The 213,374-nt window shown below is 52.1% G+C and overlaps 77 protein-coding genes across 77 annotated transcripts, besides 1 other annotated feature; 33 read left to right on the forward strand and 44 right to left on the reverse strand.

The window, feature by feature from the left end:
- Positions 1 to 4,096: 4,096 nt before the first annotated feature.
- Positions 4,097 to 4,928, forward strand: GCG54_00014193 (uncharacterized protein; the record flags this gene model as incomplete). Its single annotated transcript, XM_045414033.1, has 2 exons — positions 4,097 to 4,753; positions 4,806 to 4,928. The coding sequence occupies 2 exons, from the start codon at positions 4,097 to 4,099 to the stop codon at positions 4,926 to 4,928; spliced, it is 780 nt and encodes a 259-aa protein (XP_045259554.1).
- Positions 4,929 to 5,204: 276 nt separating this feature from the next.
- GCG54_00014194 (uncharacterized protein) lies at positions 5,205 to 6,607 on the reverse strand (the record flags this gene model as incomplete). Its single annotated transcript, XM_045414034.1, has 2 exons — positions 5,205 to 6,359; positions 6,425 to 6,607. 2 exons carry the CDS (start codon positions 6,605 to 6,607, stop codon positions 5,205 to 5,207), a joined length of 1,338 nt encoding a protein of 445 aa, XP_045259555.1.
- A 3,321-nt stretch (positions 6,608 to 9,928) lies between these two features.
- GCG54_00014195 (uncharacterized protein) lies at positions 9,929 to 11,135 on the forward strand (the record flags this gene model as incomplete). The annotated part of the gene is made up of 2 exons (XM_045414035.1): positions 9,929 to 10,238; positions 10,291 to 11,135. The coding sequence occupies 2 exons, from the start codon at positions 9,929 to 9,931 to the stop codon at positions 11,133 to 11,135; spliced, it is 1,155 nt and encodes a 384-aa protein (XP_045259556.1).
- A 366-nt stretch (positions 11,136 to 11,501) lies between these two features.
- GCG54_00014196 (uncharacterized protein) lies at positions 11,502 to 13,828 on the reverse strand (the record flags this gene model as incomplete). Its single annotated transcript, XM_045414036.1, has 2 exons — positions 11,502 to 13,667; positions 13,718 to 13,828. 2 exons carry the CDS (start codon positions 13,826 to 13,828, stop codon positions 11,502 to 11,504), a joined length of 2,277 nt encoding a protein of 758 aa, XP_045259557.1.
- A 3,476-nt stretch (positions 13,829 to 17,304) lies between these two features.
- GCG54_00014197 (putative endo-beta-1 4-glucanase D) lies at positions 17,305 to 18,171 on the forward strand (the record flags this gene model as incomplete). Its single annotated transcript, XM_045414037.1, has 3 exons — positions 17,305 to 17,754; positions 17,810 to 17,991; positions 18,048 to 18,171. 3 exons carry the CDS (start codon positions 17,305 to 17,307, stop codon positions 18,169 to 18,171), a joined length of 756 nt encoding a protein of 251 aa, XP_045259558.1.
- Positions 18,172 to 21,229: 3,058 nt separating this feature from the next.
- GCG54_00014198 (uncharacterized protein) lies at positions 21,230 to 22,159 on the forward strand (the record flags this gene model as incomplete). Its single annotated transcript, XM_045414038.1, has 1 exon — positions 21,230 to 22,159. One exon carries the CDS (start codon positions 21,230 to 21,232, stop codon positions 22,157 to 22,159), a length of 930 nt encoding a protein of 309 aa, XP_045259559.1.
- Positions 22,160 to 23,055: 896 nt separating this feature from the next.
- On the reverse strand, positions 23,056 to 26,274 carry GCG54_00014199 (U6 small nuclear RNA (adenine-(43)-N(6))-methyltransferase; the record flags this gene model as incomplete). The annotated part of the gene is made up of 6 exons (XM_045414039.1): positions 23,056 to 23,972; positions 24,019 to 24,187; positions 24,234 to 24,354; positions 24,407 to 24,673; positions 25,238 to 25,588; positions 25,643 to 26,274. 6 exons carry the CDS (start codon positions 26,272 to 26,274, stop codon positions 23,056 to 23,058), a joined length of 2,457 nt encoding a protein of 818 aa, XP_045259560.1.
- A 510-nt stretch (positions 26,275 to 26,784) lies between these two features.
- GCG54_00014200 (Protein FAM50A) lies at positions 26,785 to 27,937 on the forward strand (the record flags this gene model as incomplete). Its single annotated transcript, XM_045414040.1, has 2 exons — positions 26,785 to 27,507; positions 27,560 to 27,937. The coding sequence occupies 2 exons, from the start codon at positions 26,785 to 26,787 to the stop codon at positions 27,935 to 27,937; spliced, it is 1,101 nt and encodes a 366-aa protein (XP_045259561.1).
- An 86-nt stretch (positions 27,938 to 28,023) lies between these two features.
- GCG54_00014201 (uncharacterized protein) lies at positions 28,024 to 28,632 on the reverse strand (the record flags this gene model as incomplete). Its single annotated transcript, XM_045414041.1, has 1 exon — positions 28,024 to 28,632. The coding sequence occupies one exon, from the start codon at positions 28,630 to 28,632 to the stop codon at positions 28,024 to 28,026; it is 609 nt and encodes a 202-aa protein (XP_045259562.1).
- A 3,024-nt stretch (positions 28,633 to 31,656) lies between these two features.
- On the forward strand, positions 31,657 to 32,278 carry GCG54_00014202 (uncharacterized protein; the record flags this gene model as incomplete). Its single annotated transcript, XM_045414042.1, has 2 exons — positions 31,657 to 32,048; positions 32,113 to 32,278. The coding sequence occupies 2 exons, from the start codon at positions 31,657 to 31,659 to the stop codon at positions 32,276 to 32,278; spliced, it is 558 nt and encodes a 185-aa protein (XP_045259563.1).
- A 543-nt stretch (positions 32,279 to 32,821) lies between these two features.
- GCG54_00014203 (Serine/threonine-protein kinase SRPK) lies at positions 32,822 to 34,628 on the reverse strand (the record flags this gene model as incomplete). Its single annotated transcript, XM_045414043.1, has 7 exons — positions 32,822 to 33,015; positions 33,068 to 33,233; positions 33,287 to 33,405; positions 33,454 to 33,657; positions 33,713 to 34,047; positions 34,102 to 34,385; positions 34,569 to 34,628. 7 exons carry the CDS (start codon positions 34,626 to 34,628, stop codon positions 32,822 to 32,824), a joined length of 1,362 nt encoding a protein of 453 aa, XP_045259564.1.
- A 2,160-nt stretch (positions 34,629 to 36,788) lies between these two features.
- GCG54_00014204 (uncharacterized protein) lies at positions 36,789 to 39,753 on the forward strand (the record flags this gene model as incomplete). Its single annotated transcript, XM_045414044.1, has 4 exons — positions 36,789 to 36,814; positions 36,871 to 37,621; positions 37,673 to 39,643; positions 39,703 to 39,753. 4 exons carry the CDS (start codon positions 36,789 to 36,791, stop codon positions 39,751 to 39,753), a joined length of 2,799 nt encoding a protein of 932 aa, XP_045259565.1.
- Positions 39,754 to 40,086: 333 nt separating this feature from the next.
- On the reverse strand, positions 40,087 to 41,507 carry GCG54_00014205 (SRSF protein kinase 3; the record flags this gene model as incomplete). The annotated part of the gene is made up of 5 exons (XM_045414045.1): positions 40,087 to 40,271; positions 40,325 to 40,487; positions 40,543 to 40,850; positions 40,910 to 41,232; positions 41,287 to 41,507. 5 exons carry the CDS (start codon positions 41,505 to 41,507, stop codon positions 40,087 to 40,089), a joined length of 1,200 nt encoding a protein of 399 aa, XP_045259566.1.
- Positions 41,508 to 42,878: 1,371 nt separating this feature from the next.
- Positions 42,879 to 43,916, forward strand: GCG54_00014206 (putative oxidoreductase; the record flags this gene model as incomplete). Its single annotated transcript, XM_045414046.1, has 3 exons — positions 42,879 to 42,933; positions 43,008 to 43,520; positions 43,585 to 43,916. The coding sequence occupies 3 exons, from the start codon at positions 42,879 to 42,881 to the stop codon at positions 43,914 to 43,916; spliced, it is 900 nt and encodes a 299-aa protein (XP_045259567.1).
- A 425-nt stretch (positions 43,917 to 44,341) lies between these two features.
- On the reverse strand, positions 44,342 to 44,773 carry GCG54_00014207 (uncharacterized protein; the record flags this gene model as incomplete). Its single annotated transcript, XM_045414047.1, has 1 exon — positions 44,342 to 44,773. One exon carries the CDS (start codon positions 44,771 to 44,773, stop codon positions 44,342 to 44,344), a length of 432 nt encoding a protein of 143 aa, XP_045259568.1.
- Positions 44,774 to 48,412: 3,639 nt separating this feature from the next.
- On the forward strand, positions 48,413 to 48,958 carry GCG54_00014208 (uncharacterized protein; the record flags this gene model as incomplete). The annotated part of the gene is made up of 2 exons (XM_045414048.1): positions 48,413 to 48,647; positions 48,720 to 48,958. The coding sequence occupies 2 exons, from the start codon at positions 48,413 to 48,415 to the stop codon at positions 48,956 to 48,958; spliced, it is 474 nt and encodes a 157-aa protein (XP_045259569.1).
- Positions 48,959 to 49,141: 183 nt separating this feature from the next.
- On the reverse strand, positions 49,142 to 49,941 carry GCG54_00014209 (Endoglucanase-4; the record flags this gene model as incomplete). The annotated part of the gene is made up of 2 exons (XM_045414049.1): positions 49,142 to 49,816; positions 49,876 to 49,941. 2 exons carry the CDS (start codon positions 49,939 to 49,941, stop codon positions 49,142 to 49,144), a joined length of 741 nt encoding a protein of 246 aa, XP_045259570.1.
- Positions 49,942 to 50,528: 587 nt separating this feature from the next.
- Positions 50,529 to 51,667, reverse strand: GCG54_00014210 (putative uncharacterized oxidoreductase; the record flags this gene model as incomplete). Its single annotated transcript, XM_045414050.1, has 3 exons — positions 50,529 to 51,311; positions 51,368 to 51,608; positions 51,657 to 51,667. 3 exons carry the CDS (start codon positions 51,665 to 51,667, stop codon positions 50,529 to 50,531), a joined length of 1,035 nt encoding a protein of 344 aa, XP_045259571.1.
- Positions 51,668 to 53,389: 1,722 nt separating this feature from the next.
- On the forward strand, positions 53,390 to 54,970 carry GCG54_00014211 (uncharacterized protein; the record flags this gene model as incomplete). The annotated part of the gene is made up of 5 exons (XM_045414051.1): positions 53,390 to 53,585; positions 53,639 to 53,658; positions 53,713 to 53,749; positions 53,805 to 54,408; positions 54,463 to 54,970. 5 exons carry the CDS (start codon positions 53,390 to 53,392, stop codon positions 54,968 to 54,970), a joined length of 1,365 nt encoding a protein of 454 aa, XP_045259572.1.
- A 180-nt stretch (positions 54,971 to 55,150) lies between these two features.
- On the reverse strand, positions 55,151 to 55,970 carry GCG54_00014212 (uncharacterized protein; the record flags this gene model as incomplete). The annotated part of the gene is made up of 2 exons (XM_045414052.1): positions 55,151 to 55,786; positions 55,911 to 55,970. The coding sequence occupies 2 exons, from the start codon at positions 55,968 to 55,970 to the stop codon at positions 55,151 to 55,153; spliced, it is 696 nt and encodes a 231-aa protein (XP_045259573.1).
- A 788-nt stretch (positions 55,971 to 56,758) lies between these two features.
- On the forward strand, positions 56,759 to 57,795 carry GCG54_00014213 (uncharacterized protein; the record flags this gene model as incomplete). The annotated part of the gene is made up of 3 exons (XM_045414053.1): positions 56,759 to 57,178; positions 57,239 to 57,311; positions 57,362 to 57,795. The coding sequence occupies 3 exons, from the start codon at positions 56,759 to 56,761 to the stop codon at positions 57,793 to 57,795; spliced, it is 927 nt and encodes a 308-aa protein (XP_045259574.1).
- A 245-nt stretch (positions 57,796 to 58,040) lies between these two features.
- On the reverse strand, positions 58,041 to 59,522 carry GCG54_00014214 (uncharacterized protein; the record flags this gene model as incomplete). The annotated part of the gene is made up of 1 exon (XM_045414054.1): positions 58,041 to 59,522. One exon carries the CDS (start codon positions 59,520 to 59,522, stop codon positions 58,041 to 58,043), a length of 1,482 nt encoding a protein of 493 aa, XP_045259575.1.
- A 953-nt stretch (positions 59,523 to 60,475) lies between these two features.
- On the forward strand, positions 60,476 to 61,460 carry GCG54_00014215 (uncharacterized protein; the record flags this gene model as incomplete). The annotated part of the gene is made up of 2 exons (XM_045414055.1): positions 60,476 to 60,749; positions 60,820 to 61,460. The coding sequence occupies 2 exons, from the start codon at positions 60,476 to 60,478 to the stop codon at positions 61,458 to 61,460; spliced, it is 915 nt and encodes a 304-aa protein (XP_045259576.1).
- Positions 61,461 to 65,282: 3,822 nt separating this feature from the next.
- GCG54_00014216 (uncharacterized protein) lies at positions 65,283 to 67,015 on the reverse strand (the record flags this gene model as incomplete). The annotated part of the gene is made up of 3 exons (XM_045414056.1): positions 65,283 to 66,153; positions 66,205 to 66,282; positions 66,336 to 67,015. 3 exons carry the CDS (start codon positions 67,013 to 67,015, stop codon positions 65,283 to 65,285), a joined length of 1,629 nt encoding a protein of 542 aa, XP_045259577.1.
- A 1,817-nt stretch (positions 67,016 to 68,832) lies between these two features.
- On the forward strand, positions 68,833 to 73,071 carry GCG54_00014217 (Cholesterol oxidase; the record flags this gene model as incomplete). Its single annotated transcript, XM_045414057.1, has 8 exons — positions 68,833 to 69,421; positions 69,472 to 70,027; positions 70,081 to 70,415; positions 70,469 to 70,655; positions 70,712 to 70,947; positions 71,001 to 71,279; positions 71,330 to 72,557; positions 72,621 to 73,071. Coding segments are annotated over 8 exons (3,861 nt in total), but the record flags the coding sequence as incomplete, so codon positions are not given.
- Positions 73,072 to 73,273: 202 nt separating this feature from the next.
- On the reverse strand, positions 73,274 to 77,536 carry GCG54_00014218 (uncharacterized protein; the record flags this gene model as incomplete). Its single annotated transcript, XM_045414058.1, has 5 exons — positions 73,274 to 74,025; positions 74,074 to 74,742; positions 74,818 to 76,816; positions 77,013 to 77,261; positions 77,321 to 77,536. The coding sequence occupies 5 exons, from the start codon at positions 77,534 to 77,536 to the stop codon at positions 73,274 to 73,276; spliced, it is 3,885 nt and encodes a 1,294-aa protein (XP_045259579.1).
- A 1,454-nt stretch (positions 77,537 to 78,990) lies between these two features.
- Positions 78,991 to 80,352, reverse strand: GCG54_00014219 (Aurofusarin biosynthesis cluster protein S; the record flags this gene model as incomplete). Its single annotated transcript, XM_045414059.1, has 2 exons — positions 78,991 to 79,638; positions 79,702 to 80,352. 2 exons carry the CDS (start codon positions 80,350 to 80,352, stop codon positions 78,991 to 78,993), a joined length of 1,299 nt encoding a protein of 432 aa, XP_045259580.1.
- Positions 80,353 to 82,497: 2,145 nt separating this feature from the next.
- On the forward strand, positions 82,498 to 84,153 carry GCG54_00014220 (putative sterigmatocystin biosynthesis P450 monooxygenase; the record flags this gene model as incomplete). Its single annotated transcript, XM_045414060.1, has 4 exons — positions 82,498 to 82,590; positions 82,641 to 83,168; positions 83,218 to 83,837; positions 83,892 to 84,153. 4 exons carry the CDS (start codon positions 82,498 to 82,500, stop codon positions 84,151 to 84,153), a joined length of 1,503 nt encoding a protein of 500 aa, XP_045259581.1.
- Positions 84,154 to 84,548: 395 nt separating this feature from the next.
- GCG54_00014221 (uncharacterized protein) lies at positions 84,549 to 85,634 on the reverse strand (the record flags this gene model as incomplete). The annotated part of the gene is made up of 1 exon (XM_045414061.1): positions 84,549 to 85,634. The coding sequence occupies one exon, from the start codon at positions 85,632 to 85,634 to the stop codon at positions 84,549 to 84,551; it is 1,086 nt and encodes a 361-aa protein (XP_045259582.1).
- A 1,791-nt stretch (positions 85,635 to 87,425) lies between these two features.
- Positions 87,426 to 89,244, reverse strand: GCG54_00014222 (putative sterigmatocystin biosynthesis P450 monooxygenase; the record flags this gene model as incomplete). The annotated part of the gene is made up of 4 exons (XM_045414062.1): positions 87,426 to 88,094; positions 88,145 to 88,160; positions 88,212 to 89,059; positions 89,116 to 89,244. 4 exons carry the CDS (start codon positions 89,242 to 89,244, stop codon positions 87,426 to 87,428), a joined length of 1,662 nt encoding a protein of 553 aa, XP_045259583.1.
- A 1,016-nt stretch (positions 89,245 to 90,260) lies between these two features.
- On the forward strand, positions 90,261 to 92,093 carry GCG54_00014223 (Tryprostatin B 6-hydroxylase; the record flags this gene model as incomplete). The annotated part of the gene is made up of 3 exons (XM_045414063.1): positions 90,261 to 90,535; positions 90,602 to 91,363; positions 91,424 to 92,093. The coding sequence occupies 3 exons, from the start codon at positions 90,261 to 90,263 to the stop codon at positions 92,091 to 92,093; spliced, it is 1,707 nt and encodes a 568-aa protein (XP_045259584.1).
- A 105-nt stretch (positions 92,094 to 92,198) lies between these two features.
- On the reverse strand, positions 92,199 to 95,166 carry GCG54_00014224 (uncharacterized protein; the record flags this gene model as incomplete). Its single annotated transcript, XM_045414064.1, has 2 exons — positions 92,199 to 93,884; positions 93,943 to 95,166. Coding segments are annotated over 2 exons (2,910 nt in total), but the record flags the coding sequence as incomplete, so codon positions are not given.
- A 578-nt stretch (positions 95,167 to 95,744) lies between these two features.
- GCG54_00014225 (Oxidoreductase vrtI) lies at positions 95,745 to 96,972 on the reverse strand (the record flags this gene model as incomplete). The annotated part of the gene is made up of 3 exons (XM_045414065.1): positions 95,745 to 96,497; positions 96,556 to 96,622; positions 96,683 to 96,972. 3 exons carry the CDS (start codon positions 96,970 to 96,972, stop codon positions 95,745 to 95,747), a joined length of 1,110 nt encoding a protein of 369 aa, XP_045259586.1.
- A 1,828-nt stretch (positions 96,973 to 98,800) lies between these two features.
- On the reverse strand, positions 98,801 to 100,708 carry GCG54_00014226 (Proline-specific permease; the record flags this gene model as incomplete). Its single annotated transcript, XM_045414066.1, has 6 exons — positions 98,801 to 98,973; positions 99,026 to 99,184; positions 99,242 to 99,672; positions 99,726 to 100,230; positions 100,283 to 100,496; positions 100,553 to 100,708. 6 exons carry the CDS (start codon positions 100,706 to 100,708, stop codon positions 98,801 to 98,803), a joined length of 1,638 nt encoding a protein of 545 aa, XP_045259587.1.
- A 459-nt stretch (positions 100,709 to 101,167) lies between these two features.
- Positions 101,168 to 101,384, forward strand: GCG54_00014227 (uncharacterized protein; the record flags this gene model as incomplete). Its single annotated transcript, XM_045414067.1, has 2 exons — positions 101,168 to 101,342; positions 101,377 to 101,384. 2 exons carry the CDS (start codon positions 101,168 to 101,170, stop codon positions 101,382 to 101,384), a joined length of 183 nt encoding a protein of 60 aa, XP_045259588.1.
- Positions 101,385 to 101,390: 6 nt separating this feature from the next.
- GCG54_00014228 (uncharacterized protein) lies at positions 101,391 to 101,585 on the forward strand (the record flags this gene model as incomplete). The annotated part of the gene is made up of 1 exon (XM_045414068.1): positions 101,391 to 101,585. One exon carries the CDS (start codon positions 101,391 to 101,393, stop codon positions 101,583 to 101,585), a length of 195 nt encoding a protein of 64 aa, XP_045259589.1.
- A 109-nt stretch (positions 101,586 to 101,694) lies between these two features.
- Positions 101,695 to 103,929, reverse strand: GCG54_00014229 (Protein priB; the record flags this gene model as incomplete). The annotated part of the gene is given in 6 exon segments (XM_045414069.1): positions 101,695 to 102,159; positions 102,177 to 102,424; positions 102,480 to 102,757; positions 102,811 to 103,376; positions 103,419 to 103,812; positions 103,889 to 103,929. The coding sequence occupies 6 exon segments, from the start codon at positions 103,927 to 103,929 to the stop codon at positions 101,695 to 101,697; spliced, it is 1,992 nt and encodes a 663-aa protein (XP_045259590.1).
- Positions 103,930 to 104,397: 468 nt separating this feature from the next.
- GCG54_00014230 (uncharacterized protein) lies at positions 104,398 to 106,254 on the forward strand (the record flags this gene model as incomplete). Its single annotated transcript, XM_045414070.1, has 5 exons — positions 104,398 to 105,225; positions 105,283 to 105,453; positions 105,512 to 105,655; positions 105,707 to 105,793; positions 105,856 to 106,254. 5 exons carry the CDS (start codon positions 104,398 to 104,400, stop codon positions 106,252 to 106,254), a joined length of 1,629 nt encoding a protein of 542 aa, XP_045259591.1.
- A 595-nt stretch (positions 106,255 to 106,849) lies between these two features.
- GCG54_00014231 (Beta-glucosidase) lies at positions 106,850 to 109,463 on the forward strand (the record flags this gene model as incomplete). Its single annotated transcript, XM_045414071.1, has 2 exons — positions 106,850 to 107,011; positions 107,064 to 109,463. 2 exons carry the CDS (start codon positions 106,850 to 106,852, stop codon positions 109,461 to 109,463), a joined length of 2,562 nt encoding a protein of 853 aa, XP_045259592.1.
- Positions 109,464 to 110,607: 1,144 nt separating this feature from the next.
- On the forward strand, positions 110,608 to 112,446 carry GCG54_00014232 (uncharacterized protein; the record flags this gene model as incomplete). Its single annotated transcript, XM_045414072.1, has 1 exon — positions 110,608 to 112,446. The coding sequence occupies one exon, from the start codon at positions 110,608 to 110,610 to the stop codon at positions 112,444 to 112,446; it is 1,839 nt and encodes a 612-aa protein (XP_045259593.1).
- A 798-nt stretch (positions 112,447 to 113,244) lies between these two features.
- GCG54_00014233 (uncharacterized protein) lies at positions 113,245 to 114,213 on the forward strand (the record flags this gene model as incomplete). The annotated part of the gene is made up of 3 exons (XM_045414073.1): positions 113,245 to 113,279; positions 113,371 to 113,631; positions 113,694 to 114,213. The coding sequence occupies 3 exons, from the start codon at positions 113,245 to 113,247 to the stop codon at positions 114,211 to 114,213; spliced, it is 816 nt and encodes a 271-aa protein (XP_045259594.1).
- Positions 114,214 to 114,588: 375 nt separating this feature from the next.
- GCG54_00014234 (uncharacterized protein) lies at positions 114,589 to 114,875 on the reverse strand (the record flags this gene model as incomplete). Its single annotated transcript, XM_045414074.1, has 2 exons — positions 114,589 to 114,693; positions 114,756 to 114,875. The coding sequence occupies 2 exons, from the start codon at positions 114,873 to 114,875 to the stop codon at positions 114,589 to 114,591; spliced, it is 225 nt and encodes a 74-aa protein (XP_045259595.1).
- Positions 114,876 to 116,254: 1,379 nt separating this feature from the next.
- GCG54_00014235 (uncharacterized protein) lies at positions 116,255 to 117,232 on the reverse strand (the record flags this gene model as incomplete). Its single annotated transcript, XM_045414075.1, has 1 exon — positions 116,255 to 117,232. One exon carries the CDS (start codon positions 117,230 to 117,232, stop codon positions 116,255 to 116,257), a length of 978 nt encoding a protein of 325 aa, XP_045259596.1.
- A 2,209-nt stretch (positions 117,233 to 119,441) lies between these two features.
- Positions 119,442 to 121,002, forward strand: GCG54_00014236 (putative aminotransferase; the record flags this gene model as incomplete). The annotated part of the gene is made up of 3 exons (XM_045414076.1): positions 119,442 to 119,775; positions 119,848 to 120,194; positions 120,253 to 121,002. The coding sequence occupies 3 exons, from the start codon at positions 119,442 to 119,444 to the stop codon at positions 121,000 to 121,002; spliced, it is 1,431 nt and encodes a 476-aa protein (XP_045259597.1).
- Positions 121,003 to 122,295: 1,293 nt separating this feature from the next.
- GCG54_00014237 (Leucine aminopeptidase A) lies at positions 122,296 to 123,514 on the forward strand (the record flags this gene model as incomplete). Its single annotated transcript, XM_045414077.1, has 3 exons — positions 122,296 to 122,442; positions 122,490 to 123,227; positions 123,278 to 123,514. 3 exons carry the CDS (start codon positions 122,296 to 122,298, stop codon positions 123,512 to 123,514), a joined length of 1,122 nt encoding a protein of 373 aa, XP_045259598.1.
- A 534-nt stretch (positions 123,515 to 124,048) lies between these two features.
- GCG54_00014238 (uncharacterized protein) lies at positions 124,049 to 126,297 on the reverse strand (the record flags this gene model as incomplete). The annotated part of the gene is made up of 3 exons (XM_045414078.1): positions 124,049 to 124,198; positions 124,257 to 125,687; positions 125,836 to 126,297. The coding sequence occupies 3 exons, from the start codon at positions 126,295 to 126,297 to the stop codon at positions 124,049 to 124,051; spliced, it is 2,043 nt and encodes a 680-aa protein (XP_045259599.1).
- Positions 126,298 to 128,229: 1,932 nt separating this feature from the next.
- Positions 128,230 to 128,373: a sequence feature (Protein overlapping with rRNA (GCG54_00014239, KAF3800440.1) was converted to a misc_feature.).
- Positions 128,374 to 128,459: 86 nt separating this feature from the next.
- On the reverse strand, positions 128,460 to 129,001 carry GCG54_00014240 (uncharacterized protein; the record flags this gene model as incomplete). The annotated part of the gene is made up of 2 exons (XM_045414079.1): positions 128,460 to 128,647; positions 128,734 to 129,001. 2 exons carry the CDS (start codon positions 128,999 to 129,001, stop codon positions 128,460 to 128,462), a joined length of 456 nt encoding a protein of 151 aa, XP_045259600.1.
- Positions 129,002 to 130,250: 1,249 nt separating this feature from the next.
- GCG54_00014241 (3-beta-hydroxysteroid-Delta(8) Delta(7)-isomerase) lies at positions 130,251 to 131,021 on the forward strand (the record flags this gene model as incomplete). The annotated part of the gene is made up of 2 exons (XM_045414080.1): positions 130,251 to 130,503; positions 130,561 to 131,021. 2 exons carry the CDS (start codon positions 130,251 to 130,253, stop codon positions 131,019 to 131,021), a joined length of 714 nt encoding a protein of 237 aa, XP_045259601.1.
- Positions 131,022 to 131,279: 258 nt separating this feature from the next.
- On the reverse strand, positions 131,280 to 133,302 carry GCG54_00014242 (Efflux pump mlcE; the record flags this gene model as incomplete). The annotated part of the gene is made up of 5 exons (XM_045414081.1): positions 131,280 to 131,872; positions 131,928 to 132,425; positions 132,478 to 132,800; positions 132,855 to 132,931; positions 132,982 to 133,302. 5 exons carry the CDS (start codon positions 133,300 to 133,302, stop codon positions 131,280 to 131,282), a joined length of 1,812 nt encoding a protein of 603 aa, XP_045259602.1.
- A 987-nt stretch (positions 133,303 to 134,289) lies between these two features.
- Positions 134,290 to 136,430, reverse strand: GCG54_00014243 (uncharacterized protein; the record flags this gene model as incomplete). Its single annotated transcript, XM_045414082.1, has 4 exons — positions 134,290 to 134,906; positions 134,972 to 135,258; positions 135,313 to 135,570; positions 135,622 to 136,430. The coding sequence occupies 4 exons, from the start codon at positions 136,428 to 136,430 to the stop codon at positions 134,290 to 134,292; spliced, it is 1,971 nt and encodes a 656-aa protein (XP_045259603.1).
- A 1,310-nt stretch (positions 136,431 to 137,740) lies between these two features.
- On the reverse strand, positions 137,741 to 140,760 carry GCG54_00014244 (putative transcriptional regulatory protein; the record flags this gene model as incomplete). The annotated part of the gene is made up of 3 exons (XM_045414083.1): positions 137,741 to 139,364; positions 139,637 to 139,789; positions 140,456 to 140,760. 3 exons carry the CDS (start codon positions 140,758 to 140,760, stop codon positions 137,741 to 137,743), a joined length of 2,082 nt encoding a protein of 693 aa, XP_045259604.1.
- A 7,900-nt stretch (positions 140,761 to 148,660) lies between these two features.
- Positions 148,661 to 151,147, forward strand: GCG54_00014245 (Cytochrome P450 monooxygenase patI; the record flags this gene model as incomplete). The annotated part of the gene is made up of 12 exons (XM_045414084.1): positions 148,661 to 148,972; positions 149,044 to 149,163; positions 149,270 to 149,331; positions 149,395 to 149,533; positions 149,593 to 149,632; positions 149,686 to 149,706; positions 149,781 to 149,914; positions 149,974 to 150,127; positions 150,197 to 150,530; positions 150,587 to 150,738; positions 150,794 to 151,032; positions 151,094 to 151,147. The coding sequence occupies 12 exons, from the start codon at positions 148,661 to 148,663 to the stop codon at positions 151,145 to 151,147; spliced, it is 1,761 nt and encodes a 586-aa protein (XP_045259605.1).
- Positions 151,148 to 151,696: 549 nt separating this feature from the next.
- GCG54_00014246 (uncharacterized protein) lies at positions 151,697 to 152,008 on the reverse strand (the record flags this gene model as incomplete). The annotated part of the gene is made up of 2 exons (XM_045414085.1): positions 151,697 to 151,762; positions 151,838 to 152,008. 2 exons carry the CDS (start codon positions 152,006 to 152,008, stop codon positions 151,697 to 151,699), a joined length of 237 nt encoding a protein of 78 aa, XP_045259606.1.
- Positions 152,009 to 152,912: 904 nt separating this feature from the next.
- Positions 152,913 to 153,972, reverse strand: GCG54_00014247 (uncharacterized protein; the record flags this gene model as incomplete). The annotated part of the gene is made up of 3 exons (XM_045414086.1): positions 152,913 to 153,636; positions 153,698 to 153,879; positions 153,937 to 153,972. 3 exons carry the CDS (start codon positions 153,970 to 153,972, stop codon positions 152,913 to 152,915), a joined length of 942 nt encoding a protein of 313 aa, XP_045259607.1.
- Positions 153,973 to 155,619: 1,647 nt separating this feature from the next.
- GCG54_00014248 (uncharacterized protein) lies at positions 155,620 to 157,787 on the forward strand (the record flags this gene model as incomplete). The annotated part of the gene is made up of 4 exons (XM_045414087.1): positions 155,620 to 155,654; positions 155,764 to 156,195; positions 156,255 to 156,953; positions 157,013 to 157,787. 4 exons carry the CDS (start codon positions 155,620 to 155,622, stop codon positions 157,785 to 157,787), a joined length of 1,941 nt encoding a protein of 646 aa, XP_045259608.1.
- A 322-nt stretch (positions 157,788 to 158,109) lies between these two features.
- Positions 158,110 to 159,039, reverse strand: GCG54_00014249 (Cutinase; the record flags this gene model as incomplete). Its single annotated transcript, XM_045414088.1, has 2 exons — positions 158,110 to 158,431; positions 158,489 to 159,039. The coding sequence occupies 2 exons, from the start codon at positions 159,037 to 159,039 to the stop codon at positions 158,110 to 158,112; spliced, it is 873 nt and encodes a 290-aa protein (XP_045259609.1).
- Positions 159,040 to 159,786: 747 nt separating this feature from the next.
- GCG54_00014250 (uncharacterized protein) lies at positions 159,787 to 160,792 on the reverse strand (the record flags this gene model as incomplete). Its single annotated transcript, XM_045414089.1, has 2 exons — positions 159,787 to 160,016; positions 160,108 to 160,792. 2 exons carry the CDS (start codon positions 160,790 to 160,792, stop codon positions 159,787 to 159,789), a joined length of 915 nt encoding a protein of 304 aa, XP_045259610.1.
- Positions 160,793 to 162,395: 1,603 nt separating this feature from the next.
- Positions 162,396 to 163,499, reverse strand: GCG54_00014251 (putative L-asparaginase 1; the record flags this gene model as incomplete). The annotated part of the gene is made up of 1 exon (XM_045414090.1): positions 162,396 to 163,499. One exon carries the CDS (start codon positions 163,497 to 163,499, stop codon positions 162,396 to 162,398), a length of 1,104 nt encoding a protein of 367 aa, XP_045259611.1.
- Positions 163,500 to 165,507: 2,008 nt separating this feature from the next.
- Positions 165,508 to 167,613, reverse strand: GCG54_00014252 (High-affinity methionine permease; the record flags this gene model as incomplete). Its single annotated transcript, XM_045414091.1, has 6 exons — positions 165,508 to 165,754; positions 165,820 to 166,072; positions 166,136 to 166,731; positions 166,791 to 166,962; positions 167,033 to 167,272; positions 167,343 to 167,613. 6 exons carry the CDS (start codon positions 167,611 to 167,613, stop codon positions 165,508 to 165,510), a joined length of 1,779 nt encoding a protein of 592 aa, XP_045259612.1.
- A 2,648-nt stretch (positions 167,614 to 170,261) lies between these two features.
- On the reverse strand, positions 170,262 to 171,059 carry GCG54_00014253 (uncharacterized protein; the record flags this gene model as incomplete). Its single annotated transcript, XM_045414092.1, has 1 exon — positions 170,262 to 171,059. One exon carries the CDS (start codon positions 171,057 to 171,059, stop codon positions 170,262 to 170,264), a length of 798 nt encoding a protein of 265 aa, XP_045259613.1.
- A 707-nt stretch (positions 171,060 to 171,766) lies between these two features.
- Positions 171,767 to 173,231, reverse strand: GCG54_00014254 (uncharacterized protein; the record flags this gene model as incomplete). The annotated part of the gene is made up of 6 exons (XM_045414093.1): positions 171,767 to 172,190; positions 172,248 to 172,343; positions 172,395 to 172,512; positions 172,562 to 172,702; positions 172,755 to 172,989; positions 173,043 to 173,231. The coding sequence occupies 6 exons, from the start codon at positions 173,229 to 173,231 to the stop codon at positions 171,767 to 171,769; spliced, it is 1,203 nt and encodes a 400-aa protein (XP_045259614.1).
- A 2,053-nt stretch (positions 173,232 to 175,284) lies between these two features.
- Positions 175,285 to 176,698, forward strand: GCG54_00014255 (Tyrosinase-like protein orsC; the record flags this gene model as incomplete). Its single annotated transcript, XM_045414094.1, has 5 exons — positions 175,285 to 175,478; positions 175,547 to 175,709; positions 175,762 to 175,848; positions 175,931 to 176,112; positions 176,167 to 176,698. 5 exons carry the CDS (start codon positions 175,285 to 175,287, stop codon positions 176,696 to 176,698), a joined length of 1,158 nt encoding a protein of 385 aa, XP_045259615.1.
- Positions 176,699 to 177,002: 304 nt separating this feature from the next.
- Positions 177,003 to 177,821, reverse strand: GCG54_00014256 (uncharacterized protein; the record flags this gene model as incomplete). The annotated part of the gene is made up of 1 exon (XM_045414095.1): positions 177,003 to 177,821. One exon carries the CDS (start codon positions 177,819 to 177,821, stop codon positions 177,003 to 177,005), a length of 819 nt encoding a protein of 272 aa, XP_045259616.1.
- A 1,527-nt stretch (positions 177,822 to 179,348) lies between these two features.
- On the reverse strand, positions 179,349 to 180,886 carry GCG54_00014257 (uncharacterized protein; the record flags this gene model as incomplete). The annotated part of the gene is made up of 5 exons (XM_045414096.1): positions 179,349 to 180,088; positions 180,144 to 180,441; positions 180,500 to 180,547; positions 180,599 to 180,742; positions 180,800 to 180,886. 5 exons carry the CDS (start codon positions 180,884 to 180,886, stop codon positions 179,349 to 179,351), a joined length of 1,317 nt encoding a protein of 438 aa, XP_045259617.1.
- Positions 180,887 to 181,411: 525 nt separating this feature from the next.
- GCG54_00014258 (uncharacterized protein) lies at positions 181,412 to 181,946 on the reverse strand (the record flags this gene model as incomplete). The annotated part of the gene is made up of 2 exons (XM_045414097.1): positions 181,412 to 181,519; positions 181,584 to 181,946. The coding sequence occupies 2 exons, from the start codon at positions 181,944 to 181,946 to the stop codon at positions 181,412 to 181,414; spliced, it is 471 nt and encodes a 156-aa protein (XP_045259618.1).
- A 1,275-nt stretch (positions 181,947 to 183,221) lies between these two features.
- On the reverse strand, positions 183,222 to 183,779 carry GCG54_00014259 (uncharacterized protein; the record flags this gene model as incomplete). Its single annotated transcript, XM_045414098.1, has 1 exon — positions 183,222 to 183,779. The coding sequence occupies one exon, from the start codon at positions 183,777 to 183,779 to the stop codon at positions 183,222 to 183,224; it is 558 nt and encodes a 185-aa protein (XP_045259619.1).
- Positions 183,780 to 184,672: 893 nt separating this feature from the next.
- Positions 184,673 to 186,730, reverse strand: GCG54_00014260 (Polyamine transporter 1; the record flags this gene model as incomplete). The annotated part of the gene is made up of 5 exons (XM_045414099.1): positions 184,673 to 184,869; positions 184,945 to 185,371; positions 185,535 to 185,996; positions 186,118 to 186,617; positions 186,727 to 186,730. The coding sequence occupies 5 exons, from the start codon at positions 186,728 to 186,730 to the stop codon at positions 184,673 to 184,675; spliced, it is 1,590 nt and encodes a 529-aa protein (XP_045259620.1).
- A 1,039-nt stretch (positions 186,731 to 187,769) lies between these two features.
- GCG54_00014261 (Amidase) lies at positions 187,770 to 189,481 on the reverse strand (the record flags this gene model as incomplete). Its single annotated transcript, XM_045414100.1, has 3 exons — positions 187,770 to 188,981; positions 189,039 to 189,262; positions 189,313 to 189,481. The coding sequence occupies 3 exons, from the start codon at positions 189,479 to 189,481 to the stop codon at positions 187,770 to 187,772; spliced, it is 1,605 nt and encodes a 534-aa protein (XP_045259621.1).
- A 582-nt stretch (positions 189,482 to 190,063) lies between these two features.
- On the forward strand, positions 190,064 to 193,889 carry GCG54_00014262 (Chitin deacetylase 1; the record flags this gene model as incomplete). Its single annotated transcript, XM_045414101.1, has 6 exons — positions 190,064 to 190,109; positions 190,163 to 190,238; positions 190,295 to 191,161; positions 191,867 to 191,920; positions 191,976 to 192,594; positions 192,657 to 193,889. The coding sequence occupies 6 exons, from the start codon at positions 190,064 to 190,066 to the stop codon at positions 193,887 to 193,889; spliced, it is 2,895 nt and encodes a 964-aa protein (XP_045259622.1).
- Positions 193,890 to 194,019: 130 nt separating this feature from the next.
- On the reverse strand, positions 194,020 to 195,984 carry GCG54_00014263 (putative permease C29B12.14c; the record flags this gene model as incomplete). The annotated part of the gene is made up of 5 exons (XM_045414102.1): positions 194,020 to 194,496; positions 194,557 to 194,778; positions 194,839 to 195,636; positions 195,694 to 195,797; positions 195,855 to 195,984. 5 exons carry the CDS (start codon positions 195,982 to 195,984, stop codon positions 194,020 to 194,022), a joined length of 1,731 nt encoding a protein of 576 aa, XP_045259623.1.
- Positions 195,985 to 196,717: 733 nt separating this feature from the next.
- Positions 196,718 to 198,561, forward strand: GCG54_00014264 (Multidrug resistance protein fnx1; the record flags this gene model as incomplete). The annotated part of the gene is made up of 3 exons (XM_045414103.1): positions 196,718 to 197,435; positions 197,492 to 197,924; positions 198,003 to 198,561. 3 exons carry the CDS (start codon positions 196,718 to 196,720, stop codon positions 198,559 to 198,561), a joined length of 1,710 nt encoding a protein of 569 aa, XP_045259624.1.
- Positions 198,562 to 199,187: 626 nt separating this feature from the next.
- GCG54_00014265 (D-galactonate dehydratase) lies at positions 199,188 to 200,593 on the forward strand (the record flags this gene model as incomplete). The annotated part of the gene is made up of 4 exons (XM_045414104.1): positions 199,188 to 199,438; positions 199,510 to 199,619; positions 199,676 to 199,787; positions 199,840 to 200,593. Coding segments are annotated over 4 exons (1,227 nt in total), but the record flags the coding sequence as incomplete, so codon positions are not given.
- Positions 200,594 to 201,273: 680 nt separating this feature from the next.
- On the reverse strand, positions 201,274 to 202,224 carry GCG54_00014266 (2-dehydro-3-deoxy-D-gluconate 5-dehydrogenase; the record flags this gene model as incomplete). Its single annotated transcript, XM_045414105.1, has 3 exons — positions 201,274 to 201,933; positions 201,984 to 202,161; positions 202,205 to 202,224. 3 exons carry the CDS (start codon positions 202,222 to 202,224, stop codon positions 201,274 to 201,276), a joined length of 858 nt encoding a protein of 285 aa, XP_045259626.1.
- An 879-nt stretch (positions 202,225 to 203,103) lies between these two features.
- Positions 203,104 to 205,041, forward strand: GCG54_00014267 (Dihydroxyacetone kinase 1; the record flags this gene model as incomplete). The annotated part of the gene is given in 4 exon segments (XM_045414106.1): positions 203,104 to 203,110; positions 203,130 to 203,688; positions 203,741 to 204,360; positions 204,416 to 205,041. The coding sequence occupies 4 exon segments, from the start codon at positions 203,104 to 203,106 to the stop codon at positions 205,039 to 205,041; spliced, it is 1,812 nt and encodes a 603-aa protein (XP_045259627.1).
- Positions 205,042 to 205,357: 316 nt separating this feature from the next.
- On the reverse strand, positions 205,358 to 206,353 carry GCG54_00014268 (putative 4-hydroxy-2-oxoglutarate aldolase; the record flags this gene model as incomplete). Its single annotated transcript, XM_045414107.1, has 1 exon — positions 205,358 to 206,353. One exon carries the CDS (start codon positions 206,351 to 206,353, stop codon positions 205,358 to 205,360), a length of 996 nt encoding a protein of 331 aa, XP_045259628.1.
- A 1,711-nt stretch (positions 206,354 to 208,064) lies between these two features.
- On the forward strand, positions 208,065 to 208,988 carry GCG54_00014269 (uncharacterized protein; the record flags this gene model as incomplete). The annotated part of the gene is made up of 2 exons (XM_045414108.1): positions 208,065 to 208,152; positions 208,204 to 208,988. The coding sequence occupies 2 exons, from the start codon at positions 208,065 to 208,067 to the stop codon at positions 208,986 to 208,988; spliced, it is 873 nt and encodes a 290-aa protein (XP_045259629.1).
- Positions 208,989 to 209,781: 793 nt separating this feature from the next.
- GCG54_00014270 (uncharacterized protein) lies at positions 209,782 to 210,924 on the forward strand (the record flags this gene model as incomplete). The annotated part of the gene is made up of 4 exons (XM_045414109.1): positions 209,782 to 209,828; positions 209,890 to 210,038; positions 210,089 to 210,291; positions 210,346 to 210,924. The coding sequence occupies 4 exons, from the start codon at positions 209,782 to 209,784 to the stop codon at positions 210,922 to 210,924; spliced, it is 978 nt and encodes a 325-aa protein (XP_045259630.1).
- Positions 210,925 to 213,374: the final 2,450 nt, after the last annotated feature.

Consider the following 213,374-nt stretch of genomic DNA (forward strand, 5'->3'; position numbering starts at 1 on the left):
AATAAATAAATTCTACTTCTAATCTATAAGGATTAATAATAATATCTAAGCTAACTTCTCACCTCTTAAAGGGGGCTAGTAATCTGACCTCTAAATACTAAAAACACTAAAAAATCCAGTAGGCCCACTAAACCCCATTCCAGTAGTAACTATGAAGAGCTCAATCTCCAATATTAGCGAGGACGTGTAGAATAACATGTGTGCTAGCTTCTTCTGCTTGATTTTCATAATACGTCATTAGAGCATGAGTAGAAACGAATGCCCGGGGGGTCCTTAGCCACGAATATACAGGTTAGGTTACGCTCTAATAAGGCTGAGGTATGAAGTTGATTGGATCTTGTTCGATCCTAAGGGGCAGGTTGTCCTGCTTTCAAAAGATAGAGACAAAATTGATAGGTATAAGATCTTCATGACATATTTTATCAGAAAATGGGCCGTCCGAGGGCTTGCACAAGCCGCTGCAGTATGTATGGATGGTCAAGTCTTTACCGCCATCCCATATTGCGCCAGGATGATTGGCACTGATATGTGGTTGACTATTGACACCAGCCTTACAAATCAAAGGGGCTCACCAAAGGTACTTCATCCAAGAAGAGTGGTACATTAGTGCATCTAAGCGTCCTCGGGTTCGTTTTCAGCACTGCAAGGTATGCACCATGGCAGCTGATTTCGACAGGTCACAGGATCCTGAAGACGTTGCTAGCCTGGAAAGACGTCGGGGAGGGAGAGACTCAGGCCAGCTTATGCATCAAAGATTGCACGGTTGTTGACGGAGACGTGGCATTTCTTTCAGGTGATATGGCGAGCATGTGTCTGCCATGGGAAGACATATTAAGCTGGTACTTGGTCGTTCATCGCGCCTGATCGATAAGGAAACCGAGTCAAGGTGACGATGTTTCTTGAAGCAAGGCTTCCTTTTGTTTAGGAAGTAGCTGCGTTCTTTGTTTTCCTCTCCTCACTTGAACGAGCCTGCGAGAATTACTACAGGAGAAACCCGGCCTTCTTTGGATGCGTCGTCCTATAAATCTGGTCTTGTTTGAGGTTTAGCAACAAGGCCTCATATTCCCCCTAGGTACCTCACCATACACAATTGTATTTTTGTTTGGAGTACCATACTAGGTAAATGCTTGTCTTGAAACTTCGATGAGTGTATCATGAATGCGGATGCGATCCTGACAGCTGTCACCGATTCAGGATGGTGTATTGCATCTTGGTGTCTATGGACAGTGATATATGGAGGTAGAATAAGATTGCGTATTGCCCCCATGCAATTCTTCTGGCATTTCCTGCTCTCCACGCACACTTTTTCTTACCTGTATCTGTCAAAGATCATCACATTGGGCACTTGGCCATATCGAGATGATGACCAAGAGAGGCTTCGGCTTTCTTCTTTCACCCTGGTTATTATTTTACTAAACTCAGGAATGCTGTCCTGTTTCATGTAACTCTCTTTTATCAAAGCTTGCAACATGACGAGATTCAACGTGGATGTTTTTTATTTGCATGATATGCGCATTCCATTCCTTGGCATCGAATTGTTCAGGGTACCTAATCTGAGCTCGTGATAGACGTCTATATACTCAACATACGACGAAGTCACACACCACGTATGTTGGATGTACGATGATAGAGATGCCGATGAATTGGAATCTTGGCTGTCAAGGCAGATGGCAGAAGTGTAATATGCAGAAGTAAACCCAGCTGAAGGCAGACTTGATTATTTGAGAACTGCCGTGACTTGTATCGCATGAGTTGTCTGAATTGGTTAAAACCTTCCCACCTAGCGTCTGAGCTTAACCAATGAGCATGGTGTCAAAATATTGCGACACCTTTCTGTGAAGTTGCCATGCCACAGTGTCTTTCGTGGAAGCCTCGTACGAACCGTACCTCCCGTTGTCAACGAGTGTCGACACGATTGAACTTGATTCCATCAACGGCATTGATATCTTTATTCCGGAAACATTGACACAAAAGGCCATTTGAAAAATATTGTTTTCCATTCTACTTCCCACTTGTGCGTCCATATTTCTTTGATGTGTTTCGTTCAAGTACGTACGCGTCGACCACAGTTGCCGGGAGTTTCCAAAACATCCACCAGCCGGGCCACGCTCACGCTCAGTGACCAGAGCTTTTTGACTGACACGAGTGATACCTAATTCAGGACTGAGTGCGCGGCATTTTTCTCTGAACGGAAATCGATGGGAAATAACTGCCCAGGTTTATATACTAAGATCACGAGTTTGGCGAATCTCGCCACGCGCTAGACGACTCGAAACTTTGGCTACCCGATTTCGACAGGGACCCCAGTCAATCAATGGGAGGGGTTTGACAGCTTTCAGGACTCCAGGAGCCAGTCGCATTGCCAACCGGTCGCGTAGTATTGACGGAGAAGGCCGTTATTACTTTCTGAGGGGACGCCCGGACCCATAGGCCCCCCGGGACCCGGATTCGTGAGGCCGTCGTTGCCGGATATGGGACGAGGACCACAACTGCCGAGATCTCTTACCAACCACGGCAGCGCCGTGCCACACTTATCGCGAGCCCCCTTCCCAAACTGTGCGGTAGTGGGCAAACTCTTAAATTGAGTCTTTTTTGGGGTTCCATCAGCTATGTTGTTCACGTACTGTTTCGTCTTCAGTCTGCAAAGATAGGAGAAACTCAAGTCAGCAAGCTGCATTTGGAGATCTGACAAGGTTCTAACGGGTAAGATGAATCAAAAAGAGGGAGGGATTTCCATCAGGGAATGGATGAAAACAATTTGACGCTCCCAACTCTCGCTAGGAATAAGCCGGGATTGGTTGACCCTCTTGGATTGAATCATAGGCAACTGAAAAACTCGTCTGCCTTTGTCGGGGATTTTTGCCATCATGAACAGTAGCAGTAGCCCCACCTTTGATCTACGACCTCGAATATTCAATCATACATCCGCAAGGATCCATGAACGCTTAAGCCCCTCAAGGCTCAGTATAACCGATCACAGAAACGAAGGTGTATTGCCAGGACTCTCAAGAATGATTTGCATCTCAAGTTGTAGGTGCATTATCAAAACATGCAGGAGACAACGCTTTTACACGTCTATGTAAGTTGAGTCTCATGTATTCGAGCGTGTAGGATTCTCATTGTCGACCTAGACGCAGCAGACGCAAAGAGGGACACCCAAACTGCCGCGGGTGAGGCCGGCTGAAAATTCGGTCGAATATCTTTGAGTTTATATTGCAATTAATTCTTTAATAAGGATATCAGGTGCGGGACTTGGAACAGTTGATTGTTGAGTCGCGGCATGATCGCCGTCGGCGGGCACGGACAACGCTTACACTTGATAAAATAAGCATACTGTTCGAAAACGGATGCCTGATAGATTGAATGCGACAGCGGGATTTTCAACTCGACCACAAGACGATCAGAATTCGCGCAAACCCATTGCGGTGGGCGGTTTTTGGTTACCGAGCAGTTCTACGCACCATTCACGCTCTCGCCGAATAGCTCCCAACAACACCAAAGGCGGGCATTGAAGCAGGGATTATGATGCCAGCACTCCGCCCAGCCCCTGACACTGGCATACTCCAACGGCAGCGTTGCATGCGCATCACGTCAAACCAGGGCGCCGGGGATCCCAGCGTAATCTTCACAGTGGGGTTCCCGGACCGGGAGCCCCGGCGGAAGATCGCGACCTGCTCGCAAGGCGACTCTCAGCTGAATGGACTGCCGACACCAGCGGCTGCCGATTACCAACCGCCACATAGCCCGTTCATTCGGCGATGAAAGGGCCCAGGCGGGGTGAAGCCAAGTTCTCGAAGCTGTGGAATGACGGCCAACAACAGTGAGTACGTACTGGTGAAACGGCACCCCAAACTGCTATACCGCCGCTTCGCTATTGGCCCAGGTAACGAGAATAGAGTTTATCATGCCCAGATATATATCGACGGGTTCGAAATCTATGGTTTTCTACGGGTTGGTTTCGTCTTTAACTCGGAGCATTCTGCCACATTTTGCTATTCCCCCGTTCCACAAACAGGACAACCTCTGCTGATCTCTTTCCTTCTTTCAAGCTTGTTTTTGCCATTGATTCGCATGCTCAGAGAATTCTGTCAACAAGATGGAACGATCTTTTGAGACTGAGCGAAGCTCCTTCAACGGAGGCCAATATTTCCCACAAGTCGAGGCGCGACCGGCGCCCTACCCATTCAGCCTCGGGCCAGCGCCTCCGTTCAACGGAGAATGGTTTCAATCCACGTTGCATCCAGATCCTGTATGCCTCTACCAGCCCTTGCCGTACTTGGATACGACCTCCGGTGCCATACCGCAGTACGGGCCCAGCCATCTGGTCCAGGCCTCCAACTCTAACACACGGTTGATCACATCTCCAACGCCAGCCAACATTGTGGCCGGCCAACCGCCCAGCTGGGACGTATGGAGTACGAGTGAGGGTTCATCGAGCCCGGCCGAAGAGCGCGAGGAGGAGACTTGGGAACCAGAAGACCTGCGCCACATGGGATATCTCGACGCGAATGGAAGTTGGCGATGCAAGTTCCAGGGGTGTCGGTCCACGAGAGTATTCATCCGCGCGTGCGACTTGAGGAAGCACTACCGAGGCCACGATAAGTGCTTCTTCTGCACGGAGAAGCCTTGCGCCAAAGCCGGCGTTGGGTTTTCAACGAGGAAAGACTACCAACGTCATATGGGCTCGCACCAGCCTACGATCAAGTGCCCGCACCCTGACTGCGGCCGAATATTTAGTCGCAAAGACAATATGGTGAGCAAGTCTGCTAAGCAAATCGAAGGACGGTGAACTAACGGTTTCGCAGAGGGAGCACTTCAAGAAGATCCACCTCCGTTTGCGAAACAACTTATTCCCCAGGCCTTGCCGGAGGCCCAGACGATGCGAATCACGGAAGTCACCGGCAATGAAGGTTGAGCCACCGATGTAAAAAGGTAGACGGTAGAGATAGATTTGATGGGTAATTTTCTGTAGCGTCGATGTTATTACTTGCAAGGTGTTGGGTCGGTGGGTTTGGAAAACATGGAATTGTCAGTCGCTACCTCGATCGTCTCATTCGAAATAGAATTGAAGATTGAATGTCACCTGGACGATCCGTGACGCATCGTGATATGCATGTCCTGCAGATCAACACGTGTTGAAGCTATCGATAATCTTGTATGCCATCCTGTGTTTCAGCTATTTTCCGGTGACCGTGTTCCACACCCTACCAATCCATGTCTCCATCACACCTGATCCTGTTCCATCGGGTGTCCCAGTCGGCCTCGGCTTGACAACGACGATCGTACCCGCAGTTGTACTTTTCATCATTCTCCTCAAATATGTAATCCAAATCTCCCCGATGGAAACTCAGAATGTCGGTAAGGTCCGCGAACTTTCCTCCAGAGTCAACACCGTGGGGCTTGTGAGCCTCCAACAGACTAATCCCACCAACCTGTCCCCAGATGAACTCAGGCTGCCAATAGTTTCCCTCAACGCCATTAAATGCGTAAGTGTGGACGTTGAAGCATCCGAATGGGACAAAGTCGATGGTTCTTCTTCTGGCATGGGCTTCGGGACTGAGGCGCGTGAGCTTTTTTGGCAGCAGTGGACCAAGGTGGAGAATCGCAACGACCATCTGCTTGATCGGAGAATCGCTTTTGAATCTTGATTGGAAGTACGGAAGATTCTCTTGATCGACTGGGTGCTCAAAAAAGGCATAGTCTTGCAAATCCCTCAAAGTCGTCTGAAAGATTCGAGGGAGAAAAGAGTCGGCCGAGTCGCTGCCGAGCCTGAAGTGCTTTGCCAATTTGCCGAAGGTCGTGTTGCTGAGATCCTTGTTGAGATCCGTGTACCTGTCATTTCTGTACGCGGTGTACGTCTCGAGATACTGAATGTCTTTGTCGTTGAGCCAATCCTTGACTTTCGTGTAGTGGTCACGAGTGACCCAGGTCATACCAGACTCGTCGCGCTGCCAATCACCTCCCAGATGACGGCTCTTGGGGTCCTCAATCGACTGCAGGATCTTGGCACCAGTGCCAGAAGGATCGCTCAGTTTTTGGCCTGCCTTCCAAAAAGGCTCCGCCATCTCCCCTGCCAGGACAGCGTTCATGAGTAGGGCTTTGAGCATGCTATCGTTGAACGCGCCTTCCCAAGAGTGCCGGAGGTCATCGAGGTCATCTTTGATATATGGAAGGTACTTCCGCCAGAGGTGAGCGAACTCAGCCTCAATCAACTTGAGAAACTCGATGAGGTTGGCGACCTTTTGGTACTCAATCAGTGTCGCGGGTGACTTTCCGTGCGCGAGCTGGTCAAAGGGAAAGGGCTTCGGTGGCAGCACTCCCTTGGCGTAGGAGTCTTTGACGATAGCGGTTGCTCTGATCTGTTTGAAAGAACTTTGTTAGACTGGTTCTTTGCAATAGGAGAAAGATGGTTGTGGTGTCTTACCACTGCAAGAGCGTCATCAAAGTCTGGCATGTCAGGAGCCTCGAGATTCTGGAGAATGCTAGCAGAGAACTTGTCGAAAGTCGTGTGAAGGCGTCTGCACGTAGAAGCAAGTGCGAGAAGATCGCCGATACCGTCGCTCTGTCGCATGATCTCCACGATCGTCTCCACTGGCAAGGACTCCATTTTTGAGGGCCCGAGGCTGTCCCAAAATGAAACGGGAAGGGACTGGGGAGGATCGAATTTTGATTGCGAGGGAAAGTTGGAAGTTTGGAGGCGGAAGGAGTTGACAGTCGAAGAAGGTGGGAGGTGAGAGAAATTGGGGAGGGGAGGAGTTTGAGGTGGCAGAGGATTGGAAATGGAAGAAGGTCGCCAGTGGGTTGGAGGTGAAGCCGATGAAGGAGGAAGGAGAAAGCTGAGAAGTGGGAGATACCCTGGCTTGGGGGGAGTTTGGAGGTGAAAGAACTTTCACGGTACAGGAGGTTTTGGTAGTGGAAGAAAGTAAGAGTTGAGACTGATGTAGGAGGTGGTGGGTAAATAGCCGAAGCCGCGACGCGATTGAGAGAAGCAGCAACGGGAAGTCGCAACCCAACTGACCTCAGGCGCTCTTTTCTGAATTCGTCCCACAGCACCTCGATATGGATTCCAACACAGTGTTTTGCCGAGTTTTGTTCTAGAGTACGGTACTTAAGCTACGATTTCCTTATCACTGATCTAACCACCTCGCTCTCTGTGACAGAGAGCCTCAATAGAACAGCCGATAATACTACCCGGATGTAGTATTCAGTAGCACTTATAGATCTATGTCTGACCTTACGCGTGTTACCAAGCAGCCGGAATATCATATTTTTAATAGTGTTAACCGGTTTAACTGGAACGAGTCTTCTAAGTGGCATATGGATTGGATGACGTCTTAACCCAAGAGGTTGTGTTGGCTGACGGTGCCATTGGTTTTATAATGGCTTTATATAGGGACGAATCAGTCTGCGCATGTCCGCCTTCTGCCTTGCGTTGTTGATCCAATGCCAAAGGAAACTGAGAGGACTGCGAAGTCTGCTCTTCATCGTCGATTTTGATGGCTCTAACAGCATCGCCACCTTTCCTACGGGAGAGGACTGAAAGGCTTAAGGTTGGGCATGGTCAGATGGTCTCTTGATGGGAGGTGACGTGTTCAGAGCCATCAAAAATGTTACTGAAAACACCCCTAACTAGATTACTACGGTATTGCCACCGATGCTTAGAATAGGTGACCTCCGTTAATTGTAGGACTGCAGTCAAATCAAAAGACGGAATATGACATGTATCTGCAGTAAAAGGGGCCCGGCATTAGAGGCTGCGAGAGATGCGACTCGTGAGAAGGCGCCAAACGAAGGTACATGAAGCGACCACGGCCGAAAGTCTCAATAGAACAGTCCGCAAGACCAGAAGCTAAAGGGTGAATCCTTTCTTGCTTTTCTGCCTGCAGGCACTGAAATAATACCGACCAATACCAGTTAAGATGTCGGCGGAGGGATCCGAAACATTGACACCGTTCAAAGTTCAAGACCAATGACAAGAGGGCGGCGGCGTCTCCGTCGAAAGTATACTTAGCCCACGGCCGTTTTGGCCTGACAGCTACCTTGACCACCAACCTTGGCCTTCGTGACATCCAAGCCATTTCTGCAGATGGTTTCCCAAATCTAGCCGGCCCGAATGAGTTCAGGATCATCCATAGATCAGCCTCATGTCTTGCGGCTGTGTAGAACTCGAACCGCATTAACGCTACTCATAGCGCTCTGGACGGTAAGCCAAGCCAAATGTTTGTTCATACACTCCTGATGGCTCTAAAGCCGTAGTAAGTCAAAGATGCCCGAGACGGTTGAGCTCGTTGGCAAGAAGAAATATTTTATACAACTCACGCAGACGTCTATCCGCGTTGACGCGCGGTGACGCGAAAGTAGTGCCAACGTGGGAAGGGGAGTAGAGACGGCAGGCGCGATCTTTTTAGCAGGCTCCGCCAGGTTACGACGGCAAAGACTCAATATTTCCACCCTCCTCACTCGGTATGTTCACGATGTTCTTCGCGTGTCTAACAGCCCTCTCACTATCCGTTAGTTGTGGCCGTGCTTAGAGACTTCAGCTGCTTTGATACTGTCACGAGGTGAAGAGAGGCGCGATGGACGTTGGCTACCGCTCCTGGGAAGTACGACTCCTTTCATCATGTTGGTCGCAAACGGCCCTGCTGGAGTGCTCCTTCCACCAAGGGCCCGGGTTACGATTGCTATCTTTTTGGGGGTGATAGAAACTGCAGATCTTGAGTCAGGACAAGAATTATCCAGTGATGGAAGACCATGTGGTCGCGTCAATGGGGCTGACCCGCCAGACCCAAGATTCTGGTCAGAGTTATGCGGCCGGTCCAACCAACCTTCCCAGGCTTTGAGAGATACCTTGAACTATCCGTACTCATGTACAGACGTCACCAGATGTATAGTGACATAGGCAGCTCTCAATCTCGTATGCCGAGGATGCCGTCTTTTGACTTGCGCTCCTCGCCTCTGTGGGCAGTAATAATCGAGCACTAAATGAACGTGGCTTGTATACGCCCTGACGAGATAATGTGTTCCAAGAAAAAAGGGCCCCGAGAGGCCAGCCATTTGACCCAATATTTCGTGATGAGAGGTCAACGGATGCATGATGGCGGCTTACTTTATGTTGATCAAATAGGCAGTCGTAGCCCTTGAGGCGGCCGCTCAATTACGCCACCCCTGCTGAACTCGAGTTGGTTTTCGTCCAATCTGGCATCACTCTCCGTGTCTCTCATGTCTGCACCCGCGTTGTAAGCGTCGGGGTTCGACCCCGGCAGCGGGCCTATCAGAAAACCCCGGCACAGACGGGGAACACAGCTCGTGTGCAATTCTCCGCAGATCCTGTTGTTGCAGCATGTTGGTTGGCTAGCCCATGTGCCACTTCGGGAGCAGGCTACGGCTTGGCCGTTGGGGGCTGTGAAATGTTTGCTTGTGCTTACACGCTTGGCTGTAGTTCAGCTTGTTGGTGCTGCCGTGCTGTTGGTCGTGGAACATGACGGAGAAAAAGCAAAGGTTGACAGATGGGCTGACGGGCTGAGAACGAGAAGTGAGTGAGTGAGAGGGGAGAGGCAGGGGGACTTTTATTGGAAAATTGTTGCAGGGAAAACGAAATGATCTGCCGCTGGATCCATTCCCAAGGGCAGGTGCCATGCCTTCCTTCTTTCCTTCCCTTTCTGCTTCGAATCGGCCGCGACCGCCTCGACTTGGACCTCGACCCATTCACCAACAACTCTCGTCTCGACTGTTGTTCTTCCTTCATCGCCAACGGTCGCTAGTTTGTTTTTTCCCCAGGAAACACCACCACGCCGGCCCCGACGGATGGTCAATTTCGTTTCCTGAAGGCGACAGGGTCCGCAAATTTCTCGCCTCCACGTGTTTCTCAACACGGTCCTTTCTGCTCCACACGATACCCACCACACCGCGCCCACGATCGAGCTTCACGATGCTCCCCCTCGTTCTGCTCGCCTCGGCGCTGCTCGTCGTAGCGCAGAGTCCAGTGAAAGACTGGAACCAGTGCTACTACGCCAAGGACTCTCCCGCACATCCCTCGCTCGTGCCCTGCCTCACAGAGAACGATGATGGCTCGATGTCTCAGGCTAAGGACTATGCCTCCAGTTGGTGCTGCTTCGCCGGTGACAACTGCATCTCTCAGGCCTGCTGGGACAACACCACAGGCGTAACTTATCAGTATGGCTGCAATGATCCGACATACGAGCACAACAACTGCCCTCCAAAGGGCGGCCTTGATCCGGGTAAGTTCCACTGACGTCTTGGGAGCTTCAATCATGCCAACCATCCCCACAGGAAAGTCGCCATGGGTCGGCCTCGTGAGGTGCAACGACACCCACAACGAAGGCTTCGAGAAGTTCTGGGCTTGCAACCACCCCGACACCTGCGGCGACTTCTGCCCCGTGGAGTCGAACAAGCCCCAAGTCACCCAGACCGTCTGGCCAGATACCATCCAAAACCTGCCGCCACTCGGCTTCTGCACCGACCTCGGCTCGAGGGTGCTCGCGATGTACGCCCGGGAGACGCTCAACTCTACCGGCGGCGTGCCCATGACCGTCAACACGTCAGGCAAGCCGAAGCCTACGTACCCGAGCCCACAGAGCAGCGGCGCCGGACAGACTTCTGTCACGCGTACACAGACGGCGCCCGATATGGGGTCTACGGCAACGAGTACGTCCACGTCCACTCCGACAGCTGAGCCAGAGGCAGCCGCAGCTTTGAGCGGAGGGGCTATCGCGGGTATTGCAGTTGGGTCGACTTTGGGGGTCGTCGCTGTTCTGGCCGGCTTCTTCTTCATGTGGCGTCGCCGCCGGGCCAAGCAACGACAGGATGCTGCCGCCGCTGCCGCTCCAGCTGCTCCTTATGTACCCCCTGGGGGCGGTGCTGCCGAGCTTGCGCCGCCCGACGAGAAACGCAATCTTGTGCAGCCAAACACGCCCTCTACTGTGTCCGACGGCATGGGTATTCAACGACCAGTGTCTGACATGAGCATGAGTACCGTGGTTCCAAGTCCAAGCGGCACTCCAAGAACGCCAAATTCACCGTACTATCCGCAAGGCCATTATCATGCGGAGCTGCCTGATGATCCGAGGGTCATCCATGAGATGCCGGCCATAAATGAGAGATCAGAGATGCCATGAGTTTCAAAATGAGGGAGTTTGGGTTGTTCAATGATATCAGGGTCGGATTCGTTTTGCTTTTGCTACATAATCAAAGGGTTCACGTCGAATAGTTGAGAATGGAGTTCATCGCTCCAAGGTTTCAAAGGAAATGTATTGAACAATGCCCGCGTCTTTGTCAAAGAGATACTGTTCAAAAGGTTATCAGAACACAGGCAATCAAAGACATGGTAAAAGATAGTCGTTAAGATATCCTTAAAAAGAAATGCTTCCTGCATTACCAAAGTCCCGGGCATATCGGCCAAACCGCCGGCATCACTACATTAGGCTACACGCTCGGAGCAGAAGCGGCCGAGGCAGATCCTCTTCCCGGCCGCCCTCGCACCCCTAACACTCCACAGCAGAATCTCCCGACGGCATGGCGACGACATACTCCAGGCTAAGCTTCACAGCCTTGCCTGCATTCAAGCTGACCTCCCACTCGACCTGCCCGCCCTTCTTCAACGTCGAAGTCGCCTTGCCCCATTTGATGTCCTCCTTCTCCCCACGGCCAGGCAACCCACTCGCCACACCCGCGCCCTCAACAAGCATGCCCTTCGGGTCGAGGATGTCCACCTTCAGCTTCTCGTCCTCCGACACAGGGACTTGGTCCAGCACAAGCAGGGACACAGGCTTGCCCGCCGCGGCGCGCGTATTCGCGACTGTGATGCTGCGGCTGTACACGGAGCTGTTCTCCTTAGAGAGGAACCCTGTCGTAGCCCGCCGGACGTTCGCGACGGGGTAGCTGACCATGATGGCCGGGTCGACTCCCAGACCCAGCGTGAAGCTGTCGCCCGCGCTGCATCGCGGCAGCGTCGTCCGGCCCATGAACGTGCCGTCCAGCGTCAGCCCCGCGTCGCCCTTCAAGAGGGATAGTCTGCTGCTGTTGCGCAGCTTCGCCTTGAGGAACGCCACGGGCTTGTACTTTGGCACGACGGTGTGGTTGAATACGACGCCGGAGAAATTTAGTCTCGCGACGCGCTGCTTCGAGGCTGTTGGGCGTGGGGGCAGGGTCTTGGTGCCGGGGAGGTCGTACGTTGTCGTCAGGCCGGTCTCCTCGATCGTAGACTCCTCAAAGTCCAGCGCGGCGTCCATCAGGTCCTGTGGAGAGGCGCTGTACTCCTGGATGGGATCGTGAGATTCCTTGCGACGGGCGGCGTTCTTAATCGCAGAGCCGACCATCGAGCCGACGGATTGGCGACCCTTTCGGGCGCAGCTATTTGCGACTGCCATCTCAATGTTGTCGAATTGCGCACCCTGCGGAGCTGGCAAATCGTCAAACAGCCCGAAGCCCATGTCATCGTCCGACTCTTCCTTCTCCTCCGGGATACACTCAAAGGCAGCATACGCAACAGCCTCCACGCCAAACAGCTCCTCGCGCTTGACGTGGCTCTGTGTAGTCGTCTCCTGCGTCTTCCGCCACGCCTCGCGCTGCGCCCTCTCCTCGCGGCTGTTGAGGATATTCCTCCCTCCCGCGCCGCCGCCGCCGATCTTCGGCGCGAGCTTAATGTTCCACTGCTTCAGCTCGGGGATCTCCTGCTCAAGCCCGGAGAAGGCCGTTTGTGAGGTGGACAGCACAACCTTGCAGCCGCTCCACGTCTCGGAGGTCTCGTTGGTGATGCTGGCGTCGTAGCACAGCGTGGCGGTGTTGTTTGTCGTCGAGAGCTGGAGGTCGTAGCTGGGCGACCACGACGCCGCGGCCGTGATGTAGGAGATTGACAGGTCGCAGGTGAGGTCGGCTTCTGTCTCCGTTTCGGCTGCCGGGTTGAAGGGCTGAGCGGTCTCGCTGGAGACGGAGGTGCGGCGGGAGGACATGGGCGTGAAGGCGTGCGCTTCGAGGGTAACGCGGACGGCGTAGCACACCTTCGGCCAGAAGCGCTCTCTCTCTTGGCGGATGCGCTCCTTCTCCTTCCTGCGTTCTTCTGCCTTTCGCCACTTCTTCACATTGTCCCGAGTCTGCTTCTTGAGGGCGAGAGTTTGTTGTCGCTTCAGTGGCTTCTCCTCCTTCTGCTTCTGCCTTAGCAGCCGGCTGAGTTCTTCGCGGGCCGCCTTAAGCCGGGCACTGTTCTCGCGCTGGCGGATGGTGCCGGCCATGCGATCCTGGAAGACCTTCTCGCGCTCGGCGCGGTAGGCGGTCATGAGCTGGACGACGTCGACGTTCTTCTTCTCGTCGAGGACTTTGCAGTGGGCGTCGAGGATCGCGAGGCGTTTGGCGGAGCTGTCGAGGATTTCTCTGGCCTGGCTTTCTTCGTCTTCTAGTTTTACCACTTTGGCGCGCGCGGCTTGGAGAGCCGAGGAGTCAGGGATCTCATATTTGTCTGTATCGACATCGTCCTCATCGTCGTCGCTGAGGTCTGAGTCTATCTCGGGGTAGGCCTCTTCAAAGATGTCGCGGTTAGGCAGAAGCTCGATCGCAATGTCGGATATGATTGCGGAGCCGGTGCCTTCGACTTTGATGGTGGACTCGTCGACGGTTGGGGTGAGGCCGATGATGGTTACTTCGTTCGTGCCGGGCTGGGCTGGCATTAGGGCATGCTCAATAGTAAGTGGATGGAAGGATTTACCTTGAGGGCAAGTTGTTTGAGGTCGCGGACGACTTGAGCTTTGGTGGGAAAGAGGGTGACGGTCCGCGTGGGGAGATCGCGGACATGATACTCCTTCTTCTCGATGTCCATGGCTGTGATGTTCGAAATGGGCCGAGAGTGACAATGCAGAGTTGTGTCCGGGGTGGAACAAGAGGGTTGATTGAGAAACCGGACAATTCAGCGGCGAGGGGCCTGCTTTATACTTCAACCATTGATGGGTGTATGAAGGATTTCTCGTCACCAGGTCCAAGCGATCCTTCGCTGCATCTTGCCTCCATCACCCCTGAACAAACCGCCCGACAGCTCTTGGCTTGGTGGCTGTTGCCGCGGTTTACCTCACCCACAAATGCCATGCTGGGTGCCTTACTGAAAGCCTGCAGAAGACCAATTGATTTCCGCTCAAGCCAAAAGCCATCGCTTTCACTAGTGGCTCTACCGTTGATGGTAACAAGCAACGGAAGCTCAGCTTGTCACGCCAAGGCGTCCAACACCGCCCTCGCCGTTATCGATACAGCTCTTATCGTACCTTGCATGCAGTTCAGACCCCAGGCACCTAGAATCAATCCTGTTTGTGGTGGTTGTGGCACGTTTTAGGCGGAGGTTTGGCCGGTTGACTCATTCAATTTGGCATTCTGATTGGCTCATCGCCAGCACGTTTTACGCGGCAGCGCATTTCTCGACGGCGTCGCTTTGGACAATTTGCGTCACCAACACTGCTTGGGACTCGCAATCATGCACTCGTCCCCGGTCTACCCCTCATCTGGTCTCGATTTTTCGCAAGTTGACGATTGCCTTTCTGTTGATTGTGACTCAAGATTTGCCCGGCTACAGTGACTGAATCTGTCCCCGCTTATCTCAGCATGAGAAACTGATTCCTGTTGCTTCAATGCAGCCAAATTTGGGATGAACGATTGGTTCCTTCGTTGTCAACTCATTAATGGCCGCTTCTTGTGAATTGTAGTCATACAATCAAGTATGCTTTCGCGCCATCGTCAGCGACAAGTCAGACTTTCACCTCGAAGACAGTACCTTGCGGTGCCCAGGTGTGAGATAGCCGGACGGGGATCCACCCGACCGAAGTCCACGCCATATCCGCGTCCGGTCAGGTGGAGACTCCGGGTTCCGTTCCATGAGCCAGCCCACGTGACGCAATACTTATCAAGGTCGCCGGAGTTTTCTTTGTTGGAGCGTCTAGCTTTCTTGTGCCGCCAATTGATTGCAAGATTAACTTCGATCAAGGGCGATAGCTAATCACATTGATTAGAGACGACGACCAGGATGAACACAAAGACCATGAAGACGACGGCGACCACACATAAAGTGGTCGATCACAAGGGAAGTAGGGATTCTCTATCTTTTCCAAGCACTGTATGATATACGTACACAACTTTCGGCTTTTCCTGGCAGCATACATACCATCCAGTTGGGAGAAGTAATTCTATCAGTGTTCACTAGTTCCAAAGATCTCCAGTACTCAGAGGTGAGCAGGGTCTGACGTCACTTTACTGATACAACACTGAATGAAACAATAAATCATCTGATAATTTTAGATGATCAGCGGCTCAGATAGAGATCGTGAAGTTTCTTAGAGGACTTCATGAACACGCAGCTTACACTGAATCAGGCCCGTTATGATGTTGAAAAGCCAATTTTCAAGCGAAGCCATAACTTGGCATAACCCATATTAAACGTCTCGCGCTCTCTCAATGCTTTCAGCATCGGCAAATCTCAGCCGAGAGAAAAGACGTGAAGAGTAATTTCGTGACGATCGCTCAGAGGGTCTGCGCCGGCGAACATGAATCTGTAGAGTTGACGCACCGTGTTCTGTAACTCGTAGACAGCGGAGGCTGGAATTCTCGGGAAACATTTCCTGAATGTACTCCAAATTGATCAAGACTTATTATGGGTCTTTTACTCGGGATTGGGGGGTTGGGATTGATGGGCTGCGCCGTCAAATCTAGGTCAATACAAGAACCGAGATACCGAAACGTCTCCGCGGCCGTACACGTACATTAATAGTTTTGTGGTGACTTAATTGCAGGCATAAAAGGGCTATCTGAGTCCGCAAATTCTCCCTTTTGGACGACGCTTGGGTTTATTCCAGGATGGCCTATATTGCATCTCGAAGGAGCCTCAACCCCACTGCCTGTCCCTTTCCTGGCACCCTGGGCAGTACGGATAGCCAGACGGCAGAAAGGATGGAACCAACATTAGCCCAGGTCGGCATGCTCTCGTGTGCTGGCGTCGCATTGCCGAACCCACTGAAACCTCCTGTCCCAGGGGTGCGCGCCTGTCTGTGCCTTTTGGGTCGCCGCTTGATGAATCCGAGAACGCGATGGCCTCGCTCCATGGCCCCCGGCGGCAGCGCCAAGCGTGCTGGCATAACGAATCGAGAAGCTACCCCATTGTTCACGCAACATTTCCATGTATGTAAAATGTGTGGTCGCAAGCACGCGACTTGATCCCTACCGCAAAATCGGGAAGCACGCCCGCGTGCGACTACCACCACGCCATGCCTTGCCGACGGGCAACTACCGGGAACCGAGTTCACCGCCGCCGGAATCTTCCTTTATTGCAGATATGGACTATGATCTACCTGATCCTCAGTCAGGAGGAAGAGTGGCGATTCTGACTATGTCCAGAAAATCTAGACGATCATCGAGAGATCGTGTCGAACAGTGACGGCCAGTCAGTCGAGATGGCAGGTTGATGGAAACGCTATGCAAACTAACAAAAGATGACGGCAAAATCTCACTTGAGTCTCAGCAATAGTATCCTATAGCCACTTATCATGCAAGGTAGAGTCCTCAGCTCGTTACCGTAACTTCGTGTCAGGCTCTTCCCGCCTCCAATGTGGCCGCCAGGCAGGGAGGCCGAGCTTGCGGTTGGCGTTCCGCTGTCTTGGAACCCGAGATCATCGGAGCTCCACTTGAATCGTCCGAACTATGCCCATATGAACAATAGATAGGATCTAGCCATAGCCAATGACAAAAGGCACGCATACCCGATACTACATGATTGGGGCCTGCGGAATGAATGAGGATTAGATCCCACGCATCGTGTTTTAAGCATACGGCAGAAGAACTCCAGACGGAAACAAATATATTGATCTTTGATCGTCCGAGAACTCTCCGTGTCCATGCATGGGTGGTCCTATCCGACCGGCGGCTAGCGGCGATCTACCTGTATTCAGATGACGGCAGGGCGGCTATCGGACGAAATGCTCTTCGCTGCTCAGGGCGATTCGCAGTCGTCCAGTTTTAGCCGAAGACTGATCTAAATTGCTCCTTCGGGAAAGTCCAGCAGGTGGATGGACTTGACCGAAAGACGCGAGAGTCGCGGGTAAGGCTGGAAACATTCAAGTATATATGACAGCCTTCAACTCAGTTCCATTGCTCTCATTCCTTTCCGTCCTCATCCGGTTCTTCATCTCACTTTCCTTCATTCAATCACTGCCATTCGATCCTCGCCAGCCGAGCCATTCGTTCTTTTGACCAAGTCGTCCAAGTTCTCCCTGCAACCGATCCAGATTCGTTGACCACCAACCTCACCCAACAAACACCAAAATGAAGTTCTCTCTCGCCACCGTCGTCGCCGTCGCCGCCCTCATGGCCGACTCAGCCTCCGCCCACTACTTCTTCGAGAAGATGGTCGTCAACGGCGTCGCCTCCGCCGACTACATGCGCTCCAGCACCCAGGGCTACCAGCCCCAGTCCAAAAGCATCATGACCAGCAACACCTTCCGCTGCAACACCGATGCCAAGGCCGCCGCCAAGACCGCCACCGTCGCCGCTGGCTCTGAGGTCGGTTTCCAGATGAACTACGGCGCCAAGATCCAGCACCCTGGTCCCCTGCAGATCTGGATGAGCAAGGCCTCTGGCGATCTCTCCAGCTACGATGGCTCCGGCGACTGGTTCAAAGTCTACGAATCCGGCCCGACCAAGTTCCCCCTGACTGGAGCCGCCGATGAGTGGGGTGTCTACAACAAGAACATCATCACCTTCACCGTTCCCAAGGTGCGTATTTCTTCCTCGCTGCTGCACTAGAGACTTTGAACTGACCGTTCCCGAGGACCTCGCTGCCGGCGACTACCTCGTCCGCCCCGAGCACCTTGCTCTGCACAAGCCCTCCGGCACGGAGTTCTACTTCAACTGCGGTCAGATGAAGGTCACTGGATCAGGCACCAAGGTCCCCACCGCCACTGCCAAGTTCCCTGGTGTCTACGACTCCAACACTGCCGGTCTCTCCCCGAAGTAAGTATTCCCAGAAGGGGTTTTGCGAAAAACAAAAGTCTAACATCAAGTGAAAGGTTCTCCCTCTACCAGAACGCCAAGTCCTACCCCATGCCCGGCACCACTCTCGTCACCCGCGAGCTTTCCCTCCCCATGAGCCGCATCACCCGCGGCATGCGCGAGGAGACCAAGCAGGAGTAAATCCTCCCAAGTCGAGGCTAACTCACAGGGGAACGATGAAATGTCAATATGGACATTCAGGACAAGGAGGTCCACTGAACACTTTCTTCTTCCATGTATAATTCAACTTCAAACCCAGCCACGCCATGTAGATACAAATTTGCAGGCTTACTAAGTACTGCCTCCCCCAAATGAGCATATGGGCGTTCCTTTACTTCCCAGGCGTGACAGAGCTCACTGAATCATGTGACTGACAAGTATTCTATTTTGCTCGTCTACCTTACCTGTACAGCACCATCACATTATGCTGTGTTAGATGGTCGTTGTTGAGGGGTTTGGCGACCGGCACAAAATGGAAGACAAGGACGCCGTGGACCAGAACTCCTTCAATCTGATGTATGCTCGAGAATCTGCTCCCGCTGAAACGACGCACGGAAAATATTTCATTGCACTCGGGAAGCATTCCAAATCTCAAATAGCGAATAAGAGGGCGATGTTCACAAATAAACCCCAATGCCAAGTTGCTGTGAAAGGGTCGTAATGTAGGTGTGTAACACAACTGTTGGAATCCTTGGGCCCCCCAACTCGTTTGATAGGTCGCCAAATCTCGCTCCATTATCTTCTATCAAACGAAAGGATTTTTTCTCATTGGATCATAGACGATTCAGCGTCAGCTGAGGTGCGGGGTTGGGTATATAATTGCAGCCTTATTCCTGCTGGATTTTCAGTCCAAGACACGTTCTTCTCGTGGTCAAGATTCTTCAAGCATTGTGTTCAACACATGTTTCTTGTGTTCAACCAGACATCACTCTGCCAGCTCGTTGTGCGTACGAAGTCATATCCCTGATTCAATTGTCGTATTACAAATTGGAACAGAGCTTTAATTTGTTCGACGAATCGTTTGCAAACATCCATTCTCGCATAAGAATGGCGGATCGATCGACCTGCCCTCCTCTGGAAGGAAACCCAGACCTGTATGGCCTGGGAATACGCATCGGAATTTATTGCCAGTGGGTGTCTTCGTGGCTTCAAATGCTTATCGAGCCGGAACGCGCCGAAGAGGTTCATAAGGTCAACGCCATCTTTGTCCTGGCCGTTATAATCGGTATCATTGTCGCCAAACATGACGAGTCTATACAAATCATTGAATTGTACATCATGCTACAGTTTGCTTTCGGATTTATCGTTACAGTTCTGCCAACATTCGGCTTGCGAAATACGCTTCAGAAGAGAGGATCAGCATTGAACCTACTCAAATATGTTACCAGTCATAACCGTCAGCGAATTGACGCGAGCGTGGCCTTGAAGAAGCGATCGGACTGCCTTTGGACTGCATCTCAACTTCAAGAGCTCGTTGACCGTCACAATCATCCATGTGCAGAGGACTACAGAAGTGCGATATGGCATCCTTTAATTCCATTCACAGTCAGGTTCCAGCGAGGTAGGGATTGGGAATTAACCATCATGCTTGGTCTTCATCCTTTCTACCTAGCAGCTTTAGACTTGAGACGAGGTTTCAAACTCCTCTCCAAGGAGGAAACGCTACAGTTACAAGAAGCTATTCTTATAAACACCACACGACCTGTCGACCTAGACCTGGACTTTGCAGGCAACATCCTTCCTATAGATTTTGTTGAAGGGTTAAAGAGCAGACATCTGAGTTGGTCAGGCGTTCTGTGGAGAACATTAATTGTTCACGCTATTGTGGGCTTCAATGTCTACTTTTGGTTTGCCATCGCCTCAACGGACCTTGAAGATGAGCCCTGTGGAGTCCTTTCCGTATGTCTCTTCGGCAAGAAATCATTCGCTGATGTAACTCAGTTCTCAAAAGCGATTTCAATCATCTCAGTCTTCGCAGTGGCGCCAATCGGTGTGTGGCTTGTTTGCTGCACCTGTTTTATGGTGTTTTTCATCACGTCTTGTGCTTTCAGACACGCAGCGTTCTACTTGTGGCCAAACTTCAAAGTCCGGATCGGGCAGATAAAAGCCAAGCATGAACCTGTTTTGGAAAGGCGGTTAAAACTATTGAGGAGAAATTTCTTCTTCGACATTTCGCCATTCAATTTTGTCACCACTTTAATAATTCTCTGTGAAATCATCTTAGGGCACATTTTGTTGTTCGAACTGCGCCTTTTCAGCGACCTAGAAACAAGGTCTAGTGCTATAATGGGCATTATCGTCTCGCTCCTTAGCCGTCCCGAGTCAAGAGAGAAGATTTGGACTAGCGTAATAGACAGTACGCAAGGCTCAGACAGCTCGGAACGCTCAAGGTATCCATACTCTGTCTTGCTACGCAGATCTCTGGGAGCAATATGAGGCTATGTCGCTAACTCATCTAGCTTGTTTGGGATATTTTCCCCCGTTATATCTAATGTTTTTGCTGTCATTGCAATCGCATTCTTCATCGCCTCCATCGAGTTCACTTTGGCGTGGAACAATATTCAAGGGGTCAATACACTTAGGACCATCGGGCAGCTCATCCCTTTCATTATAGGGTCCGTCGGTCTTAGCCAAGCCCTCAAACAACTGTTGGTTCGTGGCCTTCAAAAGGTAGGCATGTAGTGATCACATTTCTTCAAAGTACAGTGCTGATGTAGCCAAGGCATTCCTTCTTTGGAAAATGCATTTCATCGAGGTGTCTGTTAGTGGAACTGGTCAAATTCATTTCTCTGTTAGAGAGATCGTCGACCATGACATATCTCTTCAAACGCTCCCACGAGACAGCCAGACCCTAGTCCCAAACACACGTGTCTAAGCCAATCTTTCTACGACCTGGAATAAGGCTCGTTGGCCTGAGCCCAGCCTCAGCCTCCAAGGTTTCCCGCTCACCGATCTCAATGCTCTATTTCACCGCAAGAAAGAGTCAAGGAGATCCAATCAAAAACAAGCGGTGAGCTCGGGTAGTCACTTGTGTCTAGTTCAGCAAACACATGCTGCCTCATGTGCCGTCTTGGTTGGTGATACACGTGTCACCAAACACCGTCGTCAGAAACCGTACAAAGTTGAAGCCTTCTCTTCGACATCACAACTTGCTACAACCTCCCATTCCCTCTACCAAAAACATTAACGACTTTTCAACATGTTCCGCCCATGGACCTACAACCCCAACCCCCCAGACTTCCCCTGGGCCCCTCCCGCCGCAGGCCCAGCCTACAACAACGTCCACAGCGGCAACCGCGTCAACATCAACACCTTCAACACCTACCCCCGCTTCGCCCAAACACGTTTCGCCCCGCGGCCCTTCGACTTTGCCTCCCTCTTCAACCTCCACCCCTACGGCAACAACACCAACAACCCCCTCCGCCCGGACGGCCGCCTCCGCAACCGCGTAACCGTTGTCCTTCCCGACGGCAGCCGCATCCTCGTCGACCGCGACCTCATGCACGAGCACCTCCCGCGCACACGCAACTTCGTCCCCGGCCTCGGCGGCGACTTCGCGGTCCCCGAATTCCTGCGCGGCTACAACCCGGGCTTCGAGGCGCCGGACTTCAACCCGCTGCGCTTCCGCGACGGGCTCAGCCGCGCGGCGGGTTTCGTGTTCCGGTACATTGAGATGATGTGCCGCACGCACCAGCAGTACGGCGGCCCGCCGGACGTCGACCTCTTCTCGCGGCCGCGGTTCCTGCTCGCGAACGAGAGGAACAGGGTGCAGGTCGTGCAGGAGGTGTACTGGCACCTTTTCCTGCTGTGCTGCGTGCTGGACCAGGACCGCGCGCTGGGGTGTTCGGACATGTTTGCGCGGTCGATTGGGGAGTTTCTGTTGGAGTTTATGCCGCGGGTTGAGGCGTTTATGCCGCCTGGGGCTGCGCAGTTGTTGTTTGTCGGGTATGCGAGGATCTTCCGGGAGACGCGGTCGGAGATGGATGTGTTGAGAGAGCTGTGGGACATGATGGATGCGCGGGATCAGCATCTGTTGAGGGCGACGATTGGACCGCAGCTGGCGGGCAATGGCATGGGAAATAATGCGCGAAGGATGTGGACTGCTTTGAGGCATTTGGGTTTGGTTTGATGGATGTTAGGACTGTTTGTGTTATTCTTTTAAACCAGATCATTTAGCTTGGCTTGTTGATTGTTTCCCTTTGCTTGTTTGGTTGACATTCTTCAAAGTAGATACATTTGTCAACGTGACGTGCCGCTATGATGAGGAAAGATTATGTTGATATTTCCAAGCTTACTTCCAAGCCGAAGACATTGGTCAACTAGTCCGACGCTCCCCCCCCTCGTCCGCTTAACTATCTCGAGAATCTGCCGCAATTTGTCCTCTATATTGCTACTGGCACTCATTTTTCTTGCTTTTAATGAAGTTTGCCTCGCTCACAATCTGAGACGCGGTGAGCAGTAAACACAATGCTTTCTACTAACGCCGTGAGGGCAGGTGCGGCTCATGGGAATGCACTCGTCAACAACGGTTTCTGGTTTGCTAGGTTGGTTGTCGGCCATTTTGGGAAGATTTGCGGTTGCTGGAGATGTTTTTGGGTTTGGTGTAGTGTATTTATGCTTTCTTGGAACTCGAGATGTTTCCTCTATCCAGGTGAGGTGGCCATCACTGCCATTTATAATTCTCAACGATCGAAGATAGTGTCTGATTCACGACACCTTTCCAGCGTTTGGCCACCGATCCACAGAGACAAATCCAAGAATTCCCACAATATTTGAACCAAATGCTTTCGTGTAGTTAATTCACTGAAACGACCCAGTTATACGTTCCCGGAATAGGCTGCGAGATGCCTGTCTACCCCTTTTTCAAGCTAGTTCACGAGTGAAAAGGCTCAGCACTTGTTACACAGACGCATAGTAGCATGTCTTTGAGCCTGAATAGCCCGCGCTCAGTGTAACGCCTCTAATCCTGGCGCATGACGATCGATTCGCCATTTCCCTGTATGTCCGTCTCTCACCAATCCTTTCTCAATTGGACTTTGACAGTTTGGTCTTTACGAAGCCGCAAAAGCTGTCATAAAGGGGCTTGGAGTGCCCTTCTCTCCACCGGCAGATGACCTTAATCCTCTCCGCCCCGACCTCGAGGGCAAGCTCGAAACCGAACGCGCATTGCTCGGGTGTCGAGATATCCTCAGGCTTCTTCCCTTCCCTCTCTTCGCGCATCTTTTTCCTTCTCCATGCTCGGCTCCACACATCCTCTCTTGCTCTGCCGATACCAACGAGCTGCTCCCGATCCCACTCCCATGATGTCAAATCCAAAGAATTCGCCACCTCTTGCAGATTGTTTGCCAGAGCTCCAACGCCCCTATCCAATGGAAACTCCACAACCTCCGTCTCAGTGTTTGGAGGAAGCATAGCCCTCCATTGAGCTGCTGCCAAGCCCCTCGCAGCCTTGTTGCAAGGCCTCATCGCCGCAAAGCTCCACGCAACAGCCCATCTCTTGGTCTTCGAGTTCGGTCCCTGGATGAACTCAGTCACCGCAAAGTTGTCAATCTGATGTTCTCGAAGCTTCTCCAAGGTGGCGTCGAGACTGGCCTTCTTGCCAAACATACTGGTGTACCACTGCACCTGCTCCCTCAACTCGAGAGACTCCTCCAGGATCCGGCCCACAAACGCGACTTCTCCGCCTTCAGTGAATTGCTCATTGGCGGCGATGGCGAAATGATTTTCCTGGGCTGTAGCCTTTGACTGTTCGCATGCTTTGACCTCTTCCTCAGAAGTGTAGAATGGGGGATTGGTCATCACAAAATCCAGGTGATCCACACCGAGTCCCTCAGGATTCACCAACTTTTCTTCGGGGCTGCGTCTGACGACACTAATGTAATTTTGCAGATCATTGAGTTTGACGTTTTCTTTTGCGTAGAAGATGCTCTTATCGTCGATATCTGCACCAGTCAGTTATTACTTCCACCAGTCATCGAGGACGGGTACCTGTTGCGAAGAAGGACCATCTCCGTTGTGTGTATCCAAGGAGAGGGAAGATACATGATGCACCAGTTCCAATGTCCATACCGACGATTCTTCTATGATCTGGCTGTTCGTAGGAAGTGCTGTCGAGTAGATCCTTGAGCCACAGGATGTAGTTGTGTCTTTGAGCGATCTTCAAGCAGTCAGATTTTTGCCAATGCGCCAAGGATTGTGCTCACAGGTGGACATAGCCGGTCAGCAGGCAAATCGACTTGGAGACCAAAATGCTCCTTCAGCAGTGCGCTGTTGAGTGCGATGACGGCATGCGGGTCATTAAAGTCGAGTGTGTTTCCGCTGAGTCTGAGAGGAAGTTAGCTGTATTCTCTCATGTCCGCGGCAAAAGGTGTCTTACTTCGCGCCAAGTTTGGTGTGCTTTTGGCCCAACGCAGCGTAATCGTGCGTGCCGGTGTATAAGTCGCGATAATACGCGTCTGCGTGGGTGCCAGGCTCTATTGGTCGTGGTGCTTCGAAAGTAGGCCGTCCAATGCGCCGAAATTTGTGAGAATCGAACGAGCCTTCTGCTTGATTTGCGTTCGCATCAGGATGCGACCTCTTTTCGCCGGCCATCTGCGATAGGATGTGCGTGAACAGCCAACCTAGTTTGGGGACGGCCTGCTGCCTATGCGGACGTTGAAGCGCACGGTGGGCGAACAAGAACAGCCGCCGATGGGAAGGCGGTTAAGGAGTAGAGAAATGTCACCATTCATGCGTCAAAACTGTGACATTTGCGTCGGACATTTGCGTCGGATGCGATGGACGGATATCCGAAGATGATTTTCCTCGTCCAGAGTCTTTGATATTGATGCAATCCACGGGAGCGTTTCTCGTCGCGATTAGAGAATATGAAGGTGCAATGTGGGTCCCTGTATGCATATATGCATAACCGACGATGGAATATGCACTTAAAGCAAATTGGTCCCCGATAGAGTCGGTGTTCTCAGAGAATCCCGCATCAAACAAGCTTAGGATGGAGGTCTACTGCTGCCCTTTGCAATCTCCGTTTTCTAATTCTTATTGAAGTCCATAAGTAAGATGAGATAAAGAGAAACAAAACTCTGGTAGATACTCCGAAATATTTCCAAACACAAAGGAAACACACGCAGTCGCCATGCAACGCTGTCGTCTACTCATCCATCATGTCTAGTACATGCAACCACTCATCAGGCTCATGAAATCGTCTCACTGCCCCCACATAAGGACTCTCCATCTCCACCCCTCAAGCAGCTTCATATCGCTGTCAACAACCTCAACATCGCCGCGCTCGATCTTGGCGCCGAGCCGCTTCAGCCGCTTCGAGACGGTCTTGGCCACCATCAGGGAGACCTCGTTCGAGAAGATGTAAAGCACGGCGAAGACGAAGAAGGCAATGCTGGCAAAGCTGTTGCGACCGAGAACGCTGTCTTTGATGCGCGCCAACATAGCCTTGCTCTTAGAAAAGGCGTACTCGGTGTTGTTGCTCGCCTGGATGCTTGACCTGCCCTCAGATGAGGAAGGCCGACGGAAGACGCGCTTAACAGCTGGGATGAAGGTTGCCCTGCTTTTTGTTAGCTCACACAGCGCACCCGTGAATATATCTCCAGGTACTTACACAGCTCCTCCAATGAGCCAATTCCTCCAACGGTGGTTCTCGCCCTCCTTGATCAACACCCCAACCTCCTTTCGCAGCGTCTTCAGGTCCCCAACCAAGATGCGGCCTTGCGCCCGAATTTGATCCTCTAGCTCCATCGTCGACGAGCCGTCGGGGCGTCTCTTGCGCATGAGAGAGAGGTACTCTCGCATAGCGAACTGCGTGCTCGTCTTCAGCGACCGGATATCCTGGGTTGTGGTCGTGATCGGCTGGAGCGCAGCGGCAGGGCGGGGCAGCTCGGCCATGGTTCCCGCTTGGGAGGGAGGAGCCGGGTAGTAAGCGGCCGGCCCAGCCATCTTCTCGACCACCGGAGGCTGGACGGCGACCTTTGGGATCGGGGGAGGATGACCATATGTGATGTAGGGCGGCGCTGGTTGGTTCTGGCGGATGGAATACTGGTCGGATTTGCGCGGAGGGTCCTCTTCTCGGGACGGGCGGGGGTAATCCTCCGGACGAGTCGGTTGGGCGTACTCAGGCTGCGACTGGAGATACTTGTCTGCGGGCGGTGCTCCTCCCGTTGGGAAAGCCCCTGGGCCATTGTAAGGCGCAGACGACGTGTCAACGGGCCGGGCTTGTGATTCCATGGTTGCCATGTTGAGACGCAGCGCAACCAGGTGACACCAAAGTCGCGGCGGTGAGGGAGAGCCCGGTAGGGAATACGAGAACAGCGGCGGACCTAGAAGTGAGGGGTGTTCCTGGTAGAAATGCAAACAAAACAAAAACAAGAACCACTGTGGTTACATCAAGAAGGACAAGCGAGGATATGAGCTGAGCCGAGCTGTGAGATTGATCCGATTTAATAAGGTGGCGGGGGAATTCGAGGAAGCGTTGGAACAGCTCACCACCACTGCCCGCCTCGCCTCGCCTCGCTTCAGCGAAATGTGAGGTGACGGACAGCTGGAAGGCGGGATGGTGGGGCGGCACCTGCCAGCGAACGGCGCCTGGACCCACTGCGGGAAGAATAGTGGGGTCCATCACACAGTGCTCAATGAGGCCCAAAACATGACGCCGCACGCTGTTTGTCTTTGCTGCTGCTGCTGGATGTCGTAGCTCAGCTTTCGCTTCGACTATCTCTAGTTGTCGCGTTCACGCACACCTTCACAATGTCCGACCAGGCCCCCTCGCGCTTCACAGCGCCGAAGAAGACCACGACAGAGCGTCTATCGAGCAATACCGTCGGTCTGGTCCAGCTGTCCGACTACCGCAAGCGACACGCCGAAGTCCTCGACCAGCAGGAGCGCGAACGCGAAGCAGCCCTCTCTGGAACGTCCACCCCGAACCGATCCCACTCTGCGACGCCCGACCCCGGCAGCGACTCTGGCAGCGGCGCGAGCAAGCCGAAGAAGAGAAAGAAGAAGATTGGGGGCAGCAAACTGTCTTTCGGCGACGATGAAGAGGAAGAGGAGGATGCGCTTCCCGTGAAGAAGGGGAAGAAGGACGCAGACAAGGACGGCGACGACAGCTCAGGGAAGAAGTCCAAGGTCGTCGCCAACTCTTCCGTCGCGTTCGTGCCCAAGGTCATGTCGAAGGCGGCTCTCCGACGGGAAGCGGCTGAGAGAGAAGCTTTGCGACGCGAGTTCTTGGCTATCCAAGAAGCTGTCAAGGCCACCGAGATCGCCGTGCCCTTCGTCTTCTACGACGGTTCCAACATCCCAGGAGGCACAGTGCGCGTTAAGAAGGGCGACTACGTCTGGGTGTTCCTCGACAAGAGTCGCAAGGTTGGTGCAGAGCTTGGTGTAGGAGAAAAGGCCAATGCTAGGCGAGAGTGGGCACGCGTCGGCGTCGACGACTTGATGCTCGTGAGGGGGTCAATCATCATTCCGCATGTGGGTATAATCTTGTCTCTATTTCTGATTCTTGGCTAACTATTCTCTGCAGCACTATGAATTCTACTTCTTCATCATCAACAAGAGCAATGGGCCCGACGGCCAGCAGCTCTTCACCTACACCGCCGACGCCCCGCCCAAGACGGACGAGCCCGAAGCCGAGGAGACGCCCGTGGTCCCCGATGGCGGCCTGACCACCGCGGCCGCGTTGAAGGCTAAGGCAGCCGCTGTCAAGGCTCTGCCCGATATCAACACCCTCGAGGGTGCGACCGACGATCCGACCTTGACAAAGGTGGTGGACCGGCGCTGGTATGAGCGCAATAAGCACATTTACCCAGCGAGCATGTGGCAGGAGTTCGACCCCGAGAAAGATTACCAGAAGGAAGTCCGGAAAGATGCCGGCGGCAATACTTTCTTCTTCTCGAGGTGAACGTCCGTTGTTCAGTCGATTTGGATATATAAGCTGGGTAAAATATTTGTAAGGAGTGATCGTGCCGAGAGGCATCCGATAATCCTTCAGCCTGCGAAGAGGCGAACGGCAAGGATGGCTCCGAGGATCAGAAACCACCCTGGCCAGAAGACCATGATGATCAGCATGTTGCCCCCGGGACCGAGTATCGTTGTCGCGAACTCCATGAAGAGCTTTTTTCTCATATGACGTATCTTCTTGGAGTTCCACGCCGTTCGCATGGAGAGTCGAAGAGCCGACAGGGACTTTCGGGAGAAATACGCCGCATGGGTGGCGAAGAGTCTTGTCGCAACTACAGTCGACGACAGCGTTGATGTAGCGAGCAGGTGACCGTAGACGAACAACAGCGACGAGGCGATTGTGGCCAGTCTCTGAAAGCGGATGGCAAGGTCGAAAGTTGGTCCGAAGAGGGCAATGAGGGACCGTTGCCGAATGTTCACGCCAGGCTCGTGCGTCGACGACGTGAGGATGGCGACTTTGTTCATGATGGCAGATGAGGTCTCAGCAAGGGCTTGATCACGACCTACGGCGGTGCCTTTGGGAGTACAGGGGTTCAGATGAGGGGTATGATGGGTGCTGCCGCCGTCAGCATCAGGAGGGGCAGCGGCATGGGCAACTTCGTGTTGGAATTCGAGATATTTATTCCTTGGAGGCATGGCATCTGGTCACCAACGACTGAATGCAACGATACCCGTTCTTCCCCTCCCACGCGGCTACTGCGCTTCTTTTCCGGTGCTCAGAATCTGAATCTTTGTGAAACTTGATCAGAGGAACGACATTCGAGATACAACAAGTCTTCAATAACCATGATAGTAGCAGGCGCCTCGGTGTCGCTATTTACCTTAACAGCGCTCTTGTCCAGAATATTCCACCCCCTCCACCATGTCCATGTCGAACACCCCAAACTCGGAAGGAAACTGCGACGGCGCCCCACCACCACCACCGAGACCCTTTTTTCTACGGGCAAACCATGGCACCCACGTGGGGCTCTTTGCGCGCCGGATCGGGGGTTGAGGTTGGGATCGCACGCTGCGGGAAATGAGAACGTGGGTTGTGATTCTCTCTCATTCGTTGCTGAGCATCTGCGCGGTTCCAAGAGCGGAGGGGTTCGAAGGTTCGCGGTGTTTTGTGTTACCCCTCCCCCGCGCTTGGGGGACGAAGAGAGAATCTGGACTCTTCTTTGATCACTCGTGACTGAGGAAATGGTTTTCCACGATCTGGTGGAATCCTGAGAATGCTACTCTACAGTTGGGGAGAGGTTCAGTAAGTGACTACACTGAAGTCAACCCCAAGAGCTTTACAGGCCCAGCTTATCTGCGATGCTGAATCTCTCGAGGACCAAAGGGAGGGGCCCTGATCTTCAATCTGGCACACCTGGGCTCCCGCTACCCCTCATGATGACCTCTATCTTATCTCATCCATCGCGACAGGATCCGGAGGTTTCTGGGCCTGTCGGGGGGGGGGGGGGGGGGGGGCCCCAGGGGCGGNCTCCGTGACTCGGGCGCCGGGCGTGGGCGATGGACGCTTCTTCATAGGCTCGTGTCTTCCCGCCGCTTCCGCCGGATTCTGTAGTGGAGGGATCGGGTCCGTTCGGGATTGGGGGTTCAGCCACATGCGCCTCACTTGAAGCCTGTGGCTGGTGTCACGACAATGAAGAGACTCGTCTGCCCCCTCCTCGTCTCCCTGCCCGCAGTCTTCGTCAAATGCGTGGGCAACTCATCTTCACGATACAATGAGGAAAACCGGTTGATCATCTTTTGTCGCCAACAAGTTCGCGCCCTACTGACGCTGATATGTCTGGAAGGTTCCGACGAATGCTCCCGGGCATCATCTTCCACCCAGCGATTAGAGGCCAGTGCTCGGCGTCAATACCAGCTTGAGAGTGCCCACCACAGGTCTCTAGGGCTCCTGAATATGAAATGCTCAAAAAGTCAGAGGCATTTCTTGGTTTAATGAAGCTCTCGTGAGCTCCTTGCGCCAACTACCCCGCCATCGTGCCCGCATTCCACCGCTCGGCCCGTTTGCCTACGATGCGACCGGTCTCTGGAATCGATACATCCGCCAATATCCATAACTCGGGCTTAGTTGCAGACCGCTCACATTCAGCTGCCCAAAAACATCCATCGATCACAAGCCCTACGTTCCCGGCGGTCAGATCCTGTCGCCCCGTTCACGAAATCGATAGACCGTTCTCTCACGCTGCACAACATGACATCAGCCATGTTCACTCGGCCGAGCGCACGCCGGAGCCATTTGGAGTCGGTGAAAGATCTCCAAGTCGGTGAGAACGTGGAATCAGGCACAGCCGCCAACTGTTGTAACGTTCCCTACGCTACCGAAGAGGCGAAAACAAATCAGTAACCCGGACATCGTATTCCCGCGGGAGTGGCTGGACTCGCCCTTTGTTCGCGGGACAAAAAGATCTCACTCAGGGCTCCGCTTCGCTCGATCGGCCCGCCGGGGTGGCATGACGAGCATGACAAGCGCCGGCCGCAGCGGTTCCCCTCAGTGGAGCGATGGCATCAACCTTCGGCCGTGGGGCTCCAGCTTCAACAGTGAGGAACTCGGACATGCACGTCTAGACGAGTTCAGTCCCTCCTTGCAGCAATCTAGGGAACAAATGCCGTGTTGATAGTGCGTTTTGACGAGCGCGTGAATCAACACAGGCGCATTTTCAATCTATCCCACCTCGTAAAGAAATCGAACGATGTAACTGAGAAACACAGAAACATTCCATCCCTATTCCATCCGGCAATTCGAACAAGCCAGGACCCTGAAAGATGCCGTCCCAACCCAACCACCAATAAATCCAGCCACCCGTACCTAACCGTGCGCCAACCAAACGGGCTCAAAAGTCTTCGGCGCCGCCAGGGGAGATCGTGGCTGCATTCGACAGGCTGTGTGTGCAACCGTTAATGCGCATCGCAGAGCCAGGTTCCGCTGCCAACACGAGCCCAGAGATCGGCAGCCCTTCCCATCCGCAGCCAGTCACCGTTTAGACTTAATCTTTTTAGCTCGCAGAGGGTCGCATGACGGCAGAAACAACGCCTGCTAATAATGGCATACCGGGCTCCGCTACGGGCCTGCATCGCATACTTTTCGCGCTCCCCGGAATCGGACATTTCCAGTGAGGCTGTTTTTTTAGTGTTTATGTGGTTCGTGTACTATGCAGTATATGGCATCCCCCCTCTTTTTGTTTCTACCGCTTGACTAGCAACGGCTGCGATCCGCGGTCTGCGTTTGTGAGGGGGATGGGCGCCGGGTGGGATGCGGCTAAAAATGCAAAGGAGAAAAAAACAGAGTGATGTGCGGTAGGATTTTCCTTTGAGGGGGAATACGAGAGCAAGGCAACCCGTGCGACGTCATTCTCTCAAACATTTTGTGTCCTCCGGCTTTACCGACTTTCATGCGGATGGATGGCTGGGTTGAGGTTGACAGGCATGGAGCCAACCAACAAACATTCGACGATCTCTTCCGCTCGCACACGCGACCCTTGATGGGTTGGTTATCGAGGTTTATTTAAGCTGGACGTGCTCCCCGTCCGAACACTGCATCTCATCCAGCAGCATCTTGCATTATCACCACAGGGCAGCAGTTCATCGCAACTCTTTAATCCAATCTCATCTTGACCAATCTCACATAATCTAATCCTCAATCTCAACCTCAACACCGCCGCCACAATGCAGCTCCTCTCCACGCTCCTCTTCCTCGCCCCGGCGCTCGCCTCGCCCATCGCCCCCCGCGATGAGCCAACCTGCGGCCAAAAGTCCGGCAAGCTCTCCGAGTGGACACTCACCGACTTCGACTTCCACGCCAGCTACATCTTCACGACGCCCGCGCACCAGAACTCGTGGGGCTACGTCAGCTTCAACGTCTCCAACCCGGTGCTCGACTACACCGTCTCCTGCTCCGCCGCCAGCAGCCGCCTCAATGACTTCTTCTACGGCGAGATGGTCTACGACTGCAAGGCCCCCGACGGCGAGAGCGCCACGACGTCCTTCACCTTCAGCCGCCCCGACGGCGCGCTAGCGCTGAACCAGAGCTGGACGTGCAACGACGACCCCAAGTACCCGTAAGTTTCTTCACATGTGCCCCGTGGAAAAGAATGATGGAGGCTGACTGGAATGGGTGGGCAGGGCTCGGTATACTGCAAAGGGCGGTGCCGTCGCTGATCTCTCGTGCGAGGAGACGAGCTGGCAGAACCTGAACTGGACCATTGGCGAGGTCTACTCGAGGCGCGAGATCAAGTGCGACAAGATCACGCTGCCCACGCCCATCACTGAGATCACTGCCGTCGCTTAAGATGGATGTTGTTCCCGTTGGGGGGGACGAAAAGGGCCGAGCGCAGGAGGTTGCGCTTTCCGGCGATATGCTTGAACGATTTCTGATGATCGCCATCTCGCTTGCTCGTCATTCCTTTGGGCATAGCATTGCATGGTTCCGGAGCCTACGGACGGGGCTGGTTTAATGGAGTACATGAACACAAAAAAGGCGGATAGACGTTACATAGCAGCAGCATTTTTGAATAATACTAATGTATGAGTTTGCTCTTATCAAAGCCTTGAGGGGGGTTGGTTGGTTGGTGAACCGATGTGCAGGTGGTTTGTGCGGATCTTTGCTGTCTGCGAGGGAGGAATGTGACGAAGTCGGGGGATCGGCACGGGATCCTGGGTCCTGGAGCATACCAGCTGACGGTCCGAGCTGGGTAGCCGAGGCCGGGGAAGAATCCGGCGAGTGCCTAGCGGCAGACGTGTACATGGTCACGGCAACCTCGGCCGAAAGAACTTGGCGTGTTGAATTTGCTGCCGGGAGGCGACGGTTCTGATACTCGCGTCCACGTTATCCTCACGACGCTTGAATCCACTTGTGTCCCAGTAACGTCTTCGCATCCGGTCTTTCGGCTGGATCAAGTCTTATCATCGCCATGATGAAATCCAAGAAGTCTGCACGGTCAGACTCTGACATGGCGCAGTTCAGCCTGTTCTTGCACATGTCGTTCAGGGACAAAGAGCCGAATGTCATGGGCTTCAAAAGGTTACCTAGCTCCCAGTTAGCTCCGTAGATGATTGCTTTTTCTAATGGGAAACTGACCGTTACTGTCAAAATACTGATCGCATTCCCTCGACCGAGACAGCAAGGAATTGGGGAAGGCGCCTAGAAGGGATGTCATCTGCGCCAGCTGGGCCTCGGCTGTGTACGGATCCTGAGGCGTCCAGCACCCGTCGAACAGAAAGGCTCCTTGGGTGAGCTCCCATATCTAGCAACGTGAGCATAGTTGTTCGCTCAAGATGTCTAAGGATAACAACTTACCACAAGCCCCAAGTTCCATATGTCCACCTTGTGATCCCAATCAGCCCAGAGTGTTACTTCCGGAGCCCGAAGCATCTCGGGTTGGATCCACTCTGTCAAGTGATCGTCAAACCAGCTAGCTACTCTTTATCAGCGGTTTCTATTGCGCATGCTACAGTGAAACCTACAGGTACCGAAGTCTACCAGTCGTACCGAAAGCTCGCTCGACTCTGTGATATCCTCATCTCCTGCACAAAATTCGTGCGAACCTATGTAGAAGTCATTTGGTGGAGGAAGAGACACATCAGATGACATGAATATTTCTGAGGGCGCCTGCTCAAACAGCTCGTTGATCCCAGGGCTTTCAATCATGATGTTTGCTGGCTTGATATCTTCAACGGGGGCAAGTAAGCAATGAACCGAATAGCGCTGGGGTTAATTACCAACCTGTGTGAATGACCTGACACTCATCATGAAGATAGGAAAGTGCAAGAAGAAGCTGCTTTGAAATCCTCTTCATAGTGGGCACCGGAATCTTCGCTTTCGGGAATAAAGTTCTGAACACCGACATATTCGGGCCCATGGGCTTGGACACAAGACAGAGGTGGTCTCCATGAGGTCCGCGGTGCTCAAAGTGGTCGAGAAGACCCAGGACATGGGCTGTCCCTGGGTTTGTCGCAGATTTCGAGGTCACATTCAGGAGGATATCCAGCTCGTTGATGTCTAGTCCGACTTTGGACGTGTGTGCGGCGAGGACTTTCAGTGCAACGTGGCGCTTGGTCCTAACGACCTGTGAGTTTGGGCAAGGTACAATGCTCAAGTAGCATGTTACTTACTCGTTATTTCGGGCAAGCCAAACAGTTGAATAACCCCCGTATCCCAGCTTGTTCAGCACTTTGTACTTGCCATGGTTAAAATGGTCGCCGATTCGGACTGGGTGGTAACCCCCTGGACGATAGCCTGCCAGGTCTTCTTCGTCGATAGGGCGCGGCATCTGAGACATGTTGGCGGACCAGACGAGCCTGGCACCCAGGCGCCTCGCCCCTGCCTGGAAGGATTGTAGTAATTGTTTCATGGACATGGTGTTGTGCTTGGGAAGTACTGTTGGTTCGCGGGATGCCTGAAAGAGCGTCAAGTAAGGGGGTCCTGTGAAAAGGCAGTGCAGAGACTGAAGCAGGTTGAAAGAAAGCAGTTATCAGCAGGTCAGATGAGTTTTGTTTGTAAGCTAGATTTTCTTCGCCTCAATGGACTACCTTTATGGATTATGCGCAATTTTCTCCTGCGACCTGGCAGGGGTGGATACCAGATATTTCAGGTTCTCTGTCGTATGAGCACCAATTGCAGACCTTGACGGTCGAAACATATTGCTCCCCCGTACGTGCAAGCCTCTTCGATCATCCAAAGAACCACCTCGGGTCTCCATTGAGGCCATCTGCAGTCAGAGTCAGATTCGTTGAGAGAATTGCGTGGTCAGTGTTTTCCCCTTTGGAGGAGAAGGGGGGGGGGCAAGCTACAGAACAACAATCACGAGGAGGGCAAGAGTTTGGGATAGCAGCCAGGGTGATGATGAAATCAGCCATGACAACCACAGTTAAAATACTCAGAAAAGCGGTAGCACCTGCAAATAGACTAAATGATTACATCAAGCAGTATAGACAGCAAATGACTCAAGGACATGTTTATATGTATGACAAAAACTACACGGAGCAGTTTTCTATTTCTATTTTTCGATTTTCATAAAACATAAATGCGCCAAAAAAGCTTTTCAGCTCTTATGGGCAGTCATCGACAAGGTCGACAGCCGTGTTCTCACACATACTGTGATTTTTGGTTCAAACGATCACAGCACCACGACCTGCCTGTATAGTCTTAGAGTTTATCTTCCACCTGGATACTCTACTTACGAGGTTGGTGGACCCTCAGGTTGCGTCGTACGGCATTGCAGCTTGTGAATCGCGGACAGCCACTAAACGAGCCATGCGTTTTCGCGTCTTTGACAACGGTGCCCCTGAACGATTGCCGCATCGGCAAGGAGGCAACACGGCATGCAGATTCTCCAAAGATAGAATGAATCAGCTCTCAAAACAGTATGCTCATGATCAGATAGTCGAGGCTCTTGGTGCCTTACTAGCAACTCAACTCGGCTGAACACGCGAGCGGCGAGACTACCTGTGCCAACTGTCCCACAGCATTAGACACGAACAGGCAGACTTGGGGTATCAGGACCTGAAATTACTAGGACTAGTTGCAGATCGAAACCTCGAACTGCATGGCTTTGGAGACTCACAACAGCGCAAATGCAAATGACCCCTTGCCGGTCATTCCTGCAGGCTCGAGATGTGCCGCCAAAATCATGTCGTGGCAGCAACTTTCCGACACGCATGATAAACAAAGAAGACTAAACTGCGCTTGTCTCGGCTTGATAATATCTTGCCCGATGAAAGAGGAGATACCGTTGAAATATGAGGGCTGTGACCCTGAATCAACTGGATAGCTACTTGTGCTTCACCCATTTGCCGTGATCAAGCGAACGTCGTCACCGAGCTCACAGACTCACTTTCAGCCCTTTTTCATCGCGTTTTGTAATCACAGACCTCTGACCTTGGTCTTCAACATGAACTTACCGTTCTATCGAAGCTACCCTTATAGAATCGAATTGCGAAGGCTGTCACCAAAGACAACTCAAAGTTTCTTCATCTTTTTGGTTACCTTTGCTGCTCTTCTGGACATCTGCCATGCCAGCATTGAAGGTAAAAGACTCTCCTATAACGATCACAAGCGATGTGACAATATCTAACCCATCTACCATTAGCCAACGGGAACAAACGTGACGTTACCAATAACCCTGCTTCCACTATCACCAGCAATGAGACTGCGGTATCTGTTTCAACCTCAGAACTGCAGGATGGACAGGTTGTTACGAGCTTCTTGACAACATACGTTCTCGTCACATTCTCCAAAAGCCTTGGCGATGTCACGCCTTCAATCGCCTCTCAAGATGTCCCTGCTTCCTCGGTACTCACATTGAACTTGTCAAGTCAAGCTGTCCCTGGAGCGAACACCAGTACCAGTGCTACCTTGACTAGTGAGACTAGTCTGCAATCTAGTTTCCGAGGCCCATTCGCCAATACATCTACCACGCCCAACTTTTCAGGACATTCGTCTAAGTCTACGGCCCCCATCCCCAGTTCAAATGATACGTTGCCGCAAAGCAGTCATTCTGGGGAAACCAGCGTCCTCTCGAGCACGATTGTTGGGACCGACCAGAACTACTCTTCAACGGGAACTGGCCTTGCTTTCCCAACCCAGCGTTCCCAGGGACTGAATTCTACTTCCAATCCCTCTCAAACTCACAGGTCTCCGTCCGTGGGCGAGCCAGAACGCACCAACACATCTCATTCGGTTGCAACGAGGCATAGTGAAAGTCCCAGTGTTGTCCTGCTACCCTCATCAGTCACAAGCCTTACCCCTGTCATTACCACAGGTTCTTCTACCACCAGACCTGTCGATACGAGCAGAACACATGATACTGTCCAGTTTTCTGGTACAGTAGGCGGCAGTGGAGCCGGTTCTTCCGTAAGAAGCACGGCCTCGACAAAAGTCAGTGTATCAGAGTCTTCGACCACCTCTTTGGGCGACGACACTCCCCGAGGAGGTCTCTCGTCCACCATCAAAACTAGCCCCAAGTCCACAATTGGAGACGAAACTCACACCACATCAACCAAGAATGCCAGCAGCAGCCACACCACCAAGAGGGATAGACCAGGTTCTTCCACCGCTGGAAAGGATGTTGATGAATCGTCTACCACTAGAAGAGAAGATGCCTCTTCTTCGACTGAAAGGAACAACGACGGCTCCTCTACAGTTGAGGAGGATGGGAGAAACGAATCTACCAGCAAGCAAAGAGACAGCAGCTCGTCAACTGATAGAAAGAATGACGATGAGTCCTCAACAACCGCAAACAAGGACAATCAGTCTTCCACTTCTCCTTCGTCTGGGAGCAATCAGGTCTCTAGCACATCTTCGCCCGCCCGATCAACAACAGCTCAGCCAGTTAGCAGCGCGACAAGCTTTGTCAGCTCCACGACTTCCACCAGCTCAGACAAGTCCTACACCGTGTTCTTCGTGACCGCTACGACAACGCAGCAGCCAGGCGTGGACTCAACAACCAAAGTTACGTGGACTTCCTCAGAAGTTACCACCTCCTCTTCCGACGGTGGCGTCATCTTTCCTTGGATCATACCCGTCTGGGGCTGCATAGGACCGATTTGCCATCCTCAATGTCTCATTCCGTTTCTCGGTTGCAACATGCCTCAGCTCAAGCTTCCAGGCCCCATGGGATTCTCGTGGGCCACGGTAAGCCTTCTCTTCATGACCAGATCTGCTACTTCTGACCGTGTTTTCCAGCCACCGCCTATACCTCCCAAGGAGCCACGGAAGGGTGATCCAAGTGATCCGGATGACCCGAAGCCTTCGGAGACCCCCACAACCACCTCTTCGGAGTCGTCTTGCACAGCCTCTACCACATTATACCCCAAATGCGGCCAAAGCTGTGTCGCTAGACCAGTCACTACTATCGACAAGTCTACGAGCTTCAGCACGTCATGTTTCACGGCCACTTGTCACCCAACGGTCGTCTGCAGTAAAACGGTCGAAACCACAACCACTACAACAATCTCTACAGCTAGTGCCACACCCTCTGAATTCTTCTGCAGCCCAGAGTCCAACTGCGGGGATTGTGGGCTTTCGTCTAATGAGACGCAGTCCGGTCTATCAAAGAGAGTAATCAACTATGTCGATTGGAACCCTCCCGATGACGATGAACTACTTAACCACCCTGATGGAATCTGGGTTGAAGATGTCAAAAAAGATGCAATGGGCAACGATATCCCCATAAACGACAGACCGTATGTGACAACCTGGCCCGCCGGTGAAGCCGCCTGGCGCTTGCGGATGTTCCGCCAGATTAAGAACTACTGCGACGGGGCGGAGGAGCAATACCACAGATATACCGACACTGACGGTAAAACCTCGCAAGTGGCGCCGTACGGAGTGTCCACGATGCGAGTCAGTGAATGGGCTGACAGAGGAATCGTCGGTGGGAGCGGTCCACTATGGGGCTGCAGTATCCTGATGATTATCACCAAACGAGGGATATACCTGAGTCACAACTGGGAGGTCCCAAACTTCGCAAACCCCTACAATTACCCAGGAGTCGACCTCAATGAAGAATTCCACAAAGGCGTGGAGATGTTTTTGAAAGAGGGAGACGCACACCATAGGGGTGTTGACCAGCTGAAGGAGCAGACGCATATTTTCGACAACATGCAAGAAGACACACTACAAATCATCATCTTCACTCCCCAGGCTGGTTTCATATCTCCAATGCGTGAGGATCCTGTCAGAGATGCCTTGGTGAGGCACCCGGCTGCAGTCGAACGATGGAAAAACTTCATCGTTGGCCTCGGATTTCCTCGTGATAAGATTATGGTCCAGGCTTACGTTAAAGGTCCTTTATACTGGCCAGGTATGCCTAGGCCCTTGCAGGAAGGACAAAGAGCCATGGATTATTGGCAACCGGAGTCTTCTGCGGGTCTTGCCTTCTTTCAATATCATCCGGCGCACAAGGTTGATGGGGTTAACCGAGGGCCTACCATCAAAGTGTTCTGGGAATATTACGACAAGATAATTTTTGAGTCGTCTTGGTGTTATCGAGAAGATCGGACGGTTGCGGCTCGCGACGACGGAGTTGGCTCCTGCCCAGTTCCTCAGGCTGCAGGTAGTGGACCATCTGCATCAGGTGATGGAGGATCTACCTCAGCATCCGCATCCAAGGGCAGATCTAATGCCTCGGGGAAGACCTCCTCAAGTATTACTTTTACCAGTTCCCAGTCGTCGAAGGGGCCAGGGTCTACTTCCTCCGGCAACACGGCAGTCCCCACGAGCAAATCATCTGCCACTAAACCTCCAGGACCAAGCTCCACCACACCATTATCAAGTCCTCCATCTCCAAGCAAACCCCCGCCACTGAAACGAACTGTCCATATCAGCCAAGAAATCCGGGGCAATGTACACAAGAAGGACGACGTACACATGGCGAACATCACAATCTCCGAGACCAAGGATGGCGACAAGACCGTTTTGGAGAGTGAGCAGCACAGCGACGGTGGCAAATTCAGATCTCTACCAAGTGCGCAAATGTTGACGGATAAGCAAGGCAACGAGCTGAGAATCGATTTCAAAATAGAAGAACACCATAATATCACGTTGTGGGCGAATAGTAATGGCAAGCCGGAATTCTGGAGCATTGAGAATCTCGAGAAGGACGAGAACAATCCAATGAAACCATGGTGCGAAGTGAATAGCACCGTCCCGAACGTAAGTTACATTGAATTATCCATATCCTCTTGATGAGTTGCTAACATTCCCGGCTCTAGAAATCTGCCGTTCTTATTTTAAGAGAGATTGAATGCTTTTACTATGTGTGAGATGTGTATTCCGCAGGAGGTCTCTTGGGCAAAGATTTCCTACCTTGTTGGTCGGGTCTTTGTTTGTTTGGAAGACGAGTCATTGTTGTTTTGATTTTCAGTAGGACTTTTCAACACTCGGTTGCTGTGAAGTCCATGTGTGTGCTCATATTTTCCCGTGGGACCATTTTCTTCCGCCTTCAATTCGTCAAACAGGACAGATTTGTCAATGCACAGCCCCTCTCGGTTGCACATGTATTTATTACCATACGTGCCCTCAAGCTTCAAGTTATTTCAAAACATCCCACAATGGCTTGTCATTCTCAAATTGAGGCTGGTGTCCCACTGTAGCCATCACGCTGCAGTTCCACGTAGCCAAGGGTCTTCCATTAGATCCCGCGCTGTGAGCCTGTCCTCCGATCTCCACTGCAACATCTTCCGCAGGAATGCCAGAAATCCCGCCTTTTCGTCACCTTCCAACATCCCCTCTTCCTCTTCAAGGGAGGTTTCTGAAACTTCGACGTCGAGTATGAGTCGCCCTGCGGACTATGTCAGACAGAGTTGTCGGTATTACTCTGTGTCTCAAACATACCGTCTTCATCGAATAGAGTTTTCCAAGCCGAACCGCGCTCTAAGAGGTCTTCCGGCGGGGGGCCGAGCAGAGAGATCATCCTGGCAAAGTGGGCTGCCCTTGATGCCGTTGGATCGCGTAGTCTAGTCTTGAAAAGTAATTTACCCTCAAGCAAGTCCCATATCTGTATTTGGGTTACCTTGTATGCTCTGGATCCTGCCGCGGTTTCTTCTACTTACCAACAATCCTAGCGCCCAGATATCGATCTTTTCGTTCCATGGCACACCCAGCACTATTTCGGGGGCTCGATAGACATCAGGCATAACTTCCTGTTCGAATTCAAAGGGGCCTTCATCTATTCGAGCATCGCCGAAATCAGCAATAACGGGGTCTCCGGGCTCGTCTGGAATTTCCAGCCCCGTCGACGCATAAATGACTCGATCTTTGATAATCTTTCGAGCGCTAGGCAGATCCCATTCATCTTCTACGAGAGCATCAAGAATATCCGTGTCTTTGATTGATAACATGATATTCCCGTCTTGAATATCTAGCATATTTGTTAGTCGGTGCCCCAGCACTTCTCAAGACATGAAGTCGGAGACATACCTGTGTGAATGATGTTTGCCACAGTGTGCAGGTAGTCCAGACCGAGTAACACGCCTTGGACCAAGCCTTTCAACAGAGTTGGAGGCACCCTGCCGCCAGCCATCTCACGAATGTCTGCAAGGGATATACCGAGAGTTTCGAGAACAAGACACAGATGACTACCATTTTGCCCTGCGATCTTGAAAGTGTTCTTGAGAAGCCTTACCAATTTTACTCCGGGATGGTCAGATTTGACACATTCTAAATGGCGGAGCACCTTCTCTTCGGTCGCAGCTTGACTATTGCCGACCGCAAAGACTTTGAGAGTGACATAGACGTGTTCTCTGCAAACTCACTCAGCATGAGTCAGCCAATACAGAATCCTAAAGCACGCATACCTCAAATCGCGGCATAGCCATGACGTCGACGCTGAACCAAACCCCAGCTTCAACAAGACTTGGTAACGCGACTCAAATACCTGACCGATGGTTACAGGATACCAATTGTCCGGATCGTACCAAGGGAAAGTCTCCTCCTCCAAGCGTACATCCTCGGGGTATATTTCCTCGGGATCCGCATAAGGTAGTAGTCTTGGGGGCGATGCGTCTCGTGGCGCCATGTCTTGCTTCGGTCGTCGGCGTAGGCGGTGAAGGCGGGAGTTGGAGATGGGCAATTGAGCGAATTTTGTGGACACATCGGGCGCGGTGGTGGTGCGCCCTGCTCTTCCCCACAACACTGAGCGCGCGTCTTTGTACGACCCGACCCTATCATCTGCAAGTTCCATCACGCCGTGGTGATGGCATTTGGCAATATTAAGATGCAAAATCAGCACATATTTCAAGGCTCAAGACCAAGCAAGTGAAGTCGTCATTTAAGTCTGGTTGTCCCTGGAATATCTAGTCGCACAATCTGGTCGGCTTGGAATGTGTGGAGAAGATGCCTGTCAGCAAAGATGGTAGTGGTGGAAGAAACTAAAAGATAGATTCAGGCTCCGTCTTTCCCTGAACCATCTGAGGAAAGCTTCCCGATTGCTCACTTTATAAACAAATCACTAAAGATCAGGTCATGTGTGATTTCAGTACGTTGTCAGTCCAGTCCTTTGCCAAGGCTGCAAGGCATCGTCTTGGCCATGACTACTGGCGGCATCGTGGATTGTAAGGACAGAAGTGAATATTTTGAAAGAGACGTCGACATCATCTTCCTCTAACAATTGGGATAGTGAAGGCCGTGCCATCCTCGGCCTTCGGCCACTAGCCCTACCAGCTTATTCTTAAATACTGCGTATCTATCAATTGTGAGTCTGGGTGTATCAAGTAGGTTCGCCGAATCCAGTGATCAACGCCACAGACAGGAAACCAATCAACATCATGAGGCGGGCGCAATATAGATCAGGCACAGTTGATGAGCTTTCCATGGCGGAATCACCACCACATTTGGATGAGCCGACTGATCAATGTTATCAACAGACTGTCGGGCGGTTTGACGGAACCTTCATTGGCCGTGTTCAAAAACATTCCTACAACCAGCCATTGGTGTCTGAAAAGATACCCAGCTTTCTGGTGGCTTGATCTATGCAAAAGCACGTTCGGTGTGTGGCTTGAATTGGTAGATGAGTGCGAGAGGACAAATCCAGATAAGCAGAACCATGGACTGTGGGGTTCTTTTGCGGCATGCTGACAGACATAAGCGTGAGGATGCCACCATCGGCCAGCCATTTTGGGCTCGCCGCATTGCTGCCGGTTGTGTTGACTCAACCGGCTGTTTTCATTGAACGAAGGATGTAGGTCAGTGCCAGACTCACTAGTCGCCGACTGCCGATCTCCCGAAGTAAGCCCTCTGTGCTACGGCGCCTGAATTCAGGGTAAAACAAGATACGATAATGAAGATATAAAGAGTCCTGGCTCGCCGCACAATCAAGATGTTGTAAATGATTCGTGTATAACACAAATTAGACACTCTCTTACCTTGCAGGCTCTCCCCATTTTTCGTCATGAATCCCGTCAACACCAAGCCATACAACTTGCCCACCGATGCAACCTGGTTGAGTATGTTTTTTCCCCCACTAGCGCCTGCCTCATTTCACCAATCTCCGTCGAAAAATGGACTTATTCTTGTGCAGTCACTGGTTGCTCTTCTGGTATCGGGAAAGCCTTGGCGACTTTAATTGCCAGCAAACCTTCCCACCGGTTGATCGCCACGGCCCGCAGGCCTGCAGATCTGTCTTATCTCTCCGACGACAACCCCAACATCCTCAAGCTTGTTTTGGACGTCACCTCGCCAACATCCGTTAATACTGCCTTCGATTCGGCAGCTGAGCACTTCGGAAACGACTTTCACCTTGATGCCGTGGTGAACAACGCCGGGTACTCGCTTTCCGGCGACACGGAGTCGGCAACCGAAGAGGAGACCCACTTGGAAATGGAGACCCTGTTTTTCGGCACCGCACGGGTGTCGACCCGGGCTATCGGAGTCATGCGCCAGCATCCGGAGCACCGAGGCGGTGTCATTTTCAACATATCCTCTTTGGCAGGTCAGGTTGGGCTGCCCGGTCACGCCTACTATCATGCGAGTAAATGGGCTGTTGAGGGCTGGTCTGAGTCTGTGGCCAGGGAGATGCATCCGGATTGGAATAGTGAGCCTAATAATCCTGTCATTCATGTTCGTTGCTCGATCACAAGGCTAATTTCGGAACACAGTCAACTTCTGCATCGTGGAGCCTGCTGGAGTCAAGACCAACTTTGAAGGACACAGCAAGGCGCATACCGCTCCTCATCCAGCCTATGCGGCCAGTGACATGCCTGCCCGAGCCCTTGAAAGATACGTCAATGCGGGTCTCAAGATGGGCATGGGCGCTGAACCCTCTGCCATTGCGGATGCCATTTATGGTATCGCAAGTCGCGGCGAGAAGATTCCGCTGCGAGTGCCTTTAGTCGCTACGGCATGGAAGATGATCAAGGGAAAGTTCGATGGCTTTTTGCCTGAGCTCGAGGCGATCAAAGACATCAGCGCTATGGGTCAGCAGATGTAAAGGTCAAGACAACTAGTCCGTATAATATCAATGGCCCCAAGGGCTAGTGTTTCTATTCCAACTCATGGCTGTTCTCATAAGGCCAGTTATTAGATCTGGTCATGTCGACTCAACCCTGGAAGTGAGATCGGGTGTTGTGGCTTGACAACATACACCAATAGTACTGGCATTGAGAGGGATGATCAGATCACGAGAAGCGACGAAAAGGTTTTTGCCAAATGGATCCAAGTGCATTTTTCTATGTTACAAGTCTATCAAAATTGAGTTTTACAGCCCTGGACTGAGCAAGCGCCAGTCTTCCACCTCTGCATGCATTGTTTTGCTTGCTTGGTATTGCAATGCCAAGGTCAGGGGTCGCCCATCGTCGAATGAAAAGTCTGAGGTGACCGGAGTCAAGCGTCGATGACAGCTGATTGTCAAACCGCTTACTCGAGGTCGAAAGCAGCGGGGCCGTTGTAGGACTGGACCTGGGCGTTGGGCTCGGTGGCAACAACGAGCTGGTCGTTGGGGATGAGGTGAGAGCCAGTCTGGTTGGAGCTGGGGGTGACCGGCTGGGAGACGGTGAGGGTCAGGCCCTCGGCGGAGCGGACGACGTCGAAGGTGCGGGAAGACTCGGTGCAAGGGGCCTCCTTGACATCGGGGAGGGTGCTGGTGCCCTGGGCCTGGAAGAGGCCGGAGCACTTGACACCAGTGGTCTCCATGGTGCCGGGCTGGATGACGGTGAAAGAGTAGGAGCACTGGGAGCTGTGGGGGATGCAGCCGGCGCTGAACTCAGAGACCTTGAAGGTAACGTCGCGCTGCTGGATAGCGGCAGCGGAGGCGACGGCGGCAGAGGCGAGGATGGTGAGGAACTGCATTTTGATGGTTGGTTTTGGTGGTTGGTAAAGAGAGTTGTTGAGTTGGTTGATTAGAGTTATTGAGTTGTAGGAGAGTGATTGAATGATTGTGTTGTGGATGAGGACTAGAAATAACTTTGGACGATGAATTCAACCATCTTATATACTCGGATTGTTGCCACGATCTCTCCAGACATTGGCTGCAAGTCTGCAAATACGAGGAGCCCAACTGCTCCTCACTCGTTAATGACGATCAGTCCCGACGATCGGTGGAGCTCAGCAATGCTTGACTCGTATTCGGGGGGACCGGTCCCCCGCAATAGGAGAATATCGACGTCATATGCCACTAAAGCTTCTGTAACGTTATGTCGAGGTAACTAAAACAGGGAACAAAACCCACAGAGGCTCAAATCGCACCCTTTGAGCGATGCAAGGAAGCAACGTCGAAGGCGCGCCGAAGGGCCGTCTTGTCACCTTGTGTTCATCCCAACACTGCCCCAGAAAGCTTAAGCTCCAGAAGTAGGGGGCAACTGGCACCAGATTCCATAAATACAGACGTCAGTGTTGTTTTTCTCCACTAATTCAGGGCTCTCCCGCATTCAACCATCAGATGACACTCCCTCCGCCGCATTATCAAGTGAATTATACCTGCCAGCCTTCAATCGGAATGATTCCGGAAGACAGAGCTCCCTCGTATGTCCGTATCGAAGCCGCTTACATACTCAACTTTCTGGTCCCATCCACCGCGCGCTAGACACGATGGTCGCAAAGGAGGCCAGCGCATTGCAGTGACGATGTATTTTGGTGTTAAGCGAGTCCCTTCGCCGCACCCCCTTGTTTTGGACTCAAACCTCGCGAAATGGCTGGGGATTGGACAATGGACACTCGTGTCGGTTGCATCGGCAAAAAGTCATCTCATGCTCTCCGTGATGTCCACTTGCGAGCCCACCATCGACCATCATCCAATACTGAAGCCGAGTTCGGCCATGATCACTACTCATGGGCAGCAGAACAACCATGGCTCCCTATCCCTGACTCAAAACTCAGCGATCTTGGGTCCGGAAATACGCACACCGCCATCGAAACCAGCCCTGTAGCCCTGTAAAACAACATGGAAGATGCGAATCTGAAAATCGATGCGGAGTTGCTTCCAAATGCCTGCCCACTTGCAGCCTTGTCACGATTGGAAAAAGGAGAAAGTCTCCATGGCGGTGTTGTAGAAGTGATTGTTGGTCATGGCCCGATAGCCAGCAAAAGGTCTCAGCGCAAGCAAGAAACCGTCAAAACACGTCGGATATGCGACGGCAATAAACAGAGCCTCGGACTTCTGTTCACGGTAAACATGAAGCAATTCGGAAATCCCACCAGTTGGGCGGCCTCTCCCCATGTTGTGGCGCCCGGGCCGCCCATAGGGCCGCATGAAGGGACGCTTCCGACGGGAGCTCTTTCAATGGGGCCTCGGACGAATGCCCGGCCGAGGCGGGTTCCCTGTGTCGAATAAATGACACAGGCTTTAAGTCTATATTTAGCCTGTGGATGGGTCCATAGTAATGCCCTGATAGATTTAATTGGTTGGTGGGCTTGCCAACGGGTGCTTCATGTCATTCCCCAAAAGCTGCAAATTGGGCAATTTTGCGATCGGTGTTGATTTTCATCATGTCATCAATCATGACATCCACTCCTACGACCACGCAGCCTGTTTATGGGGGACACCAAGCGCGTGTTCACCGAGGTCTGCATCGTGGTTTCCGTCCGTCCAAGGACCTGCTGGCATTGTTGTTGCTATGATCTGTCATGCCATGCCAGCTCAACGGAAAACAGACATGGATGGCGGAACAACAAAGCCCCTCGCGTCCATGTTTCCGGGGCCTCTCTCTGATTTTTTTTACGAACTGCTACTTCCCTGATGGTTGCATTCCTCTCCAGCCAGCTTCATGCCAGTTCATGCCCTACGCTATGTTTAGTTTCCACGAATCGGGCTGTTGAGCAGGTTTCTTTTTTTGAATCATCATTTTTATCCACATTCACAACTCACCTACTATCGAGATTGACACGATCGCCGTTTTTGACAGCTCATGCATGTCTCTGTGCGAGCCCAGTGGCTGCCGCGACCGAACAGCCCACCGAAATACTTGGATGAAGCTTGGACACCAGTGACCAAATACGAACTTCAAGCCCCCCGTGCAAGGATCTTGAGGAAACAAACTGGACGTTTGCTTTGTTTGTGCTGCTGAACTATCGGAAGCCATAAGTTCCTGAGCTGATAATAACTCTATTACACGTTGTAGATATCTTTGCAGAATCAATATGGTGGCGTAGTGATTAAGCTACGATGTATTCCTTACACCCATCGCATTATCGCATTGCGGCCGTGATTGAGCTTTGCGAGGTGGAGTAACATCTTGTCTCTTACTACGGTAGTCCCGAGTCGAATATCTTGCCTGAAGCCCAAGCAGCCATTTCGTTGATCCACCAGGCCAACAGTGTGATGGTCAATCATTTTGGACCCTGATGCACATTCGACTGGGTCGCGCTCACCGTGTTTTCTTCTGTGACAAGAGACTACCCCAACGGCAGGACTTCGCCTACTTCATGCGTGAGAGCATGTTTGTGGCCTTCCTTCCAATCGACCAGGCCAGCATATACCTACACCGCCGGGTTGAAAAGACTGAAGTTCATCCCTGATGATTCATGCTCAGGTGGGTGGGCAGTGTTGCTCCTCAGGAGCATCATACAGTGGAAACTCGTGTGTCATCCCACCGCCGATACTTCGTTCGGCGCCCGCGCACTCCCTTCGAAACCAGGAATTCGGAATCCCCCCTTTAACCCACAGCTTCGCCTGGGCATTCAGGAAAAGGATAGTTGGCGAAATTCGCAATCGCAATCCTCTCTTCCTTTCTTCTTCGTCTTCATCTTTATCTGACCTTCTGACCCGATCCTCCTTCCATATGGTGTTGGCCACACTGTTCATCCCAGAACTGGTCACTCCCCATCGACCAATGCCAAGACTCATGCACCCAGTCGAATTTGAATGCGACGGAGATTTTGAGCAATACTCCAATAGCTAACGTAGACGGCTGTTTGTTCCTTGAAAGATAATCATCGACCTTGTGCGGTGAAACTGGACGCTGGCGGCCTCTCGATGCCACTGTCACCGTCCTGCCCGTCTAGAGAACTGCCGTCTTCCCAGATGGCACCCTCCCCGTTTCATATTCCAAAGCGGCCTGCCCGATGAACAGACACTCCAAATAGGAGATTTCCACTGACCACCATCTTTTTTTGCCGGTCAAATGAGCTTTTAAAGCGATTATCTGCCGCGCTCAATTTACCAGGACGGGTCTTGGCAGCTTGTTCGTGAAGCGTAGGCTTGTCGAATTGTCGGGAAAGAGAGCGCCCAAACTTGCAATACATCATTCTTATTGATGGTAATCAAGGGCCGTTTCGGTAGTTGGACGGCTTTCAGAATCGGCTCCTGCCAAGAATAAACATAAAAGACACGAATGCATGCTGCAATTATGAGGCAGAAAAACTCACACTCTGCCTTCCTTTCATTATCATCTACGGAGGACGTTGCCAGTCTTCTCGCAGTCCCTTCAACCTGCAGAAGAGTCCAGGTTTCGTGGGCATGATAGGCTGATATCATTCTTGCTGTCTTTCAGGATGGTCAAAGAAAGAATGATCAGTCTCATTGTCTTCCTGGCAGCAACATCACTTGCCCTTCCATTCCCGTTCAACTTTGATTCTTTGTTACCTGCAGAACGATTGATATCCCCACGTCAAGTGGGCCAAGGCGTCAACGGAAACCAGACCGGCAATTCCGGCTCTGTTAGCTCAGGTGGGACGGGCGATGGTAACGGCGTAGGTTTTGCGGGTATAGGCAACGACATAGATACAGGTAGGCAATTGTTTCTAACCTCAGAGGTTTCTAAGTCCTCTTACTCGATTGCGATGCTAATTTGACACCCAGGCGACGACTTCGATATCGGTGACGGGAACAATACGATCGGCGATGGGAACACCATTGAAATCGGAGATAGAATTACGGAGGTGACAAACATCAACGTCGGCTCTGGGAACTTCTCCGGCGTTAATGTCGGGCAAGGGGTTGGGGGAACCAATGGGACGAACAAGACCGCCGACATGAGCATTAACATAAATCTACGGGTGATGGTCGAAGATGGTCGCGTGAGCATCGGGGTCGTGTAATTGAACATCAGAGCCGGAAGGTTATCAAGTATGACTGGTTGCTTGATTCAGGAATTACCTCTTGGTGCAGGCTTTGAGTACAATTCGCACGAATGTTGGGCTGGCCTAGGACCAAGAAATGAAAACAATCCTCAACCAGATATCCGCAGCCCGCGCTTCCTATCGATCAAATGTAGTGCAGTCTCAGCAAGTGACTGGTCTCGGTCCAGGCGCCGTGTACGCCTTACCCCCGTTGTTGGGGACGCCGCCAGTGCCATAGATGTTGATGAAGATAGACGGGTCGCTTTGCTGATACGCCCCCGGGAACTTGACAGTCGAGCTTGGGGACAAGGATCCGGATCCCGTGACCTTGATGTTTGCGCAGGAGATGTAGAATTGAGCGCCATTCTGGGTGTGGGCAGAGTGAAGAGCGAGCAGCTCAACACGCAATAGGTACTCCCCGGGGGCGATGCATTGAGGCAGGTTGAAGTAGCTCCAGCCATTGTTGCTGATCATCTTGTCAACGGCCCATTTCCCGGAGCTGGTGTCAAGGTTATCCTCGGCTACTTTGAACCAGTTGAGACCGGTGATGCCAGTGGACGAAGCGCTGGGAACTTTTGCCAGCCAGGCCGTGATTGGGCCCTTGTGAGATGCGGCGATCGGGTTATCCGGGTCTCCGGGAAACTGGGCGCCGCCGATGACATGCTGCCACCAGGCACCGATCTTGTCTCCAGGAGCGACCGAGATAACTTCCTGAGAGGAGGTGGCTACTTTGCCGCAGATCATATCCTGAGAGTTGACGTCTGTCGTCGGGTTATTCTGGTTCGGAGCGCGAAGACCGGCGAGAGATCCATATTCCTTCCCGTTTACTGATACTTTCTGTCGAGCGGGAGATGAGTAACGACAACACGATCGGCAGTTACCTTCACATGACTTACCTGGAAGATGCAATGACCATGGGCAAGTGCCGCAAAAGCGACCGCAGAGAGGAACGATAGCTTCATGACGAGGGACTTTTATTCAGGAGGAATATCGCTATGAGGATGGGGAGCACGATTGAAAGAGTCGCTGAAAAGCTTGATCTTATATATAGCAGCACAGAAATTGAGGGCCGAAGTTCATCAGAAGGGATGGTCCAACTTTGCACTGGAATCCAGGTAAGCCCCGATAGATTTGTCTGTCTCCTGAGGGCCGCAATATCTCATTCATTCGCTGACATGCCGCCTCTAGTCGCCCAGAGGTCCCGACTAGAGAGCTCTCGGAGGCAAATAACGGGACGATACTGCCGCCAAACCGAAAGGACCGACATCATCTATCTCACCGCGACGCTGATTCTCTTTCGCAGAGTGCCTGGTAGATTGACGTTCATTGTGATTGGTCAGAGCGGAAGTTGAGTACCGACGATGGTTCTGGTTGGCTAAACCATATTTAGGCGGATTACTTGGCTAACATGAACCAAGGTTGTGACTGCGGGGGACACGGCTGCATATGACCTGAAAGGTGGTGGCTGGAATCAGAATGAGGCGGTGATCTAGGCGACTAAGTCGGTTATCTATCTCATCGATAACTGGGCAAAGACTGATTACAAAGTTTATGACTTCGTCTCTTCAATATCCATCTTTCTGGCTTGCGTCACAAGGTCAATTACTGTCTGATCAAACGTCCGGTAGTTCAGACCAAGCTCCTTTGCCGCAGTTTTGTTCTCCAGACCGTGTGAAGTGTCGATTACCTGCTCCTCCTGGGCAACGGTGCCCCTCGCCCAGTCAAATCTGTCAGCCATAATCTTCGCAGCCAAACCGTAAGAGAAACGATCGTGTGCTCCCAAGAGGTATCGCTTTCCGCCTGCCTCGGGCCGTAAGAGCGCCTCAACATGCGCCACGGCAAGGTCTCGAACATCAATCCAGAATGGGACTCTGGCCACCGGAAGCGGGGTTTCACCCTTTGCAATTTTCCAAAGCATCGCATTTGACTCGTTTAATTTCGAAACCCCGCTGACTGGATGTACAACTGGTCCGAATGTCATCGGGGGGCACAGTGTCACAAGGTCGAAGTGACGAGATTTGCCTTCGTCCCCAACCCGCATCCAGTCCCAGGCGACTAATTCTGCGTACTTCTTTGCTGCTCTGTACGCAATGACTGGGCTTGTTCCAGGGATGCAAGCTTTTTCCTCGGTTAATGGGTTCCAGTCATCGCCCGTGTAGTCGAAGTAAGGAGGTGCCTTGCGGTCGGCGTTGAGCACAGCAGCGAAAGATGAAGTAATAACGATCCGCTTGATGTTTGGTTGAGCCTCTGCCGCAGACATTATCGCATGCACACCATTCTTTGCTGGTAGTATGAGCTCTCGCTCATTATCCTTGACATCGTACGTGAACGGCTATGGGGTGATATCTGTCAGTATCCCTCACAAGCTTGCAGAACAAGTATACTCACACTGGCAACGTGAATGATACCATCAATACCCTCTATCTTCCCATCAAACACGTTCGTGTTCTCGAAGTCCCGGATCTCGATGAAATCTAGTTTATCGGCATATTGCTGACGTGTTTTGATCATTTCTTTCCCCTTGGCCAAGGTCCGAGTTGCGCCTCGCACTCGGAAACCCCGTCGGAGGAGTTCGTCGACGACATGGGCTCCAATAAAGCCCGTTGCACCCGTGACCAATACGTATTTTCTACACGGAAGAGTTAGAGATATTACATTGTGCTCAGTCCAAACCTACGGTCTTTCCATTATGGTCGTATTTTCATGGCAGCACCATGGAATAAGGTGGTCACATTTGATTCCTTGGGTTGCGGCTTCCAAATATCCGCTTCCCCTCACCAACATGGTTCGGATTCCTCTTACCCGAGGACCCGAGTCGTCTCTGTCGTACTCTGGAAACTAGTCCCACTTTAGTATACGTTTTGATTGGCTCAATGCAGGACTATCGTTGGACACGGAGCTTGTTCCACGAATACTCCCCATTGCGGTCCTCATCTACGAGACCATTACACTACACTATATCTTCAAGAGCTGTTTCAATCTGGTAATCCACACGAGAAGACCAGAGCACATGCTGTTCAATGTGACCAGTCCATTTCTCAGCGCCGACCATGGGACTCAACATGGAATGAACGAGTCTACTTCCAAGGATCAGGATCCTCTTGGAGTGACATGGCAAATAGAACTTAACTGAAGGTCATGAAGAAGACCTAATCCATGGAGCCGTTCATACAAACGCCAGATCTTGAATAGGGCTTAGATAGGCAAGGCACGAGCGTCAAGTTTGATATTATTATGGCTGTACATAGATAAGAGTCGGTGCAGACCAAAACTTCCCCAGAGAGAGGAAATAGGAACGACAGTTGAAACACCGTGGTGTAATGAACAGGGAGACTCGGCCCCGTATTTCTTATCCAATATGAGTGAATAGAAGCGGTCGGACGCCGAACAACACGTTTATAGCTGCCGGGGTAGAATCCCAAGACTCACAACGTTTGATGGAACGGGCCGAGACACGTGTTTACTTTTAGAAGCCCTTTGGCATGATATTTACAGCCTTGCTAACCGACCAAAGTTCATCGATTGAACCTGAATGTTAGTAATACAATACCATCTTCGCGAGTAATGAGGTCACGCTCCCCAGCTCCTATCCTACTCGAGCTCGGGTCAGGCTTGTTGGCTGAGCAACAAGCGATGCACTACGAAAGGGGCAATCGGGACAGAGACAGGTGATGCCGACAGTAATGCCAAAAAGACGACCGCTGTGATCAATCTCAAACCCTTTGCCGTTTCCTCGCCAGGGTGATTCTCAACGCTTCTTTACAGAACATTCCATTTATTCGAGCAGATCAGGTGTCCCGAGTGGTTCGCGAATCTCGGGGGAAATTTAATGCACGCTGATTAACAACGGACAAACTTTCCTAAACTTTCCTCACTGTGTGTTTCAAGCATACTTCATCCCTTTTCGTCCGTACAGGGAATCTGTCGTCTTAAGTTGCATGGAATAGACTCCTCGACACGCGCAAGACCCTCGGTTTCCCCACCTCCAAGTCAGGTTGACCTAAGTTTCAATCCTCCAAACCAAATACAAGCTTTGACCGATGTTGCTCATCAAGGATAGCTAGACGGAACTGACCTTGGCGAAACAAGCTCAGGGCGTAAACAAGGTGATCATTTGCGCATTCCAAGCCATGAGTCGCGTAGCACGACCACAAACATCTGATTCGCATCTTCCCCAAAAGTTTGATAGTTCGGAATGCTCCAGGTTCCTCCGTGCAATAAGGCTCTTACGGCGTTAACCCGAGAGCCATCGGGATTGATCCGTTCGAACCTTATTCTGCCCAGACAAGAGTATAGTAGTCTGTCTGCCCATCCCCCCCCATGTAACCCGACTTACTCCACTTGCTTTGGTGTATTCTTCAATGACCATCACGACTTTGAATGAACAGCTGAACTCGGGTGGGCGACATCATGGCGCAAGAAGCTGGCCCGGTGGGAGCATTTCCGCCTCCGCCGGGGCGGGTACCGAATTTCGCGCAGCCGGAGGATCTTGGGAGAACGAATCTTGTGGTCGGTCTAGCTGTGATGGCAGGATTGACGACAATCATGTTCGGTCTGCGAAGCTATTCCAAGACGGCGCTCAACACTCACTGGTACACGGAAGATTGTGAGTACCTCTCCAGGACTGAAATCAAGGGATGAACACTAACGCAACCGCAGGGACGTGCTTGGCAGCATATGTAGGATTCCTCTCTCATCGCGAAGGGAAACATCCCTGGTAACATTATCTTCAGGGCCTGTGGATGTGCTATATCAGCACTGTTCTTGTCAGTAAGTGGCGCCTTTCGTGCCTTGTACCTGATTATCTGCTCATGGATAGTGACAGTGGCGCACTACGGAGAAGGCTACCACGAATGGGAAGTAACGAAAGAAGCATACAAAGAGGTCCTGCAGGTAGGTCGCAACTCTGTGGAAACAAGCTGCCTAATACCATTCGTGGCTAAGCATTGCCAGTGGCTTTATATCGGTTCCATTCTCTACTGCCCAGCAGCCTACTTAACGAAGGCCACGCTTCTTCTCCTAGAAGCACGAGTATTCGCAGTTTACGAAAGGGTATCTAGAGGTGTTTTCACCTTTATATACGTGCTTTTGTTCTGCTATATACCAATAATGATGCTGAAGGTTTTGGTTTGTATACCAGTCGCTGCCACATGGGATTCCGATATCAAGCCAGCAAACTGTTTGAACCAGCGGAAGGTGTTTATATCCGACATGTGCTTGGGCGTCTTTACCGACATCATCATCTTGCTGGTCCCTCTCGCCATGATGTTTTCCCTTCGACTACCCTTTTGGACAAAAGTCAAAGTGGTGGCTCTGCTCAGTGCTGGCGGAATTGCCACTGGGGTATCCATCTTCCGTCTTTATAAGTCCATTCTATTCCTTGAGCCTTCAGATAGAACGGAGGGTTTCGTTCTGCTAGACATCACCACGTAGGTCTTGTGTTTAGATGCATCAAGTGTGAGTAGACTGCTGACTACGAATAGAGCGCTGGAGCTAGCAATCGGACTTATCTGTGCTTGTTTGCCAACAATCAACTTGTTGATCCAAAGGAAGCTCGATATGCAAGAATTTTCACCGAACCGGCCACGGACGGGCCGCAAGGGTGCTCGAAAACGAGGACGGACCTTACTCTATTGGTCATTCGGAACGCCGCGAACAGCAAATAGCCTGTCGTCGAGGGGAAGATCCTTGAAGACTCAACGCGACACCCTGACATATCCTTCAACTTTGTCTAGAACTAATTCGGATGACATGTGGGGCTACAATCCGAGAGCAACGTCGATTGATGGTCGTCGTGAGGGCTGGTTACAGCAGGTACAAGGGATCAAACAACAGTACGATCTAGAGGCATTCCCTATGCAAGCCGGTCCAATCAGGGAAGTTCAGAAGGATTGGGACAATGCTTGGAATCAAAGGTCGCCTCCAAATCAAGAACCAAGCATTGAAGAAATCAAGGTTGGCAAGGTCCTAGTGAGAGACAGGTCACGTTGAGAGATATACCCCAGTTGCGAGCACTTCCATTCTAGAAAATTTATTTGCAGGTCCCTTTTCCAAGGCATCTTTATCATCGATGGCCACCGAAGCCCAGAATTCGAGCCTTAATTAAGAGCCACAACTAGCCGAAGTAAAACAGACCGTACAATACTGTCTTCCGTGTGAAAGAAGTCATCCTCAACCCAACCTCATCTCTGGATGAGCGGGTGGACGTTCCTTGGCAAATCTTGTCTCGACACCCCCAACGAAACCTGCGTCTACGCCACGAGGTGGGTACGTTCGGGTGCGACCGCGTTCGTCAGCGTGCCTGGTCATCTCTTGCCGACCATCGCGGCTCAGTGGCTCAAGAGGTGCTCGCTCAAGTCTCTGCAGGTTTCCTTGCGGATGAACCATGACACCAACAACAGTTGATTGCTCTGCGCCGTTTACCTGAGCCACACGAACAGCAGCACGGGTCTGCCCGGGGGTATTCACCGGTCGGCCGTTGATGGGTCCCATCACGTTCGCTCGTTCATTCGGATGGATTGGTCGCTGTGCCTGCCTTGCTCTCTGACAGGGGCGGTCGTACTGGAAATTGAATTGATGTCCAGATGTCGAGATGGGGTACTCGTGCATCACACCGGTAGGCCCTTGAGATCGTCCTGGTCCAGTGACATAATCGTCAAAGGTCTTGGTCTCATTGACCCCACGGCCCTCCCTGCCTCGGTAAGGATGAGGGTAGTTAGATCGAGTGCGTGTGTGAGGCGGGGGCACAGTCTCCAGATGTTTCGACACGTCTGCTGCGGAAACCGGACCATGAGGTGTATGGTATTGCTGTTCAGAATCGATAAGTCAGCCAATGAGCGTCTGATATGTGTGTTATTTGCCATGTCTGCTAACGACAGACTATAGGCCTCAAGTGAGTGCATTTGACAGGACTGTTAGGAGGCAGACTGACAAGCTGCTGCTCAGTATTGTCGGTGTTGCGTCTCTGCGGTGTAGAGTTCTTATTGCCCATCTTTTCGATATGCGGTGATGGATGATTTTTCGTTTACAAAACAGAGGAAGGAAAATATCACGGAAAGGTCAGGCTTTGAGGCCAGCACAATATTTAAGTCAATCAAAGACACAAAGAAAGGTTTCCTTTCCAGGAGGCGAATACATGTAATCTGAATGTTTAGAGAAAAAAAGATCAACAGCATATTTTGAACCCTTTTTAAGTAGATACAGTTCACTTTCTAAATCTTTCAAGTGCTGGCTTATAGGAGCCGCCGTGTCTGCCATAATTAGCTATATGTTGGTTGGGCTGAGAGAAAGAGCCCTCTTCCTACATCAAACGACCGATGGGTTGCGAACCGGGAAAATCAACCCCTACTTGACGGGATACCCGAGCGGGAATTTCGCTGACGAGCCAATGACTGTTCGCCAGTCTTGATCATATGTTGGTTGGGCCGGTGTACTCGGTGACCCGGCAGGTTTCGGGCCCTGTCTGGCGCAGCGGGTAAGGAACTAGCTCCGCGGTACCAGCACATTGGTCCGGCGATGCGCTCGCTGAGGGGGCAGTGCAGCCAACGGTCGGCGCTTATTATTTGCGACCACGCCAGCCAAGTGAGGAGACCTCACCAACAAGGAAACTTGGTTTCTCCTCATTGTCTAACTGCGCGAAACTGCCAGTCGCCTCGTCTTTTAACCGTCGGCCGCCCAATTATGCAAGTCTTCAACTCTTGATCAATGTCACACCTGTCGAAGCATCAGATCAATTCATTGTCTACCATCAATCACAACGCTTTACCCAGCAACAACAACATGGCAGTCAGCAGCAACGCAGAACCCCAGGCAGCGTCTCCCGTCGAACCTTGGAGGGCCGAACTCGAAGAGCAAATCGCTGCCCAGGAGAGTTGGGGAGACGAACAAGACACCGAGATCGCTGCAATCCTTCTCAAAATGCTTCTTTCTTTCCCTGAACGGGGATACTTATCCACTCTTGAAGCCTCAATCCGCATAGGAGCCGATTACTGGGCAAAGTTTCTCCCGTCAAGCAAGGACCCTCTCAACAAGCCTTACATGATGGCTGATAAAGGCTGGCCCATATATCTGGGTGGCGTTTATGATGCGATTTTCTGCCAGTCGTGGCTGTTGCGTTATGACGACCCTCGACAAGACTGCTTGGTGAGGCTTCTGGTCGACTTACAGAATCTGCCCAAGGTGACATACCAAAGCTGGGGCGTACGTCAAACTCTGTTCGACCTCTTATTCCCACGAAGCTTCTGCTTACTACTTTTGTAGGGAGAGTACCATGCATACCACAATGATTCAGTATTTGTCTCAATGAGTGACGAGAACTGGAATGCAAAATTTGGTAAGTCCAGAGACCACTTCGCTTGTGGTAACTTGCTTATTGTGAACAAGCAACCGACCGGCCTGAGCCGAAGGACCCCGAGGCAAAGAAAGATTTCATCCTCACTTGCGATGAGTGGGTGAACTTCTCCTCCTTTTTGGCTCGTTACCATGGATCCAAAGCATACAAGCCGTGGGACAGTCACCTGAAATATCCGAGCGTCGACATTGAGCTCGCGCTCGAAGATTCCTTGCCTTCTGGGAAGCTCGGTGAATGCAGACTACTAGTAGCTTCAAACTGGTTCATCCATGCCGGAAAGCTCATCTACGAGGATATGAAAGAAGCGAACACGGAGGAGTGGGGTCTGAGTAGATGGCGTCGTTGGATGGAAAAGATTCAAGAGATCTTGCAGACTGGAGGACAGACAGATGAGGTGACTAGCATTTTGCAAGCGGCTTTGGACAGCATCATGTCGATAGCCACAGAGAAGATTGAAATTAAGTAGCGTTAGGCTTTTTCGACAGTCCAAGCATATCAGATTCTCTCACTTGATTATTGGCATCAGCTAACTTTTGACTGCGGTCTCAAACCCATAGAATCTTACCAATTTCACATACCAGCAGATGATTTATGTCTTCAGATCTGAAAAGATTCAGGAGACAAGACAATGGAAGAATATAGAAAAATTGATTTTGGGGTATGATACAAGAAAATGGCTCGTCCTTGGCCACCGAAAATGCTATTCCATATCTAAACAAAGCCAAACTCCATGTCCAACTCTTGCGCCAAAGTGATGGAACTATTCAAAACCCATGTCATGTCCTTGGTCAAAGTCTTCACATTCTCCCCGACCATGCAGCTCATCTGAGTTCGATCTGCGCCCTTTTCCCATTTCCCATCAACCAAAGTATGCGTCGGAAGACCGAATTCCTTGGGATCAACCTTCTTGTTCTTCAACAGGCCTCCGTTGTACCAAATAAGATCGTCCCTCACATCCACATGACCAATGACGAAACTGCAAATCCTTTGTGCAGCGTCGTCCACCTTCTCCTTGAACCAGCCGATCATGGCGCCGTAGTGCTTCTCAAATGCGTAGCTCGATCCGCTAAGCTCCCACCCAAACCACCAAGTCTCCTTGTCGCCATAGGTCAACTTGTAGGTGACCTCCTCTCGCACCTCATAGGTGTTCTGCCATGCTACGTGAAGCAAGCCCATCAGCACATCTAGACGTGACTTATCGATGACCACGACTCCCGAGTCTCCCTCCTCGGCATAGTCCTCGGTCCAGACAAGCGATTTGTTGAGCGTGGCACTGGGCTCATGAATTTGAGACTTCCACCACTCATGGCGTTCGGCGAAGGCATGCTGCCAGATCAAGCGATCATGAAAGAGAAGAGCGCCCGTCGTCTCGTAAGACGGATCTGAGAACAACTTCTCGGGAACCTGTACAAAGACAGAATCGGCGTCTGAGAGGAGCACCTCTTCGAATGGTGCATAGAGCGCTGCGAAGGCTTTGATAGCCCAACCACCCTTTGCGAGCTGCAGAGTCGTGTCGTCGATAACGGTGAAGATGTCGAGGAACTGAACTTCACTAAATCGAGAGCGCAACTTCTCACGGTCCTCTGGTGGGAAGTCCTCGTCGCCGGCATAGACAATCTGAATTGTCATGTTGCTGTGCAGGATCTCCTGAAGTGCGCCGATGAGGTGGGTCGCATATCTCATCGTTCCCTTCCCTGTCGGAATCACGAACCCACGTGACCCCGGGACGATCGACGAACGCAAGTCTGAAAAGGGTGTTTTGCTATCAGGGCGCTTCGGCGAGTTCTGAATGAAAGGGAAGCATGATCCAATCGCGCTTTCTACCGTTTCGAGAAGGACTTGGGTGTTTGCGGACTTGGGAGCGTTGTCGATGAATTTCACCCACTCTCGAGCAGCTATGACCCGTTGGCCGAGGTCATAGAACTTGTCCTTGTAAGGGGGTTGGATAGGGTCTTCGATGAGTGCCCTCGCCTGCGTAATGATGGAATCGGCCTCTTTCTGCCATGCCGAGGGCAGGTCCTCCTTGGGCTTATCGCCATGCTGATGAGATGGCGGTTGCGCCGCAGGCGGTGTCGGCGATGTCGGATGATATGAAGGAGCAAAAATGGATAATGAGTAGAAAAACATCAATAAGAGACATACTGAAAGAACGGCTGTTGTCATCCGTGAGGATGGCATGGCGACGACGACCATGCTGAAGCAGGAATCGCGAAGGCGTGATTGCGAATTCTGGTGATGAGTGTGTCGCGTGAGAACAATCGAAGCGAATCCAGAAGATGGGGGGCCCCAGTACTACTTCACTCTAGTAATTTTGTGCCACGACCCCGGCAGCTTGGTTACGTACACAGGTCAACGTAATTGTGCAAGGGTGGTGGGGGGTCCGACAAAGGACAATGTCGAATAAGGGGTCACCAGAACCAACGAACTGGGCGGCCAACCAGAGTCCATCATTCGATGGCAAAAAGTGACTTGCTGTAGCCAAGAAGAGGCAACGCTTGTCACGTAGAGCGCTTTTCAATGCGTGGCGTGAAGAAGCGTACACAACAAAAACACGTAGCTGTAACCCCTGCATTCGCATCTTAGGTGCCTACAGTCGCAAGAGCCTGTCTTCCTCCATGATGTTCCTATTTTGTCTCGTCACATTTAGGCTACATTGAGGCTCATTAATCGCTGAGGGCCGGTTCGCGCCCGACCCCGCCGCCGCCGTTTTTTTTTTGCCATGCTCCTTGCACCAACACAGCGTTGCGCCGGACAGGGATTCGACAGGGCTGCACGGCGGCTACATGCACCTCGAGACTTGGCGTACTTGGGATGGTGTGCAATCAGCACCTTGCACAGAACAGACTCGAGGGGCGGAATGCTGCTCCCAACCACGACAAGAATGATTTTTTACCTTGGCAATCGCCCACCAGGCAGACGAGTTGCCAAGCTTGCTAGGTAGTGGGTGAAAGCAGCGGAGGGGCTTTGGTTGGACACCGACTGCCCAGGTTCCGCAGTCTTATTCTTCTTGCTCGTGTCTCCCACTCTTTTCCCGTCTTTCCCGTCTTTCCCGTCCATCCAAGTTGCACATACACTCTCTTTGCCTTACCCAGATCATTTCAATGCTACACGTCTGTGCCCTGGAGCTCTAGCCTCTGACTATCATCATGTCAAGATCAACTGGTTTAATCTTGATTTCCTTTTGCTTGCTGGTTCTTTTCACGGCTGTATCCGAATGCACCACATGTTATAGCTACAGTGGGCTGGCATGGCCCGACCAGAAAGTATGCCCGGGATCCGATTCTTGCTGTGGAGAGAAGGACACATGTATGCCGAACCGACTCTGCAAGAGTCCCGACACTCGCGATAATATCTTGGTCCGAGGAACATGCCTCTCAAGCCCATGGGATAGGAGCGATTGCGCACAAATTTGCGTTTTCAGTAAGTGGGCTGCCACCCCCACGTCTCGCAATCGTCGTCGCAGATCGCTAACAATAAATCTTACTACCAGACGAGACAACTTCCAACACAGGTTTCGCAGAATATGTTTTCCCCAGAGTGGAAATCTGTGATACCAACACCTACTGTTGCCGGCTGGGAAGCGATTCATGCTGCGACTCCTCGATAGGAAAGGTTTACCTTGATGACAACGGCATTTTGTCTTCTGCCCCCAGCTCGACGAGCTCGACGAGCATCGCGAGTTCCACGGAAACAACCTCAACAGCTGCAACGACTACAACTTCTTCCGCAACGGCCTTCGCGACCACTGCCATCCCAGACCCAGCTTCCACCAGCTCAGCTTCAGAATCCTCCGCCGCCGCGGATGGGTCCAGCTCTGGCTCCGAAGCTCTTGCACTCAAAGTCGGGCTCGGAGTTGGAATTCCGTTAGCTGCGATTATTGCAGGTTTAGCAACTTGGCTTATTTGCAGAAGAAGGCGCACCAAGAACAGTCACGCATCTGAACAGCCCGCTGCCACCGCCTACCCTCATTACGCGGAACACGACGGCTACGCCAAGAGCTCAAATTATACAACCCCAAGCCCGGCTGGGCGAGATGAGATGCATGAGATGCCAGCAAGAGTAAACGAAGGTTGGGACGGGAACCCACGCGAGCTCATGGGCTCCGAGGTGCAGGACGGGCGGTATCGTTGAGATGGGCAAAAATGTGGTGGTGTAGGGCGTTGGGGCATCATTCGCTGAGCTGCGGTCAGCCTGATCACGCGAAGGAGGTGGCGTTTGAGATTGTTTTGAAAGACGCGTTACGAGTTTGATGGTACCATACACGCTGGCGGTTCGAGGTGACTGTCTCTTTCTCCTAGAGAACATGGCTTAATCTAAATTCAATGCCATGAGTGAAACTTATTAGTCTAGTAGACAATCAGAAGTTGACTTTCTGCTTCCTATTCGGATAGTCGCACATGAGTGTCATGACTGAGACATTGTAGTCAAACACACTTTGACTGCAATGTCTCGGTTGCCTAAGGTAGGTATGGAGCAAGAAAAAAAGGGAACCCGAAATCTCTGGGCAAAGATTTTCTCAGCCTGGCCGGGCCCCGTTGCCATTACCGGCAAGGAAGTGCATGCTTGATCCTTTCTGTATTGCGTGCTAAAGGGAGCAGCCGCTGACGAACAGGGTAGCCGTCCTGATATGCCCAACGATATTAGACAGGTGGATGGTCCGATCACCCCGGTTGATCTCGGTGCATTGTCAGTTAGCTCTCGAATTCTTGCCTGCTTTTTCTCAGCCGCTCTCTTACATGCATGACTTGGGGACAGGCTGCGACTTGCGCTCGCGGAAATACATACCAAATGTGGATTCGCTTTATCTGCATTGAATGTAAAATTAAGTCTGGACTTGGGATAGATCACTGATCGTTTCATTGAGATATGGTCGGCATCGCAAGGAACGTGATAACAGCCGCGGTCAGCATCACGCGATCGGGGCCCCATTCGAGGGTGGAAGACCGTGCCATCCTGGAACCAGCTGTGCGGTCTTTATGTTACCTAGTACCAACAAGAACAAGGCCGACAGATTGCGGCCTGCAAGAGAACTGACGAGGGTCAGGGGGGGAGGTGACCGAGCCAACAGCACCGCAATCATCCAGTTTGGCTTGTCGTTGCTTGCCGTTGCTTGTCGACGTATTGGTGCAATTACATGGATCTGAAACGCCCAGGACACATAGCACCCTTGCCAGATTGAAGCCTCACTTCTTTTGTACTTGTTGGGAGACTTGTTGTTAAACGGAGGCAGGATACAGTCGCTGCCAGTCTTCTGTCAGTTGTCCAAGATCAATTCTCGGGAGTGTGATTGTTGATTCCGCTGTGTCGTATGTTCCTGCAGGCTCACCCTCGATATCATCGGGAGCCTGGTCATACAAAAAGGAAAAAGCAACGTCATGAATGCGGCCAGTGCATTGCTCCAGAGCCCGGGTGGGTTGGACGACAGATACGGATAGTCCGCCGCGGCAAGCCTCTTGGCGCTTCCGCTGGCTATGGAGACTCTGCGGAAAGAATAGCGGTTGACTGGTCAGGAGCTAGACGCCAAGCATGACACCCCAGTGCCTAATATCAGCTGTGCCGATTGTCCGACAATTTCCAACATCCGCTCAGGGGCAGCCTGTGTGGGCTTTTGAAAGACTCCGGGGGAAGCGCACGAGGACCGCAAGCCATTCGGGGCGGAAAGCTGCGTCGTTGTTCATCCCCACGAAATTAGGGTATCGAAGGTCATGGTTATGGGTATGTTATGAACACACAGTCCGAGGCAGGTAAACTTCCCCGTGGGCGATGCCCGGATCGGCATCTGGGGTCATATAATTGGTTCACCTGCCGGCCGTGCCACCCCGGTTTCAGGGAACCGGTCTCCAGCCAGAAGAGAGTTTCCGCTGTGCCTCTCAGTCTCCGCTTGCCGCTGAAGGTTCTGTTGACTGTATTGGCAGGCAAGATACTACAGCCTGATTCTTAGATGCTGCGGCCGGGCGCAGCGACCCAGCCAACAGGAACAAATCTGGAAATGAGTTGCAGAAATTCCACATTCAAAAATTATTTCCTTGTTCTCGTGCGGCGCAGCGGCGTCAGTGGACATTTTCGCTGTTCTGAGACGGCTGCGCCCAGGGGAGCCTATATCAGGGTGCGAATGTCTTGTGCGCTCTATCCGCGCGCTTTTATCTCGTTGGCAGTGAAAGCTGGCTATCTTGCTTCCAATGAGCTCAGAAGCGCGCTTCTCCCATTAAGGATGGGCAATCCCGCCGATCCGTGGACCTTTAGAAATAGAACAATCGCGCGACATTGCCTGACTGAGAAGATTTGTCTACTTCCCGGCGATGACCTTGTCAGCAACAACAAGGTATCTATCTCCAGCTAGAGCGAAGGATTCACTGGGCCACAAATCTAGATGAACAAGCTTTTACTAGATGACCTATCGCAGCAGCGAACTCTCTAGCATGATCCGCCTGTATGTACCTCCAACTTCCATGTAGGCATGCAATGTCATCACTCTCAGGATACTGCCGGAGATGCACGAAGTACTTTCCGGAATCTTGCCGAAAGACATCGGGAAACTGTGGAACTATTTTACTGTAACTTTCTGGAACAATATTACTTGGTTGGAATTGCGTCGATGTGTGCGGAATTGAGCATATGTATCTACCAGCATTTTCGGAGAGAGGACCGAAAATCTCGGCCGGTTGCCGATGAAGAGACCCACACTACCGGACCGCTTCGGAAGTCTCCACCTCCAAGCCCAAACCGATGCCGGAGTTACGAGCTGGGACGATCCACGGTTGATATCAAAGTACAACTATAGTAACTATGAGTTGTTGGTGATAATGATGATCCGTGCAATGCACAAGTGAATAGGTAATGCGACCAAGTTTCTAACCAGATTCATTAAGTGAGAAAAGGCTCAACTGAATTCTTGACGCTGCTCAATTGCTGAGCCCAGCTTACTTCGAAGCATTAGTGCGAACTGACCGAGAATAAGAAGTTCATATCATGGGCCTTGTTTGTGTCTCGTCATTTAGATGTCCTTGAGACTCGCGAGACAGGCCGTTGCGGAGAGCCAAAGCTGGCATGTTGTTGACGCTGATAATTGATCCTTTGACAATGCGGATTCATGTGCCGTTAGCACAGCAGTGGTGCGATGTTGAGGTTCGGGGTACAAGATGTCCAGTGCCTTGAGGCAGGTCCGCAACAGGTCCGCAGCAGGTCCGTAAGGCTATTTTCAGGGGTTTCTACCTTTGGGTAAAAGATCTGAATTCAAAGACTCCATGGTGCATAGGTTTGGTTCGTCGTTGATGGTATTTCATTTTGACAGGTAGTTGTAACGTCGGCGGACACGAGTCAAAACATTCGATGCAAAGCTGTAATCGTGATGGGGATGGCCGCAGGACGCACTGCTTTGACTTCGACGTCGCAGATAAACAGAGCCACATTTAACGCCACTGCTGTCAACACTTCATGATACCTTAGGCACATGGGAATTCAGAAGCGCATGTCAGAAGGAGAGATACGCGAAGAGAATGCCATAATTTGGGATATTCGTTTCAGAAAAGAATGAAACGGTACCACAAGTAGTTAGGAAGGAATCAGGAACCACAAAAGAAACAATACCACACTTCCGCTTCTGGGTTTCCATGAAGCGAAAAAGCAGACGTTTAGCGCCATTACATTTTCAGAACCATGGCTGCCCGCCCTGAATTCCATGTGCCCTGATTAAACTTCATCTAAATCCAACTAATTGTGGTTTCCTTTCAAAGGCCGTTGACGCAGGCAGCATTCAGAACGTGTAGGTTTTTGTATCAGGCGAAGCAATCTTGGTGGAGTATCAGAGCAGATGAGCAATTGGGCATCGAGGCTCATGACGACTCTTCTAAAAGTACTTGGCAAACCTGAGATCGATGGTTTTTATATTGTAGGTATTGAATGACTTTTGGCAATGAAGTGACAAAAGCAGATGTACAATCAACCACGGCCATATCAGTACTCTCCTGCATACTCCTCTTCTTTGGGACTATTGCCATTGACGTACTTCCAAAGACGACTCAGCTGATACACCTTCTTGATAGTGACATCTCCATTGATACCATGGTGTTCACCATTGTGCTCATGGCCATAGAATCCATTCTGCAGGTTCCTTAGCCTGTTGATCTGCTTGGGATCGTTGTACACATTGACCTCGGCATCCATGAACGTGTTCGGGAGAGGGGAGCCGTCGCCATTCTGCTGGACCTTCGTGAGACCCTTGTCGAGGGGAAACATGTTGTCAAGGTAGTGCTGGTTCAACTGGTGGCCAGAGCCAATGCGCTCGAACAAGGCGCCGCTATACGAGTTCCAGGCCTTCTCGAGTTTGTTGTTCTCCTTGATCTGCCTCTTACTGAGGTGCTTCTTCGGCTCGGTGCGGCCGGATAGAACAGCCGCGTTTAGGTTGTAGATGACGGAGCGGTCTTGCTGGTCGGCGGTCTTCTTCTTGAAGTGCATGACGCCCCATCGCGACACGAAGTCAAACGAGTTGGCATAGTGCTCGATGTGGCGGATGGCGCGGTTACGACCGTCGTGCTCGCCGTGGTCGGTCTTAAACACGCGTGGGTTATTGAAGTGGTTTGCAGCATTGCCGAAGGTATAGATCTCCAGCTTTTGAAGGATGTCTCGGGGGTGTTGGTTAATGAGCCAGTCCAAGATGATACTGCCTTCGAGCCCGCCCTGGGAGTGAAGGATTAGGACCACCTTCTCCTTTTCGGGGTGCATAAGAGCTTCCGAGATCAGGGCGAAGCACGCTCTAGTATCGGCTGTACCAAAGTATAAGCAGCGCTCAAGGAGGCATTGAATGACATCAAAGATGACGCCGGCACTGTAGTAAATGTCAAAATGAATCGGAAATAAGGTATAGTTGTCATCTTACGTCTTATTGTGGACACCAATTACTCTGCGATGGAAGGTCAAGGAGATCCGGTCGATATTGCTTCGCAGCCAGTGTTGTCTGTGCGATCATTAGCTTCAGGCATCTTCGAAGCAAAACACAGGAAGGCTCACCCGACAGCGACTCCATTAAGGAAGATCCATTGCTCTTTGCTGTGCTCCTCGTCCCAAAGACTGGCTTCAGGAAAGTCGGTAGATTGGATGTATCCATCAGGCATGTACCCATTCAGCGCGTAGCACACGAAGTAGTTCAAGGTGACGAATCCAATAATGTAAGCAACGACAAGATTGAAAGAGAAGAAGGATAGGAAAGGGAGTGAGAGAAGAAAGGTGGACTGGGCGATGATGAGGATGAGGTGGAAGGTGATGTCATAGATGTTGGCGAAGGACGGGTAAAGCTCGTCGAGGGGGCCAGAGTGGAAATATCGTTGCGCAAATGCCTCGAATTGGCGTCTGAGACGATTGATGCCGAAGTCCTGATCACCGATACGCTCGATGTCGAATGACCGCGTAGGCGGCTTCTCAAACAGAGGGAGGACGATGCCCAGGAGATAAGGGATATTCCTCACGAACAAGATCGCATCGTCGCGAATAAGCTTCCATGGTGCCCCTGTGTAGTAGTCAGGCTTCCGGAGTTCGAGCTTGGCGATTCTGTCCTTGATGGGGCGACGGGGGCCCTCTTTGCGGAGGAGCGATCGGAGGTCGGCGGTGGTGACCGGCCGAACGGACTCAGCGACGACCTTCTGGTTGCTCAGGTCCCTCGGGAGGGAATGATAAACATTGACTTTGGCCATTCTCAACGAGGGTCTGGGTCGGCTCAGCTGACAATAAAGAAACTTTGAAAGCCAAGTCTTACGATAAGAATTGGGAGGCGAGTTATTTTCTTATATCATTTTCTCATGAATGTCATCTCATCATTGGCTTTCCTGGTGGCTGGAATCTTGCCATAATATGGTAAGCATGCAGAAGGGAGTTGAAGCGGTCCTGGAATGCAGATCAAGACCTTGTTGTCTCTCACTCACATGCTCTGGCGGCTATTTTCACGTGCTGAAGCTCTCGAAAGCCTCTCGATGTGGGCTTTTCTTCGATGAAGCTTTCAAGCTGGCCCCTAATCTGACAGTTGCGTCAGAGATAGGGTTTCTGCGGTGTTGTAATTTTCTGCCCACCACGGCTCGTGCGAATAGTTGAGGGTGCTGCTTTCTGCATCTCCAAAGTATCTTACCTCAGCAAGGGCGGGATGGCTGAGAAGTGGCATTCCAGGGTTCGCATCAAGACACCGCCCATACTAGTGAAAATGAGCTGAAAACTAGTCTAGGTCTCCAATCACACAAGCTGTCAAACATTGCGTGTGGTGTCTCGGAATGTCGCGGCACCAGAAGCGATTCAATCAAGGGATGTTTCCCACATTCTACGGACTGCTGCAAGTTCAGCTCAAAATTTCTCAGCCGCCAGGTTAGCAAAAATGCTGTCCCTCACTCCGCTTGCGGCCCGTCAGCTAGTGCTCCCGCACGTAGAATCTGTCGTCTCGCAGCCGCATGTGACGTGCGCCCGGGTCACCAATCGGGGAGCCCCCGCGGTGGTGAGACAACATTGGAGGGACGATGCCTTATCACTTAGTAATAATTGCGTGTGCTGTGTTTTGACCCATTTCGGCGAGAGGGAACATTTCCCACTTCTAATCGGGAAAAGCTATAACGGGTCAACGGCTGAAGCCCTCGGGAAACGAGAGGCATCCGACTGGCCATTCGAGGAAGAGCATGTAGACACCAAGTATTCTCTGGTCGCCTGCGGAACGCGGCATTTGAAGAGTGGAGATTATCCAAACACCCCAAAGTACTCAGAACACAGGCAACATGCCGCTAGTATCATAGGCCTAGAGTCCTTTCCCCGCGCCGCACGATGGTTAAAGTTGGGACATGTTCAAAACATCGTCAGTCTAGAAGTGCTTGCGGCACGAAAAGCCTCCATTTTGCGGCTTTCTGGACGTCCTGTCTCGGTTCCTCGCGAATTTGTTTCTTCTCGACAGCTAGATAGGAAGAGCCCGCTGTCTCTGAAGGGTTTGAATCACATGCCAAATGTAAGATCGGTTTCGCCGAGAGCGTCGAGGAAACATGACCGTAAGCCACAAACAAATGTTTGAACGAATGGGAAGAACCAATTCGAAAGCTGACAGAAACGGGGCGTAATGTAGGCTATTCTCATAGCACACGAGTTACCGTGCCTCAACACCACTATCAGTATGCTGACTGTACGTTGGATGGCTGTGAGAACCCCCCATGCTGACGCCGAGCACAGCCTGCCGCATTCGGGAAATCCGCGAACCGGTGACTTCTCCAATACTAAGAGTCACTTTACAAGAGGCATGTGAATGAAACGTGGGAAGGGAGTTCCCTTGGCGACGGTCTGTGATATCGTCTCCCAGCAGAATTCCCGTGTGATTGGCTATGTTGACGAGAGTCCGGGGCCGAGAGACACCCGCAGCACTCCCTTTATAAGAAGTGGATATTATCCGTGGTTCCCGTCTGTTTTGGGGCTACTCGTTCTCATCTCAACGGACGCTTGCTAATTCTTTAGCGGTAAGTAAGTCTTAGTCTCTCGCGTGGCACCAGACACCATGGACGGCAACTCGGAGGTCAACGGCTCCAACGGCTACACCAATGGCAACTACGAGCCGCAGCACAACGGAACACCGCAGCTGCAGGACAGTCCCATAGAGCCGGAGTACGGCTACAACGATGGCAGTGACAACTTCGACCCTGTCACCGGCACGTATCCTCGCATCTCGCGCCCTGTTGAGCTGATTCGGCCCTCATACGATGTTGTTGTTATCGGCTCCGGCTACGGTGGGGCCGTCGCCGCCAGCCGAATGGCTCGAGCTGGACAGACCGTCTGTCTTCTAGAGCGCGGGAAAGAGAAGTGGCCCGGAGAATTTCCCTCTGGAATTGCGGATGCTGCCCAAGAGCTGCATATGACCAATGCAGCAACGGACGGCGTACTCGGCAGACTTGGGAAGTTTGCCGAAGGAGGCGACCCTACTGGTCTCTATCACCTCATTGTCGGTGATGGCCAGAACGCTTTCGTCGGAAACGGCCTTGGAGGTACTAGTCTCCTGAACGCCAATGTCTTCTTGGAGGCGGACCCTGGTACGATGAGCCTACCTATTTGGCCCGAGCAACTCCGAGGCGATAACCTCAAGCCATGTAAGTTTTGCACGATGTGGATTGCTTCAAAACAGACTGACGTGTACCAGATTACGAGAAGGCTCGCAAAGTCTTGGAGCCGGCACAATACCCAGAGGACTACCCCAAGCTTCCCAAGTTGGAGACGCTTGAGAAGCAGGCGAAGCTCATGGGATGGGGCGACAAGTTCTACCGTGTGCCTCAAACGACCAAGTTCGTCGACGGAGACAACAGCACTGGTGTCTCGATGAAGGCATCATCACTCACTGGCCAAGACACCACGGGTCTGAATGACGGAAGCAAGTCAACCACTTTGGTCAACTATCTCAGCGATGCCTGGAATTGGGGTGCCGAGATGTTCTGCCAGTGTGAGGTCCGTTACGTTACTGAAGCCCCTGACAGAGACGGCTACATTGTTTACTTTGCCTGGCATGGAGGCAAGCGAGCCAACTTTCAGGACATCTTTTACGAAGACCTTATGTGGGTTCATGCAAAGGAGCTGGTCTGCTTCGGTGCCGGTAGCATTGGTACCACGGAGATTTTGCTTCGCAGCCAAAAGTTTGGTCTTCAAATGAGCAAAGACGTCGGCCAGGGTATGAGTGGCAACGGTGATATCTTGGCGTTCGGGTAAGAATAAGAAACTTCGTTGGGCCGTATGAACAGCTACTAACCAATCGCAGATACAACACCAACGAGTACGTCAACTCTATGGGGCGACCAGACCCACCACCAAACCGCCCTGTCGGGCCATGCATCACGGGTGTCATCGACTGCCGTGACCAAGAGAACCCCCTCGACGGCTTTGTGATTGAAGAGGGCGCAATTCCCGCCGCCTTGGCACCGTTCTACCAGACTATGCTCCAGTACCTCCCTGGTCGTGTCTTCCCGCATAATCTTTCCTTTGGTCAGAAGGCCGACCACTTGGCTGCTGCTGTTGGTGCTCGCGTCTTTGGACCTTACAACCCACAGGGAAGCACTGAGAGAACCCAGTGCTATTTGATCATGTCGCATGACAGTAAGCGAAGCCCTTTCACCTCATCATTCAGACGCGACTGACTTTCTCCGTAGGCAGCCAAGCAACAATGAACTTGGTTGATGACAGGCCGTTGATCAACTTCTCTGGTGTCGGCACTTCCAAGAGAGCTACCAAGCTTGCGGGTTACCTCCAGAAGATCACCAACCTGATTGGGGGCACTTACGTCGACAGCCCATTCTATGCCGCTTTTGGAGAAAAGGAGATCACTGTCCATGCTATGTAAGAACCTGAGGGTCGTTTGTCTTGCTGGATAACTGCTTACATGACCACTTTAGTGGCGGCGCACGCATCAGTAACGACGGTACTGGTGCTGGCGGTGGTGTCAACGATAAGGGCCAGTTGTTCAAGGGTGATGGGGAAGAGGTTCACCCCGGCCTCATTGTTTGCGACGGCACTATTGTCCCTGCTGCTCTCGGAGTTAACCCTTTCGCGACCATCACCGCCCTTGCCGAGAGATCGATGGAGAAGATTGCCGAAGATAGGCACTTGACTATCAGGGAAGATCGTAATGGTGAGTCTGAAGCCAAGCTGAAATGATATTTCCAACATGCTGACTTATTCAAGGATCTCTCAATCTTTTTGGCAAGCCTGCACACATCCCCGAGAGCCTGCAGCGTGAAGATGCTTTCCAAGTGATGAGAGTTCAAGATATTATTCAGACGGCCAGAGATGACAACACTGCTGGTATTGCCTTCACTGAGATGATGGACGGCTGGATTCATATCCGTGACAAGAATGAGACGATCAACAACTTGTCTTTCGAACACGCAACGGCTACCGCTCGCGGTCGTGGCGAGTTTGCGCGATTCTTCCTCAGCGCTCGCTCATGGAACACCCACAACCGTAAGTCAACCTGCCCCGGAGACTCGAACAAAGAAGCTGACCTGGCCTAGTTGTTCATGACAAGGAGCACCCGGCCACTCTCACCGGAACCTTTACCTGCCCCAAGCTCGGCGGAACCTGTATGGTCCAGGGCGGCAAGTTCCAACTCTTCAATGACGACCCTCGCGCACCTGACACCATGAACCTCACGTACAACTTTACCATATCGTGCCCCAACGGCCAGAAGCTCCACTTCAACGGATACAAGGTCGTCAATCCGGATGTCACCCTGAACCCTCTCAACCTCTGGAAGGCTACTACTACCCTGTACTGCACCATTACGGAGCTTGGGACTAGTGACGCTGGAGATGAAAACAACGTTCTCGGCAAGGGTATCATCCACATTCGTCCCACCTCCTTCCTCCAGGAGTGCACCACCATGGAGACTACCGGCTCAACTCTCTACTCCCGCGTTGCTTCGACTGCGAACTTCCTCGGCTACTTCACCGCCAAGGCAGCCAGTGCTTTCCTTACGCCGTTTATTCCTATGCAGTGGCCCAGTCTGCCATTCAACAACTACCAGAACCCCTCAAGATACACGGAAGAGATAACACTTCATGCGAGCGATCGTGTCAAGACCAAGCTCTTCTACTGGAGCCCTCAATTTTACGAGCCCTACGACAAGCGCAACTGGGACGAGTCGAACGCGCCCATCGTTTTCCTTATCCCCGGTGCTGCTGTTGACCAGCAGATCTTCGCCTTGCCCACAATTGAGAAGAACGCTGTCAACTATTACCGTGCGAAGGGCTTCCGAGTGTACTCGATGGTTCACCGTGTGGGCAAGACCATCGTTGCCCAGCAAAACTGGACTACATATGATGCTCGACTGGATCTCAAGGCCGCTCTCGAAGAAATTCGCCGGAGACATGACATCAAGGATAGCGGAAGTGGACCATCCGTCACCACGTACGTCGTCGCTCACTGCGCTGGCTCTGTTGCTCTCGCCTCAGGCCTGCTTGACGGCACAATTCCGCGCCAGTGGCTCAGCGGTGTGACTGCCTCCCAGGTCTTCATGAACCCAATGTTTGCCAAGGTCAACCAGATCAAGGCCAGCCTTCCCATCTCCATGGCGTCTATCTACAGTCTCTTCCAGGGCAACTGGTACGATTGCTCGAGCTCTTCCCAGGATGGCATCATTCAGCAGGTCATTAACCAAGCACTCCGCTTCTACCCCGTCGGTCGTCGCGACGAGATTTGCAACTCTGTCGTTTGTCATCGTAGCTCTCTTGTATTTGGACGGTAAGAATCCCGATTCATGATCACGCATTACAACCTTTCCACCTGCTAACTTCGACGTGCTAGCCTTTGGTCCCACCAGCATCTGAACGACGCCACCCATGCCCAGTTGGAGAACTTCCTCGGAGGGACCTCGATGAAGAGCCTTCGCCACCTCATGGACAGCGGTCTTGCAGGCAACGTCCTTGACTCCCGGAACGCTGAACTTACCACATCTGGGAACATTGCCCGCCTCAAGGGGCTGCCCATCTTCCTCTTCTCCGGATCTGAGAACGCAGTCTACGACCCGCAGAACACCGACAAGTCCTTCACTACCCTCAGCGAGGTCAACGGCGGTATTTGCTACGAGAGGCAAGTCTTCGAAGGTCGCGGCCATCTCGATGCTTGGATGAGTCCAACTGCCCATGAGGAGGTCTACCCCCGTGTACTCACCCACATTGAAAATGTGAGAGGGGGCAAATATGAGAAGGTGAAGTCTTACATTAAGTCCGTTACCAAGGGGAACGCTCGTTGCTAAGCTTCACGCGCCTGACACGAGTCAACATTTCCTTTGTTAGAAAATCTCAAAAGTCTTTCTGCGTTTAAATACTCCCGAGTCACCACCGGACTGTAATTGCAATGGTATATGTGTTTTGGCACAACTTGATTAATGATACAACTCAGCTTTACTTGTTTCGCTTTACACCCGTGATCTAGGCAATGCCTTACGTGATGAAGTATTAAATGAATCCTTCAGGACCCTGCTTCGCCTCTCGAAGCCGTGCGGGTTCTGGTAGCAGGGCTGCTCGATCGATGTCATCCTCTTGATTGACCCCCTGCCCCCTCTCCGAATGCAAAGTCTGCTCGGATTGATGAGGTACCTCAGATTCCTGCACCCCCTCCCCTCGATTATCTTCATCGCCCTGTTGGTCGTCTTGTGGAGGTAAGAACCAGTGACCACCAGTATATGCTGTGTCCTCAACGCTCTCGACTGATTCAACGCCCATTCTTTTACCATTACTACCCGTGAGGCCTCCATAAAAGTACCTCCGCCCAAGCTCCTTGACTTTCTTTTCCCTCTCTCCAGAGTCCAGCTTCGAAAGTCCCTCGAAGTCCTCCAGCATCCGACTCTCGGCGACGTAGTACAACGCTCCGGCGATACTGCGCGGATCGACTGGCAGCTCGGGCCATTTGATGAATAGACTTGCTACCATGGAGGCCAACATGAGCGCAAGAATCGTAAGGCTGATGGTGGCGCAGACATTGTGGGATTTTAGAGTCTGCGTCAGGTTGTACGGCACGTTCGCGAAGAGAATCGGCAGGAATTCGGCAAGGATGGACATGAAAGCTGCCAGCATCAGAATGATGCTGCCCTCCAATATCGCCGCGTAGAGTCCGTAGAAACCGTTCGTTGGACGAGTCAAGAGGATAGATTTCTCCGGGGGCTGGGAGCGACGACCCATGTTGTGGTAGGGGCTGATTATTGCGATGCCTTGAAACGTTAGACAGGGGAACCCCAGGGCTAGTTGGATCAACTTACTGATGAAAATAGACTCCCAGCAGAAGATAATGGTAACACCCAACGCCGCGAAAAAGAACCGAACGCCAAACGTCTGACTATCCATGAAGTCTTTGAAAGAATTCCGAACGCCCAGTGTGAGATGGTAGTACAATATGATGATAAACAAGGCAGCGAGGAAGAAGATGAACCCGAGTCGCCACCACCACGTAAGTGCAATGAAAGGCACCGGCTTACGGCTTTTCTTTGCAATATCCCTTTGGTACGCGCCAGTGAGTTCGTCGTCTGCTGGAATTGCGCCAGAAGCTGTTGCGCCTTGGAGAGTCTGGGCTGAGTCGTCACAGTAGATGATGCCGTACTCGTCGCGGCCGAGATTGTTTTCGAAGTACCCAAAACCATATCGCTTCTCTCTCATCGCTTTTGCGCTGGCTTTGAAGTCGATTTGATGCGACCGAATGTCCGCGTTACGCGCAAGGGAGGAGATCCCGGCTACGCTCCAGGGGTTGGCATGGAGGCCTGTTTCCCAAGTCCGAAGGAAGAAGAGTAAGACGAGAAGCAAAACTATGATGGAGGCGATCAGGGTGACTAGGGCGTAGCTTGACATGGGAGAGACACCCAACTGGATGCCACAGCCCTCGATTGCTGTGATCTTGCAAGTGCCATGGAGTTTCATCCCGATAGCTTCCGTCGCTAGAGGTGCAAGTAGAGATGAGCACAATATGATTAATGTTGTGATGAAAGGGACCGGATGACCCTGCAACAAACTCTCAAAGGGGGTCAAGAAGCCTTTCCAGCCGTCAAATTGCAAGGTCATGCTGCTTTTCCCTAGAGAACCTCCTTTCTGTGCGAGGGCGTGGAAAGGCTGGTACAGCTTGGCGTTGAGGTCGATGATCCGGAGGGGAACCGCAATCATGACTGCAAGGATAATTGGGAGGAACTTCCCGACGAAGTAGTCGCCATTGGTAAAACTGAACTTTTCGATCTCGGTTATGACTCGATCCGGGCTGTCTGTTGATGTTGGTTTGGTCGTGGAGGTGATGAGAGTGGTGGAGGGCTTGATGGTTGACAAGCGAGTTGTGGGACTTGGCGTGGAGGTAATGGTCCTCAATGTGCCCGAGATAGAGGTGGTGAACGTAGTAGGCGTGGGAGTGGATACGATAGTACTTAAGGTGCCTCCTATGGTTGTGATTACCGTGAATGACAGAGGCATTGTGCCGGTCGGGGTAGTGATGATGGTCATGGTCGTCAGAGTCCCTCCCGATACCGAGGTGAACGTCCGTGGTCCCGGCGTTCTTATTATGGAAGTCTCCTTGCCGTCTATCGTTGTCTTGACAGTCTCTGGTAAGTCTGTTGTCGTGAATACGCCGGTAATGCCGCCAATCTCTGACACTAGGGTCAATGAAATGGGACTGAAGCCTGCTGTTGGCACAGAATTGACCCATAAGACGGTTGGTATGCCGTCAATAGTTGTCTGCACAGCCAGCAGTACTGGCTCTTGAGTGACAGGAACATTGACTACGGTCGCCTTTCCGTTAATCGTGGTGGGCATCTCTTTGAATGCGCCGGGCCCTGCTGGATTGAAAGTCGAAGGAACTACAACAACAGTCGGTGTACCATCCTTCGTCGTTGGAACGGCGACGAAGGCTACCTCTGGAGAAGGCGTCACTGTGATGACCATCTGGGTTGCCTGTCCTCCCTCATGTGTTACAACTGTCTGTGGAGGCGGCGTAAAGGCGACAGTGTATACTCCACCATCGCTCTTCACGATGGTTTGAGGAGTGCCCTTGTCCACAAATGTCTCGACCTTCCCATCAACAACGCTGGTGATGACCTGAAAGACTGGAGGCTGGGTCTGCGGCTCGTTGCCTCGGTTCCCACCGGGAACGGTAATGAACTTGGTAATCTCGGTGGTTCCCACTGACACATAAACCTGAGGAGGGCTTGTACTTGTGACGACGGATGCGACAGTTGACGGCACGGCACTGACGATGACGGAAGTGACATCGCTTGTGCGCGGTGGCACGGTAAAAGCTGACGTCGAGGTGTACGTAATTTCTATGGGCTCAAATGAGGTCTCCACGACTTCCGATACGGTGTGTTGTGCTGTCGATGTGATGAATGATCCTACAGTTCTTGTGGTCGTTTGGTAATACGTAGTCTTCTCGTCGCTAATGGTTTCGATACTGGTTATGGTTGGCCCGACCGGTATTATTGTCACGGAGGGGAAGGTCGTCATTGCGGATCTTGTGATCGTGCGCGGTATGCTAGTTGTGCGGACATCAGTGTGCGTTAATATGCCGGCGGTCGCGGATACTGTTGTCTTTCCGGTTGACGTGAAGGTCGAAGACACAGTGGTGGTGATCGCTGTGGTAAATTCGAAGGTAGTGCCCGGTTCGGTGATAGTGGTCGTGAATTCGCTGGTGATAACGGGCAGCCTTACCAGACGATCTCGACCGGTACTCGACGTGGACGACGTGATATCGGGTCCAGAACTGTTATCGGTGATGGCCGGACGCTCTTTCCGTCGGCCGCCTGTGCTTGATGCAGTTGCGTCAACACTGCGTTCTGACTCTGTCAACGATGTAGACTTTGACGTGCTGTCTGAACTGCTTGTTGTTCCTGGCTTGGCGGTTTTGGAACTGGATGCTGGACCTGTTGATACGGTGCTGTCTTTCGAGTTGATAGACGATGTAGTATCTCTCTCAGAAGAAATGCTTGTGGTCTTCACGGTGGTCTTCGGCGGGAATGACGTCGAGTCTGTTGGCTCCAGAGCTGTAGTAGTGATGGGTCTCTTCGATGACGTCCGAGTAGTCTCATCGGACAGACTTGTCTCCGGAATCACAGTGATGGTGGGTTGATCAGTTGCTACTACGGCGTGATCTGACGTAGGCACGACTTCGTATTTTTCTGAAGATGAAACCTCTGGAGATGGCACCTCTAAAAAGGAGCGACTAGGCAACGTGGATGACTCCGAGGCCCGTAATGGCTGTTCCGATGTTGCCTGAGTTTGAGATCCAGAACTCGTTGGTAGGTCGGGGGCGGTACTGATAGGAAGGCTCGCTGCCGTCGGAGAATTCGGCACAGCAGTTGCCGTGGAGGAGGGCGTTGACGGTGTGGAGTTGACTTCGGCCGGGGACGTTGACGGCGGTTGATCGGCCGATGTTGACTGCCCACCTGAAGTTGCATTTTGCCGGTACATTAGGATATGCCTGGGTTCAATGGTCGCCGTGCTATCAGAATTAGGCATCGTCGTCCTGGCGACAATGACCAAAGTCATGAGGATACCTAGCAGAAGAATAACGACAGCAATGAACGGCCATCGCAACGGCTTCGGCTTATAGTTCGGTCTTGTCGGCAACTGTATGGTTCGCTTCTTTTCCTCCTCGACAAAATGCTGCTCGTCGTCGACATCTTCGGTGGCTTGAAGGTTGTACCGCGCCTGCGAGTCGAAGGTCGACTGATCAGCGGGCGGAGGCTGATGCATCTTGTCTCAACGGCCGTTACTGACGACGTGAACCCGTTGCTTCGTCAGCCGATGCTGATTTACTCTGAAGAAAAGACCTAGGAAAACAGCGAAGCTCACCAGAGCCGTTTCCCTACGCCGCAGTCGAAGGGAGACTTGCATCTTTTGAGCCACTCGCCGCTTGAATAATGCTCCTCCCATCGGGCATTGTCTCCCGTCCTAGTGTATTTCACGACCCAGAGCCTGCTGCATTCGCCCCGAGACAAGAAGCCAAGCACCGCCCAAGACTTCCATCTTTCACGAACCCTGGTTCGTCGTTTTCTCGCCGTGCTGGCGCGGTCCAGCCTTCGGTGGCTTCCAGGGAGGCCGCTTGACCGCATCTGGGGCCACGTCTTTTCCCGCTCACAGGTTGTCCTGCACTCGCGCGGATTTAAAAAGGTTGGGAGCCAATCGAAGTAGGTGTAGACTGGAAGAGGCGTTCCGTCCCCCCCTCAGCTGAAGCCCGCGCCCATGCGCCACCTTGGCGACACCAGTCGCGATGCGGATTCCGGGACGGCAGAGCTGGATTTTGGCGCAAAAGGCTACAGTAGCCGGCTCTGAACTAGGTTGATGCGGGTCCAAGGGGCTGGCACCGCTTTGAGGCGTAAATGGTTGGATGGGCAGTGATGGTGCATTGTGACAGAAGAGTGCCGATAACCGTTGGCCGATGCAAGTGAGAAGGATTCCCAAAGTGGCATCTTGTTCGTTCGTGAGACCTATGAATGGCGTGTTGGAGATGCAGCCTGTATTGGCAAAGCTCTCTGCGACGCAAGCTTCCCTGGCCTTACAAGCCTAACCGCTGTAAGCGTACCCGAGGATCCAATGAAGTAGCTGGAATGCTCTGTGTTGTCGGGGAGGTAGGGCTGAAGTCGGGGATTGCTCTGGACGGTTAGCGAGATGAGTTGAAAGCAGCGCTACCACGAGCTCGGGGGCCCTTGTGTTTCACGTGGCGGATGCAGCAGCTCCAGCAGCTTGGAAGACAGTACTAGGCGTCTCTGGTTGTGTTTCTAATCGGTACTCACAGCCCAGTAGACGGGTTGCTCTTCATGTATCAATACAACGTAGCGCATTATCTTGCTTTGGACTGTTGAAGGCTGTGCAGAGTAGAAGCATTGGCAAACAGGTTGGTGTACCCGAGCCCTGTTCACTGGTTGATGCGAGAACCTGCTTCGGGCGTGAGTTGCTTCACTAGCTACAGGCCTCCGACTAAATTACAAACCGCAGCATGCACACAATAGTCTACGCCATCGTTGTTGAGTTCAAGATGAGAATTTCGAGTCAGAATGCTTTTGTATTGGCGTTCATGTTAGACTTTTGCCGTTCTTGCTATGTGGGATGTGATCCATTTTCGCAGCGCTTCCCGTGCGCTGCTGTCCATTTCCTTGATGCTTTGCAATGGACAGAGCTGCATCATTCCCGTTTTTAATGTGCTTCACTTAGAGCTCAGCGGACCATCCGAAGTCGTCTTGATTATCGTCCTCGTCAACATACTCCGCCAATCTCTCCTTCAAGTCCTGGACGCTAATCTCGCCGTTCTCGCTATCCTTCTTGTGCTTGTGAGGGGGAAGGGGAACGCGAGCAGGGACGTGGATGACACCGTTCTTGGCAATGCCGTCAGCAACAACAATGGGGATGTAGCCATTGAGCTTGACACGTCTGAAGCCGCGCCACACGGCGACGTCAACGGCAATGTTCTTGCCGCCCAGCAGAGTCGGGAGGTCCACGTGGTAGTGCTCCATGACATTGGCTTCCTTGTCTCCAGGGCGATAAAGGGCGTCGCTGTACAGGGTGGTGTTGGCGACAATCTGGTACTTCAGTAGAGCCTTCAGGAACTTCAGACCGGTCGGGCTGTTGAACAGGAAGGCGTTGGCCTTAGGTCCCAGACGAGCGAAGGCATTGTTGGAGGGGGCGAAGACGGTGGTGCCAGTGGATTTGACACCATGGATGTATTTGACGAAGTCGGTCTTCTCGTAGGCCAGGAGGAGGGTCGAGAACTGGCTGGGCAGGAGGGTGAGCTCCCGGCCGACCAGAGGAGGAGGAAGGAGGACGCTGTCGATGCCGTGGATGATTCCGTTGTTGGCACGCTGTGAAGCAAATCCAATTAGCACGTGAAATCGCAGTTGGCAATTGAGGTTGTGGGTACTTACAATGTTGACTGCAACAACCTTGCTGTAGAAGTTGACGCGAACACCGCCGAGACCAACGCTGGTGCGAAGACGCTGAGGCTTGTCACCGAGCCAGGGTTCGTTCAGCAGGGTGGGGAGCGTGTGGGTGCGCAAGACCCTCTTCGCGTCGTACACGCCAACACCGACATGGTACAGCAGAATGGACTTGATGGCCTCCTTGCTAAGCTTCAAGCCCTTGGGAAGCTTCGCAAAAGCCCGATCGGTCGGTGCGAATACGGTGTGGTTGGCCTTGGTGCTCTTCAACACCTCGACGATGTCGTCGTAGTCGCTAACGAGCTTAGCGAGAGTGGTGGTGTACTTGCTGCCGGCAACGAGATCAAAGATGGACTTGTCGGAAGTGTCACCCTCATCATTGAAGATTTCTTCCTCGAAAATGTGCTCAAACTTGTTCTCGACAGTGTCCTCGAGAGTATGCAGGGCACCCTCAATCTGGGAGGACAAAGAGTCGAAGCCCTCTTCGACAGTGTTCACGATGGAATCCTTGGACGGGATGCGGTCCCACCAAGAGGGGCGCTCGTCATTCTGGATCGACGCTTGCTCGAAAATCTGAGGGTCGGGAAGGATAAATGCGTTGGCAACGGCCACGCAGGACAGGGCAGCGATAGCCTTCATATTGAATTATTTTTGTCAATTCCCTGATAACAATACTATCTTGATTTTGATGAAAAAGGTTGATAAGAGGGTATGCAGGATGTCAATCAAGGGAATGGATGGGTGGTAGCAGGAAGGTAGATAAGGGAGCAGATTGTTTGCCGACATCAAAGAAACACGACGCCAAAGCACGCCAGACCACCGCAGGCAGAAGAATCGACTACGCCAACACCTAGAGGTCTAGTCGTCAGCTGACGTCAAGGCGATCGGACAGCGAAGGCGACGTGAAACTCTCCCCGCCCATTGTTCTCCAATGGGACCTTTGGCCCCGAACGAGCCGGAGGGAACACCAGACGGCTGCGCGGAGCCCTACATGCTTGATGCAACCCAGAAATAGCCAAGGTTTCCACCGGCTATGAAAAGGGATGGTCTTTCGTGGAGAGAAATGTTTCGCATCAATCGCATTACGATGAGGTGATTCCGGTGTGGGAGCTCGCGAGAGCTATTACGCGGAGCTCTGGCCAGCGCTGCCCAGCTTATCCGCGTAAAAGGGAGCTACAGCCATTCCGTCGTGTGCGTCATTCATCTTAGCTGTGAAACCGCATTCGTCCACAACCATCGGGGTCTCGGGCTTTTCGGGTCTCCATCCGTCGGAGTGTCTTCTCCCCGCCCACCGATCAAGCACGGCCCCACAGCCGCCTTTGCCGCCATGTGAAGGACCACTCGCTCGGCTTTGATCCCGGCCGGGCTGCCCACGATGTGAATCCCACCGGATTCCGAGCTGGTTCGGGGTTGGTGTTGAGGGTGTTTCGTCCCCCAGATTTTACAGTTCTTCTTCTTACCGTCCTTGCAGCATGCAGCTCATGATTCGCCCGAGATCTAAGAAACACATGTACCCATTGAGTTCGCAATTGCAGTACCCCACAAACAAGAAACCGTTGTTCGGTTTGATCCAGACATCACCAACTCTAAGAGCAAGTTGACGTGCTGTATTCGGTTTGTCATTTAACTTAAATCGGCGCCGAGTGTTCATCGAATCTCCGGATGAGGCTGCTGAATAATACATATTTCAATAATCTTTAAACTTCAGCAACTCGCAAGTCAAACTCGGACGGGCAAGCCTTCACTTTCGGTACGGCACTTGCCGATGAAGTATAATCGCAAAGCCGCCAACGTCTCTCAAGACCTTTCAGACTGGGAGCACCAGAACGCGAGCCTCTTTATCGTTGCCAATTCCCACCATGCCCAATCACTGTACTGGTCGCCTTTCTCAAGCGAGTCGAGCGAGGATTGAAGAATTAAATCCAGCCTCAAGACTTCTAGAATGAATCTGGTTGTGAAGGATACAACGCGGCATGAGTTCCATGTCCAAAGGTCTGAAAACGTCACGGGACGTATTTTTAAAGGCCTGCAATGCTTAATTTGCTGTTCACTCTCCTCGCATCCATGATTGCGACTTGTCTCACACAAAAACTCTGACTCCCAGTCCTGTTTTGCCTATCGTGACGTGGTAGAAGGCTTGGGCACGCAGTGCTCCAAGGAGTTGGCAAGCATCCTCAGCCGTAAGCAGCTCATCTTGTCACTTGATCGATCAAATTCATCAGCTCTTCCACCACATCAACTAGTAAGTAGGCCTTGAAACATACTGATCCTTCGAAACCATGTTTGTTGGTTGGTTGCGCTGAAGGTAAAGCCAAGCAGTTTGTGCGGCATGCTCTGGGTTCTTCAGCTTTCCAGTCGGGCTGAAAGAAGCCCCGGAAAATTCTATATATTTGTTGGTAAGTGGGTGTCATTCTCACTGTCATATTTGTCTAGCTGAAATTCGTAGGTTCCAACACCAACCTCACAGCGGGCTTGCTCTTTCAGCCGGAGGCCTAGACCACAAGGCTCGGGTAACCGGCTCTACCAAGCCTTCGTTTGAGGCACAGTTGCGAAAAGGAGTATTCTGTTGGTTTACGACCTCCATCAGCTGAATATTTTGTGGGGGTAGCCCTGTCCAATTTGACAACTTCCTGGCAAACAAGATGCACCTCAAAGGCACAGAATCTCACGCAATGTCATCAAATGTTACAGTCACACAGACAGAGCGGGATAAAACGCAGTTGCCCGCTCATTGCGCAACAAGACTTTGCTTCTGTATGTCCAGCATCGACAAAACCTACCGAAATGGGATATTGGTTGACGATTGAGGACGTCCTGTCCATCAGCGGTGGGAGTTTCTTCTTCCTGGTTGCAGTTGCAGTCTACGTGCTTCTCAACGTCGGTTCAAGTCGTTTCTTCGATTACGCTTCACAGCTAACAGATCACAGACTATTCTGGCGGGTCTACGATCGCCCCTGGGCCATGTCCCAGGCCCATGGCACACTCGGTTCTGTCGATGGAGACTGAAGGCAAGTCGGCTAACCGGAACTCGAATGACGTATGTCTACAATCTTCACCAAAAATACGGCAAGCTGGTTAGAGTTGCCCCCAATGAGATCTCATGCGTTGATCTTGATTCGGTCATCCGGGTGTATAAGATCGGTGGCGGTTTCGAGAAAGCGCAGTGGGTTGGCGATTTTGCTGAAAGGCTCCCGGCGCTCTCTCTTTCCTTTCTCACCAACAAGCAGGAAGCGAAAGAGCGACGAAAGTTGCTTCAACGCTCCTTTACACTTGCGTCTCTACGACAAAACTGGGAGAGTGAGATCCGTCAGAATGTGGAACTTGCGGTGTCGAAGATCAAGGATGAGGCGTTGCGGGGAACTGCTAATACTCACAAATGGTGGACTTTGATGGCTGCGGACATCATCAGCCTTCTGTCTTTTGGCCAGTCCTTTGGTATGCTGGGCTTGGGCAAGGTAAGCCAAGGATAAACTTCGTTTCAGGACTCGACCTTCGCTGATCTAGACCAAGAGCACGCTTTACATGCGGGCAATCGAGACCGCTTTGCTTGGAGCAGTTTTCAAAAGCGAGCTCCCAATTTTGCACTTCCTCTTCCGACTGATTCCCAGATCGTCGCTCCAGACACTTTCTCGCTGCCTCGACCAGTGTGATGCAGCGGGAAAGGATGGTGTTCAGAAACTTTCTCAACAAGACGATAAGACAAGAAGCCTGTTCAAAGAAATGATCATTGACTGTGGGAGGGAGGGGCGGCAATGGCTCAATGACGATACTATGAGAATAGAGGCAGCAGGGATGATGGTCGCTGGGTCAGACACCACTGCCGCAGTTTTGACCTATCTGATCTGGTCAGTATTGAAGCAGGAGGAACTGCAAAGACGACTCGAGGATGAGGTGTCTCAGCTGGGTGATGACTTCGATGACAAGATCCTGGAAAGCTGCCCTCTTCTCAACGCTGTTATAGAAGAGACGTTGCGATTATACCCGGCGGTTCCATCGTCTCTACCCCGGACTGTTCCAGAGGAAGGTGCTACTCTGTCGGCTCACTACATCCCAGCAGGCACAGTGGTTTACAGTCCTGCCTACACCCTTCATAGAGACCCAGAGATATTTCACGAGCCTCATCGGTACAACTATCCTGTCGTCTGACTGTGTCCTAGCGTTAACCATTCTGAATCCAGATTTAATGCCGATCGTTTTCTCGACTCGGCGCGGGTAACATTGCGACAAAGGCAAGCCATGATACCTCTCGGAGGGGGATCCAGGGTCTGCATTGGCCAGCACTTGGCCATGATGGAACTTCGACTTTCTGCGGCGATCTTTTTTCGGGAATGTCGGGGGGCGAGGCTCAGCAGTAACATGCCTGAAGACAGCATGGATCTTGTCGACTTTGTCCTTCTCACCCCCAAACGGAGGCGATGCGACATTACCCTACATCTGTGAGAGTGCAAGCAACATTCCATGTGAGAGAATTGGAATTCGCAACATTTCTGCATTACACAAACACAGGCAGTTTGAACAATTATTTTTCTCGGGTAGTGTCTGAATTATTGCAAAATGGAGGGAGCGCTACATACTCGGGCCGGGGTTCTAGGAACTTCATGTGCTTTCCCACTCGTAGCCAATTGTGACTTAAGTTGGGTGTGTGTGACCCAGGCATTAAGGTCACTCCAAACCATCGATTTGAATAATGGCTGGCTATGTTCAGGTTGTCTCTCGACTTATTTCACATTCGCCTTCCATAATAACCCCAGACCAACACGTAGGAGCCAATATGCCTTAGGGTCTTTCTCATGCCGTCCGACAATTCTCGCATGAAATTTCAGACTTGACCCCATTTAGCTCGAAGGATACAGCGCGAAGTCCCAATATTCTGCATCTCTCATCAACTGATCAGTCAAACCATCATCGCCAGATGTCGCCCCAACATATAGTCTAGTGAAGGCAACGTCACTCCAGTAGCTGTACTCAGTATTAGCGGGGATAAAGGCTACGTCGCCCGTAAGGAGACTCTGCTTCTGCCCTGCCATAGAGATCATCAACTGCCCGTCTAGGACCAGGAATACCTGTGACCCGCTCGACCTCCGCAGCGGCACTTCGCTATCCAACGCTCTGCTCCTGATTGTGACAATACTGATAGTAGCATTCCCGGACGTTTCATTCCTGCTCACTAGAGGCGCGACAACCTGTCCTTCGGAACGATGAAGGAATTTTGGGCCCCGATTGTTGGCGACGAAGTACGGCTCATCTGGGTTACCCGGCAAATCGTTATTTCCATTATGCCAGGGCAACCCTGGGTTTGAGGTACCGTTTGTCACGTTGTGCGACAAGGCCGCATCTGGGGCAATCGTAATGTCGAAGCTTCCGTCAGCTGATGCAGCAACGATCTTGCCCACGGGATAAGGCAGTGGTCGATCCGGCGGGAACGGTGCATCGAACTCGCTCGAAAAGGGTTCCGAGACGTTGTAAATCCACTTTTCAAAACCCCCTGGTGCTATGAAGCTCGCCATCAAGGTATCGGGCTCTGTGAATTGGAATGAGTGGTTTTGGTTCTGAGGGACAGTAGCGAAGTCCGACGCCTGTAGTGCGCGCGTTTCTCCATTTATCCACATCGTCATGCCTCCGCGGACTGCGAAGAAGGTTTCGTAGTAGCGTTGGTGGCGGTGCGTGGTTATCTGGAGATTCTCCCTTCCGCTTTCCGTAAACAAGGTGAAAGCGCCACCTGAAGACTGCTCTGTCACCAGGACCCTGTATATGTCGGCGCCAATTTGATAAGCATCTCCGGTAGAGTATCGAAGTACGTATGGCCTAACATTCGAAGGAGCTCTTTCGACCACGAGGGGAACAGTCTCCGTAGAGAGAGATGAAGCCGTTGCAAAAAGTCCAATAGCGGCGGCCAAGCTTAGAAAGAGTGTATTGGCCATCGTAATAAAACCAGATGACTTCGGTCAGATATTCTCAGTGGTACTTCTCGTGTTGAAAGTGTGATCTGTGAAGCATTTCCGATCTCCCGATTCAGACCTCCTCCTTTTAAATGTTGGAATCGGCGATTCCACATCATAGGAAATACCCAGTCTTCCCCTCGCCGTTCAACGATTCTTTCCATGCTTAGCAACCATTGTCGACTAACATAATAATGGATCGGGTGGGAGGCCGAGTGGGATGGGATAATGGCTGCCTGATAGAACGCCTTCCGCTGACGTCAAAATACCACCTCCTCTTCAAGTTGAATTGCACGCTTGGTGCTCCGGGGAGGTGACTTATTTCTTAGACCTCAGTCATGCGTGATTCAGTAAATGCGCGATCTCTCATTTTGTGCTACTCGTCGTTGAGGTAAGGGCGTCTATGGATCCTTGGGTATTCTCTTCCGCTTCTCGATAAATGCCACTCTCTCGCCAAGACCTGGGTTGCTAAGGGATAGACGTCTGATTTCTGATGTGCTGAACACACACTTCGTGACTTGATTTTCGTTTACCAAATTGCCTATGAAGAACTCTCAATGTCATGCATGCAATTGCTTATAAATCTTCGGGCCGGTGGGAGAGCGGCACAATGGGAGACGCGTCGGAGAGGGAACTGGTCGCCTTGCCGGTGGGAGAGCAAGGCGCGGACATTGAGATCATGTCAAAGGACCAATAAATAGCTGCGTAGGTTATCGATACAACCCTGTATGGTGATTTACATGACCTCTCAAGTGGGATCCGGCGTCTCGATTTCAGGCTTTCGACCATTGAAACTCTATTTTGTCGAGGTAGTGACTGGATCGGCTGCCTTGTATCAGACATCATCACCGTCGATAGCACGGTCTATCTTCAATGCGTAGGGTATGATGCTTGACGGGTATAGACTGTAGGCTCGAGATCTACTTTCGAACTCGTATGAACTCTGGCCACCAGTAAGCAGTCGTTGACGAAAACGGAAGCAAGTCCTCACGCATGGCGTCTTTGGCTTGAAAATATGTGTAGCATTTAGGACAGTCTCATACGACAGGTACCTAGTATCTACAGTGCAGCCACGACACATCCCATTGCTCATTCTAACTACCTGAGGCTTTAAGTAGGATGCACATCCAGCAACTTGACGTTGTGACTGCAGCGAGAAATCAAAGCGATTTGTCTCACTACCATCACAAGGAAGTCTAACTGTGCGTAATTCACAGACTTACTTTCCGCATAGTGATGTTCCCCGAGGCTCAAACGAAACTGCGTAATAGTTACGTGCTGAAGCATGGAGGCCTTTAGTAGTCTCGAAAGGTTATACAGGCTGAAAGGCCAGTGGATAGATGACTGACAATGATGTAGTCGGCAGTTTACTCATCCATCATTCAAAGCCTTGTCAGATTCGAGTCTACACAGGCAGGCAGACGGAAATGTTAGCGAATACCCCACAAACTCTGATACGACAACGACAAGGATCGGAAAGCGTTTCCCACGAAGCTTGTTTGTGACATAATAAGTTGGGAGATCAGCTCGGGCAGAAGCCTGGCGAGACCAGCATCGTTTACACGGCACTTGATACAGCAGCCTTGACCCTGTTCCCTGTATGTCCATTTTAAACTCGAATTTTGAAAGAGGGAGACGTTCTCAGGGGCGCACTAATTCCAGTCGAAATGTTGGCGATCTGAAGTACAGGGACTGAATGGAAGCTCGTATTCGCGGGATACATTTAACGGGGGGTTCAACTTTCTGAATCACAGCTTTTCAGATAGCCTAGTCCTATTGTCGTCTTTGAACAGTCATCATCATCCCACCTCGAGGCTTTGCCTCTAGTCCCAGCTCTTGAAAAATAATATCTCCGTACGTTTGATCCAAATCCGTATACGAAGTTGTGGTTTTCGTACTCGGCGCCAACCCGTAGCACTTGAAAGTAAAGTCCACCAAGATCAGCGAGAAGATGATCTTCAATTCATTCATGGCAAGGTTTTCTCCCATACATGACCTCAAACCCCTCCCAAAGGTTCTGAACTGGGATCTTGGAATCTCATTGGGACCCAGCCACCGTTCAGGTGAGAACTCCGTGGGATTTGGGAAGAATTCGGGATTGTAGTGTAGATCATGGCCGTTCATGCAAACCATCAAGCCATTATCTATGGGGAATGTCTCGCCATTATGGCTCACCGTTGCTTGTGGGGCGGCCTGTCTAACCGTGAATCCGATTGGAAATAGCCTCAGGATCTCTTTGATAACAGCCTCGGTGTATGGCAGCGTCTGTAACCTTTCTGGGTTGTTTGCAATAGAGCTCACGATGCTGTCAAAATCGGACCCTAGAATATCTCTGTGCTCCTGGAGCATGATTTCGACCACCGCCGGTGCCTTAGAAAGAAGCATAAAGGAAAACTGGGAAGCTGCTGTGAGAAGGTTGAACGTCCATAGTAATTGGAGGATCTGGTTAAGCTTACACAAATCGTGTCTGTCGTCGTTCCATGTCCCCCTACGAGCAGATTCTTGATGCTGGCCATGGATTAGACAGTACTTGTATGGATACAGCAGGTTTTAACTCACTTGGATAGAATCACAGCCTCATCAACTTCTGACAGATTCCGAGCATCTGGTCGTTCTTTGCTTGCTTCTGATGGAGTCGGGAGGTGCTCGCGCAGCATCAAGTCCAAGATGGACTGCGCACTTCTTCGGGATGATATGATTTCGTTTTGACGCAATGCCACAAAGCGTTCTCGCACTTTCTTGGTCATTGAAATGTCAAGCTGCTTGGAGACCTTCTTCCTCCGCCACCAGATCTTCAAACGGGCGAACGGGTTGAGCATGACAGCCGGGTCGCTCTGGCTTTCCGCGAACGCCATCAACTCTCGCAGATGATCAAGATCCTGGCTTCCATCCGTCTGAGCGTTGAGAGGAAAGTTGAAGATGATACGAAAGATGATATCGAAGACAAGCTTCGCTGCTACATCCTCCAGAGAGAACGCCTCACCGGTTTCAGACAGCTTATCCAGCAGGCTTCTGAATGGCATGCACTCCTCAGCCATCAAGCTCGACAAGGAGCGGATGTTCGCCCAAGAGAATGCCGGCAACAATATGGTGTGCGACTTCTTCCATAGAGGCCCATTCGAGTTAGCGATGCCACCATGCCCAACCACTGGCGTGAGTGTGTCGTCCGCAACAGGGTGACGAACAGCACATTTGATGATCGCAGGTTGGTCGCACAACTCAGGCCGCGTCAAGATTACGCTTGGAGGGCCAATTGGCCATAGATCAAGGTAGAAGATGCCATCGAGATTGTGTCGCCGTGCGAGCTCGGTGTAGTAAGCTTGCGGATGACAGTTGGGAGGCAGTATTCCGGCAACATCGCCGACTGCCTTGAGATGCCCGAGGAGCCAGCTGTGAGGCGGGCCTGGCTGTGACCAATCTTAGTTTTTGACAATGATTAGTCTAGCGGGCGCTCTTGACTTACCAAATCTCGATAGAAGCTTCGTTGTCGATATCCTCGATATAGGAAGCGCACAATCACAGCAAAGACTGAGATGGCACCGATAGCAAACGTGAGCCTATTCCAGGCCGTTGCTGTCACCGTTTCCATCATTGTCGGATGAAATAAGCTAGTTTGTAGCGTAAAGTTGAAGGCGAGTGAGAACGAGCTCCTCCAACGGTACATACAACTTCGCTGACTTTCTGGTCATCGGAATGCGCGGGGCGCGAAGACAAAAATTCTGATGCCAAAAGCTCGCCGTTCAGATGTCGGGATACATTTCCCGACTTCATTGCCATCTAAGCGAGCGGCCTCCACCTTCATCCGGGACGCAAACTACTCTGCTTTTAACAAGCAGCTTCCAGAATCAAGAAAATCTCACGGATGATCGTTTTGACAACAGTCTTAGGCACATCAACCTTGCATGGCCCACGATGCCAGAGCAGGGCATGGTTCAGGGGCAAGGGCTAGATTTTCCATTAACCACCAATGAGCGACAAGGCAAATGCTCGCGTATTTCAGCTCCCATGCGGACCAGGTGGGCTTCATACCACCTTATTCGAGGATAAAATGGGTTTCAACATAAAGAGGCATGGGCCAGACTCAAATTGAGATGCATTGACGTAGGTTTGCTATCGCGGATGCTATCACTGGAGACCATCGTGCAACGCTAAAGACTCTGCCGTGGAGCAGTTGCGAGTAATGATGGGGATCGTTACATTGATCCCCATCTGATAAGATCAAATTTGATTGATAAGATGGGGAATTTACCGTATTGAGCTCTGTGTCCAGCCCGTCTTCACGATCTTCCGCGCGGGATGGGAAACCCGCGCCGGCTTCTTCCTATTAACTCCCGACGAAGCATTTTTTGCAGGCATCTTGGCAGTCGAAACACCTTGGCAGCATACAGTGCCCCTCATTTATGAACCCTTGTTAACATTACAGAACTAGTACAGGATTCAGCAACTCGCAGAACTCATTGATGGATCGGGCTCCGACAGTTGCGTGGGTGGGCGAAGGCATATGGCGTATATATAAAATGCAGTGGTTGACATTTAGATGCAAGGCATGGAAACGTGCGCTTTGTCCTGTGCACGAGAATCCCCTGAAAGGCCTTGCATCTTTTCGTTATGGCTTCAGTGGCGCCTGGAGGGACCGGGCTGCCCATCATCGTCCAGAACTCGACCACCTTTGGTGGGTTTCTGCCCCCAGTCGAGTCAAATAAGGCTCTGACTATAGTTGCAATCTCGTTCATCTTCCTCCTTCTGCCATATGCATTTCCGAACACCCCATTCCGACCACACATCAGTTCTGGCAAGAAGCCTGCGAAGGGATCAAGTCTCATTCCTCTCACTTGGTCTCACTTGAGGGGAGTCTTCGACGTCCTCAAGTTCCTTACCGTGTCGTATGTGCCTTTCACTTGTGTAGAGACCGATCAATAGTAGGCAAGACTAACCCTTCTGACATTCAGCGACCTATTTCATCGAGCTTCACCACTTCAAATCAAGTGGTTCAACTTCAGCTGCTACATCGTTCAAGGCGCAAGTAACATTCGCAGCACCTTCCAAAACAAGTCCCTCTCGACCTTCTTCTTCCAGGGCATCTTCGTCCATCGCGTCTTTTTGTTGCCTAAGAAAGACCTCGGCCTTTTCTGGACAGAAGAAGAAGAGGCAAAAGAAGATGGCCCATCCAAGCATGGTGAAGAAGAGGTCCGCAATGACTTTGGAGCCCGCAGTCATCACCACATCAGCAACCTCCTCTCCGGCCCAGGTACGAAGGGTTTCAATGACCGGTTCGATGAGGCGTTGGCGAAGAACATGCGTAACCTGGCCGGGGGCAATACGGAGCACGAGCTCCATGATCTGAAAGAGTCGTTGGACATGGAGATCGTGCGGTCTTTTATCGACACTCTATGTGGGCCTTACCTGCTGAAAGAGAACCCAATGTTTCTGGAGGACTGGCAATACGTCCATGACAACATTACCCTTCTTTTTCTCCGCCTTCCTAACTTCCTGATGAGTCGCATATACCAAGCTCGAGATAGGTGTCTCCGTGCTGTTCAAGAATGGAACGAGTGGGCAGTTGCGAACTTCCACCCCGACACCATCTCGGAGGACGGGTTCGATCCTTACTGGGGCCATGCGTTCTTCCGCGATTGTACAGCTATGTACATCGATGTCGACCGATTTCCTTTCTCTTCTATCGCAGCTCACAACCTGGGGCTTCTCTGGGGGTATGTACAAGTCTCGCGTGTCCCATCTCATACAAATTCGTGACACTGACTATGTGGCAGAGGCACAGCAAACTCCTCACCGGCCGCTTTCTGGGCCATTCTGGAGATATGCCGCGACCCAGAGCTTATGCGTGTGGTGAAGGAAGAAGTGGCAGACTGTCGCATCGCAGATTCCGATGGAGGACCTCGTTTCGACATGGAGAAACTCTTGAAGAAGCCCTTCTTGCAAGCCATATTTGCCGAGACACTTCGCCTTAGAGTCCACGGTATCATCCCTCGCAAAACACCTGTCGATGGAGTGAACGTGCGGGGCTCTCTCGTTCCCGGGCATCGGTTGTTCTTCGTCAACTCGACTACTGAGCACATGAATCCCGCTGTTTGGTGCACTGGGGCTGCCAAAACCCATCCGCCGGAGGAATTCTGGCCAGGGAGATTCCTCTTGCCTGAGAAGACCAGCAGCGGAGAGTTTGTCTACAGCATCAACGGCAAGTCGGGATCATGGCTGCCATTTGGAGGCGGAGCACACATGTGCCCGGGGCGATTCCTTGCGAAGCGCATCCTCATAGGATGTGTTGCCCATTTCATTACCTTGTACGATTGTGGCATCACTTCTGATAAGGCGGTGCGTGGGGAGACGGGCATGAGCTTGAGAACCTTTGGCCTGGGAACTCTGCATCCTTCGGGCCACGTCGGGGCACGTCTCAAAGCCCGCAACCCGAGTTCGTCCTAGAGGCAAACGGATGATTTGCGGTTCTGCAGCAACCGCGTATCCAGGAATGTACAAGGCTTTTGTGAATGAACAATGTTCGTAAAGCAGAATAGATGACCTTCATACTCATACACGCCAACACCTTTGCCCGTTTCCAACAGCTTTTACCCTGGAACCAATCTCAAGTGGATGGCCCGATGATATTACGAAATGATCTCGCTCCTCGTACGCTAAGTCCAGCATGTCATAGATATTGCGGCTGACCAGATCAAGTGCCGCCGTCTCACTTATCCTGTGTCCCCCATTGGCGTATGCAACCCCGGCTAGAAGTCCCAAGTCGCGAATGAGCCAATCTTCCTCAAGGCCGATGGCCGTCAGTACCCCCGCGTTGACGAGAATGTCGATCGCCGTCCCGTTGGTCAGAGGAGCTCCTGTAAGAGCCCTTCGTTGATCCCACGAAACTGCAAAAGATTGCGACGGAGCGAGGATGATACCCACGCCAGCTAATGCGAGCTGTTCGGCAACAAGATGCGCTTCCGCGCCGCCGACAACGACAAGCCTTAAACGGCTGCCGCCCAGATGGGCCTCTTTGATTGTGTCTTCGATTGAAGACTTCACATCCAACAGGGCTGCGATGGTATCGGCGCTATGAACAGTAATTGCGAGAGCCATCTTTCCTCGTATCACCTCACGAAGGAATGAAGCCTCTGAGTACTTCTCTTCAAAGTTGATGGGATTTTCAGACGCCAGTGAGGCCACGGCTCTCAAGAGTTTGTTGCGCAGGTCACCGACGGCTGCAGACATAGACGAGATTCCATCGACCCCCCGTTTAGCTGAGAGGTCGAGCGTGTAGTGTAGCGCGGCATCTCGAGCAAAGACGGCCCCAGAGTCAAGTACCGTCTCCGCTCCGGTCAGGAACCCCGCACTGGTGCCGTGGTGGGTCGCGATGCCGGCGAACTTCGGGGCCGAGATAGCCCTTGTAACACCGTATCGATGGGCAACACGGAGTTTCTCTGTATCGAGCGCGAGACCATCGACCCCGCGGCTGAAGCGACCCCCGTCTGCTCCGTTGTCCGTGACACTCTCGGTCTCAATGTAGTTCAGACCTAGCGTCGAGCCAAAGGCGGTAAAAGCTGGGGAGAGATGTCCGTTCTTGATGTGGATCACGGCACCTTTGACCTTGGACGCGGTCTCGAGCTCACGGTCGCAGATTCCGACACAAGTGATCTTGCCATTGGAGACGGCCACGTTGTAGATCTCTCCATCAGCGGAGTCGCCTGCTTTTTTGACAGACATGAGAACCTTTGAGATACCAGTGAAGACCACGTCGCCGTTGATCACAGCTGACTCGTCCTCGATATTTCCGAGGTCCTCATCCGGTACAAGCGTCCCTTCGAACGGCTTCTTCAGTTCGAATGGACTCTCATACTGAGCCGTGCCATCAATCCAGACCTGGACAGGGGTCGCACCAACACTCAAGGGATCGCTGTCCCAGATCACGATGTCGGCGTCATACCCAGACTTGATCTTGCCTAGGCGCTCACCAAGACCGAGTCGCTCAGCCGGGGCCGTTGTTACCGATGCAAGCGCTGCGTGATATGGCAGCCCATACTTGTAGGCTTTAGCGGCTTCGAAGACGACATGCTGGGCGTTGAGAACCGGGTTGTCGCTGACGTAGATGGGAACGAGACCCGCATCATAGAGATGCTTGCCGGCATATTCGGAACCTATGGCGGCCTCGGCCTTGTACCACATATTATCGGCGAAGAGGGCTGATGCTGGTGGATCATCACCCCAAGCCCGCTTCAGTATCTGTAGGACCAAGCCAAGTCAGTTATAGTCCATCTTACCAGTGCAAAAGAGGACTCACATCAGGCACAAGATGAGTTTGGTGAGCGTGATGAAAAGCCCTGATTGGGAACTTAAACTCATTGGTATGATCGACAAAGGCTTCGAGGTCGTTGATGGTGTAACAGTGGGTATGAACGTGGACCTGACCTCTCAAGAGAGCGACCAGCCCCTCCCATTCCAGCTCGAAAGGGAGATACGTCTTGACATTATCCAGCCCATGGGCAGCATTTCGGCACCAATCATCTTGCTCCCGCTTCAACTTCGTAGCTTGCTCAAAAGCTTGGCGAAGTTCCCAGCTCTCCCCTAGGCGACTGTACGGCCCACGCTCGCCAACTTTGCCGTGGATCTGCTTGGCGTTTTCACCGCAAGCCATCTTCATGTAACGCCAGGTCCGATCCGGGTCTGCCAGCATATCGATAACACTCGTTTCATTTCGCCCATCCTGTTGTCCGACGGCATGCTTGATCGGGAAGGCCTCTCCGCCGATGTTGTTGCTGGAGCCAGGGAGGATCAGTGACGTCGTCACGCCCCCGGACTTGATGACCTGAAGCTGATTATCCGTCGGCTGGATGCCGTCAATTATCCTGACATAGGGCGTGATGTCCTTTGAAAGTTCGCTGACATCCTCATTGCCGTGTATGGTCGGTAGAGAGTGTACCGCAGCATGGCTGTGCATGTCGATGATACCGGCAGTGAGTGGGCGACCTTTCGCGTCGTAGACCAAAACATCCTCAGGCAACTCTTTCACCGCAATTGATTTGGCGACGTTTTTTATGAGACCAAACTCCACAAACACATCTGCCTGTATCCAGCTGAAGTTCGCTGTTCCCTTGACCGGCTCTCCGGTCCAGACCGTTGCGTTTTTGATGAGGGTGGGCCGGTGGCCGTCAACATATCGGGAGTTCCTTGCCCGCCCGTACCCGGCGGGATCCACTGGGTTGTGATGCAGTTTGGCGCATGTTGCAAGATCCTCTTCTAGTTGCGCGATTGAGAGGCCATGCAAGTTGGATTCTGAGTTCGAAGATCTTCCGATGGGTGATATTTGCCGCCATTGCGCGTAGACGATGAACGCGAGGCAGGCCAACCCAAACACGCGCAGAAATCGCGACCTGCGGGGTAATTGGAGATGGGAGTTCCAACCCCTCACAGAGCTGGCGGCGGGGTTCTCGCCAATGGCGCTGTAGGGAGGAAGCTCATTCTTTCCGGCGAACATGAGCTGCTGATTCGACGGCAGAGTCGTCTGCTAGGACAATTTGGCTTGGACGACAGAGCCAACGAAGAGTCGAGGGATGGGCATGTTTATTTCAGCGGGAGGTGTTCGATACGAGCACCTTGAGGGGCTGGGCCCCCTGGAAGACAGGGATGTTGGTGACGGAAGAGCTCGCCTACAGTTACCTAGGTAGACTAAGTGAGCTAAGAGAATCCAGGCCAGCTCACCGGAGCTCGGCATGTTGGAGGAGGGGTCGAGAAATTCTCGTTTCGTCAGTGATCGGGTATCGAACGTGTGTGGACTGAATGACTGTTGTTCTCAGTCGCGGTCAATGAGTTCACTTTGGTGAATTGTACATCAACCTCAATAGCGATTTCTCTCTTCTTTCGGTACATCTCGGCCGTGTTCAAATCATGAGCACATCAACCAAGAGAGTGGGTCATTGGCGTCACGGTCGCATCATCTGGTAGCTTTATTTCCAGTGCATCAATGATTGAACATAGTGCTTTTACACAAACAATGTGCATGTATTCATTTGACTATTTATATTGTTTACGGCTGATCAAGGGACAAGTTTCAAGTTTGTTTCCCCTCATTCATCAACGCTTTGCTTAGTGAGCCTCGACGAGGGCCTCCTTAACCAAGGGCTCCTTCTGTACGTCCTCAACCTTCGCCTTGGCCAGCTCAGGCTGGGAGTACGGGGTCCACTCCTCATCGGCAGACATGCCGCCGTACAGCATAGACGGCGGGGCAAGAGCCTGGATGTCGGGAGTGGCCTTGAACAGGAAGAACTTCTCGTCGTGCCACTGGCCAGCAGTGATGTAGCGGCCCTCGCTGTCCTTGAACATGGTGTCGTTCTCGGCACGGAGGAAGTAAGCGATAGAGTAGCGGTGCTCATCGGGGCGGAAGGGCACAACACGGTGAATGCACGACATGAAGGTGTGGCCACTGGCAAAGCGCAGCGAGTCGCCGACGTTGATGATGGCGCAGCCGGGCTTGGGCGCGACGAAGCCGAACTCCTTGGTTCCGGGAGGGCGGATCTGCAGGCCCCACTCCTCGGCGAAGAGGAGGGTCAGGGAGGAGATATCGGTGTGCTTCTGGTGGCCGATCTCCTTGTCCTTGAGAGGGTCGGCCGGGACGTAGTGCATCATGGCCAGAGTGGAGGTGGAGGGGCGGTCGTTGCGGTGGGCGTTTTCGTAGCGTGAGGCGCCGGTGAGGCCCATCGCGGAGGAGAGACCGGAGAGGATCGCCTTGGTGACGATGTTGGAGCCGGAGATGGCATTGCGGAGAACGCGCTTGTCGGTGTCGTTCTTGAGGATGGCGGGGAACTTGGGGTCCTTGCGCTGGATCTCGTCTCTGGAAACCTTCGGGTTGTGTAAGTGACTTGCGTAAGTGGCGGAGCGGGGATGATGCCGATCTCACCTTGAACATCTCATATCCGTCTCTGGTGTTGGGAAGACCGCCGGTGCGGGAGCCGACGCCCTCGTAGCTAGTTGGCTTGTTAGTCTGACCACTGCTTTCGTTTGCGGATTAGGCATATGCTACTTACCCAAGGTGTGCGGTGACGAGGCCGAGCTCGTTCTTCTCCTCGATGGGGTGGTCGAAGTAGCGGTGCATCATCTTCAGCGTCTGATGCTGGTCGTCGAGGAATCTCTGGCCATCGAGGCTGTCGAGGTCCAGGTAAAAGAAGCCGGACTCGCGACAGCATCGGAGCAGGTTCTCGAGCTCAGCGGGCTCCTGGGAAAGGACTCGTCCGAAGTCGACCGTCTCCATGGGGTAGATGGGGACGCGCTTCCCCGCCCACTCGACGGTCTGCGGGACTTCAGTGGAGACACCCATGATGTATGTTCAGATAACCTTAAGAGGAGATGGAGTTGAAAGATGGGGATATTCCGTGGAGCGCTGGAGTCAGTGAGAACAGCTTTGAAGATGGACAGAAGCTCGTTCGCGCTCAAGCTCTTTTGAGAGCTCTCGACCCCTCCTTTTTATAAGCTCTCACCCAAGAGGACGAGACCCTGGATACGAGAGCTCTTGCATAGGCGCGCTACTGGCACAGCACTTGCCCCTCACGATCAGCCAACGCTGCCACGGCGTAAACATACCCGCCCACATCTCATCATGTCTTATCCTCCTTCCACATTGTTGTAGATTAACACTGTCTCCATAGAGTGAGACCTACACTAGAGTTTCATGCAGTCGTGCGGGGTCTCGGTCCAATCGGCACCTGTCCCCATATCACATGTGTGGCTGCGCCGGCCAGACTAACGCTGAAAACAATAGGCCATGACAGCTTCCTCGCAGCTTGGAGGAGCTCTCTTGGCCATTTCCAGAGAGGAAGAGAGCTCCTTCGGCGCCTACTCCGTATCAAAAGTGGGAACTCGACCAAATAGCTTGCCCTGTAGGCGATGGCAACTTCGCGCCGCGACCGCGCATCTTTTGGCTCCGTTTGGTGTCTCACTATACTCAATCGGATACGATCCGTCGCATGCAGGGCGTAGGATTGCACCATTTTTCTTGGCTCTTATCACTTCCACAAAAAGCCGCATCGTGGTCTCAGCCAGCCCCAGAAAGAGCGAAGAAGAAACTATCGTCCCTATTGCAATATCCAAGTTTAGCCAGATACGTGTACCCAGACAGTTGGCCTGGGCAAAGTCCAACACCCCGCTCTCGGCAGATTACTTACGTGCTTTGAATGGTAGAAGGCGACGCGAGATGCGATCCCACTTTGTCGGCCTTTTATCCGACACTAATACCGCCAAGCCCGGCAGATGCCCATCTTGAGATACAATTGCTTATTCATTGGACCAGATATGGGCAAGGGACGCACGATGTCTCAATTCAGTGAGCTCTCGAATCTTCTTGGCAACCGGGGAAGACAATTGGTCACTCTTGAAGAAAACAGCAGAATAGAGAAGTGCAAATAGAAGTCATCATGATCGAGCCACATTGTCACGGACCAAAGTCAATCTTGCAGCCCCCCCGACTGGAAGCACAGGCAGAGCTCCCGATGCTGACAGCCAGCCCTCCGGAGCTGTCGCCACGCGGCGACCCGGGAGCACCCGCCTAAGGACCCCTGGCTAGGATCTGACACTAGTGGTTGGCCATCATTTCATGTTGCTCTGGCGATGCGGGGTACACGCAGGTGGGCGGCGTCCGCGGGTGAGGCCAGCCCGCCGGGCGAAAAGTATCCTCTTACGTACATGAGATGGAGATGGTCAATAATCGGAGGAAAGGTCCCGTTGCAAAGGCCCGCACGCGGTAAGTGAGACGAACACCTCGTGGAAGTGAGACTGGTTCAGACGACAATGTCTGAGAACGTGCGGCGACAATTCCTTGGGTCCGGACACGTCAATGGAATCAACGTCAGACCATACGGGTTCGCGATCAAGCGGCTTAAGCGACAATTAAGCCGAGTTGGCGAGTGCATTGCCAGATTTCACGGCGCATGTTTCATCAGTCTTGGCCCTTTACCGATGTTGTACGCAATTCTTCAAAATGGTTATTTTCTGGCCGATCGAGCTGTCCAAGGAGGAAACTCGACAGTCCTCCAATCACGCAAGGATGGGCTTATCACGAGACGTTGCAGAGGGAGACTTGGCATACATGAAGCAAGGCAACTGATGAAACCTTATCTTAATTCCGCTGACTCCTAGCTGCTGAAGAATGTCTAAACGGAGTGAATGAGTTTGCCAAATGACGACCTAAGTCCGGTTTCCCTCGTGTCAAATACTTCCGACTCCGCTTTCTCTCGTCGGATCGATGCAAACTCCGTCTCGAAATCCATTTGGGAAGGTGAGATGACCCGAGACTTGAGGTAAAACTTGAAGAACACGTACAACGCTGCATGTTGATTAGCACGCTGACAAATAACAGTGGGCAATGAGGGTTTTACCAGCAAAGATGAAGACGTTCAGATAACAGGTCAAAAATCCGGAGGCCGTGAAGTTTCCGGTGGTGAAGACGTCAAAGCCGGAGAAGAAGACAACCAGAACAACAGCAACTAGCGTAATCCATGACACATAAGGCTGGCCAGGACTTCGATAGGGAAGATCTATGATCGGAACGTCAGCAAACGTCCTCAGAAATTGATTCGGTGCTAGGGTCTTACCTTTACGAGAGTAACCTTGCGCCTTAAGCCCTGCATAGAACCGGAGGTAGGTGAACTCGATGACAATCCAGCCAATAAGACCAGCGACTGTTGTGATGTTCACGAACCAACCAAACACCACGGACGTGTTGTTTCCAACGTTCAGGTACACAAGCGGAAATAAGACGCAAGTCAAAGCCACAGCGACATAGGGCGTTCCAAAGCGGTTGCAGCGTTGGAGGATCCTGGGGGCATGGCCATCGCAGCTGAGACCATAAAGCGTCCGAGAGGCAATGAAGACGCAGGCTGATCCGCTGCTAATTGCAGACGTGCAAACAACGGCGTTGATGATCGATGGCAAGACAGACACACCAGAGCGAGTGAAGGCGATGACGAATGGGGATTGCTGAGCCGTGCCAGTTGAGACACTCAGAGCAGGGTCGTTGGACGGACTGCAAGTCGGTTAGCTTCAGAGTTGCGAACGAGGCCTAACAAAGCAACCTACACAATCATTCCAACAACAAGAATGCTCAGAACATAGAAGACAAAGACTCGAAAGAAGGTCTTCCTAGTTGCTGCAGGAATAATCTTCCTCGGATGGCGAGTCTCAGAGCCAGAAATGGCCACGACTTGGATGTTTCCATAGCTGAAGGCAGCAGAGAGCAACACCTTCCAGAAAGCCAGGAAACCTCCAGCTGAGCCAGGAACAATGTAGCTGTTGAAAGCTCCGGGGTCTTGCCAGTAACGGAAACCAAGGCGTTCACGGTTGGGCCCGCCGCCGAGGTTGATCACTAGTCCGCCGATGATGAGGCCAATGATGGTCATTATCTTGAGAGAAGCAAACACAACTTCAGTTTCGCCATAGAGCCTGACCCCGGCAAAGTTCACAACGATGATGAATAAGAGAAAGATAGTAATCCAAACAGCAGGGTTTACTGAGGTGTTCCAGAATTGAACAAGAGTTGCCGCCGCACTGATCTCAGCTGGCACCGAAATTGCCATGGTGTACCCTAGCAAGCATCAGTTCAACTGTTTTCAGATCTGTAGAACTCCACAACTCACAAAAGTTCCATCCGGTCGCAGCGCCCAGAGCCGGCTCCACAAACTTCGTCGCATGTCTGATGAAACCGCCAGTCGCCGGCATGAAAGACGTGATCTCGCCCGTGGTGTAGGAAACGCCAGCCGTAACGAATCCCATCACAATATAGGCGAGCAACGCACCTGCGGGTCCTGCAGTTGCGATCACTGAGCCTGAGCTGAGGAACAGACCAGTTCCCTTGCGTTAAATGTCAGGAAAATCGCCAGAAGTTTGAGAGAACACCAACAACTCACAATCATTCCTGCAATCGCAATCATGTTGATATGCCGCGAACTCAAGTCGCGCTTGATCCCGCCCTCTGCGTCTGACAAAGACACGTCCTGCCCACCGTCCACGTCTGGCACCGGGGCCGAGTCTGACGCTGCATCGTACTTCTCTTTCCCCTCCATTGCATACGAGGTGATTCCAATGCCACAGACTATGATTTTTGGGGCTCACTATGAGCTGAGTTGTGTTTCGCTCGAATGCACAGCATGCACTGTTAACCGTACGACCCGGCAGCGGGTCAGGCGTGGTTAGCCATGTTATATCCGCAGTTGTGTCTTTAACCCTGAGTTAAGCAACCGGCATGGCGTTGCTACCGGGCCAGGGGACTGCTGCATTTGGGATCACCGGACGAACTTATCTGCTAGTCTCCACGGCCTATCCAGATAGTCGGGGGTTTACCGACTTTTAGAACGCCGGTGCGGGGCTCGATTGGTCATTTAGAACGCCGGGCGATATCGCGGGGCTCTTGTTGCAGGGACTTGCCATCGGCAAATTCGCCCGTAAGATAAGACGACGCGCTGATAGTTCTAACTGAATGCTTTCTTAGCCAAGCTATTGCTGAATCTCATAGAAATCAAGCAATGGCATCTGAATCAGCGGCGCCCGACGAGTTCCAACTCTTTGACCTTCGGGTCGAAGTTGTTTGCCCGCCAGGCAAGCGAATCATGTGTGGGGCGAAGGAGGGCGACCATTTCACCCTGAAAGGCGAGATGTTGTACTTGCCTCCGGACCAAGGAATCAGCATATACAGCTTAGGTATGTCTAGGTGCCACACGATCATGAATCGTAGAGCAGTAAATAACGATGGTCGCAGCATCCGTACTACCACTTCTGGCAGCCAAGCAGAGAGTCACCCATAAGCACGACTGGATGAGCAGCGATGCCTTGATCGCCTGCCCTGATCCATGCTGTCCCTCTCAACTGAAGATTATCCGAGAGGGGATCCGAACATTCCGTCATTCCGAGACAACGGCTGTACCCTTGACGGGCAATTCATGAAGTTCAAGGAGGTCTCGAGTTTGCAGCCTGTAGGGGGGACAACGAATGATATAGACAAGTAGCCAATCGACGGTATTTTCAAGACTTCAATTGAGCCTATTGGAAAGTTTCATCCAAAGAAAACACCATCTTGGGCACTGAATCCAGCTTCTGCTATGAGACTCGCCCAAGTAGCTTCCTCTGCGGACTCGAAGGTCAGTCCTGTCCCAGCTATGTCTGCGCCCCTTATCGGTGCAATGAAACTTGCTGTCTCGCTAGAATCCCATCGCGAGTCGTCACAATTTGGCTGAGCGCTTGATATCGTGGAACATTCGCCTGCTTCGACTGCTATACTCTGATGCTGTCCCCTGCCTGGGACGTGCGGCCTTTCTTTTGAAAACCTCGCGGTGATGTTGTCGAGGAACTTGGCTTGCAGTGCACAACTCGAGCCTGGCGGAGCGGCCTGTTGGGAGAACACCACTGCTGCGCCAGAAACGGCGCTCCTGATGGCAGGCTCGATTTGACGAGTTACTGATTCTGGCGCAGACATCAGAAGCTGTGTTTCTAGTGTCAGTTTCGTCCTTGATTGAATGACCTACGAGAGTGGATTACCTTAATCAAGAAAGCGGCGCTGTACGCTGTCATCACATGAACTGAATCTTGGGCAAAATACAGCCAAGATGAATGGCGGCATATGAGATGCAGCATCTCCAAAGCGCTCGAGTAGCTAACCCATAGTGCTTCCATGCGGTGTGAGGACCCTTCATCCGGCTGACCTAGAGTCTCTTGCAGGGGTAAAGAGAAGAGCTGCAGCCGGAGATGGGTTCCGTAGAATTGTATCAAGAAAGGATGGCAACTGTCTGTGTGGAATTGTCAGTGACACTCAAACCATCGAGTTATTGGGGCCCATCTTACCTTGATCGGCCAACTTTAGCCATCTTGTCTCCCATTCTTCTATTCTCCCATTGATGATGGCGAGAAGGGATTCGAGCGTATGGAGCTGGCCTGCACGAGCCCTGTTTGATCTCGAACCCAGTAGACGAAAGACTTCTGAACTAAGAAGTCGCAGGGTAACCAAAGCACCGAGAAGACGATCATTTGAGATAGCTGCAGGGTCTTTGCACCACGCCTCCACAGACTCAATGAACCCACTCCTCTCAATCATCCACGGCTTTCCAGTTTGTAGACTCATGCTGGTAGAACCTAGTCAGCTGTCGCGTTATCCCCCTCCGGCTAGCACGCTCACCTTCGGTCATACACGAACAGAACAAGCCATGTTCTCTCAATATTTCTTGCCTCCCGAATATCGTGATCAGTCCCAATATCGGGAGCCTTGGGGCTGTACGGGGCAAGCCGGTGCCAACCCAACTCCATTCCCATTCTGATGATGTATCCCAAGTACATCCACGCACGCGTATCTTCGGGGTCCTTCCAATAAGTCATGATCATGATTGCTTGAGCCGCCTCAATCGACTTCGAGCCTCTGCGAAAACTGTCGGCAAGCATATCCTCTGCATGATCCCTGAGCTTCTTATTGAGAGCAGGATTGAAAGCTTTGGCTGCTGCGGCAAGTATGACAGTCAGGAGAAAGGCAGATCTCTTCCTCACGCGACTGAAACTGTGCAAGTGCGGATCTAGCTGGCTGATATAAGGGTTAAGAGTGACCATGAAACTGTGTGTATTGTCAGTGAGCGGTTTCACAGGTCTGGACGGGACACTACTTCTCAAATAGGGACGAAGCGATGGACAGATTGACCAAGCCAAGCTGTACAGGATCATCTGAAGGAATTGCCGGATCTTCTTCTCTAGTCTCTGGTATTGTTATATCCGACGCGTTCAAGATGCTTCCCAGACAAAATCCTTTTCTTGTAGTTTGACTCTTGAATAATCCGGCTGGTTGGAGCGTGCCGTTATCCCAGTCGGGACTTTTTTGAACTGCCGTCGCTGCAGCAGAGTCATCATACGGTTGTCCAGTTGAACTCGTCTGTTCAGGTGGAGGGGTGCTGGCGAGGTGCCTCGAAGAGGTGCTGTGTCTCTTCGCAATCCTGAAACCCCAAATTGAGCGTCAACTACATGATTTTGTGTGGTGTGACTGTTCGAAGGACGCAACGCACCGTGTTCCAGGCTTCCTTCCCCGACGATGATCCTGAAAAACGCAATTAAGCGACTTGCGCGAACAACGCGAGCATATTGTCTCATTCTCCTCAACAACACATCGCATCTTGACAGTTCTGCACGGCAAGCACGCCTTCACACTGGCATTGGCCATCAACTCATCAGCACTTGCGCATTGACGCATCATCTCGTACGCCCATGAAGCTTACACGGACTTTGGCCCCCGCGGGACCTCACTGAGGGCCTCCATTGTCTCTTTCCGGCCGGGCAACGTCGATTGATTGGATTGAACTGTGCGGTCAACGGACTGGCGATAGTTGCCGCCGTCGGTGTCTTATTGATCAGATGAAGCCCGGCCCAATTTCGGAAAACCCCACCCGCCGTATCTCGTCGGCTCTTCAGCACAGGGTCCCCGCGGTCATGTCTCATGATAACTTATCGGCGCTACTCCCAAAACGTCCCCTCCGCTTCCCCGCTTCCCACTGGCTCCCTGCCAACTCCGATAACAAGCTCTCGCCGGCATTCCACAGGCCGGTTTGAACGCCGGCGACGGGAATCCTTAACGACATTGGCTTATTCCCGCGCTGTGACGACAACACTTGCCTTTGAGTCGAAATTGTGTTTGTACGACGCCATTTGGCAGTATCGTGACACTGGGCACTACGTCGACTATCGCATTGCCTCTTTGGACAATTTGTTCCCAATTTCGACCGTCGAGATGGCAGCAGGTTCAGGGGCCCGCAGGGTCAAGACGGCCCATGTCAACATGATGACCGACAGCATTATTACGAATATGACGCCTGAGGGAATGCGAGTCATCATGCGCTCATTGTTGGCTTCTCATCCAGAAATCACGTCCACATTCGAAGCAGAGACCAGGAGCTACATCCAAGACGTGGCGCTGCCAAAAGTCCAGGCTCAGTCTACAAGTCTGGATATGTCATCATTGAAAGCGACGCAGAAGACAATTCGGTGCATGATGGGATGCGGTCTCAGTTATGAGAGCATCACCCTCATGGGCAACTTGACTGTGCAGGGTGTCAACCTACTCCTCACCCAAGGGACGAGCACGGAAGACTTTCTAGCATCCATCGACGGAGATGTCGTGCAGTTGATAACTGCCATTGAGAAGATCCTTCTCTCAGCTGGGCGCTCCAGCCTTCTGGACGATGAGCGGAAACTCCTGAACAGCCTGCACCAAGCACTTCTTGACTGCAAGGCGACAACAGGCGAGAAAAGCCTTGATTATCCCTATACACGGGCATTGACAGCCACTTGTATCCTCCTGGGAGTCCCGATCCCGGCCTCTGATAACCTTAACACGCCAAACAACACCCTGCAGGTCGCTCCTCCCGAAGCCAAGGAGACCTTCGAGATGAACGGGCGCAAACTTCCCAGGATCTTCTCAGGCCTGTGGCAAATGTCGAGTCCATCGTGGGGTTCAGCGCCAACTTCGAAAATCATTGCCCAGTTCTCCCAATACGTCAGCTCTGGATTGGTTGCTTTTGACATGGCTGACCACTACGGCGATGCGGAGATCGTCTTTGTGAGTTGCCTCGAGACCTTCTGATAAAATCGGAAGCCTAGCTAACAGGTTTTCCAGGGACGTTTCAACGCTTCGTATCCTGTCAAGGGAGCGACGTTCGCTGGTACCAAGTACTGCGTATTCAATCCTATGACCGTCACACGTGAGGCTGTTCAGGCCAACGTCTCCGAGAGATGCAGGCGATTGCAGACGGACAAGATTGACTTGCTGCAATTTCACTGGCAATTTGTGAGTCTCGAGTTGTTATGAATATGTTTTTGAAGTCTATAGCCTAACCAAAACATAGTACGAGGACCCTCAATACATCGATGCATTACGGTTCTTGGCGGAAGATCCACGAGTTGGTACTTTGGGTCTTTGTAACTTTGACACGCACCACATGGAAAACATTCTTTCTCATGACATCAAGATTCATTCAAATCAGGTCCAGGTAATGAAGCTTTGACTCTAAATGCGGACGAGTGAGCTGACAGGCCTTTAGTTCTCTCTGATTGATTCCAGGCCAGTCGTGCGCATGGCCGAGGTGTGTGAGAAGCACAATGCAAAGCTTCTCACGTACGGCACTTTGGTGAGTCTTCCTGGGATGATTGCATCAGTTTCACCAAATAGGCCCTAATCATTCGATCACAGTGTGGCGGTTTCCTTGCCGAGAAGTGGCTCGGTAAAGACGAACCTGATCTTTACGCCGAGACGATCACGCCAAGCCAACGCAAGTACTACGCCATGATCAAAAGCTGGGGTGGATGGGAGCTCTTCCAAGAGCTTTTGCGTACGTTGAAATCAGTGAGCTCCAAGCACGGCGTCAGTCTCTCTACGGTTGCGATTCGCTGGGTCCTGGACTTCCCCTACGTCGGTGCCGTCGTTGTGGGTGCTCGTATGGGTATCAGTGAGCACGCGGACGAAAATACGGCTGCACTCGGCTGGTCTCTGGATGATGAGGATCGAGCCTCAATTGAGCAGATTTTGAAGAGAAGCAAGAGGATTGAGATGTTTGAGGACATGGGCGATTGCGGCGGAGAATATCGCTAGACTACCTGGCCCAAGCCTGGGCAGCATTGCCCAATCTATATCATTCTACTTTTGTCTGTATCTGAGATACTAGATGATACCTCATATCCAATCTTTGGCTATGGACTTGGCTGTCTGATGGCCCCAATCTCGAAGATGATATTCCCGGGGCCGTGGCACTGGAAAAAAAGACATGAGATAGCCAGGATTCCCATGCAAGCAAAACATTAACTCCTTTCCCCGGGGATGCGGACTACAAATCGCATTTAGCCGGAGTCGTATGTTCCATGCCTATCAGTGGAGTTGACGTCCGATATGCCAATGGCGATGCCGAATGGTAGGGTTGCAATCGCCGGTCTTCTAAGATTATGAGAGCTGCAGTTGAAAGACCGGCGCGGGGACCAGCCCGCACACCGCCCATCAACCCTGGTCCGAAGGATCACGAGGTCAAAGAGGGTCAAATTAAACAACAGATGAACGATAGCGGGCACCATATATGCAGTCCGAATGTCATGCAGGAGTAGAAATTCGAGTCCATGGAGCCACTTATGGTCCGCCCCCAGATTGTCAAGTTACTGGCGTTCTGCGAACATCTGCACGGTTCACAGACGGCATCATGAGGTCCTCGTCAACCTTATTGTTCGCCTCATGGGCGTCAACCTCTCTGGCGGTACAGCCATGGTTAGACAAGACACTCCCATTCGAAGAGCGCCTTGAGTCATTCATCGCGCAGCTCAATGACACTCAGAAGCATGCCATGGTCCAAGGCGATACAGAGGTAAGCCTGCCTCATCCGCTTTTTTCTACTAATGATACTGACCAAGTCAAAGCTTACCGATAATGGAACTGGCGTCAACGCTTGCATCGGCCACATTCAAGGCAACTCGACCCTCGGCATCCCCGACATCTGCATGGGCGACGGCCCAGCAGGAGTCGGCAACTCTCTGAACAACGTCACGGCCTTCCCGGCTCCCGTCATGGCCGCATCCTCGTGGAACACTTCCATGCAGTACGACTACGGCCAGGCGCTCGCACAAGAGCACATGGGTAAAGGACGCAACATCGTCCTCGCCCCGACTATCAACATCCTCCGCTCCCCGGTATGGGCCCGCGCGGCCGAGACCCTCTCCGAGGACCCATGGTTGACTGCCCGCATGGCCGTAGCGGTGACGCAGGGCATCCAGAGCCAGGGCGCCTTGGCCTGCCCGAAGCATTTTGCAGCGTACAATCAGGACACCAACCGCTTCGGACTGGGCCCTGAATGGGTTACGGTGAACGCGATCGTCGACGAGCGGACCATGCACGAGCTGTATCTGCCTGCTTTCAAGGCGAGCGTGCAAGAGGCGGACGCTGCTTGTGTGATGTGCTCGTACAACCGACTGAACGGCGACTTCACCTGCGAGAATGACTGGCTTCTCAACACCACGCTGCGCCAGGAATGGGGCTTTGAAGGCTTCGTGGTTGCGGACTGGTATTTTTCGACAAGGAGTACGGTCCCTGCCGTCATGGCTGGATTGGACATTTCCATGCCTGGCGGGGACTTGACGGATAGCTATGGGTTCCCTGCGTACTATGGAGACCTGCTTGTGCAAGCTGTCAACAATGGCTCTGTTCCAAGAGAGCGCCTTGATGATATGGTCAAGAGGCTGTGGAGGTACATGTTTAAGCTGGGACAGGTGGACAACCCCGTCACTGGCGATTCAACAGCTCATGTTCGTACACAAGAGCACCTGGACCTTGCACAGAAGATGGTGGAAGAGGGTGCAGTGCTTCTTAAGAACAACGACAGCACACTGCCCCTATCGCCTATGAAATACACCAAGATTGCGGTCTTTGGCATCGGTGCGACGACCGAGAATCAAGTCTCTGAGAACCACGGAGGCTTTGTCATTGATTCCACCATGGTCGTACAAGCACCGTTTGATGCGCTTTCTCGACGTGGGAGTGCCGAAAATATCTCGGTCAAGTACTCAGAAGCGTACCCCGGCACGGGGCAGTTCCCCACCATCCCGTCATCAATGTTCAAGGACGGCGGCGTGAACGCGACGTACTACAAGACGACCGACTTTTCTGGTCCCGTCAGTGTGAACGAGTTCATCCCCAACATTACCATTGCTAGCTATCCCTCGCAGCTGTGGCAGGCATATCCAGACGTTTTCTCCGCCATTTATGAAGGAACCTTCCTGCCCAACACGACCGGCACCTACCACTTTTCCATGTACGGCCAGGGAACTGCCCTTCTTTACTTGGATGAAGTCCTCGTCGCGAACATGTCGTACGCCAATTTCGGCAACTTCGTTCAAGGCACGGCGGATCTCAAGGCCGGAGTCGAAGTCAAGCTCACGTTGAGATACGACATGGGCTACTCGCTCTCGACTGGGGGATATGGAATCACTCTTGGCGTCGACGTTGGCAACCAGACAAGAGACTCGGATGCCGACGAACTTGCTCAATGGGCCGATATCAGCATCGTCTTTGCATCCGATCGGTTATCCGAGGGCGCTGATAGTGGGCTTGGCCTATCGCTTCCAGGTGACCAAGACGCGCTCATCAGCCGGCTTGCTGGAAAGTCGAAAAAGACGGTCGTCGTCTTGAATTCTAACTCTGCTGTTCTCATGCCTTGGATTGGGGATGTGGACGCGGTGATGGATATCTGGTACCCCGGTCAGCAAGTCGGCCTGGCTCTGGAGCGTCTCCTCTTCGGCGATATCAGTCCCAGCGGAAAGCTCCCGATGACATTTCCAGCCAGGCTGAACGATACCATCCAGATCGATACTGCCATAGATGTTCCTTACGCTGAGGGGCTATACGTGGGTTACAAGTCGTACGACGAGAGTGGTGTCGAGCCCCTTTTCCCGTTTGGACACGGGTTGACGTACTCCAACTTCAGCCTGAGCGGTATCAAGATTTCGAGCAATGAGAGCGCGATCATCACTGCCGTAACATTAACCAATGAGGGTGCCATGGACGCACAAGAGGTTGTGCAGCTGTTTGTTGGATACCCTGACGAGGCAAAGGAGCCGCCCAAGCTGTTGAAGGCCTTTTCTAAGTTGGAGGTCGCAGCTGGCAGTAGTAAAGACGTGGTATTGGTTGTTTCGAAAGATGATCTGAAGATCTGGGATCAGAAAGTACGTGGCGAAAGTTTCGTGGAAGGCCTGTACCACTTTATGGTAGGCTTTTCTGCAGGGGATATCAAACTGGGGGAAACGTTGCAATTAAGTAGTCACTGAGAGACCAGTCCTTTGTTTGAGCTGGACAGTTTGGAGTTATTCAACACTTTCTCTTGCAATTCTGTTCCTTTTACTGACATCTTTGTTTCTCGTGACTTTGTCAGACTCTTGTTGACGGTGAAAGTCTAAGAAGCTGAGTTCATTTTATCTTCGTTCAATTTTATGAACATGGTCTTTGGGCAAGTCTGAAATTGGTTTTCCTTTCACAGAACGGCAACTCAGTTGCTCAGTTGCACTTCACTTTTCTGTGTCATGCAATTCGTAGTCTGGGTGACTTGGTCTGGTATTCATGGATGCATACACAGCTGCTTGTACTTTGCACATGAGTATCATTTTCCTGGCTCATCACGTGCACGCCCTTACTGTAAGTCCCAAGTGATCATGGGTAGCACGCACGCACCTTTCTGCCATGTGATGGACAGTATGCTGAGTGGTCAAGCGGGCCTATACCTCATCACCACTAAGCCGCACCAGCATGCAACTATCACCAGCCGCATGGGATGAACCCTAGGACCCGCGTCACCACCACCCCCGCCCACGACATTGATTTTCAATATTCAGGGTTTTCATTTCGCAAGGTGAAACCTCCAGCTGAATCTAGAAGGAAGTAGGGAAATCTCTTCGAGCTGTGGCTTCCTATCATTGACGCATCTCGCCTTGCTTCTCACCTTGCCTCGCCTCAGCTCTTGGCAGCCCCCTGAAAACGATCACATCATAGCTTAGCCTGGCCCCTCGAGTCTTCATCTGCCCGAATTCCCTCCAGAGCTTTCTCGGAAAAGTTTTCATACGCTTCCTGGCGACCTTCTCGTTCTTTCACGGCAAAAAAGAAGCGAATATTGTGTTGTGGTGTGCCGCCCTGCGTCCCTCAAACCACCTCCCTCAGCCCTCCCGCCTCGATTCACCTTCACCTTTCACCTTTTCCAAGGCCGCACAGCAAAATTTTCTCCTCCTCCCACACCACTCTGAATTTTCTTCCACACCAAGCTCAGGACCTCGCGTCTCCTTGGAAGCAAATTTTCATCCCAATCCCGCCTCTCCTTGCTGCGATTCGCGCTCTTTGCGTCTCTTCTCCTTCGGGATCTCCTCCTCTCGTTGCTTTTTCCAAGTCAATTCACTCCAAGCATCGCCATTCCCCAATCTCGCGATGCGCAAAGCTCTCGCTCCCATCGTGGCTCTGGCCGCTCAAGCCGGTGCAGTCGTCATTCCCGTCGACGTCGCCAGTGCTTCCCACCAGGCCCCCGTCGCCGCCAGCGAGATCACGTTCAAAGCCTCCAATGGCTCTGACGTGATTCTCAACATCGGCAAGGGCTTCGCCATGGTCGAGGACATGCGCAACTCGTCTTCCCCCCTCGCCAAGCACATCAAGATCGAGCCCGCCAAGGGCCATGCCGAGCTTTGCACCATCCGCGCCACCAAGAGAGCCGGCGCCGGCATGCCTCGTCGCGACGACTGCCAGGCCCTCCACGACTATGTCAAGGCCCACAACGCCCTGGTCTACTTCGAGGACCACGACGCCGATCTTGCCCGCTGGGCCGAGGTCTTCTGGGTCGGAACCTGCGCCTTCCGCAGCCAGACCTTCAACCGCGATGTCGTCTTCAGCAACGCCGATGTCACGCGCTTCCTCGAGAGCGCTCTCAACCGCCGCGCCTGGACTGTCGACGGCCGCCTCTCCGCCTCTAGTGAAGCTGACTGCGCCGTTGTCGACGGCGAGCTTGGCTGGGCTCCTATGTTCTGGCGTCTCCAGGAGCGCGCCGCCACCGAGTCCCTGGCCGGCGACAACGCCCTCGACATTCGCGACGCCAAGGCCCTTGGCCCTCTCGTCGTCAAGACGGCCGACATGATCCCCAAGGACACGTCCGCCTACATCATGAACGACAGAATCCCCATCGACACCAACCTAGGCGCCCTCGCCAACGTCACGGCTAGCAACAACACCCTCGCCAAGCGCTTCCTGCTCACCACCGGCGGCGACATGGAGGGCCCCTACTGCAAGCCCACCTGGCTGACATCCTCCTGGAGCGAGTCCAACATCCCTCGCAAGGTCGATTGCGAGCTCCTCGCCAAGTTCGTCCAGAACAACAGTGCCCGCGTCAAGTTTAAGGACCGTGACGTCGGGTACTGGGCCAAGTTCGCTGCCCACGGGACCTGCGGCATCATGTTCAAGACCACCAAGCCCGGCATCGTCGTCACCAACAGAGACATGCTCCGCTTCGTCGACAATGTCATCCGCTGGGAAGAGTGCAACACCGATGACGGCGGCGTCACCGGCAAGATGGGCGTCTGGTGCATTCTCGACGGAAGCAGGCCCATCCACAACGGCGAGTTCAGCCTCTTCTGGCGCAACCCCAACCTTCCTTCTGGCGAGCTCGACCGCCGCGACATTGATGCTGAGGCCTTCAAGACCCCCGACTACAGCAACATCAAGCTCGTCGAGGCCAATGCCACTGAGCCCAAGGCCCCTGCCGACGATGCCGCCCACGTCGCCTGGGTCGACGTCGCCGTCCTTGACAAGAACGGCAACAACGCCACTTTCCAGGTCAACGGCAACGTCCGGTCCGAGGTCGAGACCCTTGGCGGCAAATCCGAGCAGGTCATCACGCCCCTCGGCCCCTCGAAGCGCTGCAACGGCAAGACTATCTGGATGGGCGGCGCGCACAAGGACTCGGCCCTCATCGAGGACTGCAAGACGCTCATGATCTACATCCGCGAGCACCGCAAGTTCTGGATGTTCAACGCGGACGAGGTGCGCGCCGCGCGCGTCGGCGACCTGACCCCGATCATCAAGTACCAGACGTGCCACTTCGCCTACGGCCCGCGCTACTTCAGCGTCATCGGCAACATGGACATTGAGCGTCTGCTCGAGGGCGCCATCGAGCACCTCGACAACACCCACGGTCGCATGCGCGGCTGGGGCAACATCGGCTGCGACCTCGAGGAGCAGTTCGGCAACAAGGCCCACGGCGCCTGGCAGATCTACCCCTAGAGAGATTCGATTCTTTCTTTCTTTCGCATGGGGTCCCCGCTTGGTTCTTCCTTTTACGGGTTTCTGGAGTGGTATCAGTGGTTTGAGACAAGGACTTTTGAGGTTTTCGAGACGGACGGGCAGAGATTCAGACTTGCAGAGATGATTAATTGTATCAGTGGCTTCGCGAGGTGGTCATAGGGCAGATTATGCAGCAGTCTTTAATAGGTAGCCCGATAATGCGTGCGGCTTATGCAACGCGAAGTTTCTTTCGTAATGACTTGACTCGTCATGGTGTTTCTTGGTGTTTTCTTCCGCGATCGCTTCAAAGCCTGTTCCCCTGCTCAGCCGAAGCGGGGCAGTCGCGACCACGACCATCCAAGGTCTCCTTACGCCTGCCTTACTTCTCTCAAATAAACACCATCAAACTCGCAATGATTTTTCCTTGTGCCTGACGAGTTCCGATCACATTGGAGATATGCGAGCTTTTTGAGAGGCAAACGACCCACCGATCACCGATTCCCCGACTTCTTGGCAGAGTTGCTCTGATTCGCCGGCCCACGTGGCGGAACGAAGGAATCCTACAGGATCATCCACCATCACGAGAATAATTTCTCCCGCGACAGGCAGCCAACTTTGGATTTATATTTCTCTATTGCGTCTAGGCTACGATTTCTCGCCGTGCGATTGTCGATTCTAAGCTCGTTGGACAAGCCATCGACCGCCGCTAGTGCCATTCAACCGCCGTCGGCCGCATCGCCCGACCTGCTGGCTCGAAGCAACCGCTGTTTGACCCTCGACCGCGAGAACAGCGAAGCCATGGTGCCGAATATTCTTCCCAACTGGGCCAGAATGTGAGTCACACGCCTTTTCCAAAGCTCATATCACCATCGCAACATCGAGACCTCCCACTCTGCCCCCGGGACGAATGCTGACCTCCACCAGAGCCTTGAGCATCGCAACCATCGCGTCGTACCTTCCCCAGTACCACCGCATCCTCGAGCAAGGCCACTGCGACGGTCTTTCGTTGTACTACGTCCTGTTCAACCTCATCAGCGCCACGGAGCAGCTGACCCTCGGCTTCTTCCTTAACGTCAACGACACGGGCAGACTTCGGGGCGATACCTTTGTCAACGACCCCGCAACTGCAGGCGACTGGCTCAACTTCGTCCAGCTCGCCGTTGTCTGGCTGTGCTCCCTTGTTCTGTAGGCAGACCCCCAAGAATCCCTTGCTTCTTGGAGACGTCGGGTAACTAACATGTGGGCAGACTGCTTCTAAGCCTTCATTACTCGGCATCAAACACCAGCCGTCAGGCCACGCGGTACAGCGTCGGCGTCATCTACGTGGTTTTCATCCTCATTTCCCTCGTCCCGGCCATCTTCGACGCCATCTTCCCGGACTCGCGCTCCGAACCGAGAAATTGGGGCCGCGATCTCTTCGTCATGGGCCATTACCTCATCTTGCTCCCTGTGTCGAGCATACTAGTCCTCGCTTCTGCCATCCCGCAAGCTCGAGAGATACAGCGCCAGCCGAGCCCTGGGGCTATCAGTGTACCAGGCTTCGCCACGCAGACCATTGTCTTTGCGGTATTGGCAATTTCGTGGATGGTCCGGGTAAGATATCCTCCATACTCGCCCTGCTATGATGGATGGTATCGTCTGGTTGGGTGGCCTGTGGTCAACAACGGTCTGTTTTCTATCGTCCAGGGCATGCTTCTGTGGAACACTCAAAGGAGATCAACACCAGACCACGGGGATGCGGAGACGCAACCTTTGCTGTCAGGATAGAATCGTGATGCCAGCAAAGAGCACTTGGGCATGAACTCGAGTAGGACGTATTATGTTTTTATTCAGCTACCATTTATCGATACTCAGCATTCCTACCGGCCTCAAAGCACCTTTCCCATGTTCAGCCAATCCACTTCCATCCTGTGTTCGATACGGAAGTGGTTTTTTTGGAAGACGCCACGTTGTCGTGCCTTCCCACGAACCTCTCCATGCATTCCAATATTTTTGCCAACGCCCCATGTAGACGGCCAGCCAGGTCTGATGGGAGATTCTGGTGGCTCACCAGCAATGCGCCTTGTGACGAATATGCGCCTCTCTGCAGCGCGCACCATCTCTTGTACACTAGTGATATCGCAAGTCAGAATAGGGAATCTCTCAAAGAAGGGGCTCCAAGGGTCCACATACCTGTCCCCTGCAGTCGATTCTTTGCTCTCCGTGTTTCTGGGCGAGTACACACTGGTTCGGGCCGGCGAGACATTTCTAGCAGTCGGTGTCAGTGGTCACTCCGGCTGTGTGTCGAGGCTGCTGAGAGTATCACTTACGCCGTAGTGCTTGTTTCCCCCAATGCCGGCTGCCATCGCTGCGTCGGTGCCGGGCACGGCAGCCGCGTTGGCGCCCAGGCCGAGGAGGATGGTGGCGGCGATGAAAGTAGGGAACTTCATTTTTCGTTGACGTTGAGACGATGTTGTGTGGTGGGAGCTGTCAAAAGATTGTGTGGAGTGCCGGGATGGATGCCTACTTGAATGTGATGTTGTTTGGTTGAAGTGGTCAAAAGATGGCGTGGGGTGTCGGGGCGGACGGCTATTTAAAGGCCTTCTGGCTGGCAGTCAACGTCACAGTTCGCACCTGCTGCTGTTGTTCTCGCCTTCCTCGTCTTTGACTAACAGACTGGTGACACCTCTAGATAAGCAAGAGCATCTAGTCCGAGAGGCAGGAGCATGTACCTGCACCTGCTCCAGAAAGCACCAGACGTAGCGCTCCACACTACGAATGGGATTGGTGCCTGCCATTGACAAAAGGTGCGGCCGTTTAAGGCCGGTAACTACCTGCGTACCTTACCGAGATGCCTGCATGCCTGTGGAAAGTACGGTGCCGGGCGGGCAGGCCGTAAAGGTGAGGAGGGTTGAGGAAGTTGCAGTTCACATGAGGTTGTCGCGACGAAAGCTGACACCGAAATGACGCTGTTCCCAAGGTTGACTTCGGCCATAAACGCCCCTTACTCAGTTTTGTAATTCACATGGAATTCACATGGAATTCCGGATTCTCGCTTTTACCCTGATGGTGTGCAAAGTTCCGGGTCGAAAGGGTTCTGCGCTGATGTGGACCTAACGGGCTACGACATCAACGTCAGACACATTACTTACCTAGACTTGTAAGAAGAGGAAAGACCACCACATTTTCATCCTCCGATCTCCATGGTGCATCTGCTATCACCTGAAACAACGTCTCCGGCCTGTCAGCCTTGTTAATAGCTCAGTCACACAGCTCGGGTGAAGCCCTTTCTTACACAACTCGCTAACATCTATGGCAGAAATGCGAGTCTCGTATGGAGACGAACTCTCGGTATATAGCTATTAAATTCATGATATTTAATTCTCCTCTTATGCTCCCGGTGACTACGCATCGAACGCTTCTATCAACGACCTAGCAGCTTGTGGCCTTTCAGAATATTGCAATCATTCGTTGTTGATATCAATATCTCACCTCGCTAGTCTAGTCTCGTATCGATCAGTGTCTCATACTCGTCTTTATGAACCTCTTTCCCATAATACAGACGCGTTTCGAAGAATTCCAGCAACTTTATGTAAGGAGATAGATCGCTCCCATCAGAATATTCCAACCCGGAATTTGTGATGCTTAGCGTCTTGCCATGAAAACTAGCCACCTTGCGCCAAGGAGATATGCGTAATCGGTAACTGAATCTCCAGCAAGCCTGCCACGAAAGATGAGCACTGTTTTCTTTCACCGTGTAAAGGAGGCAGCCCGCGTTGTCCAGGTGCGCGCGATTGGTTCCGATGCACCAAAGTTCGAGCCGTCGCAGTTATGGCATTCTCTCGGCGACCTCTGCCATATAATCCAGTTCAGCTTGAGCGTCGGACGCAAAGTCTCTCAGCCGCGTTGATGTTACGGAGAGGGACCTTAGGTTCGGCCACCATGGAAGATTAGGAGCGTTAGGGATGTCCCCAAACCTGCCACCCAAGATATTTTCAACGGGATCAGAAATTTGGAGTGTCTCCAAGCTCCGACTGACTTTTACAATTGACGAAGAACACGGATAGAACCAACCGTATCTTCGATCATATGGATCATAGCCGCTCGGGGTCAAGTTTCTCACAGTAAGCGACTTCAGCCCCGAAGGGACAAAATCAAATCCCTCCTCGAAGATCGACAGGTTACTGATGTCGCGCCGCTGGAATCCGAACTCAATGTCCCTCAACTCTTTCGACATTGTCGAGCAAATCATCGATAGGAGTCCTCTAAATGAGCAGCAACGGCATCTAATGGCGTTGTATTCCTTGTGCCGAATAGACCGCACGCAGTCGATGGTCTTCCCCTGCCGATCTGCGAGCTTGCTTCCGTAGTGTATCAGATGATGACCACACGATCGCTCCTCGTGGATCTCAAGATCGAAAAATACCTGCTCGCGTTTCCAGTCACGCATCGCGTCGAACGTGCCGTCGATGACATCCGTAAAGGCAGCGCAGAGTTGCCCTTGGCGCCTTGGGCCGTCCGTGACGATGGCGAAACTTGAGGGATCAAAGTCTATGACAATGTTCAGCTTTTTGAGGTCCTGTGTCCTTGGACCGCGGATGATGTCAGCGAGTGTTGATGGAGTCGTTTTGCCTGACAAAATGTTGGCGGTTGTCACGTAAAGCGTGACTTCCTCGAATAGGATGGGCTCGATGCGGTGTTGCCATGGTCGACAGAATGTGGTGTATGGCGCCAGACGGTCGGGTTTCTGGGCAAGGAGATATTCCAGAATCTGGAGTTTCAACTCGTTGGGAAGCGAATCCCACATTTTGATGGCTGTGGCGATGGTCTCTGAAGCGGAAAGAATTTGGGACTTTGGTGGGAATTCTTTTTTTTTAGAGTAGAGGTTGACAATTTTTTGCTTTTCCTGGCAAGAGCAAATTTCTACAGCAAATTTCTATAATCCAAATCATGGATGGCCGTCTGCACGGACATACCATGACCTCTCACACTGCCTAGGAAAGGTACGCACACATTTCTACAACCTTGACGAACGTTGCCAAAAGCCATCTTTGCCGGTATCGCTAACTAAGGAGCGCAAGAAGCTGATGACAAGATAGCTAATTGACAATGTCATGAAAAAGCCTGCAAGGGCATTGCTAAACTCAGGCGCGCCAAGATACAAATCCACAACCAAGACAGTGTCGCCGTATGCTATGAGTCTATTTTTACGCATGAAGATCAACGGCTTCAGGCTTTGTCAAAGATGCTATTGATATTTCCGCCGCCTCCGTCGACAAATTGTGTCTCCTGGCAAACTCTGGAGACGCTGAAATGATGGTCTTCAAAAAGGCCGCTTTTGGGTTCCTCCTGATGGAAGTGCAACTTGAAGGGGGTCCGTATTCTGCAACTCATGTAACGTGGTGTTTGCAGTTTGAGAGGCATGACGTCAACGAATGCCATCTTCTGATCGGGATCTGTCGCGGACGAAAGGTTTTTGATGATTCGTGTTTAGACCAATGTTCCACCAGTTTCCTCCCCGCTTAGCTTCCGTTAGGTGCAACATCCGATCCTTTTCAGGGTGTATCGGTTCTTCATGTTTTGTGGTGTGAGTTTTAGGGATCGATCATATGAGATAGTTGTGGGATTTCGTGGTTTTGGGTAACGCATTCAACCACTTCCGAGCCGTTGACCAAGGGCTGGGTCGGTTTCCGTCCTCACCGGAAGATGAGCGAGAAAGTACCGCATGCCACGTCGCAGGTTCCCTCGCCACTGCGCGCCAAACCGCCTCTTTTGTTATGTCGCCAATCGAGCAGACTACCGTCCAGATATTATTAGGCATGGTCGTTCGGGATGCGCACCAGAGGCGATGGTGCAGGCCTGTGATAAGAAAGAATGCCATGGAGCTTAAGCTCCCCTGTTTGTTGACAGGTCAGGAGTGTCAGTGTGCGACATCAGTATATGGTAGAACGTGTGGTCCTACTTTGTCGGTCAGTCAATGATGATGTCAGTGCCATCGCCGTAAATTTTCACCAGCGAACTCTCGGATCTGGGGATCGCAGCCGGACTGCTCAGGCGGACTGCTACCATGTACAACTTTTGGAGCTTGAGCGACTGTCTGACGACGACGTTTCGTTAAACCATTGGTAGCTAACGCCATTCGCTGTTCCTTGGGTCAGCGCAGTTATCTCCACATCTCCCGTGTTGTGGGAGATGTTGGGGAAGAAATATTCCCGGAGGCGGAGTACCGAACCAATGACTTCGGAAACGTTGAAGATGTGTTGAACGTATGGAACATTCATGACGTGAGTGGGGTGAGAGAACACTGGCCACAGAGACCTTGCAAGGCTGGTCAGGAGAAACAAGAGTGCGACGACAGCCACTCTTGTGCAGATACCTACCGAGAGGCTGAAGACGGCAAAGGCTTGTGATTGAGTATGAACCACGGTCCGTACACTACGATGAGGATGAAAAGTAGGTATATGCAGTGATCGTCTACGATTGGAAGTGGAATGCCCTATCCCTCACTAAAGCAATGAACTTGATGTTGCACAAAGTCCTGTCATGGGGTTTGTCCTCTAGCATTCACATCGGACGATATCGGCACCACACCAATGTTTTGTTTCCAATCGAGGTGCGCCTTGCACCTTCGGGGTGAGTACGAGATACCTCGTCCAAGCCATCGTCGGTGCAACAAATGTGTTGGCAAACTGGGAAGTGTTTCCTTTATATTATTAGATTCGTTAGTAGAGTACTACAAGAATCATAAATTGCAGTCGCATGGGCCCCTCCAAAGGGTATCATAAAGAGTACTGATGATTCTTAGTGTTAACATTGGAAAGGTGAGAATATCGGAAGCAAGATCTTGAACACAGGCCCCGGGCATCAACAGCTATAATAAACGTCTCATAACTTTGCCAAGGTCTTCCCATCGTCCCGATTCAATTTCCCAATCAATTCTTCCTCGTCACTACTGCAGAGTCATTCACCTTCCTCAGAATCATCGACACAGCCAACAATTCTTACCTCTCTGTATCATGAAGAATCCAGTCCACATAAACGGGCAAAAGCCCAACCATAGCCTTTTATACAAACACTTTGAAAAGAATCCCGGTCTAGTCATTACTTCGGGAAAAGGCATTTACCTCGAAACCGAAGATGGTCGCAAAATACTCGACGCCACCTCTGGGGCTGCAGTCTCCTGCCTTGGGTTCGACAATCAGGAAGTGAAGCTAGCAGTCATTGAACAACTGTTGAATATTCCCTATTGCCACCCTGGATTCTACCAGACCAAGGTAGCCGAAGACCTTGCCTCGCTTTTGGTTCAATCGACGCATGGGCACATGGGCAAGGCAATTCTCTGCGGATCTGGTAAGGATTTTTAAATGCCTTAAACGTTACCTTATCACCCCTTCGACAGACTTTGACTAGCTTGCATTCTAGGATCTGAGGCAATGGAAGTCACGATGAAGCTAGCCAAGACCCATTTCACACACCTGGCCATCCCTGAGCCCGAACGTACGAGATTCATTGCTAGGGTGCGATCTTACCATGGCGCGACCCTGGGCACGCTGGCACTCGGAGACTGGAAGCCTCGGAAGGATCCCTTCAACTCTATAGTTCCCCACACCACGACGCATGTCTCAGCCTGCAGCACCTATCGCGGGCTGCGGCATGGGGAGAAAGAAGAAGCTTATGTCGCAAGACTTGCCCAGGAGCTGGACGATGAGTTCCAAAGAGTCGGGCCAGAAAAGGTTTGTGCCTTTGTGGCTGAGACAGTTGGAGGAAGTGTGAGTATCTGTCACTTTGAAGACCTGTTCTGCTCCACAAAGCTGACTGAGACGTTAGGCGAGTGGCTGCGCAACACCAGTGCCCGGTTACTTCAGAGCCGTTAAGGCTGTTTGCCAAAAGTACGGTGCGCTTCTGATTCTCGACGAGATCATGTGCGGCATGGGGCGCACCGGATCTCTACATGCGTGGGAGCAGGAAGGAGTAGCTCCAGACATCCAGGCTGTGGGGAAAGGCCTGGGTGCTGGATATGGTGCGATCTCGGCTGTTCTGGTCAACTCCGACCTTGTCAACTCGTTCAAGAAGGCTGGAAAGCCCTTTCCACATGGTCAAGCATACATGGCCTATCCATTAGCCGTAGCCGCGGCCCTGAAAACGCAGCAGATTATCCGGGAGCACAACCTCATAAGTAATGTGGCAAAAATGGGGAAGTATCTGGAACAACAGCTCAAAGAACGTGTTCTTCATCTTCCTTTTGTGGGAGATGTTCGTGGCCGTGGGCTATTTTGGGCGGTTGAATTCGTTTCGGAAAAGACTACAAAAGCTCCATTCCCTGCCGCCCTGGCCGTCAACAACCTACTCCACACCAAAGGTCTCCAGCCTGGATACGACATCTCCCTATTCCATGCCGGTGGAACATATGACGGCTATGCCGGGGACCACTTCCTCATATGTCCACCCTACATCGTAACTGAGAACGATATTGATGAGATAGTCAATCGCACCATCCGAGTTATCGAGGATACCTTTACCGACCTCAGTCAGACTGTGTTATGGGAGAAGCTTTCATTAAAGCCTTGGAGATGTTGACCGGCTGTTGGACTTGATCAGAACAGGAGAAACCACCTGGCAGGCTGTATAGGATGGGCAAGCTGTATAGGTGAATGAAAGGTGACAAGCTTTATTGACTATAAGGTAAAGAACATTCTGGCGGAGCAAGGAATAAAGTAAGATTTTGGATAGGATTCAATTTGGGGGGAGGTCCTACACAAATGTACAAGCCTATCATTTTCAGCACACGGTTTCCAAACATCGACTACTCCAATTTGACTGTTCAATGAATTTGATGAAGTTGGAGCTCTCATGAACGGACCTTTGGAGTTAAGTATCTGGTACGTTCAGCTTCAGTACGCCCCGAGCTTTCGGGAAACTCGATATTGAACGTCTCAGAGGTGGTAGTCGATTTGGAGTCGGGGCCTTGCCGTTGGCAATAAATTTAAGTGAAGTGCGGGTGATGAATCCTCAGTGAGAAAGATTGCGAATGCCTTTCGTAAGGGAGACTGGGACGTTGGAATTCTGATGCGTCGCTAAGCGCGCCGAGGCCTTGGATGAGGAGGTGATACTCGGCAGCTTCCCGAGACATCCATGGTCAGCTGTTATCAACGGAACGAAGAGGATGCTCGACATTGTGGTTGGGAGATCTGCAGGTACGGATGTTGTGTACCCAATGAGGTGGTCCCGTGTAGCCAAGAGCGCGAGTTTCTTGGCCCGGGCTTCCGAGCGCTGGGAATGATCTGCCAACTACCTTGGGTTCCCCGCTGTCTCAATTTCGCGACACGTTCGATTGATTTTGTACAAGATTTGCTATTGTGAAATATAAGTAATCTCTACCCTCGTCACTCGGAACTACGGACGATTCTCCTTATGGACAGACACTTGCATGTCTTCATGTCTTCAGCAAACATCATCATGTTGCTCACTAACGTCGGGCACTTTTGCTGAGGTGCCAAGACTGGCTGTATTCGGAAGGTGACTTTTGGCCAAGGACCAAATCGCGCGGGGAGATGGTTACGGTGAGGGGTTCGGGCAAACACCAAGCCTTACATGCAGCTCAGAGTACGAATATCCCAGCCGCCAAGCGAACGTCCATTACAGACGATCGATAGATTGAATTGAGTTTTAGGGCTTTTGAGCACCGCATCATACGGATGCGAGCTCATCAGGGTTCAGGCTGGGCTTTAGTGGATATTTCTACCTTCCACCCTCCCACTTTCATTTCCTGGGCCAGATCATCGACCAAAGGTGCGAGGGCATCATCTGAAGTAACAGCCGCTCGACGTCGTCGATTCCCAGTCTCATTCTCCGCTCAACGCGGCCGTCACAATGCGCGTTACAACCTTTCTTGCGGGTCTCGCTGCCTCTACTGCGGCAGAGTCCATTGCTCGCGATGCCTCCAAGCTCTTCACATTGGAGACCGCGCCCGGCGAAACCGTCACGGTCACGGAGGAGGAGAAGTGGGAAATGATGGACGTGGGTAGCCGCATATTCCTCTAGAATGCTTTTGTTGACACTTCCAGAAACGCATCCACTTCTTCGACATCACGGAATGGCCTGACTCACCTGCGGCATCAACTGGAGATTTCAAATTGGCGGCGGCTCTCCCGTTCCCGACCGAAATGAACCAGACATGCCACGTCAATGCGCTCATCCCAAAGCTTGACAAGTCTCGAATGCAAGCCCATCTGGAGCGTTTCTCGGCCTTCCACAACAGGTACTACCTCTCTCGCACAGGTGTTGAGTCTGCCGAGTGGTTGTTCGGCCAAATCTCCGCTATCGTCGATGCCGCGGGACATCCCACCGCCAATGTTCGTTACGTGAGACATACTGCTTGGTCGCAGCCCAGCATCATTGTCACGATCCCTGGCCAGAACCAACGCACCGTTGTAGTCGGCGCCCATCTGGACTCCGTGATCTCTGGGGACAGAGGTGCAGGACGTGCACCCGGAGCCGATGACAACGGTTCCGGCAGCGTGATGATTCTCGAGGTGCTGAGAGTCGCCTTGACGGATCCAAGGATCGCGGCGGGAGAGTTGCTGAACACCGTTGAGTTCCACTGGTATGGCGCCGAGGAGGCCGGACTACTCGGTAGCCAGGATATCTTTACGCAATATAATGCAAGCCGCCGCCAGGTTGTCGCCATGCTCAACCAGGACATGGTCGGATACGTTGGGCGAGATGGGGTCGAGAGGTTCGGTGTCGTCACGGACTGGGTTGATCTTGATCAGGTCGCGTTCATGAAGCGGGTGATTGATGCGGTAAGTCTGTCGACTCAGACTTGTGGAGGCGAAGCACTAATGAGATGCAGTATACCGACATCCCGTATGAAGAGACTGTCTGCGGATATGCTTGCTCTGATCATGCGTCGGCCAACCGCAACGGATATCCGTCATCGTTCATCTTTGAGGCGCCTTTTGGAAACCACAACCCATACATTCATACCCCCAACGACACGATTGAGCATGTTTCTTTTGATCACGCAATCCAGCATGCGAAGATGACAACAGGATTCGTCTTCGAGTTGGCGTACTGGCCTTTTGCATGAGCTATCCTGCACAACGGACAACTGGCCACAAAACTTGAACTTTCAACGAATGAAAACAACATAGCTTAATTACACCTCGCTGCCTTTATATTAGAGGCACAACATGTTCCCAAAGACCCGACTCGAGTATCTTGGCACTATCTGAGGCGGTTTGAAAGAGAAAGGCTACCATTAGACATCGATAAATGATAACATCGTCGACATCCCTTGTGTTCTGGTCTCTATGGGCATGTTCTCGGTCCCAAGACTACCAATCGCTCTCTGAAGCAGAATTCTGGACCAAAATCGCTCGCAGTCTATCTAGCAGTTGGTACAACCCGGCAACGTCAGAGCCTTCTTCGGAATCAAACCCTGTGAGGTGTTTCAAGTGGCGTCCATGTTGCCTTGCCTTATCAGCGAACAGGTGTAGATGAAGAAGCTGCTCATTGCTGCTGGCAATCTCCGGACCGGGACTGACTACGTCATGATTATCTTCCCTGTCATATTTTGGGTGTAAAGCCTCATAGATGTTCTCATCCAGGTTGAAGCTCTTCACTAGGTTTGTAAGTGATTGTAGGGTCTTCGAATGCCTACAACGAGCCGTGTCATGTCTGCAATGAGGCTGGTCTGCAGTGTTCGTCGTGACTTGGCCAGAGCCATGCCCATCAAAGTGACACCAGCTGGAATTGGTGCCAGGGCCACAATCTTGGACATTATTGGCCATCTCCTCGGCGCGCAGTAAGAGCAATGTCGTGCTGCATACTACCACAGCGCGGAACTCGACATCATCCCTTCCACTGTCTTGAAGCCATTTGTCGACGTCCTTCATTTGTTGAAGGACTATCCATCGCAAAGCCTTCTGTAATCCAAGTGGGAACTTAAAGAACCACTGTCTAAGCTTTTGCGGGCTGTGAAGTAACTTGAGACGTAATTGAAGAACCAAAAGATAGCCTTTGATGGGTTCTTTGGACTCCAAGTCAGCAGCTTGTAGTGCTGCGGAGGCTTCAGCTTTGATCTTCTCAGCCAAAGCTGTTTCTTCGGCAGCTCTTTGTGCCTTAAGCATAGCCTGTCGTTGATTTCTTCCTTGAGCCAATTTTGCTGTCATTTTTGCCACTTCCTCTGCTTTGTGCTTGTTCTTGGTAATTTGTTCGGCCTTGCGATACTCGGGGTTTCTTGCTTCTTTGACACGTAGCTTCTTGTCATCAAAAGCCCATTGTACTACCCGTGCAATTTTGGCGAGCTCCTCGGGGCTGTCCGCAGTTGTTCTATCGGGAATGCTGAAATTGAACCAAACGAAGTGGCTCCATGATGGGGGATCACTGGAAAGGAGCCACTGTGAGAGTTTCAATTCTTTCGTCTCACTCAGTAGTACCTTTGGCCAGTAACTTCCATTGAGTGCAAGAGCTGTTAAATCATGGTCCCTTCCCAGGGTGGAGTTGGGGAATATGGCCGGAGGGTGGTCCGGTGTGCCAGCTAGAAAGAGACTGACGACTGGCAATTTGCCGCTTGGGATGACATTTTGACCTGGTGGAAAGGAGTCCAGTTTGTCGAAATGCCTATTCGAAAATTTTTGCATGTGAGTTGAAATGATCTTGCGTTCGAAACGCGATGGTCGAAGTAAGTTTAGACCATATCGTACTTGCGATCCATGGACAGTGGTGTAAATGGGTCCATACTCAGACTCATCCCGAGCTAGCAGGAGTCCGCCTGCTGTGTATATAATTCCGTTTCCGTTCAGCAATGCCATGCGAATAGCCTTGAGATCTGGAGTCGCTGTTCTCTTATCCTTCCTTTCGTGTCGTGAATAGGCGCCAACGACGCCGAGTATGGGGTGTTGACGGAAGTCGAACTGAAATCCTCGGCCCACAATGGTGGGATATCTTGAAGTTCCGTCCACGGCTCCAAAGCTGACCCCTGTGATCGCGAGGAGCGATACAATGATTCCCAGCTCCGCGTACGCTGGCGCTGCCACAATATCATCTGGGAGGTAATCAGCCGTGACTGAACGGAGGCCGTTGCCCATGTCAACCAGGTTCAGCTCTACCCGGTCCAGGCCAATTTCCGCGAAGAGGCCAATCCAAGCAGCCGCAGAGGTGTCTTCGGAGACAGAACGGAACCAACTCCTGGCTCGTGTACTTGAATAAGTCAGATCGCTATAGGAACTCCATCGTTGATTTCCTGAGCCTAGTGGAGTCTGTAATGTTGATGAAGATGAAGATTTCCGGTAGGTTGTTACAGGACTATTGCTCCATATCCTTTGCATGTTTTACCACCAGTGCATCTAGATGAGGTCAGTTCAAAATGCTCTTTTGTCTTATAATTCCTCTCCGTCTCCATGTTACCTGTGCATAGGCGTCAGCCTCAGCTGTTTCGCCTTTAGTCATCGTGTCCACGCTATCGTCTAACGTCCTACTGTCAGGATCCACGCCCTCAAAGATCGATTGTCGGGCGATGACGTACTCTAGCAGAGTTCCTGTTCGCAATATCGGAGTCCGTGCTGTTACTTCGAACCCCATTTCCGACCAACTCCATCCCTTCTTGGTCTTCCGAGACCACCTCCCAATAGCTCGTTCATTGGTCTTCCGCCGTCCTTTCGCAGCCGCAAAAACAGCTTGCAGAATCATGGTAACGGCGAATACAGTAGCAAGAACACCGACGGGGACTGTGAACCAGAAAGTAATCGGATCCCAGTTAGTTTGGGCATGTTCCTCCCGGTGCTGCTCGTTCAGAAACTGGAGCAAAGTCCGCAGGAGACAGTCGGTCGAGTTGCTGTCCTCAGGGCAGCTAGAGCCGTCGGGAATCATCGCGTAGGAGTAGTATGGTGAGACAGTTCGATTCCGTGCACGTACTCCTGCCTTCGAGTCGTTCGGTTTGTCATGCCATGAAGTCCGACTCTGCAAGACAACCTCCTGTCATTGCTCAGTTTTTGGGATGGAGATGAGTGAGTGGGCGTGAGATGAAGACGATGCTTACGACGGAGCCGGCTGGTTTGGCTACGGATACTGCGGTTTTTTTGTTTCTAATTTCCCTCAATGTTCTATCGGGGGCCTTGCGGAGGCCACCACAAAGCCGTCACATGATAGCATCTGCGGACTACTAGCGAGCTGTCAGACCCGCTGAGAGGTGAAATCAACCAATGGCGATTTGTAGATACAGTCCGGATTCTGAATTAATATTGCTTTTTCTACAGCTGCCTGCAATCTGGTGGCCCGAAAAGGGAAATCGTGGGGAAGCACAAAATCAGGCAACGCATCATGCAGGGGTAATTCGCTATCGATCACTACATGTACGCTGATCAAGAAGGATTCGGGGCTGACTTACCGAATCAGCTTTTTCCTGCAAGTTTGCATCCAATAACGTGTTCAAGTGCGCAGCGACCCTAGCAAACATGAATGTTTTCCCAGAAATTTCAGCGGGAATACCTCATCGGTAAATTATGTTCTGCAGGCTGTCAATTATGCACTGGTTCAACAGTACGCTAGCTTGGAATCTTGATCTCTGGAATCATCCTAAAGCTTCTCCTTCATGTTTCTTTCGCCGTCTACGAGAGTTTTGTACCAGTCTAATGCCGAGATGGGGTATGTAACGATCTCTCCATGTTCTAGGTCGAGAATTGGTTTGGGAGTTTCTGCTTAGATGAGGGTACTGTAGTACAAATAACAGGTCCGACCGGTCGACCTTGCTATGGCACAGGAGTTTTGATGGAGTGTTGATAGAGTGTTGGATCCAACTTGGAGGTGCCGATGCAAGCTTGGCTTGATACAGTCACTCCCGTTCCTCATGTTGGGAGGATTGTGGAGGTAGGGGTTGCTTGCGAACTTGCGACGAGTTCGTCTTAGTCAATCCAAAACTGCGCTTTCTAGATTACGAGAGCATCACGACGGCCATATAAACCTGTGCAAGGTATGACTTGAGGCTGAAATCTTAGTGTACTTCCATCTCAGGCACGGTATTGAAATGAAGATATATAGGAATGGTTGTTCAGGACATGTATTGAACTTCACTCAATATGAGAACTCTGGAACTTCAGAAATCAACTGATTGCTGTTTGGAATGCTCTCAATTTGCCCTCTATCCCGAGTTTAAACTTTCTATTCTATGAGTGATAACAAAAACCCTTGGCACCTGGTCTTTTGGTGTCCATATCCAAACCTCATTTAGAAACGTGCGAGAACTGATTCACACCGCGAATTCTCAACATCTGTCAATAGACTCTGCTGCCGTGGCCCGTATAGCCGACCAAACCATCACCATCATGTGGTGCGCCGCGCTAAGTGTACCCCCGTGTTAGTTTCTCCGTCTTTCGCGCATTGCTGAAAGTTGTGTATCGCATACCTTAACATGACTTGTTGCAGCTAACAATGCTGTATGTCGGATCGTCACAGCAAATCCTCCAACCGAAAGGAATACTGCTGCTTATTCTGCCCACCAAACATGTGTCGTCCTTGCAGTTCTCACACGCTACAGTGCCACTGATGCCGAGACAAGTCTTCCGGCCGGCTGATACAAGTGGTGCACCCAAAAGAGGAAACAAGAGACTGCAAAACTGCATTCTGAGGGCTTTAATTGTCGAAGGGTATTGTGCAACAGGCTATAACACTCCCCGAAGAGAGCTACGTTCCTGAAGCTTTTGTCCCCGATAGCGAGCTGATGCTGGCCTGAGCCGGCGAAGTGCCCCAGCCGCGAGAGCTGGGTGATTCACCGGACGTAAGTCTGGTCATAAGCGCTTCCCTTTTAACAATTTCACGTGCTGTTTAACCCTCTTTTCAAAGTGCTTTTCATCTTTCGATCACTCTACTTGTGCGCTATCGGTCTCTGACCGGTATTTAGTAAGCAATTTGCCTACATGGATCAACTACAACGGGCGTAACACGGAGTAGTTCACAGTGGTTCCGGCTTACTCCAGTCATGTGCTCCCGTAAGGCAGGTGATCAGTACCCGGTGTTCATCCGTCTCATTAGTTACTCTACACTGTTTGGCATACATGTCTCTGAATATCACTAGGATAGCCTTCGGGCTGTTCGAGGTGAACCATGTGTGACCCTCCGGGAATGGTTACCCGTTTGACAGTTGGCAGCTTCTCATAAAGAGGTGTGATCGTTGCCGACGTAGCCCCATCTTGATCACCGCTTATTATCAGGTCCGGACCTTGAACTGAGACACAGTCGTCAGATACGTCGAGGTCTATAGTCACAAGTTATCAGCTGGTGGGTACCACACCTAAGGTACTGGAGACTAACCCCTCATATTCCCCTCGTCACACAAGTCGTTGGGCCCATCAGTGGAGAGGAGAACAGTGTCGTCTTCTTTGAGCCAGTCGAGGCTCACTTGCAACTCACGAGGGAAAGGCTCTTTCATCAGAGTCGTGAGCTTATCCAGCTCCTCCAAAGCATGATCAGCTTCGGTGCTGCCTTGTATGCTTCCCATCCGGTACTCCTCGAGCAACGCTGCTTGACGTGGAGGGAGAGCCGATATCCAACCTCTGGCCGCACTCTTCCACTGGGCCATGCTTGCAGGACCGCTTCCGAGGACGACTTTTTTGAAGTCCTTGAGGCTGGCACGTGGCCACGTATTTCAAAGCTAGCATGGCTCCCCAACTATGACCATGACCATACAGCGAGAAGCCTCCATCAAGGCCCAATTTGGGATTTTGTAGTTCGGCAACAAACAGGTCGACATTCCAGAAAGCGCCATCTGGTCTTCTGCCGCGAATATGAGTACTGTTGCCATACCAATTTGGTCGTAGAAGATGACAGGCGTCGACCTCTGGCGAGCAAACAGTTCGAAGGTAGGCTTCAGGTAGTGGTGAGTGTAACGAGGCCCTCGGTGGAGCACAATGAGAGGAGCATGATCGCTGTTTCTGTCACCAATGATCTTATACCGAGTTTGAGAGTAAAAGTCACTTGGAAATGACTCGTGATGGAAAGGAACGAGCCCCTCCACGGCTTGCATCTTGTGTGTTTGTTAGATGACGAATGTTGTATGATGATCTCTGGAAAAGTACATAATTCGGAAATGCACAGACTCCTTTTAAGCGCATCTTACCTGCGACCTATGAACACCGGCGACCGTTGACGCCTCGCTAAGCGACCAAGAAAGGCAATTTTTGGAACCACAACATGACGTACAAATCGGCGATAAGCAATCTGTCGCGAAATCGGCACCACCGACTCCTCTGGCTGTGTAACAAGAAAGATACTTGCTGCAAGTGTGGCCGTTCTCAAATGCTACTCTGCTCGCCCGGCCCGTTGTTCGGAGCAGCCCGTCATGAAGAAGCCCACGGAGAATCCTCCGCGTCGGGCGCGTCATTCGGCATCCGGCCTTTCGGCAGTGAGCCCTGGATTGCGGGCTTTCGGGCCCCCGATTGAACAAATTCCGCACCCCGGGGCCAAAAGATCTTTGGTCATTCAGCTGGTCAAGGCATTTTCTGACACGAATACGACGAGCGATGCAATTTCGCTTGTTGAGCCACGTCTTCTGAACCAATGAAATTGGTCGTTTAACAAACACTTGGCAACCGCCCGAGGGACAGAGCTGATGGGCCGATCCGGGAACGCAGCTTCCCGGACGCGCCAAAGTGGGTCTCCTTCCGCGCTCCGAAATGCAGTTGTCAGTCGTGGTGTTCCTTCATTTTCTCAACACTATTTGTACCGACGACATCTCAACAACATCTATCGTCTATCCCACCGGTCACACTTCAGCTGCATCATCGTGACGAGTAACAAAAGCCAGAACACCAACAACGACACGACACGAAATGGCCGCCGAAGCCATCATCAACGCTACGATGCCCCTGCATCCGTATTTCCCCCTGGATGCCCCCCTCAAGGGTTACGTCGAGAACAAACTCGGTGCCCTGGCCCTCTGCAGCACCTTTGCAGCCGGCACGATCGCCATCCTCGCCCCGACGTACAACATCATCCGACGGACTAATCCGCGTCTCTCCAATGGCGAAGTTGCTACGGCGTTGTGGTTTGTCCTCTGCGGCTTCATCCACTTCTTCTTTGAAGGTTCCTCGCCCACCTTGCCGATATCACATCATGGAGCAATACTTACATGAACGCCAGGCTACTTTGCTTACAACCAGTCCCACATGCCTCGCATGACCGACATCTTCGGCGAGCTCTGGAAAGAGTACTCCAAGTCCGACTCGCGCTACCTGACCCAGGACTCCTTCGTGGTCTGTATGGAGTCCATCACCGCACTCTTCTGGGGCCCCATGTCCTTCGCCTGCGCCTACTTCATCGCCATCGACCACCCGCTCCGACACCCGTTTCAGATGATCATCAGCCTAGGACAGCTGTACGGCGATGTGCTCTACTATGCCACCTGCACCTTCGACAAGGTTGTCGAGAAGCTCGTGTACTGCCGCCCGGAGGACTACTACTTTTACTGCTACTACATCCTGATGAACGCCTTCTGGATCGTCATCCCGTTGTTTTTGTTGGTCAAGAGCTCAGTCGAGGTGAAGAGGGCCTTTGCGGCGTTGAAGACGATCAAGAGTGGCGCGGAGAAGAAGAAGCTCTGAGTCCAGCAGTGGCATCATCGGGAGAACCAGGCGGAATACTCAAAAGTTTCTTGCGCATGCTCGGGTGACTCGGGACAAAGGTTTTAGAGTGGTAATGATTACATTAATAATAGATAGGAGATGCTTTGGTGCGGCATACGCCTCTTTCATCTTGGTCTAATGGATCCAGTCTAACCCATTGCCACCCCATCCATGCAAAAGCTCATGGTATCTTTTTCCGACACAAACACAACGTGATGCCAAACAGTTCAATCACTCTCACACGTCCCCTTTCTTCTCCGCCTTCTTCTTCCGAATATCAACCCAACCCATGCCCCATCCCAGGATGAATACACAACCTGACAATGCAACGCACAAATAAAACACCTCGCTGATGCTTTTCGAATACGCCATCACCACACCAGGAAGCTCGCTAGCACTAACAACTTCCCTGAACCCAGTGCCTCCGGCAGCCAGGATCGTCTTGGCGTCGACTGAAGGCGCGTACTTTTCCAGGTTCTTGCCCAGCCCTTCGGTGAAGATGAGCTCGGCAAAAGTGAGGAAGACTGCGCCGCTGAGCGTTTGCGCGAAGACCAGCGTCGCCATCGAGACGGACAGCAAGGAGGGAGGCAGGTTGGCCTGGATTGCGATGATGTGCTGGAGATTGTCATTAGCTAGGGGCCTTCTTAGGACCTCGATTAGAATATTCACCATTTGCATGCTCGAGCCACGGCCAATACCAAGGATGATCTGATACCCGATCCAAATGCCAGTTGCTGTAGTAGGCACCCAAGTCGAGATAAGCCCGCTTCCAACTGCAGAGAAGCCAGCGCCGATGAAGACCCACGGGAGGTAATATCCCATCCGTCCAACTACACATCGAGTCAGCGTTCCTCCTATTCTAGTTCGATGACAAAAAGAACCCACCAAGAGCCCCAGACGTCACAGCAGAAATCAGCTGCGCCAGAATCGTAGGCAAGTAATCCACACCACCCTTAAACGGAGTCTCCCCCTTGACACTCTGGAAGTACATTGGAAGGTAGTAGCTCCCCACCAGCGTGACACTCATATTGATGCCTCCCACTAAAGCGCTCGTGCAGACGACGCGCTTCTTGAGCATCCCCAGCGGGATCATCGCCTTTTCGTCGCCGACGTGATGCTCCCAGAGGACGAAGAGGATGGCCATGACACCTGAGCCCACGAAGAGGCCGATGACGACGGAGGAGTTCCACGCGTAGTCGTTGCCACCGAACTGCAGCGCAAGGAGGAGCATGAGTGCTGATGGGATGAAGAGAACACAGCCGGGCAGATCGAGGTGACGGGGGACTTCGAGTAGCGGAAGGGGAGCGGAGATTCTGTCGGGAATGTGGATGAGGGCGAGGAGAACGGCGACGACGCCGCCGATGGGGAGGTTGAGGTAGAAACCTGCGCTTATGGTCAGCAACTCATATGTGAAATATGGGGAAGGGGGGCTTACACCACCGCCAGGTAGAGTACTCCGTCAAGGCACCCCCGACAAGCGGCCCGATCACGAGTCCCATGTTGGCGAGTCCGATCAAGATTCCGATAATCATAGGTCGTTTTGCCAAGGGCACCGAGTTCCCGATGATGGTCAACGCGCCGTTGTAGAGGCCTGCAGAGCCCATGCCAGAGACGGCACGTCCGACGATGAGCATGTTGGAAGATTTCGCGACGCCGCAGATTAGGGAGCCGAGTTCAAAGAGGAATAGGCAAGAAAGGTAGATCCATTTTGAGCGGAGGTGCGTGTAGAGCTTTCCTGCAAAGGGCTGTAACGCAGCGCTGGACGTGTTAGGCTGAGGCTTGAGAGTGAGAGGGATCGTGCAGATTACTCACCTACACAGGTTGTATGCTGCGCCGTACCAGCCTACATCGGCGAGGGAGTTGAATGTCGTGGTGATTTGCGGCACAGCCTGAACAGGTCAGCAACCAACTCCTCGCCAGTGAGAAAAAGGACACTCACTGTGACGACGATGGACATATCCAGCAAGATCAAGAAGGTAGTCCCTGTCAACGCAGCAAGGACAAGCAACAGCTTGATGCCGGTGACGTACTCCTCGTCCTTTGGCGCCTCGTCACTGCCATCGGCAGCTTTCGTAGTCGCCTCCTTTTCACCTTCCATAACCCCCTCATCGGCTGTCGTGCTCCCTCCGTCATCCTTCATTTCTGTGACCTGTTCATGCGACCGATGCGGTGAAACCTTTGTCGAATGCTCTCCATTGAGTTGAGGGCCGTCACTCGAGTGTTGCTCCTTGACGGAGCCGCGCGAAATGGGTCGATCCATGTCGAAACCTTCAGAACCCGCGTCTAAACAGAACTCAATGCCGCAAAGAAGACAAACGCCAGTGACGGAGGACAAGAATCGCCAAGCCAACACGGACACGATGCGTAAAATATAAGGCTGTCTTGCCTGGAGGCTACTGCAAGGTCCTCCTCCACCTCAACTCCCAACTCCGCCCCAAACCCGTACGCACGCGAAATGCAGACAAATATCCAATCCTTCTCGAACAGGCTAACATGGGAGCGGACAAACAACACCCACACCAACACGCCGTTCTTCCGCCCCAACAACACATGGATAAGGGCCCCTGACCCCCCTGTGCCGTGCCGCATGCACCTGCGGGGTTCATCCTAACCCCGGCCTTTAGTCCAGCCCTGCAGCGCTGAACGAACCCCAACCCATCTGAACATCGGCCCATGTTGGTGTGGAAGGTGTGGGTGAGTCACGCACGCTATTGGTTCGACGGAACGTTACTAGCTTACGAGATCTTTTGGCACCAGATTTACGACCGGTGCAGCAACAACACAGCCGCTAGGCATCAGGTTTCAACCTTAGCTCCGGTCTTTGTTGGCAGTAATTGCACGTTTTTGGTATGACTCTTTGGTGGGGGATCGAGCAACTGAATGACTGACAGATGGACGGGCGCAGCGTATGGGATTGAGATGCGGCTTTCGGGTGAACTCCGTCGGGTCAGCAAGCCAATGTCTCACACCCGCCAACGTGCGGCGGGATAAGATTGATAAGACCCAATAAGAGAGAGCAGAAGGGGACTTTTGTCCCGGACAATATCGCATTTCCCAATTACTAACCCATGAATACCCCCATTTCACAATCCCGGGCTTATGTCCATGTCTCCGCCGCCCCCAAAGCCGGCCCGTTGAGCGGCGTATGCATGTTCGTCTCGTTTCCCAAATCCAACGCCCCCAAGTCCGCGTCCCGCGTGTACTCATACAAAAGTGTTACCCATGCAAAAATGCCAATTTCCCCGGATTAGAAATCAAACGGCGTGAAAATGTCCGTAAACCACCGGTTGTCCATCAAATCCAGCCCAAACTGCCCCAGCTCCACCTCCCCGACCCCAGCCGGCGGCGGCACCCCCGCGCCAAGCACCGGCCCCACAGCCGCCGCCGCCGCCGTCGCAGGGTTCACAAACGGACCCAACGTGCTCTCCCAGTTCCCCCTCAGCCCGCGGATCGTCTTGACGGCTTTCGCAAACGCGTTGCCCTCCTCGACGTCGATATTCAGCCCGGCCTCGCTGCACACGCGCATGAAGCGGTCGCCGACCTCGTCGAGGGTGGCGATGAGGTCGATGGTGTTGCGCACGCTGGTGCGGTCCCAGACGGGGTCCTCGAGGACGGTGAGGCGGTAGAGGGCGATGACGCACTGCGAGAGCTGCGCGAAGAAGGTGAAGGGGATGGCGTAGTAGGCGGCGGGCGGGAGGGTGAAGAAGTGCTCGAACCAGGCCTTGACGGCGTGCAGGCAGGCGTAGAGGATGTCGAGGCGGGCGACGTCGGGCAGGTTGGCGGGGACGCAGGCGTTTGTTTTGGAGGAGAGGGCGATTTCTTGGATGGAGAGCTCGGCGCAGTGGAGCTGGGAGATGATCGTGTCTGTTGGGTTGGCGTTAGTTTGGAGGGGGAGAGGAGGTCGAGGAAGAAGGGGGATGGATACTAACCTGAGCTCTGGAGTTCGGTGGGGAGGTTTTGGAGAATCTTCTGCAGTTGGCCTTGGAGGAGTTTGACGTACATTGACGGCGGTGTGCGGGAGCCGTCGGTTGCGTCGTATGTTACCTCGGGCCGCCACGATAGACGGCCTGCTTCTTCCTTGAGCAGCTGCATCCTGACGAGGGCGACGAGGGCCTGGTCAGAGGGGACTGTGACATGGCTATCGAGGATTTGGAGGCACTCGTCCATGTGTGGCGTCCAGCGCAGGGGGTCCATCTTGCCAAGGAAGCTGGCGACGCTGTGCCACGTTAGCAAAATCATGAGCAGACGTACAATTACAAGAGATACATACTTGGATGTGATCATGTAGCACGCGAGAACAGCCCTCCGCTGCTCCATCGTGCGAGGCTGCTGATTCTTGAGAAACAGGCTGGCCGGGGCCGTAGCCCCATTCTTCTCCCTGTCGGCCCTTTCCTGCGCGGCCTTCCAGCAGAGGAAGGGGTTCATCCCATCGACGGGGTCCTTGTTCAGGCCCAGGTCGAAGACGAGGCCGATGGCAATCTGGCAGAAAAGGCACATGAACGGCTTGTTGCCCAACTGATGGTTCGCCCTGGTTGTAACATCAGCATCAGTTAATCACCAAGACGGAGATGATACTCACCATCCCAAGACAACCAGCAACCCAAGCAGGTAGTCAATACCTCTCTCGTTCTCAACGAGCAGCTTCTGCCCCACAATCTGCCTCACCCGCGTCCCCAGCGCAAGCTGCTGGCTCGCCACCCGCGACGCGACAGTCATGATGCAGATCCACAGGAACGGCTTCTCGGACCGCAGCTCCCGCGCCGTCATCGTCGGCCGGAAGTGCAAGAACGGGAAGTACCGCAGATTCTGGCCCCGGAACGACTCGAACAGCGCCTCCGCCTCGTCCGGCGAGGGCAGGAAATCGTCGCCGTCGCCGTACCCCGTGCCCTCGGGACTCGCCGTCTGCGTCGGCGTCGGCAACGAGGTGCCCCTTGCTGCCCCAGCAACCCCAGCTCCGCCTCCTCCGTCGTCCCTGCTGCCACGATCGGTATACCGTCCATCCGCCTCGTCCTGACTACTCGACGACGCCGACGGAGCAACCCCCGCGGGCCCGCCGCCGACGACGCCGGAGATGTTAGCCATGTCAACGAGCTCCGGCCGCCCGCCAGACTGCCGCAGCAGCGTCACGAGCCCATCCAGCTTCTCCTCGAGCTGCGCCGTCCGGCTCGAGGGCTGCTTCTTGCTGCGCTTGCGCTGCGGGTTGCTCGGCTGGCACGTCTTGTTGAGCCGGTGACACCTCTCGCAGGCGCCGCCCGCGGGGCGGAGGATGCATTTGCACTTTGCGCGCGAGCAGTTGGTGCACGCGCGGCCGTACGGCGCCGCGATGCCTCCCCCGGCGGCCCCGGCCGGATGGGGCCCGGCGTCGCCGTGAATATCCCCCGTCGGCATCCGGGATTGGGGGGATAAGTAAGTGTGGTCTCTTTCTTTTTACCCTGTTCCTCGGGAGCGGGCCGGGAATGCCGTTACACCCCCAGGTCCTCGCGGAATCGAAATGTCCCCGGCGGCGGGTTTGCGGTCGACCAAACGCACCCTGGATCCCGCGCTCGCTCGCAGCCAAGCTTTGTGGCCGCAGGAGGTGTTACCCCTAACCAGACGTTCTCGACCGGTGATTGATGATACAATACGCCCCAACGCAGCGTCACCACAAAAGCCGGGCTTCAGAGTCGATGTTGTTCCACAAATGCCGTTCAAACCACCTTCGAAGAGCGCTTGCTGCAGGAGAGGGAAAAGGGGAATGGTGGGAATCGAGCAAGGTGAGGAATTAGCAGAACAATGAACGCAGAGGGAACGCGCGAACTCCGCCGGGGTTGGGGGCTTGGTCTCGAGGGACGTTGACGCATAAGTAGCGTGGACAGGCGGATTTGGGCGTGAATGAGGCCAACCCCGCCCGGCAGGATTAGTGATGACCAACTTTTTTTTGCAGTAGCCTGGTGTTGGGCTTGGGGTGCGCACGGATGCAGACCGGAAAGAGGATTTTGCCGAAGCCCGAACTCCGGCGCAGGCAGGCACACTTGAAAGGGCGATGCTTTTGTTGCGATTCACCTCATTTGGAAATGTTGGACGAAGGGATGACAATGAAACAGTTGTCGAATTTACTCTGCAAAGGAAGATGCTTCCTTCACATTATACACAGGTGAGCCCTGTCAAGGTGGTCGGAGTACTCTCACGACGAGGCATACAGGCTTCAGCAATCTTTCGCATCACGTTGCAGAGAGCATCATACGAGACAGCATATGCCACAAAGGTTGTACGATTAAAAGTTATCAAGCAATGTTCCTTAACGCCGTCTGCCCTGATTTGGTAGAATGGGCACCATGTGGCAAGCAGCCTAAACCCCCCCTTGGATATACCACGCATTGCATCAAAAACGAATGTCAACGTCTCCGTAGAGCTGGTCAGTCGTGACCGTTGACCGACCTCCAACGCCAGAGCCAAGCTTCAATTACTCTACACCAGAGCCGCGTTCATCAACTGCTCAGTGGGAGAGATGAGGCCCTTCTTGCCAACGCCCTCCTATTCGTGTACCGTCCCAGGCCGTAGCAAGATGGTCCCAATATGGACGCGGCACCGTAATCATGCCGAAAATTCAGTCGCAGGGTATAGTCGTACTGTACAGTTGCCGGTCCGAAATATGTTTGAAAAGTTGCACCGATTGTTCGAAAAGACTTGTTCCCACCATGAGTTCAGAGATTCACCACTTAAACACCGCCGCCCATGAAGGCAGCAAGGTCATCCAACTCCAACAGCTGTCGCTCGAATGCGGAGCAGAGCTCGCTCGCGGTCATATCCTGAGGCACAGGAACTGAAGGCTCGGCGCTGGGGGCAGTGCCGTTGCCAACAGGAGGCTGCGGGACGGCCTCGGGTGAAGCCTTGACCTCCGGCTGCTGGGGCGGGGGGCTGACAGAAGCCGGCGTTCCGGAGACGGAGCCGCCGTTGATAGTAGCGACACCAGGGCGGCGGGGCTGAGGAGCGGGAGGCTCGCTGTCGCGGCCGCTCTCGCTGACGGGAGCAGTGCCGTTGTTGACAGGAGCCTGCTGGGGCTGGGGAACGGCCTGGTCGTAGTCCATAGCGTCGGGGTTGGTGTCGGCGTTGCTGGCGGCCTCGTCCTTGACAGACGCCTGGTCGGCGACAGGCGGGTTGGCAGGAGGAGGAACGGAGGTGCGAGCCGCAGGGCTGCTGGAGCCGGCATCGTTGCCCAGGACACGGTGCATGACGGCGAGGTGCCTCAGCCAAGAGCTAATCAAGGGCCAGGTGTCGACACCGTCTTGCATGAAGTGAAGGCCGTCGCGGACAATGTGTCCAGCGGTCTCCACGGCGTTATTCGGTGTGAGGCCCTTCAGGGACAGGTACGCAACGGTGGCGCTGGCGGTAAAGGAGGAGAAGAGCATGAAGATGGGGAAGCAGATGATGCCATCCTTATCGGAACCATTCTCCAGCGCCGTCAGCATGGCGATGGTGCTGTGGCACGAAGTAAAGAGCCTGTCAATGATCTCGTGGCACTGCGGCGACAGGCGCCAGCTCTCGACACTGAAACCGGGTGCTGTAACATACTGCAGCAGGCGGCGGCGGTTGATGAAAATCGAGGCGCAGTGGAGCATGCAGTGAAGCATGGCGTAGGTGAAGCCGGATCCCATCGTGATATGAAGATTGATCTGGCCGGGCTTGTCCACGTACTGCATCGACAGAGAGTTTCTGAGACGCTCAATCTCGTTCATGAGACCAGTGCAAACACCATCGTTAAAGGTCTCAGTGGTGGTAGTCATGAGCATGTGGACGACATCGCGCCAGATGCGGGTAGCCAGGACAATCTGGCCGAACTCGCCAATGTCGTCGACGCGGGTGCCAGCAGGCAGGCGGGACGGGTCCGTCAGGTTGATGGTCTGAACAAAGACGGCGTTGCCGAAAGCGAAGTTCATGTCAGAGCACGGCAGCGAGACATCGTTGGTGTCGTTGGTGGACAGAGCCGGGTGACGGCCAGGCGTGCTGGTAAGCAGGCAGTCGAGAATGTACAGCAGCCAGAGGACACGGCGGAAAGACTCCTCCTGGAGGAAGCGGTCGGCCTCACTGACAGCGGCATGGTGACTGTGCAAGATGCGGTACATCTGGACCATGCGGCTGGCTTGGCCGAGGTAGATGTAGGCACGAACAGCATTGCGGGAACCCCATTCGTGAATGATGATCAAGCAAATGGCCTGAATCTCCGCGAGGCTGGGGGTGTCCAAGTTCTGGTTGATGATACCCATGGCCTTGGCGGCGAAGTGCTCGGCGGCACCGGTTGCGCCGGACTGACCTCCATAGCGGCGAATCAAGTTCGGGGAGCTCCTGTGACGAACGAGTTAGCGGGGCCAGTCCGCTGAATCCACTGAGCGGCACGACACTGAGTCGGCCGAAAGTCTAAAAAGAGTGCAGAAGGACGCTTCGGGCCAAGTCCGGACAGTTGGGGCTTAGCGAGCCGACACGACACACCCGACCGGAGGGCCGCGCCACCCACAAAATTTCGGACATTGCGGGGGAGGTGGTGAAACACACAAGGGCAGGGAGGAGATGAGGATCGGGAACAGCTGCAAAACAGCCCATCATGTGGGAGTACGTACCGAGCAGCACAGGTCAACAGCGCGTAAATGAGGGCCGGGTCGAGCGAAGCGTTCTTGAGTTGCTGGATGAACGAAGGCTTGTGGAAGGCGACGCAAGCCGGGTAGGTCTTGGAAATGACGCGCTCGCATTCCTGGATGAGCTCGGGAGTGAGCCTGATTGCAGAGTTATGTCAGCATTCCTGTCTTGATTTGTTTCTCGGGGCAGACGCGTCCCGAGGAAAGGCAGAAAGAGTGGGAGGAAAAGCCGGCACGAGGCCCGGATGTGTGGGGATCAGAGGCCAGGGTGGAGAGGATCGGGATACGACTCGGGAAATGAGGATGCGATGGCGCACGAAAAAGGGCTGTGGAGGCAAGGGGATGGGGGCAGAAAGCTAAACAGCGGCTCCGCGGCGACGCTAGCGGAGGTGGAAGATGCCGCCGGCGGTTGGAGATGACGGCCGCCTTCGGGAGATCGAGGGCAAGGCAGGACGATCTTGGGGTCTCGGGGGTGTCTTCCCAGCGCAGAGCCAGAGACTCATTCTCCGACTCGGGCAGAAAGGGGGAACAAGCGTGTGTGAAATGCGTGTGATGAGATGGGGGACAAGCCACCGCGCCCAGGCCGCATGCAGAAGGGGCCGAGCTCCCTCCCTGGTCGGCGGTGATGGGCGGCGACATAGCCGATGACCAGAATAGAACGCCGGTGCACACGGGGCGCGGCAGCTGAGTCTCGGGGGGAAGAAGGGGAGGGTAGACGGGGGCAACGATGGACGAGGAAAGAGAGGGAGACGGTGAAGCTGCTGATAGCGAGCAGGACGATGAGGAGGAGAATGTGCGACTTACTTCTCGGGCGGCTGGATATGCCTAGAGGCAGCGGAGGCCGGGTTGGCGGCGCGCGCATCGCCGGCCGGGACCGAGGCAGGCAGGCTCTCGCGGGCAGGGCGATGGGCAGTAGTATGGCGAGCAGGCGACTGGCCGTGGTGATGGGCCATGGACTCGGAGGGCAGATAGCATTCGTGCATGCCCTTGGCGCAGTTCTTGCATGGCGCGCGGCCATTCTCGTAGACGCACTTGGTCTTGCCCTTGCGGCAGCGCACACAGGCGCCGCCGGCTCTGAGGGCGGTAGACCGCACAACACCTGTCGACATTGTGGGTGAAGTGATGCTGTGGAAAGAGGCGGCGATGTGTCGATCTGGTGATCAAATGTCGCAAAGATTCAAGAGGTAGTATGCGACAGGACGGTACAGCTTGGGGTTGGATGACGAGTCCGGAGTCGCGTCGGTGTTGCGGGATTGTGCGCGCGACGCGGTCAAAGCAGACGGTGTTTGCGGCAGCGAGAGTGTACTGTGCTGGATGCGACGACGAGGACAGCGACAGCGACAGCGACCGTGATGGATGACGGCGGTGTCGGGCTGAGTTGCAAGGTGTCCCGGAGGAGTGCAACAGATGAGGTTGGATGGACAGAAGAGAAAAGGAGGAAGAGATCGGAGGGGGGAGGGGAGCGGGAGGTGGTGTGTTTTGTTGAGGGGGGCGGGCTCCGGAAGAGAAGAGAGTTTTGGGGCCGGGTGACGCAGAGAAAAGACGACCCGTCGCGCCGAGATTATGGAGCCCCAAGGTGAAGGGTGCCAGCGGTGGCAGCGGTGGCTCCAGAGGCGACACGGTGCCCAGGGGGGCGGGGGCGGGCGGGCGATGGGCGTGCAGGACGCGCAGGTGCCGGCTTGAAATGACGCGGGCGAGCAGACGTCTCCGGAGCGGTGTCGGAGCAGACCGATGATGAATCTGAAGAGGATGCACGAAGGGCGATGCAGACTTTTCTCGTTGGTGATGCTGATGGAGCGAGGAGGGAGAATCGGAGGAGGAGGAAGGACACGGGCGGCCGCGATTTCTCGGTGGTGGGCGAAAAATCCGGGCGGTGGTTTTGGTGCCCGTTTCGGTGGAGGGAGCTTGGGGGGGTGTGGAGGAAGGAGAGGGACAGAAAAGAAAAAGAGAGAGAGAAAGAGGTACGGAGGTACCTACGGCGGTACAAAGGGAATGTACCTTTTTTTTTTGTGTGCGGCAGACGGGAAAGAGTGAAGGCAAGGCCAGGCCAGGCAGGCAGGCAGGCAGAGGTAGAGTCGGTACCTACCTGCCCCAAACTCCAAAGGAAAGCCAAAAGGTAGGGCAGGAGTGGGCGGCCGGGGACAAGAATGAACCGGACTGGGACAGAAGAACGGGAAAGAACTCCGTCTGTTTAGGTTGACACAAGCACTAAAGAATTATGATGATTCTACTTCTACAGAGTATCCGTACGTCCGTCTGATGCGAATTCTGATGCTGCTTCAGATGCACAGTCGTCTCCTGCCTGCTGATGGAGTCCCCCCAAAGGCCAGGGCAGTTCAGTTGTGCCTCAGGGCTGGGCATGCGCGGCGCGGTCGGGTGCGGGTGTCGTCGGCGGGTCTGGGGGTGTGTGCCGAAAGAACAAGTGGAAATGGACGGAAGAAACGAGGCGGACCACCAGGAGAAGGGGGAGGAGGACGGGACCACCACCACCACACACAGAACCGCAGGCACAATAAAGAAAACGAAGAAAGCCGGCAGCGACGAAAACCCTGGGTGCCTGCCTACCTCATCAGTGAGTCGCGTCGAGGCAGGAGGGGAAAAGGGAAGGGGAAGGGGAAGGGGAAGGGGGAGCGACGGGGCCAGGCTGACCTGTGCTGTGCTCTTGCTGTCCTGAAGTTTAGGCAAGTCACTTCCTGCCTCCCCACCGTTCTGCCGTCACTTGCCCTGAGGTTTTACGGGCGGATCGGCTGGCGGTGCCGGAGCTGAATGAGGAGGGACGGAGGGAAACCAGGAGCCAACGTATCCACTTTGCCTGCTGAGCGCCTGCTTTTCTGCCTTGAACTCGGTGCCCTTCACGGAAGTGGGCCAGGGTAGATGTACCTTTGTCGTCACCAAATATCTCACCTTATAAACGTACCGCTACATACGGCACCGCGTACCAGGACACCTCCTGCCTTGCTGCTCGTTTGTACCTGCCGCAGCGCGTGTGCGCGCCTGCCTGACACTCTCTGGGGAAGCAAGCACCTATGCGCGGCAAGACGCACCCGCCTCCAGATGCGCCGCTGTTGCTGCTCTCCTTCCCGCTGCCTTTGGGGATATCTGCCTGCCAGCCAGTCCGGTTGCTGTCCAAGAGCATGTCCATTGCCCTCATCAAAATTTTCGTGAGAGTTAATCAAATAAACCCGAGTCTGCTGCTCTTCATCCATCATCACACCCACCGTCACCACCAGCAACACCTCTGCCCAACGACGCCTGAACAGTGGTAACCAGCAACTACAGTGCGGCACAGTGTAGCCGGCAGACCTCCCCGACACATCTCGTGTCTCGCATCCATCCGTCCTCTGCCTTACCCACCGCCGCCGACCGACGCCTCCCGTTTGCGAGAGACTGCGATGCCCGCGGCGCGACAATCACTCCATCCTCTGCTGTCTCTCGTGATATTCCGCACCTCGAATGTGTGCGGTTTCTGCTGCCGTCTTCTAAGAGGCCTGGGACAACCATCATCCGAATCTCTCGAACCAGACACGCAAAAAGACGATCCGCAACAGCAGTCTGCGAATCTCCGAGGCAATATCAATCGGACCCGACCGGCAGCGCCTGTCACCAGCCTGCGACGCCCCCGGGCCCGCCGATTGCTACAGCACTTTTCACCTCGGCACCACAGAGTCACAAACCCTGACATGCCCGCCGCGCACCGGGCTCTGGCCCACCCAACGACATCAGAAGCGCGGACTGAGCGATCGGGCCATTCCACTTCTTGACTCTCTTGCAACGCAAACCGCCGACTGGAACGACTCGACAGCATTGGTCAGATTGTCCCTGGCATGGGGGCGTGGGCGACAAACGCCGTCGGGCGGGCCTAGAATGGCCGCGCCCCCCTGGTTTTCCCCTTCTCTCTCGGTCACGGTGCGCACCTCCACCCTGGGAGTCCCTCCGTCTCCCGCCCTCAACAGCACAAGCTTTGCTCCATACGCGCTGCCGTCGCCCGTTATTGCCCTGAAGATTCCGCGGATCGCCCTGCTCCAACGCCGGCGGCAGCACGTCCTGGGGCTTGCCTGTCTGTCCTTTCTCCTTCAGGATCAACACGGCGCCAACCTTTGCCGGAAGTGCGCCTTCATACCTCACTTGAGTGGAACGGCACGGCCTGCTGACCTGTGAGGACGCCCTTCGCCCGTGCCTTTCGACCTTCATTTGCGGCGCGGCCTACCGACCGAAGATCAAGGGGGGCCGGATTCCGTGCAATAACGAACACCACTTCTCGCGCCGCCCATCCTCTTTTTCTGATTGCCCGCAGCTTGCGGATGCATCGGTCGCCGATACGGCGAGCAAAGGCGTAGCTATATATAATATGCATGCTTAGTACATCAAGTATGCTTTCATCTGGGGCGGGGCCGATGGCTGCCAGCTGGGCCTCCTCCGGCGACCATGGCACTCGTCGGACCGTGGCCTCCATTCTGTCCGTCGCCAGCCCGTTTGAGCCGTCGCTGCTTCAACAGATGTGCGCATCATTCCAGGGACTCTGGTGACAATCGAGACGATTCCTCATCATCCATAATCCCGATGCTGAGGACTGGTCTAGACTAGATAAACTGGCATGCTGTTGACACCAGGCTGCTGGCGTGGCCGGCTCAAGTCGACATCGGCATCCGAATGCGCCTGACATCTGCAGACCTTACTCTCACTGCTGGGCGCGAGCTGCCTACAGCGACATATGGCTCCTCCTGACAGCTATTCCATCAGGCCCTTCAGTGAACCCTCCGCCTGGCATCAGCTTGAAACAACGCCATTCGAGCAGCTCGGCAGGTTAATTACAGAGGCAAGCCAGCGCTGTGCCCGAAAGCGCCCACGGCAAACGCTGCCGTCCAGTCCGGGCCAGCTAGGCACCTTGTTCCGCCTTCGCTCCGGGGGCACCCACCCTTTCCCCTCACCCAATTTTCGAAAATGGAGCAACAATCCCGAGAGCGTTCAGCACCATCTCGTTCCGGCGACACGCCAAATTTCTCTTTAATCAAACTCGCGCTGCCCCGGGCCTGGGCCTTTGCTTTACCCGCCCGTGCTGAGAGCGGACTCGCGCATTGTGACCCACCCCGGCCGTCCATGGCAAGCACGCAACTGATTCTCGCGAGATTCATCATCTACGGCTACCCTCACGGCAGATTCAACACAAGTCTCAGACCTAAACTGGTTCGATTCCTCGCAGAAGTGTGCATCAACCTGCTGTTACCCTCACGAAAGCGAACCCGCCGCCAATCGCGAGGCCGTCGCCGTGCAGGAGGTATCGGAAAGTGGGAACACCGGCGACATCAACCTGGAGCGCTCGGCTCGCTGCCCTCGGAGCAGCCCCCTGCGCACTTTCGCCCGTCGAATAGGGGGCCAAGCCGAGTGTGCCGCAGTTGCAACCCCCCAGACGGGAAAACCCAAAACCCACGCAGACAAGCTTCAGCCTTTATCCGCGCTGTAGGGCTCGGTGCTTACAGCGTACCTTAGGGCTTCTGGTACGCTGACTGGGGGCGTCCGATAGTCCACCTTGTTGAACAGAGAACAGAGCAAAACGAAGACAATGAACAGTTGAAGGAAGGAAAAATCGACACAGTCGGGCCCAAATGCTGCATCATGGCCATTACTCCAGGTCATCCAGCTGGTAGGGACGCCCCATGTGTCTGCGCCCCTCCTTCTTGGGGCCTCGCTACGTTACTGTTGTTCGGCCGGGCATCGTATCCCACGATGCGGGACGTCTGATGTCTTGCCCGGCGACCGAACAAAAGCCTATTGGAGATGAACTCGGCAGATGCAGAGACAAGGGGGTTTTCATGCTCTTCTTCAACGCAGCGCCTGTTTTATTCCGAACTCATCCTCGGCTGGCGAGAATGGCGACGATTATCACCGGACCGCCTTGCTCCAGCATCTGGGGCCAGATTGTTCTTGGCGGCGCGCTTCGTTCGTGCGATTTCGGACATGTACCTTCGCTTCCGCCCTCCGAAGAAAATTGTTTCTTCTGGGGCAGCTGCCGTAGCACTCCCGGCAGCTTGGCCAATGCGGTTGCTTCCCTCCAGAAGCCGCGCCGACCCGGGGGCGTGCCAGTGCGGTTCGTTCAGCCCATTTCAACGCAGCGGTCCGCGGCACAAACAAAACGAGTGAGACCTGATGAGCCCTTCCGCAGCGTCATCTGAAACCCAACATCCGACACGGTGCTCTGAATTGTGTGACCTGCTCGGGCGTTTCCCCCAGTGTTCGTTCAGAAACAGACAACAGTTCCATCGGCCACCCGTCCGCATGTTCTGGATACCCAAAGCCGTGGACGTGCCGACGGAGGCGCCAGCGACCGGAGCAGCCCACCGTCATGCCATGGGGAGGCGTTCAGCGCTGCGGTGCGCTATTTACAAACGTTTGTTGGTCCTCAGGCGGTCAAGACACGGGCCTAGGGGGCTTGGAGCAGGTCACCGTCAACCGCATGTCCGTAGGGAACCCGTAAGCTGATGGTCGCTGACGACGCCACGCTTCCTCGCTCCGTCTTTCCCGGAGGTAGCGTCCACTTTTCCCTGCCCCTGTTGGCCCCCATACGGAAGCTCTGCTCAGAGGCAGAGCGCCCGGAGTTGATGTCATTTTCCAACACACCTCCGCCTTGGTCTCGCTCTTCTGCCCCGTATTGTCTTGGTTGATATGCACGTAGCCCCGGCGCGTAATCCTCCTTGGCTTTCACGGACGTGGTATCACGGGATTTGCCCGGCACTCACTCGGCGGTACCTCTGGGGTCTGCCAGTGTCGCGGGATAGTGTACTCTCCTCATGGAGGCTCACTGCCTTCTCATCAGAAGCCTCAGAACTGACGGCCATCGGAACGGATGCAACATTCACTGCTGGATCACCCGGGTCCTTGCGGGCGGGCGCCCGAGGAATGCGCATGTCCTCGGAATTGCGCCGACCCCGCCCTGTGCAGATCTGCCAGAATCACTACCAAAGGTGGTGAATTGGAATCAAACCAGCCGAAACGATGGCATTTCTCACGCGACCGGCGATCAGTGCACCGACCAAGCAAGCCCTGGGTGGTGTTTTGGCCTTGTGGCCTTGCGGCATCACGATTTCTATTTTGTGGGTCACTCCGGAATCTCTTCCGCCGGTTTCCGGAACACCGGTGCGGGCACGGTCCACTCGGTGAGGCTTCGATCCCGCCCCAGCCACTCGCAACCAGGAATCAGGCTCATTCAAGGCCGCAGCGTCATGTTTGGCAACGTGATTTGCATGCGTGACGCCCTGCAGAATCTCATGTTTTTTCTAATTGTTCCAAGGACGCGGCAAAGCAAGATCTGCCTTGGCCATCTGTCGATAACGGCAGGCATAGTTCCACAGCATACGGCCGAACAAACGGGTGACACCATTTCTAAGACTCTATGCTTTGGAAGCCCGCGCAACATCGAGGGCCGTATCCGACCGGATACCTTGCGGCGGACTTTCCTGCCCTCCTCCCTCGGAGTTTGGACGGCATTCTCACCTTCCCACCCCTGCAAATCGACTTCTCTAACGGGTGTGGCACTTGGCTGATCTGTGACGTGTAGTGTGGTTCTGTCCCCCGCAACTTTGATTACCTCCCAGCGGCGCCGTTGGGCCATACCGGCCTGCCGACCTGGCCGCCGGTCGTGATCCTGCGGCAATTGATTATCCTATCATTCGCGAGGATTATCAACGTTGGCCGTCTGCAAACACTTCGTCCGGACGGCGAGGTTCTGACAAATCCATCGGCGATAAGGCCAGAAATCCGAAATGACCTTCAGTATTCGGAGGCGGCGGGACCCTCCCGGCAGCGTTCCCGGATATGTCAGCGGGGTCCTAAAAAGCTCCGTGGTCCGATGCTGCCGAAATTGGGCTGCTCTTGCGCATTCGACTTTTTGGACAGTCGCTGCTGGCAAAATAAGCTTTCCAATAGATTGGTGTTTGTCATTGTGTGTGCCGGGCCGTTTCCGAAGGTTTTGAATCGCGGCGGTGGTCTCACTCAGCACCACCTCTCTCCGGATGTGATCGGGAGCGGTATCGGGTGGTTGGTTGAGTAGTCGAGGTGATGTTCGGTGTGCGTCTCATATTTCAAGGTGAGGAGTTCGTGCTGAGGGATTGACGTCTTCAGAGCGTAGGTTTCTGAGTCAGAAAGATGGGTTGGTGAGTCGTCTTCGTATTACTTGCAAGTTGCGGCATCTCGGGTCAGCACCATGCTGCTCCGTGTTTCTAATTTTGCCAAATATTTCTTCAGCTTTCGAATGACCAGTAGTCGGACATTTTGGGGATGAGGACGGTTGTTTCCAGATAAGTAGCATGAGCAAATTTGAACAGTGACGAACTTTGTGTAAACTATGTGGCATTTCTACCCCAATACCACTGCCTCAGTACGACCTTCTCCTTCAGTTCAGCAATGGTCAAGCAGCCCGAGCATGAGATGGCAGCTTGCCGGAACATCCGAGTCGACACGGCGCTTTCGACGCCGATTCCACCGATGAATACCAGTAACAAAACCTGCGTCTCATGCGCTGTAGAGATTGTAGCTAGCAGAACGACTGGATGATGCCTAGTGGGGTAGATCATCAAGACCATAGCATGGCCTCTGCAAGTTCTATCTAATATGTACAGCGCCTCTTCCTTCAAACCACAACCACTCTATTCCAAATGCCGTGAGATAGTGTGGTCTGGGGAAGTCTGGGGGAAAGCTTAGGATGCCCTCCCCCGCACTTTCCGGCGGACGTGCGGCATTGCCGGTGGGGGAGGCTGATACGCCGCACGGCAGAGGACGTAGTAGGGCTGCTCGACTACCACGACGGCGACAGGAGGCACCGATCCGGTCCGCTTCGTGGTCGGAAAACCCGGGTGTAGGCCGTTGCCATGCTATCAGCGTTGATCAATAAAGTTGTTTGTTCCTGCGTGCAGGATAAGAGAATACTGAAGTTGACTTTTGTCAACTGATTATCAAATCAACTCGACTCAACTCAACTCAATCCGAACGACACTGGCACGAGAGTTACACACAACTATGGGCGGTACGTTTGCAGACTCACGTGTCGTCAAGATGGTGTTGGGCAACCCGACCCTCGCAATTTTGGGAGCGGTCATTCTTGGAATCGCGGCATTTTGGATACGAAGAAAAGGAAAGTCGACGGCGAGATTACCGCCACAACCACCCGCGACACCGGTTCTCGGACACCTGCCGGAGCTGATCCGCGAGAACAAGACGAGGACGTGGCATTTGCGGCTGAACGAGTGGGCAAGGACGTACGGGCCGATATTCGGCGTTAGGTCGGGGTATATTGTTGATTATTACATTAACTCCGATGTGATGGTTAAGGTGAGCTTATTTCTGTTGTTTGGGATGGGTTGCGTTGAGGCGTGGAAAGGGTTTTGCTGACTGCGGTGTAGGAAATCTTCGACAAGAAGTCTGCGCAGACGGCGGACCGTCCGACGTGGATTATGTCGAGTACTATTCTGAACAATGACTTTAATGTGTTGTTCTTGAAGGCGAGCGATCCGACGTGGAAGGTGAGTCGAAACTGGACAAGCGTGAATGCAGGGACTTTTGGCAAAGCAACGATCACGGGGAAAGGTGTTATGTTTGACGATGTAGTTTGCTGACGAGTGACTGAAGAACCAACGCAAGGTTATCAACCAGCTTGTGACGAATGTCCAGAAGGCTGACGAGATCATTCCGTGAGTTTACGTTCCTCGGGTCGCGAAACGGAGAGATTTTGGGGCTTACTGCGGCCGTGCCAGGTTACTGGAATACGAGACTTTGAAGTTCCTTCATGAGAATGTTACGGACCCAAAAGGCGGTCTTGCTGGCGCGAGACTGTATCAGGCGATTGGGAGGTACACGTACAGCGCTTTCGCAACGGCGTTTATGGGCATGGATGTGAGACTTTTACGTTTTACTATGGCTTGGGGGGCTTGCTAACGTGAGTTGTGAACTAGATTCCCGATACCGACGACGCCGTTATCCCGTTCATCATGGGTGAGTTGAATCTTGTTTTGTACCACCTTGTTCGGAAGCTGACATTGAAGCAGAGGCGGAGACGCAAATCATCAGTAAGTGTATCCCATGCATACACTCGAACGCACTGTTCAGGACGACGAAGCTGACCACAATTACGCAATTCCAGACACGTTTCCAGGCATGAACGTCATCGATCTGATGCCGTCCCTCGGGAAGCTACCCATGTTTTTGAAGCCTTGGGAGAGAAAAGGGCGCGCAAGGTACCGGAGAGATTTGGCTTGGGCGATGAAAAGACTCGAGGTAGGTTGTATTATCAAAAGGTCGATGTTTGAGAACCACGTCTGATGCTTGGGCTGCAGGCTGCCCAAGACCGCCTGGCAAAGGGCGACCCGTCCTTGGAAAACACGTTTTGGGGCTCGGTTCTGAAGTCTGACGATCTGAGGGGAATGTCGTGCAAAGAAGAGGTGGCCATTCTGGGGTTGTCACTCATTGTCGGAGCTGCGGATACGGTGAGTTGAGTTGGATATCTACCTGTGAGCCCCATTTTTGTGAATGTGACTGATCAAGGGAACGCTGTACTAGAGTCGGATGACGACGTGGACATTCCTGGAAGCGATGATGATGTTTCCCGAAGTCCAAGCCAAGGCCCGCGAAGATATTGGCAAGTCCTTCGATCTCCCGTCTTACGAGCGTTTGGCACAAATACTTATGCACGAGGGAACTCAGATCGAGTCGTCGGCGAGAGGATACCCGTCTATGATGATCTCAAGAGCATCCCCTACCTCCGCATGATGATGAAGGAGCTCTGGAGATGGCGGCCGCCAGTGGCCCTCGGCCATCCTCACATTACCGCGCGAGATCTTCAGGTTGGGGATTACTGCCTGCCGAAAGGCGCGAGACTTCATATCAACGCATAGTATGTCTATATCCCGCCTGTGGTGACGGCAGTCGGTGAAGACTGACATGATACAGCGCCATAAGCCACGACCCCGCGAGACACGAGGACCCAGAGCGATTCTGCCCGGAGAGGTTCAAGGACGACGAGACCACGACGATGGAAAGCATGAACCACCAAGACCCGACGAAGAGGGACCACTTTGCGTTCGGAGCCGGTCGACGCGGTTGTACGCTGCCCCCCGTCAACAGCTTCTGCTGGGAGCTTTGCTAAGAGTGTGCTAGGTCCGGGATACCACGTTGCTGAACGGTCTTTCGTGATCACCATGATGCGCATCCTCTGGACATTCCATGTCGCTCCGGCGCCGGGGACCAAGTCGACGTTGGAGTTTGCTGACTACGCCGGCGAGTTGCCCGGAAATCCTGCGGAGGATATGCCGGTGAAACTAACGTACAGGAGCGAGAGTCGGAAGAAGATCGTCATGGACGTTTTTGAGAGAGAGACTGCGGCCAGGCCGGCCATGGTAAGTTCACGCATCTGTCACGTGGATACGTTGGTAGATTTGGAGCTGACGTCGAGTGCAGATGCCGTTGAATATGGGCGAGAAGAGCGTACCCAAACCAGAGGAATATTTGTAGGCAAATTGAAGGGATGAGAGGGCATGCTACCACAGAAGATATCGAAAACCTGTTTTCTGAGCCAAACACTCGTCCGTTGTTGAAATAGGCATTTTTCGCCTGCGGCAAGTCGGTTCGCCTAGCAAACCTTGTGAAGGCTGTCATTTATCCAAAGCCCAGGTGATCTCCTAAAGGGGCAAACGGAGGCCGGGATGGCCCCTCTTTATGATGTGGGGCCGGTGATGGTGCCCCCGGAGGCCCCCTGAGTGTTTCTCGGGCAGTTGAACCATCCCGGACTTCGGATCTGGGGTAAAGCTATGCGGATGGACGCAATAGGTCCTGAATTTCTGGCAGATTTTGGTCGTGGGGAGGTAGAACGGCAAGGCAACAAAAGCACTGGGTGGCGGGTTCGTGTAACAAGACCACACTGCATGTGGCTTCCTCTCACACGCGAAGACGGAGACTTTGGGGTAATGAAGCAATTTGTGTTGCTATTGGAGATACGTGTATATGAATCGAAGGTACGTGCTGCGAATAACGGCAGACGTTTCCTAACTGCCTGCCTGCTTCTTAGGGGCACCCAGGAGCACCGCTGCCGGTGTTGGCGCCAGCGGGATCACAGCAGCCCTGAGAAAGCTGTGTCACCAAGTCAGTCACTGCAGGAAACTTCGTCATGGTCATCGGCGCGCAGAAGGAACGGTAGAAACTCACGTCGTTTGGTCCCAAGTAGTTGCAGCACAGGAAGTACTGTCCCCACTGCGTGGCAAAGGGGTACGGGTGGTCAAGAGAGCCCCATTTCTCGCACTCGGGGCTGACCTGGCGCTCTTGAATGGCGGCACCGGCGACGAGGGGGACGATAAGGGCGATGATGGAGAACTTCATGGCGAAGATGTGTGTGGAATTCTAAAAGAGACGAGCGGAGTGAAATTTCAAGTCGAGTGAACTGATGATGATTCTAGGCCACTCGGGAAACTGAGTCTCTTATATTTCGACTTCGGACATCACATTGTTTTCCTGGGTTCCCTTGGAAGTGAATCCTGATCGGATGAACGACTGACCGCGAGTGTGGAGCCGTCAGCGTGCAAGTCAGGCCGAGTCCGTGGATATGGTTATTATTGAGTTTCGGCCGATGGGTAGAGACTTCCGGTCCATTTTCCCTATTAGGACAGTGAATGAATGTACATCCGTGGTTGCAGAACAATTCGGATATATTACTTGCACTCTCACTGGTGATTCCTGCTGATATTCCCCGGTTTTCATCCCCTCCAGCCTTCAACCGAGCTCTCGGTTCCAAGCAGAGAATCGTCGGCATAGAATACTGCCTCGCCTCCAGTGATGATCCGCAAATCTAAGTGACACAGGAGGGCCGATCCCAGTGCGTTCATACGTCACACGGACCAACAAAATCGACCTGCTGGACTCGGCTGGGCTGTTTGTGGCATGTCCTTGTCGAACTGCATTCTCTTGAAAGGCTGTCCAGAGTAACCGCGCGGGCGCTTGGGAGACTTGCCATATTGAAGACGTGAGAGCAATTCGCGACGGTCGTGGTTCAGATCGCCGTGCACTTAGATTCCCGTGACATACATGGGTGACATTACCGCTTTAACATGGACCTTACGTGGTAAACATGGGATCTTCTTTCTCGTTTGTACACTGCTCAAATACTAGTTGACTTAAATTCTAGTCAATGATTGTTTCGATCTGACTTGGGTTCCCACCGATGTTGCCATACATGTCAACGATGACGCCTTGTCTAGAGATATCACCCGAAGAACTTTGTCCTGTCTTAGAGGACTCCAAGTTCCTTCGCAGCCTGTTTGAATAGCTCCTTCAGTTCATCTTCGCTCAAGACCCTGAGACCCAACTTCTCATTCCAAGACAGCTTCTTGAAGTCAGTGCCACCGTATCCCTCGCTGTACATCATCGGGAAGTAGTAAGTGATCATCGCAGACTTGTCTCCCTTGGCCAGCCTCTCGTTCGCGTCGCGGACCATATCCTCAACCTTCAGATTTGGGATGCGGCCGTCCTCGACGCTGCCAAAGTCGATACCGGTCGCCTCGGACGCAAGTCGGGTAAGCATCTTCTCGCTGATGGCGGCGGAGTAGAAGTAGACCGGCTTGTTGGCGGTCTCCTCAAAATGGCCAGGCTCAAGGACCTTGACCAAAGCGGTACCGATGTCAGGTAGCAGAGATGCGCCGACAACCTTCTCGCCGCCGTCGTGGAAAGTCGCCGTCTTTTGCATCAAGTTGGGGCCGAGGATGCCGAACTTGAGGCATAGCTCGAGAAATGCGCCGTTGTTGATGGAAGTCCACGTAGTTGACGGAGATGCTGGAACCACAGATTCGAGGTACTCGCGAACCTCAACCTTGCCGAGGACGTGAGGCAGCTTGCGGGAAAGAGGGGTGTCGAGATTGGTGGTAAACTCGGAGGGAATGATGCGCTTCACCGAGGCTGCGATGGCGGCGTCGATTATGACCTTGTCTGAAGCGAGAGTCGGGTTTGGAACAGCGCTGGTGCGGTGTAAGTAATTGGGGAAACGTAAATCAGAGCTTTGGGGTCAATGGGGGTTACCTGACGAAGACATCCTGCCCCTTGAACACGGAGACAAGATCATCGAAGCTGGACAGGTCAATCTTGACAGACTTCACGCCCTGAGGCGCTTCCTTCGTAGATTCCTTGCGCTGAATGACGGTGACAGAGTGCCCAGCGCTAGTCAATGCTTTCAGCAAGTGAGGGCCCAATATGCCGGTGGCCTAACACTAATTAGAGTCGTCCAACCCTGGATGCTCGAAGAAAGGGTTCTATCTTACACCGAGGAGTGCAACGTTTCTCACGATTGTAGCCATTGTGATGTGATGATTAGGTATAAAAGATGAAGCTTGTGATCAGATGTTGTTGTTTGAGAAGTCAGCATACATATTTACGAGACATACTGGAGCGTTTAAATAGCTGGGGACAGTCTGTATCTGACTGTACCTGGAGGCAAGAAGTCATACTATCTTGAATTGGCGACCGTAGCGATCCGCACCGCCATCGATTCATCCATTCTGATAGGTATGAGAAAGTTTCGATTGGCCCATCATCTCGGCGTCCGGAGAGCCCCGGTGATTGCACCAATTCCATCTCGGACGGCCCGATTGATAGTTGCCCCACACTCGGCGTCGGTCGGAGACCTCATGCCTCGTATGGAGCGTGAGTGAGCTGGCCCAATAATACAGGAAATGCGGACGACCTCGAGGACCCAAACATCGCATCCCTATATCGCATGATCGGGCTGCGGACTTTGGGCGGACTTGAGTAGTGATGTCACAACTCCGCCCTTGCGAACCTGACTTAGCCACTTCTTACACTGTTCCGTCGATATAGTGAGCCCCTCCTTAATGCATGGCTCCACCGATCTTGCTTGTTACGGACTTAAAAATCGGCCGAGAGCCTTCTAACTCTTTAGTACCAGAAATAACAAACATGTAAAGGCGAAACAGCATCGATACACAGGTTGAAGCTGTCCGCAACGTCTTGCTCCGTAGCCCCCGCTTCATCTATGACTACCAGCCTATGATCTAATAGTACCTAAGATGGGTTGTCTGTGAGGTCTTATTAGCTTCGATAAAGAAAGCACCATAAATGATTCGGAACAGCCACCGAAGTAGTCCTTAATGTAGCACTGACGCTTGTCGAAGAGAGGTCATTTTACGAGGTATGAAGACTAAAAAACCATTACATACAATGTTACCCTTGTAATTCTAAGGGTGGCACCTATAGTACGTTCTGTGAAAAGGTAGTTTTGTTTGGTACATGCTAGAATCCGTGGAGAACTTGTTGCAATACACTTTCAAAGGCGTGGCGACTCAGGTAAAGAGTTACCAACAGATCGGGCTCGTATTGTACGGTTTCCTTCCCATTTGGAGAAAGTCGAAGTACCCTGCAGGGCCTCAAAGTGTCTTACTGGATTTGGCACAACCCCAAGGCTGGTGACATGACGAGACAATTAAAGATTAAGGGATGACTCTCTGACGTAGCGTTTCACTTTGACACACTAAATGTCAGCTGAAATGCTGTGTCTCGTCTTTTGTTATCACTAAAGCCTCGGCAGTCATCACCATTGGTGGAAGGCGTAGCTGGGAATGGAAGCCGCGCGGTGCAAGGTCATTCTTAATCAGCTATAGCTGAACCCTACCTACATATACCCAATTGCCTCTTGCGAAATTCTGACCACATACCAATTGACGGTGGTACTGCATACAACCAGTCGTGGCTGAGGTGTTTGGCGCGCGTCAGCCATCTTGGTACATCGCGGCAGAAAGACAGTACATGTAGATATAACTTCTCAGTGGACTCCTCCCACTGGCCTCCGACGACTGTGAGCGGGAAATCCAAGCGGAAGCCCGGTAGAGTCAAACAATAAACCCAGAGCACAAACCAGTTAACGCAGTCCATCTACGGCCAGGATCCATTAAATTCGAAGACCTAGGAGTGAAGCAAAGTATTTCGCGATGGCTTGCCCGTCGTTTCATTTCTGCACGCACCGGTACGTTAGCACAATCGTACACATAAGTGATCAAGGAAGATCAGTTCTCCATCTGCGCCCCTGTTCACTATGTGTGTTTTGGTTTATTCTATTAACAGAGGCGGCTAAGCCTTGCTGGAAAAGCCAAAGCTATACTTCCACAGGCCAAATGGCAAAAGGCTGCCCTTGGCTTTGCTATTGCGGCCTTTTCTACATTGGTCATGAACCTCACCTTCATCATCTGGGCTACCGTTTCACGCTCGGCGGATAAGAAAGATGGAATTGGTATTTTGCTACTCCCAGACACCTGTTCGGAGACGAAAGCTTCTAATACTGGCATCCACGTTGTCATAAATGTTCTGAGCACAGTTCTTTTATCTGGCAGCAACTACTGCATGCAGTGCCTTATGGCGCCGACAAGGTCTGAGATCAACAAAGCCCATGCCAAACAAGATTGGATGGATATTGGGGTCCCTAGCATCCGTAATTTCTGGCGCATCAGATGGAAAAGAAGGGTCTCTTGGCTCCTTTTCATGATATCTTCTCTTCCTCTTCATTTATTGTATCGTAATCCTGTGCCAACACTACCTAGTACTTGATGTCAAGCTGACTTCTTCACAGTTTTAACTCTACAATATTCGCATCAACTTCGGTGAATGCGTATTGGGTATTCAAAACAGACAGAAGGTTTCTGGCTACAGGTGATGTATCTCCAGCGCCTCCAGAAGCCAGGACAACACTAGCGGGCATCTATAGCGCCTATAATCAAGGTTTAATGGAGAACCTTAGCTTTCCTGAGTGTATCAGGGCGTATAGGACTGAGTTTCAGTCTTCGCGAGGCAGCCTGATCTTGATTTCAGCGGACGATGAACTTACAAATTATACTGCAAAATTGGAAGAAATGACAACAGAAGAAGACACGATGTCTTCAGGCTCTGAATGGGCCAGCTCGGAGAGATTGGATACGTTAGGGATTAATGAAACAACCATCACAGAATGCCACAGCCAAAGAACAGAGGGGCATTGCAAGCTGTTGTACAGCAGGGTATTTTGCTGGGTCGTCATTACTTTCAACCTTTTCAAGGTTGTTTTAATGCTGTCTGTTGCCTTTACCAACGGAGAAAGACCATTGCTATCTGTTGGAGACGCTATTGCCTCTTTCATGGAAGAACCTGATGAGACCACGGAAAGGATGTGTCTCAAGTCAAACCAGGACTTTATCAAGAATGACTGGACCAGGGAGCCGCGGCAATTCGGAAATGGATTGCAATACAAGGATTTAGCCACTGGTACCATTCGATGGAACATATGTGTGCTTGGGTAAGTGAATATTTCTTTGAACAGCGTTCCAGAACACTTTAATTGATGAGGAAAACTAGATACTTCACCTCAATCGTCGGTTGTGTGATTCTGCTGCTGTGCAAGATACCCACCGGCTTTACAGATTTGAAACCAGCAGGAATGGCTTCACCGCAAGCGGAGCTTATTCTAAAGACCAGCTGGATGGGCCAAGACTCTACGTCTCTCATCCTCAACGTCATCGTCGCCAACACATTCCAACTTATACAGACGCTCCTTTACTGCAATTTCAATACTATCTGCACAAGCATATCTTTGGTATCTGAGTGGGATAGGTTCGGAAGTCACAGAAAAGGCCTTCGAGTCTCCGCGCAACCTCAGGGAGCCCAAAGACAAACCTACTTTTTGCAGCTTCCACTCAGATACTCAATCCCGGTGATGATCTTTTCGGGTCTTATTCATTGGCTCATCTCGCAAAGCATTTTCGTTGTCAGCATGGACTTATATGGCCCTTCATCAGAAAACGTCATGGCCATGGTCCCCTACCCGGAAAAAAGCTTTACATCCTGTGGCTGGTCAGGCTTTGGAGTTATGATGGTTGCTTTTGCTGTCTTTATCATGATCGTGTATCTTATATTTGTCGGATCGCGGCCTCTTAAATTCGGCAAGATACCTGTAGTGGGGAGTTGCAGTGCAGCAATAGCTGCAGCTTGTCATCCTGGGCTAGACGAACCCAATGCCTGGGAGAAGCCACTCCAGTGGGGTGTTGTAGCGGTGTCAACTACGGAACCGGGGCATTGTTCTTTCTCGGGCGGGCAAGTCGATGACCCGCAGCAAGGCCTTCTATACGCATGAGAAATGCATTTGGGAATGCAAGCCACATCGACAGAGGACAGATGGTAAATGACGGTTGGCTATGCTTTGATCGCAGGCTGAAGGACATGGAAACCTCTCATTGACTGTGGTGCAAAAGGCCTTGTAATCATGCTCATATCTCCTCACGTTGTTATTTCGCCGACTGTTTCCAGAGCTTATCGATTGAAGTTGCTCAGCGCCCGGCTTAATAGGTCTTTGGTTGATACAACTTATGTTTGACGGGTTCAATTACAATACGAAAAGATTCTCATCTGTTTAATTGCATAACGGTCGGTTATGCTAGGCCTCACCGTCAAACGTTCTACTGAGTGTTCGCTTTCTGAAGTACAAATTCCGCAGCCGTCGTTGCATTCTCGGCGTAAGTCAGATGGTCCACAGTGATAAAACCTCCCTTGCAAACCGCATCATCGTCGTTGCAAATGATCTGTGTCTTGCCATCTGCGCCAAGGATAGGATTTGGGTATCCAGGGTCGCCGAAAGTCAACACCGAATTGATCTTGGCCATTGTCGCAGCTGGAAGCGATTGCGTTGTGCTGCGGACAACTAGGGCTCCTTGAGAGTAGCCGGATATGGCAATCTTGGAGTTAGGGCATTTGGTGATGGCTTTGTTGATGAAGTTGGTCCTTAGAAGGCCGAGTTAGAACTCCAATTGTAGATCTCACTTTTGAAAGCTCACTTACATGCTGAGCACTCCTTCAGTTCCATTGTTATTGAACCCCTCAAAGGTTGCAGGGTAAGCAACACCTTGAATGTTGATAGACTTTCCGCCTGCTTGTTTCTTCAGGGCATCGAAGAAAGGCGGGCCAGTCACGAGACCAACGTTTCCAGGCTCGGTGGTTCCGCGGGCGAATATGACAGTGATATCGGCACAGGTAGCATTCGGCGCCAAGCCGTCCTCGGTCGTGTCAATACCGACGGAATCGGCAAGACTCTGCTGCAACGGAGTCAAAACCAGACCAACTGCATCCAGGGCAGCGGCTCCGGCTGGGAGAGTGCTGATGAGTCTGAGGAATTGGTTCAACGGGCCGGATGGAAACTTGGCCAAAGCATCAGGAATGTCTCGTCGCGATTCGAGGTGGAAGTTGTCGGTGGGCGCTCTTCGAAGATCCGTTGAAAGGTCGGCACTTTCAGAGGCAGGTAGTCCATGAACAAAGCTTGCGGAGTGCAAGGCAATGGCGACGATCAAGGTCATCAGCCTCCTAGGGGTAAAAGGTGCAAAGGCTTGGGACATTTTGGTGATGTTCTGAAGACAGTGAATTGAACGAGTGGCTTGCCGCTGGGAAACTTGTAGAGAGGGCACGAAGAGGATATTTAATTGCGTTGCACATGAGGCCGAATGAGCAAACTGCACTGGATGGATTCTTTTCAGCTTGCCAAGCTAGGAAATTACTAGTTCGAGCCTACTCTCCTGAATTCTTGGACGTTAGTCGAGGGCGTTGTCGCATTAGCCTTCGCCTTTGTTGCCTTGGCCTTCGCCTTTGTCACAATCAGCCGTTCCCTTTGTCACATTAGGAGCTGTGCGCCATTATATCGTTGTGATATACACCCATAGCTTGAGGCCGTATGGTGGAATTCCGCATGGATTGCTTTTTCGGCCTTGGTGCGGTTGCATCGGCAAATGGGCTGAACAGCTCGGGAAAATAACGGTTGCATTGGAACCTTCTGCGTTGCAGTCAACGACCTAGACTGGGGCTTGGATGAACCCCTAGAGGATCATTGCACGACTCTGACGTATTCAAACCCCGGGGTGCAGTACATGTATCCATGCAAGGTTTTGCCCTGGTGTGGGCGATCACGGTTTTGCTGCTTGAGCCGAGGTATGCTACCCACCAAGCAGGGAGGGGCAATAAGGTAACTGCCGGAATGTTGATGTAGCATCCATTGATCAATTCATCTCGGTCTGAATATAATGTGGCGTCTGATTCTTCACCTTAAGCATTTACCGAACTTACTGTTGCGCTGTCAGGCCTAACTTATTCTACGAGCTGGCTTTCTGATCGCTCTGTGGCTTCCATGCGGACTCATATGTCCATCGGCTTCCCTCCACCCAAATTCTGGCTTTTGCATCTGACTTGCCGAACAATCTGCTATGAGACGGTTGGTATTGTACGAGAAGCTTGCCATTGGAAGTAGTGCAGCGGGTGTCGTATTTCTCCATGCCTCCAGTCATCGGAGTATATCCAATCCATTTGGATCGCACTGGAATCACTAAAACAGTCAATATACTGTGTTCTTATCGTACTCCGGAGCTCAGAATGCAATGATTCAGGAATGAGAACAGGCCCTAGACTGAACTTACAGTTTTCCACTAGATCATCAACCTGTGCCATAAGATTTCGGTACTTGAACTCCCCAGATTCGTCTTTAGGGGCGAAAACGACAATGACAGGATCCTGATTCGCGGCGAAAACATTGTCCTTCAGATCTGCCAAGCCGTAGTACATGTCGTCCGTTCCAGATCCATTTTCAAGTACATCGAGACCATTCCTCTTAAATGTCGCCTCATTGGTGAGCACGGGTTCCTCGGTGATGTGCGCCATCCAGACGGCTGACCTCGACATAACAATAACACCAACACAACCGCAGAAGCCTAGCGCTGCCAGCGATTTTGGCTCATTCTTGAACGGTATGTATTTTGAAGTTACATCCGCTCCATTGATAGAGACGATGTCCTGTTGGGACCACTGAAGCTTGGCCACCTCGCCGCGGAAGAAGCTGTCAACATTGCCGCCGTAATTTGTAGGGTCGGCCCACCGGCCTGGGCCGGGTTGACTTCCTCGATCAGGCGCACCGAGAACTCTGGTATTTAGCTGCTGATCACAAGTATCCGCACCCGCTGCGCCGCAAGTTTTCACGCTGCAGAAGTGCGAGGAGTCTGATTGTTGACGGCGAATGGCTCGACGCTCGAGCGTCATGGACGCTTTAGCGGCCACCGCGAACCATGACAAGTAGAAAAGGACAAGACGAATCGGCGATTGAGACATCCTTGTCGTCAGTCAAGACTAGAGCCAAGTAAAAACGAGTGACGAGAGCGATTGAGTGCACCAGCCCAGGAGAGAAGTGAAGGAGAGGCAAGTGCAGCATCTGGAGAATATAAGCCGGCGCGATGCCAAGAATTCTTTTTTTAGAAAATGTAAAATAGAGTCCTTCACTATTGCAAAAATGATTACATTATGCTTCGCTCCATTGAATAATTACAATGTACTCTATTCCTTACCTACACTCTTTCTTATTTTGTGGGGCTCATGAGTCTGCCGTCCACTTGTCGATGATTTCCTCGGCGCAGCCGGAATCGCAGGATGCTCTCAATCTTTAAACTTTTTATGACCCGCTCTTTTGGGTTACGGTATGAACTACAAAAGGAATGATTCGAGAAAGGGAGCCATTCAACTTCCCATCATTGTTGCACATCAATTGAGGTACATGTTCATCGTTGCCACTCCAATAGCTGACAAGCGTGTTTAATGCAACCACCAGCAAAGGTGATAGTAACGTCTAACCAATACGCCTGCTGAGAGTTTAACATAGGCTGATGGACACAATACAAGGGTGAAAACCCCTCGGCGTATTTAAGGTTCGTGCAGAATTACTCATCATGACCTACTTACTTTGACTACATTTATTGTCGGCATGTGCTAGGGAGTACTCTTCAAGATATGCCACCTTTTAAAGATCCAATGATGAGTTGACTGTTCCACTGTGTCGTGAAAGCGTTCCTTAGAACTAAGATCCTAAATTGATAGCGTCCCTTGTCCCTGTCCCATTGCCGTCGTGCATGTATAGTCTTAGTTCTGCTCCTAGTTGGTTCAAGTCTTGTTCCGCCTTGGAACTGCCAGCCGTAACCGGTGTTTCCTGTGACGGTTTCGAACGAAAGCAGGCTGAACATAGTTCAACGTTGACAGTATTGTATTCATAGCATTGAAGGAATGAGCCGGCCACATCATTCGCCCAAATTCTCAGGCGAAGAAACTCAGTCTACAAGCTCGTTTGAGTTGGTAGATATCGTATCAATGCAGTGGGTCCTAATAAACGGCTAAGAGTTGTGATCGGCAAAGCAATTTACATAATGGAAGTTGTGTGTGTTGGTTAAGGGGGCGGGGGTGACATCTATAGATCGGAGTTGCTAACGATCTTGACGATTTTGAATATACCATGAAGCTCGGCAGCGATGTTTCTTAACGAAGACCTTCTGCACTCGAGTTTAGCTCGAAGGACCGTAGTTCAACTCGTCTTCGTGATTCGCACAACTTATTCCGAATTACCAACGTCATACGCGGGGGTGGTCGACACCCCGTATCGCCAATTGACTACAGTTGACTCAATGAAGGCCTCGTGGAGCTCGCGCAGACTAAGTCAAAAATACCTCTTCGTTGGTCTGGCATTCTGTTTCGTCTGATAATTTTCCCCCCGTGGGTTTGGATGCGCACGTCATACAGTGCTGCGCGTTTAGGAAGTTTGCTACTCCTCAGCATCTCGGCTCGTCATAATTGGCACTTGGAGTAACTCGACTTTTATTAGGTAAACATTACTTTTGGTCTATTATTGATATCTATGTGCTCATGATCTCATAACTTCAACTCATTACTCTTAGTAGTAAGCGAACTTGAAAAGGGTCTCAAGCTGCTCAGAGGTGTAGCCAGCGTACAGCGCAAGCTGCAACATGATGCGGGACTTCTGGGGGTTCAGGTTCCAGCCACCGTAGGTGTTGAGAGCATCATCGTCCTCGACGAAGCCACCCATGGTTCTGCTGGAGACAACAATCTGGGTGTCGTGCTCCTCAGCAAGCTTCTTGAGGGTGTCGCGGCCAGGAGTGGTCCATCCACCAGCACCCATGCCGGCCAAAACGAGACCCTTGGCACCGGCCTCAACGGCAGCGGTTGCGAGAGCGGGCTGCAGGGCCTGGTGACCGAAAAGAATGTCGACCTCTGGGAGCTCGGTGGCCTCGGAGACGTTGAAGTAGACGCGGCCGTAGGGGAGAACGGCGGGGTAGTAGAAGATGGGCTTGATGTCGAGGAAGAAACCGAGGTAGCCCTGCTCAACGGCCTTGAAGGTGTCGAGAGAGTTGGAGTGCGTCTTGGTGGTATAGAAGGCGCTGCCGATGCGGTCGTTGAGAACGATCATGGCGCCACGGCCCTTGGCATCAGGGTTACCGGCGAGGGTCACGGCCTCGAGGAGGTTGATGGGGCCATCGGCGCTGATGGCGGTGGCAGGACGCATGGCACCGACGACGACGACGGGCTTCTCAGACTTGACGGTCAGATCAAGGAAGAAAGCGGACTCTTCCGTGGTGTCGGTGCCATGGGTGACAACGGCGCCCTGGCAGTACGGGTCGTCGAGGGCCTCTTGGACAAGGCGGGTAAGGTTGAGGAGGATCTCGGGAGTAATGCTGCCGGAGTCGACGTTGGCAACCTGGATACCCTTGACATTTGAAACATTCCACAGCTCAGGGACGGCGTCGATAAGGATGTCGACACCGAGAGCACCGGCCTGGTAGCCGGTAGTCTGGGCGTTGGATGATGCGGAGCCGGCAATGGTACCGCCCGTGGCAAAGATGGTAATGTTGGGCAGGCTGGCGTTAAAGTGAGTCTCGCGGGTTGAAAGACGGTGGACCGGGAAGCCGGGCATGGAGGCCGGGGCGGCAAGGCCAATGGCCAGCTGCGACGCGGCGAGGAACAAGTTGCGGGTCTGCATCTTGACTGATTGGTGCGCTGATGTTTCTTGGGAAGAAAGGGCTTGTCTTGAGGCAGCTTCGGCTTGCAGGAGATTAAAAAGTCTGCGCTGTTCTGAAAAGACCGAAAGGGTTTCTCATGGATCATTCGGGTTCTCTTATACTGTTGCCATCAAGACGGACTTCCCCCGGTTGTCGTCAGTGAAGCCATGGTGATAAGACTGGATAAGACACAACATGTCCGATTTTGGAACCAATATCCGACTAAATTCGAAAATGCCTCGCTCAAGCCTGATGATCTCGCGCTAGAATCCATGGAATCCGCGTAGTTCATCGTAACTTCTGACCAACATCCTGACATATCGACCTTATCTCGACGGAGGTGCCCAATCGCACGTGGATGGGGTCCGGAGGTGACTGAGCTAAGCGAACGCTGGACCCGTGCGGTCGGGATTTGCTTATCTGTCGGCAAAAAGATGAGCTTGAATGCCATCGGCAAGGACTGACCGACTTCGCATACCGACCAACCTCTGGGTCGGCCCTTGTCTGCTAGTGCTCTCTTGGTCTTATCTGCGACTTATCTTGATAGCTAGAACACGGCAATTGAGCGATTACGGAATGGTAATGAAGGAATGCCGGGGAATAGGCTGGCTCTTGCTGCAGCTTATTGAGAGTCTTGCAGGTCCAGTCCGTAGCATTCTGTGGGGTTGACATGTTTCTGCGGGGCACTGGATCAAAAGGCGCAAGAATGACTCGTCGGCCGGCGGGGGATCCTTGGCTTCGGGAGATAAGACGCGGGAAACATTCCCAACCCCCTGGAGAAGGTTCCGGTTCCGGCGATCCGTCACTGGTCCGTGATATGGGATCGATTTACTCACAGGGTTGATATTTGTTGATAATCAGGCCGCCGGTGTCGACGGATGTTTGCCTAGGCGACGACTACTCTAATGGGGATTTCGGCCAACCGGATCTGGCATGCATAGCCATAGTAATACGATTCCTATTACAGCACAGCCCAAGTAATACTGAGGAGTGATACGTGGGTAGGCGAGAAGAGAAGGTCCAAGAAGATAATCAATTGCTAGCTTGTTTTCTAGCCTGGAAGAATTTGATGCATGATGTCAGTCGAGGGTGTCATCATCGCCCTTGCACCTCTTATCCCCTAGATGTCGATGTGTATCACGTGGAAGATACGACGAACGCATCTGATAAGCCTTGCCTGGCTGCTGTGTACATCTTCTCCATCAATATGAATCCAAGCACGAGCTCTCTCGAGTTCGAGCCGGCTACTGTAATTCACCGCATCGGTGTGCAGCTCACTTCTTGAAAACTATGTAGTCCTCGAAAATGGATGCTGGCTTCGGCCATTATGTGGAAGTCGACCAACCAACCGGGGTAACCAACCAACTCGGAGGGGGAGGGGGGCAGATTTTGTTCGCTCCTTCTTTCCGAAACTTGTAATTAAAAACGTGGATTTTGGCTTGCGGATGACTGGAATCTGTGTGGATCGTCACTAGCCTCCATCCATGCTCAGATCCAATGTCTCACTAATTTATGCTCGTTACTACGGAGCATCTACGAACCAATGACGCGGTACGGATCCCATGTAACCGCATGATCTCCATGTGACAGCTGCAGTGTTTGCTGCGAACCCCAGATCTACGTTCATAGAGCTAGTACGCCGATCCATTGACCCTGATTTAGCATCTAGGAGTGGATTCAGGGAGCAGCGTCAGCGGTGGTACGTACTATGATTCGCTGCCTGAACCAAGTACATCATGCAGAAGATACGGAATGAAACGCCGAGTGCCATCGGTGAAGGGGGCGAGACCTCTTATCTCATTATCGCTGGATAGTCAACGTGGCGTGGCAGCTGTATATGTAAGCCTCTTACATAGCGCTCAAAGATCACCTCATACTGTGCTGAATCATACTGCTTTCCATCGAGTCTACTGCAATCTGATGTGTAAAGGCAAGAGAAGAATTCTGGAAAGGATTCCCTAAAATGAAGCTCAAAGTATGTGTTCTACTTTAGGCTGTCTTCTCGTTGGACCCACTCGACTCGATTTCAACAGTCGTGACATTCCTTCGGCGCAGGTTACCTGCCTCGTCATGCTCGGAATCCCATTGAGCAACTTCAGCCTTGGGAACTTTGACCAGGCGGTGGGTGTTGGCACCGTCGTTATCGACCTCCACGATCTCAGTACGAATCTCATATCCCATCCATTTGGGAAGCAGGTACATCCAGAAGACGTAGTAGAGACCGCAAACAATCATGCTAAGCGAATGTCAGTACAATATTCTAGAGAGGTTGTGAATTGCGCTTGCGCTGAAAATACTCACATTCCAATGCCAACAACGCAGTACGTCGCGTACCAGAAGCTGACGCTACCAGCGTAGGGACCACCCTTAGGCGGCCACCAGGGCATTGCCAGTACGAAGACTTGAATAGCTAAGAAGAAGAGAACGACAAAGTCCCAAGCCTGGAAGTCTGAGCGACCAATGCCAGAGCGTCTGCGCCTGCGCCTCAGGATGAAGACGCCGTATGTCATTGCAAAGTTGAACATCGCGCTCGGATATGTCTGAAGGTCAACGACTGAGAGGCTAGTTAGCGTATTGCGCTTTTTTTCATCGCCAATTGTCTCAAGGGCAAACTTACCGAAGGAGAATGCATCGCCAGCTGGAGGCGCAACGATCATGATGAACGTCATGGCCCACTTCAAAAGATAAGGGCCCAGTGGCGTTCCGAAGGGCTTAGTGGAAACCCAGAACTCGGTGAAGGGCAAGACACCCTGTCGGCCAATCTCACGAATCATTCGCGACGAGCCGATCAAGACCGCCAGCAGATTGCCAAACGCACTCAGCAGCACGAGAAAGTTCAGAACGTTCGCAGCAGCCTTGCTCTCGCCGAAAAGCTTGGAGAAGAAAACAGCAGCAGCGATCTCGCTGGCTTCGGCAAACTCAGCCTTGGAAACTGTGGCAAAGTAGGCAATGTTGCAGAGCATATACAAAATTGCAACGGTACCAAGTGAGATAATGCCGTTCTTCTTGAGGGTGGGAATGGGGTTCTTGATCTCATTGGTCATGTTGAAGGCGTTGTAGTATCCGGCATAACTGAAAATGATGGACACCAGTGCGTTGGAAAGGTCGTTTCCGTTGTTCGTGGTGCCCTCAAAAGCATTTCGGAAGTTAGCCTTGGGGTCGGGGATGTGCTTGACGTTGCCGCCAAGAACTACGAGGCCTGCTATGCTAATGCTGTTTTGAATACTGTTAGTGCCGCATTTGAAACTAGTCCGCCATCCAGGGCGACTTACAAGACCAGAGTAAGGATCTTTAGGACACCAATGAAGTTGACGAGCCACAGAGAGTATCTGTTGTGCGCGAGGACGCAGATGACGGCGAGGGTGTAAGCGGCGATGGCCACACCACGCATTTGCCACTCTGACGGGGTAATGTCGGCCATCCTCCACAAGTATCTCGAAAGAACTAGAGCTTCATGAGTCTACTGGCTACCTGCCGACGCGTCCATTGCTGGACCACACGACTTTGAACTTACCGACGGCATTGCTACTGCTGAAAGACAAAATGACCGATTGAACGGCAAAAGCGACGGGGAAGAAGTGCTTCGGGCGAGGGTATTGCTGCTCCAAGTAGACAACTTCGGAACCGCTGCGATTGGGGAAGTAACTGGCAAGCTCCAGGTAGACGCTGAATCCAGCGGCCGCCATGAGGAATCCGATAACCCAATACAGAAGTGCAAGACCAATGGAGCCGGTGCGATTGAGGATGCTCGCCGCTGTAACAAATCCAGTAAGTACTTTGTTCTGGGGCTCTTAAACCTGTCTGAATCCTTTGCGGGGACTTACGTGTTGAGAAAACACCCGTTCCGATCATCATGTTGATGTTCAAAAAGATGACAGCTGCCCATCCCACGTGGTATCCGAGGGGCGATTGAGACTCCACAGGCGCGCCGACGGCTTCTTGATAGGAAGGCTTCGACCCATTGCCTCCTTTCTGGCGAGTGTATGCGAGGTTTCCATCGTGAATGATCGAAGGCTCAGAGTCGCTGGCCTCATGGTCCACCCGGTACTCGGGCTCGGACTTCTCGCCGCCGCCGAACAGCTTTGAGAAGACCATCTTCGCCTATCTGACTATGTTGCAATAGTGAAAACACTGGCAACTTTTTAAGACAGACTGCCTCAAGGTCTGAGTGAAGTTGTCAAGTAGACCTGTCGAAAGAACGTGGATCGAGGAGGGTTGTGGGCATCATGGCCGATCCAGTGGCAGACGCGTTGAGACTTCATATATCCCGAATAACGCCGCCCGCGGGAGTGACCCGACTCATGTCCGCAGGCGTCGATACGATGGGGTAAAATCACACAATTGCTTGTCTCTTGGCTTAATTCCTGATCCATGTTTTCGCTGGCTTGACGTTGCCTTCTTGGTGTCTTGGCGTCAAAACCCTCACCACCAACAAGCACGCGATCGGGGTCCTCAAATCCTGCCCGGCACGGACTGGCCACATTCGCCTCATCAGCTGGGACTAGCCGGTCGTAACGTCTCATTCAGATCAGGTTTGACACTCAGCTACACGAAAGGGAAGAATCGGGCGCGTCCGCCGAGCCGTCGAGAACGACCTCCAGGGACGGTGTTCCCACCGCGGCTGATCCCTAGTGTCTCCTCTGCTCTCCAGACTGGACAGTTTTGGCTGGGGTTATCCACCCCCACGCGGCGGAGTCCACTATTTGACGGGGAGCTGTTGGAGGTTTGCGATGGAGTAACACCGAAGGCAAATGACGACATTTGCTAGAAACAGTCAAATCACCGTGCAAGGCGACATGGCTCGCTCAAATACATGGAGTTCCAACAAATGAGAGATGACTGGACTTGAGCCCAAGTCAAGGCGCATTTTCGGATGTGAATTGTTCAAAGTGAGACAGGCTGTTGGACAACAGTCCATCGAGAGCTTTCAGTTGGAGATCAGGTGCTCCTTTGGCTATGGCAAGTAGATCTCTGATGCGCGATCATTCGAGGAGACAGACGAGATCAGTTTGTCTTCTGCATTGACGCACCATGAAAGGAATGCAGACCAGTGATCTCAAGATTGGGAAGAGAAGGGTGCAGAGACTCGTATGGAAATACATAAGCTTGGCTCAACCCCCAAATCAGGCCGAAGACTTTACGTCGATGACCAAAATCCTACCAAACTTTGAAGACCAGAGGTGGTAGCTTGATACATTCTGTCTAGCGTCAACAGTATTATGTATGCAATCATGGTGAAGTGAGGTGTTTTCATGACCTTGAACGCGCGGCGAGATTTGCGGGCCAAAACGGGTCGGTCTGGGCGCGGGCGGACACGCCGTCTTAAGAGCCCAAAGAAGTGCCGTTAATGACCCGAAAGTCAGTCTGATTCAGGACTGACAAACGCTTGTTACCTTCCTGAAAGGAGGCATGGCGGACGTAAATTTCTGCCCCTGGCAGATTTGGGTTCATAACGACATTAGGCTGCTCGATAACGCCATCGGTGTCCGAGGACCAGCCACTGTTGCAAATTGTCGGCATTGGACAATGTGGCTTGCGTCCGTACATGCATCACCTTAAGATGGAAAGTTCCATCAAGCGATAAGTATTACAATTTCAGCCAAAGATATGAGCGTCTCGGAATATCACATTGTTGACATTCGGATAGGTCCGCCATTGAGCTCCGATTGCGGGGCCGGAATGTAGCAAGGATTGCGGGAAGGGTGGGTCATAATCCGGGAGTAAACACCCGGATTCCACCCGGCCTAAAAGGGTCGTGCTCTTTGTCGCTGAACGAAACGTGGGATTTTGACTTTCTAGCAACCTGTTACCCTGGAAATCACTTTCATCAAATAATATGAAGAACAGTAACACCAACGATCCCAGATCTTGCTACTCAACTAAGTCAAGTTTGTCTGGCCTGCCTTAAAGACCACCTGAAGGGCCATTGACTACACATCACGCAACATTTTGCCATACAAGGCCACCCAAGCAGCTTTGCGGCGCAAAGTTGAAAAAAATAGTGATGCAGCTTATCGCCCTCGAAGATCCAGCCAATACTTGGAACTAACCTGTAGTCTGAGCACATCTTCAATATCCTGAACGATGGTGGCATGAAGCAATGTTTTCCCCCGCAACGCATCGAATGATATGACCAGGTTATTGCATGGATTAGGCAACGGGATGCGGAAATAGAGAAAAAATTCGGGCAACCCGCTCCGCCCTCTCCTCCGCTAAATACCTAGTAGTAATTTGCCATATTCTAGTAACTTAAACAGGCCTCTTACGAAGTTTGACCATTAGACTCGTGCCAAGGTACAGTGCTTGGATGTGATTGGATGGAGCACTAGCAGAACTGATTTGACTGGTATTCCTACTATGAAGCCTCATACTGGGCGGGCTGGGCTACAAACTTGAACTCCATCAAAGTGGGTTCAAAAGTCCAAACAGGAATAACCGTCGACGGTTCCCTTAAGATGACGATGCGGCCTAATCGACTATTCAAAATGTAGCATGCAGAGAGTTTCGGTGGGTTAGCTAAGTGTTGCGATTGATACTAGGCACTTGAGATTGGATATGCGACGATATTGTTTGTTTTGATTAGAAGCCCATGTGCAATCTTGACACGCACAGCATTTCTGGATTAAAACAACGGTTGCTTTATCTAGAAGTCATAAGACACGTCTCCTGCACATACTAACACCTTGAAAGAAAAGGACACATGAAGCGCAGGAGCCATTTCGATCCTTTTCCTCTAGATGGTTTTAGATCTCTCGACTTTCCCTCCCAAATCTAAGACTTTCCGGATGACTCTCCCCAGTCTCCTCCACCTCTGCCCACCATCGGAGCTTTCGAAAGCGCACCCACCATTCTCGCAGTGCATCCATGCCTTCCGCCTCGATGACATCATACTCATACGATAGCCAAATGTATCGGAGCCATCCTGCAAGGCAAACGTCTGCAAGACCCGGTGTGGCGATGCCAGGTGTCAGCCATCCGGTCTTCTCCAATGAATCCGAAGCCCATGTCTGCACTTTTACCAGACATTGGTGCATCTGAGCCTTGGCGTTGAGCGCTGCCTTATGGCTTCTATCTGCTGCATCAAGCCCCATATACTTGCACGCGACAGGCGACGCGTGACGCAAATAGTAGCTGAAATCATCTTGCGCAGCGTTGATGCCAGCCATGATGTCGCCTAATATGGCTCGCTCCACAATATCACGGCTCTGGAGCGGAGGAAAATCGGGATAGGCGTCTTCCAGGTATGCCGGGATTGCGGTACTCTCGTGTATCCATCGGGTGGTTCCCTTGTCTGCGTCGAAGATTCGCAGGCACGGGGTGCTTTTGTCAGCTGGCTTTGGGTCGTCGGCATCGGCAGGTTCGAGACGATTGGTCTCCGAGTTGTAGTTGATGATGTTGATCTTCAATGACATTGAGGTGCTCTGACCTTCCATGATGCCATCAGGAGTGGCCAGGCCTTTGAGGAGCAGGTAGTACACAACTCGACGAGGATAGAATCCCTTCGGCCAGAGGAAGAGAGTGTGCTTCGCAGAAGATGCCATTGTTATAAAGGGTGAAGGATGCCGGCGCAGTTTTAAAACTTAATTGATTGTTGGATTTCAGAAGATCAGCTCAGGAATGTGTCTACATAGATGCAGAGAGACATACCAGCACAGTATGTTCTTTGCAGCCTTTCGACAGTTGTAGCTTTATATGTTTCTTCTCGGAGACATTTCCACTCAAAATGATTCATGTTTACCAATAGAAAGTGTTTATGTTACTCGGATTGACTGAATGCTTGAAGATGAATGTGGCTTACATGATGTCTTGAATGGAGTAACCCCAATCAACGATCTTGGCACAGGTCCGCGCCGCTTTTTCGGCGACTTCTCGCCGACTTTCTTGTTCCCTAAGACGCCAAGGCCATTTTCTTCCATGTTGGTGGGGTTATGATGTGTAGGTTCGTAGGCATTTGACGGGTCTATTATTGAGTTAGTTACTGAGTGAAATGATCCCGAGAGTTTCAATGCTGTGGTACGCTGAAGCAGAGCTTAACATGCCCGCCAGCGCCTAATTCTAGATGACTTCCATGAACAGCGTCCTGTCGCCAAACTCAACAACGACCCCGCACCTTTAAGGCACCGAGTTGAGCGTACGCAGCATGGTTTCGTCGGAGTAGATATTTTCCTCCTTTTCCTCTGAAAAGAAACGGAATCCGTCGCGCAGCACACCGGAGACCTTGGCCATAATCAAACCATTTCAGAATATACTATCGCTGTATCGAAACCTCTGTAGTCCTCATGATACCATGATCATTGAGCTTCTGATCCGAGACCAAAATCGTCTCTTCACTCCCTGATCGCCCCCCAAAGCTGCGTCCGTTCTGGTACACTGCTACCGCCGCCGGGTGATTGCCCCCTTTGATGGTTGTTCTGTACATCTCCGTGCTTGCAGAGAAAGGGCCGTCCTCAAGCTCAAAGTCAGGCGCTCCTTGGCTTCCCTGTTCCCTGTATCCTTGCCTTCGGGCATTCGACGTGCCGTTACCGGTCCTACCGGTACGCCCGGTAGGGTAACGATTCTCGTAAAGATTGTTGCTATTGTATCGTCGACTCGAGGAGATCTTAAGGGCCTTGCCCACGAGAGGCTTGAGTGCTGGCGCGCAGGCGGCGATGATACCGAGGTTAAGCTGGAGACTGCACGAAGTTTAATCAGCAACTGCAAAAGCGTAGGATAATCCCAGCGGTACTTACAATCCCCAGAACTGGACACTCTGATAGAAGGTTCCGTCCTTGTTACCGGGCTGAGCAATCTGGTAGACGGCCTTGATGATTCCCATGATGACGGCACTGAATCGGTTAGCTTGTTGTAGCATACCACAGACAAAGAGAGTTTCCTACAAATAGCCGAGACTCAAGACGATGATCAGATAGACTCGGGTGCGTAGCTTCATCTGCAATACCCAAATAATGGGGATCGGCAACGTTGCGAAGCAGACATCAGTGAAGATGTTGAACGCTATAGCTGGTTAGATCGTAGCAAGTGCAGGCTCGATCAAGCGGCATACCTGTGTTGATAAGGGCAAAGTTCACAAATAACGTGATGCCATAAGTGGTAGGCTTGAGGCTTTTATCCCAATAGCCGGCGAGTGGCTTGCAGTACAAGAAGAAGCTCAGCCAAGCCATGATCGTGTACAGCACGACGAACACTGGAAAGTGATCAGCATTTAGTATACCGCAATTGGATAGGTGACTGGATACCGATGAGTGCCCACAGTGATCGCGAATACCAGGGGTTCTTGCTCAGTCGCAGTAGGGACAGCGCGATCGAAATTTTCAGGAAAGCCAGGGCGGCGATCGCAGAGATGATGGACTGAAAGAAGCCAACTTTGGAATATTCAACATAGTCGAGCTTGCTGATTGTATCCCTGTGTTTTCCAAGTCCATATTGAGCCTGGATGATGAAAATTACCATGCCTCCACCCAATGCGCAAAGCTGGAGAGGGTCAGCACCAACGCCAAGGCGCGAGATCTCCCGGGTATCCATACCGCAGCCATGATCATCATATAGTCATCGATCCCTATCGTCTTCACAATAGCCGCGCGAGTGTACGTTCGTAGACTGACAAAGATGAGCGCGATCAGGTGGAAGGTTCCTGTCACGGCCAAGATCATCGCGGTGTTGCTCTCCGCGGCTCTTGCCGGGTCCACAGCCGTGGTGGACGAAGTCGAAGACATGCTAGGCGACTGCGTCAAAGACGCGGCGCACGCTGATACAAGGGGAAAGACGGTATCGGGAGCAAAAAAGAGCCACGAAGATCAGGAGTGGGCACTTTCAGGAGCGAGGGGACCTGCGCAATCTTTTAAGCATGAATGATTTCTGAGCTATTCGGCTCCGAAGAGAATTCAGATTTCATCAAGGGCATGCAGGAACCACACCATTCTTACAGCATGCAGGGCACATGGGGCGGGAATAGGGACAGCACGAAACGGAGTAATTAAGGAAGTCGTCACTGGGTGACGCTCGCTTGGGTAGACATTGGAGAGCTTCCTGTTCTAGCCCAGCGGAGCCGAGGGAACATCTCGTGCGACTTGCTGCTTCTAGACTGTGTCCCAAGGAGAAGCATGGAAGGAGATCCATCTTATCAGAATGGCACAAATGGCAAAGGTATTGAAATCTGTCTGGAAATTTCTGGGCCGGAGTGCTCCTTGCATGGAGTGGAGTGTGTGATGATTGTGCTTGCTTTGCAGGATCGCGAATTCGATATGTGAGTGGTCGAAATGGAAAGGAGGCTCCAAGGGGGGCAACAAGGGTGGTGTCTCCCACATCACGACGCCGCCCTCTTGCAGTACCGTCTGTACTACTGCCGCACGGAGCAGCATCTGTCAAGAGAATATCTGTAATGAACTATCGAACCCGACTCTTCGGAACACCTGAGACATGGAAATGGTCTTCAAACGTGAAGACAGAGGTTTGTCCAATTTCCAACTGCACCTGCGCTGGCGGCCGCACGCCCTGAAGATATCGATCCTTCGTCTGCCATTTCAGGACTGCCCATCAGGCAACTTCGGATCAATGCCCTTGGCACTTAATTAAAAATGTGGACTTGCGTGGGTGTAGGAGGGCTCTTCAGCAGAATTTCTCCGCTAAAGACCACGGCGGACCTACGATAAAAAGCAACAATTGCGACGGAATCGCCCGTCTCTCAAAGCTCAACAGGCGTAGCGGCCTATCGGAAGCAATCTGCAACGAGTAGTGGATTGCCTGCCTCTCGGATGCTATGGGATACATGCCAAGACCTGGCTAGCGGGAAGGGTTGGAAGTCACAACAGACCAGAGAATGATCTGTCCTCGATCGGTTACGACGGTTGATTATCCCCGAAGTTGAGTGCTGACTTGGTGGAGACGGGCCGTGACCGACGAGTTGGACACTGTCTCAAATGTCACGACTGAAGTCAAGGATGGGATGAACACTTTGTTGCTTTTGAGTTTGAGGGTTTGAGTTAAGCTCATGGGGCACGCGAGTCGGTGCGTTGCGGGAGGTCCCATAGACCAAAAAAAGGACGATATCAGAACGAATATGACCGTTACTTAGAGCTGAGCCGGAAGCCGAGTGCTACTGTCGTTTTCGAATCGCCGTTCTTGCCGATGGCAAATACCGTTCTGATGATTCGCCTCGGCCTGTGGCAACGGCGGAGACGCATCTCCCCATCTCCCCTGCATCTCATCCACCCATCTTGACCGAAGAGGGTTACATCCAGCATCCCGGCCCCGTGGGCCCCGGATCAGGATCTGGGCTATCGAATTTTCTTCCATTATCCGCCGCATAAAACCGTTCGATTGACGACCCTCACCTCAATTTTTCGCCCCCCAACAGCGGCATCCCGCGCCAGGGGTTGCAGCCTTCCAGACATGCCATCCCGCCCAGTGCGGCTAGGACGTCCGCGGCGCGGATCCGGAGCCCTGCAGCCAAAGGCCGGATGCGCTAGCCGACGGATTTTAATCTATTCTCAACGTCTGACAGGCATCCGTCTATATAGCTAGCGAGGTTCTGTGACTGCATGGCGGAACGGCGTCCTCTTGATCTCTGAACACAAGTTCCGGACCGTCAATCCCGCTCCCACTTCCCACGTATTTTCCCGCGCGTGTTCGTCTTTGCAGAGAATCAGGTGTCTTTGCCATACGTAACACAGGACCACATCTCCTCCTTCTCCCTAATTCCCTTGTCCTGTTCGCACGCGACGACCCTGCAGTCTATTCGTCTTCCCAAAACACGAACACCGTCAAGCAATGCGTTCCATCAACATCGTGGCTGCGGCCGTTGGGCTGCTGAGCGCACCGGTTCTTGCTTCTCCCATTGAGACGCGCGATGTGCTGTCTGACCTGCAGATCAGGGCGATGGACGCCCTCAAGGCAGCCAACCCGGGAATGATGAACAAGCGCAGCAGCTGCAATATTTTCAACGCACGCTATCGCCGGGATTGGTTCGTACTCCCCCCACAGTTTCGTGCAGATCGCGCGTAGGTCCTCGGTTGCTAATATGCGTCTGAAGGGAGGCATTCTCTGACAAGGAGAAGAAGGCATACATCAGTGCTGTCCAGTGCATGTTGACGTCGCCCTCCAAGTCGGATCCGGAGTTTGCCCCGGGCGCCCGGAACCGCTATGATGACTTCGTTGCCGTGCATATCAACCAGACTACCACCATCCACGGCACCGTAAGAAAAACAATCACCTTTGGGTGCGATTCATTCTAACATCGCTATGTAGGGAAACTTCCTGACGTGGCATCGGTATTTCACCTGGGCTTACGAGGAGGCTCTGAGAAACGAATGTGGCTACAAGGGCGCCCAGCCTGTAAGTGGACTGACTCTCTTGACGATTGAACATCTTCGACTTCTCTCTTTTAAGCTTGAAACCTTCTAATCAAAGATCATAGTACTGGAACTGGCTCAAGTACCAAGATGATTTGACCAAGTCTCCAATCTTTGATGGCAGCGACACGAGTCTCAGTGGCGACGGTGCCTTCGTCCAGCATAATGGCAGCCTCAGCGGTGCCGGTGCCATCTGGTTGCCTTCCGGTAAGGGCGGTGGCTGTGTAGAGAGTGGACCTTTCGTCAAGTAAGTATCTCATTATTCCAATCGTCTAATGAAGTCAAACTAACATATGCATAGCATGACAGTCAACCTTGGACCCGTGAACCCTGGTATGGACGGCATGGAGGCCAGTCCTGCAGGAAGACTGGGCCACAACCCTCGATGCCTGAAGCGTGACCTCAGCTCCTATACCATGACGAACTGGATGACGAACGAGAACATGGCCAATATCACTATCGGAGCTGCTTCCCACAACATCGAGCTTTTCCAAAACGAACTCCAGGGGAGGTTCGCGGACGGCTTTCTCGGCATGCACGCCGCAGGCCACTTTTCCGTCAACGGCGAGGCGAGCGACCTGTACTCGTCACCCGTTGACCCTTCTTTCTTCCTTCACCATGCGATGGTCGACCGCGTGTACTGGCTGTGGCAAGCTCTGCACCTGTGGAACGCCTTCGAGGTTGCCGGCACTATTACGATCAACAACAGGCCTGCGAGTCGGAACACTACTGTGGAAGATGTTCTCTACCTTGGAGTCCTGGCAGAGAACCGCACAATCAGCGAGCTGATGAACACCATTGGCGGATCGCCACTTTGCTACGTCTACGCCTAAGCGCAAATCGGCCAGTGGATGACTGAGGCAAATCAGAAGTGAAGGAACCATAATTATCATCGTAATCACTATTGTCAAGACTGGACCTGGACGACTCGGAGAATGATGGTCAAGGTCTACATGTACATATTTGATCTTCTTGTATCTACTTAAGCAGACGATAATAGCATGAGCGGAGGAATCTGGCTTCATGAAAGTTCCAAATAATGTCTTTGTATAAAGTGTAAGTCTTACTCTAAGAATTGAATTGTCCATTAGATTGGCTCCAATTGTGCCATAAACTTCGCAAAAGCCATCGCGGTTGTCAAGACTCATACTTCCGTAGCAGAGGATCACTCAGGAGCCGTTCCATGGCCTCCCGTTGAATGCATATGCTGATATCGAAGTCGCCAGTATCTGCAACATCCATGACCTGGACGAGACCATCGACCTTCGGCATGACTCCCTGGACATACCTGGCCACCTGCCGTGTTCCAAAAAAGTCCAGCTCATAGGCTTGTGCCCTGACCCAAGAAGTAACAAGTGTATGGTGTTTGCCCAAGAAGGCTTGCCATAGTCTTTGTGGACTAACTTCATGAGCCGCATCATGGATATAAGCTGCGACCGCATCTGGAGTGAACATGGCCATCATGTCTCTGATTGCACCCGCGACGAGCCCCAATTCCGCGGTGGACGCCTCTGCTCCAGTCTTCTCGACATATCCCAGAAGGAGAGGAGACCCAACGAAAGTCTGGGGCAATGGCGGGCTCACCCTTGGTCGAAGTCCAAGAGTGATGTCCAGATACACGTTGTCTTGAGTATCTTGAAGACCTCTTGCGCGATTGATGAGAGTCCATACGTGTGCCAACACAGCATCAAGTCGAGACATGTGACAAGACGCCATACTAGCAGGAAGATTTGCTTGCGCAGCTTCTTTCATTCTCGCTAGCTCGCTGGACGAGAAACGGATCTGATAGTGATCAACTGGCGCAGCCATGTCCCATGTTGGCCATGGCGGAAAGGCTGACGGGCTGAGCTGCGTGCTTCCCATTTCTTCAGCAGACGGCATCGTAGCCTTGGTGGAATGCATGGTTCCAGACGGGAACCCGGGCGCATCTTCCGCCCACCAGTCAAATCGGTGCATTGGGAGTGATCGGGCCTTCTGAATCTTGGTACTGTCGGGTGCTCCGCCATGGCTTAGTTCAGCGACTCGGTCAAGCAGGGACGAGTCAAAGACTGGCTTGATAATCCTTGAGTCATTAGATATGGACTCGGGATGTAGTAGTACCCTTGATCGCGCAGCCCAAGAGTTCATGAAGGTCATTAAGCAAGCAGCATCTGCGAGTGGGTGTGCAATCATTGCGCTGATCCCTATGCCTCCGCACTTAAATGCCGTGAGCTGAATAGCCACGCTGGGCAACCCTTCGATCGCATTAAGGGATGATAGCGCGATTTTGGTTTTCGGTAGGAAGTCGCTTTGCCGGAAGTCGCTCGCATTCCACTCTTTCAAACTCGTTTCTCTTTCGCTTCTGCTCGGAACGACCTGGTCCAAGTTGGTATCGTACTCGGCAACTATGAGCTCTACCCCAGGGTCTTCTGGAGATCCATGAGAAACGACTAGACGCCCAAGATGACGCTGAATTGCATCGTTCCTCACCATGTCCTGGGTCGCCCATTGGATTTGCCCTGCAAAATGAGGGAAATCGTCCAAAGTTTCGCTGAGGGCCGATCCAAGTATTTCGAATAGGCTCGGGTATGATAGTTGCACAATATCAATCTTATCGTACAGCCATATCGCAGCGGTAGGCGTGAATCGTGCGACTGTCGCGTCGATGATTGACAGCTTCGATACGGTGGGTTCCGGTGCAGGCGTCTTGGGAAATATCCTGCGAGTTGCTTGAACCCGACAGCGCCCAGCTGCACTTTGCGAATCTCGGGTCGTCATATTGGCTCGCTATGGATTCAACTGTCCTCTGAATAACCATTGAGATCGCAGGTGAAACAGAGCATGGTGCATCTTTTAAAAAAGCTTCATCTCGCACAGACAGTCCATGATAGCGGGGATGCCCCGGCGAGATCCAGAAGATCGCACCGAAGATGACTGGGTCCGGTATGAATCATTTTGCATCATCACCAGATCAGACATGGAAGTCCTCAGTGATTGGACGCTTGGCCTGAAATGGCGCACGGGAGGGTCCGAACCCCTGTTGATCTCGACGGCGCAGCACCAGTTGGACATGGTTCGGCCGAAGCGAGTAGGGCGTAGCACATGTTATTATCGACACCTTCTTCTTTCAGTTGGCACGGATTCGAGCTTTAGGCATCCAAGTGGGGAGAGAATACGATGTGCATTGGAGACAAAATGACCGAATTGGAAACAAGCTCTAGTTACAAATGAAGATGCTAAATAAAACGAAGTAGCTACCTAACCGATTTTCAGGATTTCTTAAACCACACGACGAATAATAACTGTGTCGGTGTTATGCATCTTCAACGGAAATTTGCACCCAGACACACTACAGCTGCTTCGCGGATTCGAGCTTTAGGCATCCAAGTGGGGAGAGAATACGATATACATTAGAGACAAAATGACCGAATTAGAAATAAGCTCTAGTTACAAATGAAGATACTAAACAAAACGAAGCAGCACCCAACTGATTTCCAGGATTTCTCAAACCACACGACGAACAACAACTGTGTCGGTGTTGTGCATCTTCAACGGAAATTTGCACCCAGACACACTACAGCTGCTTCGCGGACATCGGTGGCCGTGAATACAACTCGGATCGTCGCAATCCAAGCCGGCCAGGCAGGGCGAATGGCGAGCCACTGCACGAAGAGCTTGGAGATCTTTACCATCTAACTTTGGGCCATGCTTATGCTGACACGACCCGAAGTTCCTCAAGAAATGGCAATCCCCAAGGAGATGGAAATTGTTGCACATTTTCTGATTTTTCATCAAAATCACGTCCTGCGGCATACAACTCAGGGGAGAGTCAACACGCTCGCCCGCCTTGTTGCGAAGCACCACATTCATCGTGTGTGCTGGAGTCGTCGTGGACGGCGAGTCCATCTGACTGGTTGCCGAGGTTGATGGAGCGGAAGCTTTCGAAGCAGCGGCTGCATAGCCCGTGGACGGCGTTGTCGGAGGGGTGAGTTGAGACGATACCCGTCGTTTAACGCTTGGGAGCTTCTGCGCCCTGAATACGCTGGAAAGGGACAGGGCTTGGAAGCTGACCTGAAGATCTGCCAGCTCCCTCTCGAACGGGGGTCCCTCGATTAGGACAATTTTGTTTCGCTTGGGGTTGTCGGCAAGATGTCGCTCAAGTAAACGAGCGTACCCATTGTCGCCTGATCCGCCTAACAAGACTCGGCGACAATGAACGTCGTTGAGACCAAGCTCGAAGTTTTCTAAAGATGTCAGCTCACCATATCATGCGGCTTCTCGATGTTGTTCCTGAAGTACCTTTAACCTTCTCATCCGCGCATTCTTTTCCGTTGCCAGCATTAACAAAATCACAGAGAGATGACCCCATATTGAAGCCTCTCACGAAGTCATTCAAGATTTCCACATTTTTCAAAATCTGTGTATCATGGTAAACTTTGGCAAGACCCTTGAGGTTGGCGTATACTCGGATCATTACTTGAGAATGGTGTGGCATGCCAGGGTCCAACATAGGCAAATGTTTCAAGATGGTTTGACGCAGCATTCCTGATGCTTTCTTGCCACCCTCAAATCCTTGAGTAATGAGTTCGTCGGTGAACTAAAATTGTTCAGCTTGACTGCGGGGTGAAACGATGGTGTGAGGGTAAAGCACTTACCGGCATACAATCGCCGTCGATGACCACAGAAGAAAAGGAGTATTTATCCTAGCATCGTCAATCGTGTAATTCAAACCGGCGACGAAAGTCATAGCATACCTTCTCGGACTGAAGCTGATTAATCTGCAGCTTCATTTCGGCACCACTTTGTTTCACAGACTTGATGTAAATGTTCTTCTCTTCCAGGCTCTGCTCAGCTTCAGCGACTTTGCGAGTGAGCGTCTCAACGTGGTTGAACAAGTCCTGCACCAAGTAAATCAGCAACCACCCAAATGATTGCATCGAGCTATTCAGACTCACGACGATCAAGGCGGATTTCCGGTCGTCCTCGACTTTACAAATTGTCCATCTTTCCTCCAGGTTCGCGACATCAAGGACAGCTGCCATTCTGATTTTCAACAGCCCAGAAAGCTGCGGACACTTGGACTGAAATTGAACGTGACCAGAATCAGCAGGAAAGCTTTGAAAAGACGATGGATAATGGTGCCTGATATATGAATGTGTAGTATGCCTGGCTGTCTGCCTAGGAGCCCAAGCCCGTGGCTCAAACAGGTGCTGTTGAGTTGCATTATCACTGCAGGGGATCGTCGAATGAGCTTAGGCTGCAGACGCTGCGATCCATCCATTTTCAACATGATTGCACCAACAATACGACAGCTGTTGGAGACTTACGGGCCGGTCGCATAATGGTCGGGGGCTGAGGGTTGGCGCTTAAGGAGCAACGACTCCGCCTCGTGTTGGTTTGACCGGACCGCCAACAACAGGAGGAAGCAAACATGACCGACCAACATGAAAGTCAACGAATACCATAAGCTGATGATGTAATATTTCGTTCCGCTTTGACGAAGCCTCCGCGTTCTGTGTCCGGCCTTGGAAGGCCATTGTTCAATATGAGGCGCAGCGCCCGCCATTTTATCGAGACCAAAATTCGGATACCAACCCCAATTCCCGGAAGAGATCGGTGACCTCTTGAGCATCCAGTCTGTCGTAATCATGCGATGCTTTGTTCTCATACCAAGCCTAGAGAACTGTAAGTCGCCGAAGAAATAAATTGGTAGTACATAATGGTCAGGTTCAATCGTACCTTGGAGAGCTTCCACATTGTTTCCAAGTTCATAGCCTCTCCATATCTGAATCCGTATCGTTCGCACTTGAGGTATATCAGCAAAAATTGGAATAAATCGAAGATCTTCCTTGTACTCACCCACTCCGCCGCTTGTGTCTGGCTACCAAAAACGTGAATCGTGCCACAAGCAAACCTCACGTCAGTCCACCATGTTTTGAGAGGTGCAGAGAAGTGAACGACGCATTTTTCAGTTTCCCCTTCGTTGTCGCGAAGTTGAATGCCATTCTTCGTGACTATGAAGTTCATTTCCCCATCGACTGTGCCGGACTTGGCGGACAAGCTGACCGGGGATGGGGAGGAGCCATGAGGACCCAACAACATCGCCGCCAAGCCGAAGCCGCACCAGGCGCAGTTCGTCCACCAGGACCGGGTGTCTTGAGTCTAGTTTTCCGATTAGAAGCGATTCTATATTGACATGAAAAGGCAACTTACCACAACATAGGGTGTGGGACTGTTCACAATACTGTCAGCAGCGTTCGTTACAACATCCTCTTGGACACTTTACAGGTGAGAGAACGGATGCGCCATGCAAATTGGTGTCGGGGTATGAACTCCATGCTTATGCAAGACTATATGGTGAGCGGCGTTGAGCTGTTGAAGTGAAACGTGTGCTTGTTCCTCGCTGATGCCGACTGACTTGGCAATATCTTGCGCCGTTGGTGGACGGCAGTTCGCGGGGTAATACTCGAAAATACGGTATCGTACTTCTCGGGTAACTTTGTCCATATTGGATGCGTGTTGATGAAGTTGGGTTTCCCGGTGACTGCAACAATAACTATGAATTCTCTTGTATTTGCAGCTTAGAGTAGGCCATCGGTCCGCCTTTATTTGACTCCGGAACATCTCGAGTCAATGTTGGGCATGGTACAGATGATCAGTAATCACTATCCTGTCACCTGGATGTTATCCACAGCTGTCATATGTAGGGCGTGGCTTTGTGAGGCGTAGGGCGCAGGGACCATGGTCGTACCGCAACCGTCGAATTGGGAAACATAATGCGTGTAATTACTAGATGTGGAGTGGATTTTCAGTCGATTCTGCTCATGATAATCTTCTCTCACGACGTGGAATTCCATATGAACCTAAGGTGTCTCGCAACAGATCGCTATCCGTCAACATAGGGATTATGGCTCAATGTATGCTTCCTAAGAAGAGGCTGCTTTTGTTTGCTAACTAGAGCAGCGCCACGTGCAATTCTGTAAGAGTGACTGAGGCTGACTTGGATTCAAGAATGATGTACAACATTATGGCATACCTTGGGACTAGCCATTCATGAGTCTCGGTTCGTTAAGCTATTGAACATAGACTGGGTGGGTTGTGAACAAGAATCGGCGGTATTACAAAACGCCCCATTAAGTAGTAAAACTGTCCTAAGGTAACGTACGGGTATTGCGCGAACATTGAAATAGTCCGATTTCATCATGTGTGCACAATTAATTTTCATGTCTGGCTCGTAGGTTTTCTACTCTATTTCCGATGTCTACTACGCGCGTTAGCGCACCTCATCTGTGTCTATCGTCATGAATCTATCTCTTGGACACTCAAGAAAAGTAAAACTCCGTAAACTCAACCCTGACCCTTTTGTAGTCACCATTCCTATAGTTCCTTTACCAGGATATCATCCGTCTGAACCACAGAGCCGACGACAAAGTCGTGAGTGCCGACAGCCTTGTATCCCCATTTCTCATAAGCCTTCCTTGCCCGGAAGTTCTCTTCCCACACGCCAAGCCAGATGTTCTTGAAGCCCTGCTCCCTAGCCATATCTTCCAACTTGTCTGCAAGTGCCTTGCCGGTACCAGTGCCGTGGGCCTTAGGGTACAAGTAGATCCGCTGCAGCTCGACAATGCCCTCGAGGTCCGCGACACATGGCTCTGTAGAGCCGCGGGTCAACATTGCAAAGCCCAAGATGTCGCCGGCAGCGTCCGTTGCGAGGATGGTGTCTTTGTTGGTATCTTTCAAGTCCTTTGTGACTGCTTCAATGCTGTATGACTCGTCCAGAAACGCTTGCAGCTCGTGCGGCTCTACTGAGTGGCCAAAGGTGACGGAGAAGACATGCGCACCCAGCTCCGCGATTATTTTGGCATCATCGAGTGTGGCTGGCCGGATGTCGATGTTAGGACGACCGTCCGATCGGATCTCTACTGACTTCGCCATGGCTGCGGGGGTGGCCGACGAGAACGAGATCGGGCGCTTGAGGAGGCGGCTGACTTGACGATCCCGAGCGACGGGGAAGGGATGATAATGATGAAACACAAAGAGTGACCTGTACGGATAGCCCGGATTAACTTTTCTACAAATCGGAGACCCGAGCAGCTGGGCCTTTTGTACAGATTTTGAGCATCGCGTAACCGCTTTCATCGTTGCAAGAACTGGATCTTTTGTCGATCGATGTTTCTGGAAACCGCGAGACACGTCGCACTAACTCTAAAAAGTCTGGCAAGGCGCGTTTACTTGCTGCCCTTTTTCCGAGCACATGGTAGGTCTCGCCTTTGTTGTTGCGCCTTGTTGTCAATGCCATCCCTGAAAAGGCAAAATCATTGGTTTCGCCGCCAATGGCCCACTTCGGCCTGCGCCCTTAGCTTGACACGGGCATCTCCATAATGCCTAGTGCTGTAAAATCTCCCCCATAATTAGGGCGTTCATGGAGCGATCTAAGATGTCAACTCCTCGGAGCTGATGGCCCCGAGCCAATCAAGTTTACATGATTGAGAGAATTCTTTTCGCAGATCATGCGGAGATTGGTAAAGATGCAACTGAAATGCGGCTGAAATGTTGGCTGCGCATGGGTACAACGTGGCGGCAAGGAAGCCGCCGTTCCGCCATCCCGCTGGATCCCGCTCTCAAACAGATCAAGACCGTTGAAGCCACCGCCAACAAGAGGTCGAATTCGATACAAACATCTTGATGTTTGAACGGCGTCAAGATAGAGCAGTCAAATACTCGAGGAAGCTAATTGACCATAGATGATCATGAATTCGAAGGCTATTAAGTATTTCTAAACAAATGCTAAGAATTTTTCCCAAGTACCAGAACATCCCGAGACCGCCCTAAGCACTCTCAACCTTTTCTTCCGCCGTCTTGGTCTTCGAGCCAAAGATCACGATGCAGATCACAGCAGCAGAGGACACCATGACGAATAGAGCACTCACTGTCGAAAACCAACCGACACCAATGCCCTGGACTCCCGGAAGACATACTGCTGTCGCAATAGCGGCGAATAGATACCTAATGAAGTAGTTGCTCGCTGTGGGGTTAACGTCAGCAATTCCATCTTCATGATAGAGGAAGACGGGTTAAGTTGGTGAGTTGGAAAGCATACCCATGACTTCGGAGGCGCGGTCCCGAAAGACATCCAGACAATAACTGTTCAGGCAAGGGAAGCAGACCATCTGAGCAACACCCTGCACAAACATGCAGATAATGGGAAGGGGGATGCCGCCCTTTTGTTGGTCGATAGCCCATCCGTAGATGATCGCACTTCCCGGAATCACCAACCCCATGGCAACAAAAGCACTTCGGAGTCTGTCCTCCGGTACCCGCCTACCGCGCTTCTTGATCCACTTTTTGACGGTGTAGTCGGCGTAAGGGCCGCCGACGAAGGTGCCTGCGAGGTACCCCGCTCCCGGAGCTAGGAAGAAGAACCCGGATTGCAGCGGGGAAGTGAGGTGGAATCGCGGGTTGATCACATAACGAACGGGCGTCAAGAGAACTTGCATGTTCCACAGGATCGATGATGCGGCGATGCCCTGGATGTGTAGTTAGCTGGGGGTGAACCAACAGATTGCGTCTTACCGCGTTGATCAAAACGCGTCATGCGTTTTGAGTTGAGGCTTGCAGCTTGCAGCGGTCCAGCTTTGGCGCGGAAACCTACGATTTTTCTTAATGGCAGGAGGCTTTGGGAAGACTTACCACAAGAAGAATCCTCGGATGGCGGAAGAGGGAGATAACACGAAATGGGTTGGTCCACTCCCAGACCTGTCCAACTTTCTCTTTGAAGGTGAGCCCCTCTAGCTCTTCGGACCACTTGCCATGACTTGTTTCCGGCAAGAAGCCAACGGCCAGGATCATTGCTACTCCTCCCACAGCACCTTGGAACCAGAAGAGCGACTCCCACGTAGAGTAGGTCACGATAACGCCTCCGAGGAAGGGACCAAAGGCAGGTCCAATCAGAGTGCCACCCAGGAACCAGCCCAACGCCGTACCGCGCTCAGTCGGTCGGTACACATCGCTTAAGCAGCTTGAGCCGACGACCAGGAAGCAAGTGCCTCCGAACGCGGTGATGCATCGGAAGATAAAGAATGCGGCCAGGTTGGGGGCCTTCGCAGTTGCGAGAGAGAATGTGCAGAACAACACTGTCGATATGACAAAAACCTGGGATATTTAGTTCAACGGAACGATGAGGAAATTGCGCGACAGCGAGAGTTGCCAAAAAGCCTATTGTGAAGACTACTATTGTACATGATGTTCGAGGTACAGTGATGATTGTGCTTACCCATTTTCTGCCGTACACCTGACTAATCGGGCCCCAGAAGAGGACACCGATGCCCATGATCAATAGGAATAGCGCGTTGGAGTAATTGATGACGGTTCCCGTGGTGTTGAAAGCCGCTGCCACCTCAGGCAGGGCTGATAATACCAGGAGGGCTGCCAGATTGACACCAAGGCCACCGAAGGACACAATGGCTGTGATCAGGATCTTGCGCTTAGGGGTGAACTTGGCGTAAACAGTATCATCCTCACGATATGAGAAGGGCCGGCTAGGAGTCTGCGCGAGGATGTTCACACCCTTCTCGGCGTTGGAGGTCCTCATTGCCAGTAAGTCTGGCGGCAGCTCATCCACTCGCGTGGGTACTTCTGACAGCGTATTTATCGACGACATCTTGGAGACCTGTTCGATGTAGCGTTTCTTGTGACATAGAAAAGAGAACACGGAGTTGAATGCGATGTATTTGCCAACTTGGGTTGAACTAAAGACACGATGAAAGAGAATCGCTGACAAGGGAGAATTCAGGATTTTGCCAAGAAAACAGTCTACACATTCCAACAATAACCCAGCGTAAAACAAACCAGAAATAGGGGGACGAGCTTTGCATTTAAATACGCATGTGCGCGAAGTTCAAAGGGAGTTGAAAGAAAACGCAGAAAAAATCCTTACCCGGTCGGTCTCCACTCGGACACCCAATTCCGAAGTCGGTCAATCACAATCAATGGATCAACAGCTCCGAGACGCCTTCAAAGACATCATCCATGAATTAAGGAAGCTCAAAACCAGCAAAAAATGTTTCATTGGGCCGGGTCCGGCTAGGAATTCAAAGCGGAGCGACTCCGCAGCGGGGAACAACCACACAATCTGCAACTCTTGTTGCGTCTGCCACCTCCACTTCGGGTTGAAATCAGGCACGATATTGGACAAGGGCGCCCGCGGGGACCCACTGAGGCTGCAATTCCCTTATCTAACACCTTTTTGGGTCTGGGCCTGCGTGTCGAGGATAATGTGGAAATTTTGCCGGGGCCGGGAGCGGAGCGTGGGGGTTCCCAGGAGTGTTGGTCCCCTCTCGTGTCGGTGCCGGCGCATCGGGCAAGAAGCCGAAGTTGAAGGGCCCGAGGTCGGCCGGGACTGAGGCCACCGAGACAAGATAGACTCCGCCCTCGGACCCGCTACTGCCGGTCGCCGCATGCCGTAACGCGGAGGGAGAGACTCGAATGCCGTGGGATGCTGTGTGTGAATCAGACGGCGTTCTGTCCTGGAAGTTTATTTCTCACGAGTTTATCCCCTGCTAATCATATTAGTTATAGTCCGATCGCTTTGTCCCGACCTTCGGGGGAGACTACTTGACTCGATTATCCCTAGCATCCTAAACAAGTAAGTCTGCAGCTACCATTCGTAGCTAATCAAAGCTATGTGAGGGGCCGACTTATCCTTGCAAGACATTCAAAGTGTCGATCAGGACAACGTCTAGTGCATCGGGGAAGCCGTCTTTCGGTCCAGGTGCTGTTGGTAAATATGATGCACAAGAAGGTGAAGTGATTTCTTCATAGCTCGCGAAGGCGTAGGGTGTATTCTTAAGTTGCGAAATTGTGCTACAACATCATGTTACCTTCGGCCCGGGGAAACATTCGAAGACCAGAGTTGCCGGCTGTCCTTTATCTAGTTTTCCAGTCATTCTTCAAACTCCACGCGTATGCCACCCGATAAACATCGTCTTCATGCCACCATTTTCCAATGACCTGCATGCTCACTGGCAGCTTGGTTCCGGAGCCCTTTAGTGGGCCTTCCTCGATGGTGAGCATACCGATAGGCATGGCTAGTACCGGGTGTCCTGACTGATCAAACGGAGCAGTGTTCGCAGTCAATCCCACTTGTTTACCAATCTTCTCCAGCGGCGATGCATCATACGGGGTATGCGAGTTGGCGATGTAGGGCAGATTGGGCGCAACCAGCACGTCATATTTCTTGAGTGCCGTGTCGTAATCGTCTCGGAGTTTCCTGCTCAAGTTCGTTGCCTTCCCCAGCAGACCGGGAAACGCCTTTTGCGCGTAAACCCCGTTCAGGTATATGTTCTTGGACGAGACGTACGCGTTGTCCCATTGCTCTTGAGTGAGATTTTGAAACTTATCGGTGAGGTCTGTCATCACATGGCCTCTTCTGCCGAAGTTAAGATTTCGCTTGGCGAGATATCCTCCGGCCTTGCTGATAGCCGTCCACACGGCTGCGCCTTGAGAATGGAAGGGCACTGAGACCTCTTCGACGGTTGCGCCCAGGTCACGTAGTCCCTGGATCGCTGCCTCCACACAGGCTTTGAGGCGAGGCTCAACTGAGGGTTGGTTCATGCCCTCGACCAAAACACCGACTTTAACACCGGATAGGTCGGCCGGATTTTGCAACGCAACCAGGTTGTCGTAGTATTTAGAGATTTTGTCCGGTGAAGGTGCTGCGAAAGACCGATCGTCGATGTTGTCATTTCCGGCGATGGCTTGCAGCATCAGAGCGTTGTCGAGGAGGGTTCGTGTCATGGGCCCGATGTGATCATTCGTCGGCTCGTTAGAACCGCAAGCCGTGTAAGGGACAAGGCCAAAGGTAGGCTTGAGACCGTAGATACCACACCAGCCGGCAGGCACACGAATTGAACCTCCTTGGTCTGCGCCTAGGGCCATATCGACATCGCCGTTGGCTACCAGAGCACCAGAGCCGCTCGAGCTTCCTCCACTGCTATAGCCCTTGGCGTAAGGATTGTGCACATGGCCGGTTGAGGATGAGCTGCTTGTGGCTGAGTGGCACATGTTTTCGCAGACTGACTTTCCGGCAATGACGGCTCCGGCCTCGAGAAGTCTGGTGACGATAGTTGCATCGGTGTTCTGATTTCACGCATTAGCCATTGAAGACGCTCAAATGGTTTTGGAAGAGTGTCTCACAGGGACATAATCTTTTACAAAGTCGGTGCCCATAAGCATCGGAACCCCTTTTACAGCTATGTTGTCTTTGACAGCAACCGTCTTTCCAGCAAGAAGGCCTCCTTTCTTCTGCTGGTCCTCAATTCGACATCTCCACGCCCACGCTGATAGGAGGTTGTCGGACGAGTCAGGAAAGTGAATGTCTTCCCTCGGAAATCTGACCTCATCTACTGGCGGTACGTAGTCTGCCAAATGGTATTAGTCTAGCTTGACAAAAGTTTTACACGGCACTCACCAGGAAGAGACATTATTCCGACTACAGATTCGTGGAACACTGCAAGAAGTTTTTGGTACTCATCCTTTTCATCATTTTTCAGAGTAACACCCAGCGCGTTGAGGCTATCGTCAAGAACCTCCGCCGTGACGGGGTTTGTCTTGTCGACGTTCAAAGAGAAGACAGACATTTCGGGATCAGTGTCGAGATTTAGACTCAAAAAGGCGCATTCCGTGAACTTGAGACCCGATTCAAAATATTCGCGATCAAAGCCAGCTGATATCATTCAAGCCAATATAGATTGAGTGTCTGCAGGAGTTCTAACCCATACCTAATCTCTTAGATAGGTCCGGAAGCCCTGGATCGATATCTTATCGCTATTATCAACTCCCCGCAAAGAATTCGCTACATTCGGATCATCCGATTTCTCTCTGAAAAGGTCATCGGCGACCGTGAACCGGTAGCAGTGCAGCTCGATCAACCCCACTATGTCCTTATCTTAGGAAGGATCAACCCCACCATCCGCGTACCCCGCAAGATATCGCAAGTTGAATTAGTTCTCGGAGGAGGGGCAACCCGATAGTCTTCTGCGGCTAACTTATGGAGGATGCGTATTGGGGGTTTCAAATGTTGTATTAAAGGGCATGCATTGCTTGTCGCGACAAGTACGAGATTCCGTTGAAGCCATCGATCTTGGATGGCTCATTTATAAGTTTCGCCTGAGACTGTCCGAACATTCGAACAACACCGACAATTTTTAACAACTTCAAAAATGGTGCATATCGAGGAGAGTCTCCAGATACCTCGCGACTTTGAGGGTGAGTAATGGTCCAATAACCGAAACATGTGCGTCTAACATCATCATGTCTAGGATTCGGCGAGGAGGGGTTTGATCCAAAGTGGCCCAACGGTGCTCGCATTGCCGTGTCTTTTGTCCTCAACTATGAGTAAGTTTCGATTTGCGCATCATTTAACGAGTATCACGGGCTGATGGAAAATCCAGAGAGGGAGGGGAGCGAAGCATCCTGGATGGCGATCCTTTTTCGGAGCCATATCTATGGGAAAAGGGTGCGTCTGGTGGTTATAAGGAAGGTGCACGATACCTCAACGCCGAGCAAGACTTTGAGTATGGCAGCCGTTCTGCATCCTGGCGTCTTATTCGACTATTCAAGGAGTTTGGGTGGAGCTTCACCACGTATGCCGTTGCTTACGCCCTGAAACGAAACCCGACCTTTGCAAAAGCCCTGGTTCGCGACGGCCATGAGATTGCCTGCCATGGTTTAAGGTGGCTCGACATCTGGAACTACTCTCTGGAAGAAGACAAGGAGTATATCAAACAGAACATCTTGATGTTGAAAGAGGTTTCGGGCGAGATGCCGGTCGGTGCTTATTTCGGCCGCGGGACCCCAAACACTCCTTCCTTGTTCCCAGAGGTTTGGAAGAGCCTGGGTGGAGAGTTTCTCTGGTCCTCGGAGTGTTACAACGACGATGTGCCTTACTGGCTTGACTTGCCTTGGGAGAAAGACTTGCCAGAAGCTGAGAGAGAAGGCATGCTTCTGATCCCTTACAACTATGACTGCAATGATGGCAAGTTTCACATGTCACCTGGATTCGGCAGCTCTGTCGCTGAGACATATGAGCAATATCTCAAGAACACCTTCGACTGTTTGTACAGAGAGGGCGGGAAGCTGATGAACATCCCGTTGCATACGCGCATCATTGGCAAGCCGGGAAGATCTGAGGCCCTGAGAAAGTTCATGAAATACATCTCAGAGAAAGAGGGGGTTTGGGTCACGACTCGAAGAGATATTGCTAAGCATATGAGGGCCGAATTTCCGTACAAACCCAATGGCGAGTGGATGAAGGGTGTGTGAGATAGGGTTCTAGTTATGAGGATTAGAAAAATTCTATGAAGTCTTGAACGTCCATTTACAAGACCGACGTCGATGTACAGTAAACCTTCTGGTACAAAAGGCGAAGCAGCTTGTTGAGACCCCTAGTAGTAGCTCTGTGTAGTTAGCACATGATCACTATCCCCAGCCTGCATAGCCAAGACATTTCGTTGAGAAAGAGATGATTGCTAATGATGGCTGACTCGACCCTCTCACTGGCTGCTCGAAACACAAGTGTCGGAACGTCCGATCGGCAGTGCGACGGCTGCTGCGTCGGAATGTTCCCGAAGTGGGACTAGTGTCTCACGGAAGTCGTCCGACGAAGAAAAAGCTGTCTGAAGGCGAGATCGGCACCGGTGATCGCAACCGACATCTATGTAAATCGGACATCCGCCTCCGCAGTCTCGCTCAGCGCTGCGGTCAACTTGGCAGTCGAGCTTCTTGGCGGGCATCTCATGTTAACAGCCTGCGGAGATGACACCTGACGCATATCCCCCGGCTTCATCGCCCCCAGTCTCCTCAGCCGGAGTCCCTCCGAACCCTAGGAAGAGAGGAAGGACGGCCTGCACAAGATGTAAAAGCCGTAAGCAAAAGGTAATCGACTAGAGTTGTTAAGGATTCCGGGAAAACTATCTGATTTTGAAGTGTGACGACCAATTTCCGGTCTGTTCGAACTGTCGTAGGTCAGGCGCTCAATGCGACAAGGTAGATGTCACAGATGAAGCTTCATCGACTGCGTAAGTATAAGCTCATGAGGGAAGTTTAATGAACGTGAGCTGAAGACTGATTCAGATACACCCGGGCATTAGAAGAAAGGGTGGCCTACTTGGAGAACAAGCTGGCTCAAATTCCTACGCCGGAAACCAACTCGACCCCCAGAGAGACCGCCAGTATTCACTCCAATCACTCAACTAGGGACAAAAATGCTCTGAGCGACGTGGTTGCACACGTGTCGCTAGGGAACTTCGAGGCTCCTGCCTACGTTGGACCTTCCGCCGGATTGTCGCTTGCCCTCAACCTCGGCGAGATGGTGCAAGCTACTGTCTGGAACAAGATGTTGCCAGACATTCATGACGGTGCAAGCGCCAATCGGTCAACTGGTTGCCTCAACCCGGGCCCTAGGTGCCTCACAGTTGAGGATCTTCTGGCTCATGGTGTCAAAGAGCCCCCGAGTGATGAGCAGGGTTCAAAGATGTTGAGGGCATACATATCCCAACTGCACTCCAAGTACCCTTTTCTCGAGCCCGAGGAATTGTGGAAGCTGCATGGCGAAAGAGTCGCATTAGCGGCAACTCCGCCGCAAAGTTTGAGCAAGGCTGAAAGATTTGGTGTGTTTAAGCTGTACTTAGTTTATGCTATGGGTGCAACATTGGTGCAGTTGACACAGCGTGGCCCGGGATTTTCCCCGGAGGTACGTCCCTATCTCTTTACAGCCGCTGCAAAATTGATGCACCTGAGCTTACATATTCACAGGCCCTCTACATAACTGCGCTGCAGCACATATCTGCGGCAAGGGAATCGCGGACGGTGCAGAATATTGAGGCGATGACGTTGTTGGTCATGTTCCATCTCCGATCGACCTCTAGCCATGGACTGTGGTACATGATTGGCCTGGCAATGAGGACGTCCATTGATCTTGGGCTTCACCGCGCAGCTCACGAAAACAATCTTCCTGAATCCGTGGTTCAGCGCAGGCGAAGACTATTCTGGTCTGTCTACTTACTAGAGCGGACGATCGCCATCTCACTCGGTCGACCCTTGAGTATCGCGGACAACCAGATTGATGTAGAGTTCCCTGATACTTGCATCAACAGCAGCAGCTCATCTGCATCCGGGACTGTTGGAAACGATATAACACTTGCAGTTGTGCTATTCAAGCTCCGCCGAATCGAGTCGAAGATTCACCACTCCATTTACCGAACAGACAAAGCCCTAGATACCCTTCGACCAAAACTTGATCGTCTTTACCAACGGCTCCAGAGTTGGCGTGCATCGCTCAATGAGTGGATGGCACCGAATCATCCCGAACTCAACTACGCTCTGTTGCTGTACAGTCGTGCTCTCAGGCTTCTAATTCAGCCTTTCTTACCTCTTCTCCCGCCTTCTGACCAGTTCTACGGACTGTGCATGAGAGCTGCGGGGGATATCTGCCAGGCTCACAAGAGGCTCCATCAGACCCTTGACTACGGTCACAGCTTCATTGCCGTTCAGACTGTGTTCGTCGCCGGGGTTACTCTTCTTTATGGACTCTGGACACAAGGCAATGAGCTTTGGTCAGTAGCACTTGCAAATGACATCCGTGCTTGCTCTTTAGTGCTGTTTGTCATGGGCGAGAGAGCATCTTGGGTTCGCAAATACAGAGACGCTTTTGAAGTTCTTGTGAACGCAGCTATGGAGAAGCTTCAAGATGGTGAATCTGGCTTGGCGGAAATGGCCTCAGCTCAGATGCGTGCAGGAAGACAACAGGACACGACAATAAACGGGCAGAGCGAGGAAGCTGCCGGTGAGAGGGAAGTGGGACAAATGACTGATGAAAGCTTCGACCAGTTTCTGGGTAGCGTTGGAGACTCTGGAATTGCGGGTGGGGGGTTCGAAGGTGCTTGGCCCATGGTCGCCGAGTTGGCGAACTGGATCGATCAGGACAGCGGAAGCCCTGTCTGGATGCCCAACTTTGAATTGTTGCAAAGCCTCTCCGGCAACGACTAGGACTAGGCGGACGGTGCAACGATTCGATGGATGGTTTAATGCAGCTGGGCCTAATATCTATGTCGGTGCTCCACATACGAATAGTAGTTAATCGACTACATTTTTCCCACCGATGCCAGAGGGCAAAAGATTACACCATGTTCTTCTCACTGACTGACTCGGTCCCTGTACCCTTTGCATCAACTCGACTTATGTTTACATCATCGACGGCAGAGATAACTCCTCGGATTGTGTCAACGCTTTCGCCTGCGAAGAAGCCTTCCGAGGAGGCCATATCCTCGAAGCCCATCGTCGCTTCAGACTCGCTTCCTTCGGGGTAAATGGGTGGCGGCCAGATTAGACAGGCCACGTAGTACACCAATGCTCCCATCGTGAGAGATAACAAGAACCCAAGCTTGTACATGTTTTTGCTGGCTTGATTGACGGCGTTTGGGTCGAGGCTGCCCGCGATACCGTGGACCGTAAATGCCACGCCGGCAATCCAAGCAGCAATAGCCCGAAGGTTCCAGCCGTTCAGATATGCATATGGAGATCCTGCGGCTTTGGTGTACAAGCTCGGAACATGAAAGTTGCCGCGACGCAAGATCCAGTAATCGACGATCATAATCTATGGCCTTTGTCAGATTGATGGAATTCTCTTTCTTCGCTCATCCAATTAGGTACATACCCCACAGGTTGGCATTAGGAAGACAGTATATGAGCCTAGGAATGTAAGAAATGAGCTAGCGCTGGAGATGATCTTCCATGGAACGCAAAGCGGTGCTAGAAGTGCGCAGATAACCTGGCCACGGACGATGTTGATGTACCTGGGCCAAAGTCCGCTTGTATCGGCACCAACTGGCAATGAATTTGAACCAGCGTTCGTTGCAATAATCGCCAAGATCATGCCCTATAAGACGCGCATGTTAGCAGCAGCTTACCGGAATCCGGCTGGAAAGAGGGGACTCACTGCGGACGCGAAGAACATTCCTGCCCTTGCCCCAGGGCCCCAGTACTCAGTCAGGATGGCGTTGTAGAGATCCCAAACGTTCCAGTAGCTCTTGCCGAGAAATCCTGCAGCAGCACTGGTTGTTGCACAACTCAGGAACATGACCAAAACCTTGCTAACAAGGATACCGGTAGCCTGAGACCATGTTGCTTGTGCGGGCTTGGTGGCATACCGAGCAACATCGGGTTGGTTAACAAGAATGGGGCACAGTGCTGCCATGACACTGTTGATAGCCTGTATCATGGGCCACACAAGTGCAGAGCCACTCAGAGACTTCCCTCCAAAGTCGAAATCTCCTAGAGTTCCTCCATTCATGTGAATGGCCCATCCCATCACACCGAACAGGCCGGCAGTCGTTGCCACGGACTTGACAACGAACAAATGGCGTAAGATCGTTGGATGCACAAACATGACTGGGAATTGAATAACCCAGAAAATGAAGAAAGCGAGTAGGTTTTTGGATGTGATTCCGGCGCTGGCGGGAAGTCTGTTCGGGATTCTGTCCCATCCCGAACCAAAGATAGCCCGCAAAGCGACCGACGTGAGCATGCCTCCATAGAAAGACTGGGTTGCGAAGTAGATGATGGCGACAGAGGCGCGAACCACAATGAACAGTTTTGCACCGCTAACCCCCGCAGCGGCTCTGACGTAGACGGGAAAGCCGACATGGTATCGAGTTGCACCGCGAGAGTTGAGAATAACAACGACACTCAGAATAGCTGAGCCGATCACAGCTGCGACAATACCGTGCCACCATTGCTGGAAGTATTTGAGTTAGTGACTGGCGGCTGGGACAGGTCAAGTAACGAAGCTCACAAGGCCGATAGAGATTAGAGTTGCTCCCAGGTTATATGAGCTAGGCGAAAATGTCTGTGTTAAGTAATATGCGAAGAAATGCAACGCAGTCCATGTACGCTGAGCTACGACGCTGTTAGCTATGAATTCCAAGCTGTCTTCTTCTCACGTTGCGTTCTTACAGGGCGGTGTTGGAAGCAAATCTTCGTTGAAATAAGCTGGACCATCATCGGGATGCTCTTTGGTCTGAATGAATTTCTTGAACTCTTTTCGGGAGGAGAAAGCTCTCCGCAGTCTCGCGGCTTGACCCATCACAGCTTGTCGTGAACGAGATGGGCGACGCTATTCGGCAAATGTTTCACGAAAGGTGCACTGCAATCGCTAATATCAAAAATCGACATTTTTTCAGTCCATTGCAGATCTTAAACATCATGTAGATAACGAACAGACGCCTTATCACTGAGCCCATACTGCCCTCGTCGCAGTGCCACACCCTCCAAGTTCAGGATAATTGATAAGAACCAGGTCTTCCTCGCCGAGCAAGAAACGACCAATGCGTCTCTGATAACCATCGACTACCACAAAATTCCACAGATAAATATTGTCGGATATCCGACCATCAGGTAATTGGCTAGCCAGCTGAGCGACCGTCGGCATCGGATCCTCCGATGTGGACTAAACCGTTGTGGAGACGATCGCTTCAAAAGTTGCCGAAGCCCCTGTCAGCCATGACGCACCCATATTTTCATGGTCACATCAATTCGCCTTCCAGATCATTTCGCCGAGCCCGGAGCCGAAAACAGGCCGATGAACCAATCTTCGCCCACAGCTATCCGGTCTTGGCTCCCCGGACAGGTCCACTCTCAATGTCGGATTGCCGGTGTCAAATTTTTCGTTGAAGCGTGCGAAATGTCGACTCAACGTTAGACGGTTTCGAATTTCTAGTCTCTCATTTATCTTTCACTTCGCTTGGCATTATCTTTTGTGCTGCTTTTATCGGATGTTGGTTGCCCCATTTCAACTGATCGCCGACAAGGGTTGAATGATGAGGGGCGATCTCGAAACCACCAAGGCCGAAAAGGCTCTTCACGATCAGACTAATATACTTCCTTTGAAGCAGCTGATGGTCGTTTTTGCAACTTTGGCAATCACCCTCCTTATTGCGTTCATCGATCAAAATGGCATCAGTATCACATTACCGACAATCGCCGCCGACCTCAATGCCGAAGACACGATATCCTGGGCGGGAACGTCATCGCTCATCGCCAACACTACTTTCCAAATGCTTTATGGACGATTCTCAGACATCTTCGGCCGGAAAGCTGTGTTCCTGAGTGCGATTGGCCTGTTGGCATTGGCAGACCTTCTTTGCGGGCTCTCACAAAATGCGGCCATGTTCTACATCTTTCGAGGCATTGCTGGAATTGGTGGTGGCGGTATCACAAACCTGGCCATGATCATTGTGTCTGATGTTGTAACTCTCGAGCAACGTGGCAAGTACCAAGGCATCATTGGTTCAATGGTCGGGCTAGGAAACGTTCTTGGCCCTTTTCTTGCCGCTGCCTTTATGGAGAGGGCAACGTGGAGAGCTTTCTTCTACATGCTATCACCTCTCGGAGTTATCGTTGGAGTCATCTGCTACTTCTTCTTACCTTCAAAGCCACCCAACGACGATTTCAAAAATAGCGTCAAGAAAATCGATTACGCTGGGTCATTCACTTCGTCTCTCGGCGTCATTTTGTTACTTATTCCAATTTCGGGAGGTGAGTTGGTGCTGGTAGAGTCCGTTTGTGGAAATTTCGTTGCTCACGTAGTACAGGTGGCGCCTATTTTCCATGGAATTCGGCAATGGTAATTAGCATGTTGACCATTGGAGCGCTCGCTCTTGTGTCATTTATCATCGTTGAGTGGAAGTTTGCCAAGTTGCCAATGATGCCGAGTAAGTTTCCCTTTGATGCGTGTACCCTATTGGATCGATGGCCTGACGTTGAGCTAGTCCCGATTTTCAAGAACAAGGTTGTCGTGGTTATGTTGGTGCAAACCTTCTTGTTCGGAGCTGCATATCAATCTTATCTTTACTACATCCCGCTGTACCTTCAAAATGCCCACCAGTTTTCGGTGATGCACTCAGCGGCCATTTACGTCTCTCTCGTGGTCTGTCAGTCGGTCTTTTCGATCCTATCGGGTCAATACATATCTCGTACTAAGCGATACGGAGAGGTAATCTGGCTGGGATTTGGGTTTTGGACCCTGTAAGTACATGTAACCAGTGAACCACCAATGGTGGTCCGTGGCATCAAAGTCGAGCAAGGAAACTAATCATGACATAGGGGCGCCGGTCTCACATTGATCTTCGATCGAAACACGAAACCGGGCATCATTGTCATCCCGCTACTGATTGTCGGCATCGGCGTTGGCTTCATCTTCCAGCCGACCCTGGTCGCACTCCAGGCGCACTCAATCAAGTCGAGACGAGCTGTCATCACATCCAACCGCAACTTTTTTCGGTGCGCCGGTGGTGCATGCGGTCTAGCTATTTCTGCTGCGATTCTTCAGGCGACTCTTCGAGCAAACCTTCCGGCGGAGTTCAAGTACTTGTCAAGCAGCACGTACTCGATTCCTCAGCTCAGCAGCGACGACATGTCAAGAGTCTTGGACGCATACATGGCAGCGAGTCGTGCTGTTTTCATCTTTCAGATTCCGTTGGTTGGTCTTTGCTTAGTCGGGTGCTTGTTAATCAAAGATCGCGGCCTGGAGCCAATTGACGATACGAAGCCGGAGGACACATCGAGCGAAAGCCGAGACGAGGAGGAAGGTATTTCACGGGAGAAGACTTCCGAGAGAGTTGGCGCAAACGAAGATCCAAGTTTGACAAACACAAGAAATTAGACGGTTGTTCCCTATGTATGGGGATTAGAACCCGGCGGGCTTGCGAGCCAATGGTTTACGATGCATGAAAATGGATAGAGGCATAGACATCATAGACGGGCATATTGATAGATCTCATAATACAACAATTTTTCGATAGGAAGACATTGAGGACTCTAAGTCTCCAGCCACAGATTTGAAAAACAGCATCCGAGTGGCTTGGTCCTGACTGTGGCTTATGATATGGACCTGAGTTGGAGGTGGGTCAGGAATGGTCCCGTCTTCGAAATCGATGTGGTAAGAAAATCCACTCCACCGTCGCGTTCTCCATCTACCCAGACGCTAATGGCCAAAATGGCCACGGATAGAAACCCGAGACAGCCTGTGCCGCGACCCGATGAGTGGGGATCGTGGGATGGCCTCTCCGTGCCTCGTGTACCAGCTGTCGTGGGGGTCAAGTTGGGGTGGTGGGGGGCTTATGCGGATGTTTCATGGAAGCTAATGGAGTCACGGCCCCATTGACCCCAAACCCGTAGGTGGATCGGACTGCACATGTGGCACTTCGAGGTTGGGGTCTGACGATGGTCTGAAGCTTTGTTAAGAATGCGATGTGTAATCCCCGGATTGCTTCAGATTCCCCCGCCTAGCTTTACTCCAAAACCTCCTCCCCAGATTTGCCAGCATACCCCACTGCTCAGACCACCCAACCCACAGACATCATCATGGCCAAGATCAAGTCAGTGCGGTACTATCGCGTGAAGCCTCGATGGCTTATGGTGAAGATCACCGATGAGAATGGAGAGTATGGTTGGGGCGAGGCCACTCTCGAGGGTCACGACTTGGCTGTCGAGGGCACCCTTGAGGAGATGATCCCAAGGATTGTTGGTCTCGAAGCAAAGTAAGATTTCACGATCATCATCATTGAGCCCATAGAACATCGAATTTTCAGCGCTGACTGGTAATTCATAGCAACATTGAGCACATCTGGCAATTATTCTGGAGACATGGCTTCTACCGCGGGGGCCCCGTGTTCATGTCCGCAATGTCCGGTATTGATATTGCATTGTGGGATCTGAAGGGTACGGAATTGAAGGAACCGACCAGTGATTGACCCATAAACTGACACCATGGAAAGGACGAAACCTCAAAGTGCCCATCTACGAGTTGTTGGGTGGCCAAGTCCGAAACAAGGTCCAAGTCTACTGCTGGATCGGCGGAGACAGACCTTCCGATGTTGAGGCTGCGGCGTAAGTACTCCGAAAAATTGACAGTATCCTCCGAACGCTGACATCTCCTCAGCAAGAAGCGCATTGAGCAAGGTCTTACCTGCGTCAAGATGAACGCAACGGAAGACCTGAACTGGGTTGACTCGCCTAAGGTACTGAATGCCACTGTTGAGCGGCTGAGGCAAGTCAAGGCTCTGGGTCTTGACGCTGGTCTCGACTTCCACGGCCGTCTTCACAAGGCTATGGCCAAGCAACTAGCAAGAGCCCTTGAGCCCCTTCAACCGCTTTTCATCGAGGAGCCGTTGTTGTGTGAGCATCCCGAAGCTATCAAGCAACTTGCCGATCAGACTACGATCCCGATTGCCTTTGGTGAGCGCCTGTACACTCGCTGGGACATCAAGCGCTTTCTTGAAGATGCTAGCGTCGACATCCTTCAGCCTGACATCGCCCATGCTGGAGGTATCTCCGAGACCAAGAAGATCGCCACAATGGCCGAGGCCTACGACGTGGCGATTGCACCACATTGCCCGCTTGGTCCCGTTGCATTTGCTGCAAGTGTCCAGGTTGCGCTGTCATCCCCTAACTTTTCTATCCTGGAGATGAGTTTGGGAATGCATTACAACACCGAAGCTGGAGACATTGACCTGTTGACCTATCTGAAGAATCCCACAGTCTTTGACATTGAGGGCGGTTATGTCAAGGCACCAACGGGCTATGGCCTCGGCATTGACATTGATGAAGAGATGGTGGAGAAGATCTCCAAGGAGACAGAGCCATGGCAATGCAAAGTCTTTCATGGCCCTGATGGAAGTATCAGAGAATGGTGAAGAGATTGAACTAGACTGTACTTGTATCGTTCATGATCAAAACGCCTCGTTAGAACTATATTCCCAAAATGATCATGACCATGCGCGTTTGAATTGGTCTGGTAGCGGCCTGGATGATACTCAGAGAATACGCAGAGGCAATGTCTTCCAGATTACTGCATTTACCAACGGACCAAGCTGCATTGCAGTACTAAGTCTTGCTGCAGCTTAAGCCTCCGCTGAAAACATGGCCGAAAGTTTGATGATGCGCTTGCATAATTTGAGTCCTAGAATGGCCTAAGTATTCTTTCAAAGGGGCTCTGGCACACTTAAAATACAACGGTCTGTTGACTCTGTTGAAATTGCGTTGTGCCATAAACTGCGTACCAGCCGTTCACGTTTTCCCATATATGTCACTCGTGCTCGTGCGCAGGTTTACGAGACGAAGTACAAATCTATGCCCCCACGTTACCTTTCATCAAATTCTCCGATATGCCGTCTGTTGCCTTGCCCTGTAGAGATCGCCATGTCTTAGCCAACCACTGTAAGTCCCGGCATGGGTAATCCAAGCGGGGTTTGCTAGTCACCAGACGCCTGCGTTGTCCCAATATCACGGTTGTTTATTTCTAGATCAGGTCTATCCCGGCCGCAGGCCCATCGATCCATCCTCTTTCGCTCACCTGCATGCGCTCAAACCCACTCTATCGACCCATCCAGCCGCCATCGACAGTAAGCAACTCACCCGAAACATACAAACTCCCCGCCCCCGCCAGAAACACCGTGGCCCCCTTGAAGTCGTCCGGGGTACCCCATCTCCCCGCAGGAATTCTAGCCAAGATGCTGGCGGCACGCTCGGGGTTGTTGATCAGCGCCTCGTTCATGTCCGTCGCCACGTACCCGGGCGCAATGGCGTTGACGTTGACACCTTGGCTCGCCCACTCGTTGCTCAACGCCTTGGTCAGCTGCGCAATGCCGCCTTTGGCCGCTGCGTACGCCGGCACTGTGATGCCACCCTGGAAGCTGACGAGCGACGCCACGTTGATGATGCTACCGCGGTGGCCGTTAACCGGGTTCGGGCTGCGGGTGAGCATGTAGGCGCCGAGGTCTCTGCAGAGGGTCCAGACCGTCTTGAGGTTAACTTGCAGGACCTCATCCCAGTCACCCATGGGGAACTTGTGTGCGGGGTGTCTGCGCTGGATGCCGGCGCAGGTGACTAGGATGCTCACGTCATGGCCGTCTGCTAGAATGCGTTGTGTGAGGCCTTCCACTTGCTCCTGATTTGAGAGGTCGGCGGTGTAGATGGTGGCTTTGCGGCCCAATGCCTGGACCTGCTTCTGGGTTTCTCTGTTGCTCTCGTCTCTCTGAGTACTGTAAGCGACAGGTGGGCTCGTGTAAATGGGGTGATGCTTACTTGGATGAGAATGATATCCGACCCTGCCTCGGCTAAGGAGACTGCCATGGCCTGGCCAATACCCCGCGTGCCTCCAGTAATGACAGCCGTACGGCCCTGCAATGAGAATAGCTTTTCGATCATGTTCGCCATCTTGTGTGTGTGCTGTGACTTGTGGTGTGAAATTACAGTAATCTGTCTGTCAATACTGCGCAGGTCTTAGTTCATGGCTTCATATCAACCTAGAGTTCAAGAAGCTCATCTTGATCCCCAAATCTCACGAGCCCCTCCCCCGCGATCACGTAGGTAGACGACCCCCACGTTGAGCTTGAGCCCGCACTATTCCCCATCGCCCAGATCCGACCATCGGCTCAATACGGGCTTCTGCATGAAGTGGACCTCAGGTGATTCGTGTCACCACACGTATGATCGATCTAGAAATGCCACGAAGTGAGGGGTTTCGGCTCATCGCCAGCAAAGTCCTTGCTCACGCGAGTCGTTCCCACGGGGAACCTGCGGGGAATGCTGGCTTTGAAGAGGGTGTGTGGATTTCAGGAACGCATCAGACCATTTCCGATCAGGTCCCTCCCCCCTCCCCGCGGATTTGTCCCCGCTCCCCGCACACAAACACCGGGCCTGTTGGGGGTCAGCCCCGCACAAGTCCGGACCCGCAGAGCCGCTTGGACATCGGGCTAGGAGCGACGGTGTGCTTGCGTGGGGGTCGGGAGGATTCCGCTTACGGTCATGGTCTCGAGATGGTCGGAGCCAAGTCGGTGTTAGCTCGATGCAGATGGGATGAAGAAAGAATGGGGCTGTTGCGAGAGATGCACCATACACAAATCTGACAAAACCATGACGGTTGGGGGTCCGTTGAGGGCCACGATGGGGGCATCTCATCTGAATGAGAGGGCAATTGGCATCACTCTGACAACTTGTGGTTCCGCGTGGAGGCGATCTGGCGATGGGCTAAGTAAATGATCCCACGATGCTGGTTCTTCTTGTGTCGAATGTCAATCCGTTGGTCAAGGTAGAAAAGTGGCGGCGGACGCTTGAAAGAATAATGTTAAGTAGTGATTGTAGTGATTCGAAAGGATGCTTCGATAGTTAGACACAGCTCGCAATCCTCAAGAATACCCCAAAAATGTCATGTAAGATCCGCCCGCAAAGGTATCGGCAACTTGATTTCGTCAGCATCACTGACACTAAAGACTCAAGCAAAACATTTCTCGAATGACCCCTCGGCGCTGGTAATCGCCGGACTGCGGTCCCTCACAGCGATTAATCCATCTGTTGCGTTTGATGAAGCTCAAAAGACCGTGTTTCTGGAGACCGCCATCACCGACCCGAAGGTCGCCGTCATTTCCGGCGGTGGGTCCGGCCATGAGCCGTCTTTCGCCGGCTTCGTCGGCAAGGGGCTTCTCTCTGGCGCGGTGGCCGGCTCTATCTTTGCCTCGCCTTCCGCCGATCAAGTCTTCCGTTGCCTCCTTCGACTTGGGTCACAGCGCCGGGAGAACGGTATCCTCGTTGTCATTATGAACTACACCGGAGATGTCCTGCACTTTGGCATGGCAGTAGAAAAGGCACGAGCTGCCGGGATCCGGTGCGATATGCTTGTTGTCGGCGATGATGTCGGCGTTGGAAGGTCCAGGTCCGGAAGAGTCGGGAGGAGAGGGCTTGCTGGAACGGTAATTGTTCAGAAGATTGCTAGTGCTCTAGCAGCTCAAGGGTAAGCACGAATGATAGCCTTCGAAGGGGCCAGAGCTAAACATTGAAAACAGGCATGACTTGTCCGAGGTTCACAACGTGGCTTCTCAGGTCGCTGAAAATCTCGTCACTGTTGGCGCCTCTCTTTCTCACGTTCACGTGCCCGGTAGGGCACCTTCAGGAGATGAGTTATTGTCCAACGAAGAGGTTGAGATTGGCATGGGCATTCACAATGAAGAAGGCTTCGGACGGGTCAAAGACAGTTTGTCCGGTGTGGTTTCCACAATGCTAAACCAACTTCTGAACCAAAAGGACGCGGACCGAGCATTCATCCGCATCCAGAAGGAGGACAGGGTTGTCTTGATGATCAATAATCTTGGTGGTCTCAGTCAACTTGAGCTAGGCGCCATCACCAACGAGGTCATTTCACAGCTTGAGGAGGGACATGGCATTCGGCCAAGAAGAGTCCTGAGTGGTACCTATATGTCTAGCCTGAATGGCTCGGGCTTCAGTATCACTCTTCTGAAGGTTGTTGATGAGAGCTGGGTCCAGCTAATCGACGCTTCTACCCAAGCTAGCGGATGGTTGCCCACCATCACCACTGCAGACCTGCCTGAGAACCGGAAAGCTACGACATCTTCGCAGGAGAAAGACATTGTCGCTGACGAGGAATCTGTAGGAACTAATCTAAGAGGTACCTACCAACGACATTTATCCATACCAGAGACTACCAGCTGACTCTTCCTTAGTCGACGTCGCCGTGACTAAATCTGCCCTAGCCAGTGCTCTGAATCATGTAATTGCTGCAGAGCCGGAAGTCACCAAGTACGATACACTAGTCGGCGATGGAGACTGTGGTCTTTGTCTGAAGACCAGCGCTGAGGCAGTACTGGCATACATCAATCAACAGCAAGACCTAGAAGCAGATGCCGGAAAGCTTGTCGACAACATCGCTCGTGTTGTCGAAGGCAACATGGATGGCACCTCCGGAGCACTTTATGCCATCTTTTTGAACGCCCTCGCTCACGGTCTTAGGGCACAGTCACAGCAGATTCAACAAGTGCAGCAAGCTACCAGTGATACCTGGGCAAAGGCTCTTCAGTCTGCATTGTCGGCTCTTGGAAAATACACACCAGCGCAACCGGGAGACCGGACGGTAGTTGACGCCCTGGCGCCTTTCGTCTCCACGTTCGCGGCGAGTGGCAGTTTGAAGGACGCTGTTGAGGCAGCGAGGAAGGGGTGTGAGTCTACCAAGGGCATGGAAGCGAGCTTGGGCAGATCCGTGTACGTGGGTGGAGAGGAATGGAAGAATTGCCCCGATCCGGGGGCGTATGGACTTGTCAAGCTGATGGAGGGTTTGGTCGCCAGCCCGTGAATTCCGGGATTTCAAAAGTCAAAGTTTGTTGAGAATCCTATTAATGGTGAGAAATTCTTCGCACGAAAATACGAAATGTTCGCATCGTGTTAAGGTTTCACAATGAAAGTCCGTGAGGCCCAGATTTCATTGAATGCGCAGCCAAAACCTTGTCTATCAGTCCGGCTGTTGGCACTTACTCTGTGCACTCATTGTCAGAAAAAGGGCATCGCAAAGGAGCGGCCATTTGATGTAGTAATATGACTTCAATGCATTTTCGCTAAAAACCTGTGATACAGTCCGTTGCTCAACCCCTAACCCATCCTAACCTAGGTGATTATTGTTGCAACTTCTTCTCAACGCCGACGAGTTCGGAGAAGCCGTCCAACTGCTTGGTGAGCCTTTCGCCCTCAAGCAGCGCGCAAGGCTTTCTAGGAAGGCCGCCGTAGTTGTAGTACTCCTGCAATGCAGCCTTGACAGAAACAAACCCACCTTGAATAGCCGTCCAGTCGCCCCGAGCAACAACAGCCTGCAGCTCTCTGGCTTCCGCCAGCTTGCCCTCATCCCAGAGCTTCATCAACTTCACGCAAGCAAGAGGTGCGATGTTTCCGGTTCCACCAATGATGCCGTGTCCTCCGACAACAAGTGTCTGCAGAGTGAAGTCGACACTGCCACCGAAAGTTCGGAATGGGCTGCCAGTATCTCCCTTCTTGGGCACAGTAGCGGCAGCTATCCGGGCAAGCTTTCCGGTGTTGCCACAGGTCAGCTTCACGCCGACAATGTTAGGATGTTGCGACAGCGTGATGATGGTGTCCGAGTTGAGGTCAAGGCCACTGCACGCGCCAGGGTAGTTGTAGATGAGGATCGGAATCGGGCTAGCATCCGCGACCTCACGGAAGTGCTGCAGGATGTGTTCGGTGGAGAGCAGGCCCCCGTAGTAGGCCGGCGGGAGGACAAGGGCGTAGTCGCCGCCAGAAGCGCCAGCCTCTTGGCAAAGCTGGATGGTTTCTCTTGTTGACTGCGCGCCGCAGCCGACCATCAGAGGCAGGTCGCTCTTGCCGGCGGAGTCGAGGGCCGCGCGGGTGGTCTGGTTGATGAGTTGTCTTTCGGCGTGGTCGAGGTGCACAGCTTCGCCGTTGGAGCCGTGGGTGACGAGACCGGCGACGCCGGCCTTGGCAAGGCGGATCGCATGGGACGTGGTCGTCTCTACGTCTACTGAGTCGTCGGCGCGGAAGAAGGCTACTGTTGGGACGTAGAGACCGGGCGTAAGAGCCGGTCTTGAGGCGTTGCCATTGCCATTGTGGGTGGAGTTGCCGTTGGCTGAAGGCGACATGATGGTATGATTTTGTGGGTTTGTGGTACGAGGCGGGAGTCGATTTAGGAGAGCGTACTCAAGAGTAGCGGGTTGTTGAAGTTGATAAAAGCGCAAATGGACGCAGAGTGTGGTGGTAAGCAGTGCTCCTATGGAAAGAAAAATAATTTCAGGAGGCAAGGAACTGATCAGAAAAGCTGTGAATAATCATCCGAACACAACCTTTTTGCCTCTCAGTGTAAGTCATGCGCACAAATAGTCAACCCCAAGTTGGAGGAAGTAGTACATGTAGCCACAGACCGACTCCAAGACCCCCACGCCGGCACCTTTGCGATGGGCCAGATGTCCCTAATCCGAAGCATTAGAGCTTCCACCTAGCCCCCACAGATCGGTGGAAACGAAAGATTCGGAGACCATCCCGCGGGTGCTTTTTCTAGTCCCCGACAGTTGCCTCACGGCTCCGACTTCCCAGCAGCCCGTGTTGGCAGGCAATCTCCCAAACTCCAAACACCACCGTCTTTCTTTTCTTCTTACCCCATCATCTCCACTGTTTCTTCCCCACAGAGTCCGACACAAACAGATCATGTACCTGCACTCTTTTGGCCCACCCCGGACTCAGCGTGGTGCATTCATCAGGCGAGACGGTGACATCCGCTGTGGGAACGGCGTGGTTTCCCCCTCGCGCACGCGACTCGCTGAATTTGTCGCTGGTCTCACTGGAACACGTTCAACCTCTTTTCAGTGACGCGCAGTCTCCTGTATGTTCCCCGTGGGGGTGTTTCTGCTTCTTCTCATTCTACATGAGTAACAATACCAAAGAGGGAAAGAACTTCGTACAATTTGCTGTTCTTTCGCCTCCGCTAAGCCCCTCGCGGTCTGGCGGTGGGATTTCCAGATTTCAGATTAGCAAACGGATCGGCGCCCGGCCGGCTATGTTCGGTAACAGGCAACCCACACCGCGCCCCGGCACCGGCTCCCTCTCGCGCGCAAGTCAGCTGAGACATGAGCTGGACGTTGAGGGAAGCTGTCAAAGTTCCGGTTTCTCGGGCTTCCACGCCGCGGAAAAAAGGACCCGATTCTGCCCTTCTGCTGATCTGGACCATCCAATCGGGGATTATTCTCATCTCTAGCGGTCGTTCCATCGTCCTCTCACCGTCGGATTGTATGAACTGTCCCCAGACCCCTAGCTTGAAGCCACCTTACACTAAGGCTGGCTAGATGACATGGCACGGATTCAAGGCCACCCAGACAGCAAAAGTGCCTGATTCCCCAGCGAGCGTCTCCTCTCGGTTCTCCTCTCGAGAAAAGTCCAGAACCGGTCTCAAAATCTGACCGTCCCGGCACATGAGTCTGGGCCAATCAACACCACTTAGCTCGCCCGCTACGTCGGCGACATGACCAATAGAATTACGTAAGTTAGGGTCCGACGTGGTTTGCTTGAGCAGATGTTTATTATAAGTGGCTCGTGGCTTCGTACCGTCGAGATGTGGATCGTCAAGCTGTAGTGCATCACGAGGTTCGACTGTTTTCTCTTGGGGTCACTCGACCAGCTCCTGGGCCCTTTCTCTGTTCTAGTTCTCTTTGTGGGCGGGTTTGAGCGGGATCGGGACTCTTATTTGATTGCCATGCCCCCGTGAGTCAGGGAGTAATGGGCGATGAAAGGGATATTGCGGACATCTCGCTCCAACTGTTGGCAAAGGCCGGAGAGATTGCTGTGAAGGAACAGAACAGGATGCCTTCAACGGCACTTGCATCACGGATTCGATTTGAAAATGGGTCATCGGTAAACTCTGAAGCCTCAGAGTCGGCTTCATCACAACAAACGCCTCATATCGGAACAGCATCCGACCGTCGAAACCATGTCTCGGGAGACAACTTGGCCCATGGCCAGGCGGCCTACGGGGCTCGAGGTCGACAGAAAGACACGACTGAGACGACATCTGCCGCGATTCGACCAGACTTGACATCGCAGGCGCAAAAAGTACCAACGGAAGTTATGAGGCAGCTTGGTTCGTTGCCAGTTCGGAGAGCTTGGAGGGGACGATCAGGCGAGGCACCACCAGATGTGTCCAAAGCTCCTGTTGTAGAAGCCATCATGCTTCACGAGAGAGGAGAAGTGCAGGCTTCAGAACAGCAATGCCCCAAGTGTCAGAGGGGAGAAGGTGTGTCACCTGAATGCGTGAAAATTCCGAGCATTCATGGCGGAGCATGCAGCAATTGCCTGATAGCCCGGGCTCTCGCCCGCCCGGGATCGGCTGTCCGGTTGACCCGGAGTTATTCAGCGGAACGTCGGTCCATCTCTGCCACCATCTCACCATCAATTCCCAAGGAAGATCTTATTGCCGTCTGGAATCTGATTGCAGGAGTCATGTCGACACAGCCACAAGATTGCCTATTCGATGATGGCACAGAGCCTCCAGGAAAAAGAATCGAGGATGCGGCGCGTTTGGTTGCAAGGTCGGCAGATGAGTGGGGACACAGCGTCAGGGAGGGAGGTTCGGAATCAAGCAAGTCGCCGAAAACACCAGCAGAGAGGCAGAGGCTAGTGAGGCAAGCAAATCGTATTCGAGAAACAGCTTTGCAGATTGCCAACTGCGCGCGGGACTGGGGCGAGAAGCTGGAACGCAAAAGATCGACATCTCAGCTGCGAGGGTAGGAGTTTGGGCTGGGAAAAGGACATCATCACTTGGACGGTCAAAAAGGCAGCAATCCAACGACGAGCTTTGTGCTGCAGGAAATAATGTTCAATGCTGTCGACACGGTCAATTTTGTATTCACTATGATGGGCTCAACAGTACCACCTATTTCTGTAGTGACACAATTGAATGAGGTCTAATATAACATGCAATTTGCGTGACCTTCAAGTTGATCTTTTCTATGATGTCACTGATGGAATATAGGGTCCTCTACGTAATCTTCAACACATAGAGGGCCCGAGCAACAGGTTTCCCGAGATGCGCTCATCTGAGGCCTTCAATCAAGATGCGATGGCCGAGTGCCGGCTCCCCCGCCTCCGCCGTGGAAGATGACCGAGAAGTGAGGGGAAACAAGGTGAGCTCCACGTCGGACACGACCCCGAGCCCTGATCGGCCGACTCGTGTGTGACCCCCACGAAACTCCAATGAGCATGAACCCCAAGCTGCACCCCCAACTGACCACCCTTCCGATCGAAAAGGTGCTAAGGGTTCCCCAGAGTGCTTGGTATTAGCTTAGCACCGAACATCGGGGGAGGGGCACGCTTGCTAGCACGAACGTGTCCGCTGACAGTCTATCGATTCTGAGCTACTTTTCCGAAGTAATCGCGTACAAATACTTGGTGGAATGAGGGGAGCTTTACCAAAAGCACAATCGGCAGCAACAATCACACTTTGTCACCTCACCTGGGCAATAGATTATATCCCAATTGGACTTCTAGTTGGAGAATCCCAACACGCATCGCTGACACCATCATGGCCACCGAGAAACAGACCGAGGTCCTGCTTTATGGACTGGGGGCGTAAGTCACTTCTTCAATGTTGTGTGTGATAAATGTTCAGTTGCTGACTAGAGCCTCTAAGCATCGGTTCATTCTATGCTTTCATCCTGAGCAGGGTGCCTGCAGTCAGATTAACGGTGGTGGCGCGGTCAAATTACGATGCCGTGAAAGCAAATGGAATTATTCTGAAGAGCGAGAATCATGGAGAGCACACAATACGCCCATACAAAGGTATGCGATCCATGAATCTATTGAATTAGATCAGGTCTGACAGCAAGTAGTTGTGAAGACTGCGGCCGAGGCAGATGCAAAGTTCGACTACATCGTCTGTGCCCACAAAGCCATTACCCAAGATGCAGTCCCTGCGCAAATAGCGCCAGCGGTGGACGAGAAGAGGTCAACTATAGTCATTATCCAAAACGGGGTTGGCAATGAAGTGCCATTCCGCAGCGCGTTCCCCCACGCGACAGTCATCTCATGTGTGGTATGTACCCAGAACCCGGTCCTCTCCCGGCTGCCTGGAAACTGACGAGACTAGACCTGGACTGGCGCCTCTCAGCCGCAGCCCGGCAACATCATCCACACCAAGTCAGAGGACATGCAAATAGGACTATACCCTAATGATGCAGACCAGAGTGCGGAGAAGCAACGCCTAGACGAGTTCGCGACTTTCCTGACAGAGGGCAAGACTGTCTTTCAGGTGGTCCCCAACATCCAGGTCCAGCGCTGGGAGAAGGTAGTGTGGAATGCCGCGTGGAACTCTCTCACGACCCTGACGCTTCTCGATACCCACTCTTGGCTCAGCTCGTCGGACGGCGCTACGCCCTTGACACGACGTCTGATGACCGAGGTCATTGACGTCGCCAAGGGGTGCAACGTCCCCATCGACTATGACCTGATTGACAAGCTCATCAACAAGATCTTGGCAATGCATCCAATCGGCAGCAGCATGCAGGCCGACTACAAGGCCGGAAGACCCATGGAGGTGGATATTATCCTCGGCTACCCATACAAGAAGGGCAAAGAACTGGGCATTTCGACGCCGACGTTGGACACAATCTACATCATTTTGACAGGTACAAATCTCCGTCTGCTCAGAGAGAATGGGCAGGCTTAGATAGCTCTATCAAACCTTAATGTTCACAATGCCTTGATGAACCCGACACTCGGCCGGCCGGAATTCCCGTGGTGATCCGATCCTCATATGACGCAAACGGTGTCCTCAGCCTCTAAGTGGGGGGGAAATCTCGCGTTTTTACACCTATCCCACGGTCTTAAAGGTTAGTGCGGTACTTTGTGGGTCCGGGGAAGGGGCACTATAGGGGGTCTTCTAAGGCCAGAGTTACCTTCTAATCTGTTTAACTTTAAGGTTACTTTTTAGGATTATATACCTAAAAATAGTAGTAAGTACTTACTCACTTAATATAGCGAAAGTTTTCTTTTTTTTACCCTCTACTACTCTCCCCCTCTATCTATCCTATTACATTTTAACATAAGCCTTATAGATCTCTCTAACCTTATTAATAGCATACTACTAGTTCTTAAGGGTACTACTACTACTACTATTAATATTACTACCCTTAGTAGTAGTAGCTATTACTACTATATATATAGTACTTTATTAATTTATACCTTACTATTAGTAGAGTACTTTTTTTACCTCTAGGCGTATTATTAAAGTATATATACTATATTAAGCCTTTACTATTATAATAAACTGCTATATAGTAAAGAGCTCTTATATAATAATTACCTATATATATATATACTATAAACTAACGCTAAGATAGACTATAAGATAATTACCTCTATAACTAGCTTTATTATATACTAAGTTTAAAAAGTATATATTTTTAACTTCACCTCTTATTATTACTTTAATATAACTTAGTAGTATATACTTTAAGCTCTTAAAGAAGAACTATACTACTATATAGAGGACTAATATCTATAAATACTACTTTAAGGCAACTTATAATAGTTTATACTTAAGCTAAAAGGTTATAATAAAAAGGCTATTATTATATCTCTTTATATTATAACCTATAAATAAGGATAATAGTTAGTTGACCTACCTTAGGCGTTAGGCGGCTAGGATAGGATATTTATACTATAGGATTATAGGAATAGTAGGGACTTACTTAAAAATAGAAGAACTATAGTATAAGTTATATAATAATAAAATAAGACTAAATAGATAGTATAGATTACTAAGTACTTAGTAAGGACTACTAAGTACTTACTAATAATTACTAAGTACTTATTAGTACTTAGTTAGGAATTAGTAACTAGATAAAGGAACTATTTAAGACTTATATATAGTATAACCTTAAGTTTAGTTTATAGTTAGACTTCTATAACTCTTTAGTAATTAACTTAGTATTTATCCTTATAGATACTTTTAGCTTATTTTTACTATAAATTACTTATTAAGTTTAAAACTAATTATTTTAGCTTCTAAAGACCTAATCTACTATTAGCTTATAACTTATAACTTAAACTATAACCTTAGTATACTATTATAATATATTAATCCCTAGCTTCTATTAGTAGACCTTACTATTAGATAGCTAACTATAACACTTTAATTACTTCTATTTAATAAGTTAACTATTAATATATACTAATAGTAAAACGATAAATATATCCTCTTATATTTTAGCTAAATTCTCTACCTTAAGATCTTTATCTTCTTTATATAACTAGTCTTAGAATTTAGTATAGGAACTTACTAATATTAAAGATTATAATATACTAAACCTTAAGTATAACTTTAATAGAAAAGGTTCCTTTATTAAAGAAGGTTATAAGAAACTCTAATATATTATCTAGAAATAAGAAACTAAATCTAAAGAAATATAGATATTTATAAATAAGAGTAAGTAAGTTATTAAGAACTTTAATAGATAACTTTAGAATACTATAATAGTCTTTAAAAAACTAGAAAAAGATATTAGAGGAGATATTAATCTTAAAAAGGTTTAGGAACTTTAGGAAGAACTTAATACTCTCTAAACTACTACTAATATAATTACTACTTTTATTAGAGGATAATAGAAACTTAAACTTAATACTCTAATTATTTATAATAGTACTTCTAGATAACTTAAATTATTCTTAATCTAAGTTAAGAACTATTAGAACTTCTACTATAAAGATTTTACTAGCTAAACTAAGAAAGTTATTTATACTACTACCTACTTATAAGGATAAGTTTTTAAATAGTTTAAACTTATTTAAAAAGAGTTCTTTAGGTATAAAACTTTAGATAAATACTCTACTAAAACCTATAATATTTATAGTAGTTTTAAGGGATTTAAAAATACTTTCTACTTTCTCTTCTAAGATTTTAATAAGAAATAATAAGCTAAAAGAGATCTTATATAACTATAATAGATAAAGTCTACTAAAGAATATACTACTATATTTAGATAACTTAGTATCTAATTTAACTTTATTAAAGAAACTAAGATTTTTATATTCTATTAAGGATTTAAAGATAAAGTAAAAGATAAGATTATTAAGATTAATTATTCTAAAAACTTTCTTTAGTATACTAACTTTACT

The sequence above is a fragment of the Colletotrichum gloeosporioides genome (assembly GCF_011800055.1).
Source record: "Colletotrichum gloeosporioides strain Lc1 chromosome Unknown consensus_75, whole genome shotgun sequence".
NCBI classification, from domain to species: domain Eukaryota; kingdom Fungi; phylum Ascomycota; class Sordariomycetes; order Glomerellales; family Glomerellaceae; genus Colletotrichum; species Colletotrichum gloeosporioides.